The sequence below is a fragment of the Mustela nivalis genome, assembly GCF_964662115.1.
Source record: "Mustela nivalis genome assembly, chromosome: 4".
Taxonomy (NCBI): Eukaryota; Metazoa; Chordata; class Mammalia; order Carnivora; family Mustelidae; genus Mustela; species Mustela nivalis.
In genome coordinates this window covers 11681630-11933324 of record NC_139023.1, presented here as the reverse complement: position 1 = coordinate 11933324, position 251695 = coordinate 11681630, and the positions used below count along the sequence as shown (strand labels likewise).

The 251695-nt window shown below is 35.8% G+C and overlaps 3 protein-coding genes across 9 annotated transcripts; all 3 read right to left on the bottom strand.

The window, feature by feature from the left end:
* Positions 1-13587: 13587 nt before the first annotated feature.
* On the bottom strand, positions 13588-81457 carry UGT2A2 (UDP glucuronosyltransferase family 2 member A2). 6 transcript variants are annotated; one of them, XM_082726368.1, is made up of 8 exons: positions 81425-81455; positions 45111-45252; positions 42257-43025; positions 28006-28154; positions 25061-25192; positions 22393-22480; positions 20886-21105; positions 13588-15475 (listed from the first exon to the last, which is right to left on the bottom strand). In XM_082726368.1, exons 3-8 carry the CDS (start codon positions 42978-42980, stop codon positions 15196-15198), a joined length of 1593 nt encoding a protein of 530 aa, XP_082582494.1. In that variant the 5' UTR covers positions 42981-43025; positions 45111-45252; positions 81425-81455; the 3' UTR covers positions 13588-15195. The 6 variants fall into 6 exon arrangements, with proteins under 6 accessions (XP_082582494.1, XP_082582490.1, XP_082582492.1 ...); XM_082726364.1 differs by lacking the exons at positions 42257-43025; positions 45111-45252 and adding an exon at positions 76229-77000 and having other exon boundaries at positions 81425-81457; XM_082726366.1 differs by lacking the exons at positions 42257-43025; positions 45111-45252 and adding an exon at positions 66509-67262 and having other exon boundaries at positions 81425-81457.
* A 37621-nt stretch (positions 81458-119078) lies between these two features.
* LOC309863283 (uncharacterized protein) lies at positions 119079-202689 on the bottom strand. The gene is made up of 18 exons (XM_082727857.1): positions 202547-202689; positions 184926-185096; positions 182466-182623; positions 178365-178490; positions 177465-177562; positions 175093-175219; positions 173907-174001; positions 170148-170328; positions 167435-167546; positions 157586-157706; positions 148806-149220; positions 141655-141825; positions 141251-141379; positions 130949-131046; positions 128719-128845; positions 127805-127899; positions 123875-124055; positions 119079-119311 (listed from the first exon to the last, which is right to left on the bottom strand). The coding sequence occupies exons 2-18, from the start codon at positions 184943-184945 to the stop codon at positions 119199-119201; spliced, it is 2367 nt and encodes a 788-aa protein (XP_082583983.1). The 5' UTR covers positions 184946-185096; positions 202547-202689; the 3' UTR covers positions 119079-119198.
* Positions 202690-212540: 9851 nt separating this feature from the next.
* On the bottom strand, positions 212541-233270 carry SULT1E1 (sulfotransferase family 1E member 1). 2 transcript variants are annotated; one of them, XM_082726380.1, is made up of 9 exons: positions 232906-233270; positions 232688-232755; positions 223501-223663; positions 220916-221041; positions 219271-219368; positions 218340-218466; positions 216352-216446; positions 215044-215224; positions 212541-213148 (listed from the first exon to the last, which is right to left on the bottom strand). In XM_082726380.1, the coding sequence occupies exons 3-9, from the start codon at positions 223658-223660 to the stop codon at positions 213036-213038; spliced, it is 900 nt and encodes a 299-aa protein (XP_082582506.1). In that variant the 5' UTR covers positions 223661-223663; positions 232688-232755; positions 232906-233270; the 3' UTR covers positions 212541-213035. The 2 variants fall into 2 exon arrangements, with proteins under 2 accessions (XP_082582506.1, XP_082582505.1); XM_082726379.1 differs by having other exon boundaries at positions 232683-232755; positions 232906-233068.
* Between the last annotated feature and the right edge of the window lie 18425 nt (positions 233271-251695).

Genomic DNA, 251695 nt, shown 5'->3' with positions numbered 1-251695 from the left:
AATTCAGATTATGTGCATTAGGGCAGGGAGAAGATGTAAATCCAAATAGTCTTATGCTAAATTCAGTGCCCTTTCTGCTAAGTCATGTCTATCTTTAAGAGACAAAGAATAGACTTTTTCTTTTGCTTTTACTACAGATATGAATTCAAGTTTTGATTCTAGATCAGATTCATGTTATAGTGAAAAGAGATAGAATGGAAAAGGCAAGTCTTGTAAAAGATAACTTGATAATCTTATTCTTCCTTCCAGCACATCTAAATCTAATTTCATTGCTTTCTTGTACAGGACCTTTTATAATGTAAAATTCCTTTTTTTTTTTTTTTTTTTTGCTTGGATTCCCACACCTAGAAACCACTACCTCATGTAGAAATGGATCCAAAGATATTTAGGACAATGACTTCATCTATAATTCTTTGCTTAAAAAGTTGATTTTTTTCCCAAGTAATTAGTCTACAGGAAATATATCATAATAACATAATCATTTTTAATTTTGCAAGAATTTGACTGATAAAAATAGGATTGAGCAAATATTCAGTTGATCACCATATCTATAAATTCTACTCCCAAGTTGTATATCAATCTATTCTTTGTCAGTCTTTACTATGACTTTAATCCTAGCCATTTTCATACCCAAGTTGGATTTCCTGCAATAGCCTTCTAATATCTCTACCTGCATTTTCACACTACTGTAACCAAGTTTCTACAAATAAAAGTTCCTGATTTTCAGAAAGTCTATTTTGGAGGATGTCAGTATTTAGTAAGATACTTCAATAACTTTCTCTTTTATATATGTTAAAATCTATATTCTCTGAAATGGCCCCCAAAATATCCTGACTAGTATTTTAATCTTGTCACTCTACCTTCTTCCTTCAACGATATCAACTTTCTTTGACGTTTTTTTAAATCCAAATCTTCACTTAAATTCTAGTTAATTAGCATACTGTGCGGTATTGATTGCAGGAGTGGAATTCAGTGATTCATTACTAACATATAACACCCGGTGCTCATCCTAACAAGTGCCCTCCATACTAGTACCCTTCACCCATCTAGCTCATCCCCCAACTGTCTCCCTCCACCAACCCTTAGTTTGTATAGTTAAAGAGTTTCTTAGGGTTTATTTCCCTTTCTCCATTTCTCCCCCTCCCATATGTTTTTCTGTTTTCTTAAATTCCACATATGAGTGAAATCATATGGTATTTTTCTTTCTCTGACTTATTTCACTTAGCATAATACACTCTAGCTCCATCCAATCCATTGCAAATGGCACAATTTTATTCTTTTTTGTGACTGTGTAAGACATACACACACACACACACACACACACACACACACATACCACTTCTTTATCCATTCATCAGATAGACATTTGGGCTCTTTCCATACTTTCACTCTTGTTGCTAATGCTGCTATAACCACAGGATGCTGCATGTACCCCTTCAAATATGTATTTTTTGTATCCTTTGGGTAAATACGTAGCAGCACAATTACTGAATTATAAGCTATTTCTATTTTCTAACTCTTTAAGGATACTCCATTCTGTTTTCCAGAGTGGCTGCACCAGTTTGCATTCCCTCCAACAATGCAGAGTTTTCCCCTTTCTTTGCATCCTCACCAACACCTGTTGTTTCTTGTATTGCTCATATTAGCCATCCTGATAGTGGGACGTCTGCTTGTTCTATCCAGATCTTTATAAGCTGATTGCAGTGAATCCTTGATAATCTTGTGACATTCTATTTGTAACTGGAAGGCAAATACAAAGAAAGAAATTAGTAAAATTTTATTAAAGTTAGTCTTGGGTACACATTCTAAAAACTAAACAATCTTAGGTTCATAGATATTCTTGTTTTATGAACTCTGGTCTTTGCATAGAATTTTGCTATTTCTGTATTTTGTTCTCTCATTTACCTATTCTCTGGACAGAATGACAAGATGGAAGAACACACCCCTCAATAAAAGAACAAGAGGCAGTACTGACTGCCAGGGACTTAATCAATATGGATATAAGCAAGATGTCAGAACTAAAATTCAAAATAACAATTTTAAAGATACTAGCTGAGGTTAAGAAAAACAGAAGATATTTTTGTGGAAATAAAGAAACTATAATCAGTTCAAAATAAAAAAAGATTATTAATGAGATGCAATAAAAAATGGAGGCTCTAACTGCTGGGATGGATGAGGCAGAAGAGAAAATTAGTGACAAAGAGTCCAAATGTTGGAGAATAAATAAGTGGAGAAAATGGGAGATTAACAACTACTGAATCATGAGGGGAGAATTTGAGAGATAAATGATATCATAAAGCAAAACAATATCCGAATAATTGGGATCCCAGGAGAAGAGGAAGGAGGGGTCATAAGATATATTGCAGCAAATTATACTGGAGAACTTCCCTAATCTGGGGAAGGAAACATACATCAAAATCTAGGAGACACAGAGAACACCCCTTGAGATCAATAAAAACAGGTCAACAACCTGATATATAATACTGAAACTTACAAATCACAAAGAGAAAGAGAAAACCCTGAAAGCAGCACAGGACAAGAAGTCCATAACCTACAAGGTAGAAAAATAAGGCTGGCAGCAGACCTGTCTGCAGAGACCTGTGGAAAAGTACTGGTATGATAAATTCAGGGTGCTAAAAATATGCAGCCAAGAATACTTTATTCAGCAAGGCTGTCATTCAAAACAGAAGGAGGAAAAGAGCTTTCAGGACAAACAGAAATGCAAAGAATGTGATCACTAAACCAGCCCTGCAAAAAATATTAAAGGAAATACTTCAAGCAAAGAGAGAGCCCAAAAGGAACAGAGACTAGAAAGGAAAAGAGACCATATACAGAAACAGTAACTTTACAGGTAATACAGTGGCACAAAATTCATATCATTTAATAGTTCATATCATTAATAGTTGCTCTATTAAATGGGCTAAATGTTCCAGTCAAAAGACACAAGGTAGAAGACTGGATAAACAGGCAAGACCCACCCATATGTTGTTTACCAGAAACTCATTGTAGACCTCCATATTGAATTTGAGGGGCTGGAGAACTGTTTATCATGCTAGGGTAGCAATCCTTAAAGAAGACAAATTAAATTTTAAACCAAAGAGTTTAATAAGAGATGAAGGACACTATAGCATATTAAGAGTCTATCCAACAAGAAGATCTAGCAACTGTAAATATGTATGCCCCTAACATGAGAGCAGCCAAATAGATAAATGAATTGATAACAAAATTAAAGAAATGCATTGATAATAATGCAATAATAGTAGGATACTTTAACACCCAACTCACAGCAATGCACAGATCATCTAAGCAGAAGATCAACAAGGAAACAAGTGCTTTGAATGGCACACCGAATCAGAACTTCTCAGATATATTCCAAGCACTCTGCCCTAAAGGAACAGAATACATATTCTTCTCAAGCACATATGGAGTTTTCTCCAGAATAGGTCACATTCTGGGTCACAAATCAGGTCTCAACAGGTACGAAAAGACTGAGATTATTCTCCGCATATTTTCAGATCACTGTGCTTTAAAACTTGAATTTAATCACAATAGGAAATCTGGAAGGAACACAAATACCTGGTGGTTAAAGAGCATCCTACTAAAGAATGAATGGTTCAACCAGGAAATAGACATAAAACAAAAGAACAGTAGAACAGATCACTGAAAGTAGGAGTTGTTTTTTAAGAGAACTAGTAATATCAATAAACCCCTAGCCAGACTTATCAAAATAAAATTAACCCAAATTAATAAAATCATGAATAAAAGAGGAGAGATTACAACCAACACCAAGGAAATACAGACAATTATAAGAACATACTATGAGTAACTATATGCCAACAAACTAGACAATCTAGAAGAAATAGATGCATTTCTAGAAATATATAAACTACCAAAACAGAAAGAGAGAAGAAAAAGAAAGTAAGGAGTCGATCCCATTTACAAGTGCATCCGAAAACACAAGATACCCAGGAATAAATCTAACCAAAAGGGGAAAGGGTCTGTACTCTGAAAACTATAGAACACTCTGAAAGAAATTGAGGAAGGCACAAAGACGTGGAAAAACATTCCATGCTCATGCATTGGAAGGACCAATATTGATAAAATGTCTATGCTTCCTAGACCACTCTACACATTTAATGCAATCCTTATCAAAATACCATCAATTTTATTCATAGAGGTGGAAAAAACGATCCTAAAATTTGTATGGAACCAGAAAAGACCGTGAATAGCCAAAGGAATGTTGAAAGGGAAAACCAAAGGTGGAGGCCTCACATTTCTGAACTTCATGCTTTATTACAAAGGTATAATAATGAAGACCATAGAGTACTGACACAAAAACAGACACATAGAACCAATGGAATAGAATAGAGAATCCAGAAATGGACCCTCAACTCTGTGTTCCACTAGTCTTTGATATAGCAGGAAAGAATATCCACTGGAAAAAGGACAGTCTCTTCAACAAATGATGTGAAAATTGGACATTGATATTCAGAAGACTGAAACTGGACCACTTTCCTACACAAAATAAATTCAAAATGGATGAAGGGCCTACTTGTGTCAGTAATCCGTCAATCTCAAAGAGAAGAACACAAGCAGCAACCTCTGTGGCTTCAGCTGCAAAACTTTCTTGATATACATGTCTCTAAAGGCAAGGGAAACAAAGGCAAAGATGAACTATGGGGATTTCATCAAGATAAAAATCTTTTGCACAACAAGGGAAAGAATCAATAAAACCAAAAGACAACTGACAGAATGGGAGAAGATATATGCAAATGTCTTATCAGATATAGGTCTAGTACCCCAAATCTATAAGGAATTTATCAAACTCAACACCCAAAAAACAAAAAATCCAGTCAAGAAATGGGCAGAAGACATGAACAGATATTTCTCAAAGAAGACATACAAAGGGCCAACAGACAACGTGAAAAAAAAAAAAAAAAAAGTGCTCAATCTCTTTTGGCATCAGGGAAATAGAAATCAAAGCCAGAATAGGATACCACCTCAGGCCAGTCAGAATGGTTAAAATTAACAAGTCAGGAAACAACAGATCTTGGTGAGGATGCAGAGAAAGGTGAACCCTCTTAAACTGTTGGTGGAATGCACCCTGATGCAGCAACTCTGGAAAACAGCATGGAGTTTCCTCAAGAAATGAAAAATAGAGCTACACTAATACCCAGCAATTGCACTAGTAGGTTTTTACCCCAAGGATACAAACATAGAGATCTGTGTACCCCAAAGTTTATGGCAGCAATGTCCACAATAAACAAACTGTGGAAAAACCCAGAGGTACATCAACAGACAAATAAAGATGAAGTGGGGTGTGTGTGTGTGTGTGTGTGTGTGTGTGTAATGGAATATTACTCAGCCATCAAAAAATGAAATGTTGCCATTTGCCATGACATGGATGGAACTAGACGGTATTAGGCAAAGTGAAATAAATCAATCAGAGAAAGACAATTGTCATATGATCTCACTCTTAAGTGGAATTTAAGAAACAAGACAAAGGAGCATAGAGGAAGGGAGAGGAAAATAAAACAAGATCAAATCAGAGGAGACACACCATAAGAGATTCTTAACCCCAGGAAAGAAACTGGGGGTTCCTGGAGGGGAGAGGGGTGAGGGGGATGGGTTACTGGGTCACAGGCCTTAAAGATGGTACAAGATGTAATAAACAGTGGGTGTTATATACAACTGAAAATCACTGAACTCTACCTCTGCAACTAATAATACATTACATTTTATTTTTTTTAAAAAGAAATTAAACTAAAGATTAAACCAGAGCTCCAAACTAAATAATTTACCTCTTATTTTTATTTTTCTTTCTAACTGAACAGTGGAGAATAGATTCACTCCATAATATCCAATAATGTCAGTTGTCAATGGTTTCTAGTTTCCTACTCAGGTATTTGCTCATGCCCAACTGCCTGTTACAATTTCAGGATCACTCCTCTCGTAAGATCACCATAAATATCAGCCCAACTTATCCTTCTGAGTTATAGCTCATCACTTCAGTTGATGGGCCACTATTTTATTAGTTAGAACTTCCTGAGTAATTCCAATTCACGATAGCCCTCCTTTTAGAATGTGAGGTACACAAGTACATGAGCAATTACCACATACTTTGCTGCTGCCTTTTGCTGATGTGTTTTGAAGGGAACACATTTTGGGTACGACTTTTAAGATTTTTATGCAGAAGAATGACTAATTGCAAATAACCCAGTCAATCAATTCTATTTATCAAAAATTTGTGTTTTGTACCTGAGAGAAAGAGCCTGAGACAAGAACTGTTTCCATTTAAGGACTCTAATCACAGTTGACAGTGATACAGCAGCCAGGGAGAGAAGCCTCATTTTAGAGTCATCCCTTTTTAATGCTTGAAATTTTGTCTAAGGGTGACAGTCCAATGCCTATAATTTGATAATAAAGTTTTGCCCAAGTACACTTTGTTTGGAGTTGACAGAAATTACACTAAAATTCTATCTCTTAGCTCCTAAGTTAATAGGATTTTGCCCTTTAGGTGCCTACTTCCTTGTGACTTAAATCCTTAATTATGAACCCCTGTGTAATTATTTTCTATTAATCATTATCTTGTTTCACTTAATTCCTCCCCACCCCCAACCAGGTGAGTGAGTTTACATGACTTTAGGCTTCATTTAAGAAGGTAGTACTTACAGCAATTAGGAAAATTCTATATTTGAAGCAATGGTTCACAATAACTAGTAGAGCAAGGATGAAAGGAAAGAATGAAAGTGAATTTAAGTATTAAAAAAGCTGTGATTTTGTAACTCTCATTCAAAATGTTAAACATAATGAAATATGACATGAAACAGTGAAATGAAGTTGACCTACATTCCTTTTCCTGTAGTTATATTATTCAGATATAGTTGGGTTATAATCATGATAGATAATTCTATAAAACATATAATTAACTTTTTATTAAAATTTAGCTACCCATATATATTATTACCAAATGAACTTATTATTTTAAGCTACCCAGTGAGCCAAGTAAGATAGTTTTTTAATTTTAAAGACTTGGAGATTGCCTGAAGCATGGCCAGTGTATAGTTTTGCTTAATAGGTAATGCTCTTCCCCTCTTCTTCTTTGATAATGCCTCTGTCCTCTCGTTATCAACTTGAGTCCTTCCAGATGTCTTTACTCATAATCCTATTTTATCAAAGTGTGGCAGTGACCTATATATATTTCTCTCTGTAATTTACCTCTGGAGGTAGACTTGACATCACGATTCTTGCATTTTCTTTTTAACCTCAATCTATATAGAGCCTAGCATGTAGCATGCATCTGCAATGTGTATTGATTATTAAATTAATTAGTTATAGCAGATCACTGCATTTTAATTCAAATCATGTCTAAATCTAAAGATTTTCAAAGAGTGCTCTGTTGGCATTAGTTCTGTGAAACAATTAGATATTCAGTGAATTAGATAATATTTTCTGTCTAATATGAACCTTTGTTTGTTCATATCTGTGCATACTACTCAAAAATAGTTGAAGTGGAAGCCTGTCTGAGTTGAATGATTCAGATCATACTTGAGTTTAGAAAAATTGCAGAGAATAATCATTTTTTTTTTAAATTTATTTTTTATTTTCAGCATAACAGTATTCATTATTTTTCACCACACCCAGTGCTCCATGCAATTCGTGCCCTTTATAATACCCACCACCTAGTACCCCAACCTCCCACCCCCCACCCCTTCAAAACCCTCAGATTGTTTTTCAGAGTCCATAGTCTCTCATGGTTCACCTCGCATATTTTCCTGAGAGAATAATCATTTTTAGCAGGAACAGCAAGGAAATGAAAACAGGTAGAATAAATGTATTTCAGTGAAGTAAAGAAAAAACTACTCTCTTTTACTGCTAAGAAACAAAGGTTTTTAGTTTTCTAAATACTTTTCAGGTTTTTCTTTGTGGCACTCCCTCCAAGTGTAAAGCATTCTAGGAAACTTTTCAATTGCCAACCATGGTAAGACTTTCCAAATAGGACTTTCTGAATTCTTATCTAAAATTTATGAGAGTGACAAAAATTGTGAGCATTCTGTTCCAATACAAATGGTACAAGATTGGGTATAATCATCCCCAATTATCAGCAATTTCTGGAAGAGATTGAGGTAAATTAAATCTCTTTGTTAATCTTGTTAATGTTGACATATTTCAGTTTATTACTTGTGTCAATAAATAAGTTATCTTAGTGTTTGAATCAATATTATACTATTTCTTTTTACCAAGAATATCCCAATTTCCTTTAATATGAAAACTCCTGGTACTGGACTTATATATCATATCCAAATATGAAAAACCATCCATCTTTCAGAGGATTGATAAATTTTGTGTGTTCTGTTTTGCTTTGGGTGTGAATTTAACAAGTATGAAGGTATCTTATGGGAAATATTTGATGACTGTAAAGAGTGACTATGGCACGAGATTTCTTGTCTTCATTCCCACTTAGTTTTTGATAACTAGTTTATTGTTATTACTTGTAGAGTTAAAATGGAAGGCACATGTTTTATAGTGTATTCCCTTTATTGACCTAGACTCACTGAATTCTTTCTAAATTTCTTCTGATAACAAGTTTAAAATGAAAAGCAGAGTCTTTTATCTAGTGCCTCACCTTAAACTGTTCCCAAAGGTGAATGCCATAATCCTAGATCCAGAAGTCAAAGAAAACATAAAACATTGTATTTTTCACTCTTTCTGGAAAGGTCATTCTGTCTGTTAGTCCTGTCATGTAAACAGGCACATAGCAAGGTAGAGGTGAAAATTTCCCACAATCTTTCTCATTCATGCTTCCTACAGGTGAAATGAGCCTACTGATCACTCTTAAAGTGATCACAAAAGGCACTGCAAGCAGTTCAGCCACCAGCTCTCCACAGGGCATCAGAGGACCCATAAACATTGCACTGTAGTTGGTTTCCTAAGGTGTGATCGTAGATTATACAATTGTACTACTGGGTATTTACCCCAAAGGTACAAATGTAGTGATCTAAAGTGGCACGTGCACCCAAATGTTTACAGCAGCAATGTCCACAATAGCCAAACTATGGAAAAACCTAGATGTTCATCAACAGATGGATGGATGGATAATGAAGATGTGGTATGCTCAGCTATCAAAAAATGAAACTTTGCCATTTGCAATGATGTGGATGGAACTAGACGATATTATGCTTGGTGAAATAAGTCAAACAGAGAAAGACAATTATCATGTGATCTCACTAATATGTGGAATTCAAGAAACAAGGCAGAGTATCATAGGGGAAGAGAGGGTAAAAATGAAACAAGGTGAAGTCAGAGGGGGAAACAAACCATAAGAGACTCTTAATCATAGGAAACAAACTGAGAGTTTCTGGAGGGGATGGGGTAATGGATAATGGATATTCGGGAGTGTATATGTTGTAATGAGCACTGTGTATTGTATAAGACTGATGAATCACAGACATGTACCCATGAAATAAGTAATACATTATATGTTAATTAATTGAATTTAAGTTTAAAAAATTTAAAAAATAAAATGTCCCTGTTGAGACACTTTAGGTGACTTTTGTTATCCATATGGAAACTGAGTGACTGAATCTGATTTAAAAATGGGCAGAAGATCTGAATAAACATTTCTCCAAAGAAGATGGCCAACATGTATATGAAAAGATTCTCAGCATAATTAATCATCAGGAAAATGCAAATCAAAACCACAATGAACATCACCTCACACTTGTTAGAATGGCCATTATTTAAAAAAGAAGAAGAAAAGAAGAAGAAGAAGAAGAAGAAGAAGAAGAAGAAGAAGAAGAAGAAGAAGAAGAAGAAGAAGAAGAAGAAGAGAAGAAGGAGGAGGAGGAGGAGGAGGAGGAGGAGAAGAAGAAGAAGAAGAAGAAGAAGAAGAAGAAGAAGAAGAAGAAGAAGAAGAAGAACAGAAGAGGAAGAAGAAGAAGGAAAAGAAGAAGGAGGAGAAGAAGAAGAAGAAGCGGCAGCATTGGCAAAGATGTGGAGATATTGAAATCCTTGAGCACTGTTGTAATGTAAATGTATGTAATATAATACATAGGAAAAGGAAAATGGTGCACCCACTATTGAAAATAGTATGGACCTTCTTCAAAAAATTAAAAATTAATTTTTAAATATAATACAGCAACTCCTTTTCTAGATGTTTATCCAAAAGTATCGAAATGACTATCTCAAAGAGATATCTGTATTTCCATGTTCATTGTAGGATTATTCACAATAAACCAGATGTGGAAGAAACCTAAATGTCTATTGATAGATGAATGGATAAAGAAAAAGCGGTATATGAGTATTATTCAGCATTAAAAAAGACAGAAATCCTGTCATATACTACAATATGGAAAAAAATTAAGGACATTATGCTAAGTGAAATAAGTCAGACATAGACGGGAAAATACTGCATGATTCCACTTACAATGAGACATCTGAAGTAATCAAACTCATTGAAATAAAAGGCAGAGTGTAGATGCCAGAGGCTGGAAGCATAGGTCGATGGATTTGCTGTTCAAGAAGTATAATATTTTGCTTATGCACGATGAACAAATTCTAGAGGTCTGTTGTACAACATTGTACTTCTAGTTAATAACACTGTACTGTATACTTAATATTTTGTTAAGAAGGTAGATCTCAGGTGTTGTTTTTAAATTACCACAGAAAGAAAAGAAAAGAAAAGAAAATCCAAGGGTAGCTTCCATGCTATAGCAGATAGCAATGTTAAATATACTTTTGACAGACTCCAAAAAGAGTATCCTAAGATTTTGAAACAAAACTATGACCTATTTTCTTGGTATCTCTCGTCCACAGAATAAACAGCCCCTGGCTTGTTATTGAGCCCTGGCTGAGACTGAATACCTAACCATAGGCACCAAATAACCATGCTACTTGTGATGGTCTATGCTGTGGTAACAAAAATATGACAGAACATTAGCAGCAACATTCTACAAGTAAACAGAGATAATATAGTGAGAATAGGTCAGAGCAATTCCAGAAATACACATAAATTGTCTCTGCAGGTGGCTTAGACTTCCATGTAACCTACCAGTATTTTTAAATAAACCTGGCAATCCCCACTTTCAGACTCACAAGAGGATTCCAAAATGAAAATAGGGAAAACATTTTCATACATCCCAATTTATGTGTGAGTACACACATTCTCACAGCAGAAGAAAGTAGCCATTGTTACAGCTCTCCTCAGGGTGGTCTCTGAAGTTAGTGGTGGAACATAATCTTTACAATCGGTAGAATATCAATATGTTTCCATTTTTATGGAGAAAAAGGATGGTCTGCTTTAGATCTATGAATCTAGATCTATAGATTCATAGCAAAGACTAATGGATTGACTTGTTTGTCAAGGATTTGGAAATAATTAGAAGGAAGTTTAAATGTAAGAAGGTTTGAGGTAGAAGTATGTGAATAAACCTTTTGGAGGTTGCATAGATTATGAATATATTCATATTCTTTGGAAATTCCCTCCAGAATCCATGTGCTACAGACAAACTGTCTCAATAATAAGGCGACTTGGGGTGCTTGGGAGGCTCAGTCAGTTAAGCATCTGCCTTTGGCTTGGGTCATGGTGTCAGGGCCCTGTTGTAGAGCCCTGTTTCAGGCTTCCTGCTCAGTGGGGAGTCTGCTTCTCCCTCTCCTTTTCTCTCTACCATCCTTGCACACTCTCTCTCAAATAAATAAACACAATCTCTTTTTTGAAAAAAAAATAAGGAGATTTGGATAAGCAGTCCTGCAAATGTTGGTCTTTTTCCAGACCCTTCAGAATTTGATCTTAAAGCTCATGCACAAAGGAGTAGTGGAGACTGGTGTGGAAACTACATATGAATACATGGCACGGACTTCACCTCACCAGAGCTCATTTGGTTACTCCATCTTAATTTGTTAATAACAGGGATCACCCCCACTTCCTTCCCAATATAGTAAACTCCCAAGGGTTCTAGCTAGCCAAAAAAGTAGAAAAATTGTTTTGGTCACCTTCCATCCTAGGTGATGCACCATTTTTTTCTTCATAGAAGTAGTTAGAATTTCCAAATAACAGATTTCCCCCTCACCTTCTCTGCAGTATTTCTGCCAGATCACAAACTGTGCACATGAAACCTTAGTAAAAATGTTGGTGTTGATATTAACATTGTGCATGACCAGGGAACATATTTACAATGAAGGAAATGCAACAGTCTAATATTCATAGAATTTGCTGATTTTTACCAAATTCCCCCTTAGCTAATGAGAGCTTTCCGGGGTTTTAGCTGGAAGACAAAATCCTATATATTTTAGGTCTTGTCTTAGAGGATGCAGTGTATGCTTCAGATCATTAACCTAATATATAGGCCTTTTGTATTTTACTTTGAATACATGGGTTCAGATCTCAAGGGGTTGAAAGTGGGAAAGAGTCCCTTAACAAGTACGCCTCATGGTTTCCCTTAGACAAGTTTGTTTTTCATTATTACAACCTGGAGACAGGTGGTTTAGAAGTTGCATTTCCAAGGGAGGAATGATTCCCCTCAGGGATAGATCCCTGATTTACTTAGATTACTAACTGTGAATTATTTTGAGCTTGATTATTTTAAATTCCTCTGCTTCAGAATTCAGTCAAAGAAGGATTTACTCTCTTGTCTGTGATCACAGGTTCAAAATACCAAAGATAAATTTGGCTGCTGACATTTATTTGGAGTGCTTGAAGTTTTGGATCATTCTGTCAGGTAAGGAATCCTAACCAGAGGAGATGCTACCAGAAGATAAGGGGAACAAGGAATGCTTATGAACGAAATAAGTAAAAGTATTAAGTGCAGCCTCCTGAAGAGCTCCAAGACCTGAGAATGTAAGAGCTGTGTAACAGTCCTCTGGTTTATGAGACTTGGTTTCTGCTTATTAAGGATGAGAGTTTCTTCATCTGAACAGTTTTGCAAATGACTGCTAACGAAAGTCCATTCTCACTGTGTATATACATATGTGTATATTATTTTTATTTATTTATTTGTTTATTATCCAAATATACGCTGTAGTTAGACTGACTAATGCAGTTGGTATCACCCAGGAATTTCTGCCAGCTGCCTTCTGGTGTTATTCAGGCAAAGGAAGAAAACTGTAGATAATCAGCAGGAGGGGAGAAAGCAGGTGAGCAGGGACTATATCGGTGCAGAAATAAATCTCTGTGTTGTGGGTAGCCAGTCTCAGAAAACATATGGGTGCATGGACTTGGGTGGTGCTCAACACCATGAATGGCTAAGCCACCTCTCACTGTATCTTAAGCCATTTGCTGTGTTCCAGTAGAAAATATACCAGGGGGGCACACTGGTGGCTCAGTGGGTTAAAGCCTCTGCCTTCCGCTCTGGTCATGAGCCCAGGGTCCTGGGATCGAGGCCCGCATCAGGCTTTCTGCTCCACAGGGAGCCTGCTTCCTCCTCTCTCTCTCTCTGTCTGCCTCTCTGCCTACTTGTGATCTCTGTCAGTCAAATAAATAAATAAAATCTTAAAAAAAAAAGAAAATATACTAGGATAAAGCAAAGATAAACAACTCTTCTAAGGACATAATCAAATCGTAAAAGTCAAAACACATCAACATGAATCACCTTTTTTTTTTTTTAAGATTTTATTTATTCATCAGAGAGAAAGAGAGAGAGAGAGCACAGGCAGACAGAATGGCAGGCAGAGTCAGAGGGAGAAGCAGGCTCCCTGCGGAGCAAGGAGCCCGATGTGGGACTCGATCCCAGGACACTGGGATCATGACCTGAGCCGAAGGCAGGTGCTCAACCAACTGAGCCACCCAGGCATCCCCATGAATCACCTTTTAAAAATGTTAATGTTTAACAAATACATTTTAACCTTCACAAAAAAATTTAAGAATTTATTTGCATTTTTGGTAATGTACAGATTCAAAAACAAATACATATTCCTATATGTCATGCAGTTATTTTTAAATTGAAAGTAATTTTCAATATGCCATACTGACATGAATATGAATTTCAAAATTTCCAGTAAGCTTATGAATGTCATTTATCACCTCAATTACACAAGAAATACTGAAATTAAAACTTTTATTAGAATATGTCATTAAGTTTATAAGGGGTAAAGTAAGCACAGCCTTCATTTGTTAAATTAATGCAGAGCTGATTCAAATATTAATTTTAATTAGTGTTTTCCATGATAAATATTTACTAAAGCATGCCATTAGTCAAGCAAATCTGCTAATATCTTACATCCGTGGCATAATAATTAATTGATAAATTTAAATTTGTAAATAATACAGACTGAAAAATAATACAATCATCTTACATTCCAAGTAAATATTTGTTTTTGTTAGAAAACTAAATCTTTGATTATAAAGAGTGATTATAGATTATGGACATTAGTGATTTTTCAATATAATAAATTGACATTTCACTTTAATGTTATCAATGTTAATTAAAAGTTTCATGTAATTTTTTCTATATTTCTTAATTATTTCCTCTATAAATGATCTGATCACCTTTAAGATATTGCTGACATTCTCTGTCCCTGAGAAAAAATAATAACTCAATTAATCTCTTTTGTTTGAGGGTAGTCCCCAGACCCCTGCATTAAAAGGCACACAAGAGTGTTAGCTGATTGCAGGCAGGTACACAGGCCATAATTATCTATGTATTGAATGAAATTTGTAGACCTTCCCTACTTTGATGCACTATAACAGTTATTATCAATTTAGGCTCTAACCCCAATAACTTTGGACAAGCAGAAGGGCTTGTTTTCTATGAAAAAAAGAAATAATCACTCTTTTTATAGCATACTAACCTTCTATGGTGGCTCCTTGCTTTGTATATTCTTGGGGAAGTTGTGAATTTTATTCTTCTATATTCCCTACATCCATCACATTCAACTAACATTTCATGCACTCCTCAGGATTCAGCATATTGTTAGTCAGCATATTCTTAAGGTTAAGCCTAATTAAATAGAAGATTCATGAAATCATTAGTGTCCCTGTGTCAGAAAAACAAGAGGGTATAGGCATCTGGGAAAAGACAAAGGAACACTGGGACATGTTCACTAGTTGATGATCGTGCTGAATTCTAGGCTTTATCTCTAGGCTAAGGTAGAGGAATGGGTATTTTGAAAGTGGGATGGAGATAATCTGTTTTCATTAAGGTCACTGTGGCTAGAATGAACAGGATTGCCCATCAAGGCCTTTGCCACACTTAGAAAGATCTATTCCCTCTTTTTCTTCTTTCCTGTTTTACCAAATTTTTGATAAGAAAACAAACAACATTTTGTGACCAAGAAGATAGCAGCTGCCACACAAGCCAGCAGGAACCCGATCACATCCAGAGAGTGGTACTGGAACCAGGTGAGGTTGTGAGCTGCCGGCCGCAGGTGCTTGGCTCCTTTGTGACGCATGACGAACTCTATCCAGAAGACTGCTCGATCCAAGGGCTTTACAGGTTGATCGTGGTGAATCCTGGATAACCTTGTTGCATTCTCTTTATAACTGGTAGGCAAAAATAGAGAAATTAGAGAGTTTTTGTTTTCATTATGGGTAATCCCTGATACATATTATATGTTATGTAAGCCAAAGACCATAGGTAATAATTGAGAAAAAATACACTCTTGCTGAGATGTGAAATTTGTTGGTTGCATAGCATCTTAAGGATTGTGAAAGGAGGATGTAGAAGAAATACATTCTTAACTGAATGTGGTGAAATGCAGACATAAAACGTGAAACAGGTGTGTTGCACATGTATGGCATAATTTTTCCAAGGAGAACTTTTGATATTGTGTGTAGTTTCCAGGATTGTGGAATAATCCAATATTGTGCAGAAATATCCATAGGAAGTTCCATTAAAATGGTTTTTCAGCTCTGGCTACTTCATGATGACAGACAAGAAGCTAATAATTGACATTAATAGACCATTTCTTCAGGGTCTAATATCTTGGCACTGTGATAATTCCCCCATTGCACACATTGTGTCTTTGTAATGCAAAGGACAGTGTCTATATTGGTAATATCAAGATTGGTAAAGATACTAGGGTAATTTGGGAAATGGCAAGGATATGGAACTTTGAATTTTTAAGATGAATAGAAATATTTTACTAGAATTAGAGTCCCCAATGAATGAGGCATCAAAGTAGGAATGGTTGTATGGAGTTAACTCTAATCTCTCAAACAATAATGGTTATGGTATGTTTTGAAAGGCAGGTTTTATCTTCACTTGACATTTCCTAGTTAATGAGCCAGATTTAGTGTATTTCCTTTTGGTTTTGTTATAAATAAGCCTCCCAGCTTGGGAGCATGAAGATGATGGAATGTCCTGGTGTGAGTTAGCCATTTTGGGGACTGGAGAAGAAGTGTGATCATCATTCACCAGTGAACATGGTATGCTAGATCCAGTAGGAGGGAATAATTTACTTGTGTTCTTTTATGCATGCAGTGAGGAAGAATAGTCATACTCTTTTAATTGGATTGAAATATAGGTAGGGTTAAAGCAGTAATTTCACTTGATTCACCCTAAAACATTCCAGGCAAACTACAGTGGCAGTAAAAGCCTGTCTTTCCAAATCATATTTTTGTTCAAGTTTTTCTCCTTTTATAGTTAGAGATTTAAAATCTGAAATACATATACATTAGCCAGATAAACTTTTACTTATGAATCTAAATAAAAATAAAGTATGCTTTCCTATAAATAAGACAAGAAAGGTCTATGCTCATATTTAAAATGACTATTTAGCATTTTATCAGTCACTAATGTTATATGTCTTTTATCTTAAAATATTATAAGTAATTAAAATTATTATGGTTTATGTTTTTAAGTGTAATCTTTTATCTTCCTGAATTCCATTAAGGAGTAATAAATGGAACATAAATACATCCATATATAGACTCTATACTAAACTCTATTGTCCCAGATGATTTCTCAGTTAGAATTAGCTTTACAGTTAATGTTAAGATTTTTTTTTAAGATTTTATTTATTCATTTGTCAGAGAGAGAGGGAGAGAGAGCGAGCGAGCACAGGCAGACAGAATGGCAGCCAGAGGCAGAGAGAGAAGCAGGCTCCCTGCTAAGCAAGGAGCCCACTATGGGACTCCATCTGAGGACGCTGGGTTCATGACCTGAGCTGAAGGCAGCCGCTTAACCAACTGAGCCACCCAGGCGTCCCAAGATATTTTAAAATAAATAATTTTAGGTATTTTCTTGGAAAATCCTGAGTCTTTATGGTTCTGTCTTTTGCATCAATAGTTTCCAAATGAACAATAAAATTTAATGGCATGCCATGAAATAAGGTAGGGTTCTGAAAAATTACACTTATTTAGTAAATGAACTCTTATTTAGTAAAATGAACCAAATTATCAGCAGTAACAACCCAATAATAGTCTAAGGCATTAGCTATCAAGATCATCATTTATGAGAAACAGAAAATCATAGTCAGCCTAACTGAAGCTCTTAATACTAGTTCCAGCTCCTGAAATAATGGTATCTATAATGTTTTGAAAATTATGACTTAAACATTCATTTTTTAAAAATATATTTATTTGACAGAGAGATCACAAGTAGGCAGAGAGGCAGGCAGAGAGGAAGGGAAGCAGGCTCCCTGCTGAGCAGAGAGCCTACTGCAGGGCTTGATCCCAGAGCCCTAGGATCATGACCTGAGCTGAAGGAAGAGGCTTTAGCCCACTGAGCCACACAGGCACCCCTTAAACATTCATCTTAGTAAGAGTCACTTGATTAGAATGTGTGTGAGAGGGAGCAAAAGACTACTAGCACTGAATTTTTAGTTTAGAATCAAGGCAAAGAAAAATCTTTAAAAAAAAAAAAAAAAAAAAAAAGAAACTTCTTAGGGCGCCTGGGTGGCTCAGTGGGTTAAGCCACTGCCTTCGGCTCAGGTCATGATCTCAGGGTCCTGGGATGGAGCCCCGCATCAGGCTCTCTGCTCATCAGGGAGCCTGCTTCCCTCTCTCTCTCTCTGCCTGCCTCTCCATCTACTTGTGATTTCTCTCTGTCAAATAAATAAATAAATAAATAATTTAAAAAAAAAATAGAATCAAGGCAAAGATTCCCTTTTGGGGAGCAATACATTGACCCTTTTGTCTAAAATACTCTGCAAGTAGGGCTTAGAATAGATGGTTTTAGATAGATTAGTTCCACCAAAAAAAGCTACACAAAATTGCATTTGAGTTGACCTTCTTATCTACCTCCTGAATTTCAGCATTAAGCCATACAAATGGGATATGGGTTTTTGTTTGTTTGTTTGTTTGTTTGTTTTTGACAGACAGAGATCACAAGTAGGCAGAGACACAGGCAAAGAGGAGGAAGCAGGCCACCTGCCGAGCAGAGAGCCCAGGACCCTGAGATCATGACCCGAGCCGAAGGCAGAGGATCAACCCACTGAGCTACCCAGGCGCCCCTCAAATGGGATGTTTGAACTATCCTTTGAGTTTTGCCTCTCAATGAAAATAATTGAGTCTGAGATAACGTGGAAACAAATTTAAATATAAAGCACTTACACACATTCAGAGTAAATACTGAGAAATCTAGATGAAATATGCCTTGATAACATATGATATTAGGAAAGAACCATAAAAATGATTGGCTTAGAATGTAATTAAGCATAATACATAGTTCAAAAAAGAGGAGAGTTGAAGTAAAATAGCAATGCAGGGGTTTGGGGTGCCTGGGAGGCTCAGTGGGTTAAAGCCTCTGCCTTCTGCTCAGGTCATGATTCCAGGGTCCTGGGATCCAGCCCCAAATCCTAGGATCCAGCTGCCCATAGGGCTCTCTGCTCAGCAGGGAGTCTGTTTCCTCCTCTCTCTCTGCCAGCCTTTCTGCCTACTTGTGATCTCTGTCTGTCAAACAAATAAATAAAATCTTTAAAAAAAGAATGCAGGGGTTATGAATAAAAGATTTAAAAATTAGGTTATAAAACAAAAACTGATGATAAAGGGTATAGGTGAGCTGTTGAAATAAATTGGCAAAAATACCTCCTAAAGGATTAATAATGAAATTAGAAACTGTAATTTTCTAATGTCAAAGAATAAATTTACTAATTAATGGGTTGAGGAAATCCCAGTGAATTAAGAAAAGTAGAAAATGATTAGGACACTTAGAAAATGATAGAGAGGGGTGCCTGGGTGGCTCAGTGGGTTAAAACCTCTGTCTTCGGCTCAGGTCATGATCTCAGGGTCCTGGGATGGAGCCCCACATCGAGGCTCTCTGCTCTGCAGGGAGCCTGCTTCCTCCTCTCTCTCTGCCTGCCTCTCTGCCTACTTGTGATCTCTGTCTGTCAAATAAATAAATAAAATCTTTAAAAAAAAAAAGAAAATGATAGAGAACAAGAATCAAAATATTTTAACATATAGAATGCTGAAATTTGGTGTCTCTGAAATAGACATAAAAAGTGGAACCAACAAACATTGTGATAAATAACAAAAAAAAATTTTCTGAGAAGAAAAATAATTTTTATTCCAAATTAACAGTATTGAAAAAACATACTATAACCCAGGGGAAATATAGAAAATAGCTTATCAATATACATCATTATTAGGTTTCTACACTTTAAAAAAAATTATTTTTTCCAGACTGAAAAATAAAACAAATATAAATTGATGATCAGACAGGCTTCAAATTCCTATAGAAGGATTTAAAGCCAGAAGACCATGAGTCATATTTACACAATTCTGAAGAAAAGAGATAGCTAAATATCTTATATTCAGAGAGGTGAGATATCTTCCTTTTCATTTTTTAAAGATTTTATTTATTTATTTGACAGAGAGAGACGGAACAAAAGCAGGGAGAGCAGTCGGCAGATGGAGACGGGGAGAAGCAGGCTCATGGAGCCGGGAGCCCGACACAGGGCTTGGTCCTGAGCTGAAGGCAGACACTTAATGACTGAGCCACCCAGGTGCCCTGAGATATCATTCTTATATTAAGGCAATCAGAAAATATTGTTAAGCTTGATCTCAGGAAATTTGATATCCATGAGTCTTTATTGAAAGGAAATTTCATATAATATATTCAGTTAAGAATGATTCTAAAATATTTTAGAATAAAGAATCTCAGAATTAATGGCAAATGTTGATTCCTTTAAGATACAGCAAAAAGGCTAAATTTGAGGAAAATAAGCGGCTAAATATTGACAAACTAAAATCTTAAGTAGTACATATTAGAGATGAGATTACTTCTATTTTTTGGAAATGAGATTATTTCTATGGCAGTTCAACTGTTGCTAAAATCAAAAATACATAAAAATGAAAACTTAAAACTGGATTCATGTATTAATTATTAATCTTGATGAGACTTTTCAGAGAAAAAATTAAGATATAATGATATGTATCTAAAGTTAAATATAGTTTATAGATTCATTTCAATTAATCTTTAACTAAGACAAAATTCAAAATTTTGTTTAAGAATTCATACATAGTAATAACCAGCATTTATAAAGTTATTACCTACTCAGTATCTCTCCTCCCTGTGTATATGATGAGTGATATATAGCCAATGTTAATGATGGCCATTTTTGAATGATAAATGAATTATCATTATCAAAGTGAATTATCACTTCCAATTTTGTACTTACTGAATGGTTATAATATTTAAATAGGTATAGATATTTGTGTCTATATGAACAAGTAGATTGTTCAAAAAATGTCTAAGAATTTATGTGATCATTAAAATGATTGATTTTGGAAAAAAAAGGGTTGATAAAATATTTGAAGTAATAGTATTTTTTCCCCAATTTTAGCAAATTACTTCAATGTTTGGAAAATGAAATAATAAAGTGGTTTTTATATTCATGTTATAGTTACTTGAAATTAAATCTGTTAACAAAATCATAAGTCATTGAACACTTCCAAGTAGGATGGGTAGCATAATCAATGGAAAGCCTTTAAAAACAGTAGTACTTACGAAGGTTCATTAATGACTGTTCTCAAGGCATTGAGCAGATCTTCACTGGTCATTGTGCTTATGTCCACCTCCACAGCCGCTCCTTTGGCCTTCATGTGAGCGATGTTATCAGGTTGATCAGCAAACATAGGAACTCCCACCATAGGAATCCCATGGTAAATAGCTTCATAGATCCCATTGGTTCCACCGTGAGTGATAAAAGCTTTTGTTTTGGGATGACCTAGTTTAGGAATTGAGTGAGGATTTCATTATAATAAGGTAACAGAATTTTAGAGAGAGATAGGGGAAAATTACAGATTAACTCAACAAAGAAAGAATTTTTTTCTGAGAGCACATGGGCTCTTGCTATCTCAGAAAACTATGATCCCAGAAAAGCGGGAAGGGATTAGCTTCCTCTGCCTTGTCTGGAAGGACTTTACTGAGGAGAAAATATCTGAACTGAGACTGAACTTGAAGAGTAATGAGAGTCTTAACTGAAATGCTCTTTTGTGAATCAAAGAAAGCATTGAGTCTCTAAAATTAACTGTCAATTCTCAAATTATTTCTGCTTTAAAACTGCAAGTAAAATGTGATATTTTATTTTTTTCTAGCTTTATTTATTTTTTTAAATTTTATTTTAAATTCCAGTATAGTTAACATACAGTGTTATATTAGTTTCAGGTGTACACTATAGTGATTCAACACTTCCATACATCACCCAGTGCTCATCACAGTGCCCTTCTTAATCACCATTGTCCATTTTATCCACCTGCCCACCACATCCCCTCTGATGACCATCATTTTGTTCTATACCATTAAGAGTCTGTTTCCTGATTTATCTTTCTCTCTCTTTTATTTTTCCTTTGCTCTTTCTTTTGTTGTTGTTATTCCTTAAATTCTTCATATTAGTGAAATCATGAGTATTTATCTTTCTGACTTATTTCTCTTACCATTATACTCTTCTAAGCTTCATACATTCTCTTGCATATGCAAAATTTGGATGGCTGAATAATATTATTTACATATACAGATCAACCAATAGATTAAAATATCTATTATCTATCTATCTATCCATCTATCTAATCTATTGTCTATCTATCTACATCACTTCTTTATTCATTCATTGGTCAATGGACATGAGCTGTTTCCATATCTTGGCTACTGCAAATAATGCTGCTATTATATAGGGATGCCTATATACCTTCGAATTAGTCTATAAATACCCAGCAGTGTGATTACTGGATTGTGGAATAGTTCTATTTTTTTTTTTTTTTTTTTTTTTACTTTTTGAATAAACTCCATACTGTTTTCCACAGTGGTTGCACCAGTTTTCATTCCCACCAACAATGCAAGAGAGTTTGTTTTTTTTTTCATATCCTCTACAACATTTGTTGTTTTTTGTGTTTTTAATTTTAAACCTAAAATGTGACATTTTAAGCTATTAAGTATTTATTGAATTATTTGCTGTTGAATAGTTGCCTTACTTGTCCATTATTCAAAAGTACAGTTTTCTTTCCCTCAGTCTTACCAAGAAGATCATTTTGGGGTATCCAATCATAGAGACGAGTGTTGTCTCCTAATGTGGCTGGTTTCTTTCCTTTGTATCTCCATAAAACCTGTCAAAGAGAGTGCTTTAATTTTGCAAGTAAAAACACACAGTGAGGTCATCTTAATGCTGTAAAGTTTATAAACCATGTGGCCCACTACTATTTTATGTGATAGTGAAAGAAAAGGACATAAGGATTAGTTTGCAAACACGGAGATATAGTAGGTCTGTTTATATCAACCCTGTCAAAAAGGGCTTGAACTAATAGTCCATTATGTATAGTTTTATCATTTTTATATTTACCACTTAAAAGTTCTGAGGTATGAGATTATAAGTGAAGGCATATAAAATAGAAAGACTAGTTTTATCAATCAGAGCATGGGGGTTTAAAAAAGCATTAAAATAAACATGACTATTGGGGCACCTGGGTGGCTCAGTGGGTTAAAGCCTCTGTCTTCGGCTCGGGTCATGATCCCAGGATCCTGGGATCGAGCCCCAAGTCAGGCTCTTTGCTCAGCAGGGAACCTGCTTCCCTTCTTCAATCTCTCTGCCTGCCTTTCTGCCTACTTGCGATCTCTATCTGTCAAATAAAAAAAAATAAAAAAAATAAAATAAAAAACACGGATGGGATTAACGTGCCCGGAAAACCTAGCTCAATGTCTAGTAATGGCTAATTTCCATGAATACATGTTTCCTTCCCCACTATTTAAAAAAATAAATAAATAAATAAATGAACATGACTACTGTGTGAATTAACTAATGTTATAAGGGAATCCTAACTTTCATGTTTCAATTATAATGCTTTCCAAAACTATAATTAGTTTCAAATTTTTGTTGTCTGGTTGTTGAATGATTGTCTTTCCTTCTTTCTTTCTTTCCTCTCTCCTTCCCTCTACCTCCCTCTCCTTCCTCCCTCCCTTCCTCCCTTCCTTCCTTCCTCTTTCTTTCTCTAGCACTTTCTATAGTTTTCGAGGGAGGAAATAAATTTGCTTTATTTCATTTTCTAATGAAGTATCGTATTAGAATGTTAGCCTTTTGTTATATCCTTTTTGCAGGTGGGGGGAGCTCTGTAAGACTAAGTTCAGATTAAATATTAATAGATGGCAAACTTATTTTTAAGTGTTTATTTTATTCAACAATTCCATACCTCACCCACTAATCATCATGACAATGCACTCCTTCCTTAATCCCCGTCACCTGTTTAACCCATCCCCCCACCTATCTCACCTCTAATAACCATCATTTTGTTCTCTATAATTGAGTCTGTTTCTTGTTTTTTTTTCTTTTTCCCTCGTGCTCATTTGTTTTGTTTCTTAAATTCTACATATGAGTGAAATCATATGGAATCTGTCTTTCTTTGACTTACTTTCTTAGCATTATATTCTTTAGCTCCATTCATGTCTTGGCAAATGGCAAGATTTCATTCTTTTTTATGGTTGAAAAAATATTCTATTGTGTATGTTTACCACATTTTTTTTTCAAATTTTTATTTACATTTTCGTTAGATAACATATAGTATAGTGTAATATTGGTTTCAGTAGAATTTAGTGGTTCATCACTTATATAATACCGTATCTTCTTTATCCATTCATCTGTCCATGGATAAATATAATGCTTCCATAATTTGACTATAGTAAAGCTGCTATAAACATTGGGGTGCATGTTTCCCTTTCCATTAGTATTTTTGCATCATTTGGGTAAATACCTAGTAGCACAATTACTGAATTATGATTCTGACGAGATCGGGCGCGTTCAGGGTGGTATGGCCGTAGACTGAATTATGATTCTGATTCAGTAGTTCTGTTTTTAACTTTTTGAGGAATCTCTGTACTCTTTTCCACAGGGGTTGCACCAGTTTGCATTCCCAACAGTGCAAGAGAGTTCCCTTTTCTCCATATTCTCAGGTGGCAAACTTTTTTAAAAAAAAGTTTAGAAATAAAAATTCAAAGGTTTAACAGACCTAATTAATATACTCATCTTTATGAAGTTTTATATATTTGAACTAATATACCAACATGAAAAGTTCTAGGGTATTCCATAAATAGGTGTATATAAAGAGTAGAAATCTGGAACTATAATGACAGCAAAATTAAATTGAACATCATAAATCAGAAAATATATATTGTTTGATAATAATAATATTAGGATTTTTAACTGTTTTTAACTGTAGAAATTCCAATTTAGAAAGTCTAGGCTACTACTTCTAAATCAACTAGATCTTGATATATTGTCAATAAAACTTAAAAATAGAAAATATACCCTTGAACGTAATTCCTATCTACTCTGTATATAACATCTCTCTTTTCCTGGACCTTGGAAGTAACACACTTGAGAATTTGGGGGAGTACTCAATGCAGGTCATAAGATTTCAAATAGTAAAAAGTTATCAGGATCTTAACATTTTCATCTCTATTTCACTGAAAATAAATGATCGTATAAGAAGATGTATTTCCCTAATAATGCAAAGGCTTACTAAGCAAATGATTACATGTGCCTCAATACACCATTTTAATGTTTTAAGGAATTTTTATTTGAAGGTGGTACCAGTTATGCTCAGTGCTTCAGTTCTGATCTAGAAAAAGTACTGTTAGTCACATTTTCACTCCAACTGGCAAAGCAGCTATTCACCAGGACCCAAAGTTGTACTGACCTTCTGTGGAATCTGGGCAAGGGCTGAGGCAATGAGATTGGCTTTTTCATCTGTGAGGTTTTTGACCATTGATCCCAGAGAAAACACCACAATACCATCTTCACCTGAACTTTGGACAAATTCTTCCATTTCCTACAATGATAAAATTCTCTTTATCACAAACATGTAGGATCACAGTGGGGGCTGGGGGAAGTTCACCTACTCTTCTAAATAGCAGAGTCAAGAGAAGTGTCAGAAATGTTAGACTGGTTCTGTCTTCTGCCACAGAGAACCATCTAGTATCTTCAAGAGGAAATATGTTTCTGGAAAACTGTGGCTTAAATATATAATAAGTGATCACAAATAAAGGCATAGAGCCAAACCATTAAACAAAGTGAATAAGCAATAAGAGACAGCTCTTCTCATCGTTCATGGAAATCTTACCCTCAAGGCTTAATTTTATGAACCAGCAGAGATGTTTGCAAACTCAAAAATATTCCTTGTAAAAAAGCCCAAAAAAGGGTCCTAACTAGACTTTTAAAATGTGTATCATGTCAGTTTGTAGCCAATAAATTTTGAATAAATTAATCTAACTCCCTGTTAGGCATTCAGGATATTTTTCTCGTGTTTATTCTTTCCTGATTAATGGGGCTAAAAATGATTTTTTTTAAAGAATTGAGATATATAGTAATACATGTTAAAAGTAAACTTCTATCATATGATCTCCCTGATATGAGGAAGTGGAGATGCAACATGGGGGGTTAAGGGGGTAGGGGAAGAATAAATGAAACAAGATGGGATTGGGAGGGAGACAAACCATAAGTGACTCTTAATCTCACAAAACAAACTGAGGGTTGCTGGGGGGAGGGGGGTTGGGAGAAGGGGGGTGGGTTTTTGGACATTGGGGAGGGTATGTGTTATGGTCAATGCTGTGAAGTGTGTAAACCTGGAGATTCACAGACCTGTACCCCTGGGGATAAAAATATATTTTATGTTTATAAAAAATTAAAAAAATATATTTTTGGAAAAAAAAGTAAACTTCTATTTTTTAAATCATGATAATATTTATGAAACAGTGCTTCTCTACCTTCCCACAAGTAGCTGACATACCTTAATTTGAAACTTCTCTACAAATAAAATCCTTTGGGTCTCCACTTATAGTTGTGTAAGTTGCGCATTGCAAAGTCTGGTCTGAGGTCTTTTGCATTCTAATTTATGTGAATGTCAACTTCTAGATATGTATCATGCATTTCCTGTGCAATTATTTGTGGCTTCCCTGCAATATTTCTCAATATATTTATTGCATTTCTTAATTATATTTATTTATTTAATCAATGTATTTCTCAATTTAAGGCTAATAAAAGGAGAAGGATGATGTCATAAATAAAAGCTGACTGCTCTTTTAGTTTAGATAATGTTAGGAAACTATCTTTGAAGTCCCAGGAACTGATATTTTACCATTTTGATTCCTCTTTGTAAGAGAGTGATTGAATAAACACACACACACACACACACACACACACACACACACACACACACGTATATGAAAACTTACACATCTAGAAGTTGGATCCTTGGCTGTCTTTCATTGCTTTTTTTTCTGTGAGTGCAGTGACTGGCATAATTTTTTCATCAGAGGTATAAGCTGTGATTGATGTTCATATTGCCCAAATGTTTGTATTAGTAACTGGGTTTGGAATGGAATAAGTTCCCCCCCTTGTAAAACATGTTTGAATTGTTTTGTGAAATTGTGTAGATGAAAAGTGAAGATGGGAAGATGAATATAATAGTGTGGCATGGGTATTATCCACTGAACCAAAGAATATGCCCTCTTTCTATACCTTTGTTTAGATGTTGGTTTATTTTTTGCTGTAATAACACTCAATAGAGCTGACCTGCAGCTATAACTTCACTGGTAAGAAAAGCATATTCAGAATCGTAAAATAAAATTTAAACTTAAATATACATCTTACCCTAAATAGAAATCAAAAACTATCCTGAGAACACTATTTAACCTACAGTCTTCTACAGAGGTTATGTTCACTTACCTACAACCCAAGCAAATGAGTGTCCACTTCCTCAATCCCTTGATAACAGTAGTTAATGATAAAGATAGTTAAATACAGTATTACAGTATTTTTTGCCATGTTTATCTATTTTCTTTTACTTATCAATAAGGCCTCTTCCAATATTTTTGGCTGTCCATATTTATTTGTTGGTGACTTTGGAATGTGGTACCATTTTCATTTCAGAAAAACCAGACATCATGATCTTAAAGAAAGAATTCAGTGTTCAGGTCTTTAAGTCCTATGACTTCTTTATTTTTATGACTCCTAATCTGTTTCTAATGCTCTTTGCTAAAACCTAGACCTTGTATTACCCAAATGATTACTAGAAATATTCACCTGAAAATTTCTTTGGCTCCTTAAAGTGAATAGATCCAATACTGAATTCATCATTTTCATCTCAAAAAAAGTTTTTCCTTAAATTAATTTTTATCTTGGTAACAATTACTATTATCCAAGAAGGTCTACCTGATTTCATGTCTTCTGTCAACACTTACTTCTTACTGATGAAACTCTAGAATCTATGTGAGAGTTCTCATGAAAGCATCTTTATCACTTAAGCAATCATAGTAACTGTCCCAATTCATAACTCCATCATGCTTGTTAGAAAGCTATAGGAATCTCCTAAGTAATTTCCAAGACTTTGGCTTCCTGTTGCTTCAGTCCAGTACCCAAACTGTAGACACACTAATATTTTAACTTTCCCTTGAATCACTTCTTCCTTTAGCCAAAATACCAAAGTGAAGTCCAAAAAAGGTAATATCAGTCATAAGAGACCCCTATGATTTGTAGAGTTGGCGTAATAAAGAGCATTTCTCTGTTACTGAGGCAGTACACTTTAAAGAAAAATCAACATTATATCATAAGGTTCAAAATAAATCCTCCACATAATAGACCTACCTTAGGTAATGGTTTGGCAGGTTTACAATGCAGCCCTCCTACAAACTCAAAATTAGGCAAGTATGGGCGAGGAAATTCAAAATCCCAGTATGTCCTGATTAGCCAAATTTCTGCTTTTCCCATAATCTCACATAATGTAGTGGGTCTTCCTGTAGAAAATGAAAAAAAATTTGCGTGGATATAATTAGTATATGCTTTTTGGGATACAATTTACACTAATTTACTGACAAGCTATAAGAAAAAAATAAATCTAAGTCTTCTAGATTATTTATCACATCTAGCTTTTAAAAGGCAGAGAAAATTAACATGTTAAGGAGGGGAAAAGAAAGAGAACGAAGGAAGAAAGGAAGAGAGGGAGGGAGGGAAGTAAAAAAAAAAGAAGAGAAAAAAGGAAGAGAGAGAAGGAAGAATAGAGCGAAAGGAGGAGAGAGGGAGGGAGGGAGGGAAGAAAAAGGAAATAAGAGAAGAAGGACGAAAGGTGACAAAGAGGAAGGTTGGAGGATTTTTGGGTAGGGAAAGTAATGTGCAAGTGTAGTTTGACAAGAACAAATTCAATAAAATTTTAACCAGAACTCCATTTACTGATGAACTTAATACTCATTGTTTCTCTCCAATTAAATGGCAGATAATAGGTTAGCCCCACTATATCAACATCAAATTCCCTCTCGATGGTTTCTAACTTCTAATTAGGAATGTACCTCCACCTTCTGACTTGTCATAGTCTCTGGTTCACTCATAATGTTAAAGAACCCCACCAGCATTTGTTTGCTTCATCTTCCTGAATCAAGTCCCATCACTTTCCACCACAATTGTTTTGCCACTAGTTTCTTAGCTGAAATTCCCTGAATAATTGATACCCAATACAACCCCCTTTGGAATGTGAAATATACATGTACATACCATCAATGTCATAGTTATTTCAGTGTTACCTTTAAATGATGTTTTTTGAAAGGGAGATTCTAAGTATTAATTTTAGAAGATTTACAGAGGGGATGAATGACCCTCTGTAAGTGACCCTCTGCAAGTGACCAAGTCAACCATATTTGGACACAGAAAACATGTTTTGCATCTAAATAAATAAAAACTCATATAAGAATTCTCCTTTCTTAGAGATTACCACCAAAGTTGGTGATCATATACAACACAGACTGGATAGTCTCTTTTTAGAGTCATTGCTTTGTAGTGTTTGAATTTACATCTGAGGTTATAAATGCGAATGTCTTAATTTGATAATGAAGAAAAATTTCTCAAGGACACTCAAGTTGAAACTGCCAGAGACTGGATAAAAACACCACTTCACAGCTTCTACATCAATATATTTAAGTACTTTAGAGGTTTGTCCCATGTGTGTGATGTCCTTTCTTGATTACCAACGCCTTAGGTGAAATTGTTGTGTATAAGTTATAGACCATGTTTTGAGAAATACTTAAAGTATTTACTAAAATTCTTTATTTGAAGCAGTGACACATGGTTACAAATATAAGGTCAATGAAAAGTAAAGAGAATAAAATTGAACAAACGTATACAAATATTGGCAAATAATTTCATAAGACAATTTAAATGTTATGTTGAGGGATTATAAAACAAAATATAGAATTAAAATTTACCGCCAAGATTTTCCTATAATTAAATAATTCACACAAGCCCTATTATGAACACAGTGGAGAATGATATAAATGAGATATTAAATTTGACTTACCATGTCAATATTATTAGTGTTTTAATACAGTGTTATAAACCTACATGATGAGTTTACTAAGGTGATTTTTAATTTCAAAGAGTTCTTAGAGATAACCTGACTTTATAGCAAAATGCCTTACAGTAATCCAGATAGATAGGAATGAATTTCAGTGGAGGACATTTACCAGTTTCTCAGAGATAAGTCATATTAGCTGGGTAAATATCTAGAGAAAATCTTTCAAGGCTAAAGTTATTAATTTCTTTTTGAAGATGTGTGAGGAAACTAACATGTATAATTTCTGGATCATTGTTTAAAAATTAATACTTTATGGGTAGGGTATGTGCTTTGGTGAGTGCTGTGAAGTGTGTAAACCTGGCGATTCATAGACCTGTACCCCTGGGGATAAAAATATATGTTTATAAAAAATAAAAAATTAAAAAAAATTAATACTTTACTTTTTCAGAACAGTTTTTGGATCAGAGTAAAATTAAAGGAAAGGTGGAGATGTTTCATATCCCCTTGCCTTCACACATGCATAGACTCTCCATTATTAAAATCCCCAAACATAGTGATACATTTGTCATGATTAATGAACTTATACTAGCACATTGTACCATCTGAAGTCCATACTTTACATTATATTTAACTCCTGATGTTGTTAATTTTATGAGTTTGTACAAATGTATAATATATAATAATATTTTCACTGCCCTAGAAGTCCTCTCTGTTCTGCCTATTCATTTTTCTTCCCACCCTACTCCTGAAAAACATTAATTTTTTTGTTGTCTTCATAGTTTTGCCTTTTCCAGAATTTCATATAGTTGGGTTTATATAGTAGTAGTCTTTTCAGATTGCATTCTTTCACTTAGTAATATGCATTTAAGGTTTTTCAATGTCTTTTTATGGTGTGATAACTCATTTATTCTCAGCATCAAGTGATGTTTCATTGTGTAGATCTACCAGTTTATCCCTTCATCGACCAAAAGACATCTTGATTGCTTCCAAGTTTGGGCAAATATGAGTAAAACTTCTATAAATATCCATGGGCTCATTTTTCTGTGGACATAAGTTTTCAGCTCATTTGGGTAAAAACCAATGACTATGATAGTATGGTAAGAGTATGCTTAGTTTTGTAAGAAACCAACAAAATGTCTTCCAAAGTGGCTATACCATTTTGCATTCTCATTAGCACTAAATGAGTTCTTTTTCCACAACTTGCTAGCATTTAGTATTTGTCACTATTCTGCATTTTGGCCATTATAACAGAGTGTAGTGTTACTCATTATTTTAATTTACACTTCCCTCATGACATATGATATAGAGCATCTTTTTGTATGCTTGATTGCCAACTATATATCTTCCTTGATGAGATGCCTGGCTTTGCCCCATTTTTGATGGTGATAGATGTTTTCTTACAGAATTTTAAGATCACACACACACACACACACACACACACACACACACATCAGAGGGAGAGAGAGAGAGAGAGGGAGAGAGAAAGAGAATCTTAAGCAGGTTCTATGCCCAGTGTGTACCCTGACATGGGACTGTGTCACAACCCTGAAATCATGACTTGAGCTGAAATCAAGAGTTGGATGCTTAACTGACTGAGCCACTCAGGCACCCTTAAAAATATTTTAGATAACAGTATTTTGTCAGATGTTACCTTTTGCAAATACTTTCTGTAAATCAATGTCTTATCTTTAAATTTTCTTAACATTGTCCTTTATAAAGTGGAAGTTTTTAATTTTAGTGAAGTCCAGCATATTCATTATTTCTATTGTGTGCCTTTGGTGTTGTGTATAGAAAGTCATTATTATACCCAAGATCATCTAGAGTTTTCCCTAGGTTATCTTCTAGGAGTTTTATAGTTTTGCATTTTACCTTTGGATCTATGATTCATTTTTAGTTAAATTTTGTGAAAGGAGCCAAGTCTGTACCTACATTCTTTCTTTGCATGTGAATGTCCAGTTGTTCCACCATCATTTCTTTTTTAAGATTTTTTTTTTTTAATTTATTTAGTCAGAGAGAGAGGGCGAGAGCGAGCACAGGCAGACAGAGTGGCAGGCAGAGTCAGAGGGAGAAGCAGGCTCCCCATGGAGCAAGGAGCCCGATGCGGGACTCGATCCCAGGACCCCGGGATCATGACCTGAGCCGAAGGCAGCTGCTTAACCAACTGAGCCACCCAGGCGTCCCTCCACCATCATTTCTTAAAAAGACTATCCATTGTACTACTTTTGTTTCTTTGTCAATAATCAATTGACTACCTTGTTTGGGTCTATTTTTGACCTCCGTATTATTTCCTTTTTTTGTCTTATTCCCTTAGCTAGAACATTCAGTATTATGTTGACAAGGTGTAGAGAAAGATGATATCTTGCCTTTATCTAACCTTGGAAGAAAAGCTTTCCATGTCCCATTATTAAAGATGATTTTAGCTGTAGGTTTTTTGTTTTGTTGTGTATTTCTAGCTATAGGTTTTTGTTTTGTTTTGTTTTTCTAGCTGTGGATATAATTTATCAAGTTGAAGAAGGTCCTTTCTATGCCTAATTTACTGAAAGCTTTAAACATGAGTGGCTTTTGGATTTTGTCAAATAATGACAAATTTATTCAACAGAAACATTCTGAAACATTAGTTAAAGCTCAGGATAGCTATGACCTCTCAATTCTGTGTTTAGGATTTACTGCTGGCAGATTCAAACAGGTGTTTTCTTGTAGTTTTAGGTTGGTTAATGGACCATCGGCCTCCTACTACTGGCATCAAGGTATTTACATAAAAATGACCCATCTGAGGGGGAATCTAAGCAGTAAAATCAAGTAAAACTCAAGATTACTGAATGTTGAACCAGTCTTGCATACCCAGGATAAATCCTACTTGATGGTGGTATATAATTTTTTATACACATTGTTGGATTCAATTTGTTAGCATTTTGTTAAGGATTTTTAGATTTATATTTATGAGAAATATTGGTCTATGCTTTTCTTTTATTGCAATGTATTTATCTGGTTTTGATATTTGAGTAATGTTGGCCCCATAGAATGAGTTAAGAAGTATTCTTTCTGCTTCTATCTTCTAAAAATGATAGTAGAAAATTATTATAATTTTGTTATTAAATATTTGGTAGAGTTCACCAACAAACATACCTGAGCCCAATGCTTTCTGTTTTGAAAGGGTAATTATTAATTCAGTTTAGTAGATATAAGCCTTTATAGATTGTCTACTTCTTGTATGAGATTTGGCAGATTATGTCTTTTAAGGAATTGAATTTTTTAAGGAATTTGTATTTACATTGATTTGTAATACATATTCAAGTATTACAGGTTACAGGTCAGTAAGACAAACAGCCTAAAGAAAATGGAATTGCTATTCACCTCAGAAAAGGTCTGAGGATAAAGGCTAAATGATTCATCAGTTTTAGAGAACATTATGGCAAGGATATAAATGCAAAAAATTTAAGACAACATGTTTTGTAATACCAGAGTTGGAACAACCGAAGTAGCTCTAATGACTAGACTAGTTAAAAGATTTGTTACATCCATTAAAATTAATACTATTATGTGAATGTAAAGAACAATGTAAATTTCAAAGTATTTTATAGACAGTTGTAAAATCTAGATTTGGTGAAAAGAAAGGCAAAAATGAATATTTAGGGGGAAGAAGCAAAATGGCAGAGAAGTAGCAGACTGAAATGACATCAGGTCACAGGAGTTCAGCTAGATAGATATCAAATCATTCTGAACACCTACAAACTTAACAGGATATCAAAGAGAAGAAGAGCAACAATTCTAGGAACAGAAAATTGACCTCTTTCTGAAAGATAGGACCTGCAGAGAAGTGAATTTGAAGCAATGGGAAGATAGACCATGGCGGGGATGGGATGGTTCCCAGCAAGCATGGAGAAGTGGAGCACAAAATCAGAACTTTTAGAATTTAGACATCACTCGAGAGGCTAAGTAGGGGTAGAGCCTTCATGGGGACAGTGTGGTCTCAGGTCCTGCAAGGTCACAGAAAGATTGGGGTGTCTGAGTGTGACAGAGCTCCCAGGTATCAGAGCAGGGAAGCCAACTACAGAGATAGAGCCAAGGAGTAAGCTCTCAGCTCAAGGTTACCTTAAACTGTGATCTGTTGTGTACTTGGGCCACTGCTCTTTGAGCAGGGACTCCACAAGTGGCAGATCTGGGGAGACTCACCTTCCTCCTCTGGAGGAGCAGCATAGCAGGAATCTGGTGTGTTTGGAGACTCCAAATGGGATTGTGCACCAGAGATAGAAACACTCAGTAACAGGCCAGGTGAGCTCAGAGTGAAGCTGGAGAATAGGGAGACAGGAGTGATTGACCGCTTTTCTCTGAGGTCACATGGAGGAGTGGGGCCCTGAGCTTTTGGCTCCTCTGGGCCAGAGATTAGGAGGCCACCATTTTCATTCCTGTCCTCCAGAGCTCCACAGAAAAATTCAGGTAACAAAAGCTCCCGAGAGCAAATCTGAGCAGATTTCTTAGCCTGGACCCTGGCAAGAGTGATGCAATTCCACTTCCACAGGCAAAGACACTTGAGAATAACTGCAACAGAACTCTCCCCCAGAAGATCAGCAAGAACATCCAGCCAATATCAAGCTCACTGATCAAGGAGAACAGCACAGCTCCAGAGCTAGAGGAAAGCAATTCATGGAATTCATGGCTTTCTCCCCAAGATCCTTTAGTCTTGCAAAGTTAAATTGGATTTTTTCCACTTTATTTTTTTTTCTTATTCTAACTTTTTGTTTAACTTTTCTTCTTTCTTCCTTTAATTTTTTTAACTAGTTCATCTTAACAATAATTTAATTAAAAAAAAAACTTTTTAAACCTTTATTATTATAGTCATATTTTAACCTTCATTGTATATAACCTTATTTTTTTTGTATACCTATAGGTTTCTTTTTTTCTTAAAAAATTCGGAATGCAATTTCTTCTAATAGATCAAAGTATACTCTAAATCTAGCACAGGGCTTTGTTCTAGTCTCCAACCTGAGCACATTCTCTCCTCTTTTTTTTTTTTTTTTAATTTTTTCCAAGCAACTTAACATATCAATTAGTTTTTTTTAGAATTTTTTTTCGTTTTCATCTTTACAGTCATATTCCATCCCTTCATCATGTTTATCCTTATTTTTGTATATACATAAGCTTTTCTTTTTTTTTTTTTTTAATTTTGTGAGGTAGTTTTCTCTAACAGACCAGAATACACCCAAAATCAAGTGGGTGGCTCTGTCTGCTTTACCAGTCTAACACATATATATTTTAAATTTTTTTTAAATTTCTTTGTAAAATTTCTTCTCCCCCCACTTTGGGTCTCTTCTATTTGGTTAGCATACATTTTTCAGGGGTCTTTTCCACCCTTTTAGTATTTTATTCTCTCATTCATATATTCTTATCTGGATAAAATGACAAAGTGGAAAAGCTCATCACAAAAAAAAGAAAAAAGAACAAGAGGCAGTACCAACAGCTAGGTACCTAATCAATATAGATATTGATAATATGTCATATCTAGAATTTAGGATGATGATTCTCAAGGTGCTACCTGGGCTCAAACAAGGCATGAAATAAATTAGTGAAACCCTGTCTGGAGAAATAAAATCCCCTGCTTGAGAAATAAAAGACCTAAAATCAAACCAAGTTGAAATAAAAAAAGCTATTAATGAAGTGCAATAAAAAATGGAGGCTCTTACTGCTAGGATAAATGAGGCAGAAGAGAGAATTAGTGATATAGAAGACAAATGACAGAGAATAAATAAACTGAGCAAAAGAGAGACAAACTACTACTAGACCATGAGGGGAAAATTTGAGAGATAAATGATACCATAAGATGAAGCAATATTAAAATAATTGGGATTCCAGAAGAAGAAGAAAAAGAGAGGGGAGCAGAAGGTATATTAGAGAGAATTATTGGAGACAATTTCCCTAATATGGCAAAGGGAACAAGCATCAAAAACCAGAAGACACTGAGAGCCCACCTTCAAAATCAACAAAAATAGGTCCATACTCTATCATTTAATACTAAAATTTACAAGTATTAGTGACAAAGAATAAATCCTGAAAGAAGCTTGGGACAAGAAGTATGTAACTTACAATGGTAGAAATATGAGAATGGCAACAGATTTATCCACAGAGACCTGGAAGGCCAGAAAGGACTGGTATCATATATTCAGAACACTAAATGAGAAAAACATGCAGCCAAGAATACTATATCCAGCTAGACTATCATTGAAAATACAAGGAGAGATAAAAAGCTTCCAAGACAAACAAAATTTTTTTTTTTTTAAATTGCAAACACCAAACCAGCCCTACAGGAAATATTGAAAGGGGTCCTGAAGCAAAGAGAGAGCCTGAAAGTAGTAGACCAGAAAGAAACAGAGACAATATACAGTGATAGTCACCTTATAGGCAATACAATGGCACTAAATTCATGTCTTTCAATAGTTACCCTGACTGTGAATGGGTTAAATGGCCAAGACACAGAGTATCAGAATGGATAAAAAAGCAAGGCCCATCAATATGTTGTTTACAAGAAACTCATTTTAGACCCAAAGACACCTCCAGATTTAAAATGAGAGGGATGGAAAACCATTTACTATGCTAACGGACATCAAAAGAAAAATGGGACAGCAATCATTACATCAGATAAATTAAATTTTAAGCAAAAGACTATATTAAGAGATGAGAAAGGACACTATATTATACTGAAAAGTGTCTGTCCAACAAGAAGATCTAACAATTTTAAATATCTATGCCCCTAACATGGGAGCAGCCAATATATAAACCAATTAATAACAAAATCAAAGAAAACACACCAACAATAATACAATAATAGTAGGGGACTTTAGCACTTCCATCACTGATATGGACAGATCATCCAAGCAAAAGATCAACAAGGAAATAAAGGCCTTCAATGACACACTAGACCAGATGGACATCACAGATATATTCAGAACATTGTATCCCAAAGCAAGAGAACACACATTCTTCCTTAGTGCACATGGAACATCCAATTGTTCCCTGCATATTTTCAAACAATTATGCTCAAAATTAGAACTCAATCACAAGGGGAAAGCTGGAAAAAACCTCAAATACATGGAGGCTAAGGAGTATCCTACTAAAGAATGAATGGGTCAACCAGAAAATTAAAGAAGAATTGAAAAAATTCATGGAAACAAATGAAAATGAAAACAAAAGTGTTCAAAATATTTGGGACACAGCAAAGGTGTACCATAGAGGAAAGTATATAGTGATACAAGATTTCTCAAGAAACAAGGAAGGTCTCAAGTATACAACTTAACACTACACCTAAAGAAGCAGGTGAAAAAACAGTAAAGAAAGCCTAAACCTAGCGGGGGAAAAGAAATAGTAAAGACCAGAACAGAAATCAATGAAATAGAAACCAGAAGAACAGTAGAACAAATCAATGAAACTAGGAGCTGGTTCTTTGAAAGAATTAATAAGATTGATAACCCTGGCCAGACTTATCCAAAAGAAAAGAGAAAGGACCCAAATAAGTAAAATCATGAATGAAAGAAGAGAGATCACAATGAACATCAAAGAAATACAAGAAACTGTAAGAGTATATTATGACTAACTAACTATATGCCAGCAAATTTGACAGTCTGGAAGAAATGGATGCCTTCCTAGAGACATATAAACTACCAAAACTGAACTAGGAAGAAATAAAAAACCCGAACAGACCCATAACCTGTAAGGAGATTGAAGCAGTCATCAAAAATCTCCCAGCAAACAGGAACCTAGGGCCAGATGGCTTCTCAGGGGAATTTGACTAAACATTTAAAGAAGAATCAATACCTATTCTCCCAAAACTCTTCCAAAAAGTAGAAATGGAAAGAAAACTTCCAAACTCATTCTATTTGGTCAGCATTGTCTTGATCCCAAAAACCAGACAAAGACCCCAACAAAAAGGAGAATTACAGACAAATATCCTTGAGGAACACAGATGTGTAAATTCTCACCAAAATACTAGCCAATAGGATCCAACAGTACATTAAAAGTATTATTCACCACGACAAGTGAGATTTATTCCTGGACTGTAAGCTTGGCTCAACATCTGCAAATGAGTCATATGATACAATACATTAATAAAAGAAAGAACAAGAACCATATTATCCTCTCAATAGATGCTGGGAAAAAATTTGACAAAATGGGGCATCCTTTCTTGATCAAAACTTCAATGTGTAGGGATACAGTGTACATACCTCAATATCATCAAAGCCATCTATGAAAAACCCACAGCAAATATCATTCGCAATGGGGAAAAACTGAAAGCTTTTCTGCTAAGGTCAGGAACACAGCGGAGAGGTCCACTATCACCACTGCTATTCAACATAGTACTAGAAGTCCTAGCATCAGCAATCAGACAAGAAAAAGAAATTAAAGACAGCCAAACCAGAAAAAAAGAAGTCAAACTCTCCCTCTTTGGAGATGATATGATACTTTATGTGGAAAACCCAAAAGACTTCACTGCAGAACTGATAGAACTCACACAGGAATTCAGTCAAGTGCCAGGATATAAAATCAATGCACAGAAATCAGTTGCATTTCTATATACCAACAGCAAGACAGAAGAAAGAGAAATTAAGGAGTCAATCCCATTTACAATTGCACCCAAAATAAGATACTTAGAAATAAACCTAACCAAAGAGACAAAAAATCTGTACTCAGAAAAGTATTAAGAACTCATGAAAGAAATTGAGGAAGACACAAAGAAATGGAAAAACGTCCTATGCTCCATGGATTGTAAGAAGAAATATTGTAAGAATGTCTATGCTACCTAAAGTAATCTACACATTTAATGCAATCCCTATCAAAATGCCATCCATTTTTTTCAAAGAAATGGAACAAATAATCCTAAAATTTATATGGAACCAGAAAAGTCTCCAAACAGCCAGAGCAATGTTGAAAAAGAAAGCCACAATTGGTGGCATGACAATTCCAGACTTCAAGCTCTATTACAAAGCTGTCATCAAGAGAGTATGGTTCTGGCACAAAAACAGACACATAGACCAACTGAACAGAATAAGGAGCCCAGACATGGATCCTCACCTCTATGCTCAACTAATCTTTGACAAAGCAGGAACGAATGTCCAATGGAAAAAAGACAGTCTCTTCAACCAATGATGTTGGGAAAATTGGACAACCACATTCAGAAGAATGAAAATGGATCGTTTCCTTACACCACACACAAAAATAGACTCCAAATGGATGACAGACATCAATGTGAGAAAGGAATCCATCAAAATCCTTGAGGAGAACATGGGCAGCAACCTCTTTGACCTCAACCACAGCAACTTTTTCCTAGAAACATAGCCAAAGGCAAAAGAAGCAAGGGCAAAAGTGAACTATTGGGACTTCATCAAGATCAGAAGCTTTTTCACAGCACAGAAAGCAGTCAACAAAACCAAAAGACAACCGACAGAATGGGAAATGATATTTGCAAATGACATATCAGATAAAGGGCTAATATCTAAAATCTATAAAGAACTTCTCAAAGTCAGTACCCAAAGAACAAACAATCCAATCAAGAAATGGCAGAAGACATGAACATACATTTCTGCAAAGAAGACATCTAGATGACCAACAGACACATGAAAAAGTGCTCCACATCCATTGGCATCAGGGAAATACAAATCCAAACCACAAGGAGATACCACCTCACATCAGTCAGAAGGACTAAAGTTAACAAGTCAGGAAATGACAGATGTTGGAGAGGATGCAGTGAAAGGGAAACCCTCCTACACTGTTGGTAGGAATGCAAGCTGGTGGAGCCACTCTGGAAAACAGTATGAAGGTTCATCAAAAAGTTGAAAATAGAGCTACTCTATGACCCAGCAATTGCACTACTGAGTGTTTACCCTACAGATGCAAATGTAGTGATCCAAAGGGGCATGTGCTCCTGAATGTTTATAGCAGCAATGTCCACAATAGCGAAACTATGGAAAGAACCTAGATGTCCATCAACAGATGAGTGGATAAAGAAAATGTGGTGTATACACACAGACACACACACAATGGAATACTATGCAGCCATCAAAAGAAATGAAATCTTGGCTCTTGCAACAATGTGGGTGGAACTAGAGGACATTATACTGAGCATGATAAGTCAATCAGAGAAAGACAGTTTTCATATGATCTCCCTAATATGAGGAATTAGAGAGACAGAGTGGGGGTTTAGGAGGGTAGGGAATATAAACTGAAACAAGATGGGATCAGGAGGGAGACAAACCATAAGAAACTCCTAATCTCACAAAACAAACTGAAGGTTGCTGGGGCAAGGGGGAGAATCGAGAGGGTGGTTGGGTTATGGACATTAGGGAGAGTGTGTGATATGGTGAGTGCTGTGAAGTGTGCAGCCTGGCTATTCACAGACCTGTATCTCTGGGGCAAATTATACATTATACGTTAATAAAAATAATTAATAAAAATGAATATTTAGTAATCCCTCCTATTGACAAAGAAAAAAGTTGTATATAAATACTTCTGTTTAGTAATGCATAGATAATGTCTTGATGTAAATACAAGCGTAGTTAATATTACTTACATAGGAGAAATATGAAGCCCATTATCATTCATTATATATAGTTTTGTTCTGTTCCCATTTTTTAGCCATTTGTATTAGTTATTGTTATTATGAAATTGAGAATGAAGTTATACTCATGATGATTCAGAATTCCCTGATAAAGTCAGGTGGGAATGCAGGATTGAAAATCAAGAAAAGTACATACAGCAAACAGACAAACAACCCTGTTAATGATGATAGAATTAAAAATTTTCCAAAGATTCTAAGGACTACATTTATTTCATAATATTTAAATACAGAATCTTATACCTTTCCCCTATTATGCATACCATGACAAATGGCCTGAAAATTTATTGATTAGAACTGGGAAACATCTCAAATTATTAGGATATATTTATCTTTCTATGTATTACATTTATTTCTGAGAATAGAATTAAGGCCAAAACCCTGTCTTCTTTATTTTAAATCCATACAGCACTACACACTGCCTACACTCAGGTAGTGCTTCCTGGTTCTTAAATTATTTATGGTGAAATCAGAATAGTATAAATTTAAATCATGTATAAAGCTAAGGATTTTAAAAATGGATTCCTTTGAATATTAGCTTGTGAAACAAAGCATCTATTGGAAATTCAGTGTTATGGACTGACTTGTGTTCCTCTAACATTCATATGTTGAAATCTGATTATATTTTGAGATAGGCCCTTTAAAGTCAGAATAAACTCTTAAATTCAGATGAGGTCCTAAGAGTAGGCCCTAATCCAATATCACTGGTCTCCTCATAAGAAGAGGAAGAGGCACTGGGTTTATGCATGCACAGAAGGAAGACCATGAAAAGATATAGCAAAAAAAATAAAAGAGAGAGAGAGAGGGAGAGAGAAAGGTAGACCACGTACAAGCTAGGAGCATGGGCCTCCAGAGAAATCACCATCTCTGGCAACACATTCCTTGGTCTTAGACTTCTAGCATCCAGAACTATGAGAAAACAAATTTTTGTTGTTCATGACACTTAGTCTGTGGAATTTAGTTGTGGCAGACAGCAAACTAATATAACCAGGGAGTTAAGTTAGTCAATATTTCTAATACCCAACTTTTGCTTGTCAGTTCATGTTTCTTCATGATTCTCAAAAATAGTTGGAGTAGAAGCCAGCCTCAGTTGATCGAATGAGAGTTATATATATAAAACTTGCAAAGCAAAACCATTCTTTATTGAAAAAGCAAACAATTAAAAGTAGAATATGTATTGTATAATTAGTGAAGTAAAAAAATGCTGTCTTTCAACAACTCAAGCTATAAACTTTTTTAGCTTTCTATTTAATTTTTCAGGTGTCTGTGTAGTGCTTCCTTAGGAAGTATAAAACATCTAGAAAACTTTTCAGTATGACCAGCTATGATGAAACAGTTCACATAAGACTTAGTGAAGTTTCATCCCACTATTATGAGAGAGATAAGAATGGCAGGGACTCTGATCCAACAGAAGAATAATATACATTTTGAATAGTAATCCATGAATCTCAAAGTTCCAAAACCATATGCCAAAGTTAATCCCATCACTAATGTAGTTCAGGTTTCAACTTATTACTGGAATCAGGCAAGGATATTATCTTACTCTTATAACAAACATTACACTTTTTTTGATTAATAAAAAGCCAAAGCTTCTCCGCTATGAAAACTCAGTATACAAGACTTATTTGTGATATCCTATATCTGATTTAAAAAAATAATCTTCCATTAGACTGGCATTTATTAATGTGTTTTATATTTTGTTTTGCTTTGATAAGTCTATTATGTGTTGAGGTATCTTACAAAATGGTTAGATGACTGTAAAAAAAAGGGTGAACATGACAATATCTTTCTTGCCTCTCCCTCCCAATTAGTTATTGATAATAATAGTTCATTGCCATCACCTACAAAGTTTTACATGGGCCTGAAATTTTTAAGACTTTACATTTTCCTAGACTTTTATTAAACCACCTAAGTTTCTTTACAAAACTACTTTATAATGAAAAGCTGTCTCTTACCTAATGCTTCACTGTAAAACTGGTCCCAAACCTGAGTGTCCAGTTGATGGATCCAGAAGTTAATGAAGATGAAAAACATTACATTTTTTACCCTTTGCAGAAAGGTCATTCTGTCTGTTAGTCCTGCCATGGAAACAGGCACATAGGAAAGTGGACTTGGAAGTTTCCCACAGTATTTCTGCACAGTATCACCTATAGAAAACTTCAGTGTGTACACAAAAGGGACTTTCAGTAACTCAGCAATCAGCTCTCCACAGGGTAATTCAGGATCTATGACCATGACATCGTAGTTGGTTTCCTGGAGCTTCTTCATGAATGAATTGTTGTAGACTACACTCTCACACAGAAGTTTTAATTTTCCAGTTATCTGAACAAAGAATTCTTGCAGTTTTATGGCTGACTGCCATCGTGACAATGTTGGCATAACATTAGCAGCCATGTCTAAAAAAGCATTCAAATTTTTTTCAGCCTCCTCTTTGTTATATGGCATAGAGATTACCTCAAATTTCAATGTGGAAGACTTGCTGTAATCAATGATGAAACTCTCTGGAGAAACCAACACAGTCACTTCGTGGCCCCTTTCCGTGAGCTTCTCCAGAATAATCCTCATATTGAGCCAATGGCTCATGTCACAGGGCCACACCAGGACCTTCCCACAAAATCCACAACTAGCACAGCAGAGCTGCAGCAGTACAATTGCTGAAATCCATTTCTTAGACACCATGACAGCAGTTCCCTCACACACTGCTCTACAGAGGTTAAATGTTTGCTGGGCATAGAAGGGAAGAGGCAATTTAGATACAGATCAAGTTAAAAATTAATTTCTAGAGTTAGGAGATGAGTATGCATAGAGGACTTTGTCAATGTTGTTGACAGGGCAGAGTACTACCGAATATTTGTTCAGGAGGAGATATGAAATATTTAAATATTTTGGAGGAAATGACTGCAGCATTGTAGGAGTTAGTTTTAAATATATTAAAATAAAAATGATATATTTTAATTGTCAATTTTTAAATATAATAGAAAAACTCATTTAATTAAGTCTAGTATATAATACAGTATAACTTGTGGAACATGATGACTGATAATTTGGGGAAACAAAAATGTAGGTCTTGACATAAAGTTGGTCACATGCTAGTATATAGATAAGATGCATGCATCACATAATAACAGAAAGAATATGCTAAATATGGTATGGTACAGCATTTCAGGGCCCCAGGAGATGCTGTCACTCCAACGTGAAAAAAAAATCACACAAAGCTTCAGGATGTAGGGTGCATTTTACCTGAGACCAGAAACAAAGGTGAAAATAGGAGCATTTTGAAAAAGAATGGAAGAAAAGGAGAAAATGAATGCTGATATGGAAATAATGGCCATTTAGATATACAGTTATCAGTTCAGTATGTTTAGAGTGAACAATAGTTAAAACAGAACAGTTTGGAGAGTCTTGAATGCTATATTTTGGGTTCAATTTTAACTTCCACAAAGAGGTATAATAAGATTTACAAATCAGGTTTGAAAAATGATCATATGTGTCCTATAAGGAAACTATTCTAGCTTCTAAATGGGATTTGAGTGGTAGAGAAAAAAACAATGTGTAATGAGCTAAAAGTAAATATTAAGAAAGCAAGGTCTGATGAAAGTATCAGGGAGACTATAATATTGGTTTGTGAATGGAAAGCATAGAATGATGGCCTTATGATTGATGAAAAGTGAGAGACGACTTGTAATTAAACAATGAGGAAGTGCTCAGTTTATAGTTTGAGCAACCCGAGTATGATAATGACTAAACAAAAACATGGTGTTCTAAATGAGCAGTAGTATGGAATGATTTTTGACCTGCAGTGTATGAGTTAATAATTGGACATGTCTGTGGAAATACTGATTTTTTTTCTTGTGAACACTAAAATCTGAAGGGAAGGATAAAATTTAGAAATACAGATTTTGCGTGCAGTCATCCATCTATATTTAGGGGCGCCTGAGTGGCTCAGTGGATTAAGCCGCTGCCTTCGGCTCAGGTCATGATCTCAGTGTCCTGGGATCAAGCCCCACATCTATATTTAACCCCGTTTCAATTCCTCTACAAATCCTTTAATAATTCATACTTTCAAGAAGCAATTTTTATGAAATGATCTCACTGATATGTGGAATTTAAGAAACAAGGCAGAGAGGATCATAGGGGAAGAGAGGAAAAAATAAAACAAGATGAAACCAGAGAGGGAGACAAACCATAAAAGACTCTTAATCTCGGAAAACAAACTGAGAGTTATTGGAGGGGAGGAGGTGGAGGAGGACAGGTGGTGGGTGATGGACATTGAGGGTGGTATGTGTTGTGGTGAGTACCATGTGTTGTGTAAGACTGATGAATCACAGACCTGTATCGCTGAAACAAATAATACATTAAACATTAATTAAAAGCAAACAACAAACAAAAAGAAACAAATAAAAAACAATTTTTAACACACAGTTTATGCCAGTTTCTGTACTGTGCACAGGGCATAAACAAGAAAGATCACTTCCAGTTCAAAATGACTTCACAGATTACTGCAGAAAACATGTTAAACCTGTACATATTCTACAAACATGAGGGAGATAGATCTTAGATGGTCAGGATGAATCGAGGAGGGCAAGCAGAAGGAGGTTGCTTGGTGGAGGAGGAAAATGATGAATTGATGCTTTAGCTAAGTCTTTAAGAGCGGTATTTAGCAAGCTGAAAAATATCACTAGGAAGTAAAAAAGAACACTAATGTATCTGTGTTCTAAAAAGTATGACAGAGCTATATCAATGTTATGTTCAATTACATAATTATATCAAAGTACTTGACAGGGATGAAAGACTTGCGGATCCCCTTACCCAAGAATTCAACACTGCCACAGGATACAAACAGCAAGAGGTTCTTTATTGTTACGCAGGCGCCTGCAGGTGGTCGGTAGCACCTGCGGGTGGTCAGCAGGACATATTGAAATTTTAAATCCCTTGAAAGTTTTTCTGTGTGCTAAAGAGAAGATCCAAAGTAGAATTGTTTAGAAGATGCAAAGATAAATCCAGGGTCAAATTTCCAATCAGCCCTGAACAATTAGAATTTGTTTATAAGGAAACAAGTCCTTATGACTGCGAACCAACAAAACCAACAAAAACCACAAATATTAACACAGTGATTTTAAATATTACTATTATTTGAAATAAAATATAAAGTTATTTTGTTCAATATGTTTGAGTATGAAAGCAAAACATGAAAACATAAGCAAGAAATAAGAGTTTAAAAAGAATAAAAAAAATTGTGAAAATTTGCTAAAGAGCCAAAGAGAATTTCTAGAAATTACAAATTCAACAAATGAAATTTTAAGAGTAAATTAGACACAACTGTAGAAATAAACAGTAACCCTGAAGATAAATCTAAAGATATTATTCAGAATTACGTTCTGAATAAAAAACATGGAATAGGAAATATGATAGAACAGTTAAGAGACATGGAGAATAGACTAATATCCAAATCCAGTTGTTGGTTTGACCTATCTGGTGTCTCCTTTCTCAACTTCCTTTCTACTCTATATAGTAGTAAAGCTGGTCCCTTTTCGGCAACCAGCCTACACAACTAAGTCTATATTTAAGTTCTTTCAACAAAATCTCCCAGTTTCTTTTATTTTCTTATAATCATTTTAGGCACAAAAAAGTTACAAATGAAGTATAGAGATTTCCATATATCCCACAGTAATTATTACTATGGTGTTTGCCAAATGATGATTTACTATTTTCATTATTCCTTCTGTAGTTGTTAATTGGAATTTTACCATAACGGTTGGCAAAAATATGTGTAAATATATGATTTGTATGATTTGCATAATCTCACGGTAACTCCCTACAAGATATTTATTAATCACATAGGAAAGTTTATAAGAAACACCATCTTAACGAAGTGATCAGAATTATTGTCACTAGGACTAATCTATCTATATTATGTGCCCCTGATATGCCACACTGTAAAGCACACAAGATTGCTTCTGTGGTATTCTTACCAAAAATGTTAACCTCACTCTAATCATGAGAAAATATCAGAAAAAGCCAAATTAAAGGATATTCTAGAAAAAAATAACTAGCCACTATTCTTCATAAGCAAGAGACAAAGAAACACTGTGGCCACTGCCAGTTTACAACTCTGCACAGAGAGAAACAAGCTTTCAATTTATATATAGAAAGTATTATGAATTATAAATATTATATATAATATATAGAGAAATGTTAAAAACTAATGCTATAAATGTATAATACTATGTTTGATATAAATAATATTACATGTATTATGATTTAAGATGTTATACCTATGTACTGTCTTTTAAGTTGAACATATGTATATTTAACTATATATATATTATATAATATATAATACCACTTTATATAGATAGGTATGTTCCAGTTTAAAAAAAAAAAAAAAAACACTATTGGGGCACCTGAGTGGCTCAGTCAGTTAAATGTCCTACTCCTTTTTTTTTTCTTTTTATTATTTTTTTTAGTATTTTATTTAGTATTTTTATTTAGTATTTTATCTATTCATTTGACAGAGAGAGAGAGAGAGAGAGAACACACACACAAGCAGGAATGGCAGGCAGAGGGAGAACACAGAGAACTCCAACATGGACCCTGGGATCATGACTTGAGCCAAAAGCAGACATTTAACCACTTAACTGATTAAGCCACCCAGGTGTTCCTTAAATGTTCTATTCTTGATTTCTGCTCAGGTCATGATCTCAGGGTCATGAGATGGAGCTCCATGTCAAGTTCCATTTTGAGTGCAGGGCTTGCTTAGGATTCTTGCTCTCTCTCTCTCCCTCTTCCCTTCCCCCCTCTCTAAAAACTAAACTAAAATAAAATACAATTTAAAAAAAACTATCAACAACACCATTATGAATATAGATGTACACACGTATATAATACTGATGATTTGGGAATCAGAAAGTCATAAGAATAACAAGTAAGCCATTATGAATAATTTAGTAAAACAATGCAATTCATGATTTCAATGTCAATTTCTTTGTAAAATGTTTCCTCCATACTCCATAATCTTAAATATGTAAGTAGAGCAAATATTCCAAATACAGATGGAACTATTGTATTTTAATTTCTTTCCCAGATTTAAATGTGATTTTGAGTAGATATTGAGGATTATATAAAAAAAAAAATGAGCTCAAATAGTACCTAATGAGTTGGAACCTTTATGAGACTTTATTCTAGTAGAGGCTAAACTTTCTCTTTGTTTTAAAGAGGATTTACCAATAATAACAGCTTGATCTACACATGGACATTCCTCTTGCATTTTTTTCTCCTATACTTCTGAGGCAGCTGGAATGGAACCACATGCATCCAGATCCTTACAAAGTTTCCTTTTCCCCAGGGGTGTTTTGGGTCGTCTTAACTCCCCATGATTTTCCACTCCCACTTCCTTCCATTACAGTCATGCTAACAATATTAAAGCTACCCTTGTCATTTCTCCAGGACCATAAGCCATCCTTTTCTTGCACCACTACTGTGCCATCTCCTACTTTTTACAATCTTCTTTAGAGTTCTGCAGATTTTATGATATTTGCTTTTTCCATTTGGAGTTCCTACAAATCAATTCAAGTATTGATCTCCCTCATTCTAAGTAGAAAAATTTATAAACAGTTAATTATGGGATAAGCATCTAAAAAAACTCCAAGAAAATGCAAATAAAATGATAGATTTTCAATAGTTAAACTGATTAAGAAATTAAAACCAGTGGTTATAGCTGAGTTGTCAAGGACATATTAAAAATCTACACCTCAAATATTTTCTCTGGTTAGTAGCATGGTATTACTTAGGACAAAACCATGAATACAATCCTATAGCTGGGAGAAGTCACTCAAGAACCAGTACTGCAATGCACACACACCAGCACACACAATTACAATACACACCAATTAGGCATATATCTATGTGCAAAATTACTACTTTGTGGTGTTTACCAAAGAATCCATGACTGACAGAATATTACCTAAACACTATTAATAACTGGCACGGGCTTTCTGTTTGGGATCCCTCACTCCACAGTAATAGAAAAACAATATAACTTTCTCTACTGTTTGCTTTTGAAGGTATTTTTTATCATTTTCCACTCAGGAAAAGAAAATCAGTGTAACCTGATTCAATATAAATGATTTTTTTTTTTTTTTTTTGGTCTTCCCATTGACTTCCTTTTTTAAAAACAGGGAACTAAGGCTTGAGTTAATCCTAGAACCACAAGGATTTCTATAAGATATTTAGTGAAATTAGTTGTGTGGACTTTGGGAATAAATAGACCTATGTTTATGTATTACGCAAAATGATGTTTATGAATAAGACAATTTTTAAGCTTGTATTTCATTATCCATAAAATGGGGTTAATGATAATATTTTGTTAGAGTACTATGAAAATCATAATAATAACAAATGTTTAGAAAGTTGCTTCAGTGGAGGGTTAAATAAATCATCATAGATTTAAATACTAAACTGAAGGTTGTGCCACAAGAAACCCATCCACAGATTAACAACTTGGACATTGATTTTGAGAAATAGATTAATGACATTTACACATTCCAAAGTATAACACAATTCATAATATTATTTCAAACAATAGTATTATTAACATAATTATAAAATCAATAAAAATCGATGGATAAGAAAAATATGCTTAGTATGGAAAAAAGAAATTAAGACTGAAAGCTAGATGTTGGTTTTTATTTAGCTGGCTGAGTTTGGAAAGATGTGGAGAAAATATCTAGAAAAATGCAAAATTTAGAGTTTAAAAGGAACAGTACATATAAGATGATTTTTAAATTTTTTTAAAGATTAAGTTTTTATTCAATTCTAGTTAGTTAACATTCAGTGTAATATTAATTTTACCTGTACAATATAGTGACTCAACACTTCAATGCAAAACACAGCTCATCACAAGTGCCCTCCTTAATCCCCAGTCACCTCCCCTTTAGTAACACTTAGTTTGTTCTCTAGTCAAGAGTCTGTTTCTTAGTTTGTCTCTCTTTTTTTTTCTTTCTTGCTCATTTGTTTTGTTTCTTAAATTCAACATATGAGTGAAATGATATAGCATTTGTTTTTAACTTATTTCACTTAGCATAGTACTCTCTAGCTCCATCCATGTCTTTGCAAATGGCAAAATTTCATTCCTTTCTATGACTAATACCCTATTGTGTAGATACACCATATCTTCTTTATCTATTCATCAGTTGATAGACATTGGATTTGGCTATTATAAGCAATGCTGCTATGAACATCAGGGTGCATGGATCCCTTTGAATTAGGATTTTGTTGTTGTTCTTTGGGTAAATACCTAGAAATGTAATTGCTTGATTGTAGGGGAGTTCTATTTTTAACTTTTTGAGGAACATCCATACTGTTTTCCAGAGTGACTGCACCAGTGGATTCCCACCAAAAGTGCAAGAGTGCTCCCTTCTCCCTATGCTTGTCAACTCCTGTTGTTTGTTGTGTTGTTGATGTTAGCCTTTCCGACAGGTGTGAGGTGGTATCTCAGTGGGTTTTTATTTGTTTTGATTTTTTTAAATTTTTGATTTGTTTTGATTTTGATTTGTTTTGATGAGTTTTGATTTTCCCTGATCATCAGTGATGTTGAACATTTTTTCATTATGTCTGTTGCCCATCTAGATGTCTTTGGGAAAATATCTATTCAGGTCTTCTGCCCATTTTTTAACTGGATTAGTCATTTTTTGGGTACTGAGTTTCAAAGTTCTTTTTTTTTTTAAGATTTTATTTATTTATTTGAGAGAGAGACAGGGAGAGAGAGCATGAGTGAGGAGAAGGTCAGAGAGAGAAGCAGACTCCCCATGGAGCTGGGAGCCCAATGCGGGACTCAATTCCGGGACTCCAGGATCATGACCTGAGCCGAAGGCAGTCGTCCAACCAACTGAGCCACCCAGGCGTTCCTCAAAGTTCTTCATGTATTTTGAATACTAACCTTTTATCAGATACATCCTTTGCAAATATCTTTTCCCATTCCATAGTTTGTCTTTTAGTTTTATGCATCATTTCCTTCACTTTGAAGAAGCTTTTTATTTTGATGAATGCTAATAGTTTATTTTTGCTTTTGTCTCCCTCGCCTCAAGAGATATATCTAATAAGAAGTTGGTATGGCCAATGTCAAAGACGTTACTGCCTATGTTCTCCTCTAGGATTTTTATGGTTTTCTGTCAGTTTCATTCAGGTTGCTGTCCTGTTTTCCTTCCACCTGTTGTTGAAGAGACCTTCTTTTTCCCGTTGGATATTCTTTCCTGCTTTGTCACAGATTAATTGACTATATAGTTGTGGGTTCATTTATGGGTTTTCTATTCTGTTCCATTGATCTATGTGTCTATTTTTGTGTCAGTGCCATGCTGTGTTGATCTACCATTGTATCACACAGAATCATTTCATTGCTTTAAAAATCCCCTGTGCTCTTTCTATTCATTCTCTCCTCCCCCAATCATTGACAGACACTAAAACTTTACTGTCTCTATTCTTTATCTTTTCCTTGATATCATATGTAGGAATCATACCATATGCAGTCTTTCCAGGTTGGCTTCTTTCACTTACTCATATACCTTTACAGTTCCTCCATGTATTTTCATAGCTGCTATCTCATTTCTTTTGGGTATTGAATAATATCTCATTTTTTCCTGGATCTACCACAGTGTATCTATGCATTCACCTACTGAAGGACATGGTGGTTGCTTCCAGTTTGGGCAATTATGCATAAATCTGTTAACACATCAGTATGCAGGGTTTCCTGTGAACTTTGGCTTTAAACCTTCCTGGGGGAAATGCCAAGGATCATAATTCCTAGATCATATAGTAAGATTGTTTAGTTTTGTAAAAAAATGCCAAACATCCTCCAAAGTGACTGTACCATATTGCACTCCTACTAACAATGAATGAGAGTTCCTGTTATTCCACATTCTCACCAGCATTTGCTGCAGTCTGTGTTCCAGATTTTGGCCACTCTATTCAGTGTGTAGTTGTAGCTTATTAGTGTTTTAATTTACACTTCTCTATGACAAACAATGTGGAGCATCAATTTATGCATTTATTTGTCATCTGTCTATCTTCTTTGATAAAGTGTCTGTTCATGTCTTTGGCCCATATTTTAATTGGGCTATATGTTTTCTTATGTGGAGTTTTAATAGTTCTTTTTACACTTATAACTGTTCTTTATCAAATATGTTCTTTGCAAATATTTTCTCCTAGTCTACATATTGTTTTCTTATTCTCTTGACATTGTCCATCACAATGGGGATTTTTAATTTTAATGAAGTCCAGCTTAAAAATTATTTCTTTCATGGATTTTGTCAGAAGGGAAGACAGCATATTACAAAGTTAAAAAGAACTACGTTTGTCAGGTTAATGAGGCACATGTATTTAAAGTGTAGAATTTTTTTCCTCATAATTAGAGGAATTCTTTCCTAATCTATAAGTAACATCGTTCTAACATTGTATCATTAAATTGACAAGTGGATCAAAATTTTTTTTCAAATTTTTGTTTGAAATATTATTTTCATGAAACATATAGCATGGGCAGGTATCTAATTTCTATTATCTTTACTAAGGGCTAGAAAACTGTGATACACCAGGGATCCAGTATTTCTTTGGATGCCCCATTGTCAAAAGTTAATAAAAAGCATGCCAATGGGGAACCTTGGTGGCCCAGTTGGTTAATTGTCATGATTATGTCCTCTTCCTCTGCCTTTATCCCCCCATCTTTCTCCCTCAAAACAAAAACAGATGGCCTTTGTGTTTTCCATTTTTAATAGTGTCCAAATGGTCTGAAATTTCATATTTAGTGCACATTTATTTTATCAGTGAAATATGTAAGCAGTAAAAGGCCTGAACCATACAGAACAGTTGGTCTGATCTAAAAATACTAAATTCTAAAATCAATTACTAATTTTTAAAGAAATTCATGAATACCATATGAGATACTCAATTATTACTTTTCATTTTCTTTTTTTCTCTTTTATATAGGTATCCAGTGCAGAAGAGGCATTTTATTGACATTTCAAGCATCTTGTTACAGTATTTAAGATTATTAGATGGAATATTATTTTCCTAGAGAATTATCTTTCCTAGAAAGTAAACTTTTTAGTAGTATCTTGGAAGATGCTGGGAAAGGAGAGCTAGTCTACCCATTGCCTTTTCAGAAATATTTAAAAGGTAACAATTTTCCTGAAGAGTAAAAAATCATGTATGTTGGAAATGCATATATAGATAATATATATAAGTGGAGGCAGGAGTGTTGTAGCTATAAAAATGAACTGCAGAGGAGGGAATGAATTTATTGCTCAAGATTTCTCTTGGGCAATAGATTTCTCCAAGAGAGAGAAGTTTCTGCTTTACGAAGCAAAGAATTTGTATATGTTTATATTTGTATCTGGGTATGATATTTACAGGCCCAGATACCACTCTGCAGAATGTGTTGGAGTGTATAATGTTTTCTGCATGATAAAACTTATGTCCATGAACTTTGGTCATATTAATTAATCAAAGCTAATGTCATAAGCAGATCTGCCAGAGGACCTAACTATTACAGGCTCATGAAAGTTAATTGTTAATTTCTATGTATCTTTCCAAGCTGGTTATTGTATTACCAATAGCTTGAAATTAGTCAAGGTGGAAGGAATTACATCACAGATATTAATAAATGCTATACAAAAGTGTTTTTTTTTTCTTTTTATACCACAGAAAGCCAATTGTTAAACATTTACGGCCCATCACTGGATACAAATGTGCAAAAAAGAAAGTGCATATGTAGAGGTAGAAGCAAAGTAGAGATCCAAGATTTAACAAATGGATTGCCTCAAAACTATAAGTCTTTTTGCTCAGTGAAATAAGTCAAGCAGAGAAAGTCAATTATCATATGGTTTCACTTATTTGTGGAGCATAACAAATAGCATGGAGGACAAGGGAAGATGGAGAGGAGAAGGGAGTTGGGGGAAATTGGAAGGGGAGGTGAATCATGAGAGACTATGGACTCTGAAAAACAATCTGAGGGTTTTGAAGGGGTGGGGGGGTGGGAGGTTGGGGGAACCAGGTGGTACGTATTAGAAAGGACATGGATTGCACTGGGTGTGGTGCAAAAACAATGAATACTGTTAGCTGAAAAGAAATTTAAAGAAATAAATATTTAAAAAAAAAACTCCAAGTCTTTTTATTAGTTATCTATTATCAAATGACCAACTATCCAAAGCCTTATCATCTTAAAACAACAACTTTCTATTTACCTCTGACTCTGCTCACAATTCTCGTCTAAGTAGAGCTGTTATGGGCTGACCTTTTTCATGCACATGTGAATCTGAGTCATCAAAGGGCTAGCTGATACATGAGGTCATCACATGAGTATTTTGCAATTGTTTTTCTCATATCTTTGTGGGTAAATATCCTGAGTTGTGAATCCCTCGCCGTTTAGTATGCTAGAAGGTTAAATCACAGGACAAAAAGTTGACAGCAAAATGTGTGGACTTTGAGGACATCGTGCTAAGTAAAACAGGTTAGGGAAAGATAAATACCATATGATCTCACTTATATGTAGAATCTAACAACAACAAGAAAGAAAATAAAACAAGCTTATGTATACAGAGAATTGCTGGTTGCTGGAGATAGAGGTGGGTGATACAGGTAAAAGGAGTCAAAAGCTCCAAACTTCCGGTTATTTAATATGCAATACAGTATAATTAATTATAGTCATCATGCTGCATGCCCCATGTACAGCATGGTAACTATAATTAATAATACTGTATTGCATATTTGAAACTTGCTAGGAAAGTAATTCTTAAAAGTTTTCATCACACAAAGAAATTCTGTAACTATGTATAGTGATAGTTATTAACAAGACTTACTGTGGTGATTACTTTGTAATATATGCAAATATAGATCATTATGTTGTATACCTGAAACTAGCATAATGCTGTATGTTAATTATACCTCAATTAAAAAAATAAAAGTAAAAATTTTTAAAAATTTAAAAATTATACAGGGCCAGAATTTGGTCTATGGAATGTTCTTTCAAACCTTATAACTCTTTTAAAGGAAACTTGACAGAGATTTTCTCAAATTTGGCAATAATCTTGAAAGTTTACCTGACATGACCCAAAAGCAAGATATAAAGCAGAAAATTTATTTCTTTAATTATCAACAGTAAAAAATAAATTTTGATCAACCATGCTAGAGAACAGGTTGAATTATCCTTGTTCTCTATAGAATATAGAATTATATAAAATGTCATGTGAATAAGACAATCAAAAAATACTCAGCCAAATAAGTTATGAGAAAAGGTCCTAAAGAAATGCCAGGAAGTGGGGCATCTAGGTGGCTCAGTGGGTTAAAGCCTCTGCCTTCGGCTCAGGTCATGGTCTCATGGTCTTAGGGTCCTGGGATCGAGCCCCGCATCAGGCTCTCTGCTCAGTGGGGGGCCTGCTTCCTCCTCTCTCTCTGCCTGCCTCTCTGCCTACTTGTGATCTGTCTGTCAAATAAATAAATAAAAATCTTTAAAAAAAAAGAAAAGAAAAGAAAAGAAATGCCAGGAAGTAAATTTAAAATATGATTGTTTTGGATTTTGTGATGCTATGGTATTTGTCAGTTTTTATAAAATCAATATCTTGTAATGGTTTCTTATTCTAAATAAGTATTTCCATTAATATATAGATTTTTAAAATGTCACAGAGCAGTGAGAGTAAGTTGTTTGGAAGAGGCAACTTGTATTACATTCACTAAAGTCATATTGGCCAAAGCAAGATGAATAGCCAAGACCAGAGTCAGCATGACAGATGACTTCATATGGGAATGCATTACATGGAAAGCAGAAAAATCATAATAAAAAGGACCTTTAAAAATGAAAGAGAGTAGCTATAAAGAAGATACTTAAGGGGCATCTTGTGGTTCAGCCAGTTGAGCAACTGTCTTTTGATTTCACCTCAGGCATGGTCTCATGGTCATGAGATGGAGCCTTGCATAGGTCTCTGAAGGGAGTCTGCTCTAAGTAAATACATTTGACAACTTAAGGGTGGATGAAATTATATTATCTATCTATCTATGTATCTATCATATATCTATTTCTATCTATCTATCTATCTATCTATCATCTATTTAACATTAGCCAAAACTGAAAGAAGTCAAAAAAGAAAAAGTCTAAATTTTAAGAAGTATATATATTACCAAACACTCTCCTGAAATAAATCCCTCAACTCAGAATATTTTACAGAAAAATATAACAAGCCCATATCTAACATCATCCACAATGGTGAAAGATTGAAAGTTTTTCCTCTAAGACTAGAAAGCACAAGAATACCAACTCTCATCCTTATTAGCATTCTTGTTCAACATAGTATTGGAAGACCTAGTAAAAGCAGTCAGAGAAGAAAAAGAAATAAGACACCTGTATTAGAAAAGAAGTAGTAAAATTTTCTCTGCTAGAAGATGACATTTTATACATAGAAAATTTTAAAGACTCCACCAAAAATCCGTTAGAACTAATGAATGAATTTAATAAAGCTGCAGGATACAAAATCAACATATAAAAATAAGTTGTTTTCATACACTAACAACAAAATAGTAATAAAATTAATTTTAAAAATTATTTTTATCCTATTTACAAAACAGCACCAAAAATAATAAAATGCTTAGGAATAAACTTAACTAATAAAATGAAAGATCTGTACATGGAAAACTTTATTATTTTTTAATTTTAATTCCAGTATTGTTAACATACAATGATATATTAGTTTCAGGTGTACAATATAGTTATTGAACAATCCTATATATTACTTAGTTCTCATCATGATAAATGTACTCTTAATTCCCTTCACTTATTACATTCATCCCCCCATTAATCCCCCTCTAGTAACCATCAGTTTGTTCTCTAGTTAAAAATCTCTTTTTTCTTTTTTATCCTTTTTCTTTCTTACTTTGTTTTGTTTTTTTAAATTCTACATGCAAGTGAAATCATATGGTATTTGTCCTCTGATTAACTTATTTCACTTAGCAAAAACAAACAAAAAAAAACTTATTTCACTTAGAATTATACCTTCTAGATCCATCCAGATATTTGCAAATGGCAAGATTTCATTCTTTATCATGGCTGCATAACATTCTAGTGTGTGTGTGCGTGCGCACGCGTGTGTGTGCATGTATGCGCTTGTACATGCATGTGCACATGCCCACACGTGTATGCCACATCGTTTCTATCCATTCATTTATTAATGAATGCCTGGGTTGCTTACATAATTTAAAATAATGCTTCAATAAACATAGGGGTGCATATATTTTTTTGGATTAGTGTTTTCATATTTTTTGAGTAAATACCCAGTGGTGGAATTATGGGATCATATGGTAATTCTACTTTTAATTTTTTGGGAGACTTGCATTCTGTTTTCCACAGTGGTTATGCCAGTTTGCTTTCTTATTAACAATGCACAAGAGTTCCTTTTTGTCTACATCCTTGTCAACAATTTTTTCTTGTGGTTTTGATTTTAGCCATTCTGACACCTATGAAATGATACGTCACCTCACCTGGTTTTGATTTTCATTTCTTTGATGATGAATGATGTTGAACATCTTTTTATATGTCTGTTTACCATCTGTATGTCTTCTTTGGAAAAACGTCTATTCATGTCTTCTGCCCATTTTTTAATTGGGTGATTTGTTTCAGGGGTGTTGAGTTGTATAAGGGCTTCCTATATTTTGAATACTAACCCTTTACTGGATATATCACTTGCAAATACATTCTCCTGTTCAATAAGTTGTCTTTTAGTTTTGTTGATTGCTTCCTTCACTGTTCAGAAGCTTTTTATTTTGATGTAGTCCTAATAGTTTATTTTTGCTTTTGTTTCCATTGTCTTAGGAGACATATCTAGAAAAATGTTGCTATGACCAATGTCAGAGAAATTACTACCTGTGTTCTCCTCTAGGACTGTTATGGCTTCAGGTCTCACATTTGGACCTTTAATTGTACATGGAAAACTTTAATGCACTGATGAAAGAAATTAGACACAAATAAAGGGAAAGATATATTGTGTCCAGGATCATACAAATTAATATTGTTAAAATGTCCATACTACCCAAAACAATCACTCTCCTAAAGTAATCTTTATTAAGGTTCCAATGGTATTTTTTTACAGAAATAGAAAATAAATTCCCTAAAATTTATATGGAACCACAAAAAATCCTGAATAGTCAAAATAATCCCCAAAAAAGGTCAAAGCTGAAGGCCGCACACTTCCTGATTTTAAACTATATTTAAAAGTTACAGTAATTAAAATTATATGACACTGACATAAAACAGACACATAGATCATTAGATCAGAATTGAGAACTCAGAAATAAACCCATGCATATATGGTTAACTAATATTTGGCAAGGAAATGAATAATACTCAATAGAGAAAAGATAGTCTCTTCAATAAATGAAGTTAGGAAAACTAGATATTCTTAGGCCAAAGAATGAAATTCGATCTCTATCTTACACCACTCACAAAATGGTAAAAATGGTAAGACCTGAAACCATAAAATTCCTAGAAGAAAACATAGGATCAAAGTGTCTTAATAACCCATTGGTTTGACAATGATTTTATGAATGTGACACCCCAACCACAAAACACAAGGGTAAAAATAAACAAGTGTTACCATATCAAACTCAAAAGCTCCTGCACAGAAAAAGAAACAATGTAAAAATTTAACCTACAGAATGGGAGAAGATATTTGCAAACCACATATCTGATAAGGTTAATATTCAAAATAAGTATGAGACTCACAGCAGAAGACCCCAAATAGTCTAATTAAAAAATGGGAAGAAGAGGGAGGAGGAGTCAAGATGGCGGAGACTGCTTCAGCTAGCCGGAGATCAGCTAGATAGCTTATCTAAAGATTGCAAACACCTGAAAATCCATCCGCAGATGGAAGACAAGAAGAACAGCAATTCTGGAAACAGAAAAACAACCACTTTCTGAAAGGTAGGACCGGCAGAGACGTGAATCCAAAGCGACGGGAAGATAGACCCGGGGGGAGGGGCTGGCTCCCGGCAAGCGGCGGAGCAACCGCGCACAAAATCAGGACTTTTAAAAGTCTGTTCCGCTGAGGGACATCGCTCCAGAGGCTACCCGGGGCAAAGCCCACACGGGGTCAGCGTGGCCTCAGGTCCCGCAGGGTCACAGAAGGATCGGGGGTGTCTGAGTGTCGCAGAGCTTGCAGGTATTGGAACGGGAAAGCCGGCTACAGAGACAGAGCCGACAGTAAGCTCACAGCTCGGTGTTACCTTGAACCGGTCGCAGGCTCGGTGAGCTCGGAGCGCGGCCGGAGGTCAGGCAGACGGGAGTAACTGAGCGCGGATCTCTGAGGGCGCACTGAGGAGTGCGGCCCTGGGCTCTCGGCTCCTCCAGGCCGGAGACCAGGAGGCCGCCATTTGTATTCCCGTCCTCCGGAACTCTACGGAAAGCGCTCAGGGAACAAAAGCTCCTGAAAGCAAACCCGAGCGGATTACTCACCCCGGCCCCTGGTAAGGGCGGTGCAATTCCGCCTGGGGCAAAGACACTTGAGAATCACTACAACAGGCCCCTCCCCCAGAAGATCAACAAGAAATCCAGCCAAGACCAAGTTCACCTACCAAGGAGTGTGGTTTCAATACCAAGGAGAGCAGCAGAATTCCAGAGGAGGAGAAAGCCAAGCACGGAACTCATGGCTTTTTCCCTGTGCTTTTTTTTTTTTAGTCTTGCAGTTAATTTAATTGTTTTCTTTTTCATTTTTTGTTTTTTTTTCTCGCTTTCGGGTAAAATTTTTTTTTAACTGTTACCTTTTTCTTTTTTAAAGATTTTTTACTAGTTTATCTAATATATATATTTTTTCTTTTTTATATTTTTCTTAGGTGTTTTCTTTTTTTTAATTCTTCTCTTTTTTTTTCTTTTTTCTTTTTTTTTTCTTTCTTCCTTTTTGAACCTCTTTTTATCCCCTTTCTCCCCCCTCACGATTTTGGATCTCTTCTAATTTGGTTAAAGCATATTTTCCTGGGGTTGTTGCCACCCTTTTAGTATTTTACTTGCCCCTTCATATACTCTTATCTGGACAAATGACAAAACAGAAAAATTCAACACAAAAAAATGAACAAGAGGCAGTACTGAACGCTAGGGACCTAATCAATACAGACATTGGTAATATGTCAGATCTAGAGTTCAGAATGACAATTCTCAAGGTTCTAGCCGGGCTCAAAAAAGGCATGGAAGATATTAGAGAAACTCTCTCGAGAGATATAAAAGCCTTTTCTGGAGAAATAAAAGAACTAAAATCTAACCAAGTTGAAATCAAAAAAGCTTTTAATGAGGTGCAATCAAAAATGGAGGCTCTCACTGCTAGGATAAATGAGGCAGAAGAAAGAATTAGTGATATAGAAAACCAAATGACAGAGAATAAAGAAGCTGAGCAAAAGAGGGACAAACAGCTACTGGACCACGAGGGGAGAATTCGAGAGATAAATGACACCATAAGACGAAACAACATTAGAATAATTGGGATTCCAGAAGAAGAAGAAAGAGAGAGGGGAGCAGAAGGTATACTGGAGAGAATTATTGGGGAGAATTTCCCCAATATGGCAAAGGGAACGAGCATCAAAATTCAGGAGGTTCAGAGAACGCCCCTCAAAATCAATAAGTTTTGCAGGAAATGCAAATCAAAACCACAATGAGTTATCATCTCACACTTGTTAAAATGGTTGTTATAAAAAAGACAAGTGATAAGTGTTGGCAAAGCTGTTGAGGAAAGTGTTTGTAAAGCTATGCACTGTTGATGGGAATATAAACTGATGCAGCCATTGTGGGAAACAGTATAGAGGTTCCTCAGAAAATTAAAAGAATGATACTGTATAAACCAGCAATTTCACTTCTAGGTATATATCCAAAGGAAATGATACTGACTTGGAAAGACATTTACACTCGCATGGTTATTGCAGCATTCTTACAACAGAATGGAAACAACTGGAGTGTCCATTGTCAGATGAATGAAAAAGTTGTGATATACGTAACACACAATGGGACAGAAATTAGCTATGAGAAATAAGGGAAACCTCCCATTTTCAACAACATGGATGAACCTTGGGAGTGTTATGCTAAGTGAAGCAAATCAAACAGAGAAAGACAAATTCTGTCTGATCTCACCTGTATATGGAAACTAAAGAATGCTGAACTTATCAGAGAGTAAAATGGTGGTTTCCAGGGGTGGAAGTTGAGAGGTGGAGGAAATGGGTGAAGGTGATCAAGGTGTAAAAACTTCCAGTTACAAGATAAATAAGTTCTGGAGATATACTGTACAACATCATGGCTATAGTTAACAGAACTCTATATCTGAAAGTTGCTAAAACAGTAAATTCTACCACACACACAACACACATACACACAAAACTGTAGTTATATGAGGTGATAGACGTGTTAACTAACTTTATTGTTGTAGTCATTTCACAATATATTCATCTATCAAATAATTACTTTATACACAAATTTGCACAGTAGTATATGTCAATTATATCTAAGTAAATCTGGAGAAAAAAGAACAGAAAATTGTACTAAACCTTAAAATAGCAAAAATAAAAAAGTTTTAGAAGTGTTACAAGCACAAAAAAGAAGTGAAACAAAGGTTATTTTCATGAACTGTCTACAATATGGGTCTCAAATCTTCAAGAGATTGCACAAAAATGTAATATTTTTTATTCTCTTTCTATCCAGCCTTTCATCTATGAATAAAAATGTATCCAGCAAAATATTAATGATTTATACAAAAATGATTGTAAAATCATTCCAGAAATAATTCAGTAATAGGAAATCTATTCATATAATTCATCTATTAACTTGCCTAGAAAATCAAATAATTCTTGCCATAGGTGGAAAAAGAAGTTGACAAAACTTGATACAGTTCTGATTTACAAAAGAAAATGCTAACTGTAATAGTAATTAAGTAATTGATATTTTCTTCACATGGCTCATAAACAAGCAAGTTAATTAATGAATAAAATTTAGTCATTTCAACTAAATTTGAAAATAAAAGATGAAGGCAACTATCTTCATTATTATTAAATAAGTCTGATTTTATCAGAAGTAAAATTAGACAAGAGAAGGTGACCAGTGACTTAAGAATTACAAAGGGAGATGTAACTTATTTCTAGTATCAGTTTAATGAACATGTATCTGGATAACTACTGTAAAGCATAGGATAATATGGACAAATACCAGGATATGAAATTGAAATTGAATGGTAACTAGAATTTATGTATACAAACTATGACTAATGGAAAAGAAAAGGAAGAGGGAACCCATTTATAAGGCCAACAACAAAACAAATCAGTTGGCTGAAATTTAACAACAAATCTGTAAAACCTATGTAAGAAACATTGGTAAACACTCCAAAAGACCCACGGATGATTCTTTTAAAATAATAATATATCCTTGGAATGGTGACAATTAAAATTTTAAATTTAAATTTAAAATTGGTCAATTTAAACCAAATATTAACTTTATAAACATATATTTTTATCCCCAGGGGTACAGGTCTGTGCTTAGCAAATTTTAACTTTAAATTAAAATTTAAATTCGGTCAGTTTAAACCAAATAGTTGCACTTAACTGTATGCCAATGCAAATAACTCTAGTCTTTTCCTCCTCAAGAGCTAGTTAAAATTATTTCTATAATACTATAAGCAAGCAGGAGAGGCCAAGGGTACTCAGGATTTGTATGTCATTCCCTAAAGACAAAACTCAGGACCACACAATTCTCTGTGACAAAAGAGACAGTTTGCACCAAAATATTTAAAGATTTTTTAACTTGAAAAACAAAAGAAAAAGTCTATAAATTGAAATAATAATGTTGAAATAATGTCACAGCAGTGCCTTCAAGAAAGTTGGGTGAGAGAATGCTCACAGGAAATACCAGCTTACCAAGCAAACAATGGGAGATGAGCAGATTTGTTTTTTTCTTTTCCCTATCTGTGACTTCTCAAATTAAAATCCTGGAAATTATGGACTGGTCATTATTGCTGGGAATGTGAATTTCTTTATGTAGTGGATTCAATATACATAGGGTCTTCTCTGGTTCAGTTACATATTTGGTGATTTTATCAAAGTCGCTTAATCTTTCTGAATTTTGACGGCTCCAAGGTAAGAGATAAGGATCATTTTCGGCTTGTGTATTGGATTAGTAATAATGTATGCATTGTACCAATGAAAGCTCTTCATAGGTGTATAGTTAAAAGTAGCTATTTACTAAGTTAATAACAAAAATGGTACAATTAGCAAGGGCATTGGCTGCAGAATCACTGAATAGAGCTAGATCATAGCTGCTTGATGAAGCACAAACTGAACATGAGTGACAATGTAATCATGTTACTTTTAGAGTTAAATTTATTAGAGAATGAATTTTAAAAGCCCACAAAAGGAAAATGGAAACGAATCAGACTGAAGAACAAAAACTAAGTGGTAGGAATTATTGACTTTAAAAAGGTCTGGAGAGCAGCTTTTTTAGAAAAAGGATCCCAGAAATTGTTAGATGTGCTGGTTAAAGAAATATATACATTTGACCAAACAAATCACACTGTGTACCTAATGCATTTCCTTTCACCATGGATAAATTAGCTCCTAATCTTTTTATAAAAACGAGATGACTCTACACATCAATAGCATGGCTATAATTTTTTCAAAACGCAAAAAGATAATAAATACTAAGTGTTAGTGAGAATGAAGAACAATGGGAATCCTAGTAAATGGCTGATGGAATTATTGATTGGCACAAGCAACTTGAGAAACTGGATGTTAGCAGTATGTATTAAAATGAAATAAATGCATACTCTATCACCTAGAATGACACAAGCATATTTACCAAAAGACATGTACAAGAATGTTCATAGCAATGCTTATCATAAATAGCCAAGACCAGGATAGTCTACACGTTTATCAACAGCAAAATGGATAAATAAAATGTAGTATGTTAATTCAATAGAATCTACATAACTCTGAGAATGAACAAACTATACCTCTATGCAACAACTTGGGTGAATATAAAAAACATTCACCAAAAGAAACAAAATACAAAAGAGTACACAATGTGTGGTTCATTTATACAAAGTTAAAAATCAGGCAAAATTAATCTGTAGTTTTAGAAGTCAAGTGATTATTTTCAGGAGTTGTAGGGACTGGTGTGAGGAGAAAGAGGCACTATGGGAATAATTTTTTGTTTCTTGATTTGGGTGCTGGTTGCATGGGTAAGTTCGCGCTGTGAAACTTCAGTAAGCTATAAAATTAGGATTTAGGTCTTACTTCAAAAGATAGGTTACACAGAATTTTAAAAACCTTACAGCACTGACCCCAGGAAAACTGCATGTGAGAAGGAATTAGAAGCCTTATGTGAAGGCATGTCCTATTGCTGTAGTGAAGGCAAGTCCCAAATCCTATCCACATTAGAACTAGCTATGTGCCAGTCAGCAGATCGCTCAGAGGCTGGAGAGCTCGAGTCCAGTACAATTTGAAGGTACCTTGCAGAACGCTGGGCTTGAACAAGAGTAATTAGAGATTCACTCCCTTATATGAATAGTAATGATTGCCATATTTCCAGATAGGCCTGCTCCATTAGGTGTGAGAAGCACATTTAAAATTGAATTATGAATTTTATTTGCTTCATCCAAAGAATTTAAGATCTCCATGGCAAGCAAAACAGGATTTTTAACCAGTGCAGTTAGATTATTTTCTTCTAACTTATTTATTTCCTTTAATATAGATATTTGGGATTTTTCTTAACCACACTTAAACATGCTATTTTTCTGGTTGATTTTTCCCAGAGAAATAAAGAATAAATATGGAGATGGAAACTCCCCTGAGGTCTGATGTTATTAAATTTCCTGTGTTCTCCTCTGTTTGCTAATAATATCAAATGGAAGGTACCTGACCTACTTCACTCTCAGTTTACAGCTACCAGGTGTCCTTAATACTTTAAGACTGTAATTGCAATCAAAGACAAATTGGATTATTATATTCCCAAAACTTCAATTTGAAATAAAATATGCAAGACAATTATTAGTTCAAGTATGTTGAGTAACATGAGGACATGAGGAGTATAAAGGATTAAAATAAATATGATATCTAATTTCTCAGCACGTAGGATTTCTGAAACTAGGTCATGATCCTGTGAAAATGAGAAGACAAGAACATTCTGTTTTACAAAGGCTTTCCATACATTATATAATTTGGAGTTAGTACATTCCAGAGGCTCTTTATTCTTTGCTTATCTGTACTGACTACTTAGTAAGCTTCAAACCCTGGGCTTTTGTCATTTCAGAGTTCTTATGTAGTTTGCTGTAAACAACATTTAACACAAGTACAATTCCTTATAACTGACATAGCATACCCATATACCATATGACCATCCCAAAGAGTGCAGTAGAATAATTGCCCCCTTTTAAAAATGTAGAAATGTTGTGACTCAGAGTTTAAATCACTTGCCTGAAATTACACAGCAAATGGAACTTGAACCCAGATGCTCATGTGCTTTCCAAGAACCTTCACTATCTTACTTTTTGTAATCCTCTTAAGGAATAGAGACTGTTATCTCACTCAATACCTGCAGTAGTTGGTATGTGGGCATCTATGGGCAGACACAACTATTATAGGACAGATTTCAAATGTGTTGGGAAAAAAAAATCTAAATTTAAATCAAAATATGTCATTGAGGCTTATGAAATTTGGAGTCCAAAGAAAAATAAAATATAGTTAAGTGACATTATAATGAGTATAAAAACACATTTTACTTTCAAAATTCATGTCTTTAAATGTATCTACAAATTTTAATTATCTTGCATATGCTTTATTTACATATGTGTGGTATGTTTAACATTTTCCCTCTAGACAACTTCATGAAGAAATTTAAAAGTTTAAGTGATGAAAAATCAGGTGAAGAATATTCCAAAATCCAGGAAAGAAAAAATATATACACAAATTCTGCTTGTGAAATGTAAGATTAAGGTCACGACACAGTGAGGCTATTCCTGCTTCTATGGCTTGCCACAGATCCTTCCATTTGCCCTTATGGATGTCTATAATGCTTTTCCTCCAGGGATCCCAGTGGCTCTCACACTCACTGCCCTCAGGTCTTCATTTGAATGTCACCATTTGAGACCTTCCCTAGCCACTGTATTTAAAAGTGTAACCCTCTTCCTCTTATTTTACTACATAGCATATATGCATAGCATATACACTACTGTGATAGACCCTATGTAGTAAAAAAATCAAAAAGATTTTGATCCGTTTTGTCAACTGTACCTAGAAAAGTGGCAGGTAAGGAGTTGGTGTTCAGTGAGTACTTTTATTTTTATACAAAGAAAGCATAGAAGAAAGGGAAGGGAGGGAGAGAAGAGGGGAAGGAGAAAAACAGGAAAATTAAGAGTGGGAGGGAGGCGGGCTGAAAGGTATGTAAAGGACAGCATTTTGTATATGATCTTTGTGAGAAAGTACCATTGGTAGCATCAACGGTTAATTTCCGCTGTTAATTAATATACCTGGTGCTTACGACTAATAAATCTAAAGAAAAAACAAAAAAACTTCAGGAGAGAAGAAAATAGAAAAATGAAGGAAGGTTCATGAGAATCAGAAAGATAAACAACCGTCCGGAGCTGTTTGCATAATTTACTTGATCCTCATAGGAATGTGTGAGGCAAGGAAACTTGAGGATTACCCAAGGATACAGAGAAATTAAGCTGGTCTAACACCCAACACCCGAGGAGCCTCAGGACAGGGAGATAGTGAGAAATGGGGGAGGTTCTAAACAGGTTTCTAATGCTTAATCCTAGGCTTATGAAGTTTTCTGCAGACAAAGAAAAGAATGAGGAATGAAGGAGGGAAAGGAAATCATGCGGCTTCAAAACGTTTGCCAGGTATTTTTTCGCAGTACCGTAATTCATCCAAGTAAAGGCACTTTCGTTTATATTTGAAGACTGATTTACTCATTGTCTAAATCCATATTTAGACAAGTTTATTTGCAGTGAAGCACTATCATTAATATTAATACCACCATTACACTTTTAAGAAATTTATCCAAAAAGACTCATCTTGTATGAGACTATTATCTATAGTAAGTATATTTACCTTAGCCTGGCATGTGCGGTGGGACAGAAACCATGTACTGTTTTACTAACAAGAATAAATGGGGTATCTGGAGACATTAATAAGAGAATATTTTAGAGACTTACCTAGAACTTTGCTGTAGTATGCATTCCATTCTCCCCAGTAGGACTGAAATATGTAGTCTTGCAGAGGATAAGAGATAGTATTTTTAACCCTCTCACCAAAGGTCATCTGGTCAGTGAGCTCTGACAAAGCTGCGGGTACATAGGAGGCAGGTGCTGGGATTTTCCCACAATGTCTCTCAACTGTGGAGGCTGGAGAGAACCTCAATGTGTATACAAATGGAATTCCTAATTTCAGAGCAACCAGATCCCCACAGATAGTTACTGGATCTGCTACTAACACATCAAAACTACCTTTCTGAAGTCTTGCCATTAACTTGGGATTGTTTAATACTCCATCACAGATTTGTATATTGATTCGAAAAAAAGTATCTAGAAGATTTCCTAGTTCCTTATAGAAAGTCCAGAGTGTGAGAGGAGTTGGTCTGTGGTCCATCCACAGCATTATCATATGTTCAATTAAGGAATCTATATTGCTGTTCGTATAGGAGACAGGTATCACCTCAAAATTCACGGGAGAATCAGGATTAGAGTTGATTAATAGAGTTGTTGATGAAGCCAGTACAGTCACATTGTGATTTCTTTGAATCAGCTCTTCTAGAATGATCTCAATATTTAACCAATGACTACCATCCGTTGGCCAAATTAGCACATTTCCACTTAGAACAATTTGAGTCAAAGTCAAATTGAAAACCAGCAGCTGGACAAACTTCTTAGGCATGGTGATATCCATTATGAAAACCATCCTACTGTAGATCTTTTAAGATAAAAAGAAATTTTCAAAGTTTATTTAGGTAGATTATTTTTTCAAATAAATGATGTTTAATGTGATGGGTATACTCATTCATAAGTCACTTGATCTATAGATTAAAAGGAAACTAATATAATTCAAACCATTATGTGCAATAATATTATTATTCTAACAACAGAAGTAAATCAAGTCCTATTTGAAAGCAAAAGAAGTCAAGTTATGAGCCTGGTGTCTATGTACTCTGTCTGTGATAATAATTATAAATTATATATAATTATATATGTACAATTATATATAATATATATAAGTTATAAATAATTATAAAATGTGTCTTTAATTTATCTTTCCTAAAATTATGTTAAACAAAAAATTATAGCAGTTGTTACTGCTAAAACCACTATCTCAAAACTTTTAGTAACTTTGTTAGATATCTTATTACAAGGCATTTTTTAAAAAGATTTTATTTATTTATTTGAGACAGACCAAAAGTAGGCAGAGAGACAGGCAGAGAGAGAGGGGAAGGAGGGTCCCTGCTGAGCAGAGAGCCCGACGTGGGGCTGGATCCCAGGACCCTGAGATCATGACCTGAGCCGAAGGCAGAGGCTGAACCCACTGAGACACACAGGCGCCCCTCAAGGCATTTTTATATACATTGTCTAATTCAGTCCTTTCCAGAGCTTTGTGCATCATACATTACTTGCTATATTTCATAGATATTGAAATTAATATTGAGTTGCATATCCAAAAACATATTACAAAGTAGGGCAATTGAGACTATTATCATAACATCATCTGAGAATTGCTAGATTTTCACGGTCTTATGCCTCATCTTTGTAAGTTTTAGAAGCTTTGGCAATGCACAATGACAAGCATTATTATTACTTCCCCATGGCCTGTATTTAGGAAGAAAAACTAAAAACAACCTTCACTTAGAAGAGATTTTCTCAAAGAATACAAGATATTTTAAATTAATTGGATTATAGAACAAATTTTACACATTTGTCAGAGGAGAGTTTTCTTTTCTGATAAAGCATATTAATAATCATCTCCTCTTTGCAGGGAATTTTTCATTTTCTTTCATATGATATTTTCATATGCAAATCAAGAAGATAGAGTCTAGCACCACAAGAAGTCACACACTTTTTCATTCAGAGCTGTGTAGTAGCTTAAATTAGGTGGACACTAGAGTTCAATTGCCCCAGATTCAAAAACTATTCTTTTACAAGCCTTGTGACTCTGGAATATTATCTGGACCCTTTCAGCCTTGGTTTTTTTCATGCAAAAATGAGAGATAGTGATGTTATATTACTTTGTGGATTAGCAGTAATATCTGCAAAGTTGCTTTGTAAACTGCTCAGTTCAAAGCAAAAGTTTAGTAATGTAGTTTAATAAATTTGCCTGAAGTTGATCAGTAAACCAACAGGTTAGCTACAGAATGACCAGTTAGACACATCTATAATGATATCTGTCTGTTGAGATTTTTAGTAAATGCCAAACTCTATAAGGACAACCATATTTTAAAAGTTAAGGAATTCAAAGAAGCTAAGAGTTGCCATTAAAAGGAGAAAATAAGAACAAATACTGTAATTAAAAGGACAGAAATCACAAGTTAAATGTCTCCTTTTCCTGTAAGCATTTCAATGAATGGCTACAATTTGACTATGCTAATTAATTTCTCATTGTCTCTTGGACTGGGAGGTCATCCCAAAGGCCATAAAGATGTCCCAAAGATGTCTTGGAAACCATCTTTCATACTATTTTTGAAAATTTATAATCAACTCCTTAGTAAGCTTAGAGTTTTAGCTTCACATTAGAGCTTCAACTTTTTTTTAGTTCCTTGAATGCATTTAGTTAATGCATTCTTGAAAGCTTAAAAGTCGATGTACTTTCTCTTCCCCTTTGTTTTATTGCATGTTAACCGAGTATCTTTTTAGAATCTTCTTTTAGCTCAGGGTCTCGCATCAAATGCTTCACCACTTTCTTCATTGTATCCTCAGGCAAGTTTCTCAGCCTCCTTATTACAGAATGATAGAGAATGTTGGTGCCTGTTTCTTGTAGATGTGAGGACTGAATGAAAAAAAAAAAAAACTCTAATTTGTGTACATTATTTGGAACATCATCCGTGCTCAATAAACATTAACTATATATGATAAAGTAAGGACAGACTCTTTAAAAACTACCAATTTAAACAGATCTTATCACTTAGATGCACTTCCTTTCTTCTGCTTCTCAGATAATGGTCCTCTGCGGTGCCTGAGTTTTGGTGCAGGTATTCCTAACACCACAAGTTCCTCTTGTGTCAGTCATGCTCAATCTTGAGGCACATCAAAAATGATATGTTATGGGATGTCTGGGTGGCTCAGTTGGTGCCTTCAGCTCAGGTCATGATCCTAGGGTCTAAGGATCGAGTCCCGCGTCCAGCTCCTCGCTCTGCAGGGAGCCTGCTTCTCCCTCTGCCTGCTCTGCCTGCTTTCCCCCCTGCTTGTGCTCTCTCTCTTTCTCTTAAATAAATAAATAAGTAAACTCTTTTAAAAAAATGATATGTTACTAACAATGTTTTCAGTACCAAGGTTCACAAGTGACTTATTTTAAGAAATATACACACTGAAAATTCAAAATTATTTCCATAAAAATTATCACCTCCATTCCCTTTCATTGAGTGACAGTGAAGAGTGACAGTGCCCTTGAAACTGTGCATGTCCCATAGCAAATTCCTTCTTGGATGGCATGCTTATGGCTGCCATCCCACTCATGGGTCATTATGAAAAAAAGGATGCTACCAGAGGTCCTTGGAAAGATTTTAACCAAACAAAATTGATTTACATCAAAAAATAGAGGAAGAAAGGAAGGAAGAGAAGATAGAGGAGCAAGAAAAAGACTGGGAAGAAAGAAGGGGAAAAATGTCCTAAACTAACATGTAGTACTCTTTAGGTAAAGAACCCCAATACATTTTTCTCTCCTTTAAAATGACTACTGGAAATCAAGCACTTTGGGGATATACACATTCACATTTGTTTCATTTCTAGCACTTTATTTTATGTTAATTACCTTTGATCAGTGTTTAGTTCATGTAAAGATCTGAATATTACAGTCAACATTTTTTGAAGATGTGTTGTTTTTTTCTATTTAATATATTTATGGGAAAGTCTGTTATTATAGACAGCGTTAATTCTTAGAGAGTAATCATCTGACAATTCAGGTATAATAATACATTATGTATTCATATAAATCTAACATATAACGATCATTCACACAAAAAAGCTATTTGTTTCTATACTGGCCGAAGGACAAAACTGTTGATAGCAATAGGTAATGTTTATGGATTATAAATATTTTTACTAGCACTAAAATGCTACATTATTTTTTTTCTTAAATGTTTCCCCAATTTGGTGGGTTTTTTTGTTGTTAATATGTATATGAAAACAAAATTTACCTGCTTCAACTTTAAATAAATATATTTGAAATCTGTAGAAGCCTTTTCTTACTTTCAGTTAAACACAGCATTTTAAATTCTATTAGGAACAGATACCTATCCTCAGGCAACTCGCCCCAGGCAACAGTCAAATGGAAACTTTTGCCTAAAGAAACAGCAAGTTTCCTAGTGATAACAAACCAATTAAACTCCAGTTAGCAAACTTAATATAAATAAGAAATAAAACAGCAGACTTCAAAAGCTAAATCTAGGAAGAGGAAAAGTAACTGAGAATGTTTAAACCTAAAATATTCTGAATAATGGATTTACACCCGTAATTTTAAGAAAAGAGAGAAAATTTTTCTAGCAGTTTTGGTATCTGGATTTCATCTGAAAATATTTTCTCCTACTAGTCACTATATAATTTTATTTTAGCAATTGATATTTCACAACCTCAATAATCTCATCTGTGATAGTTTTCTCTTCACAAATTCATTGCAAAAATTAAGAGATATAACATGTGATGGACTTTATTACAGTGTCTAGTGCACAGGAAGAAATCAACAAATACTGTTATTGCTATCATGATTTTGAACCATGAATTTGAACCAAATACCCAAATGTTGAAATAAAAGAAATAATTTAGACATTATAATATCTGATTCCTAGCAATTAGCAGAGATTAAAGACTCATTCTCAGATTATTGCATTTCACTGCAGAAAAGTAATCTTACAGAAAGCTGTCCTACTTATTTACTCAGGTGTGACAATTTGAGACCTGAGTGGATAAAGGTTCATTGCAATGACTTTGTTTAGAGCATTTAAAAAAAAAAAAATCAAGTTATACATTGGAAAGAAGTGATTTTTAAAAGTTGGTTCCATTTATCATTCTCATTTATCATTCTACATGTACAAAGGCTTGCAAGAAAATGGATCACTCTGTCACTTCAGTACTTTTGTTTCTTACCTGGTCTTTTGAATATGAGTGTTCATTGAGTCTTCATGTCCCTGACATCAATAAGAATATCGTTCATAAAACAAACTTAAATAGTCATTTTAAGTCAAAAGAGTGTAATTTGATTAGAAACATGATATTATCAAAATCAGAGGGTAAGAAGATTTTTAGAAACTTCATTACATTCCCATGAACAAATTGTTAAGAAAGATTAGTCTCATGTCTTATGACTGGGAAAAATTGTGTGGTTTCATTACCAGTATTCACTTACAAGCACAAAACAATGGAACATGATTCTGAGACTGCCAGCATGAGGAAGGTTTATCTGGGGAATAATGTCACTAATATGAATAAGAAGCACTGTGATCATGATAATTATTATTCCAAGATTGAGGACAAGTCGTTGATAAAAACATAAGTAATGAGATAAAAATGCAAACCTATATCGTGACTAAGGTGTTACGTATACGCTCCTCTATTTCATTAACAGAGATGCTGCACATATTCAGATATCTTTGTTTATTACACCTATGAGCAGATTAGAGAGTTTTTGCAGATCCCGACAGCTTCATAAAATTGCCATTTCTTCATCATTTTTCTTCATTTTTAGAGATCCAGTTTTAGCCCTAGAATATTGACCATTCACTTCTACCTTTGTAAGCTAGTTTATAATCAATGTAGTAGCTATACTTATTTTCTCTGAATAACAGAACAGTTCAGTTTTCATTTATATCCCAGGAGGTAAACATAAATTTTTGAATTTGGGGACAAGTACTTAGCATACCCAGAGAAGATGATGAGCCAATTATAATTAACGCTTCTTTTTTTAAAATGTTTTATTTACTTATTTGACAGAGAGATCACAGGCAGGCAGAGAGGCAGACAGAGAGAGAGGGGGAAGCTGGCTCCCTGCAGAGCAGAGAGCCAGACATGGGACTGGATGCCAGGACCCTGAGATCATGACCTGAGCCAAAGTCAGAGGCATAACCCACTGAGCCACCCAGGCGCCCCACAATTAATGCTTCTTTTAATAATCCTTGCCAAAGAAACCACACTTATATGGTCAACTAAGTCATTATAAAAAGCCAAGAACACACAATGGGGAAAGGACAGCCTCTTTAATAAGTGGAAAACTGGGCAGCTACATGCAGAAGAATGAAATTGGATCACTTCCTTACACCACACACAAAGACAAACTGAAAATGATTTAAAGACTTGATCAATAAGACCTGAAACTTTAAGGTGGTCAGCTCCTTGACATCCGCCTTGGCGATGATTTTTTGGATTTGACACCAAAGATAACAAAAGAACAATAAGCAAGAGCAACTACATCAAACTAAAAAGCTTCTACATAGCAAAGAAAACCATCAACAAACGGAAAGGCAACCTGCCAAATGGGAGAAAATATTTACAAATCATACTTCTTATAAGAGATTAATATCCAAAGTATATAAAAACTCATATAACTCAATAGCAGGGAAAAAAAAAAAAAGCTAGAGAACATGAATAGAGATTTTTCCAAAGAACAAACAAATGGCCAACAGGTACATGAATAGGGGTCAATAGCACTCATCATTGGGGAAATGCAAATCAAAACCACCACAAGATATCATCTCACACCTGTTATTTATTGATTGACTTTTAAAAGTTTTTATTTAAATTCTAGTTATTTAACATATAATGTAATATTGGTTTCAGGAGTTGAATTCAGTGACTCATCACTTACATATAATACCCAGTGCTCATCACAATTTCCCTCCTTCATACCCATCACCCATTCAGCCCATCCCCTGCCCATTTCCTCTCCAGCAACCCTCAGTTTTGACTCTGTAGTTAAGAGTCTCTTATGGGTTGTTTCCTTCTCTTTTTTTCCTTTCCCCTATGTTCATTTGTTTTGTTTCTTAAATTCCACGTATGAGTGAAATCATATGGCATTTGTTTCTCTGACTCACTTCATTTACCATGATACACTCTTAACTCCATCCATGTTGATGTAAATGGCGATATTTTATTCCTTTTGATGGCTCAGTTTTATACACACACACACACACACATACATATATATATGTACATACATACACACACACACAAACACACATGCAGACATTTGGGCTCTTTCCATAATTTGGCTATTGGTTATGGTTGATAATGCTGCTAAAACATCAGGGTGCATGTGACCTTTTGAATCAGTATTTTTGTACCCTTTGGATAAAACTCAGTAGTGCATTTGCTCGTCATAGGGTAGCTCTATTTTTAACATTTTGAGAAACCTCCATACTCTTTTTCCAAAGTGGCTGTCTCATTTTCCATTACCACCAACAGTGTAAGAAAGTTCCCCTCTCCCTTCATCCCCACCAACATTTGTTGTTTCCTATGTTGTTAATGAACTCACACCTATTAGAATGGTTATAAGACAAGGTACAACAAGTATTGGCAAGGATGTGGAAACAGGGAAACCCTTGTGCACTATTGATAGGAGTATAAACGAACACAGACACTATGGAAAACAGTATAGAGATTCCTAAAAAAATTAAATAGAACCATCATATTATCCAGTAATTCTACTTCTAGACTATACCCAAAGAAAACAAAACCACTATTTCTAAGAGATAGCTATGTCCCCATGTTCATTACAGCATTATTTTTATCTACAATGGAGATTAAAATTATAAATTATAATAATTATTTATTCAATCATAAAAAAGAGAATCCTGCCATTTATGGTAATGTGGGTGGACCCCGAGGGCATTACGCTAAGTGAAATAAGTCAGAGAAAGACAAACAATGTATAATTTCATTTATATGTGGAATATGCAAAAAAACAAAACAAAACAAAACAAACAGCACCCCAACTCTGATACAGAGAACAGATTGGTGGTTGCTAGAGGTGGAGGGTAGGGGTGGGGGAAATGGATGAAGAAGGTCTAAAGGCACAAACTTCCAGTTACAACATACATAAATCCTGGGGATGTAATAAATAGCTTGGTGACTATAGTTAACACTGTATTGTAAATTCAAAAGTTGCTAAAAGAGTACCTCATAAAAGTTCTCACCACAAGGAAAGATAATGTAATTATGTCCGGTCACAAGTGTTATCTGGACTTACTGCGGTGATCATATGGTTATATATACATACATAGAATCATTATGTTTTACACCAGAAAATAATATATTATATACCAATTATAACCCCCCAAAGAAACCATCTTAATCTCTTCTTCATGCCTTTTAACATGTCCTAACCAATAAGCCATTAGCTTTTATTAATTTTTCATGATAAACAGCTAAAGCAAATTAAATGGTTTCTAGCTCCTAGACAGTATTATAAGATCCTTTTATATGTTAACTAATTTAGTCCTTATAGTAGCTCTGTTAGAGATGGGGTGAATAAATGCAGATGTAAAGAGAATTAATTGCTTCTCCATGGTCATACACTTGTAAGTGGAAATTCTTTATCAAGAGCCTGCGCTCCTGATTGCCTTACTATGGGAGTCTCGTCTGCATTATTTTTCTCCACTTACAAGCTACTTCACGAGTACATGCTCTTACCACATCTTTCCTAGAGTTATGTAGAAGCTTATAAGCTAACATCTTTTCACACCAGGTCCACATCTATCCAGATATTGTATATAAGATGCAATCTAGTTATAGTACATCCCTTTAAACTGTTCTCAGTTGTTTAGTAGACAAAAACCAAAATGCTTAGCATGACATACAAGAGACTTTGAAAATACTTATTTGAATTAACCAGTTTTGCAAGCCTGACATCTTCATTGTTCTTTCTCATACCCCCCCACCTTGCACTTTGACCTTTATAAATAAAGAATCATCAGTAATACCCAGCACACATAATACTACTTTCAGATTCCACATTGGACAGTTTCTTTCTCCACCCTGGTTTTGCAGAAAGATTCATATTAACTCTTTAAATTTTTTCTTGTGTATCACCTCAACTCTAGTTTCTCAGAATGTCACTCTCTCCTATTATATTCTGTCCAACTCTTTTATACTCTCTGTTCTTTATACATATTTTCATTACCCACATTGTTCATACTGTAAATATTCCCTCTCTTGTATGACTTCTCTGCTTGACTGAAATTCTTGAAGTCAGGATCTTCATCTTAGTCCTTTTTATAACTTCCCTACCTAGGGGGCACCTAGTAAACAGTAGGAAATATATGAACAATGAAACAATGATCAGAGATTATCCATACTCATGTAAGTTTTTAAACACACACACACATACGTCTTTATTAGTAATGGACTTATAGGAAGTCTAATCTCTTCCAGCTTTCTCTACTCACCACTGAAATTTCTAGGCAATTTCTATCATCAATGCAATATCTGAATGAGAATTCAGTCCTGTTTTAAAACTTGCTATATGTCATCCATGAAAGAACTTAGCTGGTATCTTTGAGTCCATAAAATTGGAAAACAACACACTATAGTTACAAAGCATATTGTTTTTTATCTTTCTTCCTGTTCTCAAATGATACTAATGGATAGTTTATCAATATGTGGGATTGAAAAAAAAAACTACAGGGAAATTAAGAGGTGATACAAAACTCTGTTCAAATTTGGATATTAATTTAAAAAATCACATACCCAAAGCTTCACTATAGTAGGAATCCCATGATTTCCAAAGACTGTCAAACATGTAGTCCTGTAGATGGTAGGAGATGAAATTTCTTACTCTGTCAGTGAAAGACATCTTGTCGGAGAGTTCTGATAATATAGCAGGTACATAGGAAGGAGGGAATGGTACCTTCCCACAATGCTTTTCCACTGTTGAAGCTGGAGAAAACCTCAAGGAGAACATAAATGGAATTCCCAGTTTTAAAGCTACTATATCACCACAAGGAAATACTGGATCTGATATTAGGACCTCAAATTTGCTTTTCTTCAGCTTGTCCATCAGGTTTTGGTTTTTGAGAACACCATCACAGATTTCTCTAGACAGTATGTGAAAGTCCTTGAGAACTCTAGCAATCTCCTGATAGAATCTCCAAATGGTTGAAGGAGATGGCCTATTTTCCATCCATGTCAAGACAAAGTCCTTGATGATTCCTTCTATTCTTTCTTTGCCAAAGGGCACCTTATATATTTCAAACATCAGAGATGGTTTAGAGGCCGGTGAGATGAAAAGTGCACCAGAGGCAACTAAGACAGTCACGTTATGCTCTTTTTTAATCAATTCATCTATAATTATCTTAATGTTCAGCCAATGACTCCCTTCCATTGGCCAAATCAGAACATTGCCACCAAGAGTTATTCCTAAGAGACTAATCTTAAGAGAAAACAGCAGAATGTTCTTGTTTAACATGATGTATCTTGATGTAGAAGACTTGATGAAATGTGACATAAACGAATCTCTCTGCTTTTCAAGCAAAAAGAAAAGGAAAATTATTTTTCAGTTTTGATTCAGAACAATTGATACCCTTAAGAGCCTTCTCTTGACCAAATGATATTACCCATGGTAGCACCTATTTTATGATAATTACAGGCTTGGGGTAACATGTGTCTTACTTCTCCACCTGTTGCTTTAGCTTGGGTTATGATTCTCACTCTCTGATCGTTTTCTTAAACGTGAGCCTTCAAACCTTTCATTGCATCTCATAATTGTGAAATTCTTACTATTAAATTCCTTGAAGTCACTCTATATCTTAACTCATTTTCTTAAACACGAGCCTTTAAACCTTTCATTGCATCTCATAATTGTGAAATTCTTACTATTAAATTCCTTGAAGTCACTCTATATCTTAACTCTACACTCAGTCCTGGGTATTGAAATACCAGGTTAGGTCAGAACTTGCTCAGAAATGTAGACATACCAAGGCTATAGATTTTCCAATATTTAATGCATTTAGTACAATGTCATTAGCAACAATTAAATGTTATTAGAGTAGTAATTTGTTCTTTTTTAAAAAAGATTTTATTTATTTATTTATGTATTTATTTATTGGAAAGAAAGAGAGACAGACAGAGGTAGTAAGAATGGGTACAGGGAGGAGAGGGAGAAGCATGTTCCTTACTGATCAGGGACCCTGATGCAGGGTTTGATCCCAGGACTCCGGGATCAGGATCTGAGCTGAAGGGAGACTCTTTAACACACTGAGCCACCAGGTATCCCTGTAGTAACTGGTTCTTCATAGATAAGATTATTGCAAAGAAAATATTTACAAAAATGTGAAGTATTAGCAATTAGAGAAAGTGTAATTTTTATTACTACTTTAATAATACATTTAAGAAAATATTTTTTTAATTTTTATTTTTTTTAAACACTTTATTTATTTACTTATCTGACAGAGAGACACAGCAAGAGAGGAAACACAAGCAGAGGGAGTGGGAGAGGGAGAAGCAGGCTTCCTGTGAAGCAGGGAGCCCAATGTGGGGGCTCAATCCCAGGACCCTGAGATCATGACCTGAGCAAAAGGCAAACACTTAACCTACTGAGTCACCCAGGTACCCCATTTTTAGGAAAATATTTTGTGTTAATAATCACTGAGAAAAAATTATAAATAAATGACTAAACTGTTTTGTAAGTATATATGTTAATGTTACTAATCAATAGGAGGTCTTTGAGGAGAATTGCTAATTCAACCTTTCTTCTGTGTAAAGTGCCGTTCAAAAGCCAGCTGGTCTGTGTGAGGAGCAACTATGAGATATTTAGACCAAACCTTTCATAATTTCTAGTATTAATTAAGCCCTTACTGTGTGTCAGACATTGTGCAAAGTGTGTTACATGTTAAGTTCATTTATTTCTCACTAAAAAAAAAAGATTCAATGAAATAGATCCTATATTCTCACATCAAAGAAGAAACCATTGCTCAAAGAAGTTTAGTAATTTGCCAAAGTAGAATAAGAAAAAAAATGGTAGTAGTAGTCTTTAGGCTCTTTGGCTCCCAGAGTCTACTGTATTAATCACTAGGATTCATTGTCCTATCAGAGTCTATCATGTCTCCTTACCAGTTGTAAGGAGTCTACCCCTATAAACCATAAAGTACCCCAAACATGCTGACACATATAAAATGCACACTATAAGTTTGTGTATCATGAGAGACTATGGACTCTGAAAAACAATCTGAGGGGTTTGAAGTGGCGGGGGTGTGGGAGGTTGGGGTACCAGGTGGTGGGTATTATAGAGGGCACGGATTGCATGGAGCACTGGGTGTGGTGAAAAAATAATGAATACTGTTTTTCTGAAAATAAATAAATTGAAAAAATTTAAAAAAAAAGTTTGTGTAACTCACACTGGGTAATGTAGGACAAATCAGGAGTAAAATAATCTCTGAAAATTGTGCATATGTATGCATATGTCCATGTATACATGGAGTTTTTTTTTTTTTAATAGACCTGTTGAAATTAGAAATCTTGTATTTTTTAGTGATGTTTTTTCTGAGCTCCCCTATCACCAAAGATAATCTATAGTGAAACCCTGATTGCTTCTTTAAAATAGTTACTAACTTTTACAAAGTACTATTCAGAGTTCGGCAGAGTAATCATATAGTTCATGGTATGGATTTCAATTCAAGGCTCCATATACTAAAATGTTATAGTATGCACAAAATTTCTGGCTGCTCGTGTCAGCCTGATTCAGAGTTACTTGCCAGGATACTTTAAAACAGTTGTTGTGACTCACTAGAATGAAGCACTAGTAACAATTGACTATTATTACACTCATTTTATTCACTACAAGAGAAAAGATTCAGTTTTAAGCAATTAAAATATAGTCTTTGTTCAGTTTATTTGGGTTTATTGGGTGCCTACTAGACAGAAAACTCACAGCTAAGTGAAAGATGAACCAAAGAGATAATTCTTACATCTATTTTATGCTCTCAGTGGAGATAATTACATATGTAACTACAGTAAAAATCAGCATAGTATTAAGTCAGCATGATAATATAAGAATTTAGGTATTAGGTGAGTGCTGTGAAGTGTGTAAACCTGGTGATTCACAGACCTGTACCCCTGGGTATAAAAATATATGTTTATAAAAAATTAAAAATTAATAAAAAAAGAATCAAAAACAAAGAATTTTAATTTAGCATTAAGCTACTTAATATTGATGAGACCCACTTTTCTCATCTATCAAATAGAAATTAGAAACAATCCAAAAGGCTTTTATGAGTATTAAATAATACAAGATAAATAATAAAACATTCATTAATATATAAAATGCATAACTATTCAATAACTACTACAAATTATGTAATAATATAAACAGTATATAAGATAAAAATTATATTTAAATGAATAAAATAATATTGATTAATCTACAAGCATAGTGCCAAAATAAAAGACATATTTAAAATCTATTGTCTTCCTCATTTAATTCTTTCTCCTAACTAGAGAAAATGACAGGTGCCTTCAGATGAAATGACACAGGTAAAAACCATCACAGCTCTTAAAGAGATTGCTTTCTGTTGTTTGGAAGTTGAAGGTGGGGGGTAAAGATAGGAAAGTTTTCATTACAGATGTGGTATTTGATGCTTATCTTGGAGTTTGAAGTGACTGGACATGAGTGATGAGCGATGTGCATTATGGAAACCAGTGTTATATCATAAATAAACTTTGGTTTTTAAGAAAGGACCTCAATAATGGAATAGTATTGAGAAACTTCTCAAACTATTGAAGTTTAATTTTTGATTTATGTTCTTAAATTTAATAGAAAGCTAAATGAAGAAATTATATGGGCTATAAAGACTTAAACAGGTTGTTTTCTGAAAACTAAAAACGTGATTTTAATTATTCTGACCCTAGGATCACAGAAATGGTAATCTACTCTCTCCAAAAAATTTTTGGAGACTATAGCTAACAATATGACTAATGTATTAATGGAATCTGATGAGTTCAAAGGAAAAGCTAATGTAATTAAAAAGAAGTTACTATATACAAATATTTTTATCCTAGGTCATGATAATAAAAGATGCTTCAATTAACTGAACAAAAAGGGGGCATACATAGTATTTACATTATTGGTTATTGCTTTTACGTCAGGATTTTCTTTACAGAAACTTTAAATATCCCTTTTTAAATAAATAAATTTGACTTTGCATAAAGCTTATTTGATATATATAAATTTAGAATATATAAATATAAAACATATAGACATAAAAAATCCATTACACAACATTAAGAAATAAAATACCCACCAAATAATGACATATTGATTCTTATTATACCGTGCTCTCTTAAAGACTATAGTAGTCACTTGTGAGAATCATTTTTGTATTTTTTGAATACTCTCTGTATTCACTTTATGTGTTAGCTAGTGAAGGACCAAATGAATTTTCCACTGTAGGAACTAAAGGTAATAGATAAACCTTTAAAGAGGACAGTGAGCCAGCATCTGTGTGTCTCAGTTGGTTAAGTGTTTGCCTTCTGCTTGGGTCATGATCCCAGGTCCTGCGGTTGAGCCTGGCATTGGGCTCCTTGTTCATCGGGGGGTTTGCTTCTCCCTCTGCCCCTCCCCCTGCTTATGCTCTCTCTTTCAAATAAATAAGTAAAATCTTTAAAACATAAAAATTAAAGAAGCCAATGAGCTCACACTGGGATAAAGCATTCACCTTACTGCTCAATAGAACAGTTCCCTCAATATCAAATTATTCTTAAGTATAACACCTGGTGGGGGGAACCCAAATTATTTAAAAATAGAAATACTTTTTTAAAGTAATGAAACAAGCTAAAATTTAACCCACAACCTTGTAATGATTGATATTTCTTTTAGAAGAAAATATAAATCCAAATATACATCATACATTGCTTTTATATTACTTGTCATAAGGTTTTTAAATTTCTTACCTGAAGTTTTCAGCCAGAACCTTAATAACACTCATTTGCTATTTGAAAGTTGAATTTAAATAGATGCTAGTTGGGTAAACATAATATGGTGAGAAATGTGATCTTAAAGAAGAGATTGAACAGACTTGTTTACTCACATTCCACTTCCATTACATTATTAAGTAGATTAACCTGGTGTTAATGGTGTTCCCTTCTATTGGTTTTCTGGCAACTATTTGCATGAAGCATTGCCTTTGCAGCCCTTCACCCTCCCCCACCCAACCAAGTATGTCTGGATATATATGAAATAATGACTGGTAATAGTTAATAATCATTGATTATTAATAAGAATTATGGTAAATACCTCCCATTCCCATGCAACATAAAATTATTCTTGTCACTACTAATTATGAAAATAATTTTTTTTAATTGAGTTCTTTTTTTCCTGATTTGTGTAATGATCAGAGGGGATTATGTTAATTCACACAGCAGTAGCTATACCAGAACTGAATTTCTCTGTATAAGGAAGAAACATCTCAGAAAAATTCTGGTGTTCTTATTGAGCTTTGCATTTATTTATTTATTTTTTTAATTTTTATTATTTGACAGAGAGAGACACAGTGAGACCAGGAACACAAGCAGAGGGAGTGGGAGATGGAGAAGCAGCCTTCCCACAGCAGGGAGCCTGATGCGGGGTTGGAACCCGATGTGGAGCTCCATCCCAGGACCCTGGGATCACGACCTGAGCCGAAGGCTGATGCCCAACGACTGAGCCACCCAGATGCCCCTGCATCTATTTTTTTAAAAAAAGGTACTACTTTATATTGGTTCATAACCCTCTCAAGAGCTTCCCTGGCATAATCTGAAATTGGCCTCTGTATTCAGAGGACAAGGAGAGACCAAAGAAAGAGGCAGTTCGTGCCAGGTTAGCAGGTGGCAATTTTAACAAACAAAAGGAATTTACACATGAAGCTTCTTTTGGGTGGCAGCAAGATGAATGGATCCTTGCACCCACCTGCAAAATCTTGAAAGTTTATAAAGAGGTCTTAACTGAGTTCAGTCACATATATCCTGTAGGATCTTCCAAGACTACATAATTATCTCAAGGCAACATCTTTAGAACAGTAAGTGGAACCCACATTCCAAGGATAGGGGACAAGGTGAGGAACCTCTGAGTTTTCGGGTCCAGCTTATAGATCACCTGAGGGTCATATCTTTTCTATGATCTCCCCCAAACATTCCACTTCTCATGACCAGATCTTACAATATCACAGGCCCCTCTTCTGGAATGGGCCCTGAACAGGCAGTCAAGGATTTCACTAGCACGGGGCGGGGCAGGGTGGGGTCTGGGTGGCTCAGCTGGTTTAGCAGCTGATTGGCTGCTGTGGAAGCAAACACTATAGCAACAATATAAGCACATCTAAGAGAAAACACAATAGTGTCCAAAGTCAGTGACAACTTTTTCTACAGAAGTTCATCTGAACTATTGATTTGTCAGTTCCCCTAAGCTATAGGTCAGATCATTCAAGACATTCACTTGTGTCCTCGTGATAGATTAGTAGGCTCATTCATCAAGTATGACCAGACAACAGTCTGTTTGGATACTGGCACAGGTGTCTCCTTGTGAGACAGTGATAATGGCTAAAATCATTTTATATTGGAAAACAGATTTTCTCATCAGAGACATATCACTATTCAGTAAGGACTGGATTTGTTGGCTGTCATTTAAGGTTTACTCATGAATTTTGTAAGGGCTTCTATATGTGTTAAAATGTCCTATGTGTGTTAAAATGCTGGGATGCCCGGGGTGGCTCAGTTGGTTAAGTGTCTGCCTTCAGTACAGGTCATGATCCTATCAGACTCCTTGCTCATTGGGGAGCCTGCTTCTCCCTCTGCTTGCCCCTCCCCTGCTTGTGCATGCTCTCTTCCTCTCTCTCTCTGAAAAATAAATAAATAAATAAAATCTTTTAAAAACAATGTCCTCCAGGCCAATGGAGAGAAGAAAGCAGTGAGACTATCATGACGTGAAAACACAGAATGTTTCCTACTGGTCCTGAAGACAGGGAAGTTGGCAGCTTTAGAAACTTGAACTGGTTGTACATATAATACATGTTGGCCAGGGGATACAGCACTGTCAGGCATGAGAAAATGGGTTCTGGCTGGGTATGCCAGATCAGGGCCCACATCTTCTCCTTTTAATGGTGCATGTTCCATTCCGGGCATCCTGCATTTTAGCAGATGCAGCCTGAAGTAGGACATTGAGATCTCAGAGGAGATTGAGTATTTCCCCCTCTCCCAGGAGTGGGAAGTAACACCCAACTTGGTGGGATGTTCCACTGTAAATTCTGGTAGATGACACCTTTTCCAAGTAGCATACCACATTGATCCACAGTGAGAGCTGGGGCAGTGTCTGTTTCCCATGATTTCCATAACTTTACAGTATTGGGCACTTTGGCAGGGTTTCCTGATCTGGCAAATAGAGCAATAGGCCCTACTAGTTGATCATTCAAATGTGTTAAATCCTGGAGCAATATTTAAATCCACCCAGCTGAGGTGGTTTTACATGCTAACAATTTAATTTGCTGCTTTCATATTTCGTTATCTTTTACTCTCAACCCTGCTGAATGTGAGTTATAGGGAAGACTAACCCTCTATTTAATGTCATGTGCTTTTGCCCATTCTTGCAAATCACGAGCTTTGAAATGTAACCACAGATCACTATCCATACATGGTAGTCAGTTTCTCCTATAACTAGAGGTGGCAGCCTGGTTTGCATGGTGGTAAGGGAAATCTTGGGTTAGACCAGATGCAAACCAAGACAAATTTAGAACCTGCACTCTGAAGGAGAGGGCCAGTATGATGAATTTGCCAGACCCTCACCACCTGGGAACTAAAATGGGTGGCCTAGATTCTTTTGGCGGTTGCCTTGGCTGCTCAGAATACACAGGACATGCTCTACTGCATTAACTAAGTCATCAAACAAGGTCAGAACAATCTGACCTCCCTGGCAATACACCATCCTATTCAGGCACTCTGATGACCTCAATCTGTTATATCTACTGAAGGGTCAGTAACTAAGACTTGTACCTGAGCTAAAGCATCAGTTTCTTGATTGTCAGTGCCTTATGAGCTGGGATGGGAAAAACTATGAGGGCTGCCTCAGGCTCTTGCAGACAGACCCGAATGTCTTTCCACACATTTTTTCCCCCAAAATGGCTGGCTTATGATCATCCACACTTTAACTTTCCATTGTCCAAGCTATAGGACTAATCCTTTTAGAAAAGTCCAACTGTCAGTGTAAAGAGTTAACAACAAATCACCTGCCAGACTCCTCTGAGCTCAGCCCCCTGGCTGCTGCATCTGCGGCTGTATGAGAGACTCGAGGTGGAGGAGAATTGCTAGGAGCTATGGGGGTATATCAGGTTTCTTCCCCCCTCCAGAGCAGGGTCCAAAGTCACACGTGTATTCTCCCTTTCTGTTGTCTCTACCACAATGTCCAATCCATACCTTAAAAAGTTACATTCATATCTAACTCAAATGGTAACCCTGCTTAGGAGATGGCCAGAGCTTCAATGTGTTGCACCAGTATTTTGCTTTCTCAAAAGCAGCTTGCTGCTTTGATTCCCACCCCCACGTGTATCTTTTATTGACCAGGCAGTATAAGGGACAGAGGTGCATTGTGGCAGGTGAGGAATAAAAATCTTCCAAAACCCAGATCTCTACAAAGGCTTGTACCTCGTTAACATTTTAAGTGTTGGGATAAACTTGCATATTATCAATCATAACTTTTGGAATAACACGTGTCTTACTAGACCAGACAACACCCAAACCTTACTGTGGTGTCTGGGCCTCCAGTTTTCTGTGGATTCATTTCTCATCCTTTCTCTCACAGATGTTCCAGCAAAACCTGCAGATTTGCAGCCAAATCTTTATGTGTTCATATTATAACATCAATATAATGGGCACTTTTTACTAATGTGGGAAGAAGAACAGAGACAAGTCCCCAACTACCATCGCATGACACATGGTGGGACTATATAGGTAACTTTGGGGGAACACTGGATACTTCAAATAAAAACAAACCTACGGGGGAGGAGGCAAGATAGCAGAGTAGATGGGAGGCCCTGGTTTTGCCTCATTTTTGAACAAAGCTGTTCAACATCAAAACATTTTGAACAACTAGGAAATTGATTTGAGGAGTCCAGCCAGATAGGAAGCAGTGCTCCTGGGGAGAGGGAAGACAGAAGCCTGGGAGTGGAAGGTGAGCAGCATAGTGCGTGGCACCCCCAAGGGACAGAGACATGTGCAAAGGATAGATAATCTGGTCACAGCTTTTCACTATGCTTTACCATAGACTCCAGGAATCCTTGTGGCCATGTGACTGCTTTTTTGAGATAGAACAGTGCTGGGTGCTGCACTGTGTGGCTCTTCTACAGGGGAGGGGAGCAGGTCCATGTCTTGCTGGGTACTTTAAGATTTGGAGTTTTTAATCCCAGCCACCAACTAGAGATAAAACACAGGACTATGACTCCCAGCATGCAGTCAGCCTGGGCATGGACAGGTTGAGGGCAGGGATCTTACTGAGGTCTGGGACACAGCAGGGGAGATTTTTTGTTTTTCTGTGAGTGCCTCCTGAACAGGGGCAGTCTTTAGGTCCTAGCCCCATGGATGGGAGGGTGAAATCGTGCCATTTTCCAATGCCACCTCTCCCCTAGCATGGTTGGGCTTCAGAGAGAAACACAGTGCCTCCAGTAGAGGCTGGAACTGCTTACACCAGACATTACCTCCTTGCACCTTCCAGGGGCATCTCTACTAGGGCAGGTCTGACTGTGATCCTGCTCAGTGGATCTCTTTCCCAGAGAACCAACACAGGCCTCCCATGTGTACCCAGTCTGCTGATCATTGATTTCTCCAAAGTGTCAACTTTAGTTCTGATGGAAATAGGACCAATCCCCCTCCCCTTAATTTTCCTTTGGAATCAGGCTTATAGATTTTTTGTTTGTTCATTTGTTTTTTATTTATTTATTTTTTAATCTATTTGTTTGCTTTTTTTGTTGTTCATTGACCTTTTCTCTTTTTTTGGACCAGGTTTTTTTCTGATTTTGCTTATTTGTTTGTTTTAATCAGGCTTATCTTAACACACATATCAAAACACACCTAGATAAAGGCTCAAACACTTCTCACTGCAAGCAAGGAGGAACTCTGTAGGGGACTAACCTGTGGAAAAGAGCAGCCAAAACACAGCAGTAGAATGTATACAGCATACAGCAGAAACACTTCCTGAAGCACCAGTCCCTGGATGGTGTATGACCTCTTTTTGATATCACATTACTCTCAGGAGTAAGAAATATAACAAGATTTCATAACATGCAAAAGGCAGAAACTTAGCCAAAACAACACAATGAAGATATTCTCCCCAAAAGAAGATTAAGAAGAAATCCCAGACTTATTTAAAACAGATATAAGCAGTATATCTGAACAAGAGTTTAGAACAGTCATAAGAATACTAGCTGGGTTTGAAAAAAGCATAAGACCATAGTAACCCTTGCTATAAATAAAAAGACCTAAAAACTAGTCAGGCTGCAATAAAAAAATGCTATAACTGAGATGCAAAACTGACTGGATGTAATCACAACAAAGATGGAAGATGCAAAGGAAGGAAGTGGTGATAGAAGATAAAATTATGGAAAATAATGAAGCTGAAAAATAAAGGGAAAGAAAACCATTAGATCACAAATATAGACTTAAGGAACTCAGTAATTCCATAAAGTGCAATAAACCCATATTATAAGACTCCCAAAAGAAGAAGAGCAGGAAAGGGAGGCAGAGCAAATTATAGCTGAGAACTTCCTTAATCTGGGTAACAGGAATTCAAGTCCAAAAGCCATAGGGAATTCTCCAGAAAAATCAACAAAAACAGGTCAACACCAAGACATATCATAGTGAAACTTGCAAAATACAAAGATGAAGGAGAATTCCGACAGCAGCTAGAGACAAAAGATCTTTAACCCACAAGGGTAGGCACATAAGGCTAACAGAAGATTTATCCATAGAATTGGCAGGCCAGAGAGAGTGGCATGATATATTCAACATGCTAAATAGGAAAAATATGCAGCCAAGAATACTTTATCCAGCATGGCTGTGATTCAGAATATAAGAAGAGATAAAAGATTTTCCAAGACAAGTAAAAACTGAAGGAGTTTGTGAACAATAAACCAGCTCTGCAAGAAATATTAAAGGGAAGTCTTTGAGTGGAAGACCAAAAGCAACAAAGACTAGAAAGGAACAGAGACAATCTACAAGAAAAGTGACTTTATAGTTAATACAGTGGCACTAAATTTATATCCATCAGTAATTATTCTGAATGTAAATGGACTAAATGTTTCAATCAAAAGACATAGCATGTCAAAATAGATTAAAAAAAAAATAAGACCTACTGATAGGCTGCTTATAAGAGACTCATATTAGATCCAAAGACACATCCAGACTGAAAGTGAGGTGGTGGAAGACAATTTATCTCGCTAATGGACATTAAAAGAAAGCTGGTGTATGTGTACTTGCATCAGACAAATGAGATTTTCAACCCAAGACTGTAGTCAGATATGAAGAACGGCACTGTATCATAATAAAGAGGTCTAACCACAAGAAAATCTAGCAATTGTAAATATGTATGCCCCCAACTTTGGAGCAACCATGTATGTAAATCAATTAATAACAAACTTAAAGGAACTCATTGATAATAATACAATAATAATAAGGAACTTTAACACCCCACTCCCAGCAATGTATGGACAGATCATCTAAGCAAAAGATCAACAAGCCAACAATAACACTATGGAGCAGATGGACTTAATAGACATATTCAGAGCATTTTATCCTAAGACAGCAGAATAAACATTCTTTTTGAGAGCACATGGAACATTCTCCAGAAGAGTCCACACACTGGGTCACAGTTAGGCTTCAATGGTACAAAAAAAATTGAAATTGGTGTGCCTATGTGGCTCAGATGGTTAAGGGCTATCTTTGCCTAGATCATGGTCTCTGGGTCTTAGAACTGAGCCCCATGTCGGGCTCCCCACTGCTTCTCCCTCTGCCTCTCTCCCCTGCTCATGCTGTCTCTCTCTCTCTGTCTCTCTTTCTCTCTCTAAAATGAATAAGGACAATCTGAAGGGGAAAAAAAAAAAAGATTGAGATCATGCCATACATATTTTCAGGCCACAAAGCTATGAAATTTGAAATCAACAACAAGAAAAATTTGGGAAGACCACAAATATATGGAGATTAAAGGATATCCTAATGAAGAATGAGGGGGTCAACCAGGAAATTAATAAATTAAAAAAAATACATAGAAGCAAAAGAAAATGAAAACATGACAATCCCAAATCTTTGGGATGCAGCAAAAGCAGTTCTAAGAGGGAAATAGATAGCAATACAGGCCTTCCTAAAGAAGCAAGAAGAGTCTCAAATATACAACCTAGCCTTACACTTAAAGAAGCTGGAAAAAGAGCAAGAAATAAAGCCTAAAACTGGCAGAAGAATGGAAAAGATTAATATTAGAACAGAAATGAATGATATAGAAATTAAAAAACAACAACAAGAATGGTAGAACAGATCAATGAAACTAGGAGCTGATTCTCTGAAAGGTCCAATAAAATTGATAACCCCAGCCAGACTTATGAAAAAGAAAAGATTTCTCTTTACCTGAGTAAATAAAATCATAAATGAAAGAGGAGACATCACAACCAACACTGTAGAAATACAAAAATTATAAGAGAATATTATGAGCAATTATATGCCAAAAAATTAGGCAATCTAGAAGAAATAAATAAATTCCTAAAAGCATATAAGCCATCAAAACTGAAACAGGAAGAAATAGAAAATCTGAGCAGATCCATAACAAACAAATAAATTGAAGCAGTTATCAAAAATCTCCCAACAGGGGTACGTGGGTGGATCAGTGGGTTAAGCCTCTGCCTTCAGCTCGGGTCATGATCTCAGGGTCCTGGGATTGAGCCCCACACCTGGCTCTCTGCTCAGCAGGGAGCCTTCTTCCCGCTCTCTCCCTGCCCTGCCTCTCTGCCTACTTCTGTTCTCTCTCTCTCTCTCTGTTATATAAATAAATAAAATCTTTAAAAAAATCTTCCAACAAATGAGAGTCCAGGGCCAGATGGCTTCTCAAGGGAATTCTACCAAGCATTCAAAGAATTAGTATATATTCTTCTGAAACTGTTCCAAAAAATATAAAGGGAAGGAAAACTTCCAAGCTCATTCTATAAGGCCAGCATTAACTTGGTTCCATAATCAGACAAAGACCCCACTAAATAGGAGAATTATAGGCCAAGATCCTGGATGAACATGGACACAAACCTAACTGAATCCAACAGTACATTAAAAGGATTATTCACCTTGATGAGTCGGATTTATTCCTATATATTCCACAAATAGAGCATCTTTTCTTGATGAAAACCCTCAATAAAGTAGGAATAGAAGGAACATATCTCAATATCATAAAAACCATATACAAGACACCCAGTGAATATCATCCTCAACTGGGAAACACTGAGAGTTTTTCCCCTAAGATCAGGAAAATGACAAGGATGCCCACTCTCACCACTTTTGTTCAACATAGTACTAGAAGTCCTAGCCTTAGCAATTGGTCAATAAAAAGAAAAGGCATCTAAAAAAGCAAGAAAGATGTCAAACTATCACTATTCACAGATGACATGATACCGTATGTTAAAAACCCAAATGACTCCACCAAAAACTGTTAGAACTGATGCCTGAATTCAGCAAAATTTCAAGATATAAAATCAGCATACAGAAATCTGTTGCTTTTCTATACACCAAAAATGAAGTAGAAGAATTAGAAATCGAAGAATTCATTCCATTTAAAACTATGCCCAAACCCATAAAAGACCTAAGAATAACATAACCAAAGAGGTAAAGATTTATACTCTGAAAACTATAGACAGAGTCCTCTCATGTCTTTGGCTGAATACTGATCTTCACATGCATGTGACAAGCCTCCTGAGACTGGGGAGGAACTGGAGAAACAGTGAGTGGTATGGCCGTAGTCCCTATTCCTCTACCAGACTGGAAAGACCTGCAAACACTTCAAGCAGAGTCCTTAAAAGTGTGTTACCTCAGTGGTAGGGTAAATTTTACTCTAAAATAAATATGTCCTAAAGATGAATTAATTAACTTCATAGAAAGCTTCTAGTGTCTCAAATTCCCAATGTCTCTCTTCTAGAACAAAAACCCTGTACATCTAAAAAAAAAAACAAAAACCAAATAATGAAAATAAAATTCCATCACCTAACAAGGTAAATTTGCAATAAAAAGTTATAAGACATTTAACCAAGTATAAATATATGACTTACAGCGTATACTGTATAGTCTTCCACTCAGTAAATAAATTCATAGTGTTGACAGATGACAGAATTAGTTGACAAGGACTTTAAGGCAACTACTAAAATTAGCACATGGCCAAAAACATAAAGATAAACATAAGTGAGTGAAGAGAGAGTAAACAAGCTAAAGAGACCCATATTAAAGTTCTAGAGATGGAAAATACAACATCTAAAATGAAAAATGCATTGGATGGGGGGCACCTGGGTGGCTGTCCTGTCAGTTGAGCAGTCGACTCTTGACTTTGGTTCGTCATGATCTCAGTGTTGTGCGATCCAGCTCCCTGTCAGGCTCCATGGCTTGGTGTGGAGTCAGCTTGAGATTCTCTCTCTCCCTCTACCCTTATTCCCACTTGTGCTTTCCCTATTATCTCTCTTTAAAATAAATAAATAAAATATTTAAGAAAAATAAAAATACATTGGATGGATTAATAGAAGATTAGATACAGTATAGAAAAAAATGAATGTGAAGACATAGTCATAGAAATTACACAAAATGAAATGCAAATAAAATTAACTATTCTCCATTTATATAAACACAACAAATCTAGTATATACACAAATCTTTGTGTATATACATCTCCATGAACTTTATTTTTATCCCATTAACAAACGGGAAAATCCTGATACATCAGACTGGTTGCCTGGTCAACATTGCCCACTGCTGCCCACATGGTGGCAGCAGATCCTAAAGCTAGATGGACAAGTCACAGGAAAAGAAGTCCCGAGTGGGATCCAGGTTTGACCTAAAGCCTAATAGTCGCAGTTGCCAAGTGATACACAATTGTAGATTATAGTTTTGAAGGCGCTTTACAGTTTTTTGCTGAATTGCCACAAATTTCTGTGATCTTTATTTTATAGATGAAGAAGTCAAGGTCAGAGAAATTAGGAATTTCCTGACAACTAAAAGCTTTGGAATTATGGCTCATTACCACCAATTACATCTTTCTCATTCTCTAGGCCTCTGAATTGTTCTCTCCCTTTGTCTTCAAATTTTATTAGCTTTCCAGTTGCAGATTTACAACTATCACACAGACGTGATCATAGCAATCAGTGAAGGATTTCAAAGTTACTTAATGAAAAATTGGATAACTTTTTCTTCTTCTTAAGCTTTCTGTACTCCCGCATCTCCATGACTAATGTTAATCATTTGTCGTGTATTTTTCCTGACTATTTACACACTCTTACCCACACAACTCTAATATGTATGTGTGTGGGGACATGTGTGCAGATGCTGTCTATATATATATATATACATGGATTGCTGAAGGCCATTACAACATTAGTTTCTACTCTGAATGATGCATTCAGTGTTACAAATCATATATATATATATAAAATATACATATATATATGATTTGTTGATGTTTTGCTGTCTATGACATGCTTTTATTAAACAGATATCACATTATGCCCATCAATCTTGAGAAAGTAGCTTTGACAACTGCCGGCTGGTCTGTCCTATCACTGTCACCTTGGCCATGTTTCCTATTGAGCACACAAGATTTCACAAAATACCAAAATCAGATGGGGTCTGTCTGTGACTAGATAAGTGAGACAAAACTGTGATCACTCTGTAATCTAAGCCCAGACAAAAACAAGAATACCATGGAGGAGAAAATGAAATATCCTTCTCTCTCAGCTAACATGGGTGACTGGTAGTTCTCTCTCAATGACAGCTTTAGCCTCACTCCATCCCTCCCACCACCTAAATTAAATGTCAAAATATTCATCACAGAATCACAGAATCACTTCCATTTTCTAACTGGCCCAGTGCAGGATAAACCCCTGCTTCCTGACCCCTTTCTCGATTCACTTAAAACAAACCCAACCAGTTTCTCGATGCAGTGAATAACAAATCTCACTTTTCAGAAAAGTAATGCCTTCACACAATGTAGGGCTCAAATTCACAAACCCAAGGTCAAGAGTTCATCTGAGAAAGCCAGGCGCCCCAACAGATCTCGCCTTTTTGACAGGTGGCTCCTGTCCTAGTGCTGTACAATTTGTTTTTTTTCATTTGCTATACATCGTGAGCTTCCTCAAAGTCAATATAATTGACCTATTCTATAGTTTAGGCTTACTACAGTTTTGTACCAAATCCATACCGATGCACAAAAATGCAATTTTTGTTACCAATGCAAACAATGCAAATGTTACTCTTGCTTCTATTTCTTAAAAAGAGATTTCCCTATAATGACATAGGTGAGTTAAAAATATGGCAGATTTTTAATTTTTAATCATCATAAACTTTTTTGAAAAAAAGCCTGTTATAGTTGTATTCTATCTTCAGAAGTAGATGCCACAATAATTTCTTTGTCATTATAAAGATACTAGGTGAAATAATCTTTTACTCTCTTACTAAGCAGTTTTCTATTAGAAAACTTTTCCTGTATCCATTTGTTTATTTAGTTAATATATTTACTACCTGCTACTTATTTTTCTACATGCTGAGCATGTAGTAGTATATAGCAGATAAAGTTCCTACCCTCTTGGAGTTTATATTGTTTGGCGGAAAGACAGACTAAAAACAAAGAATGAAATTAACATACATTAGATGATGATAGGTGGTGTGGGAAAAATTAAGCTTGGTCCAGGAAAAAGGCCTAGAGAGTGAGCTTTTGGATTTATAGGGTGTTCAGAGAGGCCCTCTAATAATAAAATAACATTTGAAACAACTGAGGGAGTGAGTAATCTGGACGTCTGAGGCAAGCCGGTTACAACTACAGAGAAGAGCTCTGACCCAAGGCAGGATAATGCTTAAAATGCTCTAAGAATCTTAAGAGGTCAGACAAGACTGGAGAGGAAAGTCAAGATCAGAGAGCTCAAAGGAAAGATACATGGACCGCTGAAGGCCATTACAACATTAGTTTCTACTCTGAGTGATGCATGCAGTGTTACAGGAAGACTTTAAGCGGGGGGTGGGGGGGGGTGGGGGGGGCAATATTGGATTCATGACTTTCTGGGAGCTTTGAGCTTTTGGGTGGAGTGCTGAGGGTTGAGTGTAGAGTGCAGGGCTAAAGCATAGAGACCACTTAGGAAATTGTTGCTATAATGAAAGCAATTAGTACCAGAAGTTTGGAGAAAAGTATTAGCAGGAGATGTGGGGAGAAGAGATCAGATTTGGAATATATTTTGAAGGCAGTGCTGCAAATCTTGGGGAAAAGCTGGGAACGATTCTAAGGTAATTTTTTTTTTTTAAGATTTTATTTATTTATTTGACAGAGAGAAATCACAAGTAGATGGAGAGGCAGGCAGAGAGAGAGAGAGAGGGAAGCAGGCTCCCTGCTGAGCAGAGAGCCCGATGCGGGACTCGATCCCAGGACCCTGAGATCATGACCCGAGCCGAAGGCAGTGGCTTAACCCACTGAGCCACCCAGGTGCCCTCTAAGGTAATTTTACTTAAAGAACTCTAATGACAGAGTTGACATTTACTGAAATGAGGCAGGATGAGGTGGATGCAGGTTTGGAGGTTGGACTCAATAGCTGAGTTTGGGACACATTATATTTGACATGCTTATTAAACACTCAGGTAGACATACTAGATATACATAAGGAGAAAGAAGTTTTAAGTTTGAAGAAAAAGTCCAGAATGAAATACAAACTCAGAAGTCATCAGTTTGCAGATGATTTTTAAAGCAATGAAATCAGATGAGCTCATCTACAGGGTTAAGAGTTGATAGAGAAGCAATCCTAGAACTGAGTTCTGGAAGACTCCAGTACTTAGAGGCTGTCAACATGAGGGAAAATCAGCAAAGGAGATGGAGAGGGAGCAACCAGTGAGGTAAAAGAACCAACTGCGAAAATAGGCATACATTCTTGTATTGTTTTTGCTTTATTGTGCTTTGCAGATATAGCTTTTTTTTTTCTTTTTACAAATTAAAGGACTTTGTTGGGTACCATTTTATAGCTGGTATCCTCAAGTCTATTAACACCACTTTTCCAGTAGCATCTGTTCTGTGCCATATTTTGATCATTCTTGCAATATTTCAAACTTTTTCATTATTGTTTTATTTACTATTGCGATCTGTGATCAGTGATCTATGATGTTACTATTCTAACTGTGTTGGGGTGCCACAAACCACACTCATACAAGACAGTGAACTTAACTGATAAACTTCATATGAGTTCTGGCAACTCCATCAACCAGTTATTCCACCATGATTTTCCATCTCCTCAAGCTCCCCTCTTCCCTAAGACACAACAATATTGAAAGTAGGCCAATTAAAAATCCTACAATGCCCTCTATGTGTACTAGTGAAAGCAGGAGTCAATCACTGAGGAAAACTTGACTGTCATCTTATTTTAATAAATTACCGCTGCCACCTCAGTCTTCAGCATCCAGCACACTGATCAGTCAGCAGTCAACATTGAGGCAAGACCTTCCACCAGCAAAACGATGACACTCACTGAATGCTCAGATGATAGTTAGCATTTTCTTGGCAATACAGTATTTTTAAATTAAGATACGTACATTGTTTTTTAGACATAATTCTACTGAATACTTAATAGACAACAACATAATGTACATATAATATACATGTAATATGCACCAAAAAACTAAAAAATTCATTTGACTGTTTTTATTGGGACGTATTATTACAGTGCTCTGGAATCAAACCCACAATATCTCTGAGGTGTAACTTGTGTTCCAAAAGTGAAATGGCAGCTTTCAAAAAGAAAATAATGATTAACTGTGTTCAATGCTGATAATTAGCCAATTAAGATTTGCCACATAATTTAGCAATATGAAGACTTTTGGTGAACTTGGCCGGAGCAGTCTAATGAAGTGGTGGAGGTGAAAGCCTCACTGAGTATATTCAAAGAGTTAGTGATAGTGGTCAACACCTTCTAAGAGCTGTTCTAAAGGGAGCAGAGAAATGAAGTGATTACTGGAGACCAATATAGGGGAAAGAGATTTTTGTATTTTTTTTTTAACATGGAAGAAATAAGATTCATGGAATGAGAGAATGATTGTGGAAGAAAAAGGGAAATACTGGTACAGTGACAACTTTTGAAGAGGGAAGAGAGTAAGTGAGCTTGGGAACTAACGAAATTCTGGAAGGGATGGCATCATATGACCACAGGGACAATATATCCACAGGGAAAAGTAGGAAGAACATGAAGAGTTGTGTCTACACTTGTTGACTGGAGTTTGTGGACATTCTCTTCTGATTGTCATGAAATGAGAGGTGGTTTTGGACGTCCGAAAACACCACAGGAAGTATGAAATAGTTTTTTAGAAGAGTGGAGAAGTGATTGAAACCAGAATACTGTAGAAGTGTCAACTCTATAATCCACGATTATGAATATAAATTGTATTATACACCATAATTGTGTGGATTTTTCCAGCCCCCTTCTGCTGCCAAGATTGGAGTTTTGCCAGAGCAATATGTGGAGAGGTTAGATGAGCTAATGAGTATATGATCAGTACAACAGAGTTGATTAATATAATGGTCCATGAAACCTCTGCTAGGTAAATAATAAGGATGTGAGAGGACCTGATCAACAGTGATGAGAGGCAAAATCAATGGATTGTTTATCCCAGCGTGTTCAAAGATTGCTGAAATTATACTAGAGTGAGTTTAATGAACATTTAGATATCTCCTTCCCCAAAATTTCCTAGTCGTATTTTTCATACTTTTTAAGATTTGTTTTGTCAATTTTTATATTTTGAGTAATAGTCTTTTAACATTCATATGTGTTACAGATATTTTGATTAATACATTACATTTATCTTTTCTATTTTAAGAATCCTTTCCATTCTAACTGGTGTAAGGTGGTATCTCAATGTGGTTTTAATTTGAATCTCCCTAATGGCTAGTGATGATGAACATTGTTCATCACCAGTTAGAATGGCCAAATTTAGCAAGACAGGAAACAACGTGTGTTGCAGAGGATGTGGAGAAAGGGGAACCCTCTCACACTGTTGGTGGGAATACAAGTTGGTGCAGCTACTTTGGAGAACAAGGTGGAGATTCCTCAAGAAATTGAAAATAGTGCTTCACGATGAACCCGCAATTGCACTACTGGGTATTTACCCCAAAGATACAGATGTCGTGAGAAGAAGGGCCATCTGTCCCCCAATGTTTATAGCAGCAATGGCCACGGTTGCCAAACAGTGGAAAGAACCAAGAAGCCCTTCAACGGATGAATGGATAAGGAAGATGTGGTCCATATACACTATGGAGTATGATGCTTCCATCAGAAAGGATGAATACCCAACTTTTGTAGCAACATGGACGGGACTGGAAGAGATTATGTTGAGTGAAATAAGTCAAGCAGAGAGAATCAATTCTCAAATGGTTTCACTTATTTGTGGAGCATAACAAATAACATGGAGGACATAGGGAGATGGAGAGGAGAAGGGAGTTGAGGGAAATTGAAAGGGGAGGTGAACCATGAGAGACTATGGACTCTGAAAAACAATCTGAGGGTTTTGAAGGGACGGGGAGTGGGAGGTTGGGGGAGCCAGGTGGTGGGTATTAAGTAGGGCATGTATTGCATAGAGCACTGGGTGTGGTGCAAAAACAATGAATTCTGTTCAAATTTCTGAAAAGAAATTTGAAAACAAAGAATCATTTCCAAGCACATTAACATGTATGCTTTATCATCATTTCATTAGTTTCTGCTTAGCACTGCTCATTTCATCCTTTCTTATTTTGAGATCTTTATACTGGTTGGGTTATTTTTGATTATACCTACTTCTAATGATTTTCTCAAAATGTAAATGAATGGAACACTATTTGAACCATTAAATATTCCCCAAATATTTTACTTTGATCTTACTACATGAATAGTATTTTGGCAAGGGCTAAGATTCTTAGGGCACAAATGCTTAATTTTTTTTTAATTGTAAACATTATAGTTTCCAGTGTTACAGATGAAAAATCCATAAGTGGTTTCATTTTCCTCCCTTTGGAATCAAAGCAACCAATTCATTCTGACAGGACATAAGTTTTTTCCTTCAAATTTTGAAATATTTCCAGTGTGAGTCTTTGTTTCCTAAATCCACCTTAAATTCACTATAATAGTTCATCTAAAATTTCAATTCATTTTCAATACGGTAAAATATCTTCAAAATAATTTTTTGATTATTGATTTTGTTTTTCATGTTTCTCTATGCCTCTGTGACTCCTTTATTTTTCCTTACAGAGTGCTCTTCATCTCTTCTCCATCTCTCCAATACCTTATCTTGTCACTTATATTTTCCTTTGGTATTTTTATTTATAGGAGAGTTCTTTCATTTAACTTTTTTTAAAATTTTTTATTATTTATAAACATGTAATATATTTTTAACCCCCCGGGGTACAGGTCTCTGAATCGCCAGGTTTACACACTTCACAGCACTCACCATAGCACATAACCTCCCAATTTCCATAACCCCACCCCCTTTCTCCCCTTTCATTTAACTTTTAAGATAATTTGATTTTCATGGATGTCTATTTCTGTTCTGCTGTTGAATTTTTAAATTAGGAAACTATGATTTCTTTAATTGTTCTTTGTCACATTTCTAAGAAATTTTTCGTTATATTTTAAAATCTCCTGTTTTGTTTTGTTTTGTTTTCCCCATCAAGTCTGTTTAAGTAGGATCTTGTTCTGTGGCTTCTTTCTCTTAAGGAAGAGAAAACCCTCTTGTTGGTGTATTTTCATGTGGCCTTCCTGCTTGCCGAGACTAAATCCCTAAAAGTGTTCTTTCATGACAACTTACTTATGCTGGTCAGGCTTCCCATTTTCTTGTATCACTCTGAATAATCACTGGCTAACTGGTTCCAAAAATGTTTTGCTCTATTTTAGTTTTGAACTCTAAGAACTACTACATGTATTTCTTATTTTCTGTATTTCTTACAGATTTGTTTTTCCAATCCCCAAATATTATTAGTTTATTTGTTTCTTGTTTTAAAATTTTACAGTTTTAATTTTATCCTACTTTGGTTCCTTATCGGTTTTTACAACTGTTATACTTAATCGCTAAGTGAATGAGCTATCTGATTTAGTGTTTAATTGCTTATCTCTCCATTTGTAAAATGGACCTAATAATGGACCTATTTAAAACAGTGTTTTGTTTTGTTTTAAGATTAAATGAAATGATACAGTGTCTGTCCAGTGCTTGACATATAGAAAGTAATCCAAACTAGTTATAATTGTTACACTTAAGATTTTAATAAGTATATCCTAAAGACTTCAGTTAGTAAACCCTTCATGATAGCTCATTCTAATCTCCCCTTGTTTTTTTTTTTTTTTTTTTAGATTTTATTTATTTGAAAAAGTGAGAGCGATCACAGAGGAAGAGGGAGAAGCAGATTTGTCACTGAGCTGAGAGCCCAAAGTGGGGCTCCATTTCATGACCCTGGGATCTTGACCTGAGCAGAAAGCAGATGAAGGCAGACACTTAACCAACTGAGCCACCCAGGTGCTCCCAAACCCCTCTCCTTTTATTCATTCATCTTGCTGCTTCTCTCACCCTTCATCTTACTTGTTTTGCCAAAATTCCAACCCTGATTAAATTAGACATTCCACCTACTTTGTGCCCAAACAAGACTAAAGAAAAAAACACACTACCATGGTAACTGGTCTTATTTTAAGTGAAGGCCCTGACCATGCCCACAGCTGTTTTCCTCTGTTTCCCTACCTGCCGCTCTTGTGGCCGGTAACATCTTCTGGAAAACCATTTCACATCTCTTTGCTGTTTTCTTGTGGTCGACTCTCCATTTTATTTTTTAAGCCCCCACTCCTCGTATTCTTTTTTGTTAAAATGTTTTAACTCATGTTATTCAGTATGGTGGGAAAGATACATTAAGCAATATATTTAATCAACTTGGACATATGGCAACTATATTTGCATGAATTTTATAGCAAGTATACCAAGGTGGGAAAGGTACATTAAGCAATATATTTAATCAACTTGGACATGTGGCAACTATATTTGCATGAATTTTATAGCAAGTATACCAAGGTTCAATTTTGTGAGGGCTTGATGTTGATGTAAAATGATTGTACATATTGGGGCTGTTTGTCAAAACTTTGAGTAAGACTTCTTATCCATTAGGGATGCACCAGTTTACTGAGGATCCTCAGGACACTGTTGATGAGAACTTATTTTTGCAGTCCTTAGTTAAATCTCTAGCCCCATGCCCTCGAATAAGCTTCAGATTCCTGAAGAGAATAATAAAAAATAAAATCATTATAAAAGTGAAAATTTACATCATACCCCGTGTAACAACAATGGACATGCATACTTCTCTTCATTGCTTTCAGTGTAGATAAGGAGAAAGCTCTTTCTTTTTTCAAGTGTACATTTTTCTGAAAAGTAAGTGAGTGTCCAACAGATCAGCAAACTTCCAGGTATGAAGATACCATTCTTCCTTCGTCACGTTTAATCAAGGGGGCACTGAATTTTATCACTAAGCTTTTAAATCTCAAAATTAGCTTTAGCATTTTGGAAGAACTATATGATTTAGGATGATACAAATATAAGTCAAGAATTTCATAAAAACAATAATCATTGACAACAAAAATGTTGAAAGCCTTAAGTATTCAGCCTTTAGAATTCTGACTCAGAGGACCCCCATGGAGCTCAGAAGCATCTGGAACCAGACTTAAACTGGCTGACTTAACCTGAACACCACCATTTCTCTGGTTTTATACTGTAGTCTTCTGAAAAGTTTGTATATATAGATGAATTCAAGTTAAATTGTATTATTTTCATCAGAAAAATTTTAAGTGGTAAACTTCTTTTGCTACCTATTTCAGTGTAAGTGACCATGGATAAATCAACTGTAGCCAAGAAATTCATTTGTAAATCCTGTATTTAGAGCATATTTTCTGGTCTTCCCTGTTCTATAGTTCTCACCCAGCCTAAACAAAACACTTTTCCTAGGAATGATTATCTTCATGAAATACTGTGCATAACAAATGATTCTATATGTCTTAATCACTGTGCAACAGTAACTCTCTGGAATGTGTGCTCAGAGTTCTAACTTGGAAGTGCCAAGCATGGTGGATGTTCCTACTGGTGACTGTACACCCTGTACATTTTATTTGGACAAACAACAACACAGGCTGAAATATATTAACATTTCCATCTCTACCAACTTATATGTCAGGAAAATAAATTAATACAATATACAATTAATACAATTAATTAATATAGTAATTTACAAATTACTATTTCTGATTTTTTTAACCAAAAAAAAAAAAAAAGCCTGAAACTGGCCTACTGATAACATTTGTGAGGCCAGAACAAGAGCACAAGTTGGATCTCTGGCCCACAGATCCACCTAGCTCCATTTACCACCCAGAAGGCCTCATATAAATGTATTTGGACCAACTAAGCCACAAGTTCAAGCTCTGTCCATAACTCTCCCTTTTAGCAAAAAGCTACCACTTGGGCATCTTTTAAGCATAGGGGTGTACATACCTGCAACAGAGGTCTGCCCTGGGGAGGACTGACCTGGGAAGAACTTTTATACATCTGAGAGTAAGTGAGGACTATATGGGCAGGGAATTCCAGGATTTAAGACTCCTCAGACAAGGTCTAGAAGGCAGGACGGAGTCCTTGTCTCCCCAGACTCCTTGCTACATAGAGAAAGAAAGGTGCAACCAGAAAAAGGCCAAGAGTATGGCTCTCTAAAGCTTGTGAGCAAGTAATGGCCGAGAATATATTTCTTCCACCTAATGTATGACTGGATGAAGATTTTGGAGGATGAAATATATGAGAAGATAAAAGGAAAAGAAATGCTGTTCCATGAAATCTCAGTCTAGGAGAGCAGACCTTTGCTCTTCCTTCCCTCACAGCAAAAATCTGCTGCCTTACCAATTACCTGTAAATTTTTATTCCTAAGGAGAGCTCACAGCACTGTTTGCTGTGATTTCAATACTGAATAGAAAATACAGGGGAATAATCAATAATCCTTCCTAAAGAGTCAGCTGTTCTTCTTTTACTTATAATCAATAGAAAAAGTCATCATAATTTTTAAAATCTAAGGATTTTTTCCCCAATGAATGAAATAAAGGGAAATCAAGATTTCACCTATAATAGGAAATTTTGTTTCAATATTTATCTTTGATACTATTGTAGTGGTTTTAGAAAAGGTGGATGTAAACTTTCAATATTCATTTCAGTAAGAGTGGTATTCTTTACCTCCCCTTGAGTATGGGTAGGTTTGTGACTATTTAACCAAACATTGGAAATGAAACTATTTAACTTTTTTAAAAGATGTATTTATTTATTTATCTATTTGACAGAGAGAGAGAGAGAGGGGTTGGGGGAGTGCATAAGCAAGGGTACCAAGACAGGGAAGAGCAGGCTCCCTGTTGAGCAGAAAGACAGATGTGGGGCTCAATCCCAGAACCCTAGGATCATGCCTTGAGCTGAAGGCAGACATTTAACCAACTGACCCACCCAGCCACCTGACACTTTTACTTTTGATGCCAAACCATAAAATGCTATATAATTGCTACCTTGTTTGCCGGAACAGTTGCTCTTAGAGCTCTGCACTATCATGTAAGAAGTCAAGCTGATATGGGAAACAGAGGCAGAAGAAAATTTATTAAATTTCCTTACCTACTGACAAGCCCTTAAAACAGGCAGAGTGACTCTCCTTTAGGGACTCAACTACCCCCATCTTAAGGCTTTGCTAAGGGCAAAGGATCCTGTAAGTCTACTTTAACAATTCTTTTGGAAACTTTATCTCTAAAACTCCGAGATGGTATCGACAATCATTCTCAAGCATATGGCCCACTGATACACATATAAAGGGTCTCACAAGAAGGTTTTATTACTGGTAATGAATAACCTTTCCCCAGACAATAGCTAGCCCCTCAAGGTTCTAGAAACCTTGCTTCCAAAATTCCTTAGAGGCTTACACCATCCCTAAACCCCTCCCCAACTTACCAGTATATAATAGACCACTCCTCACATCCCCAGGGCAGCAGCTCCTCCTGTCCCCGTGCTTTAATAAACCACCATTTTGCACCAGGATGTCTCAAGAATTCTTTCTTGGTCATTGGCTCTGAACTTCATCCCACCAAACCTCACCTATGTTCTAGAACTTCATCAAAGCTACAATGAGGCTGCCATGCTGTGAGGAAGCACAAGCTACAAGGGATGAACATGTAGCTCCCTGGTTTCCCTTACAAGTTGAGTTTAGTCTTCAACACAACCTAGGCTCCCAACCTGAGATTAAAAATGCTCTATGGAAATTTCAGCACCCAGCTACTTGAGATCTGAGTCTTCCCAGTTGAATGCCCTAACATCACAGAGCAGAAAGAAGCCATACTCTCTTTATTTTTGTCTGCATCCCTGATCCATAGCAACTTTGAAGATAATATAGTTCTGTTTTCCACCAGTACATTTTTAATAGTTTGTTACATAAGAATAGGTAATAAACAACAATTGCCTCAGTGTATGTATGTGTTCTGAATATGTATGAATATGTCAACTATTGCAATAAATAATTCAGCTATTTATAACTAGATTATAGAGGCAAATATATGTTTAGTGAGATGGAAAGGACAGGAAGGCACTAGCACTAATATTGTGGGACAAAAATATTTGAAAAGGAAAGAAAAAAAAAGAAACTTTCTTCCATTTAGAATTTTTACAAACAGCCCTTATTCATGTGTATCATGACTTTGTTAATCATTTCACATGACATTTGATTATCAAGTCAGAAGGAGACAATATGCATTAATTCAGTTTGAAAATCATCAAACCTCTGTAATGTTTCATTATATTTTCACTTCAGAAACTCATCATATCGGCATTCAGAATCCCAGGTTCTTTTGTCTCTAAAAGTAAGTCACAAAACATAAAATTTGACATGTGTTTATTTTAGAGGTTTCACTTACTCTTCAGAGGAAGGGGGAGTATTAAAAGTTGGCTGCTATACCATTGTTTTTTGGCAATAACATCACAAAATATCTCATTACTACTTATGTCAGGACGTTCTCACTATCTGGAAAATTTCTTGGGAGAAATGCTTTCAACCAAACATACCTTGGTAGTTGAATGGGGCAGTTTCAACCCAGCTACAAAACAAGATTTTTGCCTAAGACAATTCAGAAATGCGTCCCAGTTCCAAGCATGCCTGTGTTTGTCATCTTTCTTTACTTTTTATTTTTTGTTTTTTTTTTCTTTCTTTTTCTTCTTCTAATTTTTTTTTGAATGTGTTCTTAGGTACATTTATACCAAATTAATCATATTTAATTTTGTTTTCTTAGAGAAAAATCTAGATGAGACATTTCTAGACAAGCAAAAAGCCAAAATGATTTTTGGGGATTAGTCAAGTCACATAAATGTGTAAAGCAACAAGAGGGAATATTGGGGCTTGTGCTGAACTGGAGACTATATGCTCCAACTACAGATATTCAAATTCCTCAAAAAGTAAAGATCAAAGAAACAAAACCCCAGCACTAATAACAACACCAAGAATGCTGCTGGCTAAACAAAATACTTCGAAAGTAAAATTCCAGACATGAAATTCAAGTTTTCCACTTCATTGCAGACAATAATTAGTCCCATTTTAAAAAGTGAATTATTATATTAAGGATGCAAAATGAGACAAAAAGTTTTTTATACCTAAAAATTAAACATTTTATATATAATTCTTCAATGTAATTAGAGGAACACCAATTTGTTTAAATAATTACATATCTCCTATAAACTAGGTGTGCTGCTTCCCATTATATTAAAAGTTGATAACCATTTTGATTCAAGTGAAAATCACACAATGAAACATAAATATAGATTATGCTTATAAATATAGATTATGCTATGCCACAATAACATAGGGGTAAAGAAAGTGTTAAACACACATTATGAGAACACTATTTCTTCTCTATTCATTTCATCTGCTTTGCAAGAACTATAGTTGCCCTTACATTCTTCCAGGATTTTTCTGGTCCCAGGCTCCTGTTGTAGTTTCTGATTTCCTCTCTTTCTTCCCCACTCATGGAGGCATATCTCCTCTGATTGTCATTGTAATCATTGACAGTGCCCATCTAAAGACCATGATTCCTGACATGATCAGTATTTGGGTAAAACATTTTTTAGTTGTATCTGACTTTGTAGTGTAAAACTCTGAATGACAGGGATACGGGGAAATCCAAAGGATAGTTCCCAGGCAGCACAAAGAATTACTCTACCCCTCGTACTCTGGCCCACCATCTATGAGCCAAAGCTTGGGCTTAGACTTTCTTTTGCTATTGAGTAAGCATATTTAAATCTTTAATACCACTACAAACATAACTATGCAACTTGCAGGTAAGTCTAAACTCACGATCTGCATAACCATATATTAGGGGTTCATTATAGCAGAAAGACTTTTGGGGGGTATTTGCCAATGTCATCTTTTCTCAAAACCTCTACCAATGAAACCCAGAAGACAAAGCTCCCAACTTAGAAGTTATAAGCCAACCCATTTATGACTCTTATCGACAAAAATTTGGAAATATATTCATCTCAAAGTTTAACAAAACAACAAGACAATTGTCTTATATTCTAGAATCAACAAAATATATGAATAGTACCATAATCACTTTTCCAATTTATATTTGTAAAAATCTTTGAAGTTTAAATAAATATATTCCTCAACCCTTTAGTGAATACTTAGGTTGTGACTTTACTGTGCTAGGAACTGGGGGGAAAAATAGAAATAGATAAGAGATAGTCATTTATAGACAATTAAAACAAAGTACTTATGTATCAATGCATAATCCAGAGTGGTAAGAAATGCAAGAGGTTAAAAAATGTGCTCTGTGTTTCAACAAGAAAGGACAACATAATAAATACATGATACATACATGTATATAGAAACTTTCATACTTTAGACTGTGATTTTCCTTTACATTTCCTTCTATCTATCCAGAAATGTGTATGTGTAAAATATGTGACATGAAAAAGATGAGGTTGTTAAATCAATGAGGGAAGGGTGATCTGATCAATTAAGTGGTATTGAGAGAACTATTTAGCTAGCTCATTTGCTCTGAAAAGCCACATGGATTTGAAATGTGGCTAAAAGTTCCACATAGGGAAAAAAGCAGTAAAGAATGAGAGGACCAATTGTTTAATAGTTGTACCTGGCATAATCGTACCATAACATATGTGGAGGAGCAGAACAGAATATCTTGGTGGCCAAAATAGCTGTCAGAAGGTAGAAGAGTACACCTGAACAGAACCTGCCCAGTTATTTCCCCCCAATTTACTATAGATATATGACTTAACCCCAGTTTTAGAATTAGTAAGGTAGCAAAGAGAGACTTTGAGTTAACTATTAGAATTCCTTCCACGGGGGGGGGGGGGGGGGGGCACAAAGAAGAGGAATCACTCCCTACTAAAACTCTTTCAGTATTTGTTCTCTTTTTTCCTTTGGCTTAATCATTCTTTGAATATTTGTTCTCCTTTTTTCTTTGCTTAATCATTAAACTATGATCTACTAGGGTTAAGGGCATTCCTCTTAAATGAGATTAGCAATTTAAATCACGATTATCCCTGGTGCCTCCTGTGCAAAGCCACTCTTCCAATACCAGTCTATCCTTTGGAACTGCTGATGGGAAGTTAGATTTTACCTTTAGAAATCTATGAAATTACCCAAACAGCACATTTAGTAAGTCAACTGAAAATCCTTTCTGTAATTTACCCTATATTCTATTTCTCAAACTGAATCAGTCTAGCCCAGTCTAGTCCAACCAATTACCATCAGGTGATCAGAGATTCTGCAATAAAATTAAATAATACAATTAGGGTAAAATGCAAAAAAAAAAAATGCTAATAGTATAAAGGTAACCCTAATTTGACTATGTTCTCATTCTTTTGTCAAATTTCTAAGGGAAGTTGAAGGCTAATCATTATATCCCATTGCAACTCCAAGCCCAAAGAAACTAAATAATTTTTTTTTTTTTTTGCCTTTTGAAAGAAGTCCATAATCCAAAGTCCAAATTTCTCTCAATTTGTAATTCTCAAGAGTCACAGCGAGATGGATTCTTAGTAATTTTGTAGATCCTGGGGTTCTTTCAGTAGTTGTAACCTAAATTTTTTTGTTAGAATGGCCTAGTTTCTTCAAGATCTCAGAAAATCTAAGGAAAGTTTCTGATGTGGACTTCATTTAGAAGTTCAAAGAGTTAGTAGCACACAAAATAATATCCGAACCCCATCACTGCCTATACTACATTTAGAAAAAAAATGATTCTCTAAAGCAACTATTCCAGGCAAATGTAGGCTTCTGAACACTAATATTTAGTATTCACCAAGACCATATAAGAAACTCGTTGGTATTCAAGGAAAGGAGAAATTATTCGTTGTTTTAACCTTTCCAGGGTGTCAATTACTTTGACAGTTACCCGGATACCATGTGAATTTTTCAGGATTCTCCAGAGAAATAAGAAACAATATATGTATGTATGTATGTGTTTATATTCATACATATACACATTGTTGGGTCCCCCAATAATGGGACCATGGTCAAAGGAGGGAGACTGATACAAAGCAAAGGTCAAGCAAAGCTTTATTTCATGCCAAGCATCAAGAATCAAACAACCATCAAACAGACCAGTCGGGGCCACTCCTTACAGAGATGGTGACCCTTCCCTGCCTCACAGACTAACTTTTATAGAGCAAAGACCATGTGGTTGAGCCTGGCCACACACAGGTGGCCAATGAGATTGTAACACACAGAGAAAGCTGCACAGTCATGCTAGGTCACACATAAGTGGCCAACTGAATTACAATTTACCCTATAGTAGACATTTGAACTAGCCTATCACCTTGGTCAGAATTGGCACCCAAAAGGCAGGGCCCACACTCCTTGGTAGCTAGGGAGACAGTATGCTTGCTCTACTGATTAGATGTCTCCACCTGACCCAACTCATCCCTGCATTCAGGCTGTTATCTCCACCTGACCTGACCCATCCTTTATTTGGGCTTTGTTACCTGGGACTGGTTTCCCAGACTTGTTTTTAAGTAAGTTCCGCTGGGACGGGGGGAGAGGGGGCAGGGTCAATTTAAGTTTTACAGCATAAACAACAAAATGGCTATTCAACCAAGGTGGGGCTGCTCTGGCTAAATGGGCCCCTCCAACATATACACACATATATCCCTATATATCCATATATGTGGATAAGAGTATGGGTGACTGGATATGTGGGATGTAAAGAGATTTATTTTAAGCTTATATATTTATTTTCTAGTAATCTCTGTACCTAATGTGCAGCTTGAACCCATGACCCTGATATCAAAAGTCACATGACCTTCTGACTGAGCCATCCAGGCACCCCTGAAGAAATTTATTTTAAGACATTTATTCACATGATTTGGGGGAATGGCTAGTCCAAAATCCAAAGGTTGGCAGACGAGGCAAGAGTTCATGTTACAGCCTGAGTCTGAAATCTGTAGGTGGCAGGTCTAATGCTAGGGCAAGGTATCTGTGTAGTTTTGAGGCTGATTTTTTTTTTTTTCTTTTTTAGAGAGTCCCCTGGATGGCTCAGTAGGTTAAACTTCTGACTCTTGATTTTGGCTCAGGTCATGAACTCAGGGTAGTAAGATGGAGCCCTGCATAGGGCTCCATGGTGAGCATGGAACCTGCTTAAGATTCTCTCTCTCCCTCTGACCCTCCCATTCTCCCCTCTCTTGCTCTCAAAAGAAAAAAAAAATCATTTGGGGGAAAACTAGCTTTTGTTCTTAATGTTTTTAACTGATTGGAAAGGCCCACCCACATTGTAAAGATAATCTCCATTATGAAGTCAACTGATTAGAAACATTAATCACATCACAAAATACCTTCACAGCACCATTTATACTAGTGTTTGACCGAACTTCTGGCCAAGTTGACACATAAGATTAACCATCACACCATGCCCTGCAAATCTAAATTAAGCTGTGAACAAATTCCCAGAAAGATGTTGATTTTTCACACAAGATTAGAGTGATGAGTACATCAGAGAATCCCGCTAAGCCTCTCCTTGTTAAATAAGTCAATAGCCAACTTGAAATCATGTCATGGGAGAAGAGTAGACTTTTGAGTTTGTGTTCAGCACCAGATGGGTCCAAAGTTAGCTTTTCTACTGCTCCTCTGTGGCTCTAGCACAGAATAAATTTGAGTTAGTGGTTCTACCATTGTCTAGATCCTGCTAAAACCTTATTTTTAGAATATCTTCTTTCTAGAACCTGATTTCTAGAACAAGTAATTCAATTCCTTTGCAGTTAAGAAGCAGCCAATACCGTTCTGCCAGCCAATGAGTAAAAAGCCTCAAGGGATCTTTTCTCTATGTGACATGCTTATCTCAGCTGTTCCGGTCGAGGAAAAGCAGGGCCAGCTGACGGACCTCAGGGCCATGCTTTGTTAAGGCCCTATCTTTGATGCTTTTGTGTACCTGTGCCTATAACTGAGTCTTTGACTCTACTAAGACAAAGCAAAAAGTTCTGCTGGCAACTGCACACTCTGTCTCGCAGACCTCCATGCCACTCATTTGCTGCCTTTGGCTTGGGTCCTCTTCCGGCTCTTACCAAGACTGTTCTCACTGACTATACCACGATTGCCCAAGACCTGTTTAAAAAGAACCACTCACTTAAGGTTAAACCATATGTAAGCTGAAATTATCTCTAAGGCCACTGCACAGATCTTTAAGGCCATTTGTACTGATTGATAAAAAGCTTCTAACCAAAGATGCAGGGGTCAAAACTGGCCCAATACAACCCTTACTAAAGCACCAAGTCACAAATCTCTCCCTTTATATCAGAGATTAAGGAGAAGAAGCAAATGTCCTTTTCATTCCAAAAGCCTCTCCTCGTGTATGCTTTATCTAAAATTTTTTTATCTCATTTCTCAATGTTCTCAGTCCAAACTCAAGTGGGTTCTTTACAGACCAGCTAGGACTACTCTTCTTGGCCCAGCTTCTGTACAATATTAAGAAATAAAACAAATGATTAAAGACAAAGCTAAATTATTGTCATTATTATTGACAGAGGCCAAGCTGGAAAATATGATGTTAGGTCTTAGTCAAAGAGAATTACTAAACCACAGAGTTAGATAGAATTTATCTCTTAAGAAAGAGTACAGGCTCACTCCCAGGAGAAGAGAGTAGCAATGAGAAAACATGCCAGTCATTCTCTCAAACCTCCCAGTTAGATAAGATATTTCACCTCTCCAGGAACAGAGTGAATAAAGGAGAAAATAGCAACTCAAAATTAAAACAATCAAGCTCCCTTCACTTTGAGGAAATCTCAGAAGTGTCCTCACTATCGCTGGGCAATGCTCATCTGTTCACTCACCTGCCCCAGCAACTAATTTTTTATCATTTTGAGATTTTGGCCATCCCTAAGGATGGCATAGCCCAGACTGAGATGGTGTTCCCTGGTGCTTAGCTGGAAACCATGAGAAGCACTATTGTCCTGGGAATCACACAGTTGGGAGGAGTTTGGCAGTTCAACTATTTCTTGGTTCCTAGTACTGTTAAATTCTTGGAAGGATAATTTTTGAACCTAAAATCTAATTCTAACTACATAGTTAGAGAAAAGTATCTAAAGAAAAGGCTACGGTTAATGCACTCTATTGAAATAAAATAAAGGGTCAAATAGGTCTTTAGAGACCATCTAGCAAAAAAGTTCCCATAGACCTGAGACATAAAGTGTAAGTACTATATGACATTCCTCAAATTGTTTTTTTGTTGTTATTCTTGTGAGTCCATTAGATTAATTATCAATTAAAAGGCGCATAGACAAAATGAGTCTAAGATTTGAGAGACTGAAAGTAATAGTAACAAAAATAATAAAGTGAGAGAATGTTGAACACCGTCTGTGGCCAGTTATTGGAGACAGATGACAAGGTATAAAATTTTAAAAATCTTTTTTTAGATTTCTTTGAAGAATTATTTACTTTAAAAATTATATTTCTACATCTTCAGACTTTCCTCTAATTCTGAGCCCTGAGACTAATTATGAAGTATTATTATAAAAGAAAGAAATAGTAAGTAAGAAAAGAGAATCATTAATTTATTGTAGGTGAGGTAGATAGAGGTTTGTTCAGTACATAAGTTGTTTCCTCTTCTGTATGCATTCTCCAAGTTTTCTTTTAATTAAGAAAATAATTCAGACCTCAGATGCTCTCAATATATTCTCTGTTAGATCAGCTAAGGAAATAATTATTTCCACATATCTTTGGCAGATGAAAACATATTCATAAATTGTCATGTGCATGATCATGTGAATCAGTGTTTACATATTTTAGTTATTTTCTTACATAGTATTTCAGAGCTGAAAATTTATGTATCTGAACTTCTATAGACCTTAATTTTTAGCCATGGTTGGCTTACATTCTGTCTGAATAAAATTATTTTTATAAATAACAAAATAGATAAGCCCAGGAATTGGTAGGTATACTTAGAACTCTTTTTGTAGTATGTCTTAAAGCTATACATATAATATCTAGTAACTGAAACCTTAGGTTGAGCTCAAGGAAAATGCACCAAAAATATGTATACAAGAACGTTCATAGCAGTAGCATGCATAAAGAACAAACTGGAAATTCTTTCAATGCTCTTCAAGAGCAAATAAATATTTGTATATTCCCACCAAAAATTATGTATAGTAATGAAAACATAACAAAACTAATAGTATAAGCAACATCGATAAATCACACAATTTTAAGTGTTGAGGGGAAAAGTTAGAAAACAAAAAATTCATCTGTATAATTCTAATAACATAAATTTCAAAAAAAGCAAACCTAACCTATGGTATTGGAAGTCAAGGTTGTGGTTTTCATTGTGGGGAATATTGACCACAAAGAGGCACAATGGAGGGGAAGGCTCTGGTGTGCTGATACTGTTCTGTTTCTTGAGATATGGATCTGGTTACCCAGATGTGTTTATTTGGTCATATTTCTTGGAATACTTGAGTTTTTCACACTCTTCTGAGTGTATATTATGCTTCACAAAATGTAATACTGTGTTGACAATAAAAAATTCCCATATTGCCATAGAATATCTGTAGCACTGAACATTATGCCTTCACCAGTAGGTTGCATTTTACTTTATTGACTTTGTTATGCATTCCTGCCTTTTACTGGTTTACTTTCCTTGTGTTTTGGTTTTGTTGTAGAAACCCAGTGTGCTTCAAGCACATATACCGATCTATTTAGAAATTTAGCTTTTATCCAATGGAAGGAATAATACACAGGAAATAAACAAAAATGTTAATGAAATGGAATTTGCACCAGTTTTTTAAACTAGTGTATAGGTCACACATTGAGCAAACTGTGCTGGAAAAATTACTAATTTCTTTTATTTTAAAATTAGTATGTATTTGGCTAAAGGCCTGTGTTAGAGCTGTTATAATTCACTAAACTTCAAAAAAAATTCACTAAACTTGTTCCTTTCAAATTATATTAAATCACCAGTTTTAAGTTTTATTTACTTAATTTTTTTACAAGTTTTATTTACTTAATTTTTTTACATTTCCAAATATAAATCCAGTCAGTACCAGAGTGTCTTGATAGCTGTTACATCCATCTCTCTATCTATCTTCTTTCTATCATCTGTCATCTATCTATATCGATGTATTTCTATGTATCATCCGTCGATCATTATCGATCTCTACCCTCTCTCTGTATGTATGACCCATCTATTGTCTATCTATCCCTCTATCACCTAATCTACTATCTATCTGTATCATCTATTATCTGTTTATCTATCTATCATTTATCTTCCTGTCTGCTTATCTATCATCTATCCATCTGGTAGTTACTTGGAAAACAATAGCTTGTCTTCATCACTTGGAAAATGCAATAGGTAATATAGCCACTGAATTACCTTCGGTATTTAAATAAAATGCATAGTCTGAGCTCACTGTCTAGGTTATCTAAGAACCTCTAAGGAGAACCACAAGAATTTTTACTTTCTTTATAAATGTTTTCAATATACTCAAGAACTTTGATACTCCTGTTCATAGGACTAGAGAAAGAGAGGAGATATAAGGGATACCAGTTACAAGGAAATATTTTGTCCTTTTCCTCCCCTATTCAAATTTGCATTACAAGTTTCTCAACAAGATTTATGACAGCATGTTCTCTTCCTCCCTGAATAGGAGAGAACAGGACAGAGTACAGTCAGTCCTCATCTTGTGAATAGGCTGCATTACAAAAACTATGTTCTTAGTCATGTATTTGGACACTATGCATTGTACCAGAAACATTCCTTTCTAATTAGTCAGTTTTTACATCAACACTCAAAACATACATTAATTTAGATGAGCTTGAACTGTGCCATCTTTTTAAAAATGATAAACAAATACCAATTATACCATAGCTTATAAGGGGAAGACATTCTTACAAATCTAATCTTTCACAGGTTTGCAGGCAGTGTCTCTGCAATAGTAGGTCTCTGAAAGGGGATAGAGCTTGGAATGCTTACATTGTCAGCTTGGGCATCTTTACATGAATATGTTTATGATAGTATTTTGAGAGTCAATCTATATCTAATGTCCAAAAGAGCTTATTTATATATAATGCTATGTATTTTCAGAATTTCTAAAGATGACATTTTGGAGTAAAACAGACTTAGATTGAATCCTAAATTTAAGTTTCAGTTTTCTCACTTTATCTTCTTCCAGTTTTATTAAGCAATAATTGATATATATCCCTGCATAAGTTTAAGGCATACAGCATGCTAGTTTGATTTACATATCATGTAAATAAGTCCAGTGGGTCCAGCTAAGATCCATATTCTCATATATATATATATATATATATATATATATATATATACACATTAGAAAGAAAAGAAGAAAGGAAAATAAAAAGAAGAAAGGGAAAAAAATTCTCCTCGGATGAAAATTCTTAGGATATACTTTCCTAACAATTTTCCTGTTTATAATAAGCAGTGTTCGCTGTAGTTATCATGGTGCACATTACATCTCTAGTACTTAGTCATCTTATAACTATAAGTTTGTACCTATAAGCACCTTCCTATAATTCCCTCTCCCACCATTCTCTGCCTAAGGTAACCTCGAATTTCATTTCTTTTGCTATGAGTTTGTTTGTTTGTTTCCCTTGGATTCCTCATATAAGTGAGATCATAGAGTATTTGCCTTCCTCTGTCTGACTTATTTCACTGAGCATAATGCCTTCAAATTCTATCCATGTTTTTGCAAAAGGTAAAATTTCCTTATATTTTATGGCTATACAGTGTGTGTGTGCGTGTGTGTATATATATATAATAATCACATTTTCGTTATTCAGTCATCTGTTGATGGACACCTAGGTTTTTCCATATCTTGCCTATTATAAATATTGTAAAAAAAAGTTTACTTTATATACATAAGCAATGGACCCTTAGGTTGTCCCCATATTTGGGGTATTGTAAATAATGTTGCTTAGAATGTGGGGTACAGGTATCTTATCAAGTAAGTGTTTTTGTTACCTTTGGATATATTACCAGAAGTGGAATTGTTGGATCATATATAATACTTCTATTTTTAATTTTTTGAGGATTTCCTTTACTGTTTTCCATAGTGGCTGTACCAATTTACAGTCGCATGAAGAGTGCACAGAGTTTCTCTTTTCTCCACATCTACAACAGCATTTGTTATCTCTTATCTTTTTGATGATGGCTATGCTAACAGACATGAAGTGATATCTCATTCTTATATTAATTTTCATTAAATTAAGTTCCATTTCTTTAAGGACTAATGATGTTGAGTAAATTTGCTTGGCCTTTTGTATATCTTCTTTGGAGAAATGTCTATTCATGTGCTTTGCCCATCTGTTATTTGGATTATTTTTTCGTTTCTTTGTTGTTGTTGTTTTTATTCTGCTGTTGAGTTGTATGAGTTTTTTTATGTATTTTGGATATTAATCCTTTACCAGACATATGGTTAACAAATATTTTTTCTTATTCTGTAGGTTGTCTGTTCACTTTATTGATGGTTTCTTTTGTTGTGCAGAAGCTTTTTGGTTTTATGTATTCCCACTTATTTATTTTTATTTTATTGCTTGTGCCTTGGGTGTCATCTCCAAAAATTCATTACCAAAACCCATGGCAAGGAGAATTGTTTCTATGTTCTCTTCTAAGAGTTTCATGATCTCAGGTCTTACATTTAAGATTTAATTCCCTTCAAGTTAATTTCATGAGTGTTGTAAAATATAGGTCTGGTTTCATTCTTTTACATATGAATATCTATCCCAGCACCACTTGTTGAAAAGACATCTTTTCTCCAGTAAACGTACTTGGCTCCTTTGTCAAGTATTAGTTGACTATATATTCTTGGGTTTATTTCTGGGCTTGCAATTTTGTTCCTTTGGTCTATTTGTCTGTTTCTATGCCAGTATCATACTGTTTTGATGACTATAGCTTTATAGTATAGCCTGAAATTTAAAAGAGTGATATCCCCTGCTTTGTTCTTCTTTCTCAGGGTTGCTTTGGCTGTTTGGGATTTTTTGTCATTCCATGTAAATCTTTGAGCATTTTTTTTCTACTTCTGTAAAAAATACCATTGGAATCATGACAGAGATAGAGATTGCATTGAATCTATAGATGACTTTTGGTAGTATTTACATTTTAACAATATTAATTCTTAAAATCTAGGAACATGGGATGCTTTTCATTTATTTGTGTTCTCTTTGTTTTTTTTTTTTTATCAGCATATTATGGTTTTCAGCATAGAGATCTTTCATACTTCTTAGAAATTAAGACAAAGTATTGTAGTTCTTTGGAAGAAAATTCTTTCAACATCAGATGGACTTCAGTCCTTTGCTTGGAACAAATAACAAGGAAGGAAGATCTAAAGAGTTGCCATATAATAGTTAACATTTTTGATTCTTTTAATGATTTTTGATGTTTCATTTTTTCACATAAATCAGACCAATTGGGATATATATACACACACAGAGAGAACATACATACATTACATATGTGTGTTATACACATGTGTGTGTATATACATACATGCACATACACATATATGTATATATTAAGAGATTTATTGCAAAGAGTTGGTTTGTATGATTGTAGGACCTAGTTAAGCAAGTCTTCAATCTGTAAGGCAGACTTTCAGACCTTAAGACAGGAGCTGATACTGTATTCCTTAAATGGAATTTCTGAATTTCTTCTTCCTCAGGATATCTCAGTTCCTACTGATTGGATCAAGCCCACACTGATTATCAATGATAAGTTCCTATATAAAGTCAACTAATCATAGATATTAACCATGTCTACAAAATGGCTGTACAACACCTATACCCAAGTTTAGTGAAATAGCTGGTAGCATAGCCTAGACAACTTGACATATAAAACTGATGATCACATATACCAACCTCAGTGAATTAATATATCAATATAGTGTTGTGTTAAGAAGGAGTCTGAGGCTATAATTTAATCTAGCATGGAAAAGTACCTTGATCTTTAAGGCAATATGTATATGCTATGTTTATTTAATTCACGTCATTTGATGTGTATTGAAATAGCTTATGAATTTGCAAAAAAGAGGTTTACAAATGAACTTTATTAGATGAATTCAAATGACTCTAAATGTCATCATTCAGAACATGGATTCAAGCATTGTGGAAGCACCATAGGTAAAAGCCTGTCCTTTTCTTCAATGAACAAAGCTAAATTTGTTGATAGGTAGGTCGCTCCAAAGAAATAATGGTGCTTTAGGATAATACCACTTTAGTTAGTAACTTTAGGATAAACTATCCAGGGGACAAATACCAAAGATTGCGATGGAAGAAGTTTCTTTGTGAAAGGTGGTAAGAGAACTCTTGGCTGAAGTGAAATCAGATTTGGGCTTTTACTCTAAAGTAGTGGAAATAAGGAATTCTGGGTGTTTGTGGGAATGAGTTGGAAGGAAAAAGTCCTGATGTGAACAGAAGCGCTGGTACAGGAAACACAAAGAGCATTCAGGTGCTGATTAAAACAGTTTGGTTATGGAAGCAGGAGGCAAGTATAGCCATAGAGTTTTAGAATATGGAGGAAACATGAACCAATTACATTGTTTTACAGATGAGAAACTAGAATCTGATTTGCTTGGTTTTACAAAGTTTAAGCATTTCACGAAAGGAAAATCCACGTTTAAAATGCCTTTCCCTTGGGAGTTTTGTGGCTCTTTTCCTTTTATCAATAATGGCACCTACTCTGAACAAGTGCTAGTACTTGCTTCGAATGCCCTGATGTGAAACAATTTTTAAAGACACATTTTGATTTCTTGGAAAATAGTTTTTGAATTAGGGAGGTGCCATGGATATGGGAGTAATTTCATCATAGATCTTTGCTATTACTATCTTTACAGTATTGCTTTGGCAAGAGAAAAATAGAATGAGATTATTGTAATTTGTTTGTTTGAAAATTATATAGATGATTGTTGAATAGGAAAAATAATGATAAAAACATTATTTTAAGAAAATTAACTTGATGGCAGTTTTAAAAAATGATTTTAAAGGATATCACGTACTTTTAAAACTGGAATTCTAGTAGGAGTGCTACTATGTGGTCTGAAACATGAGTTGATGAGAGCAAACAGTACGTTGGCATTTGGATCAGATGCAACAGCCTATAACAAACGTAAAGGAAAATCTAAATTCTACTTGTTTCTCTACTCTTTGTACAATGCCTAGAAAAATACCTGGGGCATAGTTAAAACTTACTCAATTTTTTTGAATAAAGTCCAGTTACAGAAACTGTTTCCACAATGGAAAATTAGGAAAAATAAGAATTATCCTATCATACTAGGGAAGGCAGTTAGTGCGGCCAATCTATCACCCAGATTAAAGAGTAGTTCAGACAGACACTTTTTTATTTTTCAAAAGTAAACCATATAATCAGAAGTTTGTGTCACATTAACTTAATAATCAAAATAAATAAGGCAAATATATCCATGATTGGCTTTACTTCCTTGTTGTCAAGAGTATTCTAGAAAACTGAAACTAGTTCACAATACTCTTAGGTATTCAAGATTAACTATCACTAAACATATTTCTAAGGAACTTAAAAATAAATTTCATACTCTGAAATAATTTATAATACATATTATAATAAACCTATCAAAAAACTCTCTCCAAAATCATATATATATACATTTTTTTATGTATATTTCTGTATCTCACTCCCAGAGGTTTGCAGTTGGCATTAGATGAATCTCCGGCTGGAGTTAGGGAAGAGAGAAGGTACATGCTTGAGGCACTATTCCATCTGCAAATTCACCTGTGAAGGCAAAATACTGTCACCTGATTTCATCCTACCTCTCTCGGTAATGGCTCAGGCAGTCTATCATGTGTCAGAACTCTTCTCCAGAACAAGTTAGGCCCAGGGAGCTCAAACCAAGCTTGAATCTGGGAGCTTGGGCGTGGCATACAAGTTGGCACATGTTGATAGTACCTGCAGGCAAAAGACCTTGCTGCACATGGAGGTATCGACAACTACATCTAAAGCAGAGCTGGAGCTGGGAAACAAATGTTCCCTGGAAAAATTTATCAAAGAGCTTGAGTTGATAGCCATATGTGTGAGATGGTACACAGAAGGGATATAGGGTCTAAAGGGCAAAGTGGGGATTCAGCCCAGACACTCCCCCTGAGATACCAGTTTGGGAAACTCCACCAAAAAAAATTCACAAAATGAGGTAACTGAAGTTCCCAGATGGGGACAATCCCAGGGCAATAGTCAATTCTCAGCATTTTGGAAAAGGCTGTTGAGATTAGGGAGGATACTTCAAAGGAAGCAAGTTGCAGCCTCAGTCCAGGCTCTCAGAGCAGAGCGGCAGCTCCCATGGGAGAAACTTAGGGAGACCAATGTAGATAGACCTTTCATCTGTGGAGACCCAGAAGTTAGATGCTCAGCAATTGAAATTTTGGATGCTAAGAAAATAGGTATAGGAACAACATTTCCAAAACCTAAACCCCAGTATCAAGGACACGAGCTGTGTTATCCAAATAGTGCCACTGTGATAAGACAAGTGATGACTCAGGGAACAACTTGAGACCCAGAAGACAACAGTGGAACAGAGAGTCCTGGGTCAAGTTTTCACCAAAGGGAATTGGGGCAGAGCTAGACAATGTAGTGTCAGTGTGCAAATAACATTCCTTGGACCATGTTAATAGGGAGGGAAACTTCATTCTAAGCCATAACTCACAAAGGCTGAGTAGGATAAGTACCCTCACTGTTGTCCATGCTAGTCTAGGAAAAGGCAGGAATATCCTACAAAAACATAACTGGCCCTAAATTTCGGGACTTTGGAAACTCAGCGTCAGGAGCAAAACTGAGCCCTGATTGATGACACACACATACACAAATCCGTTTTAAAAGCACATTTTCTCCTTTATAAATTGATTCGATTGCCCAAGTCAAGTCATAACTGCCCCCTTTAAACAAATTACAGCTCCATTCTTATCCAGATTGGTCACGTAGGCTCTTTAAATCTCTGTGCGGAACTGAAGCTCAGTTCCAGACATTTCCTTCTTGTAAATGACATCAAATTTCTCATTTTGGGCCACTGTGAAGTAATTCTTCCAGTCACCTGTAGTCCCTAAAAATAAATAAGAAAACATGTGAAGGAATAATGTATTTCCATTATGAAGGAAACAGCATGCATACCAAAAGAAAGGGTACAAAGAGTTAAAGAAAGACTCCTTGTATTTGAATAATTTAAAATGCCATTTCTCCTTCACCGGTTGTTCCTGCCATCTAGAAACGTGATTTAGAGCTAAATAGAATCTGACTTTTTTAGAAATGTAATTGACATACAGTATTATATTTGCTTTTATGATACAGCATAGTAGTTTGACACTTATATCCATTAAGAAATGATCACCATAAGTGGAGATGTCATCTGTTATTATAATATTATTGACTATATTCCTTATGTTGTGCTCTATACCCTCGTGACTTATCTATTTTATAACTAGGAGTTTGTTCCTCTTAATCCCCTTCACTTATTTCACCTATTCCTCCATCCCTCTCCCCTCTGGCAATCATCAGTTTGTTCTTTGTATTTAAGAGTCTGTTTCTGTTTCGTTTTATTTTTTTTAGATTCCACATATAAGCGAAATGTATATTTGTCTTTCTCTGTCTGACTTCTTTCACTTAGCATAATAACCTCCAAGTCCAACCATATTGCTGCAAATGGCAAGATTTTGTTTTACTTATATATTTTTTATGGCAAGTAGTATGCCCTTGTATGAATATACCACATTCATCTATTGATGGTCACTTGGGTTGCTTCCGTATTGTGCCCATTGTAAATAATGTTACAGTGAACACAGCGGGGCATGTATCTTTTTGAATTAGTGTTTTCACTTCGTTACCTAGTAGGGGATTGCTGGATTATACACTACTTCATTTTTAATTTGGGGGGAACGTCCATGTTTTCCACAGTGACTGTACCAATTTACACCGCACCAGCAGCACACAACTGTTTCCTTTTCTCCGCATCCTTGCCAACATTTGTTATTTTTTATCCTTTTGATACTAGCCATTCTGACAGCTGTGAAATGTCTCATTATGTATCATTATGATTTTGACCGACTTAAAGATACATTCTGAAAAGGGTTAATTTTCCTGTCTAAATTTATGGACCATACAATAGTTTCCTGAAAGAGGTTGTTTTAGTGTTTCTGCTTGTCATGGGTCATAGGGTTACTACTGAACATTCAGTCAAAGGTCAGGGCAGATTTCATTTCATGAATTAGTTTGGGAAACTATACAAAGAACTGGTCATCAACACAAACAATCCATGAACTAGAAAGTTGATAAGTACCATTTCCTATGAATTTATTAACAAAGATGGTATGACACTTAAAGGATACCATTTTCCCTGAGTTCACTAGTCTTATACTGTATCAGCATTTTGGATAAGAAGAATAGCATTTAAAGTTAAACGTTTGACCTTTCTGAGCCATCTTTACAACAGCAAAAGTTTTGGGAACAAATTTGCATTTCGTTTCTTATCCTTGGATGGTTACAAATATTTATCTGAAAAATAAATTCTTATACCATAAATGTGCTTGGAGATAAACATTGGCTTTGTTATTTTATGAAATATTAAATATATCCTGTTAAATTAAAGCTACATTAACCCATGGCGGCTGGGTGAAGATTTCAAATCCTTTCAATGAAAAACATTCCTATAAACAATGTTTGTTATGGTTACTATACTTTGTTCTCTGTTCACTGGATGGTAAGAGCTCTATGAAATGTGAAAGTAGTGTATATTTGGAATAGCCCATCTGTAAAAATGTCATTAAAAACAAAAAGCCAGGGCGCCTGGGTGGCTCAGTGGGTTAAGCCGCTGCCTTCGGCTCAGGTCATGATCTCAGGGTCCTGGGATCGAGTCCCACATCGGGCTCTCTGCTCAGCAGGGAGCCTGCTTCCTCCTCTCTCTCTGCCTGCCTCTCTGCCTACTTGTGATCTCTGTCTATCAAATAAATAAATATAATCTTTAAAAACAAAACAAAACAAAACAAAACAAAAAACAAAACAAAAAGCCAAAAATAAAAAATAAGGAGTCATATATCAAGTATTCTGATTATTTTCTATTTTGAGTATTAATTATGTAATACACACAAACACATTTGCTTCACTAAGAGGGAAGTATAAAAAATTTTGATGAAGTAAATGCTGGCAAAAGTCAAGATTTTTATGTTTGTTGCAATTTGGGACATAAGTGTAACCACTGGACATCATCTGATCTCTCCCTACTTTTACTATTGTGTGATTAAAATGTGACATTGATTTAACCAACATGGCATCCCCCAAGACTGAGTATACCCAGCACTTTGTTCATAGTCACCCTGGACCCTGTTTAGAATCCATTTACATGCATGCCTCTTGCATTACATTATGAACTTCTTAAAGCAAATGCATGTGTCATTCATCTTTGCATGTTCTAGAGAATATGTGCTACATACAGGTGTTCATGAAGAGTGTTTCCTATACATGAATGAATGAATAAATGGGTATTTTTTAAATGTTTGTTGAGGGCATGAATGAATAAATGAGTAAACATATCTTGAACTATTTAGACTAAAAAGATGTGGTACTTTTTTTTACTTTTTTTTTCTTTTCTTTAGATTATTTATTTATTTATTTGGCAGACAGATCACAAGTAGGCAGAGAGGCAGGCAGAGAGAGAAGAAAGGAAACAGGCTCCCTGCTGAGCAGAGGGCCTGACATGGGGCTCAATCCCAGGACCCTGGGATCTTGACCTGAGCTGAAGGCAGAGGCTTTACCCCACTGAGCCACCCAGGCACCCCAGATGTGGTACTTTTTAATGTGTAATTTAAGTCAGAAAAATATATATATTTCGAATGCTTATACATCATTTATCATAATCCTCCCCTAAAACCTATGTCACAGATCTTATTACTTTCTCCATATTTTCCATAATGTAACTAGACCTTTGGCAGATTGATTTAATGTATTCAAAGTCATAGATTCAGGGAATGGCAAAGCCTACTTAAACCCCAGATCAATCTGACCACAAAGGGGTTTTTTTGTCTTTTTTTTTTTTTTTAATCACTTCCAGAGGGGATGTAAAGACCATCTCTATTATGAGACTAGCATGCAGTCTTTTCTACTTGAAGTTAGAGAAACTACAGAATTGAGATACTAAACTTACTTAATCTACCTTTAACCCTAATAAGGTATCATGGGGTGGTATCAGTTTTTATGTGACTGGAAATAAAACCCTCCTGGAAGTTACGTTCAGATAATCTGACAAAGTGAGAAATTTGCCTTGTATAGTTACGAGGTTTGGGTTTTTTCCCTGATTTTTCTCCATCAACAAAGTGTGTTTATGTGAGCATCAGACTTGGTTTAGACACCATTTACAATGAAAAATTTACTTTGCCTTCTTATACCAGAGGTTAGTTTTGAAAAGTTAAATGTAATGTTTTTGAAAAAAAAAATTTGAAAACACCAGGACTATTTGCTATTTTGATAAGTAATTCAAAAAAATGTTTTAGAAAAAATTTAACCATATAACTCTTTGAAAATCAAGGGTTTTCAGCCACATATTCATATGTACAGTACATTTCTAGAGTTATGTTTATTTCCTAGCATGCCAGTTGAAATTCTACCCCTTCATTTCTACTTCAGTAAAGAATTTTGACAACAGAAGATGACATTATTAGGTGGATAGCATCTCAAATTTAAGTTAGTAATTTGTTAAATGTATTATTTCTATCATTAATAAAATATTTTTGACACAAATAATATACAATTAGCCATAATACCCAGGATTTGCTTCAGTGGAATCAACAGCAAATGCCATATTCCTCTACTGTAGTCTTTTTATGTTTAATTTGGATTCCATGTTTCTTATAATTCAGACAGTAATTTTAGGGAGCAAAATCTTCCGAGAGGGTAAAGAAAAGTCCTTTCTCCTTGTGAATCCTTAACAAAGTATCCACTGTTTTCTTTTCTTTTTCTTTTTTTTTTTTTTAAGATTTTATTTATTTATTTGACAGAAAGAGAGGCCACAAGTAGTCAGAGAGGCAGGCAGAGACAGAGACGGGAAGCAGGCTCCCCGCTGAGCAGAGAGCCTGATTTGGGCTTCGATCCCAGGACCCTGAGATCATGACCTGAGCTGAAGACAGAGGCTTAACCCACTGAGCCACCCAGGTGCCCATAACCACGTTTTCTAAGTGATATGGAGACTTTAAAGTAGATGGACCTGTATTAAGTGACATTAATTTATTACTAAGAAGAGGGAGGCCTATGCCTATTTAGGCAAAGATTTAAGATACAGAAATAACAATTTTGGAATGACTCATCAGAATTGACAAAACTACTCCCATTTAGTAGCACAGTAAATAGAAGAAGAAATATACATCAAATACCCAAGGTATTCTGGTATTTATAGATACCAGGTTTATAGTGGTATAAACATGGGTTTAGAGTTTATTATTTCCTTTAGTAATTTCTAATCTAGTTCAGTAACATTTATGGTAGGTCTCTTAGTGTCCTTACATTACAGATGAAGAAATTGGTGACAAAACTGGCTAAGTAACTTGTTCGAGATCATTACACCTCCTTTCAGAGTAATTCACAAGAAAGTGAAAAGGGTAATTAAACTCAGCAAAATATTTACCTTTACGCATAAAAGAGGACTTGCTATGATCCATCACTGTACTTGGTAGATGTGTATAATTCACCAGCGGGTTATCCTTCATCATTTCAAATGAGGTATGATGGACGATCTTATCTAAGATCTCATCATTCAAATTCTTCTCCAGAAATCTAGCAATCTTCTTAACTTCCCGCTTCGGATTCTATTAGTGGTTAAAGAGACATACCCAAGAAAATGGCAAGCAAAAACATCATTAACATAATGTGAAAACTATAATATTTATAATCTGTTTTCTTAAATGTTGGTACTGAATAGTCAATCTGTATTTTGTTGGATTATTTTTTTTAATTAATCATAAAAATGAAAAAATCAATAATTTATCTTTGGCAAAAAGAGATGAAATATTTTATTTCTCCTAAATTTCATATTTTTAACTTATATTAAAAGTACAATACAAATAAAGCTTGGACTAAATATTAATATTTGGAGGAAAAAATAACACCTATTTTAAGCTCAGGTTGTAATCAGATTTGAATAGTAAATATTTAGGGACCAAGTATGTCTTTATTCATCCTGTCTTTATTAATTTTTTCTAATCAAAATTCTTTTCTTGTTTTTAATAACATTTCAAAACAAAAATAATAAATTTCTGAACAACTTCAAGTATGTTTGCCATAGATTACTTATCTTAGACCTTGCCAGAACATAAATTATTAAAAATAAGCTCCAGGAGCACCTGGGCTGTGCAGTCACTTGAACATCCAACTCTTGGTTTCAACTCAGTCATGACCTCAGGATCGTGAGATTGAGCTCCAAGTCAGGCTCCACACTCAGTGAGGAGTCTGCTTCCGGCTCTCTTCCTCTCTCTCTCCCTGTCCCCTGACCATACTCATTCTCTCTCTCTCCCAAATAAATAAATAAATAAATAAATAAGATCTTAAAACAAAACAAAACTCCAATGAAGATACATTAAGTTATTCATTAATTATTGGGGATAGAAAGAGCAAATTTGGGACGCCTGGGTGGCTCAGTTTGGTTAAGCAGCTGCCTTCGGCTCAGGTCATGATCCCAGCGTCCTGGGATCGAGTCCCATATCGGGCTCCTTGCTCCACAGGGAGCCTGCTTCTCCGTCTGACTCTGCCTTCCACTCTGTCTGCCTGTGCTCGCTCTCGCTCGCTCTCTCTGACAAATAAATAAAATCTTTAAAAAAAAAAAAGAAAGAGCAAATTCCAAGAATCAATCATTTTCCAGATTCTAATGATATAAACTTAATATTTGCAACTTTTAGGAAGCTAAACTAAATTTTATATGGAAAATATAGAAATATTTTGAGAAGGTGAAATCTACACTAAGTTGAAAAACATGAGTCAGTATTTACCATGATGTGTAGTCTGCTGAGATATTGGAGAGTGAATTTCCAGTAGGAAAAATAGTCAAAATACTTGGCAGTATAGGTCTCATAGTATTTTGAAGGGAGGGAATAAAAAGCAAAGTGGTTGAAGTTAGGTTTGAGTTATTCATAGGAATAAGAGAGACTATAAAGTTGGAAAGATAAATTGAGGTAAAAATGAGAAAATCCTTATATGTCCCACTTAAGGACTTGGACTTTATATCTTATACAAGGAAGCCACAACATTTAGTGATATGTCACTAACTTGCAGATGTGTGCTCACGTATACACATGTGTATGTTTTGGCAGGGAGTTCCTTACAAGGGAAATTCTGGCAATACTGTGGTAAATACTCAAGGGATATTCCCACTTTTTAGGTGTTTTTCATAAAACCACCTCAGTTTCACAGCTGCATATTGCCTGAAAATTGGAAATTAACTGCCTCGAGCCCAGTATAAATGGGCAATAGTAAAGTTTTGAGGATGGATTCTTTATGGGTTGCAAACAAGTGTGATGGAAGGTGGGAGCCTAGGCAGAGCAGAAAAATTCAGAGGACTCTTTTTGTTAAGATGTGAGAATACCCTGGGGTTTTCTTAGAGATACTTGGATCAAAGGAAATTTTACATGGGGTGTGGTTTTTGATATGCGAAGGAAGGCTGATGTCTCTAAGATGTTATTATTGTTTATTCATTTATCTATTTATTGAAGCAATCAGTTATTCATACAAGTGATTCTAAGAGCCCCTATGTGTGTGTAAGGTGTTAATTCTGTGCTGTGAATGTAGTTACAAGAATGATACATATTGTACCTTTCATCATGAATCTAAGAGTTTAAAATGTATCCTCATTTGTAACTCCAAGCTTTTTAAAATAGAGGAACTTGGTTTCCACATAAAATGTGTGTGTGTGTGTGTGTGTGTGTGTGTGTGTGTGTTGCCTAATTTGGGTAAAATTGCCTCAGACTAGGCCTGGAGCCTTGCAGCAGTATTTGAACTGATTCTAGCTCACACAGTAGACTAAACGAATGCTTACGAGTTCCCAGACTATAAGGGAGATAGTAAAGGGTAAAGGAGAGGGATTTGAGTTATAATAGGTCGGGCATGTGAAACAATGGGATGTACACAATATGGTGAAACCATATACAGTATATGGAAGTCAATGAGAACAATGTATTTTCAAACTTTGAAAATTAATGGACATGTTTGTAAGTGATGAGTCACTAAATTCTACACCTGAAACCAGTATAACACTGCATGCCAACTAACTGGAATTTAAATAAAAATTTACAGAAAAAAAAGAAAATTAATAGGCAAATGACATCATTAACCAAAGAGAGAATAAAAAAAGAAAAGGATTAAATGTTGGAAAGAGAGAGACATGATGAGTTTAGTTTTAAATGTGTTCAATTGAAGAGTCATTTTAATAAAAGCATGGGTCTGAATTAGGGTAGAAGTTAAAATGGAGTTTAGGGGAGTCATTAGCACATGTAGAGTTTTGGCAATAGTAGGCATGGCTACTATCACCAAAATATAGCAAACAGCTTACAAAGAAAGCTGACTAAGTGACAGATGGAGATCTACAGGAAAGCTAGAAGAATGTGATAACCTACCAAATAAATGTAGGAAAGAGTTTCAGCAAGGGAAGGTGCTCACAATAAACACAATGGTTAAAAAGTATAAGAAGGTAAAAATGTCATGGATTTTACCATTAGAAGTCACTAACCACTCTGGAAAACAGCATGGAGGTTCCTCAAAAAGAGGAAAATAGAACTACTCTATGACCCAGTAATTACACTACTGGGTATTTACCCTAAAGATACAAACGTAGTGATCCGGAGGGGCACGTGCACCCGAATGTTTATAGCAGCAATGTCCACAATAGCCAAACTATTGAAAGAACCTAGATGTCTATCAAAAGATGAATGGATAAAGAAGATGTGGTAAATACACACACACACACACACACACACACACACACACAATGGAATACTATGCAGCCATCAAAAGAAATGAAATCTTGCCATTTGCGATGATGTGGATGGAACTAGAGGGTATCATGCTTAGTGAAATAAGTCAATATGATCTCCCTGATATGAGGAAGTGGAGATGCAACATGGGGGCTTAAGTGGGTAGGAGAAGAATAAATGAAACAAGATGGGATTGGGAGGGAGACAAACCATAAGTGACTCTTAATCTCACAAAACAAACTGAGAGTTGCTGGGGGGAGGGGGATTGGGAGAGGGGGCTGGGGTTATGGACATTGGGGAGGGTGTGTGCTTTGGTGAGTGCTGTGAAGTGTGTAAACCTGGCGATTCACAGACCTGTACTCCTGAGGATAAAAATACACTATATGTTTATAAAAAATAAAAAAATAAAATAAAGATTAAAAAAAAAGAAGTAACTCATAATATTAGCAAGATTTGGGTAAGCAGGCATGGAGAAGAGGACAATAATCACATCATTTTTTTTTCTTTATTCCATAGATTAAGCTGAAAATATATATTAATGCTTTAACCTAGATGTAATGGGGGAAATTATACAGAATGAATTTCTACCATTTTACCTCTTTCATATCTTCATAGTACAAGAAAAGTATTGGGTGTTCTTCCTTTTTCTTCCACCAGCTCTTAACATGATTAAACCAGGAACCATAAGCCACTAAAACCAGAGAAAGTCTATTACTGTTAAGCATTCATCAAATTGAAGGTTTGTTTCTAAACAATAAGTCAATTATACAAACATTTTGTGGAATTGTAATCAAGGGAACAGAATATATAAGGCCAAATAAAAATATATAATTAGTCATTTATGGATATACAGTCAGATTAAAAAACATAAAGTAAAAAGGAAGCATTTGAAATGAAAATACATTGGCCTCCATATGGGTTTTACTTAGCCTCCATAGTAGGAAACCATTCTACTAAATACTCATATTAACTATCTAAATACTATAAACAGGTGTATAAAAGATCTAACTAAAGATTTGGGTAAATTAAAGAATTTCCATTGTAACTGGAATTGAGAATGGATTTCTAGCAACTGAAAAAACATTTAAGAATATTTTCATCAGGGGCGCCTGGGTGGCTCAGTGGGTTAAGCCGCTGCCTTCAGGTCATGATCCCAGGGTCTTTGGATCGAGTCCCGCATCGGGCTCTCTGCTCAGCAGGGAGCCTGCTTCCCTCTCTCTCTCTCTGCCTGCCTCTCCATCTACTTGTGATTTATCTCTGCCAAATAAATAAATAAAATCTTAAAAAAAAAAGAATATCTTCATCAATCCAATGTTAAATACTGAATTTATATGTTGATGTCATATTAAAATATTAGATACAGTTGATCTAACTTTTTAATGCTATTTAAATGTACTTTTTACTGGCCTCGAAGAGCAAATGTTTTGATAAGAAAAGTCATACCAGAAATAGTTATTAGTGGTATTAAAAAGGAAAAGTGCTTATTAATTTCAAGCCCAGGCCTACCCACCATTTCCAGTCATGAATCTCTCTAGATACTCTTCCCAGGGACCAGGGACAGGTTCCAAATTATTCATTAAGTCGAAATGGTAATATGAGACTGCAACATCCTTGGCATTTCGAGCCAGATAAATCATCTGCAGGGAAAAAAGAAGAAAATCACATGGATTTGAAATCCATGAACTTAAAAACAGGAAAAATCAGGGAAAAATAACAAAACAACAAGCTGTTTCTTTTTTAAAAAATGAACATACTCCATAAACATCTAGAAAAACTAAAAAAAAAGAAGACACCTAACCAATATAAAAACAAACAAACAAACAAAAAACAGGAGGTTTCACAACAAATCTTATAGCCGTTAAAATTATGAGTATGGGGGCACCTGGGTGGCTCAGTGGATTAAAGCCTCTACCTTCGCCTTAGGTCATGATCCCAGGGTCCTGAGATTGAGCTCCACATAGGGCTCTCTGCTCAGCAGGGAGCCTGCTTCCTCCTCTCTCTCCGCCTGCCTCTCTGCCTACTTGTGATCTCTGTCTATCAAATAAATAAATAAAATCTTCAAAAAAATTATAATGAGTATGAAAAGATGCTCGATATCACATGTCATCAGGGAAGTGAAAATTAAAGCAACAATGAGACACCACTCTGTACTTATCAGAATGACCAATATCCAGAAAACTGATGCCAAATCCTGGTGAGGTGTTGAGCAGCAGGAGCTCTCATTCAGTGCTGATGGGATTGCAAAAATGGTACTGTTATTTTGGAAGACTCTTTGGCAATTCTTACACCACTATAGATCGTTTTACCTACAATCCAGCAATCACACTGCTTGGTGTTTATCCAAAGTTAAAAAATAAGGTCCACACAAAAAACTGCTAGTAGATATATAGAGCAGCTTTATTCATAATTTCCAAAGTGTGGAAGGAAACAAGATGTGCTTCAGTAGGTGAATGAATGAACTGGGATACATCCAGACAATGGAATATAAAATGAAATGAGCTATCAAGCCATGAAAAGACATAGAAGAACCTCAAATGCATACTACTATGTGAAAGAATGCAATTTGAAAAACTTACATACCATATGATTATGCCTTCTGCCTTTTGGAAAAGGTCATACAGTTAGATTTCTATTCATAAGAAGGTGTATGTATTTTCATTGCCTCCATGAAAACTATGGAGTCAATAAAAGAGATCAGCGGTTGCCAAGCTGGGAGGAGAAGAGATTGAATAGGTGGAGAACAGAAGATTTTTAGGGCAGCAAAAGTATGCTGTAGGATACTGTAATGATATATATATGTCATTATACATTTGTCCAAATCCATTGAATGTACAACACCAAGAGGGAACCCTAATGTAAGCTATAAAGTTTAGGTGATTATGATGTGTCAATGCGGGTTGATCGGTTGTAACAATGTACCACTCTGGTGGGGGATAGTGATAATAGGTATGCATGTGTAGGGGCAGGGGACATTTGGAAAATCTCTTTGTCTTCCACTCAATTTTGCTGTGAACCTAAAATTGCTCTAAAAATAAAATTGCTATAAAAAATACAGTTTGTTCAAAGAAAGAATAAGAAGAGAATTATGGGGGTGCCTGGAAGGCTCAGTCAGTTCAGCATCTGCCTTCATCTCAGGTCATGATCCCAGGGTCCTGGGATAGAGCCCTGTATCAGATCCCCTGTTCAGCAGGGATTTTGCTTCTTCCTCCCACTTTGGTGCCTCTCACTTAAATAAATAAATAAAATCTTTTTAAAAAGGAAGAGAATTATGAAACACTTTTCATTGCAAAATTCCACAACTTAGAATTCCTCACCCATCACAAACTAGCAAAATTCAGTTAAGTTGAAATAGAAAATTAGACTAGCCCCACAAATACTGAAGAACTTGAATTTCAAATTCAAAAGTTCCTAGAAGCAAATATCCAGACACAAAGGTTTCACTGAAGAGTTTTGTCAAATAACGGGACATGAACTGACATTCTTAGGTTGAGTTTTCAGAGGCGGCCGGCGTATCTGGGAAAGCTGGGGAATGATAGCAGCAATGCTGTGCTGAGATGGGGATCCTGTTGCCACATACCTTTGACAAACTTGATTATGAAGATTTAGACTGAAATACATCAATTTTTAATGGAAATACTTTCTCATGTAATTCAAACAAAATATTTGAGCAATTGCTTATTATGTGCATGACTAAAGGGATAGGGTCACATTAAAGAAATGACTTGCAGTGTGGAATGTACCTTGCAGTTGTTCTCCCAGAAAGACTTAGGAAGGAGATCAATTGGTAGATGCGTCTTCACAAGCCGCGGTGATGGAGTCTTTCCTAATTGTTCTACTCCTGGGAAAATTTTAGTTTAATATATAGATACATTAGAGTCTTCAAGGAGCCAGCATTTCCTGCTTTTCTCTGACATTTTAAAATATTTTTGAGAAGTATACAATGCTGCTAAATTTTAAATCAATCACAGGTATTATCAGGCAAAATTGCATAATGGTTAAGAGTATAGTGGTGAGGTTAGCCTCCTTGGGTTCAAATCCTGTCTGTTGCTTACTCATTGTGACATTGGAAAGTATGCTAGTCTCTGTGTTTCACTTTTTCCATCTCCAAAATGAGAAGTAATAATATCAGTGTTAGCAATTTGGAGTTTTATCATTGCTTGCATTATTATAAATAATTATGAAAATAGTTTCTGTTTCTCAAAGAGATATGGATAGCTACCAATTCTCATATCAGCTGTTGTTTTGCACTTGCTCTTACGGTAGAGACGGTGTCATGTCTGTAGAGCATTGCTGTTACACCTGCCTTTTTTCATTATTTCCTCTATGAGTCATATGTACATACATGCAAAATGAAAATATTCTGTATCATTTAGGTGTTAGCTGAACTCACCAAAGGCAAACAACTAATATGTGGCAGAATTTGATTTCAAATCAAGTGATTGGATAAGGGGTATGCCAACTTCCCTGAGACGGAAAATATCCACTTATTTTGTCTAGTCAGACGCAGGATGTTCCCAGGAGCCTGGATCTCAGAAATAAGTAACTTGGTCAGTCTGGAGGCACTTTCAGGATGGAGGTGCATTCAGAATTCCTGACATAGACTAGGAATAGTGGAGCCAACCTTTATTTTTTTTTAATTATTTTTATTAACATATAGTGTATTATTTGCCTCAAGGGTATAGGTCTGCAAATCATCAGACTTACACACTCCACAGCACTCACCATATCATGTACCATCCCCAACTGTCATAACCCAACCACCCTCTCCATACTCTCCCTTCCCCCAGCAACATTCAGTTTGTTTTGTAAGATTAAGAGTCTTCCTCCAGATCCCATCTGTTTCATTTTTTCCTTCCTTACCCCCAATCCCTCCACTCTCCTTCTCAACTTCCTCATACCAGAGAGATCATATGATAATTGTCTTTGTCTGATTGACTTATTTTGCTCAGCATAATACCCTCTAGTTCCAACCACATTGTTGTAAATGGAGCAAACCCTTTTAATTTAACTATTCTTTTAAGGTACTCAGTGGCCTTTATCACATCCCAGATATATCTTTTAATGATGTTATATTCTATATGACATCATACATCACAACACATTAAGTGTTGACATACATCAACACTTAATATCTCTTTCAGATTTCGTATCCAATAAATCTTAGAATCCTATGCATTATCTCCTCAATATGACTTATATCCAGTCTCAGCTCTAGATTACCTGTTAACCTTACATATCTTCCCACCTTTTGCATACAAAGGCACACCTGCTCAAAATTGCATCTGACTCACTCATTTGAAATAATCTTATGCTCCATTTGTTTACAGAAAGTTATTACATATGCTAAAAAGCCACTCAATCTCTATTAAAATACCCTTTCAAAATGTTCTAGGGGCCTCTAGGTGGCTCAGTTGTTGAGTCTGCCTTCAGCTCAGGTCATGATCTTAGTGTCCTGGGATAGAGCCCCGCTTCGAGCTCCCTGCTCAGTGGGAGGCCTGCTTCTCTCTCTCCCACTACCCCTGATGTGTTCCCTCTCGTTGTGTTTCTCTTTAAATAAATAAAATCTTTTTAAAATAAATATTTTTAAAATAAATAAATAAAATAAAATGTTCTATATAATCTTTACTTTTGTTACAGTCTATTTACTTATTTATTTGTTGTCAGTTCCAATGCTTCTTCCCCACCCCACCGCCAGCCCCAAACATACACACTTAGAATGGAGATTCCACAAGAGCCAGGATGTAGCTCATTTTGGATGTTCTGTAGAGAACAATGCATAGCACATAGTTGTATTAGTATGCAGTTATATTAAAAAGAATCTCTTAATTTTAATGTGGATAGAGTTGACTAATTTAGGAAATAAAGGTCAAGGATGCTAGTTAAATTTGAATTTCGGGTAACAGATACCTTTTAGTGTGAATATCTTCCATGCAATATTTGGGATGTACTTGGGTTAAATAAAATAGTTATTTATCTGAAATTCAAATTTAATTGAGTATCTTGGGTTCTATCTGGAAACATTAATTACATACCTATAAAATTCCACCAAATATTTTATTATGCAGCTACTAATCTGGCAACTAGAGCCACTTCATCTAGCATATAGAAATGAGCAATCATCATCTTCCACAACCCACAATTCCTCAATGCCCAGGACATGAACTTTTACATTTTTTTAAATGAATTTTCCCCTTATCTTTTGTTCCCCTTCACTCCCTCAACTTCATTGAAAGCTTCCTCAGACTCTAGGTTGTAATTGTTTTGCCATGTAAGGTCTTTAATGAACACTTTACTGCACAAATATGGATGTTAGGGATATGAAATGATATTATACACATTCATATTTAATTTCCAGAGTGAATCTGAGTGAATTTACCCTCTTTTACCTGTTGAAACTCACTTACTCTCTGGTGATGCTACTTTGATTCTATCAAATTTTCATTTCCTTACTTTTTTATGACTCTAGAGTCCTATTCTTGCACTCACTTTGTTTGCTTGTCCCAGAATAATTATTTTAGCTCCAAGATTCATCATTTTCACTGACTTCAGGCAACTACATAGAAGGAATGACACCCTCTCAGTTGGTTCTTCTCTGCCTATGGAAGTAATGAGCTCTCGTAGGGTAGGGAATTTGGATTCTGCTCCTTAAACTGATAAAAACATTCATCACCATACTTCCATCTCCCTACCCACGTTTCCAGCAGGATTTGAAGGCCAGGACTCACTTCTTGAATTCTTCTCCAGATTGAGAAGGACACCATACACTTAATTTTCTCTTAGATCACTGAGTAGTTCTTAAAAACTATAAGCCCTACATGATCTGTCCCTGTCTAGTCTCCAGTTTGTTTGGTATTTGTTGTTGCTGTTGTTTTTTGTTTTTTTGTTTGTTTTTAAATCTCACTTTTCCCCTTTCGTTGTTGTTTGGTTCCAGACTACACCAAGGTCTTTTCTGCTTCTAGGCCTATATACCTTATGCTCACCTTCATGAAATATGTTTTCTCCAACTATGTGCATGAATCTACATCTCAATTCCGAGTAGATATCCCTACACATCCAAATCTAAAGTAAACAATTTGTTGCTCCCTATTCTTTGGATACATGAGCCCAATAATCACATATTATTGGTTTATTTACTTATTTAGTGGCACAATATTACTATAAACTCCTTGGGGGTAAGGCGTTGAATTCACTAATCATTTTATATCTAACCTATACCACAGTGCAAAATTTGGAAGCACTCAATAAATATTTGTGGAATGAAATATAAATTGTATTAATAATAAATTTATGTTTGAGAGTTGTTGGTACTTCCTTACTTATTTAACTACAGCGATGTTCCAAATTAGAAATTTATTAATCAAATCTACCACATTCTATACAACAAAAGTCAGTAAAAGATAGGAACTTTTCTTAAGTTATTAACCAAATTTTTAGTTATTTTCTACAACAAAACTCTTTCATCTTAGGTCATCATACCTGGATATACAATGAATTAAACTACAGTTTCTCTATACATCTCGGTGATTGTACTGCTTACAAACTTCCACTTTATATTACCAAATTGACTCTACTATCTTTGAATGTAAATAATAAGTACAATAATTAATATGCTATATAAATAATATTATAGGGAAGAGACAAGATAGCAGAAGAGTAGGAGACCTTGTTCCATCTGGTCCCTTGAATTTAGTTGGATACCTGTCAAATCTTTCTGAACACCCATGAATTCAGCCTGAGATGTAAGAAAATATATCTCAAACTCTATAAGCAGAAAAGCAACTGCTTTTTGCATGGTGCGAGGTGTGGAGTGATGAAATCTGTGGGGAGATATTGGAAGATAAATGGAGGGGAGGAGGAGTCTCTGTAAGTTGGCCATAGGAAAGTGATGATAACACTGGAGGGCAAAATCAGAACTCCTAGAAATCTACTCCAGTGAGACATCCTTTCTGGAAGGGGCTCAGGGGATGAGAAGGGCAGAATTCTAGGTAGGTCACTGTGGTCTCAGGATTCCAGGAGACAGAACAAACAGGGGTGCCTGAACCAGCAGGTACCCAAGCATTGGAGGGGAAACTGGTTACAGTCAGCAAGCCCAAGAAGGGATTTTCAGCTCAGGTCACCATACGCCCCATGGGGGGACAATCAGGTGACCACTTTCTGCCTGAGCACCCTGAAAAGGATTGGAACCCATAAGCCATTTATCATTCCCTGGGAGGGGTGAAATGGCTGTGCCCACTGGGCAACAGCTCTCAGGGTTGTGGAGGCCGCAGAAAGGACAGTAGGGTGACACCCCGCCATGTCCTGGAAGCAGCAGAGCAGGGTACATGCATGATCCCACAACAGCTGACAGTTCCAAAGGACAGTAGCTCCAAAAGGAGTCCCTGGGACTCCCCCAGGGATGATTACAGTAGGATCCTACCACAAGAGTCTGTGGAGTTTGGCACAAGCAAAAGTGAAAACTATTTGTCCCAGAGGGTTTATTGAAGAAGTGGGAATGCGATCTTTCAGCTCTGAGTCAGAGATCTGGGTATGGCCATTTTTACTCTGATCTTCCATAGAGGTGCAGAGAGCCTCCAGGGGAACAAAAGTGACACAAAGGACCAGCTTACACTGAGCCCAGACCCCTGACAAGGGGTGGGTCAACTCTGCCTGGGCAACCTGACACCTGAAAAACAGCATAGCAGGGCCCTCCCCCAGAAGACAAACTGGAAGAATAGGTGGACAAGTTTGTGGATCCCACAAGACTGTAAAATTCCAGTGCCAGGGGAAAATAGTATATTAAGCTCTTGGTGTTTTCTCACTATTTGTTTATCTTTCAGTCTAAATTTTTCCATTTCTTTTTTTTTTTTAATCATTTTCCCATTTAACTGGATTCTTATTTTACCAACTTATGTTTCTAAGTCGCTTTTTGACTTTTATTTTTCACACCTACATTTTATAGATATATGCTTCATTTTAGTCTTTTTTCACTCTATTCAATTTTACACACACACACACACACACACACACACACACACACACACACACAAGTTCTGCTGTCTTTTTAACTTTAAGATGTAGTGTCCTCTAACACACCAAACAAAATTCAATCAGGAAAATGTAGATCACTTGGCTTTGCCCACCCTATGAGATTATAGTCTCTCCCCATGTTCTTTTTGTTTGTTTGTTTTGGTTTTGGTTTTATTTGGTTTTCTGTTGTGGTTTCCAACCATTTCGGATTTGTCTAGGATGTATCTTCTGATCAAAAGACAGGGTATCAGGTTGGATTAAAAAAAAAAAAAATCCATCCATACACTGTGTACAAGAGACTCATTTTAGACCTAAATACACTTCCAGACTGAAATTGAGGGGATGGAGAAAAATTTACCACACTCATGGATCTTAAAAGAAAGTTGGGGTAGCAATCCTCATATCAGACAAATTAGATTTTAAACCAAAGACTGTAGTAAGAGAGGTAAAGGGACACTATATCACATTTAAAGGGTTTGTCCAACACAAAGATCTAAAACTAACAATTGTAAATATTTATGTCCCTTACATGGGAGGAACCGATTATATAAGCCAATTAATAACCAAAGTAAAGATACATGTTGATAATAATACATTAATAGTAAGGGACTTCAACACCCCACTCACAGCAATAGATAGATCATCTAAACAGAAGATCAATAAAGAAACAAGGTCTTTGAATTACACACTGGACCAGACGGACTTCACAGAGATATATAGAACATTCCATCCTAAAACAACAGAATACTCATTCTTCTCCAGTGCACATGGAACTTTCTCAAGAATAGATCACATAATGGGTCACAAATCAGGTCCAAACTGATACCAAAAGACTGAGATTATTCCCTGCATATTTTCAGAACACGATGCTTTGAAATTTGAACTCAATCACAAGAGGAAATTTGGAATTTCCTCTTGAAGCTTAAAGAGAATCCTGCTAAAGAATGAATGGGTCACCCAGAAAATTAAATGAGAAGTTAAAAAATTCATGGAAACTAATAGGAATGAAAATACATCAGTTCAAAACCTCTGGGATACAACAAAGGCAATCCTAAGAGGAAAGTAAATGGCAATACAAGTCTCTCTCAAAAAATTAGAAAAAACCCAAATACACAAGCTAACCTTACACCTAAAGGACCTGGAGAAAGAGCAGCAAATAAAACCTAAACTCAGCAGAAGAGAAATAATAAAGATTAGAGCAGAAATCCAACAAAATAGAAACCAGAAGAATAGTAGAACAGATCAAAGAAACTAGAAGGTGGTTTTTTTGAAAGAATTAATAAGATCAATAAACCTCTGGCCAGACTTACCCAAAAGAAAAGAGAAATGACCCAAATTAATAAAATCATGAATGAAAGGGGAGAGATCAAGACCAACACCAAGAAAATACAGACAATTTTAAGAACATATTATGAGTAAAACAGAGCAATAAACAGCAAGGAAATTAGAGCAATAATAAAAAACTTCCCAAAAAACAAGAGTCCAGAGCCAGATGGCTTCTTGGGGGAATTATACTAAACATTTAAAGTAGAAATAATACCTACTTCTCCTGAGGATATCTCAAAAATAGAAATGGAAGGAAAAGTTCCAAACTTGTTTTATGAGGCTAGTATTGCCTTGATTCCCAAACCAGGCAAAGAGCCCATCAAAAAAGAGAATTACAGAACAATACCTCTGATGAACATGGATGCCAAAATTCTCACCAAGATACTAGCCAGTAGGATCCAACAGTACATTAAAAAGAATATTCATCATAACCAGTGGGATTTATTACTGGATTTCAAGGGTGGCTCAACATTGACAAATCAATTAACATGCTAGATCACATTAATTGTTAATAAAATAAAAGTTAAGAACCATATGATCCTTTCAAATAATGCAGAAAAGGCATCCTTTTTTGATTAAAACTCTTCAGAATATAGGAATAAAGGGAATATATCTCAGTGTCATAATAGCCATCTGTGAAAAGCCCACAATGAATAGGATTCTCAATGAGGGAAAACTGAGAGTTTTTCCCTTAAGGTCAGGAACATGACAGGGATGCCCACTCTCATCACTTTTGTTCAACATAGTACTAGAAGAGCTAGCCTCAGCGATCAGACAATAAAAAGAAATAAAAGACATTCAAATTTGCAAAGAAGTCAAACATCACTCTTCATAGATTTCATAATACTCTATATGGAAAACCCAAAAGACTCCAGCCCAAAATTTCTAGAACCCATATGGAATTCAGCAGCATGGCAGGGTACAAAATCAATGCACAGAAATCAGTTCCATTTCTATACACTAACAATGTGACTGAAGAAAGAAAAATTAAGGAATCAATCCTATTTATAATTGCACCAAAAATCATAAGATACCTAGGAATAAAACTAACTAAAGAGGTAAAGGATCTTTACTCTAGAAACTAGAGAACACTTATGAAAGAAGTTGAGGAAGACAAAAGAAATTGAAAAACATTCCACGCTTGTGGATTGGAAGAATAAATATTGTGAAAATATTTATACTGCCCAGAACAATATTCAATGCAATCCTTATCAAAATACCATTGACATTTTTCACAGAGCTCAAACAAACCTAAAATTTATATAGAACCAGAAAAGATCATAGGAATAAAAATAGCCAAAGGAATGTTGAAAAAGAAAACCAAAGCTGGTGGCATCACAATGCCTGACTTCAAGCTAAATTACAAAGCTGTGATCATTAAGACAGCTTGGTATTGGCACAAAAACAGACACATTGTTCAAAGGAACAGAACAGGGAACACAGAAATGGTCCCTCAACTCTATATTCAACTAATCTTCGACAGAATAGGAAAGAATATCCAATGGAAAAAAGACAGTCTCTTCAATAATGGTGCTGTGAAAATTGGACAGTGACATGCAGAATAAAACGGGACCATTCTCTTACACCATACACAAAGATAAACTCAAAATAGATGAGAGACCTAAATATGAGACAGGAATCCATAAAAATCCTAGAGGAGAACATAGGCAGCAACCTCTGTGGCCTCAGCCAAGCAGCTTTTTACTAGACATGTGTCTAAAAGCAAGGGAAACAAAAGCAAAAATGAACTATTAGGGCTCCATCAAAATAAAACACTTCTGAATGACAAAAGAAATAGACAACAAAACTAAAAGGCAACCTATGGAATGGGAGAAGATATTTGCAAATGATACCATAGACAAAGATCTGGAATCCAAGATCTATAAAGAACTTCTCAAACTCAACACCTGAAAAACAAATAATCCAGTCAAGAAACAGGCAGAAGATATGAACAGATACTTCTCCAAAGAAGACATCTAAATGGCCAATAGACACTTGAAAAAATGCTCCTCATCACTTGTCATCAGGAAAATACAAATCAAAGCCACATTGTGATACCACTTTACACCAGTGAGAATTCCAAGACATGGAAAACAAATGTTGGAGAGGATGTGGAGAAAGGGGAACCCTCTTATGCTGTTGGTGGGAATTCAAGATGGAACAGCCACTCTGGAGGTTCCTCAAGAAGTTAAAAATAGAACTACTCGGGGTGCCTGGGTGGCTTAGTGGGTTAAGCCTCTGCCTTCAGCTCAGGTCATGATTCCAGGGTCTTGGGATCGAGCCCCACATCGGGTTCTCTGCTCAGCATGGAGCCTGCTTCCCCCTCTCTCTGCCTGCCTCTCTGCCTACTTGTGATCTCCTCTCTGCCTACTTGTTATCTCTCTCTCTCTCTCTCTCTCTCTCTCTCTCTGTTAAATAAATAAATAAAATATTAAAAAAAAAATAGAACTACTCTACCACCCAGCAATTACACTACTGGGTATTTACCCCAAAGATACAGATGTAGTGAAAAAAGGGCACCCCTATGTTCATAGCAGCAATGTCCACAATAGCCAAACTGTGGAAGGAGCTGAGATGTCTTTGAACAGATGAATGGATAAAGATGTAGTTAATATATACAAAGGAATATTACTCAGTCATAGAGAAGATGAATACTTACCATTCACATTGACATGAACAGAACGGGAGGGTATTATGCTATTATGCTAAGTGAAATAAGTCAGTCAGGAGCTCCAGGGGTGCAATCAGTTAACACTTGGTACTTATGATGAGGGAGCAGGAGGCTGGCTGAGGACAAAGCAAAAGCTGGCACCTTGTACCCACTCTCCACCAGCTCCCCTCAGTAATATGTATAACATTCCTCAGGCACCCCTGACCACCATAAATGAGAAACAAATAGTTAACTTGCAGAGATCACAATCTTGCAAGACAGGAATCTCCCAACTATCTTTATGTTAATGGCTTGCCAAAAGACAACATTGATCAAGCCTAGAGATCTGGCACCTTGTAGGCCCTCTTTAGCATATGAAAGCTCCGTGGAAACCTCCCTTTCCCTCACCTTCCCCCAATCGCAGGGGACATAGCTTGCCATCCCTCACAACCTGGGGCAGCTGCAGCTCTTCCTGTCCACGGGTCCTGTCCCTGTGCTTTAATAAACCACCATTTTGCACCAAAGATGTCTCAAGAATTCTGCACCAAAGATGTCTCAAGAATTCTTTCTTGGTCATCGGTTCCAGACCTCACCCCACTGAACCTCACCTGTGTTCTAGAACTTCATCACTTATACAAAATAAGGCAATCAGAGAAAGACAATTATCCTATGGTTTCATTCATATGTAGAATATAAGATACAGCACAAAGGATGATAGGGGAAGGGAGAGAAAACTGAATGGGAAGAAATCAGAGAGGGAGACAAACCATGAGAGGCTCTTGACTCAGGGAAACAAACAGCATTTCTGGAGGGGGGGTATGTGGGGGGATGGGGTAATTGGATGATGGGCATTAAGAAGGATACTTGATATGATGAGCACTGGGTGTTTTAAGCAACTAATGAAACACTGAACACTAAAATGAGAAATAATGATGTAGTATATGTTGGCTAACTAAATTTAAATTAAAAAGAAAATTTGGTTTTGAATTTTAAAAAAATAATAAAAAATTTAAAAATAATAATATTATAAAATTATAATTCCCTAGTAGTTTAAAATTACCTGAAGTTCTTAGTCCAGGAACGGCCATTTCCAACATTGGCACTTTAACTGTTATAAAATCCCTCTTACATTTCTCAACATCTCCATTATTTAGAACCATGTCCACAATTTCACTAGCCCAAGTGGTACCTGCGGTGAAAGGCAACAATTTTTAGAAAGCATCACTTGAATGAGGGGGGAGAGGGGAGTCCCTACAGGTAGTCTGCCATCTTAATACATTCTATTAGAAACTTAATTCTACAATTTCCCTTTCTGTGTCCCAAATGCTCATTTTAAATATACTCAAAAAACATATGACTAGACTGGCTGATAGGAATATTAATTTTATTTAGGACGAAGATGATATTGTAGAAAGGAAACAAAGACTGAAGCCAGATATGCCTCTATCAGTCCACAAAACTCACCTGATTTGGGGTAAGTGGCTATGACGATGTCTTCTGGCCTGCTGTGGAACTGCTCAATCCTTTCCCAGTTGTTTGCAAAAGCATAGGTCATGGGATAGCCATGAATCACCTTCAGATTTTTTCTGAGGACATCTTTTGGGGAAATCATTTTGGTACCAGGTTGTACAAATACTTAATAGAATATTTTCTGACAGTCCAGTCATGGGAAAATAAAGAAGATCAAAATCAGAAATGGAATAACTACGGCTGTTCTTAAGACACTATTACTCAATGCGAGTGAAATTGGCCTTTAACACTCAGCATGGGGAGATCTAAATACAAAGGGCATTTTTGTGGGTATAAAGTTGTAGATTACAAGAGCAGCAACTGGCTCAGTGACAAGGAGCACAAAGGTCTTTACTGGAAGTTTTTTTACAGAAATGAAACTGCACATCTTAGAACTGAAAATCAGATTTTACAGAAATATGCTAAGAATTATCTGGACTCAAGGCAAAATAAACTACCATTCATCATTCCACTTCCATTGTACGTCATTTTTCCTTTTTGGAAATCCACTGTCTTTTTTGTTCTTCTATACAGAATGATGAGGGAACAGAAGGCTGGCTGAGGACAAAGCAAAAGGCTGACACTTCAACCTCCCTTCACCACCACTCCTGGGTGGGACATATGTGACATTCTTTAGGAATCTCCCTCCCATCGTAATGTTAATACCTTGCTAGAGGGCAAAATGACCTTCCTAATGTCAAGGCCTCTGGTATCCAGTATCTGTAGCTCCTCCTTAGCCTGTGGAAGTTCTACTGAAACCTCCGTTTTCCTTACTTCCTCTAGGGTATATAACCAACCACCCCTCATAACCCCAGGGCAGCAGCTCTTTCTAACCACAGGTCCTGTCCCATGCTTTAATAAACCACCATTTTGCACCAAAGATGTCTCAAGAATTCTTTCTTGGTCATCGGCTCCGGACCTCAGCCCACCGAACCTCATCTATATTCTAGAACTTCATCATATAACACATTTGTTTTCCCTGCTTCTAAGATTTTCTTTTTTTTTTTTTTCTTTTATATTTGAGTGTAGTTGACACACAATGTTACATTATTTCAACATAGGTGTACAACATAGTGATTCAACTTCTCTACACTTAGCTCTGCTCCCCACAGGTGCTGCTATCTGTTAGTGTACAACATTATTATAATATGTTGTACATTATTATATTATTATAATACCACTGACTACATTCCCTATGCTGGGCCTTATATTCCCATGACTAAGATCACTGGTTTTGCCAAAAGAATTATCATCTGCATTAGTGTGGTCATTTTCACAAGGGGTGTGTGTGTGTGTGCATGTTTCAGATTTACTAAGCTTCTTGGAATTGTGGCTTTAAAGTCATGTCTTCAAAAAATCCTTTTCTCTCTTTGTGTTTCATTTTGAATAACATCTATCATTGTGTCTTCATGTTCACTACTAACCTATTCTTCTGCAATGTGTAATGTGATGTTAACCCCGCCTACTGCGTGTTTACCTTAGACCTTGTTTCCCCTCAGGATTATCATTTTGGAAATGATTATATTTTTGTTCTCAACTTTTCATGCATATTGAATACAGTTATAATTGCTCTCCGAAGGCCTTTACTTGCTAATTCCACCATGGTGGTAGTTCTAGGTTGCTTTCTCAATTAAATACATTTTTTTCCCCTGCTCTTTGCATGCCTGATTATTTTTTATTGGATGTCTTATCTTGTCTCCTTGAAGTGTGGCCTGGGAATTCCTTCAAGGCAGCAATCTGTTTGTTTGTTTCCTATCCACTATCTTTCATTTGGTTGCTTCATGCAAAAGGTGAATCTAGTTCCTGTTATTCGATCTTACTTAGAAACTATGATGGTAAATTTTATGGATCAATTTCACTGCACCATGAGATGCCCAGATACATTTGCTTAGGTATTATTCTGAGTATTTCTGTGAGGGTGTTTTGGGAAGACATTAATATTCAAATTGGTATATTGAGTAAATCAGATTGCCCTCCTTAAAGTTGAAGGCCTGAATAGAAAAAGCTGACTCTCCCCCAAATAAAAGAGAATGCTTCTTTCCTGATGACCTTTGAATTGTGACATCAGCCTATTTCCTGTCTTCACAATGGAACTAAAGTACTGACTTTTCCTAAGTCTTGTACCTGACAGCTTTCAAACTAAAACATCAAATCTCTTGGTTCTTAGGCCTTCAGTCTCAGACTGGAACTAAATCATCAGCCATGCAGGATCCCCAACTTGCCAATTTATCCTGTTGGATCTTCAACCACATAAACCAGGTATAATAAAGGTATAATAAATTCCTTTATACACACATACACACATATAATGTACATACATATATAATAATATATATTATATAATGTACACATGTATATATAACAAAAATTGCTTTGCAAACTCTTTAACAATTATTCTAATCATAATCATACTAATAATACTGACTCTGAATTAGAATCTCATTGCTAAGCCTTCCAAAATTTTGGAGTCATGGGAGGAAGCTATATTACTATTCTCTATTCTCTAGAGAAACAGAAACAATATTACATATTTTGTATATACATGCATATCTGTATACATATGTATGTATATGGAGAGAGAGAGAAAGAGAGAAAATTTATTATAAAGAATTGGCTCATGTAATTATGAAGGCTGGAAATTCCCCAGATGTGTAGATGGCAAACTGGAAACCCAGGATTGCCAATGGTTTAGTTCTAATCTGAAAGCCAGCAAGTTTAAGACCCAAGAACAACCAATGCTTCAGTTTGAGTGTGAAAGCAGAAAAAAGCTGATGTCTCAGCTCAAAGTCAGACAAGATGAATTCTCCTCATTCCCAGGAAGGTCAGCCTTTTTATTCTATTCAGGCTTTCAACTGATTGGATAAAGCCCATTCGCATTAGAAAGGGCAATTTGCTTTATTCAGTCTGCCAATTTAAATGTTACTCTCTTCCAGAAATACCCTCACAGACCTAGAATAATGTTTGGTCAAATACCTGGGCTCCCTGTGGTCCAATAAAGTTGCCACATAAAATTGACCATCAGGGAGAATGACTCATTGTTTATTTTTTCCACTTCATCTCTACTGAACTTTGTAATTGAAACTTTGCTTTTACTATTATTTCTCAGTTTACAACCCTCCTCTCAACACACATAGATTGTGAACATCCTAGAAACAGAAGAAATGTAAAATGTATAAGTTAAAGCATTCTTCATAATCTACTGTTCCATTTATTTCTGAGAATCTGTCAGTAAAAAATAATACATAATATATACTACATATGAATAAAGTTTGAGTTAATAACAATTTGAATTATATAATGTCTTAGATGAACTCTTATTACTGCTAGTAAAATAAGTATAACTGGACTTCAAAGATTGCCACCCAGAAGTTTTATCACATAAATATTTTCTAAGTAATTTGGTGATTTCAAAATTCCTTGAAGGTATTTTAAACAGTGATTGTATTTATTAAGCTTTCAATATTTACTTGTATAATGGAAGCTACAAACAAAATCACTAATTTAAAAGCTAGGTGCTGCTTAAACTGTTATACCTAAAATTGGTTTGTATAGAAAGAGGAACGTTTTTGATTAGGAAAATCTTGTGGATACAACAGCCTGGTGTTTTAGAGATAACTCTTCTATACATTCTCTAAAAAATATTTTAGAAGAGAGAAATTTGGACAAAGATTTCTTCATTTTACATTGTAAGATATGCATTGTATATCATAATTTTATGTCTTATAAGTAATATGAATGCACACAAAAATGTGTGTCTTTTTGTTTCCCCAGTAAAAGTTGTTATTAAACCATGGGTTTCTTTTTTTTTTTTTTTAATATTTTATGTATTTACTTGACACGGAGAGAGAGATCACAAGTAGGTAGAGCAGCAGGCAGAGGTAGAGGGGGAGGCAGGCTCCCCTCCAAGCAGAGAGGGCTCGAACCCAGGACCCGGAGATCATGACCTGAGCTGAAGGCTGAGGCTTAACCCACTGAGCCACCCAGATGCCCCAAACCATGGGTTTCCTTAAACATAATGCATCTCATGCTAGAAAAACAGGAAAAATCGTTCAAATTTTGCATCCTTTTTACTCCTCATAAAGTAAAGGAGCTGGGTCCTTCAGAGGCTTGAAGAAGAACCCACTGATGGAATAACAGAGGCTCTGCACAGGAAGATACACATAAATTTAGAGCAGGCAAGTTTCTGAAGTGAGATGCTGATGAAAGCGGAGTGGCCAGGGCATTTTAGGAAAATTATATTAAATATTCCATATTAAGTGTTTGCCTTCTGTATGCTTCTTAATTATCTTCTGTTTTGCGGTGAATGTCTCGTTGCCTTAGCAGTCCCTTGCTAGCACAAGGGCAGAGTCTAGTAAAAGAAATTCTCCAGCATGAGTTACTATGGAATATTTCAGCAGGCTCAGGAAGGAAACAAATAATGTGGTTGGTCAGGAACCCAGCAGAAGCAGGAGGTGGAAAGAAGTGAAATGGAGTCTGTAAGCTCTGTACTTCAAATAAAGTAGATGTTGAATGAACTGAATGAGTGAACGACTGAACATGCATATCCCACTGATCTTGGGGACAGTGTTACCTCCCAGCCTGGAGAGATAGATAGATAGATAGATAGATAGATAGATAGATAGATAGGAGGATGGATGAGGGACAGCAGAAGTCAGCATAGTATATTTGGATATTAGATTGAGTTACATACAATAAGTGAAACAGTTCTTGAAACATTTTGTTCTACTAATTTTTTAACTGTTTCTTCACAGATTATATAAACATAAATAGTGATCCCAAATATCATTTGAATGCTTTTATATTTTGAATTAATTGAGGAAAATGCATGAGGCTCTCTTTCTCTTCTTTGGCTCCAAAATAGAAAATTCAGTAGTGATATAATTGCACTAAATGGCTCTTACTCTACATACAGATTATTAGGGGAAAGCAAATAAATACAGAGCGCACAGTTCCCATTTTTATACTGTCTGCTACAAATCATGTTAACAGATTTGTTCCCTACTTAGTGGGTGGTTAATGTTATTTTATACATTTATAATATCATTCCTGGGTCCATTCGTGTCTTCACTCATCCTTTTTCATTTCTTTATTAATTTTGATTTATTTACACTATTGCTTTATATTTATATAATCAGTTCACAATTGCTATTCAAATACAGTTCATGTACAAGCACCATGTACTATTGGAATTACTTGAGAGCTTGTTAGAAAGGCAACATCTCAGGCCCCAATCTAGAATCAGAATTTACATTTTAACAAAGTCCCCAAGTAATTGCCATGCTCAAGAAAAGTGGAAAGCATGACTTAATAAACCAGTTTTCATCTACTCTTTAACAATGTAGGGTATATATAAATGATTTATCAAAATGAATTAATGTCTTCTAGAAAATAAATTGTATTGACTGGGCTACCCACTCTGATGATAAGTCTTACTTTCATCTTGTGGATAAGATTAAGAAACAAGTTCAGAGTCTGCTCAAAGGCACACAAGTGTGTGGCAACAAGAAATAGACGAGTTTCCCAGCTCTGAGCCACTTGGTCATAGGGCAAATCTACCATGGGTGGGATTGCGCCAGAGTCAAAGTGTCTGTGATTTTCTCTTAACAAATTAGGGTGTTCACAGTTTGTAGGGAAATTTTACTTTGACAAAGCAAACTTCCTTGAACAAAAACCTCAAGCTTTTCATGCTGCAAAAATGTTGTCAGAGAAGCATGGATATGAGTAACAAGATGAAAATAAGGCAGCTGATTCTGAATACATCCTAGTCACATCTGAGAAGTGGGTGTAACCGATTCAGGAATCTAGGAGCAGTAGTCCTGATGTGCACTTGTCCTGACTCATGGATCAGGAGTTCAGAATTACATGGGGAGACAGATGCAGATGGGTAAGCCTGGAAAACATAACTTAACTAATGTCACTGAGCCAGAAACCTTGCAAGATGGTTTATGAGGGACATTTCAAATTATAAATATTAGTTTATATATATCTTTTGAATCCTACCCCAAACTGACAGTTTTATGTGGTTATATATGATAGGCTACATGACACCACAGGTCTTCCTAGTTGAGTGATAGTCTGAAAATTATAATGTCTAGAATTGGCTTCTAAAAAGATCAATGGCTAAAAAAAAAGAAGAAGAAGAAAGAAAGAAAGAGAGGGAGAGAGAAATGAAAACACCTCTCAGGAAAAACTAAAGGAGATACCTGGCATTAAAACCAAATGGTTGGGATACCTGGGTGGCTCAGGCAGTTAAGTGTCTGCCTTCGGCTCAGGTCATGAACCCAGAGTCCTGAAATCTAGGCCCCAGTCTAGCTCCCTGCTCAGAGGGGAGTCTGTCTCTCCCTCTGCCCCGGCCCTGCTTATGCACGCCTTCTATCTCTCTCTTTCCCTTTCTCTCCCTGTCTCTCAAATAAATAAACAAAATCTTTAAAAATTTTTAAAAATAAAAATAAGTAAAAAAATAAAACTGAATGGTACTTTTAATGAGAAAAGAATATCTTTTAAAAGATTTTATTTGTTTATTTGACCGAGAGAGACAATCAAGAGAGGGAACACAAGCAGGAGAGGGAGAAGCAGGCTCCCCCCAGAGCGTGGAGCCCCATGATGTGAGGCTCTATTCCAGGACTCTGGGATCTTGACCTGAGCGGAAGGCAGACCCTTAACGACGGAGCCACCCAGGCACCCCGAGAAAAGAATATTTCTTCCATTTTTCTTCACTCTAATGAAGTCCAGACCCCCAGTCCTGACATGCTTCAGAAAAGTCCAGCTGAACCTAGGAAAATGAAAGTGATCACGGAAAGCCTGATAGATTGTGCACAGCATAAACAATACTGAGTTTCCTGTGGGGAAATTGGAATTAGGCAAAAGCATTTAAATCGTAAGCTTGTGTTCAAAACTGAAATCACTCGAGAAGCCCAAATGTTCTGCAGATGCCAGACAAAAACTTCAATAAAAGAGATTTTAAAAAGCAAAATCTACCTCACACTCCAGTCTCCTTTTTCAGTTTTCGTTTTCAGCCAGTGGTGCTGGTGCTGGTGCTGGCAAGAACCCTGGGAGCTGGTGGGAGTCCCTGGAAAGCAGGGCCAGGGGAGACTGGGGAGGCTCACTTCTGTCACCAGGAGAAAAGTAAGTCCAGGATTTGATCTGAGAGTAGTAATCAGTGACTTTACACACAGTTAAGATATAAAAAGGTTGAGCTATACACACATGCACACGCATAGAGGCACGTAGTGCTATTTCAACAGCTGGTGGAGCCAGGAAGCCCCGAGAAGGAAATGGATCAGGGTGGTGGCCCGATGTAAGCACACTCAGAGCGCCTGGATTTGACGGTTTCCGCAGGGTTGCAGAGAGTCTGAGAGAAATGCACAGGGGACGTATCCGAAGCATCCGTGTATGGGAGCCGGCTGCTTCTCTGCAGTTTATAAGGATGTCTTCTAACAATTTTGACTGTGATGAAAAGTCACTGGGTGTGTGAGCGTGTTTGTGTGTGTTCACGTGGAAGAAACCTGAGTTGCCAATGTCCTGGAAAGGGGAAATATATATAAACATTTACTAAAGATAATACTAAACAATTTCAGCAAGCAGAAGCAGGGTAGAACTGATGGTTTCTGACACTTTAATCATTTCTACAACCTCTCAGTAATTTTTTTTTTTTTTTTTTTTTTTTTTGTATGCTGAGTCACATATACACAAAGAAGGATTAAACAAGAAGCTTATGTATGGAGGGGAAGAAACTTTGCCCGAGAAATATGCTCCTGTTCTCTAACCCCTGTTATCTGAGCCCCCCTGTGAGATTCTCTCATGGTCTAGTTGCTGTAATCAACCCTTTAGGTAAGGGCCCTTAACAAGACAGATACAGCTAAAACCACCAAGGCCTTGCTATGGAGATTATACCTATGCAGAGCTGGGAAGTACAAAAAAGCCCAGAAGGAAACTAGCATGTCCTTTAAGACCCTCCATTTTACTTACAGATTTAAAAATGTGTTTATGTCTTTAAAATATGTTGCCAGCAGATTCCCAGTTTTCTTTGAGAGCTGGTGTTGTTTCATTTTTGGTTTGTGTGGAGGGTAGGAGTCTGTGAGAGAACAGGGAGAAAAACGTTTATGTGCATGGGGTGTCGGTACACAAATCTGGACAACATCAAGATTGAGCATAGTAATGCTAGGCTGGCTCTCTTTGGGGATTCAGAATTGCTAATTTTTCCGAGATATTCTCTGAGCTAGTTGGTCCATTTTTTGTATGATTTTATGATTCTGCAAACTAAGGTTGGATTTTTTTTTTTTCCTTTTGATGACACATAAAGCCCATAAATCCAATGACTCCCTCAGATCACCTGCCCTTCCTGCCAGGCTTCATGTAATCAAATGACACGTTCCAAAAACACAGGATCAACACAGTTCTTCCATTTGCAGCAGTGGGCCACCAAAACCAAATCTCATGTTATTGTATTTTCAATTAGGTATATAGATCCATGATTGAAAATGAATTATTGCTGTTAAAAAACAATTACATAGGCAAGATAATAATGGACATCAAGACTGCCTGGAATCAGGCAAAATTTAGAGAACTGTGGAATCATACCTCAGGAATTATAGGAATTATACCTTCATTTCTTAAATAAACTTCTCAGTGAAAGAGATGATTACGGTATCCTCGCTGCTATTAGTGAAGCTATGGAAAACAACATCAGGTACATTGAAAGCAGTGGGACGACCAAGAGGGTGGTCTACGGAACTAGACTCCCTGAGCTTTAAATCTCCAGCTCGGTAATCCACAGCTTTATGAATAAGGCCACAATTTTCAACCACTCTCTGTGTTTCCATTGTTCCATTGGGATGGAGAATGCCATCTTATTTAGCTTTAATTATGGAAAAATACATATCACATAAAGTTTACTCTCTTAACTGTATTTATTTATTTATTATTTCTGAGAGAGAGAATGAGAAAGAGAGGAGGGGCAGAGGGAGAACAAGAGAGAGTCTCAAGCAGGCTTCATGCCCGGGGCTTGATCTCATGACCCTGAAATCAGGATCTGAGCCAAATCCAAGATTCTGACACCGAACCGACTGAGCCACTGAGACGCCCCTTAACCATTTTTAAAGGTGCAGTTCAGTAGTACGAAGTATATTCACATTCCAATGTAGCCAATGTCTAGAACTTTTTTTATCTTACAATACTGAAACTATACCCATAAAAATATAGTTCTCCAGTTCCCTTTCCCCAAACCTCTGGACAACTCTTCATTCTGTTTCTATGAATTTGACTACTCTAGGTATTTCATGTGAGTGGAATCAAACAATACTTGTTTTCTTGTGATTGACTTAATTTACTTTGTACAATGTGCTCAAAGTTCATTTATGTTGTAGCGTGTGTCAGAATTCTCTTCCTTATTAAAGCTGAATAATATTCCATTATATGTACAAATCCCACTTTGTTTATTGAGTTATCCATCGACGAACACTTGGTCTGCTTTTGTCTTTTGCTTGTTATGAATAATGTTACAATAAATATGGGGTGCAAATTTTTCTTTGAAATTCTGTTTTCAATTCGTTCAGATATATGCTTCAGATATTCAATTCTTTCAGATATATATAGAATTGCTGGATCATATGGTAATAAATATTTAAAAGTTTTTGAGGAACCACCAGACTATTTGCAGTAATATCTGTACCATTTTACATTTCCACTAGCAATGCACAAGGGTTCTAATTTCTCTATGTAGTTCTTCTGATTATTAAATGAGTTAGTATAAACAACATGCTTAGAATCAATCCTGGCAATGGCATCTTTCCAAAAAACTTTATTATTATTAACATGTTTGTTAAAAATTCAGCATTTATTATTACAGAGATACAAATGAGTTATAACCTTGGCATCTGTCCTGTCAGAAGTTTCTAAATAATACCTAATATAATCATACTACCGGCAGCATATAAAATCCAATCATATGAAGCTTAAAGGGAAAAAATCACCTGAATTTTTGTAATTTTAAGATAATTCAGGCTTAGCATCAATACAAGAAAAAACAAATTCTAAAAGAAAAAATTAATAGTTGCTTAAGTATTACTTGAAGTCCACATTAGAATTATCTTGTGAGTTTACACATCCTAGGTTTATAAGGGAATGGCGACGTTATGTGCTGTAGACATGGGCCATGCTGTCGGCACAGCAAAGAGAAAAAGGTGTGTCAATTACCTTAGTCTGTTGTGTCAAATACATGAGAAGAAAAGAGTACTGGTAAAGAAACTTTCCATATAATAATTAGGCTTTTGTTATTCTTGTTTGTATGTTTGTTTTCATTAAAAGTGTACAAACTAATAAGCGTGTGTACATTCGCCCTGATGTAATCAGGTTTTGTAGAGAAACCAGACTCTGAGTGGGAGCTTTCATCAAAACCACATGCACAGGGCGCTTGGGTGGCTCAGTGGGTTGAGTCTCTGCCTTCGGCTCAGGTCTTGATCTCAGGGTCCTGGTATCGAGCCCCGCGTCGGGCTGTCTGCTCAGCAGGGAGCCTGCTCCCCCGCTCTCTCTTTGCCTGCCTCTCTGCCTACTTGTGATCTCTCTCTGTCAAACAAGATAAATAAATGAATCTTTAAAAAAAAAAAACAAAACCAAACACATGTACACGGCAACAATATCCACTGCATGCCCTACTTCTCATGGTTGCTCTATAATGACAAAACCATCGACACTGTATGGCACTGATGTTCATCTGGTAAGGTTTCTGTATTTGGGCTGAATTCTCAGTCGTTTGGTTTTGTTTCTACACACAAAAATAATGTTCCAACAAAGAACAGTACATTAATTTGTCTTTACAAAGCGTGTTTATTGAACTTTTATTCATTATTTATTTTTTAAAGAATAAAATCACCTGCTACAATGCAAATCTAAATTTTTTTGTTTGGTTATTTTGTATGGGAAAAAGTACCGCAAAAGAAATCAAATTACTCATTTGGAAGAAAACTGTGGAAGCTAGGAGAAGTTTCAGATTAAATATAGAATAAAATAAATCATTTGCCTAGGGTGCTACAAATACTGGGTAACAAATCGACTTCAGAAAACAACTTAATGACATCCAAGTCATGTGGGCTTAAGTACTAGAGATGGTAGAGAGATTAAGAAAGGTTTGTGAAAAGATTCACAATGAATGTATTCCTTTTTCCTTGAAATTGGTCCTGTGTGCACATCAACCATTCTAAACAGAAGTGTTTGAGTTTAGATTCTTTCAGTGCCACTGCCCAATAAAATAAGTAAATAAGTAAATTCTATGAGGTGTTATAAATATTAGGAAATTCGTTTAAGGCAGGTGGAAAGAAAAAAATTTGAGAGGCACTTAACATTGTATAATATTTGCTTTTTTCTATTGATGGAAATAATCCTTGCATATTGCAAAAGAATTCTAGAAGATACAGAAAATATGGTCTTAACTTTGTTCTAAATTTCACCTACAGAAACAATCACTATTAATACTGGGGTATATAAAGACTATTCTAAAAACCTAAGGATTTTAGAACAGTCTTTAAATTGCCCCCCAGAAATGAAATTATTTTATACATAACAGGTTAAGCTGAATTTAATTTTTTTTTTTTTTTTTTTTTAAAGAGAGACACAGGTCTCCATCTCAGGACCCTGAGATCATGACCTGAGCTGAAATCAAGAGTGAGTTTCTTAACTGACTGAGCCATCTAGGCACCCCGAGTTTTACTATTAAGAAAAATTATTTCCTCAGAAACATTTTTGGAAACAGAATTTTTTTGTTTGTTTGTTTGTTTTGTTTTTTTCTTAAGATTTTATTTATTTATTTGGCAGAGAGAGAGAGAAAGATCACAAGTAGGCAGAGAGGCAGGCAGAGGATGGAGGGGGAAGCAAGGCTCTGCCTTCGGCTCAGGTCATGATCCCAGGGTCCTGAGATTGAGTCCCGCATCGGGCTCTCTGCTCAGCACAGAGCCTGCTTCCCCCTCTCTCTCTGCCTGCCTACTTGTGATCTCTCTCTCTCTCTTTCTCTGTGAAATAAATAAATAAATAAAATCTGAAAAAAAAAAACCTAGAAATGCTATTTTTGTAATCCTTAGCTCAGGTTATGTTGTTTTTCCTAGTTTCCTTTTAAATTTTGACCACTTTTGTTTTTATTTTCCTGATATGAGTACCAGTTTAATACTCTAATATCTATCTATGTTCTTCAATTTCCTTGTTTTTATACCAGTGGTTTCTACATACATATTTTTCTCAATTACCCCTCTTACAAATGCATGAATCGAAAGGAGAAGCCAATGTTTTGGGCAATTTTTGCTTCCCTGTAAATTCTTGGGCATAGAGCCATTGTTTTGCTTCCATGATAGAAATAATTATAAGAGTCACTTCCTTGAAATTCCTTGTGTCATCATAGTCATCCACCTGAGAAGGCAGGTATTAGGATGGAGGTGAATCTACTTCCCTCTCTGAAGGCAGGTTACACTGACATGTGTCACCAAAATGCTTTCTCCTCACTTCCCTCTTCAGAACTGGAGAAGTCCCTCATCTGAATATTGACATCCCTGTATACCTTAGTCATCTTTAATGAGCAAGAAGAATGATAGCAGTGAACGGTCATTATTGGATAAGAAATATCTACAAGAAATAAAAATTATTGACATTGCAAACTAAGTGGAAATATCCAAAAGTATGTTGACAGAATCTGAATCTTCTTTCTTTAGATGTCTTCAAAAGCAAGGGCATCCACTTGTCTAATACTGTTCAAAGTTCTTTGATGATAGCAAAACCTGGAGTTATTCCTCTTCATAAACTAATTGTCTTTCAAGGTTGTACTTAGGGACACCAGGTTGAGAAATGCAATATGAATGACCTGGAATTGTAGAGTGCACAACATACACAACTGTACTTGCTGGTGCTATACACTAGCACTAATCCCGACCTTTAGAATGGACTTGTTAAATGTCTTGATGAATGAAAGGCTTTTAGATTTATGTTAATAACCATAGTTAGATGATATATTAATAGAAATTTTTTGTCCTAAATACAGGAAGTAGATTAATTTTACTTAGACAATTGTGTTTAATAAATACTAGCATGTAATTAATCTCATAATTATTTTTATCTCTAATTGCTAATTTGGCCCAAAGTCCAAGTAATCAGCCTTCAATGAGAACATAGTTACAGTGATGAGATCATGAACTTCTGTATCTGAAAGGTAAACAAGTTCAAATTCTTCCACTTACTTGTCGCTTATTGGCTAAACTCTACTGAAACCAAAATGAGCACAGAAGTAAATTCTCATATATAACTGCTACCAATCAAATATATATTATATTCTTCCTCAAGAAGGGATGTTTTCTGGTTAGGCAAGACAAGGTTCTTGGGGCTGTGTGTGTGGGTATGTATCCTTTCTTTTTTCTTTCTCATTGTTAGTAAAAGTGATTTTACAGAACAATAGAGTGTGAATGTCTCAGCACCAAAAGTTGCAATCTTGGGTGTTACAGCAGTGTTGACTTTTTTAGGTGCCAAAGAGAAAATCCCAGTTTGACAGCTGTGGTTTTGTATATCACTCTGGCCTTCTCTTGCCCCCAGAGAAGGAAATAAGAAAACTTCTTAACTGATGTCTGGTCTTCTTCCCATTTAACCACAAGCCCCACACTCCTCCCCCACCCCAACACACACACTCCCTTTCTGGGCAGAAAGGGAGGATAAAACAGATGCTTTCCTAGGAACGAGGCCAACACACACACAGTCTGACTCACAAACACGCAAGGAGCGTAATCCTGCTCTTGTTCATCATAAGGTTAAAGGGCTTGATTCAAAGACCTTCCCTCCTCTTATCCCAAATAAATGAAGAAGCAAGTAAAAACACAGGTTGACTCTTTCTTTCCTTTAGCAGAAAGGTGAGCAGCTGCCTCCACTGTCCATACTTCTGCCTGTGGTTTCCATTTCCTGGAAAAGAAACAAAAAAAGCTCCCTGAAGGAAGTGAGTTTTTGGCCTGAGACCTCCCTCACAGCTATCTCAGCAAAACATGGAAATGATATGTCCTGTTAACATTGAACTTGCACTTTAATATCTCAACCTTTGCCCCATGACTTCTCCCTCTCTGATCTCTAAAACTTTGTAGACACCTGCCCCATATCACAATTCTGTCTACCCAAGGCCTTAGAAAATCTGTGGTTGGGCAAGATTTCCTACTAAAGAGGTTGCTTGGTATAAGTTCTTTAAAAAATGGATACTTAATAACTTGTGTATCTGATTAAGTAGTTTTTTGGACATACATCAACAACCGAGTCAAAATACTATAAAACCAATTTTTAAAGATATTTTCAGAAATTCTAATCTCATAGCTGAACAAGTTCTTAGAATAGTTTTCTGCTGTCTCTTAATCACCTACATTCTAGATTTTTTACTCAAATTGCTTTTGCAAATAATTACCATCATTTACTGCTTTAGAAAAAGTTGTATTATTAGTGCTTTTAGGAATTTTAACTCTTATAACTCAATGAGGTAAACATATCAAAGAGTAACTAGTCTAAGATGTTTTCTTTATGACTATTTGGAATGTAAAACAAATGGTTGTTTTAGTTTTACCTTCATGAAATAAAATGTGTTTTTTCTTTAAAAAAGTGTAATAATAAAATTTTCATTTTGCTTTTGGTAAACTCAAGGTGTTACTGTATCTTATAGTTATTGGCCTTTCCAAAGTTCAGATTCATTTGTTAACTGTGAGGACTTTTAAGGTTTTGTGTATTTCTAAATAAATAAAGAACTTAATGTCATGTCACTTGACTATAGTATATTAATTGATGTAGCGATTTGAATATACACCTTATAAATATCTCACTGTTAGAAAATAATAAAGAAATTTAACCAGGAAGTAAACAAAATAGTGATTCAAACTTCTGTAAATATATATGACTCATGTATTTGCTATTCCTGGTTTTATTTTTTAACTTTTCCTAAAGAACTGTAACTCTCTGAGACAGCCTGACTATACTGAAAATCTGTAAGGGGTAAAGGTGAAGAAAGTATAGAATGTGTATTATAACTCACACCCTCACCTCATTCACATTGTGTGTCTTTTGTCTAGGATATAATCTGTTTTGTTGTGTCATGACTGCATTTTTTTTTAAGATTTTATTTATTTATGTGACAGACAGAGATCACAAGCAGGCAGAGAGGCAGGCAGAGAGAGAGGAGGAGGCAGGCTCCCTGCTGAGCAGAGAGCCCGATGTGGGGCTCCATCCCAGGAACCTGGGCTCATGACCTGAGCCGAAGGCAGAGGCTTTAACCCACTGAGCCACCCAGGCGCCCCCCCTGCCTGCATTTTTAAATCCACTTCACCACTGCACCTGGGTGGCACAGTTGGTTAAGCTTTAGACTCTTGGTTTCAGGTCAGGTCATGATCTCAGGGTTGTGGGCTTGGGCCCCATGTCAGGCTCCATGCTCAGTGGGGAGTCTGCTTGAGATTTCTCCCCCTCTGCCTCTTCCCCTGCTCTCTGTCACAAATAAATAAAATAAATCTTAAAAAAATTAAAAAAAAATTCCATTCACTATCTGGTCTGCACCATTTTCAGCCAGTTAAGATAGATATTCAGAGCTGAAGGTCAGAACTAGAGGTTTAACCTGGTCTCTGTCACTTTGTTATCAGGATGGCCTGAGAAATATTCCTTAATTTGTCTAGTGCCAATTTTTTAAGTTATAAAGCACTAACTTTGGTCAGAATGATGTAGGATTGTGTAGCAAAACAGAATTGCCTAGGTTCAAATACCATTTCTGCTATTGGGCATTAGGGAAGCTACATACCATTGCTATATTTCAGTCCTGTCTTATATAAAAAGGGGACAATACTGTACTAGTTTCAAAAGACAATGTGCAAATTTCAAAAAGTGTTTGTAAAGTGCTTCATACCGTGCTCCGATGGTAGGCGCCACTAAGCGAGTATGAACTTGTATCATCATTCTTCCTGCATTCACTTTTTAATTCAATAGCAGGATGGGCCGGAGCAATGGATATGACTTGCGAGCAGCGACTAGAGCGAAATGAGCAATTTCACTGGATTTTTAATAAGCCAGAGGCAGTTCTGCTCAGAGTTTTATCCACCACGGCAATAATTTCATTCCCATGGAATTGCCACCCACAGTCGGCTTCCCTCTCAACTCTGCTAGATCTACTTGGCTTTAGAGGGCAGCCCCTAGAAATTATGTTTGGGATTTTCCACTTCATTGTTTCAGGAGGCTCCGTCGGGATACTCCGCATTGCTACTATGAACCGGTATGTGCCATTACAGGGTCCCTGCGTGTCTGCATTCTTTCCCCTCTCTAGCCAGGCTTCTTTGAATAGCCCCACCGCCCAAAACTCAGACCCTTTATGCATCCACTCCTCAACACACTGTTCACATTTGCTCTCAGGAATTTCAAAGCCCACATAGTGCTTTTTTTTTTTTAAGATTTTATTTATTTGACAGACAGAGATCACAAGTTAGCAGAGAATTGGGCAGAGAGAGAGAGAGAAGGAAACAGGCCCCCCGCTGAGCAGAGAGCCCGAGGCGGGTCGGATCCCAGAACCCCGGGACCACGACCCCACTGAGCCACCCAGGCGCCCCCCACATAGTGCTTTGGACATAGAAACTCGTACTACAGACTCAGGGACAAGAATTGTAACTTCTGTTTCATTCAGAACTTGCTTTCCAAAGCAAAGCACACCATGGATTGCTCAGTTAAAATAAGGTTTTGATTTCTCAGGTCCCATATTCAAATCTTTAGCAGATTTCTACGAAGGTACTGTAAGTGGAGCATGCATATTCGTGCAAATTATTTGACTGTCAGAACCATATTGGCACAGATGTTACTCTTTTTTGACGTTGCCAGAGTGTTTACAGTCTGAGAGTGAAACAGAACATATGGCTTCATATTTTTCAGCAAGAATTCATAATAAAGTTTGCTTAATAAAAAACAGTTTCTTTTGTTTTCCCAATTTCGCTCCAGCTAAATACTAATGGTGTCTGGTTTCAAGGGCCCATTTAAAATAAATTTATTTATTTATTTATTTATTTATTTGAGGGCGAGCGAGCACAGGAATGGAGGGGAGGGGCAAAAAGAGGAGGAGAAGGAGACTTCCTACGGGGCAGGGCGCCCCACTTGGGGCTGGATCCAATCCCAGGGCCTCAGGGCTCATGACCTGAGCCAAAGGTACATGTTTAACCAACTGAGCCATCCAGATGCCCCTCATGGGCACATTTTTGGGAGTGCTACTTGCAATAAAAACCGCCACACTCTATCACTAAACCCAAAGCCAATGTTGCTTCAAATTGCATTTTTAAATTTTTATGTGGTCCTTTAAAAAAAAAAAAAGGTTTTTTTGGCAAAGAATGCATAAAATCTTTTATTTTGTACCATTATGTAGTCATCTAAGCTCTGGTCACCAGGAGCTGTTAGAAATCAGAAGGAAAGAATGAAAACACAAAACAGAATTTTTAGCAGTAGCAAACAAATATTCAAAAAAAGATCTCTCCAGGATAAAATAGAATTTATCACAGCAAATATTGCAGAACTAATGAAATCGGGGCAACCCCACAGTGAAAGATGCCTCTTTCTGGTAAAACTGTGAATTGATAATATTATAATACTGCATTAGAATTTGTTACCATAAGCCTGCCTTCGTGTGAGTCTGTGATCAAATGTGCATTATGTCCATAGACCTGCAAGTTAAAGCCTGGCTATTAAAGCTGCAGTAAAATGATTCCAGGTTAGTAGTAGCCACTCATGCCTAATTCAAATATTAACGCAAATACAAATATTCTCTAAAGAATACTGTCTTAAATATGGGTCTCTCATATTGGACAGGAGTCTAATATGTAAAGCTCACCCAATTATTACCTCACAATAAAACTGCATAGTATAGGAGAAAATAATCCACTACAAAAAAAAAGATTGTAGAAACAAAGATGACGGATTTAAGTTTTTTAACATGTGAAGTATTGGTTTTATCAGTTTAAATTAGTTATGATAAAATATTTTAAGAAATAAGACATCAATAAAAATTAAACGATTAAAATGACTACACAGCTGCAAGAACACACTGAAAGACAATTTTAAAAATTAAAATCATAGAAATAAAAAATTCAGTAGATGGTCATACAACAAAACAGTACAACTGAACAACACTAAAAAACTGAATAGTCCTTAAAAAGAAAGACAGCAAGAGAGAATATGAAAAGAGTAAAAGGAGAGAGATGTAGAAAATAAGATAAGATAGGAAATTCTAACATATGTGTAATTAAAGTTCCAGCAGGAGAGAACAGAAAGAATAGGGAAGATAAGTTATTTAAAGAAATGATGGATGAGGGGCATCTGGGTGGCTCAGTTGGTTAACCGGCTGCCTTAGGCTCAGGTTATGATCCCAGATTCCTGGGATCAAGCCCCACATCAGGCTTTCTGCTCAGCAGGGAGTCTGCTTCCCTTCCTCTCTCTCTCTCTCTCTGCCTCTCTGCCTACTTGTGATCTCTGTCTGTCAAATAAATAAAAAATAAAATCTTAAAAAAAAATGATGGATCAGAATTTCCAGAACATGTGAAATATGTGGTGGCATCCTGGGCTCAAGATACACAACATGTTGCAAACACGATACATATTTTTTTAAAAATCCAGTTATGAAGCTGCAAAATCAAAATGAAAGAACTATCTTAAAAACAAGAAAAACATGAACCATAAAGGAGTAACAATTGGGCTGCCCATCAGATTCACAAGCAATGATCCAGGGTCAATAAAATAACATACTGACATATTGTGAAAAAATATCTGTGCAATTTGAGTTGTGTGTAGCAATATATATATATATATATATATATATATATATATATATATATATATATTTTTTTTTTTTTTTTTTTAACAGCAAGGCTAAATTAAAGACATTTTATGCCTTTAAGGAAAGGCTAAGAGTTTACCACCAATGGAACTTCACTACAAGAAAAGTTAAAGAATAAAATTCAAGAAGAAAGCAAGCAATCCTGGTAGGAAGTTCTGAGGATCAAGATGGAATGGTGAGGGATGCCTGGGCGGTTGAGTTAGTTAAGTGTCTGGCTTCTGCTTGGTCATGATCCCAGGTTTCTTGGATCGAGCTCCCGGTGGGGCTCACCGGTCAACAGAGAGTGTGCTTTCCCCTCTGCCTGCTGCTCCCCCTGCTTGTGCTCTCTCTCTCTCTGACAAATAAATAAATAAAAATCTTTAAAAAAAAAACAAAAAAAAAAGAATGCTGAGAAAGCATGATGGTAATTATGAACAAATTATAATTGTATAAAACTAAAACAACCTGGGAATTATAGGATTAATAATATATGGCAAAACTTACATACATATAAGAGGGGCGCCTGGGTGGCTCAGTGGGTTAAAGCCTCTGCCTTCAGCTCAGGTCCTGATCCCAGGGTCCTGGGATAAAGCCCCACAACAGGCTCTCTGCTCATCGAGGTACCTGCTTTCCACCACCTCCCCCGCCTGCCTCTCTGCCAACTTATGATCTCTATCTGTCAAATAAATAAACAAAATCTTAAAAATAAAAATCAAATATACAACAAAATAAGTATATTAGTTGAAGAGATGCATGGATTGTTACATAGGATTCTAAGTACCTTTTATTAATTAGAAGGAAAATGTCAAGATTTTGATTATTTTTAAATCTTGTTAATTACCCATGAAAAATTTTGAGAGGAGTTACTAAACTAATAATAATGATAATAAAGCATATAACTTCCAAAAAGTAGAAGTGGAAGCATGAATAGGTAAAAATCAATCCAAAAGAAACAAGAAGTAAGAAAAAAGGTGAAAGTAGAGAGAAGGAAAATGAGAAAGAGAATAAATTTAGGTATAAAATAAAATGGCAGAAATAAATCCAAATGTATCTGCAATTGTAATTTAAAAAAAGGTTAAATTTACCATCAAGATACAGATGACTAGATCAGGAAAAAAATTGCAGCAAAAGTATTTTTTTTAACAAGAAAATATATAAAGCATAAAGAAGAGTAAGACTAAAAATAAAAGGATATTAAAAGTAGACCTGCAAAATACTAATCAGAAAAAAAATTATTAGGCATATTAAGATCAATTACAACAGACTTGAAGCCACAAACCAATTCTTAAAGCAAGTCATTGAAAAGTGATATAAATTTTGTTCTAAAACTGCAAGCTACTGGACACAGACCTTATATCTTTTACAAAAATTAACTCAAAATGGATCACAGACCTAAATGTAAAATGAAAAACTATAACTTCCTAAAACATAACATGGGAAGAAAATCTAGATGACCTTAAGTATGGTGACAATTATTAAGGTATGACACCAAAGGCACAGTCCGCACAAGAAAGAATTGATAAACTGGAATTCATTAGATCTAAAAGATTTTTTGGTTTTTGAAACAAAAAAGAATGAAGAGACAAGCCACAAAGTGGAAGAAGATATTTGCAAAAGACATATCTGATTAAGGACTAATTTCCAAAATGAACCAAAAAAAAAACCTCTTAAAAATAAGTAAACAAACAACCCAATTAAAAGGGTCCAAAGACCTTAGCATGCACATCAGCAAAGAAATTACACAGACGGCAAATAAACATATGAGAAGATTCTCCCACATCATATGTCATCAGGGAAACGCAAATTAAAATATCAGTGAGATACCACTTAAAAAAACCTAGCAGAATGACCAAAATCTGGAATCCTGACATCAAACCCTGGCAAAAGGAACTCTTAGTCATTGCTGGTGAGAATGCAAAATGGCACATCATCTGCAGAAGACAATTCGGCAGTTACTTTTTTTTTTTTTAAGAGATTTTATTTATTTATTTGACAGATAGAGATCACAAGTAAACAAAGAGGCAGGCGGAGAGAGAGAGAAGAGGAAGCAGGCTCCCTACTGAGCAGAGAGCCCGATGTGGGACTCGATTCCAGGACCCTGAGATCATGTCCTGAGCTGAAGGCAGAGGCTTTAACCCACTGAGCCACCCAGGTGCCCCATTGGCAGTTACTTCTAAAACTAAACACACTCTTATCATCTGATCCAACAATCACACTCTGTGGCATTTTCCAAAAAAAAAGCTGAATATTTATATCCATATGAAAATGTGTGCAAGGATGTTTATCGCAGCTTTATTCATAATGGCCAAAAGTTGGAAACAGTTAAAATATCTTATGGTAGGTGAATGGATAATTAAAGTCCAGACAATGAAGTATTATTCAGCACTCAAAAGAAATGGACTAGCAAGCCCTAACAAGACATGGAGGAAAACTAATTGCTTACTGCTAAGTGAAGGAAGGTAATGGGAAAAGGCTATCTATTCTATGATTCTGATTTTATGACATTCTGAAGATGGCAAAATTATTGAGACTGTAAAAAGATTGGTTTTTGGCAGAGGTTAGGGAAGAGGGGATGAATAGGCAAAATGGGATTTTTAGGACAGGAAAACTATTCTGTGTGAGAATGGTAGATAATTAACATGTGTTTATGTATAATTATAGACACAAATTATATACATGTTTCATATATTTTATATGTAAATATTATGCCAAGAGTATATATAAAATATCAATTTTTTAAGTTAAAAAATAAATCTGGCTGTGACAATATTGGTTAAAATTTTTCAGGGATTCCTCCATACATTTTGGTTAAAGTTATAAACTCTTATATTTTCACAAGGACTTTCTTAAAGTCCTTGCTTGAGATTAAAAAAAAAAAAATTAATGTTTGGGGCACCTGGGTGGCTCAGTGGATTAAAGCCTCTGCCTTCCACTGAAGTCATGATCTCAGGGTCCTGGGATGGAGCCCTGTATCAGGCTCTCTGCTCATCAGGGAGCCTGCTTCTTCCTCCCTCTCTCTGCCTGCCTGTCTGCCTACTTGTGATCTCTGTCAAATAAATAAATGAAATCTTAAAAAAAATTAATGTTTTCCCACTTTCTTTGGCATAGTATTTATGTTTCTTTTCCCACTTTGAAAAATAAAAATACTAATGGACAGGATTCATTAGTCTAGTTGATTTAGGTTTAAAATGTTTAAGGAATCATATGTAATTTTCTTGCTAAAAAGATTTAGAGAGAAATACTAATTTTTCATATTAAAAATGTTTATCTCCCTAAAGAATTGGAAGCAACGGAAGGTTAAGTTTCTTTCCCTCTTTGGATGCAGTAGACTTGCAGTAGAGAGACCACACGTATAAAATAGAATTCTCTCTCTCATTCTCTCTCTCTCTCATTCCTCTTTTTCTCCTCCTTCTCTCCCTGTCTTACTAATCTTTAAAAGTATTTTAATGACTTCTTCCTTTGTTTTCATTAACATTTAATATGAAGGTTCTGGTCCATATATATTATTGTTTTGATTCTAATAATTCTCTCCACATCTTCCTGGTCCCTATCTTTTGGCATATTGACCAGTGATAGTTAATTGTTTAGAAAGTTCTAATTTATAAAATTCTAAAGAAAAATGCCCCCTCTTTCTCCCTAGAGACAAAAACAATGTTGGCAGGCAATGTATACTCTGTCTCTCACAGCTGAAAGAAATATCAGACCAGAATTTCTGAGATATTTCATGTCTGAACAAGATAATTAAACACTTAATATGTAGTCTCATATCTCTCTTTGACCTATTCATTTGTAAGCTCCACAAAGAAAGAAGCCATGTGCTCTGCATTTGTTTTTTTGTTTGTTTCTAACATTGATTAGTGTAGTGATAGAAACATAGATACATATGTTCATTACTTGGTTGATGGAAACCAGTGAAAAGGAAGTATAAGAAAGTGTGGATTAGAGAAACAGTCCCTTTTAATGATCCCTTAAGAATTCTCTTTATTTTTTTTTGAAGAGTTTATTTATTTGACAGACAGAGATCACAAGTAGGCAGAGAATCAGGCAGAGAGAGAGGAAGGGAAGCAGGTTCCCTGCTGAGCAGAGAGCCCCATGAGGGGCTTGATCCCAGAACTCCAGGATCATGACCCAAGCCGAAGGCAGAGACTTTAACCCACTAAGCCACCCAGGCACCTCAAGAATTCTCTTTATTTTTATAGTTTTAATTTTTCTAAATGTTGATGTTCTTTTTTTTTTAAAGATTTTTTTTTTTTTAGTGAGGTTTTTTTAAAGATTTTTTAAAAAATATTTTGTTTATTTATTTGACAGAGAGATCACAAGTAGGCAGAGAGGCGGCAGAAAAACAAGGAAGCAGGGTCCCCGCTGAAAAGAGAACCCAATGCGGGCTCGATCACAGGACCTGGAGACCATGACCTGAGCTGAAGGCAGAGGCTTAACCCTCTGAGCCACGTAGGTGCCCCTAAATGTTGATGTTCTGAATAGAATATGCATGAATTCGAATCATACATATTTTTATTCATATTCTTCTTCCCTAGGAGAACTCCAATTTCTTCCGTTCTTTCTTCAGGCTTTCTATAAGCAATAAAGCTTCTAAGATATTACCTAGGTTGGTACACACACACACACACACACACACACACACACACACACATATTATTCTAACATTATATAAAATGATAATATGGTATCATAATGTTATAATCAATATAATTAGCATTATATTATAGCATAATCTTAAAATATTATATAGTTTATTATAATATAGTGAATTTATGAAATACTTTTCACACTTTTTAAAATTATGTAATCAGCCAGTATAGGTCTATTTATAATGATGTATCAGTAGGTTATTAGATTGCTAAATTAATATCATAAGAAAAGTGATTATACATCATTCACTGCAACATAAAAGCAACAACCTACAATTTTAATCTTAAATATATGCTCTTTTTTATTTTATTTTGAAAAGTTGTCACATAGCTCTGTCTAGAGTAGTATCACAGCAACTGTCTTGTTTTAGGTGAATATAAGGTTCTCAAGGTGTAAGTATCATATTTCCTGATAGAGCTTATGAATATTCCAAGTTCAATCATTCAACTACTAATCTCAGTAAATTGAGATCTCCTCTCTTCAAATTAGAGGTATTGATGGTTATTATAAAAGTAGAATAGTTGAAGGTTGTAAAAGACCCGGTTGATAAAATCATAAGAGATTATAATAGTTATGAATAAAAAGGTGTCCCAGTCATAATTATTAAGAATATCTATAAGGTAAAGAAAAGTGAAGACACTTCAAGATCTAAGGTAAGTCAAAATAGGAAATAAATATGGATAAAAAGAAGTTTGAAAACTCGGTTTGTAGCATTTAATACAGATTCTTTTATTATTAAATCTCTACTGTGTGTATATATCATAGTCAAGAAAAAAATCCAAGAATATTTATTATTTATTCTAACTTAAGGTTTTTGAAACAAAATAGTTTCTCTTATTGTCTCAAAATTCATGAAACTTGAGAGCATCTGTTATTTTCTCCACCAGAGAAGATTTTCAGTAATGGTTATACATTTAACCACATCTGGATTAGCTGGAAGTCATGAGGTGTGATTAACATGCCATGGCAAGGATTTGAGAACGTGAAAGAGGGAACCCAGAGGATAAGTTAGTGAGGAAAGTGGAGAGAAGAGTGAATGTTAAAAAGCAATCCGAAAGCCAAGTGTCCTTTCTTTATGCTTTTACTCAATATTTGACATGTGTGGTTAGGTGCACTAAAACTGGGAAAAATTAGAATACTCTTGAAGAATTGAATGAAGATCACTTGAAGTAAAGCCATGTGTCTAGCATAGCACAGCGTTTGGTCCATAGTAACCTCTCCATAAATGTCAGCTCTTGGTTTTGTGGCTAATTTTTCAGTTCTTCTTACAATTATTTCTCTGTATATTCTTTTTATTACTAACCTGGTTTAAAGTTCTTTGAATTCAGGATCCATGTTTTGTACTTTGTTATCTCCAAGGCACATGATTCATACACAATTTATCAGTTTTGTTTTGTTTTTTAAGATTTTATTTATTTGACAGACAGAGATCACAAGTAGGCAGAGAGGCAGGCAGAGAGAGAAACAGGGGGGAAGCAGGCTCCCTGCCGAGCAGAGAGCCTGATCCGGGGCTCGATCTCAAGACCCTGAGACCATGACCTGAGCCGAAGGCAGAGGCTTAACCCACTGAGCCACCCAGGCACCCCACAATTTATTAGTTTGATATTATGGTAACTAATGATTTTTTTTCTCTGACAGTAACTGCTGCATTATTATACAAGCAATATTTGGTAACATGTTTGTTGATTATTTTCTTGTTGCTTAAGATCATTAACATATAAACAATATAGGAGACAAAGATTGATTGATAAACTATCCAAAATGTAATCTATAGTAAAACATTCTAGGGCAATACTTTTTAGTGAAATCCTGGCACAAAGATGTCATCAACCTTATATTACACTGGTATCATTCTAAACATATAACAAAGAGAAAGTAAGACTATTTAAGAGAATACTTTGGTTCTAATCCACCCATTTTGAAGAACCACCTAAATATCTTCTTTGCAAGTCCAATGACCCAGAACTTGAATTTAAAAAATAAAGCAGATATACATATATCGATTTTAAACTTCAGTTTATTATTTTGTCTTTCAGAATAGTAAGAACATTGTGGAAGGTGATTAAAATTGTACAGACAGTGTTGGTTTTTCATATGCAGCTTTTGAAATTCTTTGAATATTCTATTACAAAGCACGAATATTAGTAAATACAGAAATATTAACATACAGAATTTTTGTCATTAAATGTTCAAAGAAATTTTTTTTTTTTTTTTTGTAATTTAAGTGCCTGCTAAAGGAGTCGGAGGAAGAACAGAATTTCTTAAATCTCCGAACGAAACCGTAGTGTAGACCTTTTCATTTTCTTTTCATAATCGTCTTCAAATCTTTCATATTGGGCTACAGTGAACTGATTTTTCCAATCACCTGAAATGCCTGAAAAAAAAGATAAAATGGTATATTTGAGACTACTATAAAATTTCCTTCTTAGATCAGTTTTCATTTGAATTGCCACACGTGTATTTTTAATCCTTTAATTTTTTTTGTTTCTGCTCAATAACTCCGTTCCTCACTCCCAAACTCCTGGGCCTTCTTAGTTTTTTAAAAACAAAACAAAACAAAACAAACAAACAAAAAAAACAAAGTACAAACAAATAAGGATTTGTCCAGTATCTTATATAAATAAATAATCCTTTCCATATTTCAAGAAACATCACTGGGAGAAAATCCAGTGTTCCAAAATCTTTATTCTTTGGCCTTAATAGCATTGTTAACAAAAAAATAGAGAATTTTTCAGTCCTTTTAAGACTGTATTTTTCCAAAATCAAGTGGTAATTTATGAAAAAAATTTCTATGATCAAGTAAGATTTAAAAATGACTGGGTTAAATGTAATTAAACATATGTATTATTACAGGATTGTTCAATTTTCTTAAGGATTTTTTAAATTTATTTGACAGAGGGATACATAGCAAGAGAGGGAACACAAGCAGGGGGAGTGGGAGAGGAAGAAGCAGGCTTCCATGCTTCCAGAAGAGGAGGGAACCTTACGTGGGACTTGATCCCAGGACCCTGGGATCATGACCTGAACCAAAGGCAGATGCTTAACAACTGAGCCACTTAGGATTGCTCAATTTTCAAAAGATTAACTGTATCTTAAAACTTTGAAGGAAAGACAAAGAGCATAACATTTGCAAAGAATATCTGATAATTCACAGACCTATATCTCTGGGACAAATAATACATTATATGATAACAAAAATAATTTAAAAAAATAAACAAACAAACAAAAAACAATGCCTTTTCTCACAGGTAATCCAGAAGTCATTTGCAAGCCAAGGTTTAGGAGGGGAAAAAGGGCAGGGAAGAACACATGCCAAAATAGCTTTATTAATCCACCCCAGGATTTCTCAACTTTGGCATTTCATTTATTTATTTATTTATTTATTTATTTATTTATTTATTTATTTCTACTGTTGACATTCGAAGCTAGACCACTGGCTGGGCAGATGTGAGATTGCCCTGTGCATTATAGTGTGTTTAGCAGCATCCTAGGCCTAGTCCCATTAGCTGCTTATAGCACATCCTCAGTCATGACTCGCAAAACTGTCTTTGGATGTTGCCAGACATTCCCTGGGAAGCAAAATCATATCTATCTGAGATCCAGATATTCCTAGAAAGTCTTACCCATGGCCTACTTTCTAACTTTCTTTAAAAAAAAAAATCTCTGGGGTCACGAAGACACATCATAATTCATGAAATTACCCTTAGTAGTCCCTATATAAGCTGTGACCAAAATACTTGTTTCTCCAAAGCTGTCTTCGATTATATTAATAATTATTCACTCTGTACCATAAGATTTTACACCTCTGCCCACTGACATGTGTTGTGTGATTCCTCTTCCCCTCATTAACTTTGGCTTGGATTTTGAATATGTTTGGCTAATGGAATTTGAATATGTGCAATATACACCACATCTAAACAGAAACTCTAAAGACATTGCAAGTTTCCAACATCTCTCCTGCTCTTCTTGTCTACTATGATCTTGGGCATGTCCCACAAATGGGTAGCTTTTTCAGCCTATGTTTCAGAAAGAGAAGACATACGAGACTGAGACCATGAAAGTCAAGTAAAACTGATCAGAATCAGAAAGAATTAGCAAAACTGCAGCAGCTGCTGGTGGCCAGAATTCAACAACATTAATCAAAAAATAAAACTTGTGGTTTTAAGCCACTGAGATTCTTGGAGTTACTGTGTTTTTGTTTTTGTTTTTTAAATATTTCATTTATTTATTTGAGTAGAAGAGAGAATGAGAGAGCATAAGTAGGGAGAGGGTTACAGGGAGAGGGAGAAGCAAGCTCTCCACCATGCAAAAAGCCCACAACTCCTGGGATCAGGACCTGAGTTGAAGGCAGTCTCTAAACTGACTGAGCCACCCAGGTGCTCCTTGGAGTTGTTTGTTTACACAAACAACTAACAGCATCTCTCCTTTCTTTCTCTCTCTTTTACTCTCTCTCTTACACACACACACAATTCAATTCAACACATCTTTATTAAGGAACTATTTTTTTCAAGATCCTAACTATACACTGAGATACAATGATTTACCATATGATTTATCAATGATTTATCATAACAAGAACCTCTAGGAATTGCCACTTTTCATTATTCATTTGATATGCTTAACATCATTTAATCTGGCTACCCATCAAAGTAAACATTTTAAGGAATATGAAGAATATCTAGAGAGTTCAGAAAAATGAACTCTTTGCCAAGAATGCCAAGACTCATGCTTATCAGTGCATAGGCTCTTGACTAAACATTTCTCATCAGAAGATTTGTCATACATGTTGCGCTTACAGAAATTGTAGTTTATTTGCCACAAATTATTTCACCTAAGATTTTTTTGTTCCTATTTTTTTTCTTGCCAGCCTACTCAATCTTTTTCCATTTCTTATAATATTATTCTTTGTTTCCTACCTACACCCTCCATGACTGTAATTAGCAAGCAGTATAGAAACTGGTATACGATTTCTCACCCTTTCTCATGAAGGGAGACACAGAATGATCCATATCAAAATCTGGTACAGTGGTATAATTTGTACTTGGATTCTGCTTCATCACATCAAAAGAGCTATGATAGATGATTTTGTCCACAGTTTCTTCTGAGAGTTCTTTGTCTAGAAACTTTAACAACTTCTGAATTTCATGCTTTGGATTCTAAAAAAATTACAAAGAAAAAGAATTATTTCAGGTAGATTTAGTCATAAAATAGACACTGCATTTAATATGGTTCTATATATGTCAATGTGGTGAAATTATTTTATATTTCTTGTGCCCTTTTCATTTTGCTTTCCGAAGTACATGTCCTATTCTTGGCCAGGCCACCATCCGCTAAAAGGAAGAGTAAATTTTGATTGTTTGTCTGTTTTTCAAATTTTTATTTAAATTCTAGTTAGTTAACATATAATGTAATATTTGTTTCAGTAGAATTTAGCCATGCATCTCTTATATATATATACCCAGTGCTCATCAAAGCAAGTGTCTTCTTTAATACCCATAATTTTGTTTCAAAAAGTACAAAAAAGAAAAACCAGATTAATATTCAATCTTTCACACTCAAAAAAGACTTAACCTTCAGAATAACAAATGGTAATAGTGCAAGCTAATATTATCATAAGGTATAATTTTTAAAATCCTTGATTTCCTCTTTAAAATCATATCTAATATAAAGAACAGGTTATTTACCAATTATTGTTTAACGATTTTATTTCTTTATTTGAGAGAGAGAGATAGAGAGAGAAAGATCATGGATGGGCTGGGGCAGGGAGAGGTACAAAGGGAGCAGGAGAAGCAGGCTCCACGCTGAGCAGGGAGTCAGATGCAGGCCTCAATTCCAGGACCCGGGGATCATGACCTGAGTGGAAGTCAGATGCTTAATTGACTGGGCCACCCAGGGAATCCCCACCTACCAAACACTGAAAGAAGAATTAATACTCATTCCTTTTCTTCTCAAACTCTTTTAAACAGTAGAAGAAGGAGTAACAATTCCAAAAACATTTACAAGACCAGCATTACCAAAAACCAGATAAGAACAATACAAGAAAATTAAAGGCTATCATATCTGATGAACATCAATGTAAAAGTCCTCAACAAAATACTAGCAAACAAAATTTAACAGCACAGTAAAAGGTTTGTATGCCTTGATCAAATGGGATTAATTTTGGTGATACAAAAGGGGTTCAATATCAGCAAGGCAATATAATATACCACATTAACAAAATGAAGGATGAAAATCATATGAGTATTTCAAAATGTGCAGAAAAAGCATTTGACAAAAGTAAAACAGTAAAGGCCATATATGACAAGGCCACCACTAATATACTCAATGATGAATTTGATGATGAAAAGCTGAAAGCTCTTCCTCTAAGATCAGGAACTGTAGTCAGCAATAACTATAGTTAACAATACTGCATTGTATATTTGAAAGTTGCTAAAGAGTAGATCTTCTCATCACAAGAAAATCTCTTCTCATCACAAGAAAAAAATAACTATGTCAGCTAGATTTACTGTGATCCTTTCATAACATATACATATATTGAATCATTACATTGATAACATTATGTTACATGTTAATTATGTCACAAGAGAAGAAAAAAAGTCACCTATTCCCAAAAGTTATAATGGAAAAGAAGATATTCTCTCTACCTCACTCTTTTATAGATTTTTTGATAGTATGAATATAAGAGGAGGAAAGTAGATAAAATCCTATCCATTTCCAGCCAAAGAGTGGTGGAGAAGAGAAAGAGGCAATGATGAAGATGTGAGATATATTTGATGTATTTCTTATGATTTCCCTCCTCAATGCTTCAGACTCAAGGATAGCATGTAAGAACAGGGTTAAGAGTAGCACTCAGGCCAAATATCTTCTTGGTGGTCAAACAAAGGTGAGACTGAGAGCCATAATCTTAGTGACCTGGTGTGGTCAGGCAGAAAGGCAATCCATTTAGCTTTATTGAGGTGCCCATCTCAATTCATGGAAATAGAACCAGAGTTTCTATAGTGGCTCTAAAATAATCTATTTCTTGTAGAAACAGAAATGAACTTGGTGGAAATCAGACACACATCTTAATTATTCAAGGGGAAGAACCACAGAGAAGTCCCAGTTGTATCAGGTCTATCCTGTGAAAGTTAAATGGAACAGTGATGGGAAAAAGGGTCACTGCTCAAGCTTGGAATGGGAATATTTGGGGTGGATTTGATGGCACTGCTACTCTGGAACCCTTCAGTAATTTTGAGCCCTTTCTACCAGCAGATGTAGATTCTCCTCCCATATTTGAGGAGACTAAACTTCTTTTGCTTAAAGACTTTATTATACTTAATGTGGGAAGTTTTCTTTCCAGATAACACCTATTCTCTTCAAGATCCCCAACAACACCTACTTGTTGTTTCTAGACACATAATTAGGGTAACATGTCACCCCTTAATCTAGAGTAACAGGAAAAAAAAAAAATGCTTTAAACAGGATGTAGAAGAAGCTGGGGATTTAACTAATGAATCTCCCAGAGGGGGTCACCTTAGCTGAGTAAGGTGGTTTCCCTAGAGGCTATAGAACAGATTTCTCAAAGAAGAGATGAAGGGTAGTCATAGTTATCTAAAGGAATTTAGGTGTGGACAAGCTTCCTGAAACACATTCAATCTAGGAGATATGGAACACTTCTTAAATGGACTATTTAAATAACCAGATCAGAATAAGTGTTTGATCAAAATGAAGAGCAAATTAATTTTCATGCTAATAACCAGATAGAAGATGAAAAAATAAAAACTAGATGTTTTATAAATTAAATTACATGTTTTCTCCACTGTGCTGGCCCTTTGGGGAAACAATCACAAATAAGATCATTTTAATCCCTACATTCAAGGAACTTACATTATCCTAAAGGAGACCAAGACAATGTAAGAAACACATATATAAAATAATTAGAAGTGGTGGTGGATGTTATGAAAAGAACATTAAGAAAAGGGATTTTAATAGATAATAGAAGGTGAATTATTTGACACTATGGATATGAAAGAACTCTGTGGAGAGTTACATTTAAATTAAGACATGGGGCACCTGGGTGGCTCAGTGGCATAACGCCTCTGCCGTAGGCTCAGGTCATGATTCCACAGTCCTGAGATCGAGCCTCACATCGGGCTCTCTGCTCCACCCACGGAGAGCCTGCTTCCCCCCCCCCCCCGCCTCTGTCTGCCTCTCTGCCTACTTGTGATCTCTGTCAAATAAATAAATAAATAATATCTTAAAAAAAAATAAATTAAGACATGAAGGAAGAGAAAATGTTAATTTGAAAATAGTGAAGAAAAAATTTTTCAGGCAGGCTCACTTCGTAAGAAGAGGAAAAGTGAAACCAGAAACATTTGGAGAGATAGGGACTACATAATGCTGAGCTCTAAATTATCTTAATGATTTTATAGTTCAGGGAGACAGAAATCATTGACATATTTGAAGAAGGCAGCAGGCATACTCTTATTTAGATTTCAAGATCATTTTCTCTGAGTGGACAACAGAGGCAACATGAGGTATTTCAAATAAGTTAAGATAGGTGCCCGAACTAGAGCAGGAAGCAGTAGTGGTAAAAATAAGTAAATTGAGTAAAAGATCAATTTTCAAGGCAGCGTTACCAGGATAGGGGATTAGTAATATTTATAGACCAAGAAGAAAGGAAAATGTGATAAAAAAATAAAAAAAGATGAAACTTAGGTTTCCTTAAAAAATAAAAATTATAATTGCCTTTTACCTCTTTCATGTCTTCATAGAATAGGTAATGGATACGATAATCATTCCTCTTCTCCCACCAGCCCTTCACATGGTCATACCAAGAACCAAACGACACTAGATTGAAAGATATAATGTTTGGAAAATTAGAAAAATTTACATAAATAATTGTTAAATATTATTCCACGTCCTTATTATCAATACAAACAAACTTATTAGTTCAAGGAAGAGAGATGGTAGGCTAATTCCCCCTGTTCTCACTGAATTTGCAATTTCTGCTTGGAAAAGAGTGGCAGGAAAGTTCATAGAAGAAGGAGAAAGGGAGAGAAAATATTAGGAATGGAGAGGTTAGGAAAGGACTGCCAAGGAAGAAAAGTATATTTGGATGTAAGAAGAAGAAATGGGGTTTGATAATGTTAAGAATGAGTAGTTATTCTTGGACAGAGAATAGTCCAAGTAGCAAGGGTAGTAAACGTTTGAAAGAAATCATTGAGCTGCTCTTGCCTTGATAGAAGAATGTTTATATGAGAACTTTAAGTAGAGCTACTACTATTGGCATAAATATGTCTCCCTGAAGGAGAGAATGCACAGGTAGAGAAAGAGATCCTTGAGGATAAAATCTTTATCCAACAATTTTCAGTTTATATAATAAAAATTAGGGAATGGTAAAGAAAAGAGAGTTGATGAAATATATGTAAAATCAAAACAATTCAATGGATGCACAGCAAGAGAAGAAAAAAAATTGTCACTAAGCACTAATGAAACAATAAGGCAAAGGACTGAAATATCTGTATTACATATTCCCCCAGAAGTTCTTTTTTGTTTTTTAAAGAATTTATTTATTTATTTGACAGAGAGAGAGATCACAAGTAGGCAAAGAGGCAGGCAGAGAGAGAGGAGGAAGCAGGTTCCCCGCTGAGCAGAGAGCCCAATGCGGGACTTGATCCCAGGACCCTGGGATCATGATCTGAGCTGAAGGCAGAGGCTTAACCCACTGAGCCACCCAGGCGTCCCCGACCCCCAGAAGTTCTTAAAGGGAAGAGACAACTATGTATTCTGCTTCCTCTATAGTCTTCTTAAAACATTAGAAGAGTCGTGGGCACATATTAGGTTTATAATAAATACAGATTTATATTTGACCTTTCTATCTCTTTGAAAAAAGACTTTTCTCTAAAGAACTCCTTGATTAAAGTAAGAGTTGAACCCACCCTTCCCAGTCATGAATTTATCCAGGAACTCCTCCCAGGTGCCAGGCTCTGGGTGTAATTTTGCCATCTGGTAGAAATAATAGTAAGACACAGCCACATCCTTAGCATTGCGTGCCACATAGACCATCTGTGGGGAGATATGGGAAAACATGATTTCATTTATATTATTTAATAGTTTGTAAACTTTTCCTTATCTTGCAAGAATGCTTACTTTCTCTTTTCTATTTCCTCTTTAGCCTTTGAAAAGAACTTCTCCAAAAACACAAAAACCAAGTATCATAGGAATAACACTAAATATTAACAAAAATGAGATAATATTGTTCTTAAATTTACAATATTTTTCTGTATCACTTATTAAAACATACACAAAGGAAAATAAAAGTTACAAAACTTAAAAAGATAAGCTTTTTAAGAAATTTTTTTTTTTTTTACCATTAGTTTTTTTGAGAGAGAGCACACTTGTTTGAGTTGGGGGGAAGTTCTGAGAGAGGGAGACAATTTATAGCAGGCTTCACGCTCAGTGCTGAGCCCAATGGGGGACTCCATCTCACGGTCCTGAGATCATGACCTGAGCTGAAATCAAGGGTTTGACACCTAACTGAGCCACCCAGGCACCCCTAAAGTAAAATTTTTAAAGCTGAAAAAATGTCCTATTTTGAACTGAAAATAAGTTATTATTTGGGTATGTTTAATCAATAATGAATAAACATTCTTCATTCTGTTCACAATCACATGATTATTGCTGTTTATAATGACTTGGTGTGAGATTAAAATTTCATTTATGGATAGAGCCCTAAAATCTTCTTGGAAACAGAAATTTTGAGCCTATTTTCCAAGAGAAATGACATTGTTATGTCGTGGTGGTAATTAGGTTTTCAGGCAAGTCCACTGAAATCCATTGAACTTAACTTCTCCCCTGAAGTACATCTAATAATACTGCGGCCCCAGGCATCCGTGCAGTAAATAAAACCTTAAGGGAAAATGTATTCAGGAAGAAATCTCCTTTCATCTAATTAGAAACAGCTTTCTTCTTTTCTTCTTTCAGTTGATGGGAAAAGGAAACTGGAAATTTTATATCCCTGAATTCCTGACAGTAGTTCTCATATTCTGGGATAAAAGAGGAGTGGGTAGAAAGATTGAGTGTAGAGTTCCAAGATTTGAGACTGCTGCTGATGTAATTTTTTGAGATAAACATTTCTAATAACTTCCTATTTTGATACCAAGAGACTATGTTAATGAGCCAACTGTCTTCTTCTGTGATCATCACCTCTAAGTTCTTTAGGGAGGACTGTTTCTACTTGCCTCAGTAAAGATAGAATGTGCGTTGGAAGTACTCTTTTAATTACCAAATAGAAACCATCCAACTGTCATTAATAGTACGGTGGGTAAGTTGGTTGGAAATATTCACAAAGACAATGGAATTCCTTATATCAGTGGTTCTCAAACATTAGCATGATTCAAATTCATCTGGAGGTTTTATTAGAACTCAGATTTCTGGACCTCATCCCCATAATCTTTGATTGAATAGGTCTGAATTGGGCCTGGCATTTGCTCGTCTCACATGCTACTTTTGCTCAGGGTACCACATTTTGTGACCGAGCAGGTTACATTAAAGAAAACAAAACAAAAACAAGTTGACAGCATGATAAGAATTGATCTCATAAATATTCTGTTAAATGAAATAAGTTCAATATTCAAGATTATATACTCTCCTTTTACAGACAAACTAATTTATAATAAAAACATTCAGTAGAGTGGTTATCTTTGAAGATAGGGATTGCTGCCCAGAGTGTGAAGAAACAGAGCTTTTGGGGTGCTGGAAATGTTCAATTTCTTGATCTGGGTACAGGTTTCATGGGAATTCTCACTTTGTAAAAATTCATCAAGCTGTATGCTTAAGATTTACATACTTTTCTCCATATATGTTATAGTTGAATAATAAATGGCTATTTTAAAATGAAGCCAAAAAGGAACCCATTATATATATAAATAATATAAAATATATAATTATAAACCCATATTTGTAAATTATAATCATATTGAATTCTTGAAGAAGCAGTTCTAGCATTATTTAAATATTTAGATGTTAAATATTTGAAAGTAGATACCGAGTAAAGGGAGTTAAACAGAAAGACAGGCATTTTAGAGAACAGAAAACCTGAGTGACTCTTAGTGTTGGGCACTAAGTCTGTATCTATATAGCTATAGCACTTGTGTCCACTGGTGTTATTTCAACTCTTGTATGTAGTGACCACACTATTATTTTTGCAATGATTTACCCAGGGGTTATAATATCCCACTATAATATCTGCATGATGAGTAAAAGAAATTTCAACACAAATAAGGATTTTTTTTTCTTTAAATGTTGCTACCTTGCAGTTATTTTTCCAAAATGAAGAAGGGAGAAGTTGAACAGGCAGGTGTGTTTTCACTAATCGAGGAGGCTTCATGTTTTTCAAGTCCTCCACACCTATAAGCACAGAAGTTAAGCTACATTATAAATGTGGAATCATAAAGGTCAATTGCAATAAACTCTAAGACTTTGTAAACATTAACTCCACCATATGACTTGAAATAACTTTTTGGTTTCAGATACATATCAAATCTACCATGGGATCAAAAATGATAAATTCTTGTTAGTTATGCCATTTTATTTCCTATGTAGAATAGACAATGACAGTCCGTAATATCTTCAGGTACAATACCTTGCTGAGGCAGAAACAACAATAGGAAAATGTCAAGACATCCAAAATTTTCCTTCATTAATCTTTCTTTTCTCATTTACTATATGGGGAAGCTGAACTGAAGATTTCAAAACCCCTCTCCAGCTTTCTTATATGCAAGTTATAAGATTGAATTAAGCCATAAAGCTCATAACTAATTTTTTAAAATTTTAATAATACAAGATCATCCATAATTCTGTTTCTTGAGCCTGTGAACGCCAGCTAACAAGCAGTAGACATGATTTTATATTGGATCAGACAATTTTCTGTATATAACGAGTGTACATTTAAATGTTGAGGAGCTCGGTCTGTGCAATTAAGAAAACATATATAGTTGTCAAAATCTCCTCTCATGCAGATATTATCTTTGGGTGCAAGAGGAGTATAATATGGTTCTAAGTACAACCGAATTCTTGCTCTTCTGTTAGAAACACTCAGGATTTAACTGTCCAAGATCTGTCTATAGCAGTCCATCATGATTCCTCCAAACACCATGAAATGATAGGGGGATTTATTCCTATGGTAAAAAGGAAAATTCAGGGAAAATACCATTCTCGATTCCAGGAACAATCAATTCCATGAACGGCACTCGTTTGTATATTGCGTCCCTCTTACATTTCTCCACATCCCCATTGTTATAGATCAAATCCAATATTTCACTGACCCAGGTTGTTCCTATGGGGGGGAAAAAAAAAAAGAAAAATGGAACAACTATAAACTTCTCCGTCAAAAAGGATATAAGTATGTGCTTTGGTGAGTGCTGTGAAGTGTGTAAACCTGGTGATTCACAGACCTGTACCCCTGGGGATAAAAATATATGTTTATAAAAAATAAAAAATTTAAAAAAATAAAAAGGATATAAGAAGGTCAATATAGGTAGAGAAGTTGTACAATATCAAAAACAAAAAGGTGCTCTTCCTTTCCATCCCCCTTTTCTCTTACCACTTTTCTGAAGAAAAGATCCTTATCTATCTTGAACATGTGTATTTGTGAGAGAGCGACAGGAAGCCTGATTAAAATAATCATAAAGTAAGTCTTAAAAGGGAAGTAAGATGTGGGTGATCTAAGAGACAGTCTGGAAGTCATGTAGCATACCCTTCTGAGTGGAAGGCAGAGGGAAGCAGCCAATTTCAAGTAGTCTGACTAGAAACTTGTACAGTTTTTATTAATATCAAAAATATGATCAGACTTCGGGGGCTGAAGAGTATCTGAGGAAAAACATTCGGTGGAGGTGTGAAGAAAGATACAAAAAGAACTTTGCCTCTGTGGTGACCAGGTGCTACTCACAAACAAAAGACCCATTGATCCTAAGTGAGCGGAGTGGATGGAGTCACTCTGGTTTTTCTGAGATTGTGTCTCATTAACCTTGAGAAATGGATCCAAAGTATGGTTGATCACCTACCGACAACGGTTCAACTTAGGATTTTTTGACTTTACGGTGGTGTGAAACTCATAGGCGGTTGTACTTAGAAACTGAACTTTGAATTTTAAATTTTGATCTTCTCCTGGGCTAGTGATAAGCAATATGAAGCTTTCTCTCAGGACGCTGGGCAAAGGCAGCTAGGTGCAGCTCCCAGTCAACAAGATAAACAACTGATTCTGGTCTTATAACAACTTATAACCGGTCTATACCCACACAACCATTCTGTTTTTCACTTACAGTACAGTATTCAATAGATTACATGAGCTATTCAGCACTTTATTATAAAACAAGCTTTGCATTAGTTTTGCCCAATTACAGGCTAGTATAATTGTGCTGAACACATTTAAGGTAGGCTAGGCTAATCTATGATGGTTCGGTATCAAATACATTTTAAAATTATGATGAATTTATAGGGCGGGAACATCATCATAAGTCTGTATTTAAGGATATGGCCTCTTTAATTATCTACAGTATTCAATATCAGGTTATTCAGGATAGGCTGACAAAGCAATTTTAAGATTGGAGAAAAATATCTTCTTAACTGTTCCCATTCTCTTCCCCTTTATCAAACATGTAAGGAATGATAGTCCGTAAAGTGAATAACCATGGGCGAAAACTCAAAATTAACTTAGTTAATTAATCTACGTACTGCGTAGATTTTTGGCCAATGACCTCACAAAGATGTACCTTTGATTAGTTCCACAGATTAGAGTACTTTAGGCCTCCTTTTTAGTCCTTTCTTGTGGATAATTTTTCCTTCTTTTCATCCCTAAATCATGAATGTGGGACTATCTCGCTCATCCCTCTAACAGAGACAATTCCAGTACTAAGAAAAAGGTGAGTGAAATTAATACTATCCTTGAAGAGTTTGTTGCCTCATCTTGCTTAGTCTTAAGCAATGATGCCTTGGGAAAAGAGACCTAAATTCTAGGGCACCTTGGTGGCTCAGTCATTAAGCATCTGCCTTTGGCTCAGGTCATGATCTCAGGGTCCTGGGATCCAGCCCCACATCGGGCTCCCTGCTCTGCAGGAGGCCTGCTTCTCCCTCTCCACTCCCCCTGCTTATGTCCCCTCTCCTGCTGTGTCTCGGTCAAATAAATAAATAAAATCTTTAAAAAAAAGAAGAAGAAGAAGAAGAAGAGTGGGGCACCTGGGTGGCTCAGTCATTAAGCGTCTGCCTTTAGCTCAGCTCATGATCCCAGGATCCTGGGATCCAGCCCTGCATCGGGCTCCCTGCTCTGCAGGAAGCCTGCTTCTGCCTCTCCACTACCCCTGCTTGCTGTTCCCTCTCTCACTCTCTCTCCCTCTGTCTCTCTCTGTCAAATAAATAAATAAAAAATCTTAAAAAAAAGAGAGAGAGAGAAAGACCTAAATTCCAAAGTACAACAGAACACATTTCATTTCCTGTCAGTAAATTATGGTCACTGAAATATGATGGAAAGAAATGCCGCTTATCTATGCTTCAGATTAGCAATGTTTATTTTCCATAATTTTGGGGGGCGGGGGGACACGTGATTTACCTCATACATGGAGTAAATTAGCTTTAGTCCTTTATAACAAAATTAACAGGGAACTGATATATTAATAACTTTAAAACACGTTCTCAACAGTTTGTAAAGGGAAAAAAATCAAAGGCAAAAATGACCAAGAGTACATAATTACTTTATGTGTAGCCATCTAGCCATCAGCTTTTTTAGAAGAAATCCAGATTCAAAGAGCACTTTCGTATATAAACTGTTTGTATGATTATATTATACCTTCCAAAGATGATCTTAATGGGTTTCTGCCTGTGAATATGTTTTTTAAAATAGTGAAAACAAAAGAGCATGTACATTTTCAGTAACTGCCCAACCTTTTCTAAATTTGTATCTCAACAAGGAGATGCAGAGCAGTTTTGGTTCCAAACAATTTGGGATTGGTGGATGGCTTAGAGAACAATGTGTATAGTAAGAAAAGAAAGAAAAAATAAGCGTTTACAAAAACAAGCTTGCAGGATGCCTGGGTGACTCAGTTGGTTAAGCCTCTGCCTTCGGCTCAGGTCATGATCCTGGGGTCCTGGGATCAGGTCCCATATCAGGCTCCTTGCTGGGCAGGGAGCCTGCTTCTCCCTCTGCCTCTGCTGCCACTCTGCCTGCCTGTGCCTGTGCTCGCTCTCTCTCTTTCTCTCTCTCTGAAAAATAAATAAATAAAATCTAAAAAAAAAAAAAAAAAAGAGCTTGTTTTCTATTTCTTCAAAGGTCTGTATTATACATTTGTTTCTTTCCTGAGAAGATCTCTTTGTTTTCATAACAGTGTTGTTATCCTGATATTAGAATCTCCAAAAATTCAGGTGTTTCCTCCCAGGCTTTGTTACATATCCCTAGGAAGGAATTTTAATATTTAATATAATATTTATCATAGGAAAAGATTAGTAATCAATGTACTTATTAAAAACTTCCTGTCCTTAAGTCCTTTAAGAAATGAAGCAGAAATATAAAAGAAAGTTGACTTTAGGGAATTTAACAACTGGAACAGTTGATTGGCTACAGGCTTGAGTTAATTAAGTGGATAAAAGGCAGGAGAAAACCCATTCTCTGATATCTCGCTGTACATCTATCACTGAGTAAATGGAAGACTCTGTCATAAAAAGATCTGGAGAAATAAAAATTATTGATTCTTACTGAGGCATCTTAAATTCTCCTTTCTGAGATCACATACCGAAGTCAGTAGCTGTTTAACAGTATAACAAAATATTTCTAAATGCATTTATAAAGTCTTTAAAATAATAAAATATTAATATTTACCCAGTACATTTAAAATACAATGAACAAAATATGTAAACATTAAAATGCATAGAAGGAATATAGATATGTAAAGATCCTAAAGAATCTAAATAATTTTAGATATGCAGTTTTATTTTATTTATTTTTTTTTTTTGCTGCATGATCTTATTACTATAAATATACAGTAAAAACGAACCAAAACTAGCCAAACAGAGTATATGCAGTTTTAATCATTTTTATTTGAATTTACAAAGGAAAATAAGACAACAACATTAAATTTTCCCTCAGGTTAGCCCCCATTCAAATGAAGGCGTTTTAGAAAAGAAAGTGAGTTTATCTGATTTGCAACAAAACTGTCCCAGCAACTGCTACTGCGTACCCTTGACCAATGATCAGAAGATCAGTGGGCTTATACACATGGATCTATAAGCAATTAATGCGTGCAAATACATTAAAAGATCTTACCAGATTTAGGGTAGGTGGCGATCAGCAGGTCATCCGGTCGACTCTCAAAGGTCTCCACCTGGGACCACTCCTCGGCAATGCTCCAGAAGAGTGGGACACCCTGAACATCCACTAACTCCCTCCTGTAGATATCCAGCTTCTTGTCCATTTTCCAGAAACTAGATTTTAAACAAAGGGAAGCATGTTAAGGAGTCTTTGTTTTAATAATATTAATAATAGGGCTCCTGGGTGGCTTAGTTGGTTAAGCATCTGCCTTCAGCTCCGGTCATGATCCCGGCGTCCTGGGATTGAGCCCCAAGTCAGGCTTTCTCCTCAGGAGTCCACCTGCTTCCCCCTCTCCCTCTGCCCCTCTCCCCTGCCCCTGCTCCCTCTCTCCTCTTTCTCTCTCTCTCTCTCGTAAATAAATAAAATATTAAAAAATAAAAATAAATTGATATTTTATTAAATAAATTAGTATTTGATTACTATAGATCCAACAGCACCAGATCACCTTCCTGTACATTACGAATCAGTGGGAAAAGAATGAGCACACAAACTAATAAGGTCTTGCAGGACTTATTTTTTATACGCTGTTTATATGTTAAATATCAACGCCTTCCACTGGTACTTTGAATTGTACACAACATTGCTTTGGGCACAGAGCGCTGGGATAGATACTAAAAGTATTGGATTTTGGAGTAAAGGGATTATAAGAACCACAGAACTGCCCATTCATTGCCGGGAAATTTAAATAAGCCTTATAACTGCAGTGGGTCTTTTTAACTGAAAACTGAAGAGTAGCCTAACGTAGTACTTCCTTCCTTTAAATTTCTAGGTGGGACTGGTCAATTATTTCATCTAAATTATATACAACAGTCCACAAGAAGGAGAGTATGGATAGAGGGAGGGTGGGAAAGAGGAACTAAATGACCAAAAAGGCTGGGTAAAAGAAACAAACTGGAGGTAGGTGTAGCATCGGAGATAGACTGCTCTGATGAACTTTTTAACATTGGTGACGTGTCATTTTCTATTCTGAGCATGACTCTAATAAAGGTACTTTTATGTCTCTTTTGCTATCATATGTAGGATGTAGAAGAACTTGAGCTAGATATCCTAAGTCCTACTTCAAAACATGTTGTTGTTTTCCCAATTTTGCAGGAGCTGGAGTGTTTATTTTTCTTTCTCTGAAGTTCTAGAAAAACAGAGATTATCTAACAAGCTCAAGTTTATAAGGCTTCATGAGGTCCTATGGCACTTGCTGAACTTCTCTTGAACATTTTCAGATACGCAATTTCTTACCATTTTTTTTTAAAGATTTTATTTATTTATTTGACAGAGAGAGATCACAAGTAGGCAGAGAGGCAGGCAGAGAGAAAGAGGAGGAAGCAGGCTCCTGCCAAGCAGAGAGCCTGATGCGGGACTCGAACCCAGGACCCTGAGATCATGACCTGAGCTGAAGGCAGCGGCTTAACCCACTGAGCCACCCAGGTGCCCCATCTTACCATTTTTTTTTCATGACCTCCCAACTCCACCTCTACCCTGCCCCATGCAAATAATTTTTATTTTAAAAGGTTATAAAATAGTTGCAGGATACCAAATCAATATACTAAATCTTTTGTGTTTCTATATGCTAAAAAACTATCAGAAAAATAAAGAAGACAATCCATTTACAAATCCATATGCATCAAAAATAATAAAATACCTCAGAATAAATTTAACCAAAGAGCTGAAAGAATGTACACTGAAAACTCTAAGACATTAGTGCAATAAATTGAAGAAGGCACAAATAAATGGAAAGATCTTCCATATTCACAGATTATAAAAATTAATATTGTTAAAAATTAATATAAAAATTAATATTGTCAAAATTTAATATTAAAAATTAATATTGTTATATACAAATTAATATTGTTCATACTACCCAGAATAATCCCAGTTATGTTCTCCATTATGTCAAAGTGTAACATAGTGTATCACTGGGGCGCCTGGGTGGCTCAGTTGGTTAACCAGCTGCCTTCGGCTCAGGTTATGATCTCAGGGTCCTGGGATGGAGCCGCCACCGGGTGCTCTGCTCAGCAGGGAGCCTGCTTCTCTCTCTCTCTCTGCCTGCCTCTCTGCCTACTCGTGATCTCTGTCAAATAAATAAATAAAATCTTAAAAAAAAAAAGTGTATCATAGAACAAAAGACAAAATATACAAGTCCATGCTTGGCTAGCTAGCAGGTTTCTGTTTGTTTTCTAGAACAAGGTGTTGTTGCTCTTGATTTTGTTACTTGTTTTATTTTGTTTTTCAATACAATTGTACATACTAACATAACAGATAATGTCATGAAGGCAAACTTGAATTATTAATTCAAAAATATTTATTGAATTTCTGGCAGACTCTTTTCACAAGGGAATCTAATGAATATAAAAACTTGTGGCTATGTTCATGGTGCTTAGAAGTAAAGAGGAAAGAGAGATACCAACCAAACAATCATACCAATAAACTGAAATTTTCATTGGTGATAAGGTCTATGAAGCAGAAATATATCCATAAATAGAGGGAACTTGACAGAATCAAGCGGCTTAGAAATATTTCCCCTGGGAAATAAGTGTGTTAATTTGGAGAGGAGACAAACTTTCCAGCCAGGAAAAAGCACGTGCATAGACCCTAAAATGGGAGAGAGAAATAAGGCATATGAGCATAGAGTGCTGATGAGGAGTTTCTAAATACTTTGCCAAGTTATGTGGTAAGACACTAGAGACTTCAGGACTTTTTCTGTGTAATTAAGTGTGTCTGAAATATATTGGGGTCTCAGGCATTCTCTACCCAAACAACGAAGTCCACTGACCCACCGTGACGCACAGTTCCAACAAGAGTTCTGTCCTGATATGAACAAGTAGTGACACTCTGGAGTTCTGGATGTTCACGAGCATCACTGGGGAGCAGCATATATTTAAATATTTCTATTTTGCTTTTACCAAAAGTCTTGGGATTTATAAATGCAATACAATAGGTAATAAATATTAAGTTGTTTCTCGGGTTTGCTCTACCTCTAAAGTAAATTTATGGCAGCATTGGGTTAAGATTTAACGGTATTGCTACTACCATATTTCCTATTAATACTTGCTAATTTTCATGGATATGTGTGAAAAGAAAGCCTAAAAAATAAAAGAAACAAAGTTTTAAAAGCTCTTGGTTAGATATTATCTCCCTTTTCTTCCCCTCGATTCCTAAATAACAAATTCTGATTTTTTTTTTAATATTTTATTTATTTATTTGACAGACAGAGATCACAAGTAGGCAGAGAGGCAGGCAGAGAGAGAGGAGGAAGCAGGCTCCCTGCTGAGCAGAGAGCCCGACGCGGGACTCGATCCCAGGACCCTGAGATCATGACCTGAGCCGAAGGCAGCGGCTTAACCCACTGAGCCACCCAGGCGCCCTGATTTTTTTTTTTTTTAATAATATTTGCTGGGAAGTACTAAGTACCAAATGTTGTTTGCAGGCAAGGACTGGAGTAGAGGAAATGCCATGCATTTACAACACCTTTTTTTTTTTTTTTTTTTTTTTTTTTTTTCCCTAAGTACAGAAAGTATATTTTTCAGTCTCCCTTAGAGCTGGATTGGGAGCATGTGACTAAGTTCTGGTCCCTGAGCTGTGGGTGATGTAAATCCTTTCCTTGCCCTCCAGTCCTCTCTTCCATGGTCACAGAGCCCTTCTAGTCTGTGTGTTCAGATGCCCAGACTCAAGACTGAGGTGATCTTCCCACCCTGCCTCAGATTGCGACAGTAAAAATAAATTCTTCATTATGTTAAGCCCTTGGTATTTTGGTGTTTTCCTTTTTTTTTTTTCAACTGTAGTATACAGTCCATACTGTATTATCCAACATCCTGTGGAAGCTACAGGAAAATTTACAGATGAAATATCTACTTTTATGGAGCTTACAGTCCATGTGCAGTTAGATAAATGAGGAATAGACAATATATGGGGATAAGTACAATGAAGAAAAATAGAACATGGTGAAGTGATAAAAAATGAAGAGTTAAGTAGTAAGAGAAGAATAATAACTAGAATACATACAGAAAGGACAGATAAGTGAGTGTCCACACCTTTAATGTGATAGGCCTCAAATGTAGCTTCAGCCTTCTCATCTACTCTGTAAACACACTCCACATGCTGATCTACACATATATATCACCAGCCTGACAAAGACTTACATATTGAACATTTCCATGAGTGTCGCAACTGTTCCACAAATTTAAAACATTTAAATCCAAGGTCATTTCTTTCCTCCCAAATATGTTTTTCTTACTATGTTATCTAGGCCCTACCTTAACTGTAAATCTCTTTAGAAACTCACCAGTAACAACAGAAGGGAGCTCCTCTCTACTTGCCAGATGGGAGGCTACCCAAATTATGAATCATTTAATAAATTAGATCTTAAGACTTGCTCAGTTGAATTTTGTTAGCAGATTTGAGATCCAAAGTAAATGATATTCAGGGACAAGAAGAAACATGGGTGTGGCACTCTCAAGCCCTTTTGAGTCCATTGTTTTTATTGCCCTTTTAGGAAGGCTATTGGTAAGTCCCCTTGGTTTCAGCTCTGTTGCATTCAAGCTACTTATCTAATTGGCTTTTCAGTCCAGGTTAGCGAATCAGTCTAGACTCACAAGAGGCTCTAATGGAGTACCTCCCTAGCCCTTGTTTCAGTCCACAATTCCGTGTTGGAATCTCTTCCCCATTTCCTGTCCAAAGTCTCCCTGAATGGAGTCTGCTGATTTAGTCCACATTGGGAATTGCTGGTGGCCTGCATAGGGACTTCTCTTGGCCAGTCCATAGTGACATGTTTTGCTTACTGCAGGTGTGTTAAGGTGCACATGTTAGTTTGTCTTAATTTATATAAATTAAGGCTATTGCTAAAGGAATCTTGGAGGCCAAAATCTGCAAAAATTAGTAGGCAAAGGTTGAAGTAGAAGTCAGCAAAATGTAAAAATTATTTTATTTTCTCATTTTTAAATTTTTTTTTTTAAGATTTATTTATTTATTTATTTGACGGATAGAGGACACAAGTAGGCAGAGAGGCAGGCAGAGAGAAGGGGAAGCAGGCTTCCGGCTGAGCAGAGAGCCCAATGTGGGGCTCCATCCCAGGACTCTGGGATCAGGACCTGAGCTGAAGGTAGAGGCTTTAACCCACTGACCCACCCAGGCTCTCCTCATTTTTAAAAATTTAAATAAAATGAACTAATTAACATATAGTGTATTATTAGTTTCAGAGGTGGAGTTCAGTGATTCATCAGTCTTTTATAATACCCAGTGCTCTTTACATCATGTGCCCTCCTTAATGCCCATCACCCAGTTACCCCATTCCCCATTCCCCTGGCCTTCCAGCAATTCTCAGTTTATTTCCCATGATGAAGAGTCTCTTATGGTTTATCTCCCTCTCTAACTTCATCTTAGAAATTATTCTTCCCTCCCTTCCCCTATGATCCTCTGTTTTGTTTCTTAAATTCCACATAGGAGTAAGACCATATCATTGTCTTTCTCTGATTGACTTATTTTGCTTAGCATAATATCCTCTAGTTCTATCCACGTTGATGTAAGTATTCATCCTTTGTAATGGCTGAATAATATTATATTGCATATACATACCACATATTCTTTATCCATTCATCTATCAACACATATCTTGGCTCTTTACACAGTTTGGCTATTGTGAGCATTACTGCTATAAACATTGAGTTGCAGGTACCTCTTCAGAACACTACATTTGTATTTTCGGGGTAAATACCCAGTAGTGCAGTTGTTGGATGGTGGAGTACCTCTGTTTTCAACTTTCTGAGGAATCTCCATACTGTTTTCCAGAATGACTGCACCAGCTTGCATTTCCACTAAGTGTAAGAGGGTTCTCCTTTTTCCACATTCTTGTCAACATCCATTTCCTGACCTGTTAATTTTAACCATTCTAATTGGTATGAGGTGGTATCTCATTGTGGTTTTGATCTGTATTTCACTAATGCCAAGTGATGTTGAGCATTTTTTCATATGTTTGTTGGCCATTTGGATGTCTTCTTTGGAAAAATTTCTGTTCATGTCTCTTGCTCATTTCTTAACTGGTTTATTTGTTCTTCTGGTGTTGAGTTCGATAAGTTCTTTATAGATTTTGGATACTAGCCCTTTATCTAATAAGACATTTGCATATATCTCTTCGTTGTCTTTTGGTTTTGTTGACTATTTCTTTTGCTGTGCAAAAGCTTTTTAACTTGATGAAGTCCTAAATGTTCATTTCTGCCTTTGTTTCCCTTGTCCTTGGAGACATGTCTAGCAAGAAGTTGCTTCAGCCAAGGTCAAAGAGGTTGCTGCCTGTGTTCTCTTCAAGGGTTTTGTTGGACTCCTGTCTCACATTTAGGTCTTTCATCCAGTTTGAGTCTCTTTTTTATGTATGGTATAAGGAAATGGCCCATTTTCATTCTTCTGCATTTGGCAAAAGATAAATATTCTTACTAGAATGAGTTCTTCCTTTTCTTTGTTTTATCTTTGCATATAAATATCTTAAAAATGGATTCCAAATTTCTATGACAATACATTGAATACAAAAATAAGAAAGATGAAGGGGAAATGTGCATAATTTATCATAATGAATTGCATATATGGTATTTTTATACAATACTATTAAATACCCTAAATTCCAATATCTTCTACTTGGCAGTAGTATAATAATCTTATTCAAAAAGTCAGCATGTCATAAAATAAGATAATATTAATATTGCAATCCCTGTAATTTATTATTTATTTATTTATTTATTTGGTTGGTTGGTTGGTTGGTTGGTTGGTTTTGGTATCAGGTTTTTATTTAAAAAATAGTTAACATGTAGTACAATATTGGTTTCAGAGGAGTAGAATTTAGTGATTCATTACTTATATATAACACCCAGTGCTCATTGTAACAAGTGCCCTCCTTATTACCCATCATCCATTTAGCCAATCCCCCTGCCTACCTCCCTCCATCAACCCTCACTTCGTTCTCTACAGTTAAGAGTTCCTTATGGTTTGCCTCCCTCTCTTTGTCCCCCTTCTCCTATGTTCATCTGTTTTATTTCTTAAATTCCACATGTGAGTAAAATCATATGGCATTTGTCTTTCTCTCACTCTTATTTCTCTTAGAATCAATTCTTCCTAATCTCTGTTTGTAGTGCTCAGTAGAGATTATAAAATAAAATGTCAGATTGACCTTTCCTTTCCAAATTCAAAGCCCATTGTTAATTGAATTTTTCTCTCCCAGAGATAGAAATGGCCTTCTTGCTTGTCTCATTTTCATAATTATGCTTGGCTTTCTGCCTGCCTGGAACATGTAGGCTGTTGGGTTTTTGTTTTGTTTTTGTTTTGTTTTTTGGTTTTTTGTTTTGGGGAGTTTTTTTGGTTTTTTGGTTTTTGGTTTTTGGTGTTTTATTTTTGGTGGGTTTTGTTTTGTTTGCTATTTTTGTAAGTGACTCTGGTTTTTGAGAAGGTAATATTTTTTGAACCATCTTTGGGAACCCATCTTACACCTGAGTGGGGTTATTTAATATTGCCAGAAATATTTAAAATTAAAAATATGTTTGCAGAGTGAAAGAAGCAAATTAAGGATAATGTAGTTGGATAGGTAGACCAACCTATAATGTCAATTAAGGTACCACCCAATTCTTTGAGGACTTGAGAAAAAACTATCCTTATCTTACACACCCTCTTATAAAACAAAAGTCAGCTCTACAGGCTATTCTTTTCAGCAGTATTTATGTCTGCTTAGTTTTCCTAGATCTTTTTGGTAAGCTAAAACCTTAAAGTTATGCTAAATTAAATGATGAGTTGTTTAATTAATGTCTAGGGGTCACCGAGGTGAGTCCATCAGTTAAGCATCTGTCTTCGGCTCAGGTCATGATTATAATAATTTGTGATCTCATTTAGTGAAGGGTTGTTTATAAGGTTGTTTATAACATTTTTGACAAACTTCTCAAATCAAATTCTAAATGAAGTCTTTTTCACTGAAATATTTCAAAGGGTTTTTAAATTAATCAAGCTTATTTGATATGTAATTTACATGAGAAGCATTGTCAAATAAATAATACTAAGCCTTCTTCATACTGTATTTGTAAGATTGTGGCACATGTAGATAAAGCTCATTCTGGTTCTGCAAAAACTGACCCCTCGTTTTCTGACTTTTGCCATCCTGATGGCCTTGAAACATAGCAATGGTCTGTTTCAAAATCAGAAAGTAAAATGAATAAATAATGGTTGTGAATTAAGGAATGTTAGGACTCTGGGAAACCAAGACACCTGTTTGGTTCTTCCCAAGTCCCTGACAAACCCCATTTTTCAGTTTTTACAGTTTTTTCCATAATGCATTTAAGATGACTCAAATTATGAAATTATGAACAGACATTGGTGGAAAGTCTTCTGCAAAACTGTAAAAGTAGTCTATCAGCGATGTCTGACTTTTCAGGTCCTTAATTTTGGAAAAATAATTTTTGTCCTCAGAGGACAGACTCCTCCCTCTGGACTCTTTGAACACCCACAGCTGGATTTCATTCAATTGCCTCTTAGTGTGGGTTATCAATATGAGCTAGTTATTGGATGAGTGTTTCCCAGATGGGCTGAAATTTCCCCTGCTGCAAGGCTAATCGCCCCACTGTAGCAAAGAAACTGTTGGAAATTGTGTTCCCCACTTGGAGTATACTGTGCATGATCTTTAGTGATGGAGGCACCCATTTCACTAGATAAATCTTATGAGCCTTAACAAAAAACTTACAAAGTTCTTAAAATTCTTTCAGTATAAAACCTTCTGCTGGGTCCCTTGTCATCTTATGTTAGTATGACCAATGACTGTAAATCTCTAATATCTTATGCTCAAGCCTGTTACCAGCAGGTTAAAGAAGGCTTTTGTATCTAAATTCATGGGGTCCTGCTGGTCATAGTCTGGATCTCAATGACTGGGTGTTGTAGAACCTCATCAGAGGAAAACAGCCTTCAAGCCCCATTAAAAAGAACCTTACTGAGTGCTCCTGACCACTGACACTGCTATAAAACTAAAAGGTATTATGCTTTGGGTACACATCACATAGCTGAAGAAGGTTCCATATGACACCTGGTCCTATAGAGATGCTGAAGACCTCTACAACAAATTGATGAGGAAGAGAAGTAGCTGACATTGAGAGAGACTGCTTCTACCCAAGACAAAAAAAGTCAGGACTTCATACTTTATTTTTTTTAATTTTTTAATAAACATATAATGTATTATTAGCCCCAGGGGTATAAGTCTGTGAATCGCCAGGTTTACACACTTTATAGCACTCACCATAGCACATACCCTCCCCAATGTCCATAAGGACTTCATACTTTAAAAATGAAACTCTTTCTCCTTTTCCTTTCCTTTATTCTGACATTACCCTGGAAAAATAATGCCCTCATCTATATCTCCCAGGTCATTGCTAAGTCAGGAAAGGAGGGATGGGGGTAACCATTTAAAAAAAGAAAAAAACATTTATATGTCAAATCTGAATGAATATAAGTAGCAAAAAATATTTTTTATAAAGATTCAAAAAAGAAAGACAGCAAATGGGGACATTAGGAAAGACCTGGAAAAGGATGGTAACATTTGAGATAATATATGAGGGGTTGGTAGTATTTTAATGAGCATAGACATTAGGATTATTCATGACAGTGTGCAAGCATGAACAATGGTAAAGGAGAAGAGAAGTATAAGATATGTTCAGGAAAGGATGAGCGGATCATGTTGACTGAAAGTTGCTATAGGTTTAGGAAGGTGTCTCACGCATTCATTGACTCTTTTAATGATACCCGGTAAGTGTCATCCATGTGCCAACAATTGGTCAGGCAAAAGACAGTAAAGCTTTTTCCCCCTATAAAATTTTCTATCTAGTGGGTAATGAAAGACATTACTGAAAAATTGTCCTTATTGCGGACAGCTGTGAATGTTGGACTGCCCAGTTTGTATTCAATTAATAAAGAAACAAAGGGCCACTTAAGATTTTGAACAGAGGAATCATGTAATTGAATTAATATGGAAATGTGAGGAAGAATTAAGAAGTGATGAATGTAAGTAAGAAAATTTATATAATTCTTCTTGTAACTTTCTGGTGCCCTTGCAATGATCAAATACAATATAAGTGATGAATTCCATATATTCTGAATTTCTCCTCTCTTGATTTCCATGTTATCACATTCTGACTGATCTCCTATCTCTGTTAATTCTCAATTTCCCAAAGGAATGTTTCTATCTATTTAGACCAGAAGTGTCATTTCTCTTTGAAGTCCCATATTTGGCTCTCTTAGTTCCCCCAAAGTTCCTCAACTTCTCAAATTCAGTATCCGCAGTTTAACTTATTAGCTTTGCTCACCACTGAACTAGTTCTTGTCCTGGATTCTTTGTGTATCTCATATTCTGGTGATACCACATTCATTCCACTACTCAAGTCAGAAATCTGTGAGTCATCTTAGATTCCTCCTTCTCGAATCTCCTTAACCCAGATGGCTCATAAATCTGATTATTTTTATCTTTCAAGTATTCCTGGGAAAACAGCTTTTCTTTATGAACTAGCTTAGTGGTTTAGACTGTAAGGTCTGTAGATTCAAAGTTCATATGCCAGATTCATCATGTACTATCAGTGGGACTCTGGACATATCATTTTTTTTTAAAGATTTTATTTATTTTATTTGACAGAGAGAGAGATCACAAGTAGGCAGAGAGGCAGGCAGAGACAGAGGGGGAAGCAGGCTCCCTGCTGAGCAGAGAGCCCGATGCGAGGCTCGATCCCAGGACCCTGAGATCATGACCTGAGCCGAAGGCAGCGGCTTAATCCACTGAGCCACCCAGGCGCCCCTGGACATATCATAAACACAAATTTCAATTTCTTAATCTTAAAACAGAGTTAATTATTTATTCAATTTATAGAGCTATCTTGGTGAAATAAGATGATGCATATAATGTGTATATTGATAAAATAGGGTATATTTGGTAAGAGGTAGTCATTATTAATTATTATCATAATAGATATCATTATGTATGTATATAATATGTATATATCATTATTATGAGTGCCCCTAAATTTGCCTTTCTTTACGTCCTTTTAGTCATCCACCTTGTACTGTGACAATGGTCTTAAAATTAGTTTTAGTTTCTTATCTCCAAACTCAGTTCCTCTGCCTCCCCCTGCAACTACCAGTATGATCTTTAAAACCTGATCACAACTCCAAAGTCAAAAGGATAAAGTGTAAATAACTTTCCCCTAGTTTTCACATTTAATCTCTGCCACCCTGTTTATCTCTTCCTCACTTGGACCTTAGCCTCCAGCAACAAGACAATGAAAAAAACCATCTCTATCTCTCTATCCATTTCTCCATCTGTATAGATAGCTCCACCCCTCACATCCAACTATGACACCAGCATTTTCTGTCTTGGAGATGATACTCCTCTCTTGTGTATCTGGAAAACTTCTATTCACTCCTCAAAATCTTACACAAATTTCACATCCTCTGAGAAGACTTCCTAGTGACCTAAAGACAAAATCAATTACCTTCTTTTCTCCATTTCCATATCCTGAATAGACTGATACTACTTCACATATTTCAGTGTGTTGTTATTATCTGTTTGCAATGTCTGTTTCCTTGATAAGAATTTAGATTCATTGTCCCAATATTGGAACAAGTATTTGAGTTTGTAATCCCAAAGCCTTTACTTTATTGATACAGATAAGCATACTGAAATGAAATGAAGCTTACGCAATATTCTAGGTGGGATAATCAGGGATTAAATTATTTTATCTTACCACTGTAATTATAATTATTAAGCCAGCACTTTGAGATGTCCTGAAAAGTATCAGTAAGTCATACATCCGATCGAGAAGGAGCTTGCATTCTAAATCATTATTCAAAATGCACACACATTTACACACATTTACACAGCCCTGCTTTAATGAAGCATTTTGTTATTTAATTCCTCATAAAAATGCTCTAAGTTTAGTCCTATTATACCCATTTATAAAGGGGGAAATTAGTATAGAGGAACTTGCCCAGATCATACCCGTCAGTAAGTAGCAGGACTGTGTTTGAACCCTGATAGTCTTAGGACGGTGATCTTAATCACTATCCTATACTACCTTCTAAGTCTAAACAATGAAGACAATTCCTAATACAAGGTGACATTTAAAAAGTGCCGAATTATGTGGAGGTAGTCACCTAATCTGTAGAACAAAAGGTGTGATTTGATTTTGACCGTGAGGTTTGGCTAATAATAGATACAGAAGTCTATTCTAGTAGAAGAGAGGAAAAAAACAGTAATCCTTTTCTACCCAATGTCTCACACACACTAAAGTATTTTATAACTACATAGAGATATCATCTGCTAAAATGCATATGAAATGATTTTTAGAAAAACTGAATCATGCTAATGACTTGTTTTAATAATATTTATCCTCATTTATTCATATGTTTCATCTAAAATTTTATTTGGAACAATTTCTAAGGGGAGAAATTCTACATTTTAAACTTTGTTTCATGTGTGAAAACTGTATAATGAAATATTTTAGTTTATATACAGTTTTTTGTACCTTTTGGAATATTTGTGTTTTTAACAATATTTGGTTATTATAAATTATATATTAAAGGTAATCAGTGGATGTATTTTAATATTTCCTCAATCTAATTCAGATTTTGCATGAGCTTAATATTCTAAATTAGCATCATGACTCCTAAAAAGCTCTAAGCAGAAGTATTTGTGTAAAACATGCAGTCATATTTAACTTACCTTTAAACTTCTGAGAGCTTTAAATGAATATCCCCAAGTTAAGAATCAGAGCCAAAAAATCATTAAAAGAATGGTATATTTGAGTTGCGTAGAACTTACTATGTGAGAGAAATTGAGTTGATAAGAGCTCAGGATATGTTGAAAGAAGATGATTGTTTCCCTTGTGTCTCTTTTGTTTACTTCTCTGAAAATGTCCCTTGAAATTTAACTTCCTCTGGAAGATCATTATAAGCCCTTGGAAACTACTTAATATTCTTTGCATTGATAAAAGCTAATGTTAGACCATGTTAATTGAACAAAACAATTGACTTTCATGCCCATTAATGAGTTAAAATAATGAAATCTTGAACCTGAGGATATGATGTGCCTTAACCATAAAAATATTAATATTAAGGTCACAATAATCAATACATTATTCTCCTGGAAAGTGACAATATTTTGATATTCAACAGATTCTTGGTCTAAATGGAACAAATTTTATTAACTCCTTTTTAAATGTGTAAAAACTCAACTGTTTCAACAATACAAGGAACCTGAAGAGAGACATTTGGGCACACACATCTCTCTCACGACTCTCTCTATATCAGCAGTAGAGCCCTGAGCTACTCACCTCATGTTTCTGAGCCATATTTTACCTGTCTAAAAAATGTGGGAAATGCACGAAATTGTCACTCCTATTTGTTTCACCTCTAACATTACATAATTCTAACTAAAATGAATATATGCTTTAAGTCACAAAAATAGAAACAAGAAAGGAGGAAGATGTTTAACAGAACATTCTATTGCGAAAAAATTTTGTTAGGAGCCAATAATTAAAACACTGCATCACTTCGATCAAAATTCAAAGTGCACATTTATAAAAGCTTCCCACTCGTGAAATCTCAAATAATACAGAATATTCTATATTTCTCACATGACCTTGGAAATTTATCTCTGTAATAAATTCTCCAATTAGTTGCCTTTTGGTTGTTGTTTTTTGTTTATTTGCTGTATACACAGAAATGAGAACATGTTCTTTTCCCACACATTGTATCTTACAAATGATTATAGCTTATGTTGTCAAATTAAATGGCTAAGATAATATGGTTTAACATTAAGGCATAATAAATGAAGAATATTAAGATTTATGGGCACTTATAGTCATTATAATTTCCACATTGTGTTTTTCCATTTCAACTTAATAGCTTTGAAATTCATATTATCACTGGAAATTTTCAGAGTGTAAGAAACTTGCCCTATGACACAAAACATATATATGGTAAAGTCAGATTTCAAATCCTGGATATTAACACATCTAATGGTGAAATCACTCACTTTGTTGCTGGAAAGGCCATGGTTAGAAAAATCTAGAACTTACCAAATATGCAGTTTTGGGCAAGTGAACATTTTTTGAGCATAGAACACTTTATCTGACCAGATAGTATCCATTTCATAGAATCATTGTCATTGTGTCATGGTCATTGTTACAATCTCATAAATGAAACTAACTAGAATTTAAATAAAACTTGAAAAAAATCTCATAAATGAAATAATTTAATGGGTATGAAAATGCCACATGCTAACATGTATTTCTAAAAGAGTTATCATATTATCACCATTTATACCCTCATAATCTCAAAATTCATCCTCTTTTTTAATTTCAACCCTGACTCAAATCAGGAAAAAAAAAAATTCTCTTTCACCTGGAGAACTATTCTGTCCCATGACAAGAGATTATGGGTCAGTCCCATGAAAAGAGATTATGGGTCAAGGTTTTTATACTTAATCTACACTTTATAATCAGTCTTGAGCAAGTAATTAACCCTAAAAGTGCTTGGCGACTTTAGCCTTTAAGTGGAGATAATTGCATCTGCCTGTCTTCTCCATCTCATACAGACATTCCCAAGTTAGATGGACCCTATTACTTGATATCCTCAGGCCCTCTTTGTACATAGGCAGGAAGTACTGGATGCCATCTGCTTCTAGTCACTCTTTTATCGCCAAAATCTTTTATATAAGAATTTGATGGTGAAGAGTTAATTATACTCTTCTCCATCTGCAATCCCCGGGGCCTAATAAAATCCAGAAAACAGCTCTTCAGTACCATAGCAATGGAAGAAAATGGTGAGGTCATCATTTCAGTTCCTGAAGCATAAACAACTCTGCTTTAAATTGGGTCGGCTTGTTTGTAAGCCTAAATGAAATGTTAGGAATAGGGTAACAAACATGTATCTTCCTTAAAAATATAATTGTGTCATATGTGCTTGTGTATGGGTTTTTTTTTTTTTCTTTAGGTCTATTTTGTCTTTGTTTCTTTCTTTAAAATTTGGTTTTTCTGTCACCATGGTGCTGTATGATTTTACCTGAAGAGTAGGAGATTTGGATTTCTCCTGCAGAAAGATAGTATCTACAGAGTTGGAAAAGAGTTGAATAAAAGTTTCTGTTTTATAAGATCAAAAGGGGCAGGGGTAGATAGGAGAAGGTAGAGAAATAAACATTTCAGGAGCACCTACAATGGATTGGGGCCAGTTTTCAAAAGGACCTTTCAAATGTGATTTTGAATAATTTATGTAAATTTTCTTTGCCAGATTATTCTCATCTGTAAAATGGGAACTATTTTATGTCCCATCACATTGAATAGCTGTAAAAATTAAATAAGTAGGGATGCCTGGGTGGCTCAGTTGGTTAAGCATCTGCCTTTGGCCCAGGTCATGATTCCAGTGTCCTGGGATTGAGCCCCATGGCCCCTGCTCAGCGGGGAACCTATTTCTTCTTCTCTTTGCTGCCCCTCCTCTTGGTCCTGTTCATGTGCACATGTGTGCACATGCACATACTCTCTCTCTCTCAAATAAATAAAATCTTTAAAAATGAAGGAAGGAAGTATTTGGAACAATGTTTGACACAGAGTAAAGATCAATAGAATATTAATAATAAAAATAACTTGAATAATAATTTACATTTATAACAATATTTGAGATAGATATTATTTATCCTTGTCTTTCAGAAAAGGAAACTGAAGCTTGGAGATGTTATAAGCAATTCCCAATATCAAACAACATGTACATAGTGAAGTAAAGAATGATAACCAGAAAACCATCAATAAAACAGAAAGACAACCTACTAAATAGGAGTAGATATTTGTAAATGATATATCCAATAAGGGGTTAATATCCAAAATATATAACTAATTTATATACTCAATACCAAGAAATAAACCAACTGATTAAAAAATGGGCAGACGACCTGAATAAACACTTTTCCAAAGAGAACATACAGATAGCTAACAGACACATGAAAAGATGCTCAATCTCATGAATCATCAGGCAAATTCAAATCAAAACCACAATGAGCTATCCCTTTACACCAGTTAGAATAACTAAAATCAAAATGACAAGAAACAAGTGTTGATGAGGATGTGGGAAAAAAGGAAGCCTTGTGCATTGTTGGTGGGAATATATACTGGTCCAACCAGTGTGGAAAACTGTACTCAGTTTCCTCAAAAAATTAAAAATAGAAATACCATACATCCAATAATTCCAATACTGGGTACCTTCCCAAAGGGGGGGGGGGACACCAGTTCAAAAAGATACATGCTTATCCTATGTTTATTGCAACATTATTTACAATACCCTAGATATGAAAGCCACCTAAGTGTTCATCAATAGATATGGACTACTTATAGAAGATATGGACTACTTATCAGCCACAAAAATAAAGATGAGATTCTGCCATTTGAGGCATCATGGGCAAACCTAGAATGCATTATGCTAAGTGAAATAAGTCAGAGAATAAGTCAGAGAATGATTCCACTCAAAAGTGGATTCTAGGGGCACCTGGGTGGCTCAGTGGGTTAAAGCCTCTGCCTTCGGCTCAGGTCATGATCCCAGGGCTCTCTGCTCCGCAAGGAGCTTGCTTCCTCCTCTCTCTGCCTGCCTCTCTGCCTACTTGTGATCTCTCTCTCTGTCAAATAAATAAATAAAATCTTAAAAAAAAAAAAGTGGATTCTAAAAACAAGAAAAGAAAAGAAAAGAAAAGAATAAACAAAGAAAAAGAAGAATCAGAACTATAAATAGGGAGAACAAACTGATGGTTGCCAGAGAGAGGGGTATGGGTTTGGGCAAAATAGTGAAAGGGAGAGGGATAATACAGTCTTCTAGATATGGAATGAATATATCATGGGAGTTAAAGGCACAGCTTAAGAAAGAGGCAATGATATTTTAATAGTGGTGTAACAGGACAGATGGTAGCTACACTTGTGGTGACCCTAAATAATGTATAAACTTGTCAAATCACTGAGATGTACACCTGTACACCTGTGTCATCTATACTCAGAAAAAAATCATAACCAGTTTCATGGATTCTGAAGACCATCTTGTTCCTTTTTTGTTTTATTTTTGTTTTTCAGTTGAATAATTAGGTTTTGCTTCTTTAATTTGATAGGAAAGTATTTAAAGTTTTGAATTTGTCCCTGGTCAGTTTTGGCCAAATCCCAGAGACTTTAATATTTCCAGGTTTTATATACATTTACAACATAATTTATATTTAATTATATGATGACTGCTAACCTATAGATTATTTTTTTAAAAAGTATTTGATTTACTAATTTAATTTGTTGCATATTACAATAATTTTTAATTAGATTCTCTATGTTAATCTGCTGGTCTAAAGAATGTAAACACCATAAATTTTGTATTTTATATCTGATTGTGATCAATTTGTAGCAAGTTATGTTGTCTATTGATAGTATAAGCATAAATATGTGCATATATATATGCATATGTACAAATGAATTCAATATCAATATATTTTAAATCTCTAAAATCTTTTTAAAATTTAATCTATTAGAAGATTAATATTGTTTAAGTTTTCTCTCTGTACATGTTTCTATCAATTTCTTTCAAATTTTTAACATATGCAGTATATGAATTTTTTTTACTTTGGACATATGCTTCCTAAAATATAAAATTGTGATTGTGTTTATTATGGAATATAATATTTATTATCATAGATTCACCTAACACTTAATCCTTTTGATTCCGATCTTATGAGACAATAGCATTGTTACTTTTGTCTTCTTGGTCTATATTTGTTATGTTTCTTAACTCATCCTTTAGAAATTTGATATATATGTGTGTGAGTACTGAAATACTGGTGTATAGATAAGTGTGTGTATATATGTGCATATACATATATATGTATGTTTTTTGTTTTAAGGTTTAAACCAACTTGAGCACTTTCTTAACAGAAGTATTTCATCATCCTCCTTTAAAATATTTCCTTCTTCACCTAGGTGGCTCAGTCGTTTAAGTGTCTCCTTTCAGCTCAGGTCATGATCTTAGGGTCCTGAGATTGAGTCCCCCATCAGGCTCCTGGCTCAGCAGGAAGTCTGCTTCTCTCTCTGCCTGTTGCTCACCTTGCTTGTGCTTGTGCTTGCTCTTTCTCTCTCTCTCTCAAATAAATAAATAAATAAATAAAAATTAAAATGTTTCCTTCTTATCTGTCTACAACTTCTATGGGTACGGTGATTTTTATAGCCAACTTTCTTTGGAGGCTAGGATACAAAATTCAGTGTCTTTGAGAAATAATGACATTTATGTAGACTGAAAGCATTGAATTCTGCGAAGTTGAGAAGAATGGAGGTAGATCAAGCCTTAAATCCACATTGCCAAGGACACAGTGGCCCATGTGGCTGTATCAGACATAAAGAAATTTATCTGAGCAATGTCAGATCCCTTATTACCAAGTCTTCTCCAAAACAATAAGTTTCTCTTCTCTGTCCTCCTCCTCTCTAAAATCTATTCTTAAGATGTGGTGCTATGAGATATGATACAACATGTACATTGTGAAGCTTAGCAAAGCTTCCGTTCTTCACAGAAGTAGATGGCTTTGGCTCAGTTGTGCATCTTAGACAGGAACATGTTAGGTTCTGCCTGGACACAGATCCTTGAAAGTATTCTGCAAAATTATAAAAGCTTTGGAAAGCTACTGCCTATTGACTTGAAATCAGTTTCAAACTCTTTTAAGTTTATTTCTATCAAGTTTCAGAAGACAAGAGGAAGTTGCTCTTAAATGCAATGAAGAAAGAAAAATTTGTCAACATTCCAGAGAAAACAGAGTCTAATTGTTGTTGAAAAATACCCTCTGTATACTCTCAGCCATCATGAAATACTAAACGAGTCATGTGACCGCAAATGAACTTTTTTTTTTTCCCTTAAGCCACATAAAATAGGTATCATATGATACTACAGGCTTCAACTACATTATCCCCATTTTCAGTGGGGGATAAAGTGATTTTAAAGTTCGGTATAGCTTTATACATGTCGATAGCTAACAAATCTACATAACATTAAAGTAAAAATATATATTTTTTGGAACATTTTCAGAACACTGACTTACAAATTTTCATGAATCTGAGGAAAATATTTGTATCTTTTTAGAAAAAAGAAAATGACTATAAACATTTATCCATTGAACAACTTGCATTGGTTGGTCACAGACATTAATTTAAATACATTAATCCAACTTAACTAGAATTGCTTTAATCAAAGTATTTGGATTTAAAGTGTATTAAACTTTTTCATCTGTTATTAAAATGTAATGCTTAATATTCTCATTACTACAATAAGAATTTAATGATATCAAGTAAGTCTTCATTCATTAGGACTTTCTCTACTGACACTGGGGTTCTTAGACTATTGCTTTGATAATAAATCCAGGGGAAAAGTCGAAGAGCTTTAGAAGAGACCATTCTGAAGTAACTATTCATTAAAGTGACAATAGAAGTGTGCATGTGAAAAAAAAAATACAACATAGCTCAACTCTTACCAAAATTTATGGAAATTGAAGAATACATCGCTCTAGTGGTTCTCTAATTTAAAAATTAAAAGAAGGTCATACATGTATTGTAATAAAAAACATGCCATATAGTCAAATTATATTTGAAAAAAAGAAATAAAGCAGTCATCAATGGAAAATGCATTTATCTAACATCTGTACAATACAATTCTTTGGGAATCTCAAGAAGTACACAAAAGCTGACTTGTATCTTTGCCTAGCAGTGGACCATACAAGAATATTCTTTTAAACTAAACAGAAACTGAGAAGGTGGATGATTAATAACCTTTAAAACTGTGTTTTAGCTTTACAAAGCTAAAGTTAGTAGAGTAGACAACGCGACACAATTTTAAATATGGAAAATAATCCTGCGAGTTTCTGACAGAAAATCTGGACCTAAGAACCCCAAATATTTCCCTTTGTATAGTAAAACATCCACACTAGAATTTTCCATTATTGACTTTCTCATTTTTCAGTTGTTAAATTAGTTGTATAGTGGCAAGTCACTTACCAGATGCCTGTCTTGAGGAACTTGAAGTCCAGATTTTGTTTCTACAGAAATTGAGTACAAGAAATTTTCCTCGGTATATTGTTTAGGCAACCAAGACAATTCATCTAAGCATTAAGAAGGCAAACGTTAAAGTCTGTAGACCTTTATGAGGTTAATGATTAACTGTAGAAAATCTATTACTGGTTTAAGGATTAAATGCTTAAGTAAGGCTCTTTGTTATTACTTGTGGTAGTAGATAGAAACAAAGAGCCCATGGAAATCTCCTAAATCTGGCATTCAGAATTAACTTTTATGTGTAGTAAATAGAAGCCTTTATTTTTACTTTTGCTTCTGACTCCAGCTGTAAAAGCCATACAAAACAGCCACATGATGTTTCATGGCTCCTGTGCTCTCATTAGTAACCCTTATTTAAAGGTGCTTTATCTGTACCTCTAGAACTGCATGGGCAAGTCAGACCAGCAGGAACATGTTCCCTGGGTAGAAATGGGGAAAAGGATGGGAAACCCAGGAAAGTTGTAATATATTCTTTTCCTTAAATGATGCCTGTACTATCCAGAATATATCTGCATATCACTTTTTTAAGCTGCAGGTAATAGTGATGACTGTAGTAAAAATTCTGTTTCAAAATAGAAAAAAAAAATGGTTTGAAACTATTGCCATTTTCCATCTGATCAAAATATTATCTATGATGTGGTTTCTTTTGTCTCTAGATCTTTATAGCGTACTGCTGACAAAGGGCAAAATAATTTCAATCTGTGAATTTATCAGTCTGTACAAAAATAGAATTTGAAGTTGAAACCTCTCATCAACAAAGTATAAAGATGTAATTAAGTATGACGATCTAAAGTATAAAGATATATCATTTTCCTTTGTGAACATCCCAGTGTCTTTGACTGTACTGGAAAAATCTTAAGATTTTATCTTGTAGTCTGCTTCAGGGAAGAAATTAAGAAACAACCTGAATGTCACACTGCTATGGAATTACAGGAAGGCAAAACAACTGGAGACAATTAGATACTTTTCACAGATTAGTCTGAAAAACAGTGGACAATATTTCTAGTTTGCCTTCCCCCAGGCTTTACAGCTAGAAAATGATCCTCAGGCTCTTATCATGTCTCCAATTATGTCCCTTAAAAGAGATTGGAGATTGAGTAAAGCTAATACAATCTCTTTTGACTGAACTTCCCTAAATGGTTGCTAAGTTGGAGACTAGTTTAATATTCTTCCTATGAGCAGTTGCTCTAAAGTATCTGCAATAAATATGGCCATTCACTATATCATAATAAAGGAACTAACCAACAAGAAGATCTAACAATTGTAAACATACATGCCTCCAACTTGAGAACATCCAAATATATAAAACGTGATAATAATACAATCATAGTAAGGGACTTTAACGTCCCACTTGCATCAATGGACAAATCATCTAAGCAGAAAATCAAAAAGTAAATAATGGCTTTGAGTAAAACACTGGACCAGATGTACTTAACAGATATATTCAGAACATTTCATCCTAAAGCAGCAGAATGCACATTCTTTCCAAGTGCACACAGGATACTCTCCAGAATAGAGCACATATTGGGTTACAAATCAGGCCTCAACAAGTACAAAAGATTAAAATACCATGCATCTTTTCTGACCACAATGCTATGGAACTTGAAGTCAACTGCAAGAAAAAATTTGGAAAGATCACAAATATGTGGAAGTTAAAGAACAGTTTACTAAAGAATGAATGGCTCAAACTGGAAATTAAAGAATAAATAACAAAAATAGAGAAGCACATGAAAATGAAAATATGCCAATCCAAAATCTTTGAGATGCAGAAAAAGAGGTCAAGGGAGGGAGGTGTATAGGAATATAGGCTTACCTCAAGAAGCAAGAAAAGTCTCAAGCATGTCTCCTACCCTTACACATAAAGGAGCTAAGAAAGGAACATAAAACTAGCCAAAAAGGGAAGTAATAAAGAAGAGAGCAGAAATAAATTATATAGAAACTAAAAAAGAGAAAAACAAATGGTGAACCATGAGAGACTATGGACTCTGAGAAACAGTCTGAGGGTTTTGAAGGGGCGGGGGGTGGGAGGTTGGGGGAACCAGGTGGTGGGTATTAGAGATGGTACAGATAGCATGGAGCACTGGGCGTGTGCAAAAATAATGAATACTGTTACTCTGAAAAGAAATACAAAAAGAAACAAACAAACAAACAAACAAACTAGGAGATGATTCTTTGAAAAAAATTAATAAAATTGAAACCCCCAGCCAAACTGATAAAGGGAGAGAGAGAGAGAAAGGACCCAAATAAATAAAATCACAAATGAGAAAGGAGAAATAACAACCAACAACAGAGAAACAGAAGCAATTATAAGAGAATATATGAAAAACTATATGCCAACAAATCAGACAGTCTGAAGGAAATGGATAAATTCCTAGAAACATGTAAACTACAAAAGCTGAAACAGGAAGAAATAGAAAATTGAGAAGACACGATCAGCAAAGAAATTTAATCATATCTGATAAAAGGGTAGTATCCAAAATATATAAAGAACATATAAAACTGAACACCCAAAAACAAATAATCCAGTTAAAAATTAGGCAGAAGACATGAATAGACATCTTTCCAAAGAAGACATACAGATGGCTAAAAGGCACATGAAAAGATGCTCAACATCACTCGGCTGAAATACAAATCAAAACTACAATGAGATATCATCTCACACCAGTCAGAATGTTCTTACACTGTTGGTGGGAATGCAAACTGATGCAGCCACTCTGGAAAACAGTATGGAGATTCCTCAAAAAGTTAAAAATAGAACTACCTTATGACCCAGTAATTGCACTACTATATGTTTATCCAAAGGATACAAAGTACTGATTTGAAGGGATACATGCACCCCGATGTTTCTAGCAGCATTAGCAATAATAGCCAAACTATGGAAAGAGTCAAATGGAGAAGAAGAAGTGATCTATATCTGTACCTATATCTATCATCTATCTATCTATCATCTATCTATTTATCTATCATCTATCTATTTATCTATCTATCTATATATGAATGATGGGATATTACACAACCATTAAACAGAATGAAATCTTTCCATTTGCAGTGATGTGGATGGAGCTAGTGAGTATTAGGTTAAGTGAAATAAATCAGAGAAAGACAAATACCATATGATTTAGCTCCTATGTGGAATTTAAGAAACAAAACAGGTGAACATGGAGTGGAAGAGAAAGGGGCTAACCAGAACACAGACTCTTAACTGTAGAAAATGAACTGAGGGTTACAGGAGGAGAGGTAGGTGGGGAGGTGGGTTAAATTGGTGAGTAGGATTAAGATGGGCACTTATGATGAGCACTGGGTGTTTATGGTATGTACATAATGAATCACAATATTCTACATCTGCAACTAATATTATACTGTATATTAACTAACTGGAATTTAAATAAAAACTTGGGAAAAAAAGAAAAATAAGTAAATCTTTAGATTTACTTTAGAGACAACTTTGGTTTTGATATTTGGAGAGTTGGACAAAATTACTAAATAATTCAATTAAAATTAATGTTCAACAGTTTCATGAGTTGACATAAATAAAAGAATAGCATTTTCATTGGTGAATCAGTAAGGAATTTTTTTTTAATTCTTCTGATAACAGATATACATATGTACCTGGATAGACATTCATTTATTCATCAAATACACATGAATACTACAGTGAATAAGTCTCCTTTCTATGCCCTTTGTTTTGATCAGTGAATAACACAAACTCCCTGTCTCCATGGAGTTTAATTTGATTTGGGTTAGAGAGAGACAAAAAAAAAAAATGTTATTCTTGGTTCCTAGGTCAAACTTGAGTCTTAATTTTACCATTTTACCATAATTACATCTTAATCTTACCATTTCTCTTTCTTTGTAATTGATTAGTATTTTCTGGAGAGATACACTTAGTATTTGCAATATCCTGTTCCACACTGGGTTTGTTACATACTGTAGTGTAACAAATTACCCTAAAATACAGTGGCTTAAAACAACAAACATTTATTATCTTTATTATCTTGCACAGTTTCTGAAGGTTAGGAAGCTAGAAATGATTTAGCAGGATGGTTCGGTCTTAGAGCTCTCACAAGTTTATAGTCAAAATGTGGGTGCTCCAATAATCTAAAGGCTCAATTTGAACTCAAGAATTCAATTTTAAGATGCTTGACTTGCATCATTGTTGGCAAGAAGCCTCAGCTTCATTCTGGTCAGTGACAGATGATCTCATTTATGAGATCTCTGTCTACAGAGCTAAGTGTACTTATGACAGGACAGCTTTTTTTTTTCCCCAGATGTTAAAGGGATAATATTTTTAGTTGAAATGAAATTGACATATAACATTAGATCAATTTCAACATAATGCAATATTTGGATATATCGCAAAAATTACCACAATAAATCTACTTAACATCTGTTGCCATACATAGATACAGAATTCTTTCTTGGGATGAGAATTTTTAAGATGTACTCTCTTAGCAACTTTCAAATATTCGAGACAGAATTATTATTATTATTATTATTATTATTATTAATATTAGGAAGGCTTATATAATCTGTGTTTTAAATGAGTCCTAAAAACTTTAGGCCACAAAAGTATGCAAATTCCTCTTTTTATTTCTTTCCCTTGAAAGTGAAAGCATTGCTAAGGGCTAAGAAACTACTGGGGTCTGGCAGGCAAAAGTGTGCTTGGAGAATGAGAGAAAGTGGCAATGAGGCCAGGGGTCAAGTAGGGGGAAGGTCAGAGAAGGTGGCCAAGATGATCATAGGGTTGGGGGAACTGAGCAAACAAATAAGTACATTAAAGATAGTGGAAACAAATTTAAAATTTTGGAAAATAAGAAGGCTAGACAATCCCTTGAGGTTTTAGATTTGTAGGTATTAATATAAACTTGTATTTTTTTATAATTAGTATAGTCAGACTTAGAAATAAATGTATATGTATTTATAAAAATGCACATGTGTGTGTGAATATCTATGTTCTTTGTATTTGTGAATGCATAGTGAAATTTAATGAAACATTCAGAAAAAGACACCGGAGAAGGGTAAAGTGAAAAACTGGATGCAGTAGTTATAGACAATTCTCAAATGCTTCCGACATAAAGAAGAACAGAAAAATGTAGGACTATCTGCAGGATGTTTGATGCAAATATTTGTTGTGTTTTAAATTGTAAGATATTCCAACATTTTTGCTGACGGGAACTGATCATGCAAGAAGAGAAAATAATGAGGATACAGAGAGAAATAACAATTGCTAAACTAGATGACAGTTGAAGAATTTAGTGCACAAGTAGAGAGGTTGGCATTACTCAGATACCAAGGACTGTTCTTCTGCAGTAAAGAAAATTCAGATTTTAAGGAGAGACATTTTTGTTGTTGACGGTGGAGAAGTTATTTTTTTATTTGCAATTCAAAGAAATAACAAAAATCCTTAAAGTACTTTTTCTAATTCCAGTACTCATATTTTTTAAAAACGTGTTCTTTAATTTTGATACAGATTAACCCTAGATAAAGGTTTTAACTCCCAACACTTGTCTTAATATACTTGTATATTTAATGCAAGCTAAAAGACACTTGTTTCTAGCAATGTGGATATGTAGATATTTTGAAAGACAGTCAACAAAGAGCAAGTAAGTTATGGATAAAATATACCATTTGGCGCATTCCTGGACTTTCTAAAAAATAAGGTGATTATACACTTCCAAAAATGGAAGAAAGAAAAAATTAGAGAGGCTGGCAAATTACAGCCTTCAGACCAAATCTGCATTTCCATTTGTTTTTGTAAATAAATTTTATTTTAGCAAAGTGACACACTTATTCACTTGTGTGTGTTGTCTCTGTCTCCCTTCAAGCTACAATGACAGAGTTAAATAGTTGCAATGATGACCATACAGTCTGCAAGTTGGAAATATTTACTATCTGTACTTTTACAGAAAAACAAAACAAAACAAAACACAAAAGTTTGAGGAAAGAAAGAATTCCAAAGAATTTCTGTACAATCAGCATCCATTTCCCCCTATTATTAACCTCTTATACTTCAATGGTACATTCATTACGTATTAATGAATTGAAGTTGATACATTATTATTCGCTAAAGGCTATTCTTTATTAGAATTTTGTAGATGTTAGTCGAATTCACATCTAGGGTACCACATTATATTTAGGAATGATGTGTCTTTAGACTCCTCTTAACTATGACAAGATTCTCAGATTTTCTCTGTTCTTGATGATCTTGATAAAACTGGAGCCTTAGTCAGGTATTTTTGTATTGTTCTTCCTTCAATTTGGCTTTATCTGATTTTTACAAAAAAATGTTTTTTTATTTTTTAAAGATTTTATTTATTTATTTATTTGACAGAGAGAGAGAGAGAGACACCACAAGTAGGCAGAGAGGCAGGCAGAGACAGAGGGGTAAGTTGGCTCGCTTCCATGAGATCATGACCTGAGCCAAAGGCAGAGGCTTAATCCATTGAGCCACCCAGGCATCACTGATTTTTTTTAAGATTTTACTTATTTATTCATCATAGAGAGAGGGGGGGGGGGTTGAGAAAGAGAGAGCATAAGCAGGGGGAGCAGCAGGCAGAGGGAGAAGCATGTTCCCCACTAAACAGGGATCCTGATGTGGGACTCAATCCCAGAACCCTGGGATCATGACTTGAGTCAAAGGCAGATGATTAACCGACTGAGCCATCCAGGCATCCCTATCTGATGCTTTTTCTGTGGTTATACAATGGCTATAAGTTTTGGGGGAAAAGATCAGCAAGTTTAGGGACATTTTCATCATGTGCCAGAGGTTTTTTCTATGAATGTGTCTTATCATTGAAGATGTTAACCCTGATCAACTAGTTGAGCTGGTATTTGCCAGGTTTCTCCACTGTAAAGTCACTCTCCCCTCCCCACTCTAGCCTTGACCCTTGTTCCATACTCTTTTGAAGTCATTATTGAATCCTACACTTAAGGGATGGAATGGGAGTTATACATAGCTAGAATTCTTCTGTATGGGGTATTTATATATGTTCCCACACATAACTATTTATTCAATTAATTTATATCAGCATGAATTTGTGGATATTTATTTTATACAGTGGGTTTTAATCTAGTACTATTTTATTTATTTTGTTGCCCAGATTTAATTCTCAGGTGTTTTAGCCACATAAAGGAACTCTATGCCATGGTTCAAGTTATGTGCAGTTACGACTGTCATAAATAAATGCTTACTAAGCACTTTCTGGTTCTTAACATGGTACCAATCAGTTAGTCAGTCAACAAGCATTAGTGCTTTTAAATATCTAGCCTTGTCCTGAAGGCATCATTCTAGAGATTTAATTATTGGGAAACCTTAACCACTAAGGTAACCAGAAATTTCTAACTTTCCAGGATGCACAGAACCAAAGTTACAGTGGTTACACCTGTGGCCCCGTTACATGATGCTATCCAAGGCTCAGTTGTCTCCAGCTCACACAGACATGAAGCCCAGCTCAGGGAAGATGACAAAAAAAATCTCAGAGGGTTTGAAGTTCCTAGCTGAATTTCAAACTAGATCCTAGTCTCTTTCTTTCTCCAAAAAAGTTACAAAGATTTCTGGACAAGCTATTGGGAAATGTGATTGATCTAAATTTCAGTCAGGCCAACTTGGAATACACTGGTTCACTAAAGAACTAAAGTCAGAGAGATACATGGGTTTATTCTTGTTTAGTTATACATTAGGCAACAGCCACTGTCAGTTCTACAAACTACAAAATTAAAAAGCTTCTGTTATTCTAAACTATAATGTTAAATGAAAAAAATCATCAGAAAATGGGTTTTAAAATTAAAAATTGTTTCCTTCAGAGATTGAAATTCTACTTCTCATCCCACTCCAAACAAATCTTAACTGTTTTTGAGACTTTCCAATTTTTGCATAATGTATTACTATGTTACACATTTTTTAAAAATAACTCTAATCTGAAAAATCATAATTACTGAACAGAGTGCTGAGAAATCCCAAGACTTTTCTCCAAGGTGTAAGAATACAAATCATATCAATTTATCCCTAGATTTGGCTTTTTAGCTTAATAATTAAAGATACAATATTCTACAAAAGGCACATAGGGAATTTTTCATGACCTTGTGTGTCTTTTTTTTATATATTTGTAATAATAAACATATATTTTTTATCCCCAGGGGTACAGGTCTGTGAATGGCCAGGTTTACACACTTCACAGTACATACCCTCCCCAATGTCCATAACCCCACCCCCCTTCTCCCAACCCCCCTTCCTTCCAGCAACCCTCAGTTTGTTTTGTGAGATTAAGAGTCACTTATGGTTTGTCTCCCTCCCAATCCCATCTTGTTTCATTGATTCTTCTCCTACCCACTTAACCCCCCATGTTGCATCTCCACTTCCTCATATCAGGGAGATCATATGATAGTTGTCTTTCTCCAATTGACTTATTTCATTAAGCATGATACACTCTAGTTCCATCCATGTTGTCGCAAATGGCATGATTTCATTTCTTTTGATAGCTGCATAGTATTCCATTGTGTATATATACCACATCTTCTTTATCCATTCATCTGTTGATGGACATCTAGGTTCTTTCCATAGTTTGGCTATTGTAGACATTGCTGCTATAAACATTTGGGTGCATGTGCCCCTTCGGATCACTACGTTTGTGTGTCTTCTGATTTAGAGAAAGGAAGCATTGAATGTTATGATAAGCATAGTATAGAAAGAAAATCACCAATCAGATATAGAAAAATAGGAGACATAAGCCAAAACAACATTGCTTAAATAGAAAATAATAATTATTCTTCTCTTACTTTTGTTTTTGTTTTGTTTTGTTTTACTGGCAAATATCACATTTTTCAATACTTTAGTTTAAAGAGCTCTCATTCAATACATTGTATATTGGACAGAAGGACCTCTACAGCATAAATGTTTCAGATTAGCTGAAGACATTCAAGCATAAACAGTACTCATTAGGATTATTTATACAAGTGGAAATCAGGACTGTTCTGCCCAAAATTTGTATTAGATTATGGTAGATTCCTAAGTGATTTTGCAGAAAGTGAAAGAAAATCAAGAAGGAAATAATAGGTATAATTATGCTTCCAAATGTATTTATTCTTTAGTTTTTCTCCCAAGGTCTTCAAAGTCCATGCAGAATTATTAATATACATATTTATGCATATATGTGTATATAAATATATTCATATACTAAATGTACTACTAAATGGAAAAAAGTAATCACAAAAATAATTTGGAATGCTTTGTTGTTTAAATTTTTTTTTTAATATTTTATTTACTTATTTGATAGAGAGGGATAACAAGTAGGCAGAGAGGCAGGCAGAGAGAGAGGGAAGAAGCAGGCTCCCTGCCGAGCAGAGAGCCCAATGCAGGACTCGATCCCAGGACCTGAGATCATGACCTGAGCCCAAGGCAGAGGCTTTAACCCACTGAGCCACCTAGGTGCCCGTGCTTTGTTGTTTTATTTATTTATTTATTTAATTTTTTATTTTTTATAAACATATTTTTTTCTTTTTTGGCTTTTATGTTCAGAGAGTTTTTTTTATTTTTATTTTTTATAAACATATATTTTTATCCCCAGGGATACAGGTCTGTGAATCACCAGGTTTACACACTTCACAGCACTAACCAAAGCACATACCCTCCCCAATGTCCATAATCCCACCCCCTTCTCCCAACCCCCCTCCCCCCAGCAACCCTCAGTTTGTTTTGTGAGATTAAGAGTCACTTATGGTTTGTGCTTTGTTGTTTTAAATGAGACTCTGACAATTCAAACTGTATGTGTGTTCCTACATCATACACATAGATCATAGATTTATAATAACTTATAGATTATAGATTTGTGTAATATTTGTAAAAAAGAAGAAGAAAGAAAAAAGATTCTAATGGGGAAAAAATCTTTTTATATGAATATCTCAATAATCATGTGAATCTGATCATGATCCATCATATGACTTCTTTTTTTTTTAAGATTTTATTTATTTTATCTGACAGAGATCACAGGAAGCAGAGAGGCAAGCAGAGAGAGAGGAGGAAGCAGACTCCCCACTGAGCAGAGAGCCAGCCTATGTGGGGCTTAATCACAGGACCCTGGGATCATGACCTGAGCCGAAGACAGAGGCTTTAACCCACTGAGCCATCCAGGCGCCCCTTTCATATGACTTCTTTACCAATCTAATTTTTTTTTTTTTTTTTTTTTTTTTAAGAGAGAGCCAGCATGAGTTGGTGAGGTGCAGAGGAAGGAGAGAGACTCTTAAGCAAGTCCCACACTCTTCACAGACCTCGATGGTGGGCTTGATCTGACAACCCTGAGATGACAACTTGAGCCAAAATCAAGAGTCAGACACTTAACCAACTAAGCCATCCAGGCACCCCTCTACCAAGCTAAACTTTGAAAAAAGTGAAGAATGATGAAAAGAAAGCTTTAATCTCAGATATATTAAGAAACCCTCCTTAGATCTCAGTTCTTAACTTCAGTGTAGACCCCTTCATTTGCTGCTCATAATGTATATCAAATTTCTCGTTCAGAGCTACTGTAAAGTGATTCTTCCAGTCTCCTGCAATCCCTATAACAAAAGAGAAAACAGTAAATATTATGTTTTCCAGCCAGAATCATGATGTTTTCTAATATTCATACGTTCATTAACACCTAATCAAATTTTATCCTTATAATCTTCAATTATAAAAATAAAATATATACTATAGTGTGTGAGTATGTGTGTGTATACACAGATATATATATTTGAGCTTGTAAAGAAAGATGTGTCCTGATTATTAACAAATAAACAAAACCCGGCAAATTTCTTTTTCTGACCCTTTCCTCTTTTGCTACTTTATTTAATTTTTCTTCCCCAATTCCCCTTGAAATGTTGGAGTTCTTAAGATGAGATCTATGTTTTGCCACACTTCCAAGATATTAAATATCATCTTTATACTTACACTCAAATCCAGGCTTATGTATCCATAGCCTGTGGCTTCCTGGATTCCATAAGAGTATCTCAGATTCAACTAGTTCAAAATTAAATCCATTTTTTTCTCCACCAATTGTGGGTTTTTCGTGTGTACTTTCCCATAACCTGATTAATGGCAGCACCAGGTATCCATAGCATAAATTTGGAAGTTGTCCCTCAACCACAATATTTGATTTTATACTCATATTCAGACTCTCTTCATATCCATTTCTTCCATTCCATTTTTGCTGCCACTGACAGGTAAGCTTCTCAGCATCTCCTACATTGTGTTATTGTAGGACTGGCAGGTCCTTTTCTTTCGAATTCCAACACATCCAACCTTCCCCCAGCAGAAGGAGTATCTTGAGTTAGTAGTTTTCTTACCCCCTTAGTTAAAGGAGCTCTAAACTTTCCCAGTGAAATAACCCCAAAAGAGAGAAAATATGTGTCTTCAGAATTAGGTAGGGTCTAAGGGTATAGCACTAAGCAGCCCTTTACAAGCATGACAACTATTTTAAGTCCATTCATCTTAAAAATACATGTGAATCTTATGAAAAAGAAGACTGAGATCATCTGAGAACTAGACAATTAAAATATAATCCATACGTTAACTCGCTTTTTGGGGTTTTCTGGGGATGGCAGTAGCAGGTTTGTTATTCTTATTATCTTAAAAATTCCTGGCCCTGTCACTGAAAGTTCAGTTAAAAGGGCAAGATTTTTTCTATTTTGTTTCTGCTTCACATATTAATAGACTGATGTCTCAATAGTCTACATATTCTACATGCCTTTGGATTTATTAACTGATCACCACTCCTCAGATCATTCCTCCTCCCAACAAAATGTCACCTCATTGTATTTTGATATTTTGCCAAACAAGGCTATATTTGGCAGTAAGTGCTTTGAAACTTAATCTTTTCAAACAGCTTTAACGAGGTTAACTGATCTACAAAGAACTGTACATATTTGTATAGCTTGATGAGTTTGGGTATTTGATACTTAGTTTTGAAAAATGTTTGCCGCTCGGTCAAGGAAAAGATAATTGTTCTAGGCTTTTTTCCTCAACTCAAGGTGAGATAATTATAGATGTTTTCTTTTGAGTTTCTTACTTGAGTTTGAAGAGAAAAATAATTTTAAAGTTATATACATTTATATAACATCCATGGTGTAACATTAAGGCACACAGGCTTAAAAATGACAGTAGTGTGTGGTATTAGTGCTGATAGTGAGGCTTGGGTGGCTGTTGACAATTCTTAGTATGCTCCATAGAGTAAATAATCAGCAAATAGTAGCAATTTAGCAGCAGCAGCAGCAATAGTAGTAGTAGTAACACTACCATTTTAATCTCACTACAGAACTGGTAACTCGGGAAAAATATTGCTCAAATGTGAAACAGCTTTGAAGAAAACTAGCTGGGTCCACAGGCAAGAATAGACTTCAATAGGTGTTTGCCTAGAACTAGTTCAACTTGTGACTTTGTAGAGCCATCGAGGCAAATTACATGACTCTCTTACCCTTTCTCATGAAGGGAGAAATTTTTTGGTTCATGACTTCATCTGGTAGTGTTGTATAATTGGTAGACGGATTGTTCTTCATCTCCTGGAATGAAGTGTGTTGTACAATCTTGTCCACAAGCTCCTCTGATGTCTGTCTTCCCAGAAATTGTATCACTTTTATCACCTCCTTTCGGATATCCTAGGAAGAGAAAATATTTTGAGGACTAAATTACTAAAGTTAAATTCATTACTATTTAGATTGAGAGAGAGAGAGATTCTTTCCCTTTTGTCCCCACTGGTATTGGAATTAGACTTTTAATGAAGAAAAACACTTCCTGGAGAAGTATTTTTTCAACTTCTCTAAGCATAATTTCCCTTATCCATCAAAGGGACATAAAAGTTGTTTCAAAGATTGTTGTAATACTAAATGAGATGGTGTTTATAAAATATTTATTGTAGACTTTGATGCTTAGTACATACTCAATAACTATTATCTACGAGTATGAATATATACTCTTAAAGACTAGAGTCCCCTGTGAAAGATTAAGTTTGGGGTTGAAAATATGTACATAGTTTTACTTTTTTCTTCTAATTTATTAGTGTACATACCAAGAAACAAACTAACCAAAAAGATTAAGAAAAGGTATAAAAACTCAAATATCCAACATGGAACATCAGCTGTATATGAACCATAGCTCAAGCATCCTCAGCCCTACACGTCATATCTATAGTGTAGCCTATTATCCAGATAAACCACTCATACAAATATTCACAATACCAGTTATAATGCTTATGTTGTCATATAGTTCTCTTTACAAAGAATGTTATCAAATTCTCGGTCCTGCAAATTACAACTTGCCTATCACACTTTAAGTATCACCTTCTTTGGCATGATTTCTTTGACTACTTCATTTTGAGTGAGATGACCCTATTTTCTCTCCTGTAAATTCCCAGATAGGTCTTTATTCTCATAATTTTATTTATTTGTCTGTTTGTTGTTTTTCTTTATTTTATGAACTCAAGTTCTTTCAAATTTTTTCTTTGGTAATTTTTTGAGATTTGGGTTTCAACATATTCATTCACAGAAGAGTTCTATTTATTAGCTTCAAATCTGTGCTAAAGTATCTGGATTATTATGATTTGGGGAGGTAGCTGCATCATCTATTTAAAGACAGATTTTTGTGACTACATTGTTGTCAAATGCTAATATTTTAGAAATTACTAAGTTGCCCATATGTTTTCTTTTTCTAAAGTATTTATTTTAATAACATAAAGTGTTATATTAGTCTCAGGTGTAAAATATCCCATATGTTTTCAATTTCTCACCTCCTTCATGTCTTCATAGAAAAGAAATAGCACTTGTGGATTATTTCTCTTTTCCCACCAAGAATTTGCATGTTTATACCAGGAGCCATATGGCACTAAAGTTAGAGATAAAAACAATGTAAGAGCATAGTATCATCTTTATACAGCTTGAAAATGGGTATTCAAACAACAGTCGCAACAAATAAATATAAGTGAATTATCGTGGAATGAAAACAAGAGATCAGTCACACATCTTTTTTTTTTTTTTTAAGATTTTATTTATTTATTTGAGAGAGAGAGGGAGAGTGAGCACTATAGAGAGAGAAAGAGAGAGTGTCAGCGGGAGGAGAGCCTGATGGAGAGGGAGAAGCCGACTCCCCACTAATCAGGGAGGTGATGCAGGACCTGGTCTTAGGACCCTGAGATCATGACCTGAGCTGAAGGCAGATGCTTAACCAACTGAGCCACTCAGGTGCCCCGTTGTCACACATCTTAAGCAAATTTCTCTACAGCAAGAGAGGCAAAGTATGTTGAGTAATTTGTGTAAAAAAAACATATTCTAAACTTTCATCATTTTGACAATGACACAGAAAAAGTAAAGGAAATTCCCCTCCCACTAACTTGATTCAGAGCTTATAAGAGGATTTTTGAAGTGTGTGTGTGTGTGTGTGTGTGTGTGTGTGTGTAAAATCAAGCTGTCAGTGAGGAGAGTGGAGTGGGAACTATTAATGATCTTATAATCTGAATTCAGTCTAGGTCTCAAATTTACCATTTACAAACTGTCTTTGGCAACTAAAGCCAGTAATTATATAATTTCTTATTACACTACTTGCAGTTTATATAGCAGGGGTGTTTTGTTAGGAAGCCTTAGTGATATTCTCATTTCAAAAAAGTTAGAAGATTTTCAAGATGATATGATACAACATGAAATGCTGTCTGTCTAACTCCCTCTTCCCTTATCTTGTCTCATGCATATCTCAATGTTTTACCCAATAAAAAGCTGACAGAATAATATAATGTTGTCTGAGTCAAAGTATTCTGCTTTGCGTTGTCATTGCCTACCATTTCTGTTCTTTGACTTTATTCACAATTGCTCCTAAAAGAAAAAGTCACACAATGATATTTATAGTGCCTCAGTCATCCATTTTGCGGAAAAGTAATACTGCCTTTCTCCGCCTTACAATGGGGATTTTGATGATCTTGTGGCATTTGTTTAATTCATGATGCTTTAGCATAATTTTTTCCCAAAATGTAAAAAACATAAAGGATATGTGTTCTAGTTTTATTAAGCCATTATTATCATCTATGAATATAAAGATGATATTATTATTGTTATTCTTGCAATTATTATTACAGGATCAGAATAGACTTCTTTAGATAATACTAGACTCTGCTGAACTCTTTCTTCCACAACTTTAGGTAGTTGCTGTAGTCTGAAGTTAAATAAAAAGGTAAAATTTCCCAGAATTTCAGCTCAAGTAACCCTTGTATGGTCCGGAGAAATCTAGCTGAATCATTCAGACTGTACCCTGGTGGAAAGAATAAGAACTTTGTAGATATTCAAACTCCTTTATGAATTCTGACCCCACAAAACACTTGAAATTTTCCTTGGAAACAAATGGGCATTCTCTTTTTTCTATTTCCTTGCCCTTTATTCAGTAGAATTGTAACACTGTGAAATACTTTTCTAATAAAAAGAAATGAGAGAAAATTGGACACTGAATCTCAGTCGTAGAGCAGAAAATCTGTTACATCCAACCTCCAAACACACTTTTATATATTTATTTTTAGGCACTGAACTGGAATGTCCAAATTCTTCAATTTGCCACACACATCTGGAAACCCTATGCTTGCTTCAGAGTTCAGAGTCTTCTGGTATTTCTGTGTTTTATTTAAGGATTAGAGAAGATAACAGACCATAACAAGACAACAAAAATTTTTGCTCAGAGATGACATTTGTCTTGTATTATTTACCTTGAAGAAGTTGAGAGTAAAGAAGCTCCTCTTACCTTGTCCTTCCATGAATTTTTCCACAAACTCTTGGAAAGATCCAGGATCTGGATGAGCAGATACCATTCGAAAGAAATAATAATAAGAAACAGCCACATCTTTGGCATTCCGGCAAAGATAGATCATCTAAAAAAGGTGAAATAATGGGATGCCTGGGTGGCTCAGTTGGTTAAGCAGCTGCCTTCGGCTCAGGTCATGATCCCAGCGTCCTGGGATGGAGTCCCACAACGGGCTCCTTGTTCAGCGGGGAGCCTGCTTCTTCTCCCTCTGCCTCTGCCTGCCATTCTGTCTGCCTGTGCTCACTCTCTCCCCCTCTCTCTCTCTGATAAACAAATAAAAAAAAAGATTAAAAAAAATTTTTTTTAAATTTTAAAAAAAAAAGGTGAAATAATATATGAAATCATTTTTTTTCAAACATAGTCTCATCAAGATGTAAAAAGAAAACATTTATGTTTTCAACTACAAATATAATACACAGTCATTGTAGAAAGTGGATAAGATATATGAAATTATATAGAAGAAAAATTCTTCAGTAACCTGAAATGATAGCATCTTTTTGTACAGTTGTTCAGGGCTAGTTCTCCCTTTACATTTTTCATGCCATTTTCACATATAATAACTTATTTTAATGTCATAAATTTCATCCAATCTTAGAGAGAAAACATGTTTACCAAGGGGTTACTTAAATGCACACTTATCTCAGTAAAAATATAATCTTCACCAATATTTTTGAGTTTCCATATTACATACAGAAGAAGCACCGACCAGGCATAGCAATCGGGAAGCCTTCTTCTGTCCCCATCTGGGGAAATAAAAAGTTTCTCTGACTATATTGACCTTAATAGACATTTAATTTATTAAATGTCCATAGATTCCAAAAAAGAACAAATAAACAAATGTGAAGTTTTAAGAAGATTTGATTCTGCTTACCTTACAGTTCTTTTCCCAAAATGAGGCTGGAAGAAGGTCAGCTGGCAGATGAGTCTTCACTATTCTAGGAGATGCCATCTGTTTTAATTGTTTTACTCCTGATTTTTAAAAAGTTAAAGGTTATATAACTTTAAAAAATTGCAAATATTTATATGAATTTTATAGACATTTAAAAAATAAAGGTAACTTTAAGTTTCTAAGTATATTCACAATAATAATAGTACATACCATGACAGAAGTGTAGGTAGAGGAAATTATAAAGAAAAAATAAGATAAAGTAAAATTTCACCATTTGGGAAAAATCTTTAACATTTTGGTAAGATACTAACACAATCATTATTAAGATTCCACATTGAACATGTGCTTGAACTACACAGGTCCACTTATATGTGGATTTTTTGCAGTACTATAAATATAAAATTTGTGTTTATACACTTTATATAAATTTATATTTATTTACATAAATATATATTTATATGTATAAATTTATAATATAATATAAATATAAATATATAAATACACTTTGTACAAATATATGTATAAATATATTTTGTACAAATTTTTGGTACAGATATATGTATAAATTTATAATATAATATAAATACACTTTGCATTATATATCTTATATATTATATATTATATATATAGTACAATATATAATTTCTCTTTTTTTTAAAGATTTTACTTTTTTTATGTGAGAGAAATAGCACAAACAGGGGGAGCAGCAGAGAGAGGAAGAGGTAGAAGCAGACTCCCCACTGAGCAGCGAGACTGACCTGGGGCTCAATCCCAGGACTCTGAGCTGAAGCAGACATTTAACCAACTGAGCCACCCAGGCACCTCTTATAATTTTCTTAATAACATTGGCTTTCCTCCAGCTTACTTTATTGTAAGAGTACAGTATGTAATACATATATAACATACAAAATATGTGTTAACAACTGCTTATGCTATTGCTAATGCTTCCAGTGTAATAGTATACTATTAGTAGTTAAATTTGGATGGGGTCAGAAGTTATATGCAGATTTTTTATTGTGTGAGGGGTGATCATCCTCACCCCTTGTTCAGGGGTCAACTGTGAATCCATACGACTAGACTCAGAGCCATCTAAATACAACACATGTAGACAGAATTTTTAATACCTCCTAATTGATTTTTTCCTCAATATAGTATACTGAAACTGCAATGTGAAGAAACATGACATCCTAAAATTTTAATGATATCATAGAGTTATTATGTCACTTTATTCTTTTATTGACCAACACATTGTTTCTAATTTTTCACAATATTAAAAGAATCTGTGATGAATATCCTTTTAGATATATCCTCGAAAATTTATGGATATTTTTCTAGTTTTTAATGTATTATCACATTCATCCCATATAGGGACAAATGCTTAAATATTACTAGGCTCTCATATGAAGACATATAAGAGCTATCCTTATTCAATCTATTTCAGCTGAGTGTTATAATGTAAACTCTGTCAAGATTTAAATTTAAATTTACATGATTTTCATGGAGAAGACACAATACTAATTGCCACTTTTGTTTACAGTCTCTTTCCTTGCACTGTCTATATCCACACTTTAGAATATATGTACATAGTTTTTAAAATCTAAACTTAAAAAATTTACTTAAACATTACCATTCATTACATCTTCTTTTCTGCATTCCAAATAAGGTATTCGATTAAAAATGGCATCTGCTTTGCATTTTTCCACATCGCCCTCTTTGTAGATCATGTACACAATTTCACTAACCCAGGTTGTACCTGTAAAAATTAGACAAATCTCAGTGTTTCACCAACCATTCAGGTTGCCAATGCAAGTAGTGTATTTATAGCTGGATAAAGCAGAAGTGTCCTAATGCAATATAATTTGAAAGATGTCAGAATAACTTTAGAACTCAACAAACATTTCTTCTCATACTTAATCTTACAAGACCTCAAAATAACCTCAATAGATGAAGATGAATATTGTAGTAAGACACACCTATGGTAGGAGTCCAAATTTGTTCACAGTGAATTGGGACATTGTGCAAGCTGGTAAGAGTTTAGGATTTAAATTTTTACATCTAAAAAGTTAGAAGACTTGAATTATTGAATTCTTACTACATAGAAAGCATTGCATTTAATTAGACATTATCAAGAAAAACAAAGAGGAATAAGATACAGTTCCTGGCATCTAGGACACATTAACAATAAATATATTTAAGCTGACTAAGTCATACAAGTGAAAATAATGCACAATTGAATCCTGAGTTTAATTTAAAGAAAGAAAAGATGAGTATTCAAGTAGGAATGAGGAAAGCTTTCAGGTAAGTTTTGAAGGATGGACTAAACACAGATGGGCAAGAAAGAAGAACTGAACAAGTTGGAGAATCCAGAGAGCAAGCGTGCGCTTGGAGGCTCCCACATCATGTACGTGCTATTCCTGAAGCCTGGAACAATCTTCTAGGAGCTAAATCTCTCACATCTTTGCTTTGTTTACCCTAAGAAGCCTCTGGACTGCCCAAGCAAAGTACTCCTGCTATATGTTCTCACAATACCCTAATGGAGCTCCTTCATCCACGACATTTTCATATTATATCATATCTGCCACTTATTTATTTATATTCCCCTCTGGGTTATTTATTTATATTCCCCTCTGGGTTATACACACTGAGAAGGCAGGGATTTGATGTGTTTTATTCACCATTGTATCTCCAGTGGCTAATCGCACCCTTGACACATAGCAGAAACTCAATAAAAATTTGCTGAATGAACAACTGAAAAAACAGAAATGGGAAAAACATGCAAAGAAATGGTGAAGAGGCAGGTCAATGAGAATAGAGGGTTTGTACTTCGGGAGAGATAATGTTCATAGGAAGGTGTCATTCATCCATTCATTCTTTTCAACACAGGTATATCGAGAATACGCTGGTCATGTTAAATTTTAAGAATACACAGTTAAGTAAGATGTAGTCACTATGCTAGTGTTTCATGTGTTATGGAGACTTATATCTTTTCGGTCTATTAGATATCTACAAATACTACATGAAAATAAAATTGTTAATTTTGAAAAAAAGTAAAGAGACTTGAATAATAGATGATGCACTGGAGCATGCATCAACCACAGACTTTACTGTTAACTTCTGATGTCTCAATCTAAGCCCCAGTACAGAGGAAACAGAAAAAAATAGACTTGATCCTTGCCTTCTAGTGCTCAAAGTCATGTTTAAGAGTTGGAAACAGTACACAATAATTACAAAACTTCTCTTTTTCTTAAGATGCTATAACACAGGTGGGCACAGGAATTTCAAGGGCTACAAAGGAAGAACATTTAACTCCGTGTGCTTCTGCTGCTGTGATGTATTAACAAGAAATGCCTTCAAGACAACATGAGAATTGAACTTAGACTTAACACGTTATTGGCATTAGTTCACCAGTTTTGTGAGAAAAGGATCCTAGCAGGCAGAACCATCTCCCTCCCACCCCCCACCAAGGTCAGATACTTACGAAGAGTATAGTGAGGAAGAAAAGAATTGGAAATACATTATAAAGCCTAAAGGGAAGAAGAAATGGGTGGGAAGGAGCCTGCAGAAGCAAGCAGATGGCAAGCGTAAAATGCCTTGGAGTTCATATTAGAGTTCGAGTTTTTTAGAAGTTCTGGAATTAATCAAGCAAGAGAGCAAGATTATGAGAACTCTGTTTTGGGAGAATTCCTTCAGTAAGATAACAATATATTTAACACATATAAAAGTGTTAAATGTATCAACCAAATAGTGAAGTCTCGATCAGATCTTTCTAATTTCTAAAGATCTATGGTTGTGAGATCCCCGAACTATGATTAAGTTGAGCTAATCTCGGGAAAAAATATGTTACTTAAAAAAGGAGTCTGGGGGCAAACTTAAGGAGAGCTAGTCAGCTGAAAAAATAATTTTTTAAGTCTGAAAAATTTGTTTGTACTTTGTTTATACAAAATGACAATATGGTTCTATATTCATGCATTTATATTAATAATTTTCTAAAGGTACATGGAATCTGTGCTGCTCAAGTCACACGTACAGAATGTGCTCTTAGAACAGAGCTATAATATCCACTTTTTCTGTGTCTATACCAAAACTACTATGTCTGTCTTTAATATGAAGAATCAGTGTGGAAGAAGCAAACAGCTTAATATTCACCATTCAAGGTGGGTTTGTCATTTCTAGATGAAGAGAGAACAGCACTGAGATAATAAGGAAACTTACCAGATTTGGGATATGTGGCAATGACAATGTCATCTGGTCTTGCCTGGAATGTATCCACATCATCCCAATATTCTACAAAGTCTTTATACATTAGAATTCCGTGGACTTTGCCAAAGTATTCATCATAGTCAGATTTGGAAGAATCCATCCTAAGGGTCATGCACTGAAAGAAAAATGTATATTTTCCACTTATATGTACTTAAAATGTTTTCAAATTAATAATAGCTCTGTATCTTGAGGTTCTCTTGAGTTTCTAGCATTTCTTAGCTATTGAGTATATGGAGTAAAGGCATGTTTAAGAAGTATACAGCATAGTCTTGGTGTTTTAAGAATCTCTAATCCCATTCAGAAGGTAAGTCTAACAATATAAAAGAGTAAGAAAATACAAGGCACTATAAAGTGTTTAAAACTACATAAAAAATGGGAGCACCTGGGTGGCTCAGTCTGTTAAGTGTCTGACTCTTGGTTTCAGTTCAGGTTATGATATTGGGATCATTGGAACAAGCCCCATATTGTGCTCTGCATGAAGTACAGAGTCTGCTTGGGATTCTTTTTCCCTCTACCCCTCTCCTTCCCGCCCTCTCTCTTTTCTCTCTCTAAAATAAATAAATAAATCCACCCACCACCACCCCCAAAATAAACCTATGTAAAAAATAATGTGAAGTGCTTGTATTATGTTAATTTTTTAAAGGATTTTAAAATCTGAGCCACCCAGGCACCCTTGGATAATCTCTAAGATTTTTAACAATTGTATTGTATTTTCTTCCATGAACCCAAAAAAACACCACTAGGGGCACCTGGGTAGTTCATTCTGTTAAGTGTCTTCCTTCCACTCAGGTCATGATCCTAGGGTCCTGGGATCCAGTCTGTATGAGGCTGCCTGCTCAGCAGAGAGCCTGCTTCTCGCTCTTCCTCTCCCCTCCCCCTACTCATGCTCGCTCTCTCTCTCTCTCTCTAATAAATAAATAAAATCTTTTTAAAAATTTATATTATAATTATGCATAGCAAACTCCATGATGAATAAAAACAGAGCCTTCCATTTCTTTATCAAAATTGATGGAGTATATGAAAAGACTAAGAGATTTAAAAAATACAACAGTATTTTGGCAAATAATCAAGGTGATTAATCATGTAAACATCAAATAACATGAAAAGATGGATGGTCACATTTGATAGCCACTGCACGATCTCAAAGTCATAGCTTCCTTAGTTCTTGAATGTTTCATTTAATGAAAAAATTCAAATGCTTGATAAGTGTATTTAAAAGATGAAACTAATGACACTCTAATGGATATATCTAAAACACGGGTTCTTGAGGATATAATAGATTCCTCTGGGACCTCTCACATTACCTTCACCTTTCTCTCATTTGATCAGTAAAGTAGTACATATTCCCATTGAATGACTTGTCTGAAACATACAAGGTTTAACAAGATGGTTATCACTGATAATTCATTTCCTGATCCCATGACAACTCATTTCATGTTCAGCATTGTTCATAGGATTTTTACTTAAGCAAACTTGCTTTCATTGACTTTCAACTTCTTCCACTATCTTTCCTTTTCCATTCTGAGTTTGTGATATAGCATCTCAACAAATTTAGTCCTTTGATATTAGCCTCTTTAGATCTCCTTTTTATTCATCTGTGTGAACCAGATTAGTGCACATGTACCATGATGACTACTCTGTGATCTGCCTTCTTGAGCTATCACCTCCCTACATTCTTTCCCTTTGTTTAACCACACCCTTAAGTACACCCTCCAGGCAAAATGTCTTTGGTCTGCTCTAGTGATAAGACTATGACACACACTTATTCTTTCATAAATTTTTTTTTCTTAGTTTAAATTTTAGGTTGTTAACATATAGTGCAATATTTGTTTCGGGAGTAGAACTCAGTGATTCATTTACTTATGCACAACACCCAGGGCTGTTCAGAACAGGTGCCCTCCTAATACCTATCACCCCTCTAGCCCATCCTCAACCCTCAGTTTGCTCTCTATTGTTAAAAGTCTCTTCTGACTTATTTCTTTCTCCCCTTTTTTTCTTTCCCCCGTCCCATATGTTCATCAGTTTTCTTTCTTAAATTCCACATGTGAGTGAGATCATGTGGTATTTATCTTTCTCTGACTTATTTCACTTAATATTAAACTCTTTAGCTCCATCCATATTGTTGCAAATGGCAAGATTTCATTATTTTTGATACTGAGATATATAGATAGATAGATAGATAGATAGATAGATCTATATATATATATATATATCACATCTTCTTTATCCATCCACCTTTCCATGGACATTGGACATTTGGGCTCTCTCCATAGTTTGACTATTGTTGATAATGCTGGTATAAACAACGGGAGCGTGTATTCCTTCCAATCTGTATTTTTGTATCCTTTGGATAAGCACCTAGTAGTGCAATTACTGGATCATAGTGTAGTTCTATTTTTACCATTTTGAGGAACCACCATACTATTCTCCAGAGTGGCTGCACAAGTTTACATTCCCACCAATGATGTAAGATGATTAACCTTTCTCTGAATCCTTGCCAACAACTGTTGTTTCTTATGCTGTTAATTTTAGCCATCTGACAGGTGTAAATGGTATCTCACCATGTCTATTTTTTTTAAGATTTTATTAATTTGTCAGAGATAGAGAAAGAGGGGAAATACCGAGCACAAGCAGGGGGAGTGGCAGGCAGAGGGAGAAGCAGACTCCCGCTGAGCAGAGATTTCCCCCCCCCACCCCCGCCCCTAATGCAGGACTCCATCCCAGGACCCTGGGATCATTACCTCAACCAAAACAGACACTTAACCAACTGAGCCACCCAAGCATCCTTCATCATGGTTTTGATTTGTATTTCCCTGAGAGATCTTGAATATTTGTTCATGTGTCTATTAGCCATGAAGATGTCTTTTTTTAAAAAGTGTCTTCTGCCACTTTCTTAACTGGGTTACCTGTTTTGGGGGGTGTTAAGTTTGATAAGTTCTTTGTGAATTTTGGATACTAACCCTTATCAGATATGTCATTTATCAGCCCATTCTGTAGGCTGCCGTTTACTTTAGTTGATTATTTTCCTTGCTGTGCAGAAGATTTTATCCTGATGAAGTCCCAAGGGCTCATTTTTGCTTTGTTTCCCTTGCCTATGATGATGTGTCTAGTAAGAAGTTACTATGGTTGAAGACAAAGAGGTTTCTTCTTGGACACACACATTCTTAAACATTCTCCTCTTGGGTGGTTCCCTAGCAGTACTCCCAGCCTCTAGGTCTACAAAAGCAAGTCTTAAGGGAGGTGGGTTGCAGAGATCTACTCATCTTTCATGACCCAAGACACACTTCAGTCCATAAGCCCCCTTAATAAAACCATTTCTTGTTAAGCTGGAGTTGGTCTTTTTCTTTGGTTTTATGGTTCCTTTGGACTTTAGAGGTTGTTTTCATGTACCTCCCTTTCACAAATATCACCCTTGCCCAAAAGCCACCTGGTAAGGTATATGCTTATTTGTAACAACTATGACTTTTATTGTCTTTTTCAGAGAGCCTGTAGTATAATAAGTGCCTTCTGGAGGTAGTAGTTCTTTTAGTCACTTAATATGCTTCCTTTAATAAAGAGAATCCCAGTTCATGAGAGATGTATTATAAAAAGAAAATGAAATTTCAATTACTGTGACAGATCGACTATCCCAACACAAGAAATAACTAGTGTCAAATTTTAGGACGATAAATCCTACAAATTAAACCAAATGGTTAGACCATTAACTTATTCTGAAGGTTTTTTCCCATCATGTTTTCCCCACTATATTTCGAGGCTGCACATTATAGCTAGAGACTTTCAGATGTTGCCTCCTAACTCCCCATCACCAGCACCTGGCACTAAGTCCCACAGACTCAATCCCTCTCATATCAATCATATTCCTATCTTCATGATCCTTGTTCAGAGCCTCTCCCAACTGTTGACTGAATATGAGAGTAGCCTTTCATCTGGCTGTTCTGTGAAAAGTACAAATCTCTTCTTTCTACAATCACCAGAAGAAAAGGAATGAATATTCTTTACTAGGCACTTACTTCGTGCCAGATTTGAAAAGTCTTATTTTAAAATCTTATTTATATGTCATAAAATTACATGAAAAAGCAGACATCATTATCTATTAAGTTTGTCCTGTAACAGACCTTGAAGACAGAAACTGTTTTTGTCTTTCTGAAGGGAGGGCAAATATGCACACAGTTATGCATACATGTAAATGTGCATATATAAATATTCTTATTTTTGACACATGATTGGTGAAAACAAATTAAACAACATAGATACAATGAAAATGCCCTCTTTATTCTACTCTGAAGATATAATCACTCCTAATAGCACTATATTTATGCTTCCAAATATTCAAATGTATATAAAGCCTATATACTTATATATCTAATTTAATTTGTATTATAGTTTACATTCTTTTTGCACCCTATTTTTTCAAGTGTGAACAAAATTTTCTATTAATACATAAATTCTGTTTTCATTCTTATAAATGACACATGGCAGTCCATAGTATGGGTGTAACATAGATAACACAATTCTTTACTGAGGGAAATTTCTGTTGTTCCCCATTATTTAGATATAAGTAGCACCATAATGAATGTCTTTAAGCATATATATTTTCACACTTACCTCTGCAGTGATAATGAAATTGCAAAAATAAAAGATATGCACATATAAAATATCATTAAATATTTTAATTGCTAAAATTATACCAATTTGCATACTCTGTGCAATTGCCTGTATTCTCATATCCTCACCAGTATTAGAAATTATTTGTTGTAATCTTTTATAATTGAAAATATGTTTTTAAAATTGTGTTTCAGGGATATTTTATAATTTTTCATGTTTCATCTTGTATAAGTTAATTGTTTATTTTAACTATTTTAATTTTATTAAATTGATAACTTTATTATTATTTTATTTTATTTATTTTAATTTATTTAATTTAAATGTATTTAATTTTTTATTTAAATAAAATATATTGAATTGTTTAATTTAATTAATTTAATTTAATTAATTATTAAATTTGTTATTATTATTATTTTATCCATCGAGAGTGTTGCTTTTGGGGCACCTGGGTGACTCAGTGGGTTAAAGCCTCTGCCTTTGGCTCAGGTCATGATCCCAGGTTCCTGGGATGGAGCCCCACATCTGGCTCTCTGCTCAGCCAGGAGCCTGCTTCCTCCTCTCTCTCTCTGCCTGCCTCTCTGCCTACTTGTGATCTCTGTCTGTCAAATAAATAAATAAATAATCTTAAAAAAAAAAAAAAAAGTGTTGCTTTTTCTTAACCGAATTATAGCTAGTAATTTATTGTTGATTTTATATTGAGGATATATGTGCTTTTTCTGTTTTATATGTCAGTAATCTTTAAACTGTCTTTTTTAGTTTAAGACTTTGTTAATGTGTTTGACAGAGAGAGAGTGAGAGTGCTCACAAGTAAGGGAAGTGGGCAAGGGAGAAGAGAGCAGGAAACCTGATACTCAGCTGGACCCCAGGTCCCTGGGATCATGACCTGAGCCAACAGCAGACAATTAACCAACTGAGCCACCCAACCTCCCCTAAACTATCTTAACGAACTCTTTTGATACAGTTGCATAGAAGTTTATTGCTCACATAATCAATGTGTCAAATTTTGGCCTTATGGTTGGTATGGTTCCTTAAATATTTAAATGTGCTCATACAATGAGAAACATATATACATTATAAGTTTATATAATCTTATTAGTTTAGAAGATTGATGTGTACACAACAGAGAATAGAATATATTTATTCAGAGTGTGGGTCCTAACGTATACCACCATGTTTAAATCCTAGTTCTGCTATTTGAAATTGTATATCTTGAAAAATTACTTCAGGTCAACTACGCTCCATTTTCTCATCTACAAATTAAGGATGATAAAAATGATAATACTTATCGGAAACACTGAATGGAAATTATAAATTCCCATTATAAATTCTTAATAACTATGAGCTTATATTGTTACTATACTGAATCCATATGGTAATATGGAGGAGTGTAGAGAGCAAGATGGAGTCTCTCATGTCAAGCAGGGGGCTGTGTCAAGCAATGATGCAAGCAGTTAAGGCACTGCATCTAGGAGATATGCCAGGACCAGAATTGGTTGACATCCCACAAATGATAACAAGCAGAACCAGAAGAGGTCTTCTGGGCCTCCTAACCAGTTAGATCTCTTTAAAAAGGGGAAATTTTTGGCAGCAAACTGTCAGAATCTTCAGAGGTGATCTATGTCTGACCACTTTAAAAAGGCAGCCACCACCCAAAGTTCTGCCCACTTGCTTTCTGAACAGAACCAAGACCCTCCATTGTTTGAATATGATAAGTAGTAAGTGCAGAGAACTGACCCAGACTGGACCAAGGCCTGATCTCAGCTGCGCATCCACAAACTGACTTCAGGTTGGTTCATTAACTTCCTACACCCTTCTGTTGTTGTTGTTTGTTTGTTTGTTTGGGTTTTAGTTTTAGTTTTTGTTTTTTTTAAGAGAGAGAGAGAGAGAAACGAGTTGGGTAGAGGACTACAGAGGGAGAGGGAGAGAGAAAATCCCAAACAGACTCCATGCTCGGCGAGGAGCCCGACACAGAACTCAATCTCACAACCCTGAAATCATGACCTGAGCTGAAATCAAGAGTTGGACACTAAACCAACTGAACCACCCAGGTGTTATCTTGTTTGTTGTGTGGCTTATCTTATGCTCTGCTCTATGTGCTGTGTAAAAAGCCACATTAATCTCATGGTGAAATGTCATTGAGTTTGAAATCTTGAAACTGTTTTATAATCATGACTAACTTTGCTTTCTGACTGAATAAAGCTGACATAATGTGTCACCTTCATAGCATGCTCAGGAAAACGAGCCAGACACTTTGGGCTCTCTCAGTTAGAAATAGTACGCATAACGCGGTAAGATCTCCTCTAAAAGCAGAGGAAATATATGTTGTTACAATTCCCAAGAATAAGGGCGCCTGGGTGGCTCAGTCATTGAGCATCTGCCTTCAGCTCAGGTCATGATCCCAGAGTCCTGGGATTGAGCCCCGCAGCAGGCTCCAGCCCTCCATGGGGCTCCCTGCTGGGCAGGAAGCCTTCCTCTCCCCCCTCCCACCATCCCCTGCTTGTGCTGCCTCTCTCGCTGTGTCTCTCTCTGCCAAATAAATAATTTAAATCTTTTTAAAAATTCCCAAGACTATATTTCATAAATACAAAATTACCTGGAGAAACTGATAATCAATAACCTGTTTTCTCACAGGAGAGGGTAAAAATCTGTTAATATCTAATATGATTTTTACAACACATGACTTCTATTTGTTTGCTTCTCTTAAGTTCTTTGGGACAACCCAATATATTTATTTCATTTGACCTCAGATTTCCCACCAGAAGACAGACCCAATGGAAGAGAGTTTTTCATTTGTTTTTGACTAAAGAATGGCTTAGCATGTGTTTTGGAAACATGGAACAACACTAGTCCTGCATGTTATTACTAAAAGTTAAAAAAATCCCAGTCCCTAATAGCAGACTCAACTCTTTGAAGACCTCCCTCTCAGGTAAGTTAGATGTCATCTCACCAAAATTACGAGATTTTGATGAAAAATTAGCCTTGTTAATAAATCAGCTTGTTGGGAGCCTGGGTGGCTCAGTCGGTTAAGCATCTGCCTTAGGCTTAGGTCATGATCTTAGGGTCCTGGGAAGGAGTCCTGCTTCCAGTTTCCTGCTCAGAGAGGAGTATCCTTGTCCCTCTCCCTCTACCCCTCCCCCCTTCTCATGGTCTCTCTCTCTCTCTTTCTCAAATAAATTTTTAAAAATCTATAAAAATAAATATAATAAAATAATAAAATAAATCATCTTGTTCCCTAAACCTTTCTTGCTCTCAGAAACAGAAATCTTTCACTAGAAGAAATGTGTATAACAGATGTTACTTGCCCAGCCTATTGATTTGTTTATTCATGTGAACAACTTTCTTGGTGTTCTGCCAAGTTTGCAAATATTGGCTTACAGTCAACTGGGAGTAACCGATTTTATCACTCAGCAGTTGGCTGGCTTCTGCTTACCCCTTCATGGTCAATTTTTTTCTCAGAGTTAAGCTGAATGGCATATAATAAAATCTCTTTTCTTATTAACTTCTCTTAGTAAGTTATCTCCTATCACAATGTATGGACTTACTCTCTAGCTACTCTCTTCTTTCTCAAAAGATGTATTTCAGTTGGAAATTGTCAATTTTATTTTCCGAGCGTAAAGGTTACTGTTGTCCAACCAAGAAAAATCATTAGAACTGTGCTTTATAAATTCAATAAAATTCAGAAAGATTTTTTTCTTTTTCCTCTTTATTTCTTTCTCCTTTTCTCTATCTTCCCCTCCTCTAGCCCCTAATCTGCCTCTCATCCAGCAGTTATTAGGTGTGTGGGCAGCTACCTCGTTTCCAGATGTAGTGTTAAGGGTCAGAGACACAGGGTGAGTGCAGATGAATGGAGCTTGTTTAGTCCCCACTGCCTTCTGCTTACTCAGATTTGGGAAAAATTGTTGAAAGCAGTGAACATCCAGGACCCATACTATGTCACAAAGCAGATGTTCAAAAATACTTCTTAAATTTAATTGCCAAATCGAATGTCTCTGCTCTCTCACATTTCTATTAAGGACTCCTAGATAAAATAGCTACTGTTTTGCCAATAATCTACCTATGATGGGCCAAGGACTTGGATTTCTGCTATATTCTCATTTAAAAGTAACAGTAATATACATAAAGGCCCATGGTGGCATTCAACTACTTCTGTCACACTTCACAGAACTGATCACCACACTGGAAGTCAGTCTCCACTTTAACTATTTCTACCCTGCTTGTTCTGTTTCCTCCTTAGTGAAATGGAGGACATGTCCAGCATGCAGAACTTGCAGAGTCACTACGATACCATAGTTTTATGTTAAAATTCTTTAAACACCAAAGCACTATATAATGCAAGATTTATTTTTAGTGACAAGTGATTTAAAAAGACTTCGAAATGTTTTACATTATTAAGTAACTGAAGTATTAATAAAGACTTTATTCTCTCTGTGTTTCTTTTTCTAACAGCTTTGTGATGTATCCTTTGCATCTAAATTTTCTATATCTAAAAATCTAAATATTAACATCAGTAACAATAGTAAAAATACAACCTGACCTGATGATCCTGGGAAAAAAACTGGGTGATCCAATTTAGTTTTCTTCGATCTCCACTCAGGTTTTAGGCTGCCAAAAAAGATGAGAACCACTTAAGCATTTGAAATGTTTCTGGTGAGCTTTTATTCCCAATGCCAGAGAGGGAGGCGGAGATTAATTTGTGGGGCTTGGTTTTCTAGCGTTCGTGATGCAACGAGGATCAGAAATATGTATACGTACCTGCTGATGGATGTAGCCAGAGCCGTGCTCATTCATAGAGGGATGTGAAAAGCCTCTGCTGTTAGTTCTCATTCTTGGCTCATAATCAAATTCCTAAATTTGCCAATAGCAATCAGTGGGTTGGAGAGAGGGAGGGAGGGGAAGTGAACAGGAAATGATGGAGAAGGGGTTTGGAGCAAAATATATGCGAGGAAGGGGAGGCTCTTTATTTATTCACTGATGAATAATAAAATGAGGTTGACCTTCAAAAGAATAAACTTCTTGGGGGAGCGAGAGGAGAGAAGAAAAGGAGGGGAAAACCAGGAGGGCAGTGAGGACCCTGGATCAGTAGACATAGCTCAGTTTCCTGAGGGATGTCAAAGAAGACTTTGTAGTACCTGGTTATGTCCTAACAAGTCAATTGGGAAACACCTCCTACTTTCAACTCTGAAGCGGACTTGAAAATCAAAAACAGATGACAGCTAAAGAAAGAATGTAGATAGACATCACTCATCTTTGAATTATTATTTAAAAATCTCACTATCTCTGCACCCAGTCACATGCATAACAGGATAGTGTGGCATTTACTGTGATGTTAACCCTTGATGCCAATGTAATTTAGATACGAGAATATGAAAAACAAAACCCTAAAGATTTGTAGAGCCCAAGAATCCTTCACTTTTCTACTTTTCAGGTCTGCACCTGCTGAGGAAATTTTCCCTTGCTCCCATCTCTCTACCCTAATCAATACCTCTAACCCAGTTAGTTCCAAACCTCATTGGAACTAACTAATTGGACAGATTAGTTCTCATTTGTCTCTTGATTATAATGAGAAGACACTTCTTTAAAAGGTTTATTATGACTCTTGCAGAGCTGAACAACCCTCTAAGTGACCTTCAAACCCTACACTAATCATAATGCTTAACCCATTATGCTGCAATTAACATTTACTTTGTGCAGCTTTCTGATAGTACAGAACTTAGAGAGAGGGGTTTTACTCAGTGATTAGCATGCTGCTGGCCTGAATGCATACTAACTGAATGAAAGTGGCTGGTGTGTTCGAGACAGTAGAAGTTAAAAAAAAATAAATAAATAATTGTTAGTTATAGAAGTTACTAATATCTAGCCCTACCCAAAGTAGAAAAGAACAGTTGCGTGATTTTTGAGAAATGAGGCTTCTCACAATACAAAATCAAGGTATAACAAGAGTAACAGAGTCTCGAATATAGATTTTATATTACTTGGTTTTCTGTGGTTGGTCATTTATATATATCTATTTTTGAGTTAAATAAAATGTGTGTTAAAAGGATTTGATCATTCAAAAATGTAATCATTAAACATACACATTTAATAGAGAGATGATCATTTTTAACCCTGTTGCCTAGTGTAAACTTTAATTATTATTTTTTAATAATAAGGTTCTAGGGGCACCTGGGTGGCTCAGACATTAAGTATCTGTCTTTGGCTCAGGTCATGATCCCAGGGTCCTGGTATCAAGCCCCACATCAGGCTCCCAGCTCAGCGGGAAACCGGCTTCTTCCTCTCCCACTTCCCCTGCTTGTGTTCCCTCTCTCGCTGTGTCTCTCTCTGTCAAATAAATAAATTAAATCTTAAAATAATAATAATAATAATAATAATTAGGATCTGTGAGACTTATTTTATTGTTTACCAAAAATAATCTTTTATTCAAAAAGTCAGGATACAAATACAAGCTAACTTGAGCAGGTTTAACCTCAGGCCATCTCTCTTATCCTTCTCTTGTAGACAATTGGCCACAGGAACATTACAAATGCTTCAGAATCACGTGATGTTGGTAAACTCCAAAGGCAAAAACACATTGAGCCTTAGAAAATCTTATAAATGAGGATTCACTCGCTGATTAAAATAAAGCAATAGGCAAAATGGCCACCTTAACTAACCTTTCATCCTTCTCCAGGAGCAATGAGTAGAGAACTTACAGAGTGATTGGGTCCTTGGTCTGAGCTTTGTACCCCCATGCTAGGAAAATAAAAACCCAGATTAGGACTTATTTTTTTTTTAATACTTATCTTGACTAGTAGAGTTTGGGTGCAATTACCATTATACCACTGTCATTCTCTAAAACACTGAAGATAAATGCGAGATGGGCATATCTGTGTGATGAAGTGTTCTCAAGGCAACAGTTACTTATTCCCTATGTGACTGTTAAACTTTTTCTTCTCCTTCTGATCACACACTTATTTCTTTTGGGTCAAGTTTGAGGGTTTGTTTTATAAACAAGATTTCAGAATTAATTGTGAAAAGATAAGTAACTTTTTAAAAATAACTATTATTGTTAATAGACTATTTTTTAGAATAGCTTTGGGTTTACAAAGAAATTGAGCAGATAATATAGAAAGGTCTGATATAGCTCTTCTCCCCTGTACAGATTTCCCTAGTTACTAACATCTTGGATTAGTGTGGTACATTTGTTAGAACTGATGAACCAATATTGATACACTAATATTAAATAAAATCCATAGTTTACATTAAGATTTCCTGTTTGTTCAGTAAAGTTCTGTGGGTGTTGACAAATGCATAATGTCATGGGCTCACCATTACCATATCATTTGGAATAGATTCAATCCCCTACAAACTCTTGGGCTCTACCAATCAGTTCTGCCTCCCTTCCCCTGAACTTCTGACAACCATTGATCTTTTTACTGTCTCTGTAATTTTGCCTTTTCCAGAATGTCACAAAGTTGTAATCTGTTATATAGCCTTTTCAGACTGGCTTCTTTGACTTAGCAATATACATTCAAGGTTCTTCCATGTCTTTTGGTGACTTGATAGCTAATTTCTTATTGTTGTTCATTATCATCCACTTGTCTGAATACCTCACAGTTTGTTTATCCCTTCACCTTGGCTGTTTCTAATTTTTGCAATTTTGATCAAAGTTGCTACTAGCATTAACGTGTAGGGGTTTATGTGGACAGAAGTTTTTACCTCACTTGGGTAAATACTTAGGAGTTCAACTGCTGGATTATGTGGTAAGACTATGCTTAGTTTTGTAAGGAAATGCCAAAATGGCTGTATTGTTTTGCATTCCCACCAGCAGTGAATAGAAATTACTATTAATCCGCATCATCACCAGCATTAGTGTTCTCAGTTTAGGATATCATGTGCTGTAGTTTCACAGATCTCAGTTTTCTCTAATGTCCTTGATCTATCTCCTCTTTTGTCTTCCTTTCTCCCCATTTATGAGACAGAAAGGCCAGGAAGGCTATGGGTAAGTATTTCTCTTCTTCCGGGTTACATACGTCTCTGGTAATGAATTTTTCCATAGTAAGTAAGACTTTTTTATGGTGGAGAGGATGTGAGGTTTATTTGTAAATTGTTATCTCCCACCCCCTCCTTCTGCCTGAAGCTCAAGGAGATTTTTCTCCATTCATTCTTCACCACCATAAGCTGGTGAGACTCCCAGAAGTCAAACTCAGGAAAACATGGAGCGGATTTAAGACTGAGCCTCCTGGAGTTTTTAACTCTTAAACTCTCCACACTTAGCCTCTAGCATTTCACCAGTTTACATTTAACTCTTCCTACCAGTTTAAGGTTCCACAGGTTTCTACTCTCAGTGACTCTCATTCTATGTATTTGGAGCTACAGTCTTCCCTGTGACCCCCTTTCTCTGATAAGTCTAAGTATTCTTGATTTCTAGTTCCATTTTTGTCATTGTTGCAAGGGATTATTTAAAGTTCATTATGTGTCATAGCTGAAACCAGGGGCACCATTATTATGCTCTGATACATTGATGTAGCCTCACTTTTTAATATTCCATGAGCCTAAAAAAGTAAGTGACTACAATCTTCTCTCACTCAGGAAAAGTCCCTGGGAGTCTTATCACAAAAGAAAGACATAAACACTAACTTTTTAGTAGCATGTAATTGAGCATACGGGTACTTTGAAATGCCAGATAACTTAATGTTGGGAATTTTGAAATAATTTACAAAACTCAACATCTTCATGTAATCTTAGCAAAAGAAAATCTTAAATTCATATTTTGTCAATGTCAAATTTATTAGTTTATCTTTCATTGTCATTCCTATTAGATCCAGTTTTGTTATCTAATTGTTAGAGTTAGCTTTTTTTTTTTTTTCTTTAAAAATTTTATTTATTGGGGCCCCTGGGTGGCTCCAGTGGGTTAAAGCCTCTGCTTTCAGCTCAGGTGACCCATGCACTGGGACCACTCTCTCCGAAATCATCACCACCCCAGAAGCACTCCACTGTAGGAAAGAAGAGCTGAGGGCCATCTGAGTGTGTCCCATCAGCCTGCTTTCCTTAATGGGCTTGCAAGACACTGGGTCTCTCCTACAGGCAGAAAGAAGGTGTATTGATCATTGTGTCCTCTGACGGGCTCCTGGTATGATCTCAATCAGGAATGTCCTTTGTATGTTATGTGTAGAAGGATAATGATAATAATAAAAACAAACAGAAGAATTTTTTAAAAAATGATCCCAGTGTCCTGGGATCGAGCCCCACATGGGGGGGGAGGGGTCTCTGCTCAGTAGGGAGTCTGCTTCCCCCTCTCTCTCTCTGCCTGTCTCTCTGCCTACTTGTGATCTCTCTCTCTGTCAAATAAATAAATAAAATCTTAAAAAAAATTATTCATTCATTTGAGAGAGAGACAGAGCATGTGCAGGGGGAGAGGCAGAGGGAGCGGGAGAAGCCGACTACCCACTGGAGCCTGCCAATCCCAGGACCCCGAGATCACGATTTAAGCCAAAGTCAGATGCTTAAACAACTGAGCCACCCAGGTGCCCCTACAGTTAATTTTAAAGCTAAAAACAGGAGTTTGGGCCTATAAATTACATTGTTGATTCCAAATTAGACTTATCTAGTTATTTTAACAAATTTATACATTAAAAAATAATAAACTATGTGTAAAATAGGCTATAATTTGTATTCTTTTACTATGTGTACCATCACACAATTAGTGTATTATTGCTATATCTTTAAAAAATGGCACTGATCATTTGGTAAAGACTTGAAAATCCTCACCACTTATTTTTTTGTGGGTCTATTTATTTTGTAGGGATTTCCTTCTCTTGAATTCAAGCAAGGGAAGATTGTGAAATCACATTTTTCTTTTATTATTTTTTTTTCCTTTCCTCCTCAGTGAGTCTAATCCTCAAAGACAATACCAATACATAGGTTTAAGTTTTTTTCATTTTAACCCTTCTCAAACTCTCCATTCCAAATCCTTGACAAATTATAAAATATTTTGAAAAAATATTCATGGTATACTTATTTTGTAAGATTTTATTTATTTATTTGACAGAGAGAGACCCGGCAAGGGAGGGAACACAAGCAGGAGGAGTGGGAGAAGCAGGCTTCCTGCTGAGTGGGGAGCCTCATGGGGGGCTCAATCCCAGGACCCTGGGATCATGGCATGAGCTGAAGGCAGACGCTTAACCACTGAGCCACCTAGGTGCCCCAGTATACTTATTTTGAAATAACTCAACCTTGTTATTGGTACCATGTTAACCTATAACTAGTTACTGGGCTCGCTCTTTATTCATCCATCTGTGACAGCAACAATGATTGGAAGAGGGAAAAATAGAAATAAATCTACTATGTGCCTTGCAGTTTATGTCTAGTTACCTGTGATCATCACATTTATCATTTGGAGGTATGTCCTAGAACTGTATTCTGAGACTTTGTTAGCAGGTAGATACTGGAAGGATGATACTGTGATACTGGAATCCCGCTCTAAGAAGAAGCTTCAGAGTAAAGAGAGAGAGAGAAGACAGCATAATTGTAAACCCTTCCAATAAGGTATATTCTTCATTTTTTAAATGATTTAGATTTGAATTAGATATCTTGATAAAAACAAGCAGGAATCATGACACAGCAGATAGGCAGAAGGTGCTGGGACCATGGAGTGGAGAGAGCATGGTATAACAGGTAATAAGTATGTGTGTGTCAGGAGTCAGGAGCTGCAGCGTGGAAGAATCCGTGGTATTCTAAAAGTCAGGCAGGACGTTGACAGCCTCCACACAGGTTGGGAAAGCGCTAAGCCTGTGACAGGTGTTGCCACAAGCCTGGAGCTCAGGAGTAGGACTAATTCCAAGAATGACAGAAAAAAGCGCAAGTCTAATTCCTATCTGAGAGGAGATAAGGTGCTCAGATGAAGATTCGGATATGTGAAAAAAATACGTGAGAAATCTGGGACACAAAGCAGCTTGGGGGTCTTAAGAAAAAGTCCCTTACTTGTTAAACTGATAAATCATAGCTAAATAACAATAATAATATCTAATGTTTCACAAGGGCTTATTGCTTCTCAGAATCTGCTAAGTACCATACATAGATTATCTCTTTTCATCCTCACAATAGCCTTACAAATTAGTACTATTATCCTCACTGTCAGATGCAAAAAATGAAGCCCAATGAGTATGTTGCACAAATTTATAGCCACTAGGTGGCTGAGTTGGGTTTTGAACCTGAATCAATTAATCCAAGAACTCAATCGTAGACCCCTGTGCCAAAGGACTGTAGCAGTTAAGTACACTTAATCCCCCTGAACCATCCCTCCGCTTCTCACTTCCTCCTCATTCCCAGTGGGATTGGTCTCAGAGCATAGGAAGATGCCACGTGGAAACCAGAAAGATCTGACTGGGATTTAGGGTGTCCTTATAGAACTTCTCTCAGACTCCTGTTGTTGATCTTTGCAATGACACAGAAATCCTTTTTTTTTGGGGGGGGGGGTCAGAGGAGATTGTTTCTTAGACTTCTCCCAGTTGCTTAGTCTAGACCCGTAATTCTCAACCCTGGTGGCACCTGGTGACATTTAAAATATTGAATTTCTGCATCATGTCTCTTACCTTGTTCCAATTCCCTATAGTTCTATCTCTGACGAAATCACCCAGTTAGACCCGAGTCAGTTTTGAAAGGGGCAAGACATAGCATCAGAATCATTCTCACCTACCTAAGTGCTTTTGCTTCCGTATGGAGAGCCTTGGGTGTAATTCCCATGTTTGAATTGTATCCCAACCCCCACCCTTTCAAGAATCTTTCTTATATCCAACAAGACCAGGGGACTGGTACTCCAGGGGCAAGTCCTGAAGATCTGAAGCTACGGAAATAGCTTACACTCATGCAGTTCCACAACACCTGTGGGTTTCTGCTCTGATCTCCACTCTGTAGTCAGCCCACGTTCTATTACTTCAGCCACTTTTTGGGAAAGGATTCCATTTTGAATCTCAATCTATTCTCTACTTCCTCAATTTCTTGTAGATTATATAGTTTATATTCTTGAAAGGTCAGAGACAGGGAAGAAGGAAGAAAAATGGTGGTAGATTTGTAGTGTTTATAAGAAGGTATTTCCCTCCCTACCTGTTATAAGTTGAATTGTGTCTCCCCAAAACAGATATTAAAATTCTAACCCTAGGACTTCAGAATGTGACCTTAGGGTCATTACAGATGCAACTAGTCAAGATAATATCTTACTGTAGTGAAGGGCCGTTCCTAATCTAATATGATAATATCCTTCTAAGAAGACAATGGTAAAGATATGAGGTGAAGACAGAGGTAGAGACTGGAGTTGTGGGCTGCAAGCCAAGGAACACCAATGCTTGATAGATGCCACCAGAAGGAAGGAAGAAGCAAGGAAGGATTCTGTCCACAGTCTCAAAGGAAGCATGGTCTTGATGACATTTTGATTTTGGACTCTGAGCCTCCAGAACTGGGAGAGAATAAATTTATCTGTTTTAATCCTTTCAGTTTATAGTAGTTGGCTATTGCAGCCCAAGGAAATTAATGTCCTGCCCTGGCTACTTGAAGGTAGAATATAGTTCTTTACTCTGATAATCTTTAAATTGACCATGTAACTTGCTTTGTTCAATTGAATATGAACAGACATGAAAATAGGCTATGTCTGAACAAAAGCTTGGAATGTCTTTGTGTGTTTTGGTTGCCAGTCTTGCTCTAATCATCTACCATAAGAACATAATGTCCCAGATAATATTTCTTCCTTCACTTTCAGTCCCCCAACGAGAAGACAGGTAAAATTCAGCAGAGGCCAGCTAAGCCATGATTGAGTGGCAGTCCTTAAACATCATGATCAAGAACTTAATTTTTCAGAATGCCTAGGTGGCTTGGTGGGTTAAGCCTCTGTTTTCAGCTGAGGTCATGATCTCAGGGTCCTGGGATTGAGCAGTGCATCAGGCTCTCTGCTCAGCAGGGAGCTCTCTGCCTGCCTCTCTGCCTACTTGTGATCTCTCTCTCTGTGAAATAAATAAATGAAATCTTTAAATAAATAAATTAATTTTTCTCATTGTAAGTCACTGATTTTTTGTAATTGTCTTTTCTTTCCAAAAATGCAAACTAAAATAGGAGTCCTAAAAAATAAAATTAAATATTTCCAAATGAACCTGATTAAATAAATAATGGTCACATCATCACAGGCCATGATGTATGTGCTGTAGATTAAGGGAAGAACACTGCATTTTAGCAAAATATTATAGAGGACAATAAAGTAATCTAAGATTTATGTGTTTTTGCACAGATTTAAGAAAGAAAAGTTACTTCTATTGTACATCAAAAGTTTCTTTTATCTAAGAATTATAAGGTATATGTACTTATAAGTATGGAGCTATAAAACTCTGAAAGTTCAGAGTTGATATTTTAAGGATTGGGCAACAGCAAGTAATCTAATATTTAGAGTTAAGAATATGTGAATAAATATCAAGGTCAGATTAATATTAAAAAGCATTTACCCAGGCAGTGACAGAGAGAATGATCTTTCAGGATTGTTATATTGCAATGTCAAAAAGAAACCCCCAAAACAAAAACAAAATCTGGACTTAGTAAGAAGGGATTTTATTTGAAAGAATTATTGCAAGGTGCTAGGGAGCCTTAGTTGGGGGGGGGGGGTCTATTACAGTAGGGAGAACATTCTGACTATGAGATTAGCAAGCATTGTAAGAGTAAAGCAAAATAAATACTGTATGATCTGACTTATATGTGAATTGAAAAGTCGAACTCGTAGGAAGCAGAGAGAATGGTGGTTACCAGAGGGCTGGAAGTTAGGGGACCATGGGGAGACATTGGCCAAAGAGTACAAACCTCCAGTCTATAGAATGAATAAATTCTGGGGATCTAATGTATAAAATGGTGACTATAATAACTAGCACTGTATTGTATATTTGAAGTTTGCTAAAAGAGTAGATCTTCAGTGTTCCCACCACACACACACAAAAAGTGGTTGACTATATGAGGTGATACAAGTGTTCATTAGCTTGATTATGGTAATCATGTCACAGGGTACACTTAAATCATCATATTGCACACCTTAAATATACACTATTTGTGTTTGTCAGTTATGCCTCATTAAAGCTGAGAATGAGGGTGTGGGGAATTACACAAAAGGGATTTTCTTTCATACAAAGTCAACAAGGCTAGAAAGACCCATGCATGGAGTAGTTGGATGAGAGGGTGGCATTGAGGGAAGAGCCAATAAGAGAATGTTTATCCTGAGGCCAGTCTATCTATTCTCAGAATGGGCTGTTAAGGGAGGGGTTGCTAATTGATTCAAGCTGAAGGTAAGAGAAAGTTCAGACTCCTAGGGGATGGAGGAAATGGTTTTGTTTTGTTTTGTTTTGTTTTGTTTAACTTACTATTGCCAATTTATTTCAAAGGATATTTTAAAGGATACAAATGAACAGCCAGATGAAGAGGTATACAGGGTGAGTTCTGGAAGGGCCTTGAGCACAGGAGCTTCTGTCCCCATGGATTTGAGGTGTGCCCCACCCCCCAGCAGGTGAATGTGTTTACAACCATGAAGCTCTATGACCATGTACTTTGAGATTTTTCTTCATCACTTAGCTGCGATCAATTATTAACTCAATTGCCTGTCCTACTCTCCCTTCTAGAGGATGGGGGGATGGGGCTGAAAGATCCAAGCTTCATGGGTTGGTCTTTCTGGTAAACAGCCCCCTATCCATGAGCCATCCAGGACCCAGCCAGAGTCTCCTCATTAGAAACAATGTGCTCCAGTCACCCGTGAAATTCCAATGGATTTAGTCAATGTATGTCGGATGCTTCCATCACTCAGGAAATGATAAAGGTTTTAAGAACCCTACGCCAGGAACCAGGAGCAGAAACCAATATATATTTTCTATTATTTCATAATGGAGGGAGGGAATCTTAACCAAAGTTTAGTTAACAAATATTTTGTTCCCATTGATCAATGGGAACCATTTACATGGCAAAGAATAGGAAACCAGAATGTCTGTGTCTTGGCTTGTCTGTAAACAAAGGGCCATCCCTGAGTCTTAATCTGAGTCCTATGGGGAAGAAGTCCTCTTCTTATGGGGAAGAAAAGATTACCTCTTTTTTATGATGGAAAAAGAAGTGTTTATTGATAAATAGGTTACAATGAAATAAACAGAGTGGCAGTTTTTGGGGGAATAAAAATTAGGGTAGGATTTCCGTGTCTCCACCCCAGCTCTAGCTTTCACCCACTGCCCTCCTACTGGCCAGTTTGGATGATGAGGCCTTGGTGGGCATGCCAGCCTCCTCGGGCCCTTGGGAGCCTCTATCTTCCTAGCCAGAGGTTCAGGTACTATCTTAGACCCGCCACCCCTGGACGAGCAGAGGCCTTGGCTTTGGGCCCCTCCATGGCCACATGGGCAATGACCTCTTTAGGGATGTGGTTGTCTTTCTTTTTGGCTGGAGGAACAGCACCATGCTTGCCCTGAGGGACTGTGGATTTTACACTCTGACTCCCAGTTTTTGTCTTCCTGGGGGCCTCACCACCTTGGCTCTTCCTTCTGCCTTTGACCTTTGACTTCCCACTGAGCCCAGTGGCACTGGGAGGAGCCCATGGGGCCTTGTCTGGCTGGTGGGAGGCCTTCCTGGCCTCACTCACTCTTGCCTCTTGGTCTTTGCTCTGGCTGCCCTTCTTGGGAACCTTCTCTTTGGCTGCACCTGGTTTGGGAGGAGCCATCCTCACCTCTCAAGGCTTCTTTGGGCCCCTTTGCACCTCAGCTGGGTTGGAAGGGCCTTTCTTTGCCTCTCTCGGTTTCTTAGGGACCTTCTCCTTGGCCTCACTGGGTTTCCTAGGGGCTGTCATGGTAGATGTCTTTCTGCGTTGGACTTTCCTTTTACGCTTGGGAACCGATTTAAAGCTGCCAGTGGTGCCTCTGGCCTTGGTGTTGGTGGGCCTGATGAGCAGACCGCAGTGCAAGCCCATGGCCAGGACCTGTTTCAGCAGGTGCTCGAACCGGAGGCTGTCCGTCATAGGGTACTTCTGCAGGGTATAAAGCTTGATAGCGGCCACAGAGGTCCCCCGGCACTGCTCTTCCGTCTGCAGTGACTCCAGGACCATGCGCAGCCCAGGAGGGGTGGCGGCGAGGTCCTTGGATGGCGCTGCGACTTGGGCCTGGCTCTTCAGATCCAAACAGCCCGGACGACCCCACTGTGGAGGGCAAGGGGGCTGAGGACGCTGAGGATGTTGAGATGTCGCTGGAGGCAAGCTCCCAGAAGCCATTGCATGGGTAGACACGGATGCAGACACTGATGGTCAGACCCCTCCCAAGGGGTTTCTTTGCAGTAAGCCCTTTTCTGGGACACAAAATGGTGAAGAAATTCCTTCAACCTCCCCTTTTTCCAGGGACGTGGTGTTCAGGTAAAGTTCAATATCATCAGCAATATCACAAAATTATAAATACACTGAGATAAGGAATGAAATGTTCAAGAGGTCACAGTGCCCTCCGTGGTATACTGTCTCACACAGGATAGCAAATGAGAACAGACCTGATAATGAGGCTGCCTGCCCTGCTTGCTATGAACTGAGCTAGCCAGGTAATTACTTTAACTAGTATTTCTTAACACAAAAGATTACAACATTTACCTCCCCTACTAAGTGGAAAGGGGTAATTATTATTTAAATTTCTGTAAACGGAAAAACATCACACATGTTATTTTAATATGTGTAGGATGAACATTGGCTGTAGAGATACAAGGGGACAAGAGGAGCCCCGTGTTCTCTCTTTGCTAGTTTGTTAGAACACATTGCTTCCCCTGCCTTATGTTTGCCTCCACATCTTGCTCAAATAGAAAAGAAATTAAATTTAACTTGCCAGAAATAGTAATTTTGAAATCTCTGCTGTCCAGTACTTATCAAAAGCCTGGTTAGGATAAGCAATATTTATGGAGAGTTGTTGAAGGGAGTGGGTTCTATCTGTTCCTCTGGTAACATTTAAAATGTTACCTTTGGATTAGGCCAGGCCATCAAAGAGCTATGTACTTAAACTGAATTATTTTAGATTGAATGCTTTATGAGCTGCCTTATGAAAAATTGTCAAGTGTATGAGTTTGTGTCTTCCTATGTAAAATTATAAAATCTTCCAATTACACAAGTCTTCATTTGCATCCTTTTTTAGGCTTCATGGTTTTTGTTTTTGTATTTTTTTGTTTGTTTGTTTTGTTTTTTTATAAGTCTTACATGATTCCAGCAGTGTGGGTAGGCATATTTCATCTTGGTTATTATTATTGCTATGTGAACAGCTGGTTTAATTAATTGTCTCTTCTAGCAGGTGATTCCATGATTATTTGCAAGTTCTTGCACTGAGAGTTGAATTTGGAGCCAGCCTTTCATCTTAGAAGGTAGAACATTGGTGGTGGTTACTAAGCCATCACCAGTGAGCACTCTCCTTGCCCTTCGATCTGCTTCCTCACTATCATATTTGGCTAATCTTAGTTCAAACAAACAAGTTGGCACCAAATGTCATAAGCATTTCCCCCTCGTTTATACTTCAACTTAAAAACACATGCATGGACACTGTATAAAAAAACAACAAAAACATACAAACCAAAAACATTTTAATAGATGAAATGAAAACATTCTTTATACTTCCTAGAAATAGTCCCTTATTAATTAATTTTTATTCTTCTGTGACATATATTGTAGCAAAAGAAGGCATATGAATAAATAAATATGAAGTCTTTTATACTTTCAGTATTTAGGATCTTGTTAAAGTCTCACTATCCAAGAAGGTTTGAACAAGATTGTTGCAAGGTCAAAACAAAAAGAAAAGGTCACTGGTTAATTATATAAATATTAGCTCTATGAGGGTAAACACTGTATCTTTTCATTATTTGAATTTTTTTTAAATCCATGTAGTACATTTCTATATAGAGAGAGGTAGAAGGAATACCTAGCTCACTCAGTTGGTAAAACAGTTGACTCTTGATCTCTAGGTTGTGAGTTCAAGCCCCATGTTGAGCATGGGGTCTACTGAAAGAAAGGAAGGAAGATAGGAAGAAAGAAAAAGAAAAAGAAAGAAAGAAAGAAAGAAAGAAAGAAAGAAAGAAAGAAAGAATTTACTGTTGAAAACTGTACCACCTGACCAACTCCAGATTTGTCTGAGGCTTTGGGCTAAGCTAGTTTTAAAGAAACTATAGTGTTAAAGACTATAAGGCAGATGCAGCTGGTACTGGGATTAGTGCAATGAGGGTTTGCATAGGGGAGAGAGCCCCCTTGCTATACAGCAAGGCAGGATGGGATTTATAAGGTGCATACTATGTGGGAAGGGGTCAATGGATGGAAAATTACTAAGACAGTAGAATGTCATTCTTTGCTAAACTAACCGAACAAGAATCTTCCTGAAAGTAGCCACAGTTACCAGGTGTTACCCTGGGGGATAGTCGGGGATGAGGAATTTGGTCAGATATTGAGGGTGATCAGATATTGCTAAACTGATTTGGCAGGATTCCTGTCAAAACTGGACTCCACAAGCACTGAGATTAAGCTCAAGACCAGGTCTCAAGAGCAGGGCCTCCGAGGAGCCTGAGGAACGTTTGGTCCGGGAGAGCAGCTTTATCACTCTGACAGGATAGGATCATGGTACTCTCCAGTCACACAGAGCATCTCTGACGATTGACAAGGGAACATTAATTTGCTTTTGAATTTCGGGCTTGGAGTACAATAAAAACCAAAAATGATCAGAAAGTTTAAAGGCGGTCAATTCAATTAATTTTCTGTTTGGTTTTTGTTTTGTTTTGTTTTGTTTTAAGCTCTGTTGAGAGCAAATGAATCTAAGGCTTATTTTTTGTGGCACTTCAAGTAATTATTTAAAAATTAATCCAAGGCACAATTTCTTAGCATCAACTAAGTACTAGACATCATGTTGGTCACTGGACACACATAGTTTGGTCAGCAGTAGATGTTACCTTTAAGAAGCTCACACTATAATAAAACACTATCAGAAAAGGCCATTTATCTTAACAGTAAAGTACAAAGAAAGTACAGAGAAAAAGAGTAAATGTCTTCACTCTTCTCATTCTTGATCAGTTACAGATAAAAGATTTTCATCAATAATGTCTAGTTTTTTAACCAAATTTGCTACATCTTGGTAGAGGAGAAGAGGGTTTTAATTATTTTTCTCATTTAAGGTTATTCCTTATGTTGAAAAGGATACAGGTTCAGAACAAAGTCACCTCTACTAAACACCACCTCAGCAAACCAAGGACTTGCTACCTAAGCTAATTGCATTTTCAACCCCCCACCTTCCCCGCCCAGCCAGGAATGCAAAATTTTAACCAGTCAATCTGAAATTACCTTGTTCACACTAGTGAGGTTACCCATTCCAGAGGCCCTCCATTCTGCTTAGAAAGGCAACCTTTCAGGAAACAATGCACTTTTTGCAACTGGTGTCCTTTCTCTGCCCCCTTTCCACTGTTGAAAGTCTTTCCTCTTCTACAGCCCAGTTTTCTATAGCTCATTGCTAGACGGGATGTTGCTAGATTCATGAATTGCTGAATAAAGTTAATTTCATCATCAAATTTAATCAATTAAATGTTTGCTTTTTAACACTCAGAACATTTTTTCCCCTTTATTTACTGTGTCCCTGCAGCCTTTTCCATTAACCTTAAAAGTGTGTTTAAACTACTTCTTCCATAATCCTTATAGCGGGGACTGGTATTCTGTGCTGAACTTCAAATTAACCAGAAGAGACTCTGACATGTACTTCAATTCTAAGTCCTTGAGAAGGAGATAGACCCAGTGCTTTCCCTAGTCACTCCTTTTAGTGGGGAAACCCTTTTTCAAAAAAGGATAGCCCTAAAACCCAAACACCCCACCTTCCCCCTTCTCCACTATTGGAGATTCCCCACCTAAAACCCTTTTCCCCCACGGGTAAGGATATTGACCACAACCACCTGCCAGTCTGTCCTACTCCAATGGACTGTGCCTTGATTTATGAACACTCCAGGAGGACAAACCTTGCACAGGGTTCAGTTCCCTTAATCCTGTGGTTATTCCTGCATTCCTCATTGCCTCCCAGCCTGTTAGAAGAGGAGTGAATGTGGACGGAAAGTGAAGGAGAGCCTTCATAAAAGAGATGGTCTTTGAGCGGCTTCAAAGGGCAGCTCAGATCTCTAAAAGGGCAAGAAGGAAAGGGAGAAATAGCATTCTAATGAGGGAGAAGAGCAGACCCAAGGCATTTGATGATTCAGTCCTTAAAAATAATGATGTGTGTCTATTGAAATCAATTTTCTCCAAATATTCCTGAGTGACAAAAGTTGGGGAAAAAACAATTCATGGAATGTATCCTCCTTAATGTAAAATAAAATATTACATATTCCTTAGTATATGTATATGTGTCTTACTGTATGCATACATTACAAGCAAAAGTTTGCAAATTGATCTTCAAGGACCTCCAAAAAAGTTGTGAAGTTGGGTGGTATCAAATAGCGACTTTGCTTTATCTAATTGTTTGAATTCGTATTTTGTCATAGAATAGAATTGTGGGGGGGGGGTGTATTAGTGTATTCCTTGGGAAATTAGGAACAACTTGTAGAGAAGAAAGAATAAACATGCTCAGTAGAAAAAAAAAAAAAGAGCATAGATGAAAAGATAATTGAATGGCAGGATGGAAAGAAAATATTTTTGTATTTCTGTGTGGTTAAGGGTTTCTGCTATTTCTCCCTTTCCTTTTTGCCCTTTTAAGAGATCTGAGCTGCCCTTTGAAGCCGCTCAAAGACCATCTCTTTTATGAAGGCTCTCCTTCACATTCTGTCCACATTAACTCCTGTTCTAACAGGCAGGGAGGCAACGAGGAATGCAGGAATAACCACAGGATTAAGGGAACTGAACCCTGTGCAATAACCCTCTAGGTTAACAAACCAGGCTTGAAAGTTAAAAAATGGCTGAATAGAGAGTGAGAACTGAGATTCACTCTCCCTTGGATTTACTTACGTGTTTACATTTCAAAGGTGAATAAAATCCAGAATCAGGAAACTTTCTTGGGTTTGCCAAACTGCAGGACTTGGCATTCCAAAGGATAAGTACCTTGAAACCCTCTTATTCATGTCCCAGTTATAGTTTGTTTAGATTGGGAGATTAAGCTTCCTTACATCTCTCAGCACCAGAGACGGATGACACGTATATAAACTCCCAAATGCATCCTTTTGGGGGGTTCCTCTCCTGTAATGCAAAAATTGCCTTTGCATTTACAGCCTGTCCCATTGCTTCCGGAGAAAGGCAGAGAGAAGGGGCAGAGGGGGACTGGTAGGATTGTCACCCTAATAGTACCTCTGATCTCTGCGCCAAGAATTTCATGTTTACTTTCAGAGAGCACAAATAAACATAGGTATTAAACACTTACCACAGCACTAATATCTATTCCATTGAAGAGTAAAACTTCTATGGCAGAGTTGAAGGGTTGAACCAGTCTCCCAGCTGGTTTTTTAAATTCCATCATTTTCAGTACAGAGATTTAAAGACAATATTTTCACTTGATTTATTTCACATGTATCTATTAAGGGCTTAGTAGGCACCAAAAAACAGACCAAAATCTAAACCTAAATCTAAATCTTTTGGGATGAGGTGGACAAAAGACGAACAGTAAACATTTAGAAAGTCAAATAGCGATTAGCTTTACTTTTTAAAGGAAGGCAGGATAGTAGGGTGAGGAGTTTATTTTAAATATGATGCCCAGGAAGACCCTTTCTAAGGAGGTGGAATTTGAACAGAGATCCAAATAAATTGAGTGAGTCCTAAAGGTATTTTGGGGAAGAGCATTTCAGAAAAGAGGTCAGAGCTAACGCAAATGAGCCAAGTCAAGGACATAGCCAGTCTGGTTGGGGGACAGCAAGGTTAGTATGGATTCAGGAGGAAAAGGGACAAAAATGAAGACACGAGGTGAGAGGCAGAGTTTTGTAGCCCAGGGAGACTGCTTTGGCTATTCTGGGGGAATTTATCACAAGGATCTAAGCAGAGGACTAAGAAGAGATCCAAATTCTGTTTTAAAAGATTTACCCTCCCCACTGTGTGGGAAACAAAGATGAGCTTGGAGGTGAGGTGAGAGCAGAGCAAAAAGAGTAGTTGGAGCTTTTGCAACTATCCGGGCCATGGTCATTTACTTGGACAAAATTAAAGTGAGGCATTTGCTAAGAAGTGACCAAAGAGCTAATGGGATCTGGAAATGGGAAGTGAGTTGTCTGGACCATCGGGCAGTAAGTAGGCAGCCTGTAACCATGGCCTTGGGTTACGCCTTGGGAACTGCAGTTCCCTATTGGCAGCAACCCAGGCAGTGGCTGGCCCCCTCCCAGGATGCCACTCCTGGTGTTTTCTGCTTTGTAAGCTGTTCCCCAAAAAGCAGGACCTGACATCATAGGAAGGGAATGAAGCAATTATGATTCTAATCTTTCCCTATAGCTCAATCCAATTTCTGGTGTCCGAACATTATAAAACATTCACTACTTCAAAGGTCGGGATTTCCGATTATGGGTACAGACTAATCACTGGATCCATGAGATATGACACTTATCTTCTTGCCAGGGTCAAAGTACCTAGCAATGCCAGTGAAACGGGAACACTGCAAGGTAGGAATGATTTGCCGTGGTGCTGCTGAAGCCATAATAACACAGACAATGCCTTTGAGGTAAACATAGGCGAATGCAATTCAGAACTGTTGGGCAGAATCTGAAGTGTTTTATCATGAGAGAAACAAATGAGCTATGTCTATGGACATCAAGGAATTCCAAAGAGATTATAACTTGGTTTATCTCTTAATGACATTCAGGGCATTCCCTCACAAGCTTGGCCTTATAACATACGAACTCATGAAGCAATTTTCTCACCATGACTAAAAATACTATCCTGCCTCCCACCCCCACACCCCGTTTAATAAGCTGTCAGAGAGAAATAAGATGTTATTTAGATGGAACATTTAGTTGAATATTTACCAGGTTATAGGAACCACCGCTATTTTAGTTCTTTTTTTTCTTCACTTTTTTCCCTTTTAATTCTTCCTTTCTTTGTTTCTCACAAATCGAACACATTTCCTATACTTTTTTTATTCCAAAAGTTGCACCTTAAGATCTTGAAAAATCCTTAAGTTGATGCTAGATAATTCTTCTCCCCCCCCTTAGGAAAAAGTCTTGAAGCGCTATGTGGAAGTAGAATTTCAAATTGTTGCCATTAGCAAATAATGTTATTCCAAGATTTTCATGATAGTTACAATTTTTAAAACATTCTGATGTTGTATGTTAATATGAAAATAAATACATTTGGTTATGTTGCACAGAAATATGAGAGCTGAACAACAACAACAACAAAATGTGAAAGCTGAATTTTAAGTTTAGTAAAACCAGCTTACAAACCAACAATGAAATCCTGTTCTTTGTTCTCATAATTGTACCCCACCAGATAAAAGAACAACTTTATAAAAAACATATTTTTAACATTTTTAGCAAAAGTAAATATTGCTTTAAAAGTTAGCCATACAGGGGTGCCTGGGTGACTCAGTGGCTTGAGCGCCAAGCTCTTGGTTTCAGCTCAGGTCATGAT

Excerpts from the sequence above, each read along its gene's own strand:
- SULT1E1 (XM_082726379.1), bottom strand. The coding sequence starts at position 232,937 with ATGAGCACGGCTCTGGCTACATCCATCAGCAG. Across the intron at positions 232,756-232,905 it reads CTGGCTACATCCATCAGCAG|CCTAAAACCTGAGTGGAGAT; the intron begins GTACGTATACAT and ends CTTTTTTGGCAG. Across the intron at positions 213,149-215,043 it reads TTCTCCCTTCATGAGAAAGG|GGATTGCAGGAGACTGGAAG; the intron begins GTAAGAGAGTCA and ends CTTTTGTTATAG.
- LOC309863283 (XM_082727857.1), bottom strand. The coding sequence starts at position 184,945 with ATGAAAATTTCAGTTTATTG. Across the intron at positions 174,002-175,092 it reads TAAATTCATGACTGGGAAGG|TGTCGTTTGGTTCTTGGTAT; the intron begins GTGGGTTCAACT and ends CTTTCAATCTAG. Across the intron at positions 157,707-167,434 it reads CGGTTTCGTTCGGAGATTTA|TCGCTGCTCGCAAGTCATAT; the intron begins AGAAATTCTGTT and ends ATTTCGCTCTAG.
- UGT2A2 (XM_082726364.1), bottom strand. The coding sequence starts at position 76,985 with ATGTCACATTTCATCAAGTCTTCTACATCAAGATACATCATGTTAAAC. Across the intron at positions 22,481-25,060 it reads TTGCCCAGATTCCACAGAAG|GTTTTATGGAGATACAAAGG; the intron begins GTCAGTACAACT and ends TCTCTTTGACAG. Across the intron at positions 15,476-20,885 it reads ACAGTCATTAATGAACCTTC|TTATAAAGAGAATGCAACAA; the intron begins GTAAGTACTACT and ends TTTGCCTACCAG.